The sequence below is a fragment of the Fistularia commersonii genome, chromosome 21, assembly GCF_037954325.1.
Source record: "Fistularia commersonii isolate RoL2024-O1a breed Wild chromosome 21, RoL_Fcom_v1.0, whole genome shotgun sequence".
Classification (NCBI taxonomy): domain Eukaryota; kingdom Metazoa; phylum Chordata; class Actinopteri; order Syngnathiformes; family Fistulariidae; genus Fistularia; species Fistularia commersonii.
The window spans coordinates 2,465,444-2,743,254 of record NC_141304.1 but is presented as its reverse complement, the minus strand read 5'-3'; the positions used below and the strand labels follow the sequence as shown (position 1 = coordinate 2,743,254).

The following is a 277,811-nucleotide window of genomic DNA, read 5'->3' as shown; positions in this document are numbered from 1 at the left end:
ATTACGTTGCATTGCTTGTCTGGATAGTGACATCATATTGTTGCACTGTGCTCGGCCCCATTCATTTTAGCCTATAGTGTAAAACCAGGTCATCTGTGTAACCCTTCCAATTTGAACCCGAGAGAGGCGTGATCGAGGTGGATAACACAGAAAAGAAAAGTGAAAAGGAGCTTCGAGATGAAGATGAACAAGGACGCAAAGACGCAGGAGTCGGCCAAAGTCTTATGTCTGCTTGTGAGAGAAAACTCTAGGCACGGAGATTGAAAACCGGCAGCACTTGTGAGCTCTTTCAGCAGTTCAGGTCAGCTAAATGCATCCAGTGCATCTGGAGAGATGCAACGAGAACGCAGCCCCGGGTCCTTGGGAAGTTATGTGTGTCCAAAATTAATTTCCAGCTCCTTTCTTCGTTTTGTGTCCCTTGCGTAGACTTACATCACTTCCTTGGTTTGCCATTATTACAGTATTCTGTATAGCGAACATTAACACTATGCAACCAATTACAATACAAACCCGGCATGCATTGCGCTTGCAAAACAATAACTGCGCTCTTAGGTTTGAATACATGTTATGAATTGTGATTTTTCAAGAAATAACAATTCCTCCTGCTTTTTTTAAACAACACTTATATTTAGTATGACCCCCCCCCCCCCCCCCCGCCCAATCGGGTTTCCTTTAAAAACAAGGCAGCAGACATGATGACACAGCTATTTATTTTTCAGTGATGCAGTCAGACACACATAAACACACACACACGCATTTGCCTTCCCTATTTAACAGACTACCATTTCCATGTCGGGAATATACCTTATGCAATGACAAATATGGAGGAAATAAACAATTTGACCAAAAAGAGCAGGGAGAATTATGTATCTTATTTGTTCCCGTCCTGCTGCTCCCTTCAGGGAATCGAAACGGCAAATCATGTGCCTCCATCTAATCTTCTCCTCCACAAACTAACCTCCTATCCTCTTTCCCTGCATCCATATGTGGGACTTTATCTCCAGAACATTCTCATAAGATATCTAGAAAGATTGCTTTGAATTAAAGATGGAGAATAGTGGGCGCAGATGCTACTAGAGGTACTCTTTTAACACGACACCAAGGCAGACAGTGTGTATCATGACCCCCTAAAAGACACAACCCAGAGTTTCCCGTCAGTTTGACGGAATCCAAGATTAGCAGGTTTTAGCCAGGAAAAAATGTCTGAAGGCAGATCAGATGGCCGGTCCGTATCATCAGGATCCGAAGCAGCAAGGAAGAGGAGGGGTTGAACCACCAGAAGGCCTCATTTTGAATGTTCAGGACAGCTCCAAATACCTTGGGGGGGGGTCCCGCGGGTCACCTCCTCTGTAAAGGGAGTCGGTCGCAGCCGAATTCAGACACTGATTCAGGCGGGTGGTGAAAATGCGGCCATTTGGGAAGAACAAGGTCAGAGTCCTTCAACTTGTTTGCCCTTGCAGTCATCAGATAACACTGCAGGTATTATAACTAAAGGGGGAGATAGAGGTGACAGATACCAAGAGAATGCGTGGAGGATTCCATCCCAAGTTCAGTGCCCGTGCATTTAAAACCAAATTGATAGATAAGAATAAACCAGCAAATGCGGCGCTGTACTGCAGCCACAGCACAGGTTCCCGCTCCTCGGCAGTGACCCATCAAGTTTTCCTGCCAAGCGATGAATTAGTGATTGCAAAGGAGACGATAGCACTTGGGAGCTGCTGTGAAAAGCAAAAACGTCCTTTTCTCAGACTGCAAGAAGATGAAAATAGATGGGCAAAAAAGGGGGAAAACGTCAAAATCTGTTGCAATGTGCAATATATTTAGATGGCATCTAAATATATTGAAGGCTGCAGCTTTCAGGGGTCGCAGCAACCAATCATCTGCCTCCATTTAACCCTAAGCCAATCATCTTTCTCCATCTAATCCTCTCTTCTCACACCATCTAACTTCCTGTCCTTCAACCGTCCATCCGTAAACCTCCTCTCTCTTCCTCCAGACCTTCTCCAACCTCAACATCCTTCCACCCAGATCTTCTCCATCCCTCCTCTTGTCCAGATCCCAACCATATTATAATGACTTTATCTCCAGATCATCTAAAAAGTGTTATCCATCTCAATCCTGATCATCTCCATCCTCCTCACCCCCCAAAGAAGAACCTCCACATCTCCATCTCCGCTGCCTCCTGTCTTCTCCTCAGTGTCTCCAAACCAGACATTATGGCTGCTCCTCACCTCCATCTTCTCCCCCTTTTCTTTCACTTTCTTTTATCACTTGACACTTTCCTCCAGCTGCTCCAGCCTGCTTGCAGATGGTCCTCCACATCTTCTCCACTGTTGTCCACCTCCGATCTCCTGCTTGGCGTCCTGACGGCCGCCGGTATCTCGGCGTCGATTGGGTGACGGGGGCGCAGCTGCCCGGTGATTGGCTGTCTGAGATGTCAATCAAGGTGGAGGGGGTTCATTTGAGACACCAAAATATCAAAAAACATTTTTGTTTATTTTGAAGCAAATAATATTTATCAGCAAAAAATATAAAAAAAAAAATCACTTTTATTCAAATGTGTGTATTTTCTATTTTTTTTTTTATTAAATTACATTAATTCGTCGGAAACTCATTCACATCAATTGGAGCTGAAAGTGGATATACTCTACTGAATAGGAATAAAAATAAAAAAAAATAAAAAAAAAACGCACATACCGATGCTCGGGGGTGACGGGTGCACGTAGACGACGTGCACGGACTCACGCACGCACACGCATCCTCAGCGCGCCATACGAGCCGATTGCGAGTGGCGCAGTCGGAGCGAAGCGCGGCTGCAGACGGCCCCCCCCCCTGCCGCCGCCGCCGCCGCAGCCGCCGCCGCCGCCGCCGCCGCTGCTGCAAAGGGGGGCGGGGGACGTGGAAGAGGTGGAGGAGGAGGAGAAGAGGAGGTGGAGGAGGAGGAGGAGGCGACCATTCGCCGCCTGCAGTGCCGTCCCGGTCTTCTACATCCATCTTTTATTTTTTTTTTCCATTTATTTTTTTTTTTGCAAGGGGGGGGGGGTCGTCTCTGCAAGAAGACGGTATTTGACGGGAAGCGCGTCGCTCCGTGCGCAGGGCGGTGAGGTGAGGCGGCGTGCACGGTCCGAGGTGAGTCCCCCCCCCCCCCCCACAAACACACACACACACACCCCCACGCCGCGGGTTCTCCATCCGACGCCACCAGACGCATCATCCATCCCCTCATTTATTCATCCGTCAATCACATCTGCAACATTTCATTTCATTCAAATTTATTTACATATATATATATATATATATATATAAATGCAATGAAGCCACGTCTTTTGTGCATTTGTGCTCGTGATTTTTTTTCCTCCACCCCCCCACCATCCTCCTCTGTCACATTTGGAGGTGCTGCACCGGTGTGTATGTGTGTGTGTGTGTGTGTGTGTGTGTGTGTGTGGAGGAGGGGGGGGTTAAGAAAAGGGAAAAAAATATGCGGAGATTTAGGTGAATGGTTTGGGGCTGAGGCAGCAGATGTCTAGCGGATGGGGTGAAGGGGGTCTGCGGGGGTAGTTATGTCTCCAGACCCCCCCCTTCCGTCCTCATCTTTGTCAATGAAGCTGCAAGGAGTGACCGCGTGCACGGCGGCCGCGGCCTTCAGGAGGTCACCCCCTCCTCCTTCGCCTCCTCGCCATGTTTGTTTACATCCCCTGCTCAGAAATACACCGGGTAGGAAGGTGTAACATTTGGACATTTGTAAAAAAAAATATTTTAAAAAGCCTTGGTGGGGGGGGAGGGGGGCGAAGCGACGCCGCCGACATGAAAAACGGCGTCGGCTCACCGGCGTTGGAGCCAAAACAAAAAAAAAAAGAAAGTGGTGTCGCCATGGCGATGGGCTGCCTCATCATGTCAGGCCTGAGGTGATCTCAAGGTGTTTAACCTATCAATCGCAGGGACTTCGTATGGAGACGTCCAAGAATTCACCCTCACTGTGTGAATGAGAGGGTGAATGCTTTATATCCCTTTATATGATGCATGAATGAGTGAACAAATAGCTGTTAGTGTTTAGGATGTGCTTATGAGAAGCTGGATGGATGTCTGCCCTTGGGATGTGTGGATGAGGGAACAAATGGTTGTATGTCACTAAAGGACGTGTGAATGAGAGGGTGAATGGACGAGAATCTCCAGTGTTTGAATATTAGCGTGAACGTTTTATGTCCCTATATGATACGTGAATAAATCGTTGCGAATTGTAAATGTAATAATAATCGGTCATGACAGAGCGAACGGTTGGATATCAGATTGGACGCGTGAATGACAGGGTGAACGGTTGTGTCTATACAACATGAATGAGACGGTGGATGCTTTATATCCCTATGTGATGTGTGAATAAGGGAACAAATAGCTGTACGTCTATAGGGCGTGTCGATAACAGGGTAAATTTTTCATGTCCTTATATGATATGTGAATGAGAGGATGAATAGTTGCATATGTGTGAATGACGGGACGAACGTTTTATGTCTCTATATGACAGGTGAATAAGTGAACAAGTGGCTGTGCGTCTATAGCACTTGTGAATGCGAGTGAATGGTTGTATGTTTTTTTATATGACATGTGAATGACAGGATGAATGGTTTTGTGTCTATACGAGATGTGAATGACAGGGTGAATGTTTTATGTCCAAATATGATGCGTGAATGGGTGAACAAATGGCTGTACATCTATAGGGCGTGTCGATAACAGGGTAAATTTTTCATGTCCTTATATGATATGTGAATGAGAGGATGAATAGTTGCATATGTGTGAATGACGGGGCAAACGTTTTATGTCTCTATATGATATGTGAATGAGTGGACAAATGTTCACTCATGTTTCTATAGGACGCGTGAATGAGAGGGTGAACCTTTTATATCCCGATGTGATGTGTGAATAAGAGAAAAAAAGGCTGTATGTCTTTATATGACATGTGAATGACAGGATGAATGGTTTTGTGTCTATACGAGATGTGAATGAGAGGGTGAATGTTTTATGTCCCAATATGATGCGTGAATGGGTGAACAAATGGCTGTACGTCTATAGGGCGTGTCGGTAACAGGGTGAATTTTTCATGTCCTTATATGATATGTGAATGAGAGGATGAATAGTTGCTTATGTGTGAATGACAGGGTGAACAATTTATGTCTCTATATGATATGTGAATGAGTGAACGAATGTTCACTCATATTTCTATAGGACGCGTGAGTGAGAGGGTGAACGCTTTATATCCCGATGTGATGTGTGAATAAGTGAACAAACGGCTGCACGTCTTTATATGACGTGTGAATGACAGGGTGAATGTTTTATGTCCCAATATGATGCGTGAATGGGTGAACAAATAGCTGTACGTCTATAGGGCGTGTCGATAACAGGGTGAATTTTTCATGTCCTTATATGATATGTGAATGAGAGGATGAATGGTCGCATACGTGTGAATGACAGGGTGAACGGTTTCGCGTTTATCCGAGATGTGAATGAAAGGGTGAATGTTTTATGTCCCAATATGATGCGAGAATGGGTGAACGAATACTTATATGTCTAAATGAGAGCGAATTGTTTGTTAATGACAGTGAATCGTCGGATATCAGATCGGACATGTGAATGACAGGGTGAATGGTGGCGCGTCCGCGATGGACCGGTCCGTGGCGAACCCAACCTCTCGCCCAATCGTAGCTGCGGTATTGCTCCAGCAGCCCGGTAGCTGACGAATGAATGAATCTTCTGAAAATCAGTGAACATCCGCAGAGCTGCAAGAGCGATCGGTCGTCTGACATCCGCAGAAAAACCATGAATCGCCCAACTTCTGTTTTATTTCAAATTCTTTTTCCTTAACGCTCGGACGCCGCGGCGACGGCACCGAGTCCGTTTTCACCATCGCCACGATTGATGCCAGGTGTTGTTTTGGGTTTTCGTTCACAGCCGAGCCAATGGCCATGACGGCTCGCCACAGGAATGTGGATTTGCTCCGTCAGCTCCTCCTCCGGATGGTGGAGGAGGAGCTAAAGAACAGCTGAAGACGCATCAAATGATTGATCTGATGTCTGGCTCATAAACGCGAGCGCTCTCTCGCTCCCTCCGATGAATAACTGGCCGTTTCCCCCTTGTGTCCAGGTCGGGGGGGGGGATGCCTTTCCTCGTTTCTCCGATTGCTCCCGGAGATGCAGGTGCCAACAGATGATGCCGTGTCGCTGACCGGATAGAAGCAGTCGGGTATTTTCTCCCCACGAATTCTCGGCAAATTGAGGTCGTCAAAGATAGAAAAACATTTTTTTTCGCCGTTTTATCAAAGAAATAAAGCGGAACCGGCGAGGTGGGGAAACACGTATGGTGGAAAGCGGTGGAAGGCGTTTGGATGATGAAAATAGATAGAAAAAGAGAAGATCCAAGCCGTTATTGGCCGTCGTCGATAATCGGAAAAGGCGAAAACGCGATCGGATCAAATTCAGATGTCAATTAGCTAAAGGACGGCGTCAGGTCAGGATGAGCGCTCCAGAAAAATGTTGCAGAAAGTTGTTGAGATGGTTCACGGTGGAGAAATGTCTACATCTGTGAAATGTACGCAAGAAATGGACATTTAGTCCACATCTGGATGGAGTCCAGCCTCAGAAGGAATCTTTCAAGGTTCCCACCAGCTGGATCTCCTCATACTTCCCACAGGACTGTTTGCAGAATAATAGAGACCAAAAGTCTTTCAGAGTTTAGCTGCCCACACGCTTCCCGTCACGGCTCCTCTGAAAGAGGGGGGACGTTCAGGGTTCCTCAGTCCAAACACATGCAGGAGGTTCATTGGGGACCCTACATTGTCCAGATGTGTGAGTGACTGACTCCTTGTTTATCCATATATGATGTTTTAATGAGTGCGTAAATGACTATATCTATAATATGTGAATGAGGGGGTGAATGATTTTATGTCTCGATGACACGTGAATGAGAGGGTGAATGGTTGTATCCCTATATGATGTGTGAATGAGTGAACAAATTGTATGTTTACAAGACGTGTCAACCAGAATGAATGCTTGTATGTTTTTTTTTTTGACGCCATGCGAATGAGAGGATGAATGTTTGCATGTGAATGAGAGGGTGAACGGTTGTATCCAAACAAACATTTGTAATCAAATCCAGGGGCTTCTGGTTTCACCAGACGCTAACATTTCACACGCTTTTCATTCCCGCAGCCGTGTACCATGCTCTCGATTCCCGTTCATATCTACAGTCACGCCGAGCGCCCACGGGGGCGACGGCTTAGTCAGCAGTCGACTTAAAATTGCACAGAAGGCAACCAAATTCGTAAACCGAGGAGAGGAAGTGGCAATATGATACACCGTTTGTCGCAGAACCAGGTGGGAGGGCGGGAGGGAGGAGGCCAACAGCGAGGGCGAGGAGGCAAAAAGAGGATATTTTCATGAAGGGAGGGGGGCGCAGAGAAGGGGGAAGGCAAGGAGGCGTCAGAGAAAGACAGTTGGAGACTGATGAGAGGGATCTGAGGTTGGAATTGCTAAATTAACCCCATGAAGGAAGCTAGAGAAGCTAGTGAGCATTTGTGAGCATACCAAGAAAGAGCACTACAGTACCACGGTATTTACTTGTAAACACTGATACAGAGGCACAAAAGGAGTTTAAATTCCTTCATAGATGGAAGCATGAGCGGGTGTGGAAAGACGAACCGTGGTTGTACCTCACGGGGGGACAAACGGGGGTCTTCGAACAGTCAACCCAAAGGTGCGAGCGTAACCGGAGCTCTTCCTGTGGCAGGTTTTAGGATGCGCCCCTTGAGGAAGACGGTGTTGGTGGCCATCCTGGCATCGGTGGTGGTCGTGTTCGCCCTGATACACTCGTGGCCCACGCGGGCTTACACCACCGTAGATGTGTGGCAGCGACCGGAGGCTCTCGTCGAGAGGCGCCTGGAAGAGAGGCTGCCGGAACCGGACCAACGGTTGGGCAACATCCCCTTCCACGTGAGGGACACCGTGGCGAGGTGAGATCCGACCGGCTTGGTTCCTTTCACAGCCGAACCGCGGGTGTCCTAACGGGCACGTCCTTGTCCGATCACCTACCCAGCTTGTTGGCGCGGAATAGGTGTGTGTGCGAAGGCGAGGGCGGAGGGGTGAACTTGCCTTTTGCCCAGCTCTTATTCCCACGGGTGTCCGCTCACCCGCTGCACACGGCCTTCAACGGCTCCGAGCTGGAGGAGATGAAGCGGCGACGGGCCAAGGAGTACAAGAGCTTCCAGAAAAGGTACACACTGCTACACACAGAAGGGCGCGATGTGCAACTCAAGAACTTTGTGGACCACACACCAAAACCCCCACTTCTGTATTCTTCTGTGGTGCATTGTGGTGCAATGCTAGAAGTCAAGTCTGTCTGATCCAAGTCTCCAAGCTAGCCAGGCTCCCAAGTTGTTCAGATTTAAACGGCATGTGTTCCTAGCAAGATAGCGTGCAAGATAGCGTACCGAGGGTACCGCTCGTCACCGCTGGCTCGCCTCGTAATGTCCATCTTTTCCTAAGAGGTCCTTCTTTGGTCGCATATCTGTGACCAGTTCTTTGCCTCCTTTTGCTGTTGTGGGTTAAGAAAGACCACAAAATCAATACAGAAACATTTTGGCTAGCGTAGCTCAATTCAGATGCACTTTGCTTGCTCTGAGTAGTCCTCTCTTTGACCAAAAGACACCAACGTTAGCTTGCGCATGTTCCGAATCTGATTGGTTAGAGCAACAGCTTCATTGCCGTTTATTTTAAACCAAAGGCCTCAAGGCAGATGGCTGAAATCTGAGGGGATAAGAGCTCTAACATTAGCATACGTATGCTGGAGGCAGCGCAGCCAAAAGAAAGCTTGTATACTACTGGGGAAGATTTAATACACATTAATGGACAAAATAAACAAGCGTTAAGGCCAGCAGAGAAGGTCTTGCTGGCCCTGACGGTCCACCACTGCAGTCAACACGGCAAATGACATAGAAATCTGACATAGAAATCTGAGGGGATAAGAGCTCTAACATTAGCATACGTATGCTGGAGGCAGCGCAGCCAAAAGAAAGCTTGTATACTACTGGGGAAGATTTAATACACATTAATGGACAAAATAAACAAGCGTTAAGGCCAGCAGAGAAGGTCTTGCTGGCCCTGACGGTCCACCACTGCAGTCAACACGGCAAAGGACATAGTAGCCTTGTACTCCCTGGATTTACAGCAGCCCCCTAAGTTGTATGTCTTCATCTGCTGATTCAGGCTTTTCCCCTCAGGGCGCAGACGTCAGCGGATGTACTCATCATCGCGGAGGCCAACAGTCCCTTGCAGTATCCGACACAAGGGGTGGAGGTTCGACCGCTGAAAACCATCATCATCCCAGGTACAACTTTTGAGTGTTTTCCATTCGGTCGACGAGATGTCACGTCTGCGCCGTGATGCTTTGCGTGAAAACTCGCTCGCTCTCGGGGTTGCGGGGTGACTTTCAGAAAGTCACCATCCAGCTTAAATGGTAGCTATTTTTGCTAAAATGAAGAAATTAGCAATAGGTTGCTAACAGTCACAAATTGTTTTTACATGCAGGGTAAGAGGAGCCTTTTTTCTTCGTACATGAAACTGAGAACACTTGTCAAGCCCTCTGTTAACATACCGGACTTTTAGCCTCCTTGGTGACGTCTACTTGGGAGGAGGGTCTGTCGGATAGTCGGATTCAGGAGGAGCAGCTTGCTTTTTGTCCTGGCAGCGGAGCAGTGGACCGGCACATGGGGTAGCAGCATCAAATTTTGTATACAGTGATCCCTTGCTATAACGCGGTTTACTTTTCACGGTTTCGCTACTTCATGGATTTGCATGGTGCATTGTATTCTGCATTCTGATTGGCTAAAAAGTCACTCCGCTTTTTCTCTACCTGTGCGTCAATAACGTTGCAGTTTAATACGTACACGTACGTAAAACAGCTTGCCGAATTTACATGACGTACGTGCAAATTCTCTCGCAATTTCGAGTTTCTCTAAAACCCATAATGTTGACAAAACGGTCAGGACCGACACAAGCACCTGCGGCAGGAAGATGCTATCTATCGCAGATAAAGTTAAACTTCTGGACATGCTAAGGGAAGGTAAAAGCTATGCGGCTGTAGGTCGGCATCACGGAATTAATGAATCTTCCGTTCGTTCCATAAAGAAGGAAGAAAAAAACATAAGGACGACAGCAGCGATAAGTTTTGCAGCAGCAATAAGGTGGCGGCGGGCGGTGCTAATCTCCGCAATTTGAAGCCTTCTGTTCACATTGATGATTAAAATTATTATTTGACAGAACAGTACAGAAGTTATTTGTAGAAAAAAACCTTTCTAAAGTACAGTATTCTTATTTGTGAAACAAATGATTGAGCCTGTAAAATGGTTTGTTCTTTCTTTTCAATGTATAATAGAGTATTTAATTGTATCCTAGTTGTAAAAAAAAAATAAACGTTTCTACTTCACGGATTTTGCCTATCGCGGGTTCCTTTTGGAACTCTGCGAAAAACAAGGCTATACTGTTTATAAAATATAGGTAAAATAAATAACTGTACAGAGTTGTGCAAATTGAACCACTGGTAAGAGTCCGTAAAGTCAGATGCTATAAATGTTCTGCATTTGTATAATAAATATATCATGAGCGGCGTTCTGGGGGGGTTGGTATGGCGATGAGGGCTTTGCAGGTTTGCTGGGAAATCAGTGGCGGGCCGTGGATTTTACACCTCGGCCTTCAGTAGTGCTCCGAATCAATCCACCCCCCAATAATTAATTTATGGCTATAAAAAAAAACATCTTATTATGCAGAAATGCGGTATAAAGAGAGTCGCATGGCGGGAGCCACAAAAACGGACAGTAGCCACAATAAATGCCTTTATATCAAACAGCCTCGACACATAAAAAGCACCAATAATAACCTTGTAAACTTGCAGTATTATTTAGGAAAATAGCAGCATTTTACTCACCAAAAATTCTGATCATTTGTAGACAAAATCCATCCTCCTTTCTTTCCTCAAAAAGATTTTCAATTATTCAATTATTTACAATTATTTACAATTGGCAGTGTACCTGTCGTAGTTCGTGGCTTGAAAATGTCGGACAAATCCTAGCTTAGGAGTTGCCCGACCTTTCTTTACTATGTCCAGCTTTTCTTCAAAAAGAAAATCACTTTAATAATGTATTAATAACTAAATCCATTTCCTCTCCTGCTGTAGCCATTGTGGGTTGAAAAAAACAATATTAAACAAACATAACTATATTTCTGTTTGCAGCTGGCTAGTACTCTCTGACTACCCAATCAGAGGGTGTGAATACGCTGATGTTGCTGTGGCCTGCTAGAAGGCTTTGATGTCGCCAACTCAAAATGTGATTAGTTGACGCAATAGCATCATCAACACTTGTTTTTTTTGCCTAAAGGGCTCGCAGAACTGATTGTGCAGCCCCACCCCCAGGCAGATTCCTCCGACTTTGACCCTGCCTGGCAACAGGAGATGGCTGAAATGTGATTGGTTAAATAAGAATAAGAATAAGAATAAGAATAAGCATAAGAATAAGAATAAGAACAACTTTATTTATCCCGAAGGAAATTGTTGTGCCAGAGTTACAAGTAAAACATAATAATAATAAATAATAGTAGGAAATTGTATAAACAGTAAAAAAAAAGGGGGGGGGGGGTAAGAAATACAAATAAAACTATAAAGTGTCAAAGTCAAGGCTATAAAGTGTTTTAAGGTCTTTAAATGGTTTTATATGAAAATGCATGTCTGGAAGCGGCACAACCAGGAGAAAAGCTATGAAAGGAAGTGAACAGACCATTTGGAATTATTTAATAAGTATTTATGGATGAAATATAATTAACCTTTGTGATTCAGATATTTTTTAGGCCAGCAGAGAAGGCATTGCAGGCCCTGACAGCCCACCACTGCTGGGAATCGAGTAGTTTGACAACTCCAGGGGAAAAGGTTGCTCTTCTCCTCTGGGTTTTGCAGGCAGGGCAGGGAAGTCTGCGACCTAAGAAGAGGCACTCGAAGGCCAGGTTTAAGATGTGGGACTGGTCCTGGCTGTTTTTTTTGACGACGGGAAGCGGGAGAGACGTCTGAGGGGTCGGCTAGTCGTTTTGGAGCAGACCAAGGTTGTGCGCTCCAGCCGATTCCTGCTTTGTTGGGTGACGAAACAGAACCAGCAGTTGTAGGAGAAGGTCATTACGTTGTCATTGAAGGCGTACCGTATTTTTGCGGACTACAAGGCGCACCATATTATAAATAGCAATACCAATAAATGGGTCTATTTTCATACATAAGGCGCAATGTGTTATAAGGCAAAGTTTAGTTGAACTGTATTCAAGTAATTCACTCGTTCAATAACCCACTGTTTAAGTGTGTCCTCTAAATGTGGTCATCTCGCTTTGTTCCCTCAGAAACTCTGTTTGGTCCTCTTTACTTGGCGCCGTTCATCTGCTTGCTTCCTCCACTTGCGTATCATTGATTCATTAATGTTAAATTCTTTCGCAGCTGCTCTATTCCACTTATCTACAGCGCGACTGATAGCCTTGAGTTTGAATTCCGCTTCGTAAGCATGTCTTAACAGGTGCCATTTTTGGGTGTCCTCATACATACAATGTACAGTAATATTATGTTGAAACACAGTATGTAGCGGTATCAACATAAAAGTGGTGAAAGTAAGCATACTACATAAGGCGTCATCACATTTTGACCGATGTTTGAGCGCAGTGTGACACATAAAGTTGGTTGGAGGTCAGTAATTATTATTAATTATCATTGGAGGAGGGTGGGGTACTCAAGGTACCTCCTAGAGGCTGTTAGGTCCCTGTAGGACAGAGTTGGATGGGTTTCCGGTGAGGGTTGGACTCCGCCAGGACTTCATAACCATTTTACTCACAACCTTTATGAACAGAAGTTTCAGGTGCAGTTGGGCCGTTGAGGAGATCTGGTTCGATGGCCTCAGGATCGGGTCTCTGCTCTTTGCATGATGATGATGATGTGATTCCGTTGGCTTCATCCCAACCTGATCCCAAGCACCTACGGCACTTCCAAATCCACGGGCCCTCTCTGGGTTGGGGATTAGATTCCAGCCCATGTTTGGGAGCTACAGTATCCAGGGGTCTTGTTCAGAGAGTGAGGGTACCTCTTGTTCCCACCCTAAACTCTGGTTGGAGACCTAAGGATACATATGAGTTTCCTTTTCCGGGGTCTCCCTCAGAGATAGGGGGAAGAGCCTGGTCTTCCAAGTGGAGCTCCGTTGCTCCTCGGCAATCAAGAGGGGCCAGAAGCGGAGTTTTGGGCATTCGGTCAAGATGCTTCCAAGGCGTCTCCTTGGGGAGGTGTTCCAGGGATGTTCCCCCGGGAGGAGGTGGCCCCAGGGAACACCTAGGGCATGCATGATTTTAGCCTGTGGAGCCGCAAACTTAAACATTTATTTATGTTTCAGGCCTCGCCTTACACGACCTGCCGAGAGAACATTACTCGGTGAGTTCCCCTCGACTCTCTCCTGTTAAGTCGCAATCCCAGCCTCCTGCCGCTCCCTCATTCGGCGGTCTTCCTGCTCCCCGTCGCCGCAGATGAACATGAGCGCCACGCTAGGGACGCTGAACGTCGCCGCGGACGTGGAAGGTGTGAAAATCAAGGGCGACGGCGAGATGCACATGACGCTGTCGTGTAGCCTCCTGGCCAACCTCAACCGGCAGCTGCAGTTTGTCACCTACACCAACACGCAGTTCCACCCCAGCACGGCCGACACAGGTGAGGCTCCGGGGGCGGCGTCCCGTAACCTCGACCATCTGCAGTCGACCTTGTTGTTTGGACTCCACCCTGTGTCACCGGCACTTCTTTTGAATTCCCGTTTGTAGTTCTTCCCATGTCTGGTTCCTGTTCCACTTTCTTCTTCTCTAAACTCCTGCAGCATCTCTCTGCACCAGGAGTCCACCCCAAAGCAAATCTTTGACTTATAGAGGGGTTTTTTATCCCCTTCCAGTGCTTCCTGCTGTGGAGGAACCCTCCGGTACCATACGGTGTTCTTGGGTTTAGGAGTTGACTCAATATTGCAATCCTACTATTTTATGGATTCAATCCATTAAAACTAATTACGCTTTTGCCTTTCAGTGCAGATCGAGACGGATGGGCATCGAGCCGCCTTCAGCATCAAGATCCGTCACGGCGTGACGCCTAAACTCTACAACACAGGATCCAAAGGAGGTAGACCCGAACGCCGATTCAGAAACTTGCACTTGACTCGCCCGTGTCTGAAGTCAGGCCCCATCTTTTTTTTGCAGATTACAACGTCAGCGCCCTCGTCACTATAGCGACCAAGACCTTCCTGCGCTACGACAAGCTGCAGAACCTCATCGACAGCGTGAGGAGATACTACCCCACCATCACAATCGTGATCGCCGATGACAGCGAGAATCCCAAAACCATCTCCGGGCCTCACATCGAGCACTACATCATGCCTTTCGGGAAGGTAGGGAGCTGCAAGGCATTCGGCAGGCCTTTTTCCTCGCGTTGCTGTCGCCTTCCGGATCTCCGGTTCACCAGATCTCCGTGTGTCGCAGGGCTGGTTTGCGGGACGGAACCTGGCCGTCTCCCAGGTGACCACAAAGTACGTGCTCTGGGTGGATGACGACTTCATTTTCACCAGCGACACTAAGCTGGAGAAGCTTGTGGATGTTCTGGAGAGGACAACTCTGGACCTGGTGAGTGGCCTGTGGTGTGTCACATCCGTTACTTCTATTAGTGTGTGTACACTTGTGTGTGTGTGTGTGTGTTCAGGTGGGTGGTGCAGTGCGGGAAGCAACAGGATATAGCGCCACCTACAGACAGACCATATCCATTGAGCCCGGAGAAGAAGACGGTGACTGTTTGCACATGAGGAGGGGGTTCCATCACATCATCCAAGGGTTCCCCAACTGTGTTGTGACTGATGGGGTCATTAACTTCTTCCTGGCGAGGACGGACAAGGTCCAGCAGGTCGGGTTCGACCCGCGGCTGGCAAGGGTAGCTCACCTGGGTGAGTCCATCTTACTTTCCGACCGAAGTGGAATTGAATTCTTAAAGCAGGTTAGCGTTCGCTAACTAGATGCGAACATGCTGAAACCCACCAGGGGCCCCAATGGACGGGAGCGCCCATATCTCAAAGAAGTCTTCTGTGGAACCATCTCCCGATCTCCATCCAGGCGGTGGACAACGTCTCTGTGTCATAAAAAAACAACGGTATTTTTGAGAGATTTTATAGTTAGCGTTAGCCTAGCCACTAGTTATGCTGCTACTCTGCAGAGGAATGTCCCATGAGGCACCTCTTATTCTATCCTGCCAACCTTCCTACCTTTCTTTGCTTAGAAATGCTCTTAAGACCTTTCTTTTTGAGAAAGCTTATGGTTAGCGTTAGCCCCTAGTTATGCTGCTGTAGGGTTGCTCTTTTGAGGGATATCCCATAATGCACCTTTCTCGTTCCTTCCACTCTTGCTCTCATGTCCCTTCATTAGTGAAAGATAGTAACCTCAAATATTCTCTATAGTCTACTACTACTATCCACTACTGCCAGGTGTCTACTGTTGTTATTTCTTGATGCAAATGAAAGCTATTATTGGATCATTTCAGCTATTCGCATGTAGCTGTTAGCATTACTGGTATTAGTCGTAATAGATCATTAGCGTCTGTCCCTCAGAACAACGCCTCCGTGTCCATCTTGCTCTCTCTGTCTCTGTCCTTCTTTCTTGCGCTTTCTCTTGCTACTCTAACTGGTCGAGGCAGAAGTTTCCTCGCCGCTCTCTCCAAGTGCTAGTTTCCGTAGATCACCTTTAAGGGTGTGGTCCTGGCCTGCTTTAGAGCATCACTTTTTCCACCAGATCTCTTCTGTATCCCAAATCAAACCCCAGGATCTCTGTGAATACGGTACACTTGACTTGCGATTGTTTGTCTGCCCTTCAGAATTCTTCATCGACGGCCTGGGCTCGCTCCACGTTGGCTCTTGCGACGACGTCATTGTCAACCACGCGACCAAAATCAAGCTTCCCTGGGTCAGCCAGTCCGAGAGCGACAAGACCTACGCCAAGTTCCGCTACCCGCTGGCCTCCTCCGACGCCACGCACACAAAAAATGGCCTCCTCTTCTTCAAAAACAGATTCCAGTGTTTGACTCGCAATTAGATGTATTTGTTTAATCCTGAAGGTTCCTCTGCCCTACCCAGTCCCCCTTGACTTGCCAAAGAAGCTCCCTTTCTGCAACTCATCTCAACAAACCAGATAAGAGTCCACTAAGAGCAGGAAGTAACAAGTTAGCGCTCGGAGTCTCCCAGAAGACGCAATCCGAATCGTCTCTCGTCTGCCAAAACCTTCGGCAATTGCACCAGACAACGCAGTTTTGCTGAGACGACACTGGGGTAGGACGGTATGCTTTTTTCGTTTTTCTGCCCGTCCAATCCGAAGCCATCTGAGCGTCTGATAAGATACATCTGGACAGTCAGGGGGGCTCAGTGGTGATGCAGAAGCTCCCGTGTCTGTTTTTGCACTGTCTGCACGTGATCCCTCTTTGCCGGCGCAAGGGTACCAAATCTTGCCCCGAGTTACTAGAAAGCCGTTGGCATCCACAGACACACACACACACCAAGAACAGGCCTGTCCAATCATGTCCAAACTGAGCTAAACTTCAAATTTAACCACCCCCTTGTCCCGTTTTCGGCAGCCCCTGCGCTAAGGAAACGGGACACTTCTCAGAGACAATCCGGTCAGCCGGAGCCAAGGTGCCATTTTTTTTTATTTTTATTTTTTTTTTAAATCACACGAGGATCTTTTCACCGGTCGGTTGGTCGTGAGATAAGTGTCGGTGGTCGGTTTGTTTCTCGTGTCCTAGGCTTCGCCACCCCCTTCCTTGAAAATAGATTACTGTGCACCACCAGCAGGTGGAGAAGACCACCGCGGAGAACCGTTACCCAAAATCCGAAGAGGACTAACTTCGAAATCTGCAAAGGGAAGGACGATGAAGAAACACGACAGCATCGCCAGGCCTTTGCCCACTGAAAGGGGCCGAAGGGCCGAGCCAAAGTGCATGTTTTGAAGAGCATGTTCCGCACAAGCACATTGAGAACTGATGTGGGTCCAGAGCAAAGGCAGCTCGGCGGAGCCACCGGGACGAGGTTCCGGAGTCTTGTTTCTACCGACAGCATCTCTTTCGAGAGCTTTTATGTGTCAAACACAGATTGATCCATTTATGGTCTCACGCTGTTATTTTATACATTGGCCTCCAGGCGGTGCCCTTGTATCCCCTCCCATTGTTTTCTAACCTATTAGTTTTTAGTACTAATGTTCCGATCCAAAAGGTGCCGGGGAGTCACGTTTTCTTTTCTCATTAATTCATCTTTAGAGAGAGATATCCTCTGGATTCTGAGGACATCTCCTTCCTCTCGCGCATTGGGATGCCGGACACTGCAGCTCCCAGAAGTTTGCCAGGACCTGAACAAGCAAGAACTGAGCCATTTCTTCTCACCAGACACAACACGAACCTTCATGTCGCCGGATTAGCATTGATGGATTCATGAATTATTGTTTTTTAAGATATGAATTTATAGTGCGGACTTATTAAAACCAATATGTAAAATCATCTGGCTCCTTCGTCTGCACTGGGAAATATCGGTGTCGCCTCATCTAAGTCATACGTGTCCAGATGAGCATTGCATTCCCGGGTCTATCCCAGCCGTCATTGGACAAGAGTTGGGGATCAGCCTGGACCGGTCCATCACAGGGAAACATAAATTCCGGTCTCATGTGAACCTCCTGCATGTTTTTGGACTGTGAGAGGAACTCCACACAGACACTGGGAGAACATGGAGACTACACAGAAAGACTCCCTGGTAGGAATCCAAATCAGGGCTCTGACCTTCTTGCTGTGAAGGGCTAACTACAGTATCCCATTGTTCAAATCCCTGACCTCACTTTCAGCTGCTCCCTTTAGGGGTCTCCACAGCCAATCATCTGCCTCCATCCAACCCTCTCCTCTCACACAAACTAACTTCCTGTCCTGTTCCCCTCCATCCATGAACCTACTCTCTGGACTTCCTCTAGACCAGTGGTTCTTAACCTGCCTTCGATTGAACCCCAGGGGTTTGGCGGAGGTCAAGACTTGTATGACTCCTGATGACACGCCTTGGCCATCACTGGCTGCAGGTGATCACGCTACATAGTTTGGCCTATTTGTGCCGCAGGGATTTTGCCGCGCTCAGCAGTCATGATCATATCTTTGCTAGCAATCCTTTTCGAGGATGCTGGACATAAAAACAAAGAAAAGGGTCAAAAAGATGAACCCAAGTATTTTTCTGGACTGCTCTCTCAAAGGCGACAGAAGTCACACTGATTTGCAGTAAATATTCATTATTATGTTTTTGCTTTTGCTGGTTTTGTTCTTTGAACACAGTGATGTTGGTGCACGGTTCATCTGTGCACATTTTATTTTTTTTCCAAAAAAGAAGGGTTCGGTGAATGCACATATGGATCTGATAGGGCTTAGCATCTCCAACAAGGTTCAGAACCACTGCTCGAGACCTTCTACCTCCAACCTCCAACCAATTGGATCTCACTGCACTGTTTTCTTTTTTAGAACACCAAGTGACCTTCAGTGACGGCGGCCCGTCCTTGAGGGATCTCGTTCCCTGTGGTCTAATTTGATTTACACTTCACAAACACGTACAAGAAAGACGCTCTGAACTGCATTTTTTTTTTCCTGGATCCTTCGTTCGACCCAAGAATGCGTCGTGTTCGGAAAAAATAAGCAAAACGGAAAGGGTCAAAGGCGCCCACGAAACAAGCATCCGTCGGGTACACAGAGATACCGGGTCATCCCGAGAGACAGGAACTGTCCCATATGGGGGAAAAAATAAAAAATACAAAAATACCTATCCTAACTTTCTCATCTGTTCATGGAAAAAAAAAATACAAATAATGGAATCTATATAAATACAAACGTGAGGTTTCAAGCATTGCTTTGAAAACGTTTTCACAAATTTAATCTCAAATCTCAAATTTTCGTCTCTGTATATATATATATATATATATAACCTGCAACACACTGGTTAAAGGGAAATTCAGATGGAAATGAAGGAAAACGTGAAGTCAGGAGTCCAAGAAAAGGAGGAACTCCCCGTGCGGTGTTTGGAATTCGATGTGACGAGGTTCACGCCACCAGGTCCCAAAAGGTTGCCTCAAGACACGTACTCTCACAGCCGGTCCGGGTCCCTCGCCGGATGGTCGAAACCGGCGATCGCTTCCTGAGGAGACAAAAATGAAAGAAACAATAATGCAGTCATTGAAATGAGTTCATTCGTTGCTTTTTTGTCAAGGACAAACCAATGAAAAAAATCACCACCGTCATCATCCTACCAGACCAGATTCAAGAGGGGACGAACACTGTTTGTCTCGGTAGTTACAGCCAAACTCTTGAACCTCTACAAAATGGGCAAAGTCCCAAGGCGGTCCGTCGACTTTATGAGGAGGTCAAAAGTCCTGGAAGCGCTGGATGGCGCTCCAACAAGGATCAACTCCAAGTGGTGAGACCTTTACTGACTGGAACCAAACCAGCCTTATTCGGCCAATAATTATGCGAATCTTCGAACTAAATTGGGGAGTACGAGTCCCTCTGGTTTCCCCCCAAAGAGTGTTAGTGGACTAACCGGTAACTCAGATAAGATAAGATAAGATAAGAACAACTTTATTAATCCCGAAGGAAATTGTTGTGCCAGAGTTACAGAAAATATAACAGTAATAAATAATAAAAAGAAAAGGCAGAATTAGAAATAAGAATAAACTATAAACTATAAAGTGTCTCAGTGAAACTATAAAGTGTCTTAGTAAACAAGTGATAAAACTATAAGTGTCTTAGTAACAAGTGAGGTAAGGAGTGCACAATAGTATGATAAAAGGAAAAATTGTAGTGTAGCTGTTATGAAATGAAATATTGCACAGTTCTGAATATTGCACAGTGAAATGAAATATTGCAGTTTTTGTTTTTTTTTTAGGTTAAAGATAGATTCAATTGAATTGGTTCAAAGATTTGAGGTGGCAGACTCAACAGAAACACTGCTAAGTGGGACTCAGATGATAAGGCGGAATTGGTTGAAAGAAGTGAGTTGGTGGAGTCAACTGAAAAAACGCAGACTCAGTTGATTCGGTTGTTTTGGTTCACAGAGTCGAGTTGGCGGAATCAGATGATTCTTTTCAATCAGTTTGCAGACCTAAGTTGATGGACTCACTGGAGGCATAGCAGACTCTGTGATTTGGTTCACTGACTTCACTCCAGAGAGTGAATCTAAGTAACAAGTCAAATATTGCAATAAAAAAGTGGTTAAACACACTGGCAATCATTAAGTGGTTCATACATTTTATGCACATGTTGAAAATGTTGTCATTGTTATGATCATTATCATTAGTGTTATTGTTGTTGTTGTCAGATGCATATTTTATTGGGAACAATGCAACAACAAGCTGCGATACTATTATAATTGTTAGAAAACAGACAAATGTGCTTCCAGGCTATTTTAGTACAGCATCACTTAAGGTATCGCCTTTCCCCCAAAACTTGGGGGAAACAACACTGTCCCAAGTGACTCAAGTGAGCTGAATTGCTTTTGCGGGTGACTTGAGTTTACCTCCACTGCCCCCCATGAGGGGGCAGTCTTTCCCCAGTACTATTCAGCCTTGCTGCTGTCAATACACTGATGTCCAATCCCCTCCATCAACGGTAAAATCCTAGGATCCTTCCTCTGAAGCTCCTCCACCATAAAAGCTAGGCATATCATCAATGATGCCTTTGTGTCCCTCTGGAAAATATGGATTTGTAGAACCAAAATCCCACAAAGACAGAAGCTACAACTGTACAACACGACATACGCCCCAAAACTTCTGTGCAACTGCAGCAGTGGGGCAGCCCTGGAGTCCTCAATGGACGCCACAGGAAACACCTGTGGACAATTCCAAAGCACTAAAAAGCATGATATCAAACAATAGTCCATGGAAGACGTGCACTTCCACCCCTCTTTCTGCAAGGGACTCCAGATGGTCTGAGTTTGGACATGTGCGAAGGAGGCAAGATGGCACACCTGCACAAAAAATTCCAGGTATATACCGCTTATCTGCTGTCAAGGAAAAAGCTGGACCCTTTTCCAGCTGTGATTGGGCAAGAAATGGAGCTCAAAGTCTCCTGCATGTTCTTGGACTGTGGGAGGAACCTGGAGAACCTGGTGGAACCCCATGCAGACACGGGGAGAACATGGAGGCTCCACGTAGAGAGGGAAGGCCAAGGAGCTTCTTGCTGTGAGCCAGACTTGCTAAAGACTTCGCTGCCGTGGCGCTCAAATAACAACAAAATAGATAAGGACGCAACAACACCCCTGGACTTGTATGCAGCAAACACGTGGGTTCTAGAAAGCCTTCTTACCAATGGCCTTTGTAGGACACCGAAGGTATTGTACCTCCTGATCCGGTGAAGCGGTATGTGCCTCAGGGATCCAGAGCACTGGTGAGAGGGGTTCACTGTGGAACTTCTGCCTTCTCACATCAGATAGGCCTGCTCTGATGGTTCTTGTGAAGTTCCTTGAATGCTTCCCACCCCGCTGCATCCCTCACGACAGGATAGGAAGCAGGAATAAGCAAGAAGGTGCCAGTTTTCTTCATGTTCTTTTTTTTTTTCTCCCAAATCCACGCAGAAACAACAACAGGATATTCGACAAAAGGCGATTCCGGAAAGTCGTTTCCCCTCATCAGCGGCGATCGCGTCAACGCCGGCCGGCTGCTGGAGAGACAGCGCCTTCACCAATCTGACCACACCATGGGTGTTTGCCAGATGTGCACCGCGGCTGGTAAAGATATTTGACCCGGCGGGCCGGAGAAAACCTGCTTCATCCGCTATCGTCAGAAAGCGGCGGACGGTAAAGCCACGGTTGTCCTCTTTGCTTTCTGCTTTCAGCTTTCGGGTACAATGTTTCGTTCCTTTTTAAAGAAACATGCGGCCTTGTGCGGTGGGGGAAGGGATAAGGAAAAAAAACATTACATTTTCTGGAGGCTATCTGAATCCAATCCAAGGCTGAAGGTGAGGCCAAGAATTTAAGGAAGGAAATCACAGGGGGGGAAAAAAAAACTCAAGGGGGGCGGGGCCTAGTTAAACTCGCTGTTTTCCAGTGTTTACGCCGCAAACAAGTTATTTATATCCCGTGCACTCAGAGGCAGCGTCCTGTCCCGGGATTGGAAAACCTGAAGCTGTCCAGGTCTGAACCCGAGCGGCGCATCGTGATGCATCTTCATTCACATATTCGGCCGGAGGGAAGCGACATTGCTGGTTCGATTCCCGGCTCTTACTACCTGCAAGCCGAAGCGTTCAGAGGATACCAAAGCAACCCCCTGGTTGCTCCTGATGGTCCAGTTAGCGCCCTGCACGACAGCTCCGCTGCTGGTGTTTGACTGTGTTTACATGAATCCAAGCTAGGTGTGAAAGCGCAATGTAAGTAAAGACAATTTGAAATTCACTCATACGCCAAGGCCACGCTAGTGCTAACCGGACCATCAGGAGTAACTGGAGGAGCTGGGAATGGAACCCCCAACCTTCCAATAGGTGGGATAATCTGCCCTACTAAATGAGCCACCAAGCATACATGTCGGAGCTTGAATTGTCCAACTTGCGCTCTTGCCCGGAGGGAATGCGTTCCTGAAAGCGACCCCTGAGGCCGCCCACAGCCAGTATTTCGCTGTCGTACCTCAGTGGAGAGGTGGCTTCTTCCCCCCGCCTCCGGGCACAGGTTCAGCTGCTGGGGCGTCGAAAGCTGGGGGTCGGTATCTTCGTGCTTCATAGCAAACGGGCTGGAAATCTTAGTGGGGGAGAAGACAATAGCAAAGAGGGCGGTTGTTGACGGCGAGGCGAAACCAGGGGCGATGCCTTGAGTCGACGGTGACATACCGCTTTCTCCACGGGGCTGTGGTGGGGGGGCGGATGCAGGGAGGGCAGGGAGGAGTTGTGAGACAGCAGGCCTGCGGGAGACCTCAAGTTCCTGCCCAGGCTACTGGATTTGCCCTCTCTGCGTTGGTACTCTATCGGGGACTGGAGGGCTAAAGGGAAAGGAAGCACAGGCCTGTGATACCTCTCACGTCTTGGGAGTTTATTGTCCCGGCGAAAAAAAAGGAAGCGCTCGGGTTACCGTTGAGGAAATTCCTCTGAGTCTCCAAGATCTGGACGACGTCGTTGAGCCACGCTTGCTGTATTTCCACAGACGAGGCCTGCATGACGAAGCGCGTCAGGCTGCTGTCGGTCCTGCGGGAGGTGAGGATCAGGCAGCAGGGCTCCTCCCCGGAGCTCTCCTCCACACCCAGGCAGCTCACCTGTGGCGCCGTTTCAGAGAAAAAAGCTGCCGCCAAAGTGAAGGTCAAGAGAGAACGTAGAGAATCAACCGGACGTTCTCACCTTTATGCTGTTTTTAAAAGTGTAGCCCGGCAAACAGAAGCCCTTTTTCTTATCGATGGGCTCGCTGAAGATGACCAGCTGCTCGAACAGGAAGACCCGCCTCTCCCTGGCTCGGGACAGGATGCCGCTTTCCTGCTCGCTGACGGTGAAGGTATCCTGCTGGAGCAGCTTCCCCTGAGCCGTGACTTTCCCCTGAAACGGACAAACACGCCTTGGTGATCTAAAAGCTCCCCGCTTGTGGTTTTAGATTAAAAATTTTTTTTTTTGAATCAAATTGAATGAGAGAAGTCGGAGGGAGCCGCATTGGGCTTTGGTAAACCTAAAAAAAACGACAGGGCGTTGAGAAATTAACTTTGATATTGCATGAGGAAATCTGAGTGGCAGAGAAGTGTGTTAGACTGGCGCAGGACATGTATGCTAGCCGTGAGACAGTGGTGAGGTGTGCTGTAGGGGTAACAGAGAAGTTCAAGATGGAGGTGGGACTACATCAGGGGTCAGCTCTGAGCCCCTTCTTGTTTGCAGTGGTGAAGGACAGGCTGACAGATGAGGTTAGACACTAATCTCCATGGAGCATGATGTTTGTAGATGACATTGTGACCTGTAGGGAGGACAGGGAGCAGGTGGAAGAGCATCTGAAGAGGTGGAGGTATGCTCTGGAACAGAAAGGAATGAGCTTCAGCAAGAACGAATACATGTGTGTGATTGAGAGGAACTCAAGTAGAACCACGAGGCTACACGGAGTGGAGATGAAGAAGGTGGAGGATTTTAAGTACTTTAGGTCAACAGTTCAGAGCAATAGAAAGGGTGGAGAGGAGGTGGAGAAACATGTGCAAGCAGGTGGAGGTAAGTGTCAAGTGATAAAAGAGTGTGAAAGGAAAGCTGGAGGTAGCGCCGATGAGGATGTTGATGGTCCTCTTTGGGAGTGACAAGAAAGGAGAAAGGCCATCAGGTGGACGGCACATGGCAGATGTTTTGGAGAGAAGGTCAGAAAAGCCAGACTGAGATGGTTGGGTCATGTACAGAGGAGGGATAGTGAATATATCGGTAGACGGATCCTGCCAGGCAGAAGGTCTAGAGAAAGACCAAAGAGAAGGTTTATGGATGTAGTGAGAAGACATGAAGTTAGTTGGTGTGAGAGAAGAGGATATAGGGAATAGGGTTAGATGGAGGACGTTGGTGGCCCCTGAAGGGAGGAGCCCGAAGGAAAAGAAGAAGACTTGAATGCAACTCACCTCGAAACCCTGGAGCCTGCCAACATTCATCATGTCATTGCAGCGCTTCGGCACAAAACACATCACCTCCACCGCCCTCTGATGGACGGAAGAGCGCCGGGAAGTGAGACAACCTACAGTTACAGACGCGAGAAGAAGCAGATCTGTAGGGAACTCGTACCTGCAGCTCCTCCACGTCCCTCCCCGCTTTGCTGTAGTATTTCAAAAAGTCCTGAGAAGAAAGAACAAGCGAGAGCTTTACACGGCGGACGTTTCGCAGATACACATGGAGGTGGAGGACGGCCGACCTTCAGCAGGAGCTGGTACTTCATGATCCTCTGAACGGGCTTGATGAGCAGGTCGTTGAGCTGCAGTCTGTGGCCCAGCTGCTGCCTCAGGTCCTGGCCGGCGACAGAAGACAGCGTTCTATCATTTCCCGCCCAGATTCTAATGCAACCTTGACGCCGTGAAGAAACTTCTCACCTCGAAGTAGGTGTCGATGTACTCGGAGACGACGTGCTCGGATCTGGGCTTGTTCTGACAGTATACTACGTACATGTGAAGCCGTCGCTCCTGGACGCAAAGGAGGGATTCGAAAGGTTAACGTTCCTTTTTGGTGTCTGTGAGGCGTTAATCCTTCTTATTCTGCATGTCAGAATCAAAATACTTTATTTATCCCCCAAAGGTGAAAGAGCATTTTTTTTGAAAGCAGCTCCTGCTATGGAGTCAAATGGGGGAAGCACTAAAATTAAGCTCTATATAAAAATAAAGAAAAAAATTGAGAATAATAAAAATAAAATGAAAACAGCAAAAATCGAAATAAATAAATAAAGTTAAAAATATGTAAAAATATATGTAATGTATATACATGTGTTTTAACAAGTAAATGTATATGATTACATGAAGTAATTTTGTGTATAAATTGGGGTTGTTGTACAGTAAAATATATATTGCACAGAATACATACTCTGCACGTATATATATGAACATTATCCTTCTTATACATATACATATAATTATTATTCTTGTTATTATTATCTATCTCAATCTGTAAACATCTTTATTATCCATCTTATTCTGTACATATGTATATTACATTTATATGTACATATATATGTATATTATCTATCTGACTCTTAATATTTTTCTTTCTCTATATACATATACATTAACCTTCTTATTCTGTATATATATATATATATATTATTCTTTATATTTATTGTTATAATGTTTCTTTATATTATATAATTATTTTTTATATTACATTTATATTATATTTCTATGATACATCTCATTCTGTATACAAATATAAAATTATCTATTCGTATTATCTATCCGATTAAATAGTAGATATCCATCTCAATCTGCATACAACTCTATTATCTCATATCTATTTATTATCTCGTTATTTATATTAATTTTTTTCCTGCTCATTCTGTAAATGTATTATTATAAGAATAAGAATAAGAACAACTTTATCAATCCCGAAGGAAATTGTTGTGCCAGAGTTTCAAGTAAAACATAACAATAATAAATAATAATAGGGAAATTGTATAAACAGTAAAAAAAAAGGGGGGGGGGGAATAAGAAATACAAATAAAGTGTCGAAGTCAAGGCTATAAAGTGTTTTAAGGTTTAAAGTGCAAAGATTATCCATTTCAATTCATTTCACCATCTATCTCATTATATACATATATATTTTTTATTTACATTTATTATCCATGTCATTGAGTGTGTGCATATATATGTATATATATATACACACAAACATTTATATACATATATTTACATACACATGTAAATATATATATATGTACACACACATTTATATGTACACACACACACTCCACATATACATATGTACACAAAGCCTTCTGCAAAGAGCCACACCGCGGATGTTGAAGGATGGCCTGGACATCCTGCGAGCGGCGAGTCAGCGCTCTGCAGAGGCACGACTCGAGGAAGAGCAACAGGATAAATCACGTAAAAACAATGAACCCCAGTCGCCGGATAAAACTGTCAAACGTCGGGAGCCATAAAACCAAAGCCGGGGGGGGGGGGGGGGGGGGGGGGGGGGGGACACGTGGAAAAAGTAGCCGATTCAACTGCAAATCATCGAAAAGCAAAAATGTTTTCTCAGGGAACGTCACTGTCATTCGATATTTTTAAAAGCTCCTCCAGACGCCGTCGCTTTTCCTGCCGCAGCTGCACCTGCAGGCAGTAGATACGGTGTGGGGTGGGAACATGTGGGCGGCAAAGGGCCAAGGATTTATGGGTAAAAATAGCTCTGCAGTTTTGGCTGCGAAATTTGACCGATTTCCAAACAAAGAGTTTGGAGAAGAAGATTTAAACATTTTAACGCTCTTTGTTTCGACAAGATCCAACAGCTCACGTGTTTGATGAAAAGCTGAGCCAGGGTGTCCGGATCGCCCACGCAATTCTCCAACTCGCCAAGGAAGTACCTGTGTGACACGAAATGCCAAAAAGTCACGTTTCACACGCATACGTATAGCATGTAGCATTAGCCGCTAACACACGCACACTTACCCCTTGTGCCAGTCATAGATCTGGTGGATGTTTCCAAATACAATCCTGTCTTTCCCCCTCATGTCGTCCGGAATCCCTTGACTGGCCATGGCTGTCATGTAGCCCTGCACACACACACACACACACACACACACACGTGCATGTCACAGCGTGCGTGCACGTTGCAGGGGATGTGTTGCAGAGCGGCCCACGGACCTGCACAATGAGTCCGAGGTCTTCCACGTACAACCTCTCCGTCTCTATCAGTTCTGTCAGGACGTACCTGAGAGACGGACGGGAAGAGAGAAAAAGAGGAGTTGGTCGGGAACGACACAGCATCGCTCAGGTGTGTCAAACCATGACTCGGCAGATTTTCCGTCCGAGATTTTCGTTCGTCCGTAGTTTTTTTTTTTTGTTTGTTTTCCATATTCAGGTGTTTGTGCTGGATCTGCTCTCCAGCTAGTTTTGCTTTCTGGAGAAAACAAGGGGGACCTCCAGGAAGAAGGGGTCCAGGAAGAAGCCTTGATCAGGGACGTGGGATCTCAGCGAAGGAAAGCGCAGAGAAGACACTCGTGGAATGCCAATCAGACACCTACAGGCTCTTCTCCAAGGCATTTCTTCTCTCCTCCTCCTCCTCCTCGTCGTCGTCATCCACGGCGACGGACCCCCGGCCTCCTGGATCATCCCCCGCGGCTCCTCCGTCCTCACCACAGGGAGGGGGGACGCTGGACTCCTCGCCCTGGAATATGGGAGCGGATTTTAGTGAGTTACGTTGTCGGGGTCGCAACCATTCACCCTCTCATTCTCATACGTCATATGGAAATCAATGTGAACCCCATTGATCCGTTCTCCACCCCCAAATACGTGTCACTGTACATACTGTACAATTTTCAGACTTGTTTTATGGGTTTATTTGTGGTAAAAAAACAAAAAGGAATTAAAGATTACCTAAATTATTACTGTCTTTCTGGTGTTTTCTCTTCTTGTTAGCACTTGTACTTGGCGTTTTCTTCATTAAATCGGCAAAAGTAAAGCATTCTCACATGAGACCATCGCTAACGTTAATGCTAAGGCTACCTCCAGCTAGCTGTCCTTCTTGTTAGCACTTGTACTTGCCGTTTCCTTCACCAAATCTGATAAAGTAAAGCATTCTCATATGAGAGCCTCGCTAACGTTAATGCTAAGGCTACCTCCAGCTAGCTGTCCTTCTTGTTAGCATTTGTACTTGCCGTTTCCTTCACCAAATCTGATAAAGTAAAGCATTCTCATATGAGACCCTCGCTAATGCTAATGCTGAGGCTCCCCTCCAGCTAGCTTTCTTTTATTAATCCAAACAATAACTTTTCTACTTCTTCTAAAGGTTGGGACCTTTGCTTGGTTGATGCAGTCGCCCCATTTAGCCGCAACAGTCGCGTTTAGTGCATCTTTGTTCTTCAGGATTGTATAGACGGTTGACTTAGTTGTGTCAAAGTGCTATGTTGCTCTCGTGTTTAGCTATTTTTTCTTTCTTCAGATCAACTGTAATTCTAAACTTCCCTTTAACACCTCTATCACTCGCGCTTTTCTGGGAGCCATAATGAGGGCTAACTTATTGAAAAAAAAAAAGCATTATAACAGGAGAACCTAAAAATGAACAATATAAACAACACAAAAATAGCATCATGACTGCTGCTACGCTACAACACCCAAACAGAAAAAACCCTGGAGTTTGTTTGTTTATGTGTTTGTGCTGAAACCACCGTTCAGATGTTCATCTGGGCCACCAGCTAGCATCGGTGGAAATGTTATGTGACGACTTGTGTCCTGGGGAAGCCATTAGCCGGGTAATTTCGCTAACCCCCCCCTCCTTGCACTCCAAATCCAAAGAAGGCCAGGAAGAGCACTTTCTTTTCCTTTTTTTATTGAGGATTTTTTGCGGAGGTGAGTAATTTGAAATATAGATCCGTCAGTCCAGACGCATGAGACGAGCTACGTCTCTGTGATTTGAGGTCGCAGCGATCTGTTATATAACTGACCCCCCCCCCATGCGGAAAAGCAGCAGCACCTAATGTGAATTTGACTGTAATCCGTGGACTCGGGCTACATTTTGTTCTTCCTCCCAGCCCGATAATCCCTCTCAGTTTGCAGGTCGAATGAGCACTTGCTATCTTTTTTATTTTTTAATTATTTTTATTTTATGCTTACAAAACCGTCTTGTCCACAACCGATCTAACCTGAACCCCCGCTCTGCGATTCTAATGCTCTCACTGTTTTTGTTATGTTTGACCCCCATAACCTGGAAGAAGAGATGGGGATCTTCACGGTTGAATATTAGATTAATTTATAAAAAATAGCTGAAGATGCTCATCCCAGAAGCAAGTACGTACGAACTTGAACGATAATTTTTAACATATTGCTTTGCACACGTGACTGCTCGCTGTTAGCATTGTATGTCACCCTTATTGTTGTGAGAACTTGTAACCATAATCTTACAGATTGCTTTTCACACGCTACAGTTCGCCGTTAGCATGTATATGGGTGTGTGTGTGTGTGTGTGTGTGTGTGTGTGTGTATGTATATGTGTGTCCTCCTTATTGGTGTGAGAATTTGTAACGATAATCTTATAGACTGTTTTCCATGTGCTCCTTTTAGCCATTAGCATGTTTGGGTGTGAATGTGTATGTCCTTCTAATTGGTTTGAGAACTTGTAACCATAATCTAACAGATTGCTTTGCACACACTCCTGTTAGCCATTAGCATCTATGTGTGTGTATGGTGTGAGAATTTGAAACCATGATGTCATAGATTGCTTTACATGTGCTACCGTTAGCTGTTAGCATGTATGTGTGTGTGTGTGTGTCTTCCTTATTGGTGTGAGAACTTGTAACAATCATTTAACTGATTGCTTTGCAGGCACTACTGTTAGCTGCTAGCATGTGTGTGTGTGTCCTTTTATTGGTGAGAGAACTTGTAACCATAATCTAACAAATTGATTTGCATGTGCTACTATTAGCTATTAGCATCAGTGTGTGTCCTCCTTTTTGACAGCAAAACTTGGAACCATAATTTAACAGATTGCTTTGCACACCCAGCAATCGGATTACCTTTCCGAGCGGCAATCTAGACACGGTTACTTATGCACTCAGGTTGTTTACTCGTCAGGGAGGTCCATGCCGGAGTCTAGGAGGCCCGGGTCTGAACCTGGACCTTTTCAGACGCCGCAATGAGGTGACTACTTCCAGATGTGGTCTAGAACAGTGCTTCCCAACCTTTTTTTGAGCCACGGCACATATTTTACATTAGAAAAATCACACGGCCCACCACCAAATAAATACGTCAAAAACATTTTTTTTAACGAATCAGAATGAAACCGTAGTCTCAATTTACTTAGTGTGAAATCTAATATATCTAATATCTGTAGATTCGTCAAGTTGCAATGTAAATTTCCCACTGATGTGCAACTTTTCCAGAACACTTTTTTCAATGTCCGAAGACATGTCATCAATATGTCTGGAAATTGTATTATTTAAGAGAACTCGGGCTATTTCTTTATCAACGCCAGAGCCGAGCATTTCTTCTACAATCATTTTGCGGGCAGGAAATATTAATGTTTTGCTACTGTGTGTGGCTGTTTGGATTTAAAGATGAGTTCAGCAATTTTATAGCGAGCTTTCACCGCTTTCTCACTCGTCTTGGTAGTTTTCAACAATGCTGCCTGTTTGTTTACGCAGATACGAGTACTTTTTATTTTAAAAATGTATCCGGCAAAGCGTCACTAATCACTCTGATACACAGATGCACAGGTTAATTCACTACCCGTCGCCATCGAACGGGCACGCTGCCCACATAGACATAGGAAGACACATTATTTGCGTTGGATAAATTATTTTCGGACCAATCAGGTGAAAGTGGGCATTTTTCCACGGCACACCTGATGATCTCTCATGGCACACTAATGTGCCGTGGCACAGTGGTTGGGAAACACTGGTCTAGTATTATGTCATATGTAGACACGACGCTCAAAATGAGCAGATGCAAAAGGAGGTGAGCGTTATGATGTTTAACCAGCTGAGAAGAATCGCACTGAGGTGTTCTTATTATTCCTTATTCGTGCAGGCGGGACCCGGTCCCGAGAAAACACAATCATTGGTGTTAATTGTGCAATATTTCATTTCATAACAGCACACAACAATTTTTCCTTTATCATACTATTGTGCACTCCTTACCTCACTTGTTACTAAGACACTTATAGTTTTATCACTTGTTTACTAAGACACTTTATAGTTTCACTGAGACACTTTATAGTTTATTTTATTTCTAATTCTGCCTTTTCTTTTTATTATTACTATTATATTTTCTGTAACTCTGGCACAACTATTTCCTTCGGGATTAATAAAGTTGTTCTTATCTTCTTATCGTATCTTATCTTATCTTATTGCATCACCTGCCCGCTATGTGTGAAAATCTTCTTCCGAGGGATGTCACCACAGCCAATCACATCCCTCTATCTAAACCCCACAGCCAATTATCTGCCTCCATCTAACGTGCTTGCAAATATTCCACAAGTGAGACATGAGTGAGATGAAGCCATTACCAGGTTCTCAGTGTCTCCACCTTGGAGGAGTTGGGACAGGAAGCCCTGACTGGAGGGCCGCGTCAGAGCGGCCGGACTCACCCGGCCTTCTTTCCACTCCTGCGAGCGAGAAAGAGACGTTCTGTAGGATCGTCTTTTTCGGAGAGAAAAAAAAAAAAATTCTGACCTCGTCTGCGTCCCCAGAGGGAAGGATGGTGTAGCGGTCGCGCTGGTCCGGGGGCCACGGCTGGGCTTCCCCCTGTGAGAGGATGGATAACGGCGGCGGCGGCGGCGGCGGCCTCCGCTCCGCTTTACCGCCACGCGCATCGGCGCTCAGCTTGCGGACGGGGTTGGTGAGCCACTTCTTCAGGGCGCTGACCGGGTGCCTCGGCCCCCCGGGCAGGGAGCGCGAGCAGGGGCTGGAGCTGCCCGAAGCCTGCAGCGGCACGGGGCCCGACGACGGGGAGGCGGCGCCGTCACCACCACCACCACCACCACCCGCCACGGTGTAAGACTCTGCTACACAAAGACAAAACAAAAGATCCGGCAGCAGTTAATTGCGGGGTACATCCTCTCAGGTCAGATGCTGCAGACAAATATGGCTCAATTTCCTGCGTTAAGCCTCAACTGTAACTTTATAGGCTGCTGTGAATGCGCAACATCAGTCTGAAGTTATTAATACAAAAACAGACTTCATGCCACAAGGCTAGCTAGCGAGCGGCTAGCGTATTTCCCGCGCGGAACAAGAAGAAGAAGCGTGTGCGGGATCTCCTCGGAATGACTTGACAAATCCACCTTCAGAACAAAAACACAAATCAAGGGCGTGATGGGGATTCGAAGGTTAATCCCGGCGGGTCGGGACTACTTCCCGGTAGGGGCCGGTTATAAACGCAGCATCTGGGTTCTGGTGAGGGATCCTGCGCCGCAAAGCGTATGGGTGGAGGTTTAAGAGGCTTAAGGGTGTGAGCGGCGCGGAGGACGAGAACGCTCCAAACGCCGGTGTTGTGAAATCGGGGCAGATTAGAGCGAGCTGGGCCGACGGCGGCGTTGGATTCTGTGACTGACAGCGGCAGGAGCAGCGAAGGAGATGCAGCGAGTCCCTCACATGCAACAAAGATCCTATTATCATCCCGTTAGCTGATTGAAATATATACATATTTATATTAACTTTTTTATTTAGATTAATTTCTCACGTATGCACGGTATTCACCCCGTCATTCACAAATCATACAAACATTCAACCGTTCACTTTGTTATTCACAAGCAATTCACTGTCATTTACTTGCCATATGGAGACATTCCAGAATTCACCCTCTCATTCAAAGGGTCTTACAGAGAGAAACAACCATTCACCCTCTCATTGAGATGTTATATAGACACTAAACTGTTCCCTTTTATTCATACATCATATAAACAACTACTAACCGTCTTATTGACACCTTCAATAGAGACAAACAATTCACCCTCTCATTCAGATGTTATATCGGGATATACAATTATTCATCCATCATGTTAAGACAAATAACATTCATTCAAATGTCATTTAAAAACGCTGAAGAATTCAACCTTTCATTAAAAAGGGTCGCATAGTGAGAAACAACCATTCACCCTCTCATTCACATATCATACAGAGACACACAAACATTTAACCCCTCATTTACACGCCTCCAGAGATCGTTCACATGTAATACAGAAAAACCATTAATTCACATGTCATATAGAAATAAATAACTATTCACCCTCTCATTCAGACTTTCTTTAGAGACATGCAACATTCGCACTTTCATTCAAAGGGGTCAAATAGAGAGAAACAACTATTCACCCTCGCATTCACACATCATATAGGGATATAAAAGTATTAAACCTCTTATTCAAAGGGGTCATGTAGAGACATCGAACCATTCACCCTCTCATTTACACATCAGATATTAAACCATTCACCCTCTCATTCACATGTCATAGAGACAAGAATTCACCCTTTCATTCAAAGTTGTCATATAGAAACAACCATTCACATGTATTAAATACATTAAACCATTCACCCTCTCATTCAGATGTCATATAGGGATATAAAACTATTCACCCTCTCGTTCAAACCTCATATAGACAGACAACCATTCACTCTTTCATTTGCTTATCATATAGGGATATACAACAATTCAACCTCTCATTCCCGCTTTTTTTTTTTTTTTACTGTTTATACAATTTCCTACTATTATTTATTATTGTTATGTTTTGCTTGAAACTCTGGCACAACAATTTCCTTCGGGATGAATAAAGTTGTTCTTATTCTTATTCACAGGTTCTATAGACATACAACCAGTCACCCATTATATCGTTCTTCATGGAGGCTTATTGTTGTTAGCCGGTCTACCCGCTTATTTCTAGGTGTTAGCTCGACAATCCCCGTTATCCCAGTTTGACCAAAGAATTTAAAAAAAGAATATATGTAAAGAATGAAAAGTGTTGGCATTAGCAAACATTATAATCGCACCGGCGCAAACGCACGCAAAGCCATCTGGCCTGTGGTGGTGCTTTCAGGGTCAACTCATGCAGGACTTTCCTACCATCTGCTAAGCCGCTATCGCTCGGCAAAAAAAGAAAAAAAAAAAAAGGCATCCGTGCTTCTTCTCAGTTTTGAAGAAGGTGGACGCAAGAAGGTCCCTGGTTGGATTATGTCAAAATGTATATAATAAGTGAATGAGAGGGTGAATAATTGTATGTCTTTAAATGACATTGAATGAGAGGGTGAATGGTCTCTCTGTGTCCCTGTGATTGGTCGGGCCGGGATGAACCCCGCCTCTTGTCCAATCACAGCCGGGCTTGGTTCCATCAGCCGGACGACCCTGAGTGCGGGGCAAGTGGCACAGAAAATGACAAAATCTTTTGCCCTCTGCTTGCTTTTGAACAGATATACAGCGGGGTGAAGAAAAATTCATCTCACACTCTCCACCCCCACCAGTTCCCTCTGGAGCAAAGGCAGCAAATGTGACAATCGCATCTCATTTTCACCTCTGGCGAGCTTCTGACCGTCGTGCACGAGCGGGTAGCTGGCGAGCACACTTGGATCCCATGCACAGGTGCCTTTTCTAAATCCAAAAATCTACTTTTCAACCCATCACTTGAACGTGGACTTCCTGTCCTCCGAGCAGCTGTGAACTCCTGGTGTTTCCTCCACTCAGTAAAGGAATATCCAGATGCATGAAAATCACCATGACGACAGCAGCTTCGGTAAAGGCGGAGCTTCAATTGGGCGGGTCGCTTGTCAATCACAGGTCCCCCTAGAGACCTCCGCCCCCGCTGACATTTTTGGAGTCTCCAGCAAGAAGTGCTTGCAGAGCGTGCGAAGTAGAGTAGTAACCTCCTCCAGGGGGAAACCTTTTAGTCGTGCATTCCCGGCCTTTTCTGCGGCCCCAGGAATGCACGACTTACTCTGGTCCAAAATGTACCGTAATTTCTGGACTATTGAGCGCACCTCAATATAAGCCGCACCGGCTAGCCGATCGCTATCTTGGGCTTCCTCCTGCGCACTAAAACCGAAAAAAGTCATCTTCTTCGGTGTCGGAGTTGAACAGACTCGGTCATTTCATCGGTCAAATGTGACGAGGATAAATGTTTTAGCGGCGTGAAGCTCATTAGCTCCCCCCCAAAAAATCCATATCTTAGCCGCACCGATGTTTAAGTGAAAAAAGTCGCGGCTTATCGTCCAGAAATTACGGTAAATGTCCCTCGGCAAACCCTGGAAACCCCTTTGAGGCGTAGCGGGCCAGAAGAGCTCCGTTCTTCTGCCTTTTTTGTCCCAAGAAAACATCAGACCAGTGTCCATCATAGCTTCTAAAAATGGCGTTCTGTAAGAAATAGCTGGGCGTGGCTTATGAGCTCCACCAATCACCAAGCAACTATGAGCTCCTATGGGACCGCGAGGAGACCCCGATGGATCTAGGAGGTCCGTGATCCCTGATTCCTCTGCTGTTCGGGCCCCAAAGATAGCAGACATGGGAAAAAATTGGTCCTCTGCTTTGCTAAATTGCATTTTCCCCCCCTCTGCTTTAATTTCTCATGTTCGGCCAACAAGTTGACGCCTCCGGCTAAAGCTAACGGCAGGAAATGAAGCGCCACTGGTCGCCACCGTTCTTCCCCCAGTACCGGGCGTAAGAATCAGATCAAAGCCTGCGTCAACCCCAGGCATCTTCCAGTAATTTCCTGTCTTTTTTGCGTTCATATAGGGTCGGGCGCGGCGGCTCGGACACGTTAGCTAAACCCCGACAGCTGACATCCCCCCCGCCGTCCCACGTCGCTACATCCTGTGTGACCCACTTACAGTTCCTACGTTGCGGCTCGCCGACCGTCCTCCTTCTGACACGTTTCCTCTTTCCCATGGCCAAACAACCCCCCCCCCCCCTCGCCTGCCCCCAGGGGGGTTGAAAATTTGTTTTTTAAGTGAAAAACCTGCACGCCGAGTTGTATAAAAGCCTTGAAATGCATAAACAAGACGGAAAAAAAAAAGTTGTTTACTCCGTCGAACGCCACGCTTAGCTGCGTTTCTTCACTCGCGGCTCAGTAACAAGAACAAGCGAAATCCAGAGCAGGTCTCCAGTCGACACCCCCAAAAGCTGCACTCAACTTATTCACTTTCTCAAAGTGCACATCCGTTGAATACAACTGTTTGCACTCTTTTCAACTTGCACGTCCTTATTGTAATAATGAACTTATTATTTCCTGGGTTTTTTTTGGTTTTTTTGGAAACACATCACATATGACAATAAACACCAGATTCTTCATTTCTGTGAAGGTGTCATTGCTCGCGGATTTGATGGGATGCAGGTCAGGGCAGAGCTAGAAAAACCCCAAACGACGGGATGGTAAAAGCTTGCGGTGACCTCGGGTCCTATAAGAGCATCTGTTGGCGCCGTCGCCCGCAGAGCAGCCGGGGATTTAAGGGTCGGGGCAGCGACAGGACGCACGTAAACAAATAATTTTGACATCGCCCTCCGTCGGTAGGCCTCGGACACGAGCCGACGCTCTTCAGCCAGGGGTCGTGAAGGTGCGAGGGCCGTACCCCTCGGTTGCCCCACAGGGCTGCGGAAACCGGAACCAAGCGGCGGCGGCGCGTTCTGCTCCGCAATACCGAGCGGCCAGAGCTCGACATAAATGGAGCTTCGCTCGGATCTTCTCCGAAGGACGACAACAATTTAATCCCTTCGCCATTTTTTTTCCAATATCGCCAACATCCTTCACAAAGCTCTTCAAACAAAAGGCTCGAGGATTAAAACCATCAATAAAAATAATCTTGCAGCACAGAGCGTTGCAAGCTCCTGCAGGAGCCTACAAGTGTTCCTGCAGGAGAAGGTCCTCCAGGAGGAGATGCAGGTCCACGTACCTCTGACTCTGGCCAGGCAGCAGCCGCATGTTCCCAGCACTTTCCTCAGCAGGTGCCCGCACCCGCAGCCGCGCCGCCGGCGGCCGCCCCTCATGGCGACCGGCGGGGGCCGGGGACGCCGCGGGCGGGTATCATCACGCAGGGACGGGCACGGACACGGACACGCGCGGCGCGGGACGGGACGAGACGCGGATGCAGGTCATCTCCCGGATGCTGCGTGAGGGGAGGGAGTGGGGGGGGGATTGTGCAGGCGGGAACCCCGACGGTGGAGGCAGAGGCGGGAGGGAGGTCCGGGATATATGCAAAACACACAAACACACACACACACACACACACACACACACACACACGCACGCACGCATGCCTCTCTGTTTAATCAAATCCTTCATGTCTCTGATTGGTTTATTTCTCAACATCGTGGTTCTGCACACCCGATGAGCCACCTAGTGGCCACATGCGGTACTACAACACAAGCACCTAGCAGATTATCCATTAATTCATTCATTCATTCATTCATATTTGTAAGGTTTATCTTGCACTCAGGCTCTATGTCTCCATATGATGAGTGCATGAGGGTGAACGGTTACATGTCTCTGTATGATGTGTGAATGAGACAATGGTTGTCGTGTCAATGAAAGGGTAAACAGTTGCATGTCTCTACATGAATGAATGAATGTTGATTTCACCCTCACACTACGCCTCTATGTGCATGTTTGTAGATATTCTTGCGTGGAGATGTGGATCATGTACGACCTGCCAAAGACCGTCCCCCTCGTGCATGTGTGCATCTATTTCCACGCGTGGCAAAACGTCCCGCACGCGGTGGTAAGAGCCGGCGGGGAGTTAATCTCACAGCCGAGATTAAGTATTCATGACTGGATGATCTTCTGAGCACAGCTGTCCCGGTCGCAGCGATTCCGGGGCCATTTGGGCCGTAAACCCGTACGAAACCCAAACACAGAGCATCGGTTTAGAGGAAGGAGAAGAGAAAAAAAAAGAACGTGCCACTGCGCTCGACACGGGAGAGATTACATCGATGCGAATGCCAAAATACTCTTGCTCTCTTCGCCATGAAGATAAGCCTTTATCTAAATGGCGATTTGGCGAGATCGCACATTCTCCCCCATGTAGGATTACCGCATGGGAGGACGACGTTTAATCATCGCGACAAGTGCTTTTGGAGTCTCGAATGCGCCCGGGCGTGCTTTCAGAGGCGGGAAAAGTGCAATACCTGTGGTCTCCGCGAGGACTCCAAACCGGAGTGGTGTGACGATACAGTTTGGATTTGTTTTTTTTTTCGAACACAGACAATAACGTGAAATTCAACGTAGATGCAAAGGGGATTCGTAAAATAAATCCAGAACAAAGTGCAGCCAGAAAAACATCACGCGTCGGCGATGTGAGGATGATAACAATGACCCTTCCGGAGAGGTCTGGAAGGGGGTGGGTTACAGAACATCTGGAAATAAAAACACTTCACCTTGTCGACTCGTTCCCGTCTCAGATCGGAGTCCGACACTGGTTCCCGCGGGGATTCGGCCCAGGAGGGAAAGAGGACAATCCTTGCGGTGGATCTTTTTTCTTTTGTTGGAGGCCAACAGGGACGAAGTCGGTCCCCTCCTCATGCAGGTCCGGCCACGTCCCACTCGTAATGTGGGGCTGTTTTCGTCACAACATCAGTTTTTTTTTTTTTTTAAATGGTACACATAGCACAAACAGAGCCAAAACCTCTTCTCGAGTCTCCAAAATTTTCAGATTTTCTGCTTTGACCTCATTTTGCAATACAAAATGCCACTTTTTAAATTAAAAAAAGAAATAGATAAAAATTTTAAAAAGTGGCATTTTGAGTTCAAAAATGAGTGCAAAGCAGAAAGCCTTTAAATTTGCTACTTTGCGCTCATTTTGCATTTTAAAATGGCATTTTTTTTTTTTTGCAATTCAAAATGGCACCTATTTATTTATATTTTTTTAATCTTTTCTATTATTTTGCAATTCAAAAGAGCACTTTTTAAAATAGATCTGATCATAAAGTCACCCTTTACAAAACTCCACCACATGAGCTGATTGGCCGAAAGATGTGCCACCTGGCCAAGCACCTCACTGGTTAATTTTACTTAACACAAATCACAAAACCACACACCCAAACTGCCCCAATATACCTCATATCTCCAAAAAAATCTAACAAAAACTACAAAATTCATGTTACCAGATTTTTGCCTAACCAACTACACAGGCACACTACATTGCCAGAATACAAAAATAATACGAAGCAAGCGTTCCTCGGATTGTTCACGTGCACAGAATATATTTGCAGAAATACACACACATGCTGTCAAAAAAAAAAAAATCTTCACAAAACAAGTCATATCATCACCTTCTTATTGCAAAATAATTGCCTTTTTGGACAACACATGATTTTTCTTCTTCAGTAAAAATAACAAAAAAAGGTGCTCACCTGTGGTCTGTCAGTGCTTACTTCCTGGTTGACATCATGAACCATTGAGTTGATTGGCCAGGTGGCACATATATCAGCCAATCAGCTCATGCGATGTCATTTTGAACGTCAAACATGTCTATGTCAGATTGTGGAGAGCCGTGTTCGGTGCATTTAAAAAGGGGCTGTTTTGAAATCCAAAATGAGCATAAAACAGAAAATGTGTTAAAAGTTTATGAGGAGAGATTTTGCTCAGTATCAAGTGGAAAAAGATGAAATTGTTAACACTTCAGTCAGGAAGGAAAAAATATATTTTGTCTAAATAATGTCTTGGGCAATTATCTTACAATATAAGTTGACTATTTCACACGGGCTTGTTTGGTGAAAAATAAATGTTTCAACAGCATGTGTGTGTATCTGTGTAGGTGAACCATCTTCAAGTTGGACTGATATGAATGAAGTGTGTGCCATTTGGTGCGGAAGAAGTTGCGTTTGTGGTTGCAGTGCTTCATTTTACAGGATATAAACACTATTTAGCAGTTTTTGTGAATAGTATTAAGTAGTCCCAGAAAAAAAAATGGGTTTTAACAACTGGAAAAAAATACTAAAATTGTGTTTTTGCACTCTCACAGTCCGTGAACTGCGAGAGAGGGCGCAACCCGGTGGTCCATCTGAGAAATGCCGTCACGCCTCCGGCCGGAATCGGTCCCGTCTGCTCGGGACACGTCGGCCCGCCGCGATGGGATTTGAGCCTCCGCTACTCTGTCCTAACAATCAATTAGATCCTCTCCTGTAAGCAGATTACCGCCAACATTTTATATTCTTACAGCTGGATTACTGATTTATTTACAGACAAAACACAATTCACCTAATGTGTTTTTCCGGGACTTTGGCGTAAAAGTAAACATGTTCATATTTGAAATAAGGATAATGCAGTTGCTTTCTTCTACCTTTCACTGGATTTATATACATCACAGAAAAGGCCTGTAATTAAGACACGCCGTTTCTGATGGCTCGTCGACAAAGTTTTCACGCGGTTAAAATGTTACTAATAATAAAACTGGGGTGAGATTTAAAAAAGAAGTGACCAGGTAGCTGAAAGATGAAAATGGTCAAAGCAGTAAGTAATCCTCTTCACAAAGCTGCCGTAAGTGGGATGAGCTGAGTACAAGATTGAACAGCCAGCGTCTCAGCGGAGACTCCGCCTCTTGGTTTTATGCCACCTACATCTAACATGTGGGGTGCGGAAACGGGCAAAGGAGCGATATTTCCCCGCCAGCTCCATCCAGCTCGTCGGAGGAAGTCAGAAGTCGTCAAACGATCGTAAATCGCCGATAGGGCTGACGGTTCCTGCTGCTTGTTGGCATTTCTTTAGGGTAAGTTTTATTCCAACATCTGCATCTCTTGCTGTTTTCCACTCAGATGATAAACATTTTAAAGTTATTTTAGCGCCAGTATTAGCGATGCAGACAATTCTTTTTTTTTTTTCCAGACAATAAAAGTTACAGCTAAGTTTTGTTTCATGGGCAGGGTACTAAACCGAAGAAATTTGCGCCTGACCTCTGCTGCGGGGAGAAGCCGCTGCTTTTGTAACTTCCGCGTTGGTTTCGCAAAGCTGTAATTAGAGGCAAAACATGAGTTGGCAGCGTCCACGTGTGACTGTGGCTATTCTGACGCGCCTTGTTCCTCATATAGCATCCCGGCATGATCAGCGGGGCTTTTAGTGGCTGATCCAGTTACTCAACAGAAAAGGCCCACTGAGCTTGTACGTCCACGCCCACTCCGCCACACACGCCGGCTAATCCCTTACGGGTTGCTTCACGTAGTCCTCTGCTAATCTGGCAGAAACCAAACTTTTGATCCATCAGCTGCCAATCATCGACCCGGTAGCCTCGCGGACCCGAGAGAATGATCGCTCTGCGTCATGGTCGGCGGTGACGAGCTCTCCGAGGAAGACGTCCATCCCCGGACGGCACCTGATTGTAGCTCCGTCGCTATCGACAACCTCCGGAGTTTCCATTTATCTTCTCATTAGATGTAGGGCAAAGGATACAACGCCAGTCACCCGTTCCCGACGATGGCTACCGCGGCGGAGGACCCTCACCTGGGTTCGGACCCCGACGACGAGGACCCGTCCGTGTCCGTGGGCGAGTCGGATTCGGACAGCGTCCTGTCCGACGACTCCGTGCTTCCAGACTACACACCCGAGGGGACCAAAGGGGAGTCGGCGTCGACGCTCTATCAAGCCTGCGCCCGGAACGAGCCGGCGTCCTTAAAGAGGATCTTGGAGAGAGGAGTCACAAGTGAGGAGGTCATGGAGTTGGACATCAATGGCATGGTGAGAGGGACACTTACGCTGAGATGTTTCTGCTGAGATGTTTCTGCACAGAAATCCATAGCCGAGTTTCCCCGCGAACTCTTTCAGAACGGCTTGATGGTGGCGTGCCTCAAGGGCTTTGTCGACATCGTCCACGGGCTCCACAACTGTCCCTTCATCGATATTAATCACCAGGACAACGAAGGCAACACGGCTCTGATGATCGCGTCCCAAGCAGGTAGGCCGCGCCTCGTGTCTCGCGGCGAATGTCTCCGTGAAAACGTACGGCTCACGGTATCCATGTTTTCTTTTCTCCAGGTCACATCAACACAGTCATGTATCTCCTCAATTACTACTCTGGAATAGACACCGAAGTGAGGGACTGCCGCGGTTTCACCGCGCTCATCAAGGCCGCGATGACCGGTCGCACCGACGTTGTGGCTGCGCTTGTTATGGCCGGTACGTTTTATTCATACATCAACTGCGACTGAATTGCTTCGGGGTAACAAATGTTCGTCGGATTGGAGGTGATGCGTGTAGGTTACTGTCCAAAAAAACGGCGTATTTGTGCGGTAAAGATGAAAACGGAGGCGGTAAATCGGCACTATGACATTATTGATGTTTTATTTTTGACACCCCCGACGTTATCTCATTAACCCGGTAGAGTTACAGGCCCCGCTGGTGAAAATAGCTGACCCTGCGGTTTATCTGCCCATATTTGAGGCTGGCTAAATCCGTCTGCGAGTGAACGTGGCGCTGACGCCAGACCGGTTTTAAAGGATCACTCTGAAGACATTACCGCATCCAAACACTACCCTGAGTAATCTCTGACTTACTAGTTTCAAAGGCGGGTTGTGGATTAGCCACACGAGGACACGAGGAGCTATCTATACCCTCCACGCATCTCCAAAACGCCATTTCTTTGATATATATAGAAAACAGGATGTATTTGTTTATTTACTTGTTTACTAAATAGAATAAGTCAATAAATAATGAATACATAAAGCAAAGGAAGATATTCCCAGGCCTCTTTGGCAAATATTACATTATCACACTTTTTTTTTTTAGTAACTCTGAACGGCAATACGTCTCTTTAACGTGTGAACGAGTGAGTGAATGGTCACGTTTCCGTACGACACGTGAATGATTGAGCGAACGGTTGCCTGTCTCGATAAGAGTTGTGAATGAGCAAGTGAACATTTATTATATTTACATGACGTGTGAATGAGAAGGCGGGTGGATGCGGCCCCGTGATCGACCGATCTCGGGTGAACAAGCCTCTCGCGCAGCTTGGATAGACCCGGGCAGGAAAAGCGATATCGATGATGAATGAATGAAGGATAAAAGCAAATGAGAAGACAAACTGTAACAGCTTCGGGTAATTCTTGGGACTAAACACCGCTCTCATTCAAAGGGGCGGACATCCACGCAGCAGACACCAGGAAAGGAAAAGCCGCCAAGGACTGGGCCCTGAAGACCGGCCGCATCGAGACTTTCCAACGCCTCCGTCGCCTCAACTCGCGTCCGAAAGCCGAGCAGTTCTGCGAAAGCTACGTGGCGGAGTGGCCTGAGCTGGAGGAGCGAGTGGCCAAGGCCACGGCTGAAAAGACCCCCAGGGAAAAAATCGCCCAGAGGATCAAAACGACGTTCGGATTCCGATTTCCCCGTGACCCCGAGGACAACGGCGTCATGGATCATATGGTGCGCATGACGACGAGCATCCACAGCCCCCTGATTTCCACCGGGTGTCGCCCGCTCTGCCCGACCAGCCCCCCCGAGGTGGGGAAGAGGCGCCTGGCGGTGCCGGAGCTGGCGAGGAAACATCCGGAGAAGGAATTAGAGGAGGGTTCGGTGTGCCACAGCAACGGCTCCGTCTCGCACATCACCCCCTCGATCCAGTCGGCCGAGTCCATCCAGGCGGCCTGCTGCGCCGAGGGCGAAAGGAGGGCCAGCATCCTCTCCCTGGCTTCCACCAAAGTGACGTCCACGTTCATCTCTCGCAGCATGGCGAGGAGGAACAGCGTCTTCCCCTCCGGCTGCATCCCCAAGATCAACATCAACAGGCCCGTAGAACCCACGCCGAAGAAGGAGAAGAAGAAGAAGACGCACAAGGGCTACCTGGAGCCGCCCAAGTGGAAGTACAAGGAGATCAAGGAGGAGAAGAAGAGAGAGAAGAAGAAAATGGAGGAGAAGGCGGAGAGGGAGAAACGGGAGAAAAAGAAAGACAAGAAAACTAAAAAATGAAGAGTTTTGAGGAAAAGAACTGACGAATTAAGTGTTCCTCCTCTGGGCTGGAGACTTTTTCCTAGGAAAATCCTCCAAATACTGAACTGACGGACGAGAAGCAGAGGATTTTTCTCCACGAGCCCTGATGACAGAGGAGAAAAAAAACAATTGCTCCAGGGTATATTTTCAGCAGTTCTGCCAAAAGGCTTATTTTCTTTGAACCTTAGAGAAGACACAGACTAAACAAAGCCCATTTTTGTTTTAGTTTCGTTTAAACCCACATGGGGGATGGGCTCCGCTTCCCGACGGTGCTGCAGGATTTTATGAACGCTACCTCTTAATTCACAAGAGAGCGCGGCGATGCAGGTGCATGATAATTATGCATTTCCACATACGTGTATTTTGAGTGTGTGTGTGTGTATGGAGGTTGTTGTCTAGAGATTTTCAGGGTTTCGCTGTTTCACAGCAGTTACACTACCCCCCGTCAGCAGAGAAGTTAAAACCGAGGGGTCTTTTTGTTTTTGGGTCGAACACATACATCCCAAAAATTGACGCTCAAAGCCTTTCTAAAAAAAAAAAAACAACCACATAAATGTTTTGTGAACAAGAAATGATGGAAATGTTTTTGAGATCTGTAGACACTCCTGCAACGCTACACTTAGCTGAAATATGTATATTGGGTCTTCGTCTGTATGATGTGGTGTTATTTGGAAAAAAAAAGGTAAGGAGATGACACTGATTTATTCAAGACTGCTGTAAGAATTTTAAGTTATATACATCCAATCTAATTTTTTCCTGTGCAGTAATCCTGTTCATTGATTTTAAGCTGGACCGCCATTTTGTGATATTGCCAATCACTCATTATGCTTTCACTAGCTCAGACAGTTAGTTAGAATAAATACATGCAGTAAAGGTAGCATGCTCGTTTACTATTTAAAGCTATAAATTAGTATCTTTCTATGAAAGATGATGAAATGACCGTGTGTGACGTGGAATTCATCTTTACATCATTTGGATCCCAACTGTCATTTGAAGTGGCCGCAGCTCCAATACGTTTGGCGGCCGGCTGGTGAACACTGTGACGCAATTTTTGCATTTTGATGCAAATGTTCGAACTTTTGTTCTTCCATATCTGCATGGAACCACATGACTCAGTGACAATCATGTGCAGGCACGAGTGAAATCTTTAAACAGTGATCGAAGTTAGGGGAAATATAAGGCGGTGAGATGATCGCAACTCACTCCGTGGCTGGACGTGGAGCATCCATGCTGCAGAGGGATCTCCATCCGGTGCAAAGGGAGGTTGAGGAGCTCCATCAGCTGGGGCTGCTGTTTGCTGTCTTGGGCCAGCGGCGGGCAAACCATACTTCCCCTTATATATCTATTTTTTTAATGTAGAAAGTTCACCGATAAATAAATGAATAGAACACATTTTGACAGCATCCATCTCCCCACGTGGGCATATTTGCAAAGTGTGCTAGTTAAATAAACATGATCTGAACATGGTCTCTGCGTGGGTGTGGGTTGTGCAACATCCAATAGTGATGCGACTTGTTTTTATTTATGGATTTCTTTTGAAATATATGATGTTATACATTCAATTAATCAGTAATTAATTAATTCAAACAAGGAAATGGGGGAAAGTGTGCTTAGAGTAGCCTCTGCTAGTGCAGCCACAGAGAGCTACCCCCTAGCTTGTGTAAGGGACACACGTAATCTCACTGTTCAAATTACATAGAAAGCGAAACTCACGGCTTTTCTTACGACCATTCGCTAACCCGTGGCCGATTTCATCAAGGTTGTCCGTTTCTTCCGAAGGTGAGTCAGTTTGGTTTTGGTGCGGGTTTTTGCACACCGGCTTCCCCGCGGTTGACGCTCGGCGCGAACGAACGCGGGAGCCGTTAGCGACCGTCGGCTCACTGATAAGAGTTAGCTAACACGACAGCTCGATTATATTTACTAAAATTGTTTTACCGTCTTCTACATTAGAATTACTTTTAATCTATCAAATCGGTAATTGCCATAACACTGATGATCATGACCGTCATTTAAACAAACTTAAAAAAACGGGAAGATTATTTTCTGTATTTCCACGAGAGGCTTCGTCCGACAATTGAGACAACTAGCATAATGCACTAGCGGCTAGTCCATTATGCTAGTGACTAGCTCATGACAACTAGCTGTATTATTAGCAATTATATTGACAATAAATTTGTTTAATGTTTCATCGCTACACATATGGGGTAAACATTCACAAGTAATTCAAGTGTTTGCAGTGCATAATACTATAGATAATATTTATTTAAAATTCATGTTCTTTAAATTATTTTGAAAAAAAAATAACAATAGAAATGGGGCTCACTAACAAGGCAGGGACTCAATAGCACTGTTAATACTTTTCACTGAACCCTTTAAGAACAACTTGGAAAGTTTTAATGTATTTTCATCACAGCTGTTAAAAAACAGTTTACAAAAAAATGTGAAAAATGTGAACCCTACAATCATACTAAAGAAGTTAGTAAATAAAGTTTAGCAAGTAGTAGCCATGTCAATGACTGAACGTAGTTTTGTCCTGTAGTTTTGCAAGAGGTCACTCAGGTAGGTGTCCTGATGCTCAGGAGAAGGTTGCTCTGTAATAGAGGGGCTCTTACTGCAAATGCCTTCCATACCCGATGCCATGAACATTACCCCCGGGCCCGCAACAGCTGTGCTGGAGACCTAAGGGACCTCGAAGAGTGCAAGAAGAAGCTAAAGGGGCCTTTCTGTGACCTCAATCGGGGCCATTTTACTATCAGCTCAGAGGCCTTCGGCAAGAGGGCCTCTTCTTTACTTGCACCAACGCCCTGGAAGATCTAAAATCAGATCTGTGGATTCAAATAACCACACCTGAAGACACACCTGTCTTGCTGCAGCATACAAGTTTTGGGGGTTGACAGTGGAGGTGCAGTGGCTACCACCTCACAGCAAGAGGGTCCCTGGTTGGATTCCCAAAGGAGGGTCTTTCTGTGTGGAGTCTTCGTGGTGCCCCTGTGTCTACGCGGGGTTCCTCTGGGTTCCTGCCACAGCCCAAAAACATGCAGGAGGTTCAGCTGAAGCCTCTGCCAGGTTGTGTCCCTCAGTACAGCATAGGCAGAATAAAAGTGTGAAGTTGATTTTATCTGTGTCCAGCTCTTTTACCTTTGGACGATGGTCAGGATCAAGTTACCTCTAGTGCGTCCGCAGTCTGAAATGGAGCTGAATGTAAATGTACATTTCACTCCAAGTGTTCTCCTTGTCCATAATCACTGTAGTCAAGCAGGAAAAGTTATCTGAAATCAAGAACAGCCCCTAGTTGTATCTATTTGCAATTCTTGCAGACCAAAAAGAAATACAGTTAATCAGAATATGTGATGTCCTGTGCTTCTTTACAGCTCTATGGTGTAACTGCACCACCGCCCCCCTGTGCAGAGACTGGCTTATCCAGACTAGAAAACAGGTGCATAAATATATTATACAGTATTAGGGTTAGGGCTTTTTTTATCCTTGCTGTTGTCATTATGTTATCTATTTTTATCCTTGTTGTTGTCATTTTCATTATCTATCTTATCCTTATTGTTGTTGTTGTCATTCTGTTATCTATTTTTATCCTTGTTGTCATTTTGATTATCTAATTTTATCCTTATTTTTGTTGTTGTCCTCCTGTAATCTATTTTTATCTTTGTTGTCATTCTGTTGTCTGTTTTTATCCAGAATTTTATCAGAATCAGAAAAAAAACTTTATTTGTCCCTGAGAGAGCCATTTTGGTTATCTATTCTGGTCATCTATTTTTATCCTCGTTGTTGTCACTTGTCTTGTCTATTTATATGTCTCTCCTATTTATATTTATATTCATATTTATCAATATTGTTATTTTTGCGCTGCTGTGACAAACCAATTTCCTCCAAAGGGGATCAATAAAGTCTTATCATTTGCACATCACAAAAATACACATCTATGAGTAAGCTATGTAGGAAAAATATCTTGACGAGGAGGTGTGACTAAAAAACTGACAGTCCAGCAGTATGACCCCAGATCAGCCACACTAAAATGTTTTAACAGTCATCCATTGTCAGCAAAATGACAAAATGAACATCAGTCTAAGACACAAGGGAGTTCTGAGGTAGATGATCCCTCCTGTGACCATCTGCACCAGCCGAAAGACAAGTCCCTGCAGGAAATAATTAATGACCCGTCCACGTCTGGCTCAGGTTCAGGTCAGCAAGGAGCACTAACCTACATGCAGCTAAACACTGGTTTCTCCTGGGGTCAAATTTATATTGGAGGACTCCTGGTGACTTATCTACATTCTCTTCTTTTCTGACCAGGTCTGCCTCCTGGTTCAATAAGATAAGATCGACTTTACTGATCCCACAGTGGTGCAATTCAATTGTCTCAGCAGCATTGCAGGGTAGAAAAGTGTGCAAACAGTGATAACGGAGAGAATATGCAAATAAACGATATAGAATATATAAAATGGAATACAAAATATAAAAAGTAATGTACAAAACGTCTTGTGCAGGAAATGGTTACAGAAATAACAAGTGTGAGGTAGTCAGAGTCAGCTTTATTGTCCAAGTTCTCCGCATGTACTGGACATACAGAGGAATTTAGAAGACGTTTCTCACATGAAATTAACAAAATAATAGAGTGTAAATTAACAGTAACGTTACGTTAAACAGAAAACGTTTAACTATGAGGTATGAAGAATAAAGTGCAAGCAGATTCAAACTGATATTTAACGGCATGAGAGAGTGGCAGCAGAGGGTTTTTTTGTACTGTTTAGTGCAAATGTCAGTCGGTCATACCATAATGGTATACGACAACAAACATGCTCACCTGCAACATCCTAATATTATCAGGTGAAAAAAACTAATTTTAGACCTTATCAATTATTTTTGCATCACATGAATGATAATGAATATATCCCTTTTAGGAGCTATCAAGGTTTTGTCTCCTCCGTAGTTGTTGATTAAGTGAAGAGTAACTGCACCTGTGCAACTGCAGATCTAGGTTTAGCTGTTTGTCACGACTCCTCTACATGCTCCAGAGATATTTCCCCTAATGAGCAGTCTGGAACTGAGAGGTTTGTTAATTTTTGCAGAACTTCTAACATTCGCCTTCTTTTCCAAAGAGAAAAGTCATCCAAGTGCGCTGATATTTTTGCTTTGCTGGTCTACTGGGAGATTGCACACTGCTATAACAGCGGAGGTCCTAATCTTTGGTGTCCACCCTGCTTACCCAACTTTCTTATTTTGTTTAATGGCAGATCCAGCTGTCCTGTATCAGCAGGAATCCGTGAGGAGCACCAGCTGCCCCGCTATGACCTGGCGCCTTCTTATTCTTCCAAGTAGGAATCACGAATCAGACGGTGTGCGACCGTAACAGCTACAAACTCATTAAAAAGCAGAATGTATTTGCCATTATCTATACTTTTTTGTGAGGTGGGTTCCGCTTCTTTCCAGGGATTGTAATATTTTCCTTTTAAATATATTAAAAAATAAACATGTACACCCAAAGTCTAATGTTTTTTGATCCAATATTTCAGGGTTCATATTCAGAAGTAGGAACAGCAAATGTTGTGACGGGGAGTCCATTTTTCCAGTGATGGTTATTGTTTTGTTTTTTTTGTTTTTAATTGTAAAAGAAAATAAAAATCTGGTCAAGTCAATTACTCTGACTTGTCATTTAGATGTACAGTATTAAACTATATCAAAATAATTTTCAGGGGAAATCTGGAGCTGAGTCAGAGTAACTTGGCTTTGTTACTACTTTAGTCTATGTGCTGTCATTACATATATGGAAAGGAAAAACACTGATTCATATATTTAAGATATGAAGCAGTAAATCAGATCATTTGTATGATTTTTTTTTCCCTTCATGGGTTTAAATTCAGTTTTCATTTAAGTATTGCCGGGGACTGAGATCGGCAGAACATCTTTCAATTTTCCAACCTCTGGGTTTCAATATAAAACACAAAAGACGCAAATACGCACTCAACGATTTATTGCTCATCCGTAATCATAGCAATGCAGATTAGTAAAAAAAAGAAAAATAATGTGCATGTTTACATTTAATATACACAATCCATTAATAGACCCCCCCGCGCTATCAAGTGTGATATGTTTCCTAAATGCCTGGGGATAATGGAAGGAAGACACCGGTATTCAGTGTTTTAAAAAAAGAACCTGCTTAGAGGTCTTCGTTGAAGTGTAACACGTGAAAATTAAAAGCAATCGGTATCCAGAGAAAAAGGTTCATTTCATTTGTCAGTCGCTGGACAACGTTTCTCGCAAATTTCGGTGACTCGGAGAAACATCAAGCAAATCCCTTTAACACAGCTGATCCCAATCCCCCATAAAACCCAGAGATCGCTCTCTCGGGTAAAAGGTGCCACTCCTTTGCTCAAAAATATACAACAGAAAAAGAAACTTAAATATATCTTAAGTTGTGCTTTTCAACAGAATAAAGCGTGGTCTATTTCTCAAATGTCCGGATCTCGGAAGCATCATAAATCAGTATCGGTTGTCTTGCGGGCCTTGAGTCCTCTCCGGGTTTCCTTCTTTGCTGTCGGACAGCTGCTAAACAAATGACAAACCACATGCCTGGATTTCAGGCATTTAAAACATGGAGGATAATTCCTCTTAACAAGAAGAGAAGGCCTTGAAGTTCTTGTAACGGGCCAGGCCTAATAAATATTTAACCTTGACCCGGTCATTTTTACAATTCAAACCGAGTGTATACTTACTAACAATCTCCTAATCTGCCCATTTGTTGGTGGTGATTAAGCTACATTGTTCAGTCTCTGCCTAAAAACACAGCTCGTTTCAGTACTGTATTTATATACATTCAGTATGTACTACATACACATTAAATACTTCATCCACCAAACGCACATTGACTTTTGTAATGTGGCTTGTTTGGGATTTATTAAAAAGAAATCTAGCGGGGTTGGCTGGGGACCAGATCATTTTAGTTGGGTAATGTACTCCTTGATGTTTGTAGAAAAGGGGTTATGGTGATGCCTTAACATCTCGCTAAGTTCAGGGTCCACCTAATCCTGTGCCCTGACGGTAACGGGGGAGAATCTCGCAAATTCGGGAACCATTCGGTTGATTTACAAAGCAATTACTTAGTGTTAACTTCATAAAAACCTTCCACAGTTAAATCCGTAACTGAAGTCCTCCGCTTCGATGGCCGCAGAGGTGGGAAATGATGCTGGTCATCCTGAGTTGCTGCAGCTCCTCTTTGGAGGTTTCTTGTGCTTTTTGCGTCATCCTTGACAAGCTCAAATTCACAGGACTCTGTGTATTCCTTTTACAACGGCGACTTTCTATTGCTGAGGTGTGCGTGTACTTCATGGACGTGAATGCAGGCAAACTGTTAAATGATGGATGGTTGGACGTCAGTCTACTGGCCTGATTTCCCTCTTTCGTGCTTTTTTTTTTCTCTTCTTTTTCCCTCTTTCAGCCTCCACTCCTACTTTTCTTTGTTTTGGTTGTGTTAAGCAGTACCTGTAAACATAAAAAAGATACGGTCACTGAAAATTGAACGAGACTAAATGGAGACTCTGTCCTAAATATTGAACAAATGAAGAGAAAATATTAAAATGCATATTGTCCGTGGCTTTAGTATTTATAATTCGATTGTTAGGTGGAGGAGGAAAAATCATATTAACCAGGTAAAAATAAACATTTTAATTAGACGGCTATTTGGCTAATACACATTTTACATTGTCAAATGAAATAGTTTTTTTTCATTCAGGCTGACAGCATGCAATAAAACCATGTCGGCACAAAGAAGGGGAGGGAATTTTCGGTTCCCTGCAGCCGAGGAATTTAAGTTTTGCTTTTTATTTTCCTAAATGAGAAGAACACTCAAATAGATGTTGAGTATTTTCTTCGGTAGAGTATCTTGAGTTCAAAATATTTTTGTTGTAGGTAGGAATCTTTTTTTTTCTTCTTCGTAGCAGTTCATTGAGTTCATAATTGCAACCAACACGTTGCTTCAAAAGTTAATTCAAAGTTTAAATATAGAAGGTATAATTTATGGTATAAATAAAGTAATGGAATACCCATAGGAAGATGTTTAAAAAAAGAAAAGAATAAAAATCGTTCCATATTCATTTGTACTCGCTTGGAATAATAGTTTCACCTAATTTCCACGAATTACGCAGCACTTCGGGCAATATTTTACGCTTCTTGTTGACAACAACTCCACTTGCCTTCGTCCCCATCTGTCAGCACGAGCGCCTGCAGGATGTCAGACAGGGACACGATTCCTTTCACCACTTCCTGCTCGTCCACCACAACCAACCTGTGCACCTGAGAAACGCACACACAGTCAGTTAGTTTGAAAGCATTGCACGGTATCAGTAGAAGTTTATTCATAAATAATCTGAATATTTATAATCTTCTGCTCATAGCATTTACTTATTCTCGCTTATAGTAGCCATCAGTGCATCTCTGCTGCCTCTGCGAGTAGCCATATCGTGTGAAACGGCACGAATGTGGTAGTTGAATCCATTGATCATGGAAAATAAATCACTTCTACTAAATGGGAGAGCAGTGTGTGCTGTGCAAGAAATTATTACACGTCTAAAATAAGACCTCCGAGAGCATGACGTTCTCGTGTTTGCGGAGGAAAACAACGTGGGAGTATATTTGCCCACAGAGCGAGGAGCTGAAAATGCAATCGCCGAGGCTCGTGTCAACGCGCCGATGTGAATGAGTGCGTTTAAAGCTGTCCCCAACTAAAGATGGGATTCACCGATCTCCTCAAACTCACCTCCGCCTCCACCAATCTGCTGATAATGGCCTCCAGTGTCTCGTGCCTGTTGCAGGTCAGCACTCCTTCGAAGTACTGCGAGCGGTGCTGTAGGGCTTTGGTCACCGTCACATCCAGGTTGTTGTACGTCTTCTCAGCTGCCAGGTTCTAAACACGAGGCCTCGCATTACGTCGGGCTCCTCCACGCGTGCACGGGCAACACATGGCTCCGCGAAACAATTCTGTCCGAGGGATTAAGACTACATATCTGGACAACACAACTTTCTGACCAGCCCGACGTGCATCTGCGCTACCACCACCTCACCCATTCGCACGTGTCGTGCCCTACATCCGTTGTCTATTTTTGTTGTCTATTCTCACCCCTGCTGTTCTCTATTCTTATCCTTGTTGTTGTTCACTCTGCTGTCTATTTATTTGGGACGTCTTTTGCTATCTTTTAACTGTCTCTCTTATCTATATTCATACTCATATTTATTGATGGTCATTGTTGCGCTGCTATTACAAAAGAACTTCCCCGATGGGGATCAATAAAGTATAGCTTATCTTATCAATTAGTCACATCAATCAGCCGACGGTGTTGCTCGGATCATTAATTAATGCTTGTGTCCACCTTACTTTTTAATTGCGTCATAAGATAACATATAAGATAGTAATACTTTATTGATCTGTTTGTCTGTCACAGCAGCGCAACAGTAACAATAAATATAAATAAGAGACAATCAAAAGGACAAAGACAACAAGTATAAGTATCAATGCAATATTTTAGATTTCTACGGATGTACGTTGCAGATGTACAACTCTACAACCAATCTGGTTCTCTTTGTCATTATTCTTTTTTTTAAAACCTAGTTTAAGATACAACTTATACCGGCTAGTTCCAGAATAGTTACCACAAAAGCTTTGATAAAGTGAAGTTTCAAGCACAGTGATTTAAATACACTGTAAGATGAGCAGCTCCACAAACCACCATGTATCACAACGTCCTTCCTAGAATCCACTGCCAAGGAAAACACTTAGTCATTTGACACTCTGGTTCTCACCACCAGAGAGAAACACTGGTGAAATTATGCTGTTTAGTCCAACACAAATTTTTCGTTTTTCGACAGCCAGCAAGTTTGTTTGGAGCAGGAAAAGCACGAGCAGATGTTTGCAGGAGTAACAATTAGTGCCACTGTCACAGTAGTGTATTACTTTAAGGCTTTGAGAGCAATGTTAAACCAGATTTTAAAATCTGCTTTCATGTGAAAAGGTTGCCTTGATACTAAAAGTTAAATAGTTTTGTTTTTTTTTTTTTGCTTTTAGGAATAAGAGTGAGCGGTCATATGTAGCAAAGGTGGTCATCGACAAAAATCTAAAAAACAGCGGCCGCAAAAACAAGAAAACCAAGTAGACGTGGCGGTTTGGGAACTTACGATGACGTCAAATTTCGAGTAGATGTCCACAACTCGACCTGCGGGAGAGAAGCACCGTCAGCGAAAAAAAGTGGCGCACACATTGAAATGAGGTATTTATGATGTTGCTTAAACCAGCCCGCCTACCTTTGTCATCCACAACAGGTAGAGCTGACACCCGCTGCTCGACAAATATACCCAGCGCCGTGTACAGAGGGGTGTCTGTGCGAACCACGGCGATGTTTTGGAATGTCCCGATATTCAGTTCTTCGAGGGTCTGACTCAGGAATGAGGGTTTCGGCATCTCTGATATCTGAAAACGTGAAACAGTTCGCGCGCAGGTCGTGTTAGGGAGACATTTTTTTTTTCCTCGCAAGTGTTTTATGGCAGTGTGGAGACAGATACCCACAAACAGCTTCAGGAACTTGAGAATTCTTTTATGCGTGAGGATGTAGAGGGTGTTTCCTGTCAGGGGGTCGACCACAGGAAGCCTGTGGATCTTGTTCTTCAGCAGAGATGACACCGCGTCATACAAGCTGAAACACAGACAAAATACACCATGGGAAAAGTGTTACGGCTCAAAATAAAAACATGTAATACGAGAGGATGGTCACAAGCCTCTCTCAAACAGATTCCACAGTAATGAAAGCGCCATTATGACATTTTGCGTGTTGAAGCAGAATCAAACCAAAGGTCAACGCTGGCGTTCAGTACGTGCACTATTACCCAGATATTGATTTCACTGTGTGATTATTGGTTGACAATCAGTATCAGTGTTTCAGTGGCAAATAATGATATTTTAGAGAGGAGAGGGGCCAGATGGTGTATTATTCATGATGATAAACTCCAAAAAAATAACTTCATTGACAATCTGGGTCCTCAAATTAAACCTGGAAAATCCCAAAGGTTTGCTTTATGTGCTGCATCAACATCAAATTATAGTAGAAATCAATTTAATGACAATAAGTTTTATAAAAAAAATGGATTCACTGATCTGATTTTTTTTTGATGGTTGATCACCAGAGGGACACAACAGCATCATTTCAAAACTTCAAATGAATGGGTGAAGTTTGTTTATTTTTATGATATGTTATTTTGGATCAATTGGTTGATCTTTTCCGAATGGTTTTTGACTTCCCCCATAAATGTGTTAATCGGGGTGCAGATCCGTCCCGCCCCCATCAAGGACAGTGTTCTCCAACTTGCAAACTGACCTTGCATTGGGTGATATGCTGACCAGCGGTTTGAAAGAGTCTTGGAGGTACAGCTCTGTTTAGAAAAAACAAAAAAATGTTATTTCACTCTCACAGTGATTTGAGTAAACTCAAAATACAGCGGAACCTTGACTTACGAGTGCATCGATTTAGGAGTTTTCCCAGATACAAGCCAATTTTTTGCAGGGGATTTGGTGCCGCAGACGGCGGGTACGTTAACGGACGAGGCGCCGGGAGAGTTGTTCAAAGCTGGTCGGGGACGGTTTAATCATTTTACAAAGACGACTTCCGCTAAATGAAGTTTAGCCATTAAGTGTAGCAAAGTTTGAAAGTAACATTTTGCTTTACAAGGTAGCATTAAGGATAGATCACCAAATGAAAAATGCCCCCAGTCTTCTCCACCACCATCTTTGTTCGATGTTTTCCAAAGGTAAATACTACATTATCTTTGATTATGTATAAGTTTTATTTATAAATGTGTATTTTTCTTTTTTTAAAAACATGTACCAAAACCCTGGGGGGGGGGGGGGGGGGGTGGAACAGATTCATATCATTTCAATCCATTTCAACGGCGACATTTAATTTGATATACCAGCGAATAGACGCGAGCTCGGTCACGGAACAAACAAACTCGTAAGTCAAGGTGTTACTATGCACGCACACAAAAAAAGTCTTGGACACATAATCACCTCTCCATGTTTCTATTTTGTGCTCTTCCAGCTCATATATCTGAACCTGAAACGGCATAAAGAAAAGTGTCAATTCTAGCAGGCACCGACTTTACGTAAGGCATCTACCATCTTACCAGCGGAGATTTGTAGTAGCGGTGAAGTATGTTAATGAAGTCTGTGATGGTGAGCATTCCTGTGGGAAGACGTCAGGGACTCAGACGCTATTTTTTTTTTTTTTTCGCTGTTTTACACGAAAATTACAAACAAAGCCATTTGGGAAAACGCTCACCGACGAAGCACTGCTTCTTGCTGTCCCACAGCGGCGCCGCTCTCACCCCGTTGGACACCAGAGCGAAAAACGCCTTCTTGACCTGCGGCATTCACCACACGGCCATCTCAGCTGGGAGAACCTCACAGGAGGCAACGCTCAGGTGTTTGAGGACAATAGCATACCTGGAGGGATGTGTCGAACACCACCAGTTTGGAGCTGGTCGGGACGAGGTCATAACACCGATGGGACTTCATGAACCTGGTGTACACGTTATGTTCTGGGTCTGGGGGAAGCAAAGTGAAGCCTCTGATTTACCACTAGTACATTTACATGTTTTGGGCTTGTAATTAATTTGAAGGACAAACAAACCTTACCCTCCACAGCAGGCTCCCTTTTACCCTCCAGATCATCGAGAGCTGCCGGAATCTGAAAGGTTTCTCACCCAGATAGAAAACAAGCATATTTCCAATTAGATATATTCATAAATTCATTCTATAAACGCTAATCTGGCACTCCCCAGAGCCCATCCTAGCTGTCATTGGGCAAGAGGCAGGGTTCACCTTTTATCGGTCCATCACAAGGTCACATAAAGAGCTATACAACCATTCACACCTCATATAGAGACATAAAACCTGTTTGCTCTCACTCACATTTCTTATAGGCATTCAAGCAGTCACCCTCTCATTCATGTGTCATTCGGAATAAATCCCATTCACTCTCATTCATATGCCATATAGATGTACCATTACATTACATTACAGTCATTTGGCGCTTTTATCCAAAGCGACTTACAAGAAGTGCAATTCAGTCACCGAAGATCTGAAGTACCAGTAGTCGGAAGTCAGAAGTAACCACTTAACCAAAAAGCCATCTCAGAACCATATACATACATACATTCAGTTCATCATTCATCGTTTTTTTTTTTTTTTGGGGGGGGGGGGGGGGTTGAGGCTAATTGCGATTAGTAGGATAGTGCTTGGTGAAGCGGTATGTTTTCAGCTCACAGCGAAAGATGGGCAGGGACCCCGCTGTTCTGACCTTTTTCGGGAGTTCGTGCCACCATTGAGGAGCCAAGACCGAGATGAGCCGAGACCGGTTCGAACGGCAGCCAGGGGGTCTAAGTGATGGGTTGGCTTGACCAAATCCTGGGGTTAAGACGGGGCTGTCCCGTTCACTGCCCGGTAGGCGAGCACCAGGGACTTGAACTTGATGTGGGCGGCTACTGGGAGCCAGTGGAGGGACATAAGAAGGGGAGTTGTGAGAGAGATTTTGGGATGGTTGAACACCAGGCGGGCTGCCGCTTTCTGAATAAGTTCCAGAGGCCTGATGGTCACCGCTGGGGCACTGGGAAGGAGAGTTGCAGTAGTCCGAACGAGAGATGACAAGAGCCTGGATGAGTATCTGTGCAGTATCCTCCGTAAGAATCTGCGTATCTTCCTGAAGTTGTAGAGGAGGAATCTGCAGGAACGTGTGACGTTCGCTGAGAATGACAGTTGGTTGTCTCGGACCACACCCGGGTTTCTCGCAGTTGGGGTTGGCCTTACCACGGTGTTGTCGAACCTTGTGCAACCTTTCCCCGGGAGAGAGAGTAGCTCAGTCTTGTCTAGGTCCACCATGCCACCATTCACCCGTTCACTGACATGTTGGGGACATTCACTGTCCTTCACAGGTCATATAGATACAACCATTCACCCTGTCATTCATGTGTCATCAAGAGATAAAAGCATTTACTCTGATTCACACATCACACAGATATACCACCATTCACCCTCATTCACACATAGCTGTGATAAACAACCATTCACCCATTACACAGAGACTTGTTGAAATCTTCTTCTCGTGGCAACTGGACTTGGATTTCTTCACTCTTTCAAATGAAGAAATTCAAATCCAGTTGCCAACGCAAGATGTTGTTGAAAAGAATTCACCATGACCTGGATTACTGAGAATCTCCACAGACATATTACATAAAGATATAAAACCATTCACATCATACTGAGACATATAATCATTCACTCTCAGTCACAAGTCATATAAAGACATACAGCCGGTCACCGTCTCATCCATGCGTCTGGAGAACTGGGGTTCTCCAATGGACCTCCTGCATGTATAAAGACCAGTGTTTCCTAACCTTTCTTGAGCCACAGCACATATTTTACATTAGAAAAATCACACGGCAACTCCACCAAATAAATATGTCAGAAACATTTTTTAACGAATTAGAATTAAACCGTAGTCTCACTTAGTGTGAAATCTAATATATCTAATATCTGTAGATTCGTCAAGTTGCAACGCAAATTTCCCACTGATGTGCAACTTTTCCAGAACACTTTTTTGCAATGTCCGAAGACATGTCATCAATATGTTTGGAAATGGTATTATTTGAGAGAACTTGGGCTATTTCTTTATCAACGCCAGAGCCGAGCATTTCTTCTACAATGATTTTGCCGGCAGGTAGTATTAATGTTTTGTTACAGTGTGTGGCTGTTTGGATTTAGAGATGAGTTCAGCAACTTTGTAGCAAGCTTTCATTGCTTTCTCACTCGTCTTGGTAGTTTTCAACAATGCTGCCTGTTTGTTTACGCAGATACAAGTACTTTTAATTTTAAAAATGTATAATGCAAAGCAGGCTAATCCCTCTGATACACAGATGCACAGGTTAATTCACTACCTGTCGCCATCAAATGGGCACGCTGCCCACATAAACGTAGGAAGACACATTATTTGCGTTGAATAAATTATTTTCGGACTGATCAGGTGAAAGTGGGCATTTTTCCACGGCACACCTGATGATCTCTCGTAGCACACTACTGTGCCGCGGCACAGTGGTTGGGAAACACTGATTAAGACGGTGGGAGGAACCTGAAGAACCCTGAGAAACTTATCCGTAGGTTCCAGTCACCCAGGTCATGGTGAATTCTTGTCTTGGCAACTGGACTTGAGTTTCTTCACATGAAGATGTTTCACCTCTCTTCCTAGAGGCTTCTTTAGTTCCCAACCTTGAGGAACCCCAAGCAGACATGCGGAGAACATGAAGACTCCACATAGAAAGGCCTTGCTGTGCCATGGTGCCTCAATCCTAGAAATCTTTTTCATATATGTATATACAGGACTGTCTCAGAAAATTAGAATATTGTGATTAAGTTCTTTATCTTCTGTAATGCAATTAAAAAACAAAAAATCCTTTTTCATGATATTCTACTATTTTGAGATAGGATTTTTGAGTTTTTTTAAGATGTAAACCATAATCAGAAATATTAAAATAATAAACAGCTTGCAATATTTCAGTTGATTTGTAATTAATCCAGAATGTATGACATTTTTCTTTTTGTAATTGCATTACAGAAGATAAAGAACTTTATCACAATACTCTAATTTTCTGAGACAGCCCTGTATACATATATGATAAAAAATGTCATTTTCACTGGACTGTGAAGGGACCGACGAGTTTCTCGAGTAGTTCATGAAAGTTGACCCTGATAAGATAGTCCAATGTCACCAACGGTCACTAGTTGCAACTGTTTAGCACTCTTTTATTCAAGGTTCCTTTATTTAAGGCTTAAACTGCTGAAAAGTTTAAAAAATAATCCGATTTGATCGTCAACACAACACGAAGGTGGTCCAGGTCCCTTAACGTTACACGGGGAGAAGAACACAAAGCAGGTCCGTGAACTGTTGCACACCGGGCTTTTCTTCGCTAAGCGTTCGCTTTGTTTCCAGTGACACCACCGGGGGTTACGTTGACGGTTAAACCGGTGGTCTCTACCGGGGGAGCCGGGGAGAACCCCCCTACCCCAACCCCGAAACTTGAAGCCAAAAACCGGGCAGAAGCGCCGGTAGAGCCCGTTAGCATTAGCATCCGTCTGCTGACATTAACCGGAGAGTGACGAGGTGACTTCGGCTTAACCTTCCGCCTCAGTTAGCCCGGGGTGTCCTGTCTTTTCATTGTTCACACATTTTAAATAAACAATAAGGCCGGTTTGATAACCAAAATAATCACATACATTAATAAATGAATAACCCATTCACTACTTGTCCACGTTGGCTTTCAAAAACAAACAAAAAAGCTACTTTGCGCAGCTGCTATTGCTAGCTGTTGCCTGCCAAGAGTCCCGTTTGCCGCCCGCTGGTTAGCAAACACTCGGCGTGGGAATGAACCAGAAGAGCAGAAGTTGGGATGGAAAAACTCACACAGTCCATTTTCTGGCCGCGGCGTCGCCTTCCGGTGTCCGGGAGGCTCGTCTGAGGCTGGCGGGGTCCCGGCGGAAAGGCACGGCTTCCGCCTCGGTGCAGTCCCGGGAGGGGGCGGTTCGGTTACCGTAAGGCAGGTAGTACGGCCGCACCACCATCGAGTGTCGGCCGTTGACCCCCGGGGGTCTCTGATACTGTGCGTCATAAAATAAAATAAAATAAAATAAAATAAAATAAAATAAAATAAAATAAAATAAGATAAAATAAAATAAAATAAAATAAAATAAAATAAAATAAAATAAAATAAATTAAGCTAAACTAAATAAAACTAAAGTAAATTGAATCGAAATTTCAATTAAAACTTTTCTCTTTCAGGACTATTTACTGCACTGATGCTTGAGCTGCCCCAGATCAGGTTAGGCACCAAGTCAGGCTATGCAGTGTGTGTGTGTGTTTGTGTGTGTGTACGTATGTGTACGTTTTTGTCTTAAAAAAAAAAAAAACTAACCCCAGCTTACTGTTCTGTATATTTTCTGTGCATCTTGTATTTGCAAGTGTTATTTGCAGTGCTTATGTCCTCTATTGTAAGTCGCTTTGGATAAAAGCGTCTGCCAAATGTAATGTAATGTAATGTAATGTAATTAACACAGCAGAAATTGGACAGTGTGTTGGTGGTAGTTGATAATACACAAGTGTTAAGATGTACAAATATCAGAAAAAAGAAATTGAAATAAATATAAAGATTATAAAAAATATGTCAACCGTATGAAAATGTGCACAAGCAGCAACTAACTTCATACAACAACAATGCTTACAGCAGCAATGCCTATGGGTATATGGGTGAGTGAATGAAAAGAAGTCTATTGAGAGCGCCCTGGAAATGAGTGTAAATGGTTGTATGTCTCTGAAAATTGTGTGAACAAAAGGATGAATGCGTGTGTGTCTATATATGCCATATGAATTACATATGCATTGTCTGAATGTACAGTCTATTACACAGTTGAACAGTTTTTTTTATAAATGCCAGATTCTTTCTATTTGGCTCTACGCATCTCGTGCAAGAGGACTAACAAGATCCTTTCTTTAATGCTAATGCTACCCCATGCGCTATCTAATTGTCCCTCGGGCACAAATACAGTAGTTCTCATTCTGAGTCTGATTCTGAATATTCTTACAAGGTATATGACAACTTTATTCATAACCTGTTGATCGTGGGTACAGGAATGAAAGCACATGAGAGATGTTCTGGAGATTAATTCAGACTGAGATGATTTGGACATGGACAGAGGAGGGATGGTGAAGATCTGGGTTAAAGGGCGCGGGGAGTCTAGAAGAAGACCAGAAAGGAGGGAAAGGGGACATGAAGTTAGTTGGCATGAGAGGAGAGGATGCAGAGAATAGGGTTAGATGGAGGCAGGAAAAGGAGACTGTCGATCGGGGGTGTAAACGTTTTTTTATTTATAGGAGGAAATTTAAGGATGGTTGTTAAAAAAAAATATCACTAACTGTCAGTGCATACACCCACATCCAAGTAGTCTGTAAGTTGAATTATGTTTGCGTTTCTCCAACAGAACGAACTGTTCTGCGTCTGTATTGCCGCTGTGACTCACGCAGGTCAGTAATGTCGATGAGTACCCGGTAATTAACGGTATCCCAGAATTTTTTGAATTTCAAGTTTATGAATACACAAAGGAGCCAGAACAGACTGTTGGAAACATGATTTTCACGGTGTGATGGCGAGAGGGAGGCATCCCAAAGAATCCACATTCACATTAAAATAAATTAAATTTGTCAATTTTTTTTTCACTGCTCTGGAATTCCTTTGATAATACATACTGCAGTCACCCATTACATTACACCATCTCCCTAATATTGTGTGGGACCCATACTTTACTATGTAAATAGACCTGCTGCATCAAGGCAGTGTCTCCAATAGACTTCTGGAAGTATGCCGTTGCATCTTGCACAGACGTTAGCAGAAGGTCCGTTAAGTCCCTTAACTCAGGAGCTGGGGCCTCCATGGATCGTCCATTGGATCCCTATTACTCCACAATTTTTTTGCAGGATGGCAGGACAGACTACTTTCCTGAACAAGACCACTGCCATTAAGAAATACTGTTTCAATTAAACATTTTGGGTGAGTGAGTTGAACGTGAGGTCCCAATTTTCTGCAGTAGATGATTCCCAACAACTGTCTCCACCATGCTTCCCTCTTTCCCATAGCATCGTGGATTCATGTCTTTCTGAGGTTAGCTACACCATCAAATATGTACCTTTTGCTTTTAAAACAACCAGACCTAGACTTGGAACATCCACTAAGAGCTGCAGTTGTGGAGATGTTCTGATCCAGTGGTCTAGACATTACCTCACTCTCAGCAACATTTCAACTTTGCCTGAAAAAAATAAATAATTTACTGTCTTGTATTCAGTCGTATCATCTAGCAGACAAATTGCCATAAAAACATGACACATTGTATGAGTAACAGATTTATTTATATACAAAACTGTTTACAGCAAGATTTCTGAATAAACACTGACCAACATGGGAGTAAGTGCTGTTCAAGTGCACACCGCCTACACCCGTGAGATCGAGTAAACAGACGGAAAAAGAAACCCTTTAAGAGCACCTTTGGTCATGAAGGGAAGCAGATGAGGAATTTTGGAGATCAGTAAGGCACGAGACACAGCATCACCAGCCTGTGTTCCATCACTATGGATCTAAATCAGCAAAGCACTTGATCAAAAAAAATACAAATGATCAATTTTCAGAAGAAAAATCCAGTCTTGTCATGTCTTTTTAAGGGCTACAAGTTAAAAAAAGAAAAAAAAATCATAAAGGATCTCAGCTCCTCATGAGTCTTGACAGTGATCATAAATTCCACAATAAGATTTGAATGGGGTGCTAAAGGGCTCAAATCTGCATGAACCCCTGAATCACTACCAAAAGTTCAAAAAAAAAAATTGCTACACTGAGTCCTTGGCATTTGGCCATTTTCATTGTCTTGCACAATGTTCAAATGTATTTTAAAAAAAAAATCAAGATTCAAAAAATGTTCATAATGATAATCCACTTATGAGAAGAACTGATGTGGAGGGCAATCCTGTATTACTCAAAGGATAAGCAATAGTACCAAAACTAATATATTAATAAGTATGTAAAATAGCCGTAACTTGCAAATACCTAGGATATTTTACTAATCTAGTCTAAATTTATCAGAGGGTTCCATAGATAATGGCTTTGTCGTAGGAGAGAGAAATGAAAGTGTCGGAATGACGGAAGTGAATGACTCCACTTTGAAGAACAGCTGAAACTGAGTGTATGGATAGTTCAAAATTTCATTTTTGTGAAAGGCAAACAAAGAGGAGTTGATAAAAAAAAAAAATTACAGTGAAAAGAACACCGGTGAGAGTACACCAGTTATTAAAAAGGTTATGAACCAGCCCCATAGTACATCACCTCAGCTATTCAAAATTATGGGATACCCACTGATGTCTTTCAAGAGCTACAACTACTACTATATATGAATGGGACTTTTGATTTAATGGAAATCATGCCTTATCATTGACTCCATCTCAATATTTTAAGTATGCCATCAATGAAAGTGCTTCTTTAACTTTTTTTTTTGCTCTTTGAAATTCCTTCTCCTGGTTACAGTGAGTGAAACAGCTTGTGAACTGTTTGAACAGTTGCCATGCAAAGTAAATCTATTTGTTTCTTTTTTAGTTTTTTCGTTTTATACAAAAGAAGCAGCGAGTTTCAACTGCAGTGTCTTGGTGTTTGGTGAGGTCGCGATTGGCGGGCTGGTGACGTTGTGCCTCCTGTCTTCAGCAAAGGAGTTTACTGATGTCCCGGAAACACTTTTACATCACAGCACACTTCTTCTCCTCCGCGGGCGCATTCCCATCAGCCCTCTCCATCTCCAAAATGATTCGCTTGAAAACTTCCACGGCAGTCTGTGTTTTGCAAGAAAATGTTCAGTGGGAGTGTCAGACAGTGATCATAATATGCACTGCTCTTCTGCTAAGTTCCACAGATATATAGTTACCTCATTCTCCTTGGCTGAGGACTCCATGAAAGCAGCACCCCAGGAATCAGCAAGTTTCTTTCCCTCCTCTGGCTTAATAACCCTGAGAAAGATACATTTAAATATATTCACAATCATATAAGCTGAGAAGTTCTCAAATCAACAAATTGAAAAGCACAAATCTCCTGCGTTGTGTGTCTTGTGCCACCAGGGGGCGCTGTTACTCAGTATATTCAAACCTATGGATCTTGATGGGTGTACATTTCTCAAGCATTTAATTCTAAATAGCTTTAAATGAAAATGGAAATGAGGGTAAAAATCTGCATATTCACCCTATTAATAGTAAAAATAAATATTTCACTGAGCGCACACCCATTTTTTTCAATACGCACCACTAAAAGTGGGGGGGAGTGCATTGGGCGCTATGGTATTTTTAAGTTACCATGGCGATTGAAGGCCTCATTTGTGGCAGCTGGAGACATTAGGATGCACACATACGAAGGCCTACAGCCCTAATATTCACTATGCTGCACAGTGTTGCCACGGGCAAAACCATCGTGACATGAGATTTAAAGCAGTTTTTGAATAATACAAAAGTCTAATTGGGCAGGAATTATAAAAATAATATGAATATATGGTGTATTTTGTCTCTTTCGTTAGTTTTTACCTCTTCAGCTAAGACATTATTAGTGATCCTTTTATACTACTTTATACATTTGAAAGAGGTTTTTATCATTTAGAAAAGGGAATTGCACTTTACATCATGTAAATATATCTTCAACCGGGATTTATTACCTTTCCATGTGGAGATCTTTTTTGTTTCCAACAAGAACAGTCGGAACTCTGGAAAAGGGAATATCGTGTTTGGAACACAAAAAGTAATTTGCACAGACAAAATTTTGAAAGCGTTAAGACTTAAAAATACTTACTGAATCTTCCCAACCATATCTAGCAGCTTGTCGTGTAGAGCCTGAACAACTTCGAAACTGAGAAAAGACATGTTTTAAGTACTTTTCAGGCAAAGACGACAAGCTTATCTGTAAAGAAATCCCCAATATTCCTTTGCCAGTTTTAATTTTAAAATCAAGCCTATGTTTTATTATTGAGTGTAAAGAAAATGTCAGCGGCCGTAAATGAGGAAAATCCAGTTACCTCAATGTAAAACCCAAATGCTGCAGCTGCTGTGCTGATAATTGGTTGACATAATTTTGTTTCTGCTGCACAAAAATCTGTTCCTGGTTTTTAAATATTTATCAACATAGGGCATGATTCGCTTTTAAAATTCAAACATGGGGCCTTTATCCTTATTGTTTCTTTATCTACAACAAAACAAAGACCCATAAGCTGTTTCCACTACGTTTGCCTTTAATTATGAGAAGCAAAAAAAAAACTTATATTTGCTACTGGAAAAATAATTTTTAAAAGATATAGTTAGAAAAATGACCAACCTTTAAACCTGGTTTGAAATGAAGGTTTTTACGAGTTTTAAACAGACTATACTTCCATTTCAACTGTAAAGGCAACACACACACACACACGCACGCGCGCACGCTTATCTAAACTTATCCATACAGCAATTTAAACTCCATCATCATCTAAACTAGTCTTGAAAATGGCATAAAACTTTTTTGATTACATTATGATGAAGATAACTTATGAGTCAACTGTGACAGCTACTAGGACAAGATAATACTAAATAGTGGGTAGTAATGTGAATCTGGAGGGAGGGGGAAGTTTATACCTTTATAATTAGGTTTCGACAAAATGCTGACATTCTGCGCAGTGTTTGTCTGGAACACATCGAGTTCTAACGATATTGATTATGTATCTCACGTTATTCCAAAATCTATGGAAGCAAAATAATCCAGTCACCTTTTCGTGGAAGTCACTGAATACACAAGGACGTAGCCATGGATATCCACTGAGTGGGATTGTGGAAATATGGAGTACTCATCCTGCAAGTGGAGGAGGTGTGTCAGAAACTCACTGGGTACAAAGGTTACCAAATACGACACATCATTAAATCACAGTCAGAAATATGAGACGAGAGATTCTTGAAAATGAGATGTTTGTCTGGACAAATTGCCAGAACTGCATCTGACCAGCAGTGTCACGCAATAGTTGTCCAGAGATGTCTGTTGGAAACTAGATATATATATAAACCAATGTGCATAGGCAAGACATTCAAAACCCAATGGCGTCTTTTAGTGGGTGTTCATCGCATTTTGCTGTATCGGTGAGTGGTACAAACGGTGTAGGAATGAGAAAAATAGATTGGTTTATTGTTTTTCTGTGAGCTGGAGTTTGTAGAACTTAAGTCAATGGTATTTTACACAGCCATCTTACACATGTTGGAAAATTGAGTATAAAATACCAATGCGAAAATGTCTAGTTTGCTCTGATAAATATGGCTTCGGTTTTGTACTAAAAATGGAGCTGGGACGTTAAGAAAAAATAGATGAGTCTAAAATACAAACAGGAGTTGAAGTATTGCGTCACCTCCCTGTACCCTCTCAGGCACAACAAACACATGTCCTGCTAGTACAACCTGGTGAACGAACACATGGCGAGAGGAAAATACACAACTGCCAGGGGCCACTTTAAATACACGGCTAAAATAGTTTGTAAAAATAACAGGAGGCCATAGTGTCAATCACCTTCCTGTTACCGAGTAAACTCATTCAGTATGTGGTGACTTGACAGACATTAAAGTGTCTTTTTTTTCCCATTTCCTCCAAATGAGATGGATACAAGAATTATTTACTGAACAATTGACCTCAGTACTAAATGTGTAAGTGTGAGTAGTTTATAGTTGACACAAAAAAAACATTCCTGACCTCCTTCATGACATTAAACCTCAATAAATTCGGGTAAGTTTAAGGGCTGCGTGAAAAAGCTTACCTGTCCAGCTGTGTCAACCAGCTGAAGATTGAAGTCTTGCCCATTAACGCTGACCATTTTGTTGAAGGCTAGAATTGAGGACGGGAGGGAGGGTGGAGAAATGTTGAAAATTGCCTTTAGAATGACAGTGGCCAAAATGTTCGCATAATTTAACATAAACCCTATCGTAAATTATCACTTACTGTTTTCAATGGTGGGGTCATAGGAGTCAACAAACTGTCCTTCCACAAACTGAATAGTAAGAGATGACTTTCCTGTTCCGACAGAAATGCAAATATTGTGACTCCCACTTTCATACCTCGATACAAACATGTTTAATGATATGGGCTCAACCACTACATCGTATGTCAGTATTCATGACAGTTGAAGTTCTCTAATAACACCTAGTTTAAAAATCTACACGGGACAAAAGTATTTCGAACGCTGTGAGGTATCGTTTACAAGTGAGACAATTCTCTGTGACCTAGTTCATCCTAAAGCTTCTCAAGTTCCCATGAATATTATCATTTTGATGTGTTCTCCTCCAACAAACAAAGGACTCCAGAAGCCTCAACAAAAACAAACTTGAAATTATTTGGACTCAATTATAACTTCAGATTGCTGAGATTTTGATGTACCAGAATAAGCAGCCCACAATCTGATCAACTTGTGTTACTCAGGCGAACATAAACATGGTGTGTGCTGCTATTTTATCCCTATTGAGCCAAAGTACAAGCACTTATTTCGTTCTGATGCACATTATTTAAATGTGTTAAATCTGAATGACAGTACAGGTCGATGTACACGAGAAATATAGACATAAACATGGTGTGCGACATATATGATCACAATATCAGTTCCATGTGTTTGCTGCCGGATGCAAACAATGTCGTCATTGGTTACAAATTCTATAAATAAGCATGTTTGCATTGACAATGTGTGAACAACTATGTAATAAATCGCTCGCTGACTTAAATGTACCGACAGTGTCTGAGTTTGATTTACACTCATTTTTAAGTTAAAACGGTAAAGGCTATTCCCAAGAGATTGATTAGCATTACAATCTCGACTGTTGTCATCCTGGTTAGCAAGGAACTGAGTATCACCGGCAGGGCAAACTTTGGATTTTTCTTTCCTCGATCGGGTTTGTAGCCAACTATCAAGTAGCTACGGCTTCCCACTTAGGTCATCCTGATTTTATATTTGTGTATTTTTAGACACAAAGACACGGGGAGGGGGGAAGGTACGCTAGCGTTACTGTTTGTTAGTGTAATACAATGAAAACAAAGCCGCGGCGCTAGCATGCTAACCAGCTAGCCGCACTGCCATTAGCCGCGCGTGAGCTCCGGGGTTTCACTTACCTACAGACCTGTAACCTAACACGGCTATTTTCCGGTGCTTTGGTTGAGGCATTGTGGTGGGATAAAAAAAAAAAATGTTTTTTTTTGTTTTTCCCGTGGGTTAACACGACGTAGTAAGCTGTCTGTGATTTTTTTTATGTCTAAACAAACTTTTTTTTTTTATTGCCACATTCGTCCCACGTCACGTGACAACAACAAACTTTTCGGAGCCGCCGCTCGGGGTCTCCGCTGGGCCTCAGGCTTGTCCCCGGGACTCCTGACGCCGAAGCCGGTACAACTTGTACTTCTCTCGGCGAACGGCTGCTCTCCCCCCTCCCTCCCGCCTGTTCTTTTACGACCTGGCACACGGATCGGCGTCGAGCGACGACAGGGGGTGGAAAAAAAGGGGGTCTCCTCCGGTCGATCTCCGCTGCGGGGTTTAGCGCCTAGCACGACGCGGCCGCGACTCGCGTTCGCACAGCGAAGTGACGGAAAGTGTTATTGTGTGTGCACACTGTCGTGAAAAAAAACACGCCGTACGGCAGAACCGACGCGGCGATCTCTTTCTCTCTCTCTCTCTCTCCCTCTCGTCGTCCTTTTTCGACTTTTCCAGACTCCTGGTCGGCACACAATCGCCTGCTGGGAAAACAATACGAGCGACCTTGTGAATGTAAACAACATGAGAACATACTCTTGATTCAGGAAAGCCCGTCAGACTCCAGGTTCAGCTGAAGTGCAGGATATGTGCTGGGTTATTTAACCACACAACTCACCATCTAATAAGATTAGATAAGATAAGAGCAGATCTTAGCCCCCATCTTGTGTGTCATCTCTCGTTGTGGAAACATCCCTTTTTTATTTTATATATCCTCAAGTACAACTACATTTTTTTTCTCTTCTTATATCTTATTTTTGTTGTAAATTTGGCAAATAAAGTGAATCTGATTTTGCCATGGATTTATGCTGAGTGTGTATAAATATGTTATTTGACGCCACAACTCAGGAACTAATAAGATAAGATAAGAGCAGATCTTAGCCCCCATCTTGTGTGTCATACCCTTATTGTGTATACATCCCTTTTAATTGTACATATTCTCAGGCACAACTACGTTTTTTTCTTATATTTTATTTTTGTTGTAAATTTAGTGAATAAAGTGAATCTGATTTTGCTAAGGAACTATGCTGGATGCATAGAAATATGTTATATAATGACACAAATCACCATCTAATAAGATAAGATCAGATCTTTGCCCCCACCAGTCCTATTGACACTTTCTCATCGTGCGTCATCCCTCATTGTGTATCCCTTTTGATTGTTCATATTCTCAAGCACAACTATGTTTTTATCTTTCTCAGCTTACTTTTTCTATTTCAAATGTCCTGTTATAGTGCGGTGGAAAATACATGTGTATGCTGTAAATTTGGCAAATAAAGTGATTCTTGTTCTGCGAAGATAAAATAAGAAAATATCTTAGCCTCTATTCCCCACCATAGACCGTTTTCTCATTGTGTATACATACCTTTTCATCATAAATAAGATAATTTTTCTCTTTCAAATGTAAAGTGTGTTAGAACGCTGTTGTGCCAAGACAAATTCCTATGTACATTGGAAATTTGGCTGAAAAAAGGGATTGTGATAAGATAAAATAAGAGGTTACCTCCCATCCCCCATTATTCCCATTGACACGTGTTTTTTTTCTCATAGTGTAGACATTCCCTTCAATTGTATATATTCTCAGGAATAACATTTGTTTTAGATTACAGTCAACTTTATTGTTATTACACATATACATATACAGGGCAACCAAATGCAGTTTAACCAGAAGTGCATAAAAGTAGCAGGTGCAGATATAATAAATAAATCAACAGTACTTACATGGTACACAATGTCAATAATTTACAGATAGGGCACTATGAACATATTAGACAGTTGGATATGTACATTAATTATATTGGACATTTTAATAGACATATTTGACACATTAAACCTAAAACTGAGTTTTTTTTTCTTTTTTTATAACTTGTTTGACAAATTCATGTGTACATTTGGTGAATTAAGGATAAGGTAAGATAGACTTTATTAATCCCGCGACTGGGAAATTCAATTTTCACAGCAGCAATACAGGGTACATAAGTGTGCAAATAGTGATAATAGAGGGAATGTGCAAATAAAGGATATGGATCCAAATTAACACAGACAATATACAACATATACAGTACAACACAAAATTTAAAAATATAAAAAGAAATGAATGTCTGGTGCATGGAATGGTTGTAGAATTAGCAGGTGCACAGTAAGAGATGTGGGTAGTATGTTATAATAAATGATAATAAGTTAGGGGTTCTGGAAAATGTATAAATATAATGTAACTTATTATATTGCACGGATGAGCGCAAAAAGAGTTTTGTGATAAAAAATCTTATTTAGCTGATATTCAGATATACTTTTTAACCACTGCATGATTCTTAGTTAAATGACTGATGGCCAATGGTTTGAAATCTTGACTTTTAACTGTGTTGTCAATACAAAAAAATAGCGTAACTTCATTAGATAGATAGATAGATAGATAGATAGATAGATAGATAGATAGATAGATAGATAGATAGATAGATAGATAATCTCAGGTGGAAATTTATTGGTAACATGAGCGATGACATGACCTAAAATAAACAGTAGTGTCAGCATCAGAATGTATTAATATATATATATATACATTTGAGTTGCTATGCAAAATGAGTGTTCTTAATTCTGCCTGACGGTTTATTTATAAATTATCAGTGGATATGAGATTGTCATTGTTATTATCGTTCCTCACCATTTTGGTTGAAATCAGAATTCTGATATTATTCTAAGAGCTGCGAGGGGAAATCTGTGTTTTCTCTCCTTTTTTTATTCCACTGTCATTAAATCACAGCAACGGGGTAGGTAGCGTTTTATTCTTTCATGAAATAATCCAGACTTTTAATATAATGCATTTTTCCACAAATTGTTTTGTTTTTTTTTTTTTTTTTTTTGCAAACATTTGCAGAAACCCCGGCAATGACGCGGACGCGCGTCTGAGCAAAGAGTGCTCGTCGAATGCATAAAGAGGAGCCCGAATTGCACATCTACCCGGAAATTATCGAAGGCGAGACGTCGGTTGAATGCTGCCGGAGATGCCGCCGTCATAAACGGGCAGATGCAAACACAGAGTAACCTCACACAAACGGCCCTGACGGGGGGACAGGTAATTGTAAACACACCGGGGGTCACTGGACGTCGTAAAGCGCATGTTAACCGTGGTTAAAAGAGTAAGCTCCGATGCTTCGCTGAGAGTAAGCTATCTCGTTAATATGCAAGCGCCGGGCTAGCCATAGCATTTGGGGAGGCGGTGGGTGCCATAGCAACCGTTTAAGAAACATTGGCTGTGGCCGCTAGCTAAGATACTTCTTGCTAACGCTGGTTTGTTACGCTAGCGTGAAACATAACGCCGCAGTAGTCCACCAATATCCGACATAGCGCTAGTCAGTCAGTCTGTAATACAAGTTAATATTATCTACATTGTGTCAGCGCCCATACCGCTACGCTTTTAATCTGAGCAAAGGTGTTTGGCAAGGTTACGCTGTCGAGAATGACACTGTTATAGTGTTGACTTTAGCTAACTTGGCTAACGGGAATTTCCATTACACACAGTAAGCTAACGTTATGTTAGCCGCCAAGGCCGACTCGTGATTTCGCTGTTATGTCTCACGGACGGTCGTGTTTTCTCGCAATAAAATGATGCAAACTGTTGCATTTATCTCTTATTAGCTTGGATATCAGGCTAATATTTGCCTATACTTCTAGGTTAGCTCGATCTGAAGTCATTATGTATACATAATGTCACGAATAAAACCATTAATGAATTGACTTGAAAGAACTGGCCGCTAATGTTAAAGTTGGGGCTGACGTAGCTGCGAGAGCTATTTAATGGATCGATGAAAACACCAACAAAGAAACACCCACAAGACATTAGAATATAACAATATAATTGTACATTGTATAAAGGCGTTGTTAATTCTAGGTATATATTCAAAAGTGGGATTTACGCCGACATATCAGCTGTGGATAGCTAAAATTCGTACTAATTTTCGCACTCGTGTCGTTCAGTAGTTTGTATTTGCAGCTTTGTAAATTAGCTTCCTCATTTAACTTGTGCAATTTTATTTGACAAAGTGACGCTCGGCATGTACGACTTACATCGACGCACACCTGAAGAAACATGATCTCCATCTGTCAATTCTTAAACTCTGACTTCACTATAATTCCAGCATTCAGTCTGAACTAGTATGGATGTTGATGACTGCAATGGCCGATCTTACATATCAGGTGGGGTTCCAATTTATCTGATTACTACACTTAAGAGACAACTTTTTTTGTTCAAAAAATTATTTTAATTGTTTTTTCCCTACTGTTGAAGTTAGTGGAGATTCCTCAATGGAAAGGGAGTTTACCGGGGCCCTTGGAGGTCCGAGAGTGAGCACACCCAACAGCAAAGAGACGTCTCCCAGTCGCTCCCTCAGTGGTCAGTGTGAATCACCATAATTTGAGTTGCTTCGAAAAAGGCACATTGTGGAATTAACTTTTACAAAGGAAGCTGTTTCGGTAAAATGTGAATTATTAAGACGCCCTGCTGTATTCACAACAATTAAAGCTCGAATTCAGCCTCCTTCTTGTTTGTCCTTTAATCTATTTTATTTCACTATTTTTTTTTTTCCCCTGTGCCTCTGTAGCAAACTCTATTAAAGTTGAGTTGTACAGCGATGAAGACCCAGGACGCAGTACTGAGGAAGAAAGAGGGGAGCGCGTAGACGAGGGCGGTCTAGAGCAGGGAGCTGAGGCTGGGGGAGGCTACAGGGAGCTCACCTCTGCTGAAAACATGCCAACTGGAGCAACAAGGCTGCCGAATGGGAAGCTCAAATGTGACATCTGTGGCATGATCTGCATTGGACCTAATGTTCTCATGGTGCACAAACGTAGCCACACCGGTAACCCATTCATCTTCTATGTTGGAAAAGAATGCACAATCAGTTTTCATTTTTTTAAAAGAAAAGAAGTTCGATGTGAACATCATATTTTTTTTTTTTTTTTTGCACATCACTTGAGTGGAAAATGTATCGAAACACCTTAAACTGCGTAAGAAATACATTGGAGTACTTGTGAATATTTGATATATTTGAAATTGTTTTTTAATCTGTAATGTCTGAAGAAAAACATCTGACAAATGATCGTTAAAATTTGACAAGGGATGTATAGATAAGACTGTTTGTTTATTTAGATGCTATAGAAGTTAGTTTCACAGATTTCATCTTTTCCCAGGTGAACGACCATTCCAGTGCAACCAGTGTGGTGCGTCCTTCACTCAAAAGGGTAACCTGCTCCGCCACATCAAGCTCCACTCAGGGGAGAAGCCATTTAAATGTCCTTTCTGCAGCTATGCCTGTCGCAGACGAGATGCACTCACCGGCCACCTTCGTACTCATGCAGGTAGCCCAAAAGCCAGACCAATAAAGGAGGTTTTTTTGTGTCCCAGTATGTAACAACAGTAGTAATACTCTGTTCCCAATTTGGCCCCAGTATCCTCTCCAACTGTAGGGAAGCCATATAAGTGCAGTTACTGTGGCCGTAGTTACAAGCAACAGAGCACCTTGGAGGAGCACCGTGAGCGCTGCCACAGCTACTTACAAAGCCTGGACTCGAGCAAGCAAACCGGCGCTCAGAATCCAGGTCAGTTTATGATATAAATTGATAAAAACATGTCATCATGTCATAAACATCATTTGTAATATTATTAGCTAGAAATGAAACCTATTTTAATAACGATGCATTGAATAAATCAGTTTGCATTTTGCTGAAACTGAAAGCTGTTGTCCTTCAAGTTGAAACTACAGCTTTTCACGAACTATACAAAAACAAAACTATACTATAACTATATTCTACCATGTGAGAGGCACTGAAGCAAAATTGCAACTACAAGAAATATACAGCTTTCTCCACTGCAAGCTGCCTGTCAGTTATTAAAGGGTTGTTTTTTTCCAAGTGTATTATGCAAATCAAAGGACTCCATCAAACTCTGTATGTGTTTTATGGGAATCCATAATTTTTTCACAAAGGTTCATCTAATATTTCCTCAAAAATGAATAAAAAAATGCAGAATTGCATAGTGGGTATTTGATTTATAGGTCTCATATAAAGAAGGTTGTTTCAGTTATTTGCTCATCAGAGATTATAATGGTCTATCCTTAAAGGATACTACAACTCATATCTTTTGCAGGAGAAGAGATGAAAGAATTAGAGTTTATACCAGACTCTCTACTGCAACCGTCTTCAGACAAGATGGCATTTATTGATCGCCTTGCCAACAGCATCACCAAACGCAAGAGATCGACACCACAAAAGTTTGTAGGTGAGCATTTGGTCTCAGTGTGGACAGCTGTGAGGAAAATGACCGATACTCCATTATCGGCCGATACTCCATTATACCCACATAGTGCATTTCAAGCACACCAACGATGAGCTTGTCATCCCTCATGAACGTTTAATAATCAGTTCCCAAGGTATCCACAGGTTTCCCACGCACTATGGAAAACCTGGAAAGGGTTGACTTCCATGATTTTCCAATCATGGAAAATGCAAGGAGGGGGACGTCAAATGTCCTGGAAAAGGATTTCTCCTCTCTTGGTTTCTCTCGCCCTTGTGAGTGAATGTGAATGGGTTAATAGTTTTGCGCTCGCGGGTCTGTTGTCATGCTGTCTTCAATGGACAACAATGAGACATGGCACTTCCCCCGGGTTTGACCGGGGCAGCGCCCCACATGGCGCCACCAGCCAAATCCAATTTGGGTTTGCCCCTATAGCACTGTTTCTATTTGACTTTGTCGCTGAATTTAGCAACTTTTCAGACCCCTGTAAGGGCTTCTCCTCTCCAGAGACCAAAGTAACATCTTTCAGATGAAGAGTGTCGCTAGTATTGGTCCACGAGCGTGACGTTCCTCCTATCCCGCGGCCTCAGGCTCCTCTCGCTGTCAGCAGCAGACAGCTGCAGGGGATGTGCCCTTTAGCAGTGTGTTGGCTGTAAGATGAAACATTCTCTGATTTCAGCAGAGCGGCAGCTTCAACATAACTATGATTAACACGTAGTCTCAAATGGACTATGTTTCTCTCAGTATTCCCCACTTGCTCCATTTTCTGATTACAGAAAGTAATTGAATGATAACAACTTAATTAGGTATTCAGCTGGATTGAAAAACTGTATATGCCACAGGAAGAAGAGGAGAAATTAGAGAGATTAGCCCCTTTTTCTGAACTCTCATGAAAGCCTCTTTCCAGTGAAAGCGGTTTTCTACACCCGAGAGACGCACACACACCACGGGCAATAGGAGCACCCTTGAAATGAGAAAATTAGGCAGTGAAGACGTAACACTTACACGCTGTCTTGACCGGCTGGCGGTTATTATTGTTCACGTTAGCATAAAGTAATAGGATCTAACATGGCTGAGTTATTTGTCTTTATTTGGCGCCTTTTTTAATGAGTCAAAAGCATTTCAGGGGGCATGACAGGTTGATTTAAGGCAACCGAAACCACTAAATAAAGTAAAAAATTACTGTCCAATGCCCACTGAGCATTAAAACATGAGAAAATAAAATAATGCACAATAAAGAATGACAGTTGAAAACACAATACATTGGTGATGAAAAGATAAATAAAATTGACAGAATACATTTTATTAAAGCAATAAAACCCACTGACAAAAGTATGCATTTCAATATAAGCAAAATATTGATAAAATAGGGCCTGAAAACCAAACAAAAATTGAGAAGTACAATAAATATAAACCATGAATTTATAGCAAGTCGCTACATAAAAGCTAGACTAATAAAATTTTAATGCGATCATTTTATATTGATCTTTTTGCGCTGCAGTACAAATTTCATGTTGCTGTTTACTTCCACTCAGGCCACTTTATGTTTCCCTCAACTGTTTCTGCTGTGATTTTGATTTGAGAAATGCATGCGCCACATGCACAAGGCAAACCGAAGTGTGTGGTGAACTGAGAAAAGACAAAAGAAATTGCTTTTGGGTGATCAATTGAAAATATAATATTTTTACGGAGAGTACAGGATAGAGAGTAAGAGATAAGGATAAAAACTTATCTTGTCACTCATTTGGCAATGCTAACCCACACTGTATCTGGACGGGTGCTGTAAGAATCTAAGAAACTTTTCTGGAAATCAAAGTGATTGGATAATGTTTCAAAATTACAAAGCTAGGAGACGGTATTTCTTGTAATTGCAGGACCGAAGCACATACGTCTCACCCTCGGGGACGCCCGTTACGAGCTCAGTGCCGGTCTGGATAAAGACGGGGAGATGCACCCGGGAGACCTGGAAGTTCCGCACTTTGCCGGTGTCGGGGGCGAATATGCAGGCGTAGCCGGTAACGGAGGCGGAGGAGTATCAGACACGCTAAGGCCTCTACACCTCGCCACCACTCACCCTTCCTGCTTATCAGAACTCAGACCTATCCATGGCACCGCTCACACTCCTGTGGCCGTAGGCCCGAGGCTGGATTGCACAGGGACCGGAGCCAGGCTTGGCGCTGCGGGCGTCGGGGGAAGGGAGGCCGCAGAAGGTCACGAAGATCTTCCCATGGGCCGAAGTCACGCCCCCTCGCCGAGCAACGGTTGCCAGGACTCCACGGATACCGAGAGCATGCCGGATGAGCCGTGTAACAGTACCGCTCCGACTCCGACCCTGCACAGTAACAATGGCCATCACGTCCCCCACTCCAACACACACAACCCGGCGCCTCCTTTAGTTGCACACCACAGAAGTCGGGACAGACGCAGCCCCAGCCACGCCAAAGACAGGGAGGCGGAGAGAGAGGACGGAGGTCACTCGGCACCCCCGCCTCCTGCGCTCGCCCCGACGCCCAGCTCACCCACAGCGCCTTCCTCCACCTCCAGGGAGGCTTACCGGGTCGTAGACGGCGAGGGGCGAGCTGTCCGGTGTTTCCGGTGCGAGCACTGCCGCGTGCTTTTCCTGGACCACGTCATGTTTACCATCCACATGGGTTGCCACGGTTTCCGCCAGCCTTTTGAGTGTAACATCTGTGGCCACCGGAGCCAGGATCGCTATGAATTTTCTTCACACATTGTCCGCGGAGAGCACATCCTTGAATAGGGACAGGTGCTGCTTCGCCTCCGCCGTTTGGACAGAGACTAGGACCTGGCTGGGTTTGGTCTGCACAGAAGTGGCAGTGATGGCACGGTACCAGCTGGTAGTTGGTATGTCCCGGCATGTATGGAAAGCTCCTTTACATGTTTCTGAAATTACACTAATTATCCTTCTGTTATTTTTACTGCACTTTGAACAAGTAATCATCTTCAAACGCACTTTTTTCATTAAATGTACTCTTAACGTAGATGGCAAGCTAATGCACTTTTTAATCCACAGATGTGCCTTGCTTCAAAATTCAGGATCCCAACCTGATGCACATATTGTGGTAGACAATTACGACGTACGTCCATGATCTGAAAATTGACCCCTTGCACTTTAATAGAACTTTAATGTGAAGATAATGGCTTGCCCACAATCAAACCGCTTGACATTTTGATGCCTTGTTCTTTTAATTTCCCAGCAAACCCGATGTTTTCAAGTTTATTTACAAGTTGGCGTTAATCATGTTCCACACTTATTTTTCAGTGCTAAGTGAAGTGCAGACCAAACTCACGAACCAGCCGAAGATAAATAGATCATGTTTGAGGGGTTTGTCTGTGAATTAGAAATGCACTTTTGTTAATAACTGGGGGGTTGACAGAACTCGAGTGTGTGTGTGTGTGTGTGTGTGTGTGTGTGCGTGTGTGTGTGTGTGTGCGAGGGCCTGTCTTGTTTTTTCGGCGGTAAATGGAATGAATGAAAATGTGAAACACGAAGGTCCTAGATGTGGTTGAATGAATGTGCAGGGCTGAGTATATGTGTTTTCCTTTTCTATGACTGCTTTGTTGCACTGATACCTGCCAGAAAACTATAATTATATTAAACTATTTTCTAGAATATATTAATGACCTGCACATTTCTCTCAAAGTATGAGCTAAACCTATGATGTTTTTTTTTTTTTTTTTTTTGTTTTATTTCCTCACTAGTAAAGGAGTATCACTGCCACAGATGAGTGAAGAGCTCAGATTCCTCTTCATAATCACGCCAACACTGCAAACAAATATTTGTCTATGGAAATGTACACTGAACATAAATACAAACACAACTCAGATTGTATATATGAAACCACTCAAGGAAATGTTTTCACCCTCAACAAACTTGACGGTGATATTTTCACCGAGGTCATTTGGACGCCCCGAAAACGGACAAGCCTCGGGTTGAACTCTGAGAGCTTGAGATTTTTCGTGGCACGTCCGAGTTGAACGCTTACAGAACCCATCATTTCTAAGCAGCTTCATCACATTTTGCAAGCTGTGCAAGAGAGGTTTGCAGACTAAAGGCTCATCTAGCGATATAAAGATTTAATTGTTGCATTTATGGTGGTAGTCAGTGTATATTTAACAATCCTTAAGTCGATAATATCTTGTCAGTTTGTGCCTTTATCGTGCAAAATTGTTGACCAGACCTACCCACATCAAAAACCGACCATCGCAAAACCTCTAATTCTAGGATTTTACCCTGTTGGAATGACTTAAAGAATCTTTAATTTTCTCAAGGTGACACTGGCATCTTCCAGAAAACCGAGAGAAAAAAAAAAAAACAGATTTGTTTGCATGAAACCGGTTTTGATTATCTGGCATCGAGTGGTGATTTAAGGCAGTTTTCAGGGGTTCAGCACACACACACACACACACACGCAAGTTTCCGTTTCCTGTAGCAACACCTCAGCTCCGAAAGCTCCTCTGACCATGAGATGGAGCGCGGACGTTATTTTATCTCTTCAGAATGGAATTTGTTTGTTTTTGTTTATTTTTTGTTGTTTTTTTTTTCCTCAGCAATCTGTCTGGCGGAATAGTTAGGCAGATTTTGGAGTGTGTGTCATGAAAAGTGTTAACTTGGAAGAAAAAAAACAAAACAAAACACAGGTCTGTTAAACCAGTAGAAAAATCCAGGCCATTGCGGTCGTTGCTGGCTAGATTTTGATGTTGCGCACATTCAGCGTTTGACCCATCCTGCTTTACTACGCTTGATTGCCCTGCTAAGATTCCCTGCGATGGACTGAAAGCAGCCAAATATTTATTACATGATATGTATAACACACATTGTGGATGTCCCAAACCTAACCGTTTTTCCTGTTTGTACGGTTCAGTTACTAACCCATAGTTAAGTCTAGCTGACTGAACTGGGCGGGTATATCAATTTCCTGGTTATTCTCATAAAGAGACCACTTTTAGATGAGTTAGCATCTCCACATACCTAATAGAGTTGACCTCAAAACAACACTTAGGGCAGATGGAGAATCCTATCTGGTTGATGCTCCCAAATTATTTTTATGAAGTGGAACCCGAACGAGGACTGTAGATTTTAGATGATCAAGAGAGGCTGGAGTAGCTCAAATTTTATGGTTCTTTCATGACTGAGCCAAAGAGTCACTAGTTCCTACTTTTAAGCACTTTTCACTTTTAGTTACAAAATGTAAAGACTCAGTTTTAAGTACATGGGTATATTTGTGGGGTCTAGGAGCAAGCTACAGATTCCTCATTCAAGTACTGTCCTATCAGGTTTAATTTACCAAACAAGTTTTCTTGAAAAAAAAAAATCCAGTTATGCAGGAAGCATATATATATATAATTTGATGTTTTATTTTTTTCTAATTTACATAAATGTTGAGTTTTGTATTGGGCGTTGGTAAGTGTGCATTTACGCTTCATTTGTTGGATTTTGAGAATGCTGTCCCTGGTCCACAGCGGTACCCTGCAAAAAGGTGGCCCAGTGAAGTAACTCATCACAAAAGATCCATGAAATAGTGGTTTCTCACAAAGTTTCTGTTTCACTTATGCCAATCAGCTTGCCTTAATACCGGTAACAATGACTGTTGAGAGAATGTGAAGTAAATGCACAACAGAGACTTCAAATTTCTATCCCTGTAAAAAATTGACACTAAACCAAGAGGCCCGGGTTTACATTGATCAGCTGGTGCAATTTCTGTACTTTGCTCTTGTGCCTTTAAACAAAAGTTCTTTTCTGCATTTTCTTCCCTCCACAAGTCTCCAGCGCATAAGAGTGTACAGCCGGGTGTAGTATTTCCAGCTGGTCATTGTAGCGGGAGTTTGGCATGTCTTTCTAAATTATATACGACATCATCAGTAGAGGCATTCTGCAAAATATCCAAGGAACTGAGCCTAGTAACTTTTCTGAGTGCTAGCAGCCAAAGAAAACTTGTTGGCCTGATTCACTTCTTAAGTCACCTATGTTACAAGAAATATTTTGACTGCAGCCCCAGCCCAAGAAATAAGCCTTCTTATTCGTGTTATCTCAATTGAGGAGTTCTTTTCCATATTGACAAACCGAGCGGGTGTAAATGTGCAAAACTGGACCAGAATGTGCTTTGGAACCTGATGCATGTGTTACCAAAAGGGTTGACTCTTCAACCGCTATCTCTGCCACTTTTCCGTCTTATATCATATTGAATTCTTCACTTGAAAAGATTGTTTTTGGAAAGATTTTCCTTTAGTCTCTTGCACTATTGGTCCCCCTTCTGTTTTACTCTTCTTATACCTCCTTCCTCCTGTAAAGATGTTGCTTTAAGTTACTGCAGAGCCTTTTTAAATGTATCATGTAATTATGCATTTGCGTAAGTTGATCTTAAAACTACTGTAAATTTTGTACTGTAAGACTGTTTATTCCAAATAAAATAGACCTCTCTTTGTTGCAGTTACACGACACGCAGACATTTTTTTCTGTTTTTTACAGATTTATTCAGGTGTACAGCATGTTCAAAATCTGCTTTACATGGGCTTTGGAGGAGCTCTGGGCGCACCAGCCTGTAAAATGAAAAACAGGATTTAGGATGGGATCTTTTTACACAACCAAAGACCAAAAGTAAAGTTAATTGTGGCGAACTGCTCTCGATTTTGCACAGGTTTGATCATACGAACAGGCTGGTGATGACTTACGGTGGGCCTGAACCTGGGTGGAGGGGTGCGATCTTTCCTGGCCTCGCAGGAACGGTTCCTCACCACCTTACTGTGGATGGCACAGCTGACACAGTAGTGCAGCTTCACATACAGTTTGGGCAGAACATATGCTGTGGGATGAGAGGGGACAAAGCATGTCACACAAGCTGACAGAGAACTGATTTCCTGAGGCATGGAATACAGAATTTGGACTTACAGTCAAACACGCTGGCGTCTGAGATGTCTCTCACAGCTGCAGCCTCCACGATGTTCCTTATGACAAACTTTTTGATGGCTTTGTCTTTGGGGACACAACGGGCACAGTTGGTGCAGCGGATGGGCTGCACATGCCCACGGCCCTTCTTTGCGCGACCGTTGTTCCTCCTTTTCTTGGTCTGTGGCACAAAATCCCAATTTTAACATATGCACTTGGACAAGAAGGAAGCCGCCATCACTCAGAGTGAAATTGCATGATAAATCCGATTGTTACAATGCTGTAGCTTTCATTCAACTGTGGTTTACTTTCAATATCTTATACCTACAAATGGAAGGACTATATTAGTCTTCTTGGAATGCTTTAAGAATACATTTACCCAACTCATTATAAGGGGTAATCATAATAAATGAGTAAAAAATTCCTACATTTAAGTTGCACCTCTAAGTTCCAATATTTAATACATCTACAAGTGTTACGTTTACTAACCATTTATTTCACGCAAAAATAATGAATTCAATATGATCGGTCGATGGTGTCATGCATCAGTCGTATCGGTGAACTACTCGTCTCCCTGTTTGCCAGCTTACAGAGAACAAATTCGGCCACTTACTGTGAAAGACAAACTACGATGTAGGTAATTAACCTGATCTTTACTTCTTGATAAACCAAAAACGTATTCAAACTATACACCGATTATTACCCCAAGCACACGCGGAGCGCGGTTATCATGCTAACAGCTAGCATGTAGGCCCAGCCTCGTTTTATATACATTTTTTTCCACCCTCAGCGAGACATAGGAACTGTTCTCGACGCGGTAGCTTAGCTGTGTACTTAAATGACTGGGAATTGACAAGTTATTTGCGATTATTCGTATTTTAAACAAGCTTTATTCTGATTTTGACAGAAGGCCGTTGTTGTGCCGAACTCACCATGATGCACGGGAAGCTGGAAAGAGGACCGGAAGAGGTTGCACCCCGGGAAGTGCCGTGTCGACCGCCACGCCCTCAACTTAATTTACAATTATCTTTTTTTTTTATTATGGTATACATAATCAACATCATATTGATTTTTTTTCGTTTTTAATTATTCGAAAATCGTTTATGTGAAAAATTGAATAATTACAAAAACTTTAGTGGTTCGCTGTCGCGGAGGGATATTAGTGTGCGTGGTGCAGCCGCAGAACTCCAAACAAGACATGGTGTTCTTCCACGAATCCGAGGGAACAAAGTAGTGCCATCGAGGAAAAACCTGTATTAAAAAAATTTTAAATTAAGAAATACGAATTGGAGAAAATCGGTTCTCCCATTTAAGGGTCAGGGTTCTGTGTTAACAGTTTAGCAATACGGAGACCGACCAGACAAGATGTTACCTCAAGTGGGTGAAAACAATGCACTTTCAATGATACATGCCTATATTTCCACTTTTTTTTTTTTGCATTAAGGACCATGCAAAGGAAAATCCAATACTCTAGCATTGGATCTGGCTGCAGGTTTTGTGCAGAATATAGTGTTCCTGCATAATGGCTCTCCTGGAGCTTCCCAACCTTTCTTGACAGTCTTATTTCCCCTCAGGCCTCACGAAACATCATGTGATAATATGTCAGTTAACTGCAATTTCCATAAAATTCAATTAACACCTCTGTTTCCACACGGGCGTATGATTTTCATATCTCTTGCTCTTGATATTTACGACAGCATTGCCTCTGGTCTTTTCTCAGAAACGCATGTTTTGGAGGCGACAGTCATTTCAGATCAGGTAACCTTTCAACCAGGGTTTTTGTGAATGGATGAATATTTGGATTAATTGGATTTTTTTAGGGGGAGGAGGGCAATGCCCGTTTACCAAACTGGAATTTCCCATAAGAACAGTCAAAAGTCAAACTGGTAGCGACGCCGTCATTTGATATTTTCAGTATCACTCCTACTTGTGCTGTCAAGAGTCCAAAGTCCGGCGCGCGGGCCAAATGTGGCCCGTGTTCAAATTTACATCGGCCCACAGCCTCTGTCATAAAATCAATAATAAAATCTAATTCGGTCCAGCAGCCCGTTTTTCTATTTCGCATTTTTGATCTGAGTCCAAAATTAAGATAATGAAAAACACTGCATTTCTCCTTTTTGATAAGGAATAATACAAAGATTCATACGGCCCTCAATGTTACATACTTCTGAATAGTGTCGCTGTTTTGAATTTAGACGTTCATTGTGTGCACTTTAATGATGAATAATATGTCATAAACCTAGATATTCAATCTTTCTGATTTTTTTTTTTTTCCCGACAGAATTTTTCCTCATTTTATGTGGTATTCAAATATGAAAAATAGAGCAATTTTGGTAAAAACTTTGAATTTGTGTTCTGCATTAATGCATGAAAAATATGCCATTTGCATATAAAAAAATGAAACAGTTCATTTGCATTCAATGTTGATGGTTCAAAGAAAGTCGGGCTAAATGGTCACACATTTTTATCTCACGGTGCAAAGAAAAACACTGTCGACACAGCTGCGATGCCCCTGTTAGCACAGAGAAACACAACCGTCAGACGTGCAAACATCTGTGTTATGCAAGCCGGTCCTTCCCAATACCGAAGTTAAAAAATAACTTCCAGGTTTGGCTGTATCCTGATAAATGCATGGACGTGACACTTGTTTTTTTTCCAACATTTTTAATTATTTAAATAGTTTTTTTTTTGTTCTCATTTCTTCTTGCTCTTCTTGTCCTTTGGCTTCTTTTTGCTGGATTTCTGGGCGCTGGCCTTATTGTAGAGGTAAAGTCCCACCAGGCCGAGCAGCGTGGGCACCAGGGCTAGACAGATGAGCGGGAACACGTCGTTGACCATCTTCTGCCAGGGCGTCTGCTGCGTCAGCGAAACCACCTCCACCTCGAACTCCAGAGCAGCATCACCTGGGACGGAGGGTCGCGCGGACCCGGTTTAAATCATTCAGGCTTGCAGCATTCTGTCACACTTCAGGCACATCATGACTTTTTATTGTATGAGTCTGCTATATATTCACCTGCGGTTAAAACAGTTTGTGCAAACGTTCAAATCTGTATTAGTAGATAGACGGGAAATAGTAACATTCACATTCAGACGTCATAAGAGGTAGTGCTTGGTTTCAGCATAGGAATGAAGATACAATAAAGGGGGTGTAAAATAAATTGCGTTTTTAAAAGTCTTTCGTCTGTTCCCTTCAAGGGTCGCCACAACCTTTTCCATCTAACCCTATTCTTTGTATCTTCTTTTCTCACACCAACTATATTCATATCTTCTCTCACTACGTCCATAAATCTTCTTTTTGGTCTTCCTCTAGACCTCCTGCCTGGTAGTTCCAATTCCAGCATCTGTCTACCAACATATTCACTATTCCTCCTCTGTAATGACCCAACTATCTCAATCTGGCTTCTCTGACCTTCTCTCCTAAACATCTAACATGTGCTGTTCCTCTGATGGACTCATTCCTGATCCTATCTATCATCATCACTCCCAAAGGGAACCTCAGCATCTTCATTTCTGCGACCTCTAGCTCTGCTTTATGTCTTTTCTTCAATGACGCTGTCTCCAAACCATACTACATCACTGGTCTTACCAGTGTCTTGTCCACCTTTCTGGCTGACAGTCTTCTATCTCATAGTACCCCTGACACTTTTCTCCATCCATTACAACTCCACTCCTGCTTAGACACGTTTCTTAACCTTTTTTCACACTCTCTGTGGCTCAGGAGTGTTGACCCCAAGTAGTTGAAATCCTCCAACTTCTTGATATCAACTCCCTGTAGCCCCACCGTTCCACCCGGGTTCCTCTCATTCGCTCACATAAATTTTCTAATGCTGTAGCTAACCTTCATTCCTCTCCTTTCCAGAGCATACCGCCATCTCTCTAGATTTTCCTCAACCTGCTCCCTGCCCTCACTAAAGATCACATGTCATGTGCAAACAAGGAGATTCCTGTCTAACCTTGTCTGTCAGCCTGTCCATCACCACTGCAAACAAGAAGGAGCTCAGAGCTGATCCCTGATGGAATCCCACCTCCACCTTAGAATTCTCTATTACACCTACAGCACACCTCAGCACTGTCTCACAGCTGGCATACATGTCCTGCACCGGTCTAATGTACTATTCTGGAACTTCAAGCTTCCTCATACAGTACCATACAAGAAGAGGCTCAGAGCTGATCCCCTATGAAGCCTCACCTCCACCTTGAACTTCTCTGTTCCCCCTACAGCACACCTCACCACTGTCTCACAGCTGGCATACATGTCCTGCACCGGTCTATTGTACTACTCTGAAACTACAGACTTCCTCATACAGTACCATACAAAAAGGACCTCAGAGCTGATCCCCGATGATACCTCACCTCCACCTTTAACTTCTCTGTTACCCCTGTAGCACACCTCATCCCTGTCTCACAGCTAGAATACATGTCCTGCACCAGTCTAACATACTTCTACGCTACTCCAGACTTCCTCATACAATACCAGAGTTTCTGTCTCCGCACCCTGTCACATGCTTTTTCTAGGTCTACAAAAGCGCAGTGCAGCTCCCTCTGACATTCTCTATACTTCTGTATTAGCATTCTCAAAGCAAATATCGCATCTGTAGTACACTGCATTTTTTTAAGTAATCAAAAAAGCAAGTTCCATCCAAATTTCAAGTTTATTATTATTTTCACCTGTATTTTAATGTGATATTGTTTTTTTAGCCTATTTGTTAGATGATATAACATGCTTTTAAGTAAACAAGTTAAATCTTTTTGTAAATATTTTTTCACTGGATGAGTCACAACACTGGGATTTTTTTATGTAGATATTACAAATATGCAGCAAACCCTATGTGTGTGTGTGTGTTTGTGTGTGTGTGTGTGCGTCAACTGCGTCGGCGTACACGTGCGCTCTACCTGGAATCGTGGGAGGGTAACCTTTTTTACCGTACGCCAGATGAGACGGAATAGTGGCTCTGATTTTTTGCCTGAAATGGAATCGAGAGCAAAAGCACGTCAGGCTAACAGATTTCCAAGGTTTCCGTCATGGAAGGTGCAGTCGTGCACGGATGCACGCGGCTTCCCGGCGTCAGGCCGTTGCTAAAAAACCTTCCCACTTACCCTTCACACACCCCGAGCAAGCTTTGTTCCAGACCTGATAAGAATATCAAACCGAGAGAGCAGATTAGCACAGCGGGTACTTTTCCCAGCTGACGAAAACACACGCCCTAATATTTACCGGCGATGACTGTCCGCTTCCCCAGCTCAACCACCAGCGGGTCCCGCGACAGCGACGTGTCGATCACCTTCCCATCCATCAGTTTGCCCTGGGGAGAAAGAAATACAGAGATGGGAAGTTGTCAGAACGCAGATGTCTCTATCTGCAGACGGCGTCCCTTGTAAATCCACCCGCTCCACAAATAGAGAATCCCGAGTGAAAAAATAGGAATCCTCATTTTTGCGGCTGCAGCGCTGGACGGCAGGATTTGTTTCCGATGTGCACAGCGAGAAGGTCCCCGGTTGGATTCCCACAGTGGGGCCTTTCCATGTTCTCCACCTGGGTCACGTATGATGCACGTATGATGGTTACATGTGACTGAGAGTGAATGGTTGTGTCTCTTTATTATGTATAAATGAGAGGGTGAATAATTATACGTCCCTATATTACATGTGAATGAGTTATATGTCTATGTCTATGATATCTGTGAATGGCTATATGTTTTCTATATAAGATGTAAATGAATAAATGAATGATTACACATCTTTACGTGACATGTGAATTAAAAAGTGAACAGTTGCGTTTCCATTTGATGTATCAATGAGTGTGAAAGCTTATATGTATCTATATGATGTGTTAATGAGAGAATAAATGGCTGTATTTTCTTTATGAGACGTAAATGAATGAGAGAATGATTATATGTCTCTATATTAGGTGTAAATGGTTATATGTCTTTATTGTATGTCGATATGATGTGTGCACGAAAGAGTGAATGATATTTCCATTCGATGTACAAATGAGTAAAAGATTGTACGTCTATATGTGCCTTTTCTATGCGTTTTCATATGAATGAATGATTATGTCTCTATATGACGTGTGAATGACAGAGTGAATGTTGTAGATAATAAATGAATGAATGAATGCAATGTGAGATTATATTACAGTTGGAAAACACGTACTGTTTCAGCCTTTGTAAGACCCTGGGTTATTACATATTAATAACTGTTTAGAAAAGTCCTGGGCATTTTACTGCCGCATCCGGCCCGTTTTGCTTTTTTACCCAGTCCGCCAAACTATTTTCTTTGAAGATTCTAATAAGTATTTTCAATCCATTTTGATTTTAGAAACTCCTTATTTTTTTTTCCTTTTGTTTAGTTTTTGTTTAATGGATGATTATATAAAAAACAATGTCGGTACAGTTATATGGTAATTAATGAATTGAAAGTTGATAAAAAATGCCCCAAAAAATTGGCCTGCGGGTAAAAATTAAAAAAGAAATGTGGCCTGCCGTTCAAAATAACTGCTCATAACTGTTTAGAGTAACAACTTGGGAGTTTATTGCTTGTAATTTGTCAAAACGTTGTGTAAAAAGTGTAAAAAAAAAAAAAAAAAAAAAATCTGCACACCAAATCACGGAAAAATGGTTGCCATGACAACGAGTCATGAGTAAAGACAAAAACAATAGTGGGGTCGGGGTAAAAAAAAAAAAAAATCGTGGAACTCGGTACAGTTATACGGTGATGAATGATTTTAAAGTTGATATAAAATGCTAAAAAAAAATTGTCCCTGGCATAAAAATTAAATAAGTAACAACTTGAGGGTTTACAGCTTGTAATTTTTCAAAACGTCGTGTAAAAAAATGTTAAAAAAAAAAAAAAAAAAATCTCCACACAAAACCACGGTAAAATGGTTGCCAGGACAACGAGCCACGAGTAAAGACAAAAACAATCGTGGGGTTGGGTTAAAAAAAAAATTTTAAAAAAAATCGTGGAACTCGAACCGGGTCCACCCCACGCTTCCGCTTCGTCCACGCGTGGACCCAAGCCCGACTGCTGACGTGTATCCCCCCCCACCCCCAGATAGAGCCGATTGTGTGTGTGTGTGTGTGTGTGTGTGAGCACACAGCTGTTTGCGTGTCACCCCACCCGATTTTAAGAATAAAATTCACGGCGGAGTCCACGCACACACACACATGCTGCATACACTCCACACACACACACACACACACACACACACGGTGCCACATAGACAACATGGTCGGTCATCACCTCGGGGCCGGTCTCACCCGAACCTTTGAGTGTGTATGTATGTGTGTGTGTGTGTGTGTGTGTGCGTGCGTGGGGGTGTCGTGCGTGGACTCACCGTGTAGTGGATCTGCAGCGTGTCCCCCAGGGTGGAAAGTACGGTGCAACTTTCGGGTTTCACCTTTTTTTGGGGGGCGGGGGGTCACAGAGGAACAACCGGTTAAAACACACCCCGGTTCTCCCTTTTTTCCCCGGTTCTCCCGGTTCCCCCCGGTTCCTTTTCTCACTCACCAGCACCTCCACCTGCAGCTCCTCCGTGTCGCCACGCACGGCCCCGCAGCAGAGGGCGACCAGCAGGAGCGCGCAAACGCCGGTCTTCATTGTGAACTTGTGGAAAAATAGCTGCAACTTCCGTCCTGGATTCTCCTCCTTCTTCTTCTTTTTCTTTTCGTGCACGGAGGTCCAATATGGCTGCGCGCCGGCCAGCGCTGATGTGTTACAACGCAAGAGAGATAAGGTCTATCCGCCGCTGGACGTTGTCCCGACACCTGGGTGTCCCCGCACCGCACCGCACCGCCCGCAGAGCCCGCCTCACACGCATTCCGCCGGCGTCGCATCAGGCGATGGGGGGAGAAAGCGGAAGTGACGTCTTGCTGCCGCTAGGGGTCGCTGTTGTGTAGATTTTAAATAAACACGGGTTTGGGGACAGAGGCGTGCAAGAGGGCTGCAGGGGCCAAGCATGTTCGTATGCACCCCCAAAAAAGAGTAAAAATAGAATAAGAATAAGAATAAGAATAACTTTATTTATCCCGAATAAGAATAAGAACCGATGTTACCCTTCTGGGTAACATCTGATGGCCCCCAGATGACCAAAGTAATAATATCACAACGATAGCACTTTCAGCTTGCAAAAGACATATTTTATTGTATAGTTATTTTATTGCCTATCTGCATATTTTATACATATATTGTCTTGTTTGTACTGTTTTATATTTGTATTGTCCAGGACTACAGATGGAAATTAGCCATGAGCTACAATCTGGTACAAACATCTCTGCCTCTGTGCTTAATGTAATTGTACACTGTCCTAATAAACTTCTAAACAAACAAACAACTTTATTTATCCTGAAGGAAATTGTTGTGCCAGGGTTTCGAGTAAAACATAACAAAAATATATATATATTTTCGATCTTTTTTCAACCAGGAAAAAAAGTCCCATTGAGATTAAAAACCTCTTTTACAAGGGAGTCCTGGCCAAGAGGCAGCAATAAATTACAGACAGAACAATATTACAAACAGTTAAAAGTAGCAGTTACATTTTGACAAGTTGACCTCTAGTGTTCTCAGTTTGGTTTTAAAAGCATTTAGTGAGATAAAATGAGGGAGTTTCCAGTCTTTTTCAAGTCTGTTCCATGCAGTGGGGGCAGCATAGGCAAAAGCCCTTTTCCATAGTTCTGTGCGTGCAAAAGGGACATAAAGCAACAGTCGATCATGTGATCGCAGCAGGTGAGAATCAACAGTCCGTCTTGTGACTGAGTCACAGATGTACGAGAGCAGCAGCACAAGCATTGGCCTTATAAATAAAAGTGTACCAATGCCCCAACCTCCTGTTGGACAAAGAAGGCCATCCAACATGGGAATATGGTTCACAATGATGTGTTAACGATCTATATAGATAATAGTAGGAAATTGTATAAGCAGTATAAAAAGGGGGGAGAATAAGAAATACAAATAAAACTATAAAGCGTCAAAGTAACAAGTCAACAAATAAAACTATAATAAGGGTAATAGGGGTATAATATGGGTGTCAAACTTATTGTCACCCTGCACCACATAAGCATAATGGTTGCCCTCAAAGGGCCACATATAACGGTAACAGTATAAATGTAACTTAACGTAATTCTCAATTATTTTCTGTTACGCCCCCGCAAGCAAGAAGAAAACAATTCCCCCCCACTCTCCGCCGTGACTATAAATAAGAATAAGAACAACTTTGTTTATCCCGAAGGAAATTATTGAATAATATAATTTGGCTATGAAATTGTTGTAAGTACACCTCTGCATGAAATTATATCCTTATTTACATTTACATACAGAGGTATAGTTCAACTTACAAAAAAGAATAACTTTATTAACATTGTTTTTAGTCTGTGACAGAAAAGATTTTAAGTGTTAAGTTTCCTCATCTCCCACAGTAAAGCCAAGCGCTACATACGCTTTGTCATATTTCCTCATCTTAGCTTTCGGCTGACTTCCAGATTTTCATCCCTGTTAAAAAATTTTTCATGTCGTCTCTTGAGGGTTTGTTTACTGCACTTTATATCGCCTGCTCGGTGCAAAAAAAAAAACCCTACACCATAGAGCTAATACTCCCTCCCTTTTCTCTTTCTGGACATTTGGTTATCATTTGTACACTGCTCAAAAAAAAGTAAAGAGAACACAAAAATAATACATCCTGGATCTTAATGAATGAAATATTCTTATTAAATATGTTGTTCTTTACGGAGTTGAATGTGCTGGCAACAAAATCGTACAAAAATGATCAATGGAAATCAAATTTATTAACCCATGGAGTCACACTCAAAATTAGAAAAGTGGAAAAACACACTACAGGCTGATCCAACTTTAATATAATGTCTTTAAAACAAGTCAAAAAGAATCAGCGTTGCTTCCCAAATGGACAGCTTGATTTCACAGAAATGGTAAGCATCTGAAGAAAAGCGGATTTCTGCTCGTAACATCATACTATAATACATTTTCTTTGCTTGATGTAAAATACATTATCTTTTATTTTGGAGCACTCTTGGTGTGCAGATTTTTTTTCAAACCCTCGTTTAATCGATACTTTTAATCCAGCCCACATCCCGACTTGGCCAACGGATGCGTGTGTTTTTCTTTTTTCTCAGACACAAACACACAAACAAACTTTCCAGGTTGTAGCATAGCAGCGGTCGCGTGTGCTACTCCGCGTTGTTTCCATCGCTTATCGTTGTGTACCCCTATTATCTTTTTTTGTCCTTTTTCAGTTAGTTAACCCTCCTAGTGATAGCGGTGTGTAGAAGAAGTTAAGAATTACGGTTGATCTTAAGCTAGAGGTTAGCATAGTGTTTGTGTTATAGATCTGGCCAAGCACTACGACATGGCTAAGTCAACCATCTGAATGATCCTGAAGAGCAAAGATAAGCTAAAGACGGTCTTAGGGGTGGCTACGTTAACAAAGCTAAGTTAGTTTGGATTACTGAAAGACAGCTTGCTTGAGATAGCTTTAGCATTAACATTAGCATTAGCATTAGCAAGGGTCTCATATGCAAGAACGCTTCAATTTGCATACTTATTGAAGGAAATGATAGCTGAAAGCAGTGGATATAGCTGAAATGATGACAGTGTTAACCAAAAAAAGTTATTGTTTGGATTACAAAAAGACAGCTAGCTGGAGATAGCATTGGCATTAGCAAGGGTGTCATGTGCTAGAAGGCTTTACTTTTGCTGATTTAGTGAAGGACACGCTGGCAACAACAGAAAGAATCCCTTTAATTCTTTTCTATATTTTTGTATTTTTACCACAAATAAACTCATAAAAGTTAAGTATGTTTTTGGGGTCTGGAGAACAGATCAATTGATTTCAACAGGAAAAATTCATTTGGTTCCAATTCCGATTTCTCCTACTGTACTGAGAAATATTCTGATAGTTTGAAGATATGAACACAGATGAAATATGAAATAAACGCTTTATACGATTTCAATAAAAGTTATTTTTTTCTGACTGATGCCTACACCTGAACGACTTCACTTTGTACATCGGCTGGTAGAAAATGTTTGGCATTGCTCACTGAAGCCAGGTTGCTCAGGGGTTCCTGTGACGTAAAAAAAACACAGATATGTTTCAATTCCGTTCTGTTTTGAAAATGACCCTTCATAGCTTGCAACTGAAAATGCGATCGTATGCACCAATCTGTTGAACACACAGCGTCGGAAACTTCTCACATAAATATCTCATTAAATATCACCAAAAAAACCTTTGAAAAGAAACATAGTTGCACCTGTTCAAGAATACTTGAGAAGGAAAAGGAACAAATGGAGAGGCACAAAAAGCTGAAGAAAAGACGAGTTATGACTCAAGGAACTCGATCCTGCCATGTGGCGAGGGGGTAGGGAGTAGCATATTTTCTCGAGACAGAACGGGAACACCATGCTAAAGTAACAAAGGGCTAACAACTGCCTCTGCAGTGCGCCGAGCCTCCAAAAACTCATTTATCACTGCTGAAATTTCAAACTGTCTATCTCATTTCCTCCCTAATTGAATGCCCCCTATCCGAGCGTGGCATACTCCGCGTTGTTTACATCGTTCATCCTCGTGATCTTTTGTGCTTTTCCGGCAAGCTAGCTCCCATTATGGCTACCAAAATGCTAGCGATAGTGCTATGAAGAAGAAATTAAGAATTGCATTTGATCCTAAGAAGGGAATAATATCTAAAGGTGAACGTGGTGTTTGTGATCTTCTGAAGCACCACGACGCGCCTAAGTCTACAATCTGCACAAACCTGAAAAGCAAAGATGTGCTAAAGATGGCTGATGTGGCTAAAAGGGTGGCTACGGTAACCAAGACAGCTATCCGGGGATAGCATTAGCATTAGCATTAGCATTAGCATTAGCGAGGGTCTCATATGTGAGACGGGTTCATTTTTGCTGATTTAGTGAGGGAAACACTGAGTAGAAGTAGGCAGTTATACTTAAAGTTATCTTTAATTCCTGTCTGTATTTTTGCCACATATAAACACAAAAAGTTTCGAAAGGGTACATTATATTTCGGGGGGAAACCGAAAAATTGATTCTGTTGACGAACATTTCGGTATTGCAAACAATGACAAAGAGAACAAATGAAATTTATAAGCCACGATTCTGCTGTATTTGTTCCTTTGCAACCCCTGATCTTACTGCTAGCTTGTTTTCCTCCGCAATAACGTTTATTTAATGATTTTTTTCGCAGAGATGATCAGCTAGCACTCGTAGGAAGAAGCTCCCTGGTTCGATTCCTGCAGCGGAATTCTCTCTTCCATGTCTGCCTGGGTTCCTTCCACGCAGACGAGACCCTAAATTGACATATGAATGAGAGGGTGAATGGTCATATATCTCTATATGACGCATGATTTGTGATATGTTGTTTTATGACATGTCAATGAGAGGGCGTTCTCTATTCCTAGCACTCAGTTTTGCGTCTGAATCATCTGAAATGCTTCAATGCTGTAAATATTAGCTAGATGCATCTTTTTTTCCACAAGACCCTAGCATTATGCACCCAGACGTAGATATCTTAATCCTTTTTGCTCTGCTTTGTAGAAATAATGAGGAGTTTAAGACCAAGACAAGCAGTTAGTACATGAATTGAATCTCTTAATCTTTGCCTTGAATTGAACCATATGTGGTAACACTAATGGAAAACAGAATGAGCCATGATGCAAGGCTGTGCAAGTCTTGTTTCTGGGAGTGAAATATACGCCATCCCACACCCACTTTTTGAGAATCACGGGAGGAATCATGTTGTTTCCCTCTAATGCGCTTGCCTTTCTTCACAGATGCAGCAGGTCTGATCACTTAATTCAGGTCAACACGGCGCCTATGTTTGCACAGGTAACACATTTTTACAGGGTTAGGAGTTCACTGTAACTTCCGACCTGCCTGATACTTTAGTATACAGTAATGACAACTATCTTTGCTGTGTCAAATAATTAAAGCGCCAGTGACATGCAATCGAAAAAAATGTGAAGTGAAGAAAAGAATTAAATGGTTATATTTATCAATAATTTACACTATAAATGTATTTTTCATTTAATGTTGCCAGCTTCAGATTTTATTCAAAATCACTGGATTTTACATTTACTGTTCGAATACTGAGAAGAGACATGCGGTGAGGCAGCGCACTGTTGAGCCTCAACGTTGACTGCAAAACGCCGGCTGACTGCTGGCATGTTAGACCGTATTGCCTTCTCTCTGTATGTTGCTGTTAAAATCTTTAAACACTTTTGCTATATAAACTGCATTTCCAGTGTACAGTGTTTTTTTGTCAACAGCTGCATGTGTGCTACTAGTTTCTTGTGCTGGATGATCATAACACTGCTGCAAAGAGCCACTAAGTGAGGCACGCATTTCTCCTGCCTCACGGTAGGGGTCACTTGTGATTCCCCGTGATTCTTCTTGTGACCCCTTATTAGCTTAGCATATTAGCTTATTCAGTGAATAAGCTAATGTGTAGGGTTCATATGTTTGCGAATCTGATTGTGACAAAGTCGGCGCCTCACCAGCCATGAACCTCACCACACGTCACTGGAATGTGCATACAATATGACACAAATTTTGATCATGTGATCTCTCCTACTGTGTATTTAGGATAAATAGATGTATGTAAAACAGTCAAAACACTGGGGTAAAATGGCAAAACGTGACATAAACTCGATTGTCATTTGGTACAACATGTTTACACAGAATTAAATTTTGTCCCAAGTGGCTCAGCATGGAATTAAACATGCAGTATATCAAAATTATATAGCAGCAAGACTGCATGAGTGACAGTGACCCTTTGAGTGCAAAAAAAGTCCTTGTATAAACACAAAGTAATTGAAAAGGTATGCAAGACTGCAGAAACATGATGTCCACTACAAGAACATGTTATCTAGTATTAACAGCATATTTTATTTGCAGTTCACCAGTCTGGAACTTGCAGTCTGGAAATGCGTTTCCCTGTACAATGAAATTCTTATTTTGTTGTGCACAGTGAAGATGGATAGTAGAAAAAAAACAATAAATAACAAGCATTTATTTGCAACAAGATGTACAGTGCAAAGGAATGTAAACAGCATGAACAGGATGTGCGAATTGAAAGAAAGAGTGCAAATTGAAACGTAACAAATTGAGAAAGTCCAGATAGACATTTTATAAGCTGTGCACAGCTTTGAGTGTGCAAACTCACTGCAGGTTATATGGAGACAATTTAGTAAACAGTGAAGTTAAATGAGCAGTGGCTGCTGAATGTGAAGTGCGTGATTCAAACCACGGTTAAATGCTATCAGTTGCATTTATTTCGCAGGTTCTCCCTGTGATATTTTCTGTTTATCTTTGAGGCAAGATAAAAACAAGTTCCACTGTCCTAAAATTGATTATGATTATTATCATCATTATCATTAGTATTATCACTCTGCTGTTCACGTCCTTAGCCCAGCCGTCTGGCGCTCTCGCGAGATCTCGCTCGCTTCTCAGACGGCTGGCTCGCATCCGGGGAAATCTCGTGAGACGTACACCGTGCTAGGTAGGCGAGGATCCCGCACCGCGGTCGAAACGATAACGAACAGGTAAAACAAAAGCAGTTTGTTTTAAATAATACCGTGTCGGATTTGACCGTGTGCGGCGGGGATGTGGGCTCAGTGTCACTCGGGTCGAAGCGGCGGTGGGTGGCTGCCTGCCGGGAGGACGCCCGCCGGTGATGGATGGACGTACTCGCTAGCTTCCGTTGCGTCTCCTCGACTGCGCGATCAAGGCTGGACTCTAAACGAGTTATAATAATAATGATACATTTTATTTTGGGGTTCGATTATTAAGTTGTTTTTTAACCCCTTGGTGCTGCTGAACGCCGATTGAAACCGAGAAAATTACGGCTAATGACCGACAGGAGCCGTAACGTTCGCCGTCGTAGCCTCCGTAGCTAGCGGGTGCTAGCCGGCTAGCTCCGGCGACCAGCTGAAAAACCCCGTATCGCCAGGCCGACTTATCACCGTTCCAGCTGCCGGCGCGAAAACACCGCTTAAAGGCAGATATTCAACCGGGTAGATCCACCGGGAACCAATCGGTGACTGTAAACATGAGCGCGGCGGGAGGCCGGTCGCCAGCGTCGGGCTGGGACCGTCCGGGACTCCTCTTCAGGACCATGGACAGGACTGCCGACTCACGTCCGCCGGTCATCTCATGTTACTGTAACTGTAATCCTGCAACACGCATGATGCACGAAATTAGTAATCTGAAAAAAAAACGGTAACATTTGTCTTTGAAAAGGAAAAATATAGATGTGTCTGATTCAGATTTGAAGCCATCGCCATGGCATTTCACGTATCCAGTTGTTGCAGTAGCGGGGCCTAAGTGTGCATGGAAGTACACGATGGTAAATCTGTTAAAATCAGCCCCCGAAAAGCAAAAACAAACCCCTATTCGTTCACCATTCGTCATAATTTTACCATGCATAACCTACGCCGGGCCCTTACAGAACTAGAAATTACGTAGCAGGTCCCTTTTCACCCTGCAAAACAGATCCCAAAGGTTTCTTCAGCTTTTCCTCCGCGGAATTAATGTCTTCGTCTAACAGAAGGCGTCATTGAATTGTCCGTGACATACATGCGGCGGCATATGCGACCTGACATGTAGAATTCTCATCTGTGTTCACACCTGGCGTGGTGTTCAGCAATCACAGCTAAAAGCCCTGAGACACCAGATGCCCTCTTATGCTGCTTTCTGCACGAAGTGGATTTGCGGCGGCACTTGGAAATGTAGGGCAGTTTGCTTATGATACGGGCCCTTGGCATGGTCGCGGGCGAGTGTTTTACGGAGAGAAAGAGGGGGGAAAAAAAACAACAGAAGGGAGACGTCGTGAACAGACTGTGCTACAGCCTGGAGTCATGGCACAGACGTGCATGTCTTGAACCCTGAGTGCAATGAAGACGGCGGGCGTTGCACAACACGCACCTGTCTCAGGTCAGGAATGTGGAGCGGAAATTTTCACACTTAAGGAAAGGAAAAATTGTGGGATATATTCCCCTTGATGTTACCAATGCAAAGGTCCGGCAGGCCGCGTCAGTCATTAATATTATGATTTGACTTCAATTATTCAGATTAGCATGTTTGGTTGCCCGGCCTCCTATTGCGCATACTGATTATTCCGTCTCTTCCAGCCCCGTTGCCGAGAGGCACCGTTGGATCTGCAAACCAAAACAGGAGAGCCCTTATCGGAATCATGGGGAACATTTTTGGTAATTTGCTGAAGAGCCTGATAGGGAAGAAGGAGATGAGGATCTTGATGGTGGGGCTCGACGCCGCAGGAAAAACGACTATTCTCTACAAGCTCAAGCTCGGGGAAATCGTCACCACAATCCCCACTATCGGTATGTCCACGCCGTGAGGCGAATGCCTTCACGGGCCCATAGAGCATCGTGTGTGTCCACCACATAACGAACCCTCTCTGGCTTCTAGGGTTCAACGTGGAGACGGTGGAGTACAAGAACATCAGCTTCACTGTCTGGGACGTGGGTGGGCAGGACAAGATCCGTCCCCTCTGGAGACACTACTTTCAGAACACGCAGGGTAAGCTGCTTAGAGGATAACGCCGGCTAGCTTGGCCACCCGTCCGATCTGCAGGGCTCTGGTTTCATCTGTCATAGTTGTCAACTATCCCTGTATTTGTTTTGGTTTGTCCGTCATATACTCTATCACCTGTATCGGTCGCGGGTCTGGGAAACTTGGTCCAGGGGAGTCGTCGGTCTGCGGCCAGAGCTAACACCCCTCGGAAATCAGCGACCGAAACCAATTCTGGCGATAGCAAGCAAACAGTTGACCATGTTCTTCACGTTCTTCTCACAGGTTTAATCTTTGTGGTGGACAGCAACGACAGGGAGCGCGTCAACGAGGCACGAGAGGAGCTGATGAGGATGCTGGCTGAGGATGAACTGAGAGACGCCGTGCTACTCGTGTTTGCCAATAAACAGGTGAGATCCCACAACGGTGAAATATCACTCCGTATTGTGTTGACCTTCGTGAAATCCTCCGTATTTCCGTTACATTTAAGAAGCAACCGGCTTCAAATCCATAGGCTTCTTTACTTTGGAAGTGGTGGCGGGCATTAATAACATCACCGGCGTGTGATTTGCATTAAAGCTGACCTCCACAATGTTTTTCTCATGAAGTGCTTTTTCTTTTTCTACATTTTGACCTCTGACGACGCTGCCCTTCCGTGCCGCGGACGATGAGGTAACAGCTTTAGATGTCCAGAAAAGACAGGAAGTGACACATGCAGGAGGACGTTACAAAAAAATAGAGGAAAAAAAAAAGAAAGTCGCGTTCGGCTTACGCAGCTCCTAAACGCATCACCTCATTCCAGTCAGACCGAGGCAACACACCTCATGACGCTAAAATTAGCTACGTAACGGAGCATTCGATGACACATCCCCCACTCCATCCTACATCTGACCTCAGTGAGGAAAGAGAAGACCGTTTAATGTCTATAAAGATACAATCTCAAAGCAACAAACCTGCTGTACATTTCCAAGCAGGATGAACGATGCCTCCTCGATATAATCACAGATTTAACCCCCAGAACACCGATACAAACAAACACCTGGACATTGAATGTGGATCTGCGTTGCCTAACTTCTCTTCTAAAAGAGTGTTTTCCTAGTTTGCGTGGCTGCTCGCGCCCAGAACCTTGGTCCGGATTCCAAAATCGCGAATGCCGTTGCTGTTGATAGTAGAGGAAAACCGCTTCTCAAGCAGAGTCATCGTAGTTTGAAGTTGCTCCTCTCTTGTCCGGTGACCTTCATCGAGTCTCAACGGGAATCATTTTCCCAACCGGAGGATATAGAAGTCAGATTTTCTGCGTCACTTGTGATTTTTACTGTGGCAGACAGGTGGTTCTCCTAGGATGGCTCAGACAAGGCAACCCAAATCCTCAGATATTGATCAGAATATAACGAAGATTTGAGTTAAAATATCCAAGCGGCGCCTATGATGGTGTTTACCGACATCCCCGGTTGCCGAGCATTAGTCCACGCTGTGCAAACAAACTTCAGCTTTCCCGGCCTCTTTGTGGGTGCCTTTGCCGTATCTTCTACCGCGGCTACAAACTACACGCTGCCGTTTCATTCGTTCACCTTTGCTTTGTCGAGTCCGGGTTTCAAGGCGGTTGCGAGACTCCCAACTGACGCCGGGCTCGTTTCCTTTGACAGGACTTACCCAACGCCATGAACGCCGCCGAGATCACGGACAAGCTGGGCTTGCACTCCCTGCGCCACCGCAACTGGTACATCCAGGCCACCTGCGCCACCAGCGGCGACGGCCTCTACGAGGGCCTGGATTGGCTGGCCAATCAGCTCAAGAACAAGAAATAAGGAGGGATCCCGGGGGGAAAGACCAGCAGCCGCGACCGTCCAACTTTTTTATTACTTTCTTGGGACCGAGGGCACGGGGGGCGGAATCGGAGGGTTGACGCAAAATTCAGGGTTGGAGGGAGATTTCAGGCTTTCGGTTATCGATCTTTCCAGGTTCCTCATAGTTTTCAGCACTTATTGAAAACAGGTTTCTCGAGACCACATTTAAACCACAACACCGATGCACACGTAAGCAATCACAGCAGACACTCGCCCACTTTCCTCCCCCCCCCCCCCCACCGTGATCACCTCTTGTCTTTAGGTGCGTTGTACTGTATGTTAGTCTCTAGGTGCTGTGTAGGGTCACGTGACTCGGCAAACAGGCAGGCGTTGGCTCTTCGTTGTTGTGTGTGTGTGTCCCGTCGCCCGTCGTGCACGGAAAGAACTGTTTGGTGTCCCGTTTTTTTTTCGTCCGTCCCCCCTCACCCGCCGTGAGATCACAGAAACGTCGGAGAACAATCACGGCCGGCAGATTTGTGTCGCTCCACGTCATTTCAGCACCACAACCCCCCCGCGCCGCGAGCAACACCGAGGCACTTTGACGCTCAGACGGAGCCGGGGCGTATATATATATATTTATGCTGCGCGCGTTTGGTAAATTTGTACCGCGCGGGTCAGGCGACCCAAAACCGGGTCGCCCCCTCTCCCCCCTCCGAGACCCTGCGGCCTGTCGGCGTCCAGAAGGCGCCGCTTTTTTTAAAATGTTACGAAACCCCTACCCGATTGCGCGCAGCCGGACGTGAAAATCACGTCGTGAACAAAACCCCTGGGGGAAAGAATTACAAATAACGTATCCGCCTTCCCGTGTGTCCAAAGAGTCCTCAAGCTGCGTCAGGTTGCTCCCCCCTCGTGTGTCTTTTTTTTTGCTTTGTTTCACGTTGCTGTTTCTGCTCCCGAGCTGAGCTGTCGGCGGCTCCGCACCCCACGGCTTCTTTTTAATGAATGTGAATATTGTCGATGGATCTATAAATGGCTGTAACGATATTTATTTGACCTCGGGAGTCGGCGAGTTCAGCGGAGCGGAGAGCGGGGGGGGGGGGGTCGGCCGACCGGCGTCCGCTGAGAAATCACATCTGAACTGCAGATGAGCAACCAGCAGAACTTCCCGGGCCTCCGCGAAAGGAAAACCATTTCTTTGTGCCATAAATGGGTACCACACTCACCTAGTACAAGATCCTACATATCTGGCGTATCGGTGACTTCATATCGTTAGTTAATGAGTTTGATCATTTGGGTTTTGTGGCCTTATCTTTCGTGATGTACAAACTGACACAGATTATACTCTGAGCTCTTCTGAGTTGTGGTTTTGAGTGGCATATTTATCTAAGATGAAGAATTTACAGATTTATTTCTCCATTCCCAGCACGGTGATCAGGGCAATGTTTTTTTTTTTTGTTTGTTTTTTTTTTTACCTCCATTTGTATCTTTTTGCTTTATCTATATATGATTTGTATTTGCTGGCTGAATTCTCTTTCTTTTTGGTTGTTTTTTTTTTTTTTTTAATGTAGACCATGTCAGTAAAACAGTAATAATCAGTGCAAAAGAAAAAAAAAAAAAACAAGTTATGATTCATTCTGTACCGTTCTAGTTACACACGTAGATTAAAAATCAGTGAAGACGTGTTTCAATGCTGAATGCATGGAGACATCTGTATGTGATGTGAGACAACGAAATCCTGCTGTACTGCAAATAAACCCATTTTCTGTAAGACGAGTCCCGTCGTCTCTGAAGGAAGCTACCTGTATTCACAGAAGATATACTGTCGCTATCCCAGCAATTCAAGTTTTGGTGAACTTTTCCCTTCAGGCGAATCAACATCCTCCATTTAACCCTGTTCCCTGCATCCTTCTCTCTCACACCAGCTAAATCTTCTCTTCGTTCTTCTTCTAGACCTCCTGCCTTGCAGCTCCAATTCCAGCATTCGTCTACCAATAAATTCACAATCCCTTCTCTGCCCGTGACCCGACCATCTCTGTCTGGCCTCTCTGACCTTCTCTCCAAAACATCTAACATTTGGTACGCTCCTGGTTATGTGTCCTGAAATTTACATCTTTCCCACGCCAGGCATACAAGTCTTGTGCCACTCTCAAGGCAAACTTCCTATGTGTACCATTGATTGGCAAAATGGACAGTTTATCATCCTGTCCTGTGTTTCATGATTCTTTACAGAATCTGATTTTTTTTTTTTTTGTGTGTGTCCTTTTTTCTAAGATGGTTATCTGCTTTTTCTATTAATTTACCCCATCATTTGGCACATCTTCTAATGAGAAAAAAAAAAAAAGACCCGAACAACTATGAGGTTCCTCTTTGGGAGTGAGGAGGATGGAGAGGATCAGGAATGAGTCCATCAGAGAGACAACACTTGTTGAATGTTCTGCAGAACACTGAGATGGTTTGGACATGGACAGTAGAGGAACCGAGAAGATCAGCGTAGAAGGATGCTGATGTTGGAGCTGCAGATGATTGGCTGTGGCAAGCAACAAAAACAAGATTTTCAGTTCAGTTTATTTACGTGCACAAAAATTGAGCTGCAACAGGTGGAAAAATTGTAACCATTCTGTCTTGTCACAAACACACACACATTTTACCTTTTACCTCCGCCCTGCACCTTGTAATAACATACTTTTACCACTAGAGGGCAGTATATAGGTGGCATTAATGAGACGCGCTAGAATTTTGCTTATTTTAATGGTTAACTTTATCACATTAAAAAAAAAACTTTTTTTTAACAAAAACAATATCGCTCTCACAGGTAGAAGCCTTCGGATTTACAAACCGCATATAGGTGAAATTAGTTTCTACATGTTTTGAGGCCTTGTGACGTGGAATGAGTTGAAACTAAACTCTGATTTTCTTTTGTAGGGGAGGAGGAAAAAAAGGGGGCAGAAAGAAGATAATTCAATTTAGCCCCGCAACGTAAAAGAGGAGCAATGTCGCAGGGCCCTTGGGTGTGTTGCGGACGTAAAAAGTAGAAGAAGACAAAATCTGGATGTTCAGGCAGAACGAGTTTCCGCCGAGCCGTCCAGACCGGCTCGTTCTCTTTCAGGCGGCTGGCGATTTTTAAAAAAAACTGACAAAATGCCAAAAGACGAGATTTGTGGCCGGGCCGCGCACGAGCCCGGGGTAAGGAGGAAAAACCGCGACACGTTTCTGTCAAGGCCCACATCCCTGTAGAGGAACGTGGAAACACCCCCATGACAAACAGTCAGAGGTGAAAAGTACTGATAAGTCCACTTTCAATAGTTCCCTTTATGTGTCTCATGTTGAGTTTATGAGGACGAAAATCCGGGTTTTTTTTTTTTTTTTTTTTTTTTTTTTGAAGAAAAGTCAACAAAAAAAGAGTTCGACCCGAGTGCTCGTCGCGTAGCTCGACTGTTGCGTTTCTGCATCGGGTTTTCGGACCCGGTGGAACCAACGATTGGTTCGTCCGCGGAAAACCCGATTTGAGCGGATTACGGCACGTAGGTGAAATCTTGTGGCAGTAAAATAATCTGTTTTTTTTACAATCTGAAAGGAGTGGAGGGCTCAAAGTCCACAAAGACATCAGTGAGCCTCCTGGAGTTCAAGGAAGTTACAGGCCACTTTGACACAGGGATATAAAAGTAATGTTTCCCTCCCGAGGCATTTGGACATTAAACTCGACCAACACAAAAGTGATAATGAAACTTATAAAGAGGTGTTTTCATTCACAAACGACCTCCCCGTGACCCCCGGGGGAAATCACTGTCACCTTGAATATCCAGCGAAGTGATTTCCATGTCGTCCGTGCAGGTGTGAACGTTGGCAGGGGCGGGTGTTTGTCAGGATCTGTGTGTTTGTGTGTGTGTGTTTGTCTGAAAGGCGACGTCGTTCGATGACGAGGTTATTAATCATCGCTTTCCACGTCGCCAAAGAACAATTTCAATCTGTGTTACAAAGTTACTGTTTACTTAAGCGCACTTAAGTATTTCTACTGTAAGTTATTGCACCATGATGTACTTTTAGGAGTACTACTTGTATTTTACAACAATTTTACAAAAGCGTCTTTAAAAACAAACACATTCAAATTTTTATGGCTCTTCCTGAACAAGGGGCAGATCTATGATTTGTGCAAGTTGGTTATTGGAGCTTAAATGGCCACAACCAGGCCATCAAGAATGGAAAATAAAGGTCATTTCAAGGTATTTCCACCCGATGCTCCGTAAAGAGCAGCTAATAATTAATATCAATAGCAGGATATAAATCTGTAAAGTGTAGGTCAGGGGGCTGGAGGGACTGAAAGAAATCCCCTAGGGCTTCCAGCTTGTAGGGAACTCCAAAACCCAAGGCCTATTTTATTTTATTTTATTTTATTTTATTTTATTTTATTTTATTTTATTTTATTTTATTTTATTTTATCTTTTTTTTTTTTTTACAAAGAACTTTAAAAAGCAGGAGTGATGCCAAAGTGCTGTAAATAAAACATAATTTAAAAAAATAATAATCAGAAAATAAAAACACAAAATCTAATTATCAGTAAAAGTGTGTGAGGGCACAGACAACAGTCACATTTGTGATTGTTTTTAAAACAATCACAAACAAATGATGTATTGAATAAACCCTTTGCTCTCATTCACACATCTGTGCATTTTAGGGTCTCCAATGAAGGTCTTGCATGATTTTGGACTGGTGGAGGAACCTTGAAAATCCAGAGGAACCTCATGCAGACACGGGGAGAACATGGAGACTATACGCAGAATTGAACTAGCGACTCTCTAACCGTCAGGTAGAAACAATGCACCACAGTATCAACGCTACAAGTTTTCAATAATTTAATTCATGTTTCTCTCATTTTTCTCCCTGGTTGTTGACTTGAAACACCATATTGCTTCACGTTTGCTTTCTGGTGACATAACTTGACCTCCTACTAGTTTATGGTTATTTATTTACGATGTTGATTTTCACCACGGCTTCTAAATTTTTTTCTAACAAAAGTTAAAAACAAAAAAAAATGGAGCGGAGCAGTAAATCAGTAAAGAGGTTCTCAAAGATAACTGCACTGTTTACATTTTGTTGCAATAATATGCTAATTATTTGTTTTGTTTTAGTTTTTACTTTGCTTCTTATCTGTGGACTGCAAAATAAGAATTTTAATGTGCAGGGAAACACCTTTCCAGACTACATATGACAGTAAACATGTTGAATCTTCAAATCAAACACAGATACAATAGAAGCAGACTGTTACCTTTTATGGCCTAAAGATAACACACTTCACCTATCAGACACAACTTAAAGTATTTATCATTTCTTTATGAAAACAAATAATTTAACATTTAAATGTTTACATCTTGCTGCAGCCATTTGCATATCGTCACCCTCTTTAATAAAGTAATTTTTTTACATTTTTTTTTTTTCCTAAATCATCTCCCCATGATGCTGAACACCTCTGGCAAAATTGCCTACATCCTCAGTTAAACAGATTGCGCCATTCTACCCCTTTAGTAGAAATTGCCAAGAGTGTGTAAAATGGTTCAGTTTTTTGTGTTTCGTGAAAAATCTGAAAAAATGACTTAGGCGATTATTTAAAGAGGGTGATGATATTATATGTTTTGTTTCAGCTTATACTTTGCTATTAATCTGGCTTTACTATGGACAGAAAAATAAGGATTTTAATGTGTAGGGAAATTTCTTTCTTCATAATTTAACATTTTAAATGCTTTTATCGTTTTAAAAAAAATTCTGTCATCGACTGTGTGTTTGATTTCCAGGGGACACATTTAGGCGTCTCGGGCAACAAAAGAGATGAACTATGTGTCAATGTTATTTTAGAACTTGCCAAGTTCTTCATTTCGCAGAATGCAAAAGTGTTCCCCCAATTTTACGTTCTTTATAAACGATTTTGAATTATATAAAAAAAAAAAATTCTTAAAACTTATGGAAAAATCGAAAAACCAAAAAATATACAGCTTGATGTCAGATTTCTTTTGAACCAACAAGTTAACCCTTGTGTTGTCTTGCGAGTCAAAAGTGACCCACTGCCATATTTAGCTGTATAAAAAACACCTTAACCTATTTTTTCCCAACTTGAAATTTTATGACTTTTCCTAAAGAGACCCCATAATTAGAAAAAAAATGATACTTCTTTTTTGCTTATGTTTCCATATGGGCTGTACACCACTTGGGTACAAAGATTGTCTTATTATTTATTAATTATAAATAATTAATAAATAAATTGATAAATTAAAAAATAAAATAAATTAAAAAAAAACCTGCAAGGGGAGTAAACGCAATGTTAAGATCGCACGAGGGTTAATACATGTTATACTCCTCTTGCAGGTTTTTTTTTTTTTAATTTATGGATTTATTTATTAATTATTTTCGTTTACTTTCTTTTTCGTATAGCATTTTCACAAACCTTTTAAAAAAAAAAAAATAGGCGTCTCGGGGACGTTTCCGGGTTTTTCAACGCGCTCCCGGAAGTTAAATCACTGCTGTAGCAGAAAAGAAAAAAAAAAAGACGCTCCAGCTTCTGATTGGCTGCCGCGGCGCACCAATCAGATCGCTTCATCGGCCCGTCGGGTCGCGCTTCGCTCCGATCCGCGGCTCAGACGAGCGCGAGCCGGTGAAGCGCGCGGAGCCGCAGTTTCCCGGATGGACCGCGCGGGATTTTGTGCGCGTCGCCGCGGGAGCGCGCAGATCTAAAACGAGAAGATGGAAAACATGGAGATGGAGAAGAAACGCGGTTGGGACCCGCTGCAGGTGCTGCTGCTCCTGCTGCTCCTGCGAGCCTGCGACGCGCAGACACAGCCAGGTGGGCGCGCACACGCACGCGCAAACACACACCTGAACCTCACACAGACACACACACACATACACACACACCTCCACTTCTTGTACACCAACTCTGGTTGCTTTGTTGACCTTTCACCCCACTTCCTTTTGGGAGGTGGATTTTAAAATGATTAATTAAAGATATATGTGTGAAGGAATTATAAATATATGTATTTAATTAGAATGTGATTTTTGATTTAATTTTATTTTTCTTACTCGTGCTAAGCTAACGCAGCAAAATGGCTTTAATTTAAAAAGTTTAATTTGTTTTTATTTTTTTGCGTTGATAGCGAGGGTAAAAATCCCAGAGAGGTCCAGCGGGTTTCTGCAAATTTTTATTTATCTATTTTTTTTCAACTTTTAAAAACCTCGTCAGGTGCAACAGTGTGAGCAAACAGAGAGAGAGAGAGAGCGCCGCTGTGATTCTAGTCCCAGCCTGGAAAAAAAAAACCAGTGTGTTTGCTGATGGGAGGAGACCGTGACGTGAATCACACCCTACTAGATTAAGTAGGGTGGATTTAATCCTTAAAAGTCTGACGACGATGTTGTTTTTTTTTAAATTGTTTGTTGTTGTGTAACCAGGCGCTTAATACCTGCACTGTCATAACTGAAGTGTGTGTGCGTGTGTGTTTCTACATACAAACATCACTGTAAGCAAATAAATGTCGTGATTTTTTTTTTTTTTTTTTAATAATAACACTTTAAGCTCCACGCATCCGGCCTTGTGACCCGACCCACGACTTGTACCCCAATTCCGTACCGCCCCCCCCGAACCCGACTTCTCCGTGCCACCATCTTGTTTCTCGCCCCGCTAGCGCGCTCACACACTCGGTATGTGGTAATCCATCTACGTCCCGTGCCAAGTTTCTGTTTACCTCCGTCATTGTCTCACTCGCTCTACCAGCCTCCTCCTCCTCCTCCCTCAGCTCCCTCTGTTCTCTCCCAGTACCTGAAATCTCGATAACGGTCAAACAGAAATCACAGATAAAACCGATCCCGATTTTGGGGGCGTTTTATTTCACGATGGACGGGCCTCAGCGGCGAAACAAACACAGTCAAATGTCGCCGCCTGTTTTGCTTCTTTCAAAAATGCGGCCATTGTTTACCCGTGTTGACTCTGACCCCCCCCCCCCCGCCGCCGCCGCCGAACCCCCCCACCCACCATCCATCTGAGGCGAAAAAACCCACTCGGCCTGTTTTTCAGCGGAGAGGCTCCGCCCCCTTTGCCGACATGCCATTTCAGCTGGACGTGCACACGCCGTACCGACCCCCTAAGTTTGTGTGTGTGTGTGTGTGTGAGGGGTTTCCGAGTTTCTCGGCATGCAGGTGTAGAGTCAACAGTCGGCCGCTGATAAGCGTCCAACGAGGAAGGGCGGATGAATCCACCCCTTCTGTGGGTTTGTTAATTTCGGAGAAGCAAACGAAAACCTTGACGTACCAGTTTAATTGATTCGGTGATTCGTGACTTGGTTTGCTCGTAAATCAAATGAAATTTCCCAGTTGAAATGAATCAGAAAAATTAAGATAAAAATAAGAAAGAACATACCATAATTTAGAGCGCACCTTAATATAAGCCGCACCGGCTAGCCTATTGCTAGCCTATCGCTAGCCGGCGCCAGCGCGTTAAAACCATTTAAGTCGTCTTCTTCGGTGTTGGAATAGAACTTCCTCAGAATTTCACGGTAATTTGTGACAAGGCTGAATGTTTTGGCAGCGTGAAGTTCGCCCCAAAAAAATCTGTATTGTTGTTTAAGCCGTAGTGTTCAAAGCGTGGGAAAAAAGTAGCGGCTAATAGTTCGGGAATTACGGTAGATGGAAAATAATAATACATAATAAAAGACAATGGAAGGAAATAAAGTGGTTTTATGTTATGTTTTTACCTTGAAGTTGGGGCAAAGATGGCGGCGCAGGAGTTTTTCATTTGGTGCTCTATTGCTTAATTTCCTGGCTACATGCTAAATGCTACATTTCGTCGCTAAATGTAACTTTATGGACGGAGTGAAGCTGCACCTCTTTTTGAAATAATTGAACCCCTGCAGCAAAAAATTCCCATAAATGTCTCCCAATTTCTCACAGATTCAGGGACACATCACGGCGTCAAACGTTCAACCTGCTAACTTAGATCTCCGAAAAAAGAAGTGGAAAAATCCACTGAGCCTAACCCGGAAAAGTTGATGCACCTGAAAGACAACTGTATTTGTGAAGTAGCTTTTTAAAGTGCGACGCGGGGCTTTGGAGCCGGAGTTCCCTGCAGGCTCGGCTGTCGGCCCAGGTGGAGCGTCTGGAGCCAGGAGAGGTCAAAGGTCACGACCTCACATTCTTCTATTAAGCCGGCCTTTTGTCGTATCCTGCATGTTTCATATTTTTTTCCGCCTAAAACCCGTTTTTGTCTAACAAATTTAAATTTTCCTACCGTGTCGAGCGTCGCATGAATGCAACACCGACCTCTCCCTGACCCCTGGAGGCCTTAGCGCTTTTCAATCTGTTTAAAATAAAAATAAAAACTATTTGGGAAATAGTTTCAGCCAATCAGTGCTTTGCATTCATTAAAAATAGGTCATTTATTATGATCGCGGGTCAGAAAGTCAACATGATGTTCTTAAGAACACAATAACACACTCTTATCAGGACTTTATCGACATGCTCCTTGCTCTCTCTCTCCGTCTCACACACACACACACACACACACACACATCGCTTTAAGGTTAATAATCCTCAGCCTTTTCAATGCCCTTGTTGATCCTGTTGTTCAACTCCTCCATTGGGCTGGAATGTGTTTTTGCGAGTGTGTCATGCACATTTTCTCATGCGCAGAGCACGACATGCAAACATGCACACACCAAGACAGAAACACACACACACACACACACACACACACACAGACATGTACATATATATACAGTGACGTGTAGTGACGTGCACTGACTTCGTCACAATAAGATTTTCAGGAGCGAGCAAGCGCCCCCTACCATGAGGCACAAGAACTGCGTGCCTCGCTTATATTTTATACAGCACAAGAAACTAGCCACATTTATACAGTTGCTGACAAAAAGAAACACTGCGGATTGAAAATGTAGTTCAAATAGCGAAAGTGTTTGAACATTTTAATAGCGAAGTACAGAAAGACAGTTTTAGTGCGGAGCATGCCAGCAGTCAGCCATCATTGCGCAATCTACATAGAGGCGCAACAGTTCCCGGCCTCACCGCACGCCTCTTCTCAGTATTTGAACAGTAAATGTGAAAATCCAGAGATTTTGAATAAAAAAAAACATGAAAAACAGGTGAAGTAACTGAAAAAAACATTTAAATCACTGATAAATATAACTATTTGATTATTGTATCAATTTGACTTTTTTTTTCTTTCCAAGATTGCCAAGTGAGGCACAGCCTCTCCTGCCTCCCCTGACTGCACGTCCCTGTATATATGTATAAAACAGGTTTTATTTGTGCAGATTTAGAAATGGCGATTGCTGCTGCAACCATGGGATTTCCGGCAAATCAACATGCAGGGAAATTCAAAATATAAGTTATTACGGCAGTATTTGAGTTTTAAGGGTCGGATATTTATGAATGGCGTCTTAGCAAACCACCGATGGATTATTATAACATGAATGAGAGAGTGAAGGGTTGGGAGGGTGAGTGAATTAATTTTTGTATGTCTCTGTATGTGAATGAGCGAGTGAATGTATGTCTTTATATCAGAAATATATCTGAGAAATTTTATTTGTCCCCGAGGGGCAACTGGAGGGATAGCATAGCAGCCTATAACATCTAAAAATAGATTAAAATAAAAATAGATTTATCAACTACAGGTAAAATAAAATAAAATTAATAGAGTAAAAATGCATATATGAAGTAAGGTAAAATAAAAAAATAAATAAAAAAAATGAAATAAAGGTAAAATAAAAATTAGAAAAATAAATAAATATGATATAAAGGTAAAATAAAATAAATATATGAAATAAATGAAAAATAAAATGAAAAAAAATTTAAAAAAATAAATAAACAAATGAAATAAAGGTAAAATAAAATCTAAATCAAAATATGAAATAAAGGTAAAATCTTCTCCTTTCGGCTATTCCCTTCAGGGGTCGCCATGGCGAATCAACCTTCTCCATCTAATCCTATTCTCTGTATCCTCCTCTCTCACACCTACTACCTTTATATCCTCTCTCACTACGTCCATAAATCTGCTATGAAATAAAGGTAAAATAAAATAGAAATAAATGTATGAAATATAGGTAAAATAAGAATAAGAATAAAGCGTAAATAAAATGAAAAATAGAGTGAAGCGACTTGAACGTCTGTAAACAAATTGCACATCCGTGTAAATGGCTGTACGTCTATGCAAAGGGCAGGAATGAAACTGTACATTAATAATATTCATGAATTCCATGTTGCTTTTCTTGCGAACTTTAAGTTTGTTCCCTTTATTTTGACCTCAAGCTAAAAGTCGGTATTTCCTTTCTACTGAGTATTTTTTGAAGCAGCTATAAGACGGACGGATCAGCCGCTTTCTCGCCGCCGCTCCCGTCCCCTCCTGGAATTTGAATGGCAAAGCTGCGTCTCGTAGCCGCCCGCCGCCCTCCCACCGCCCGGAAAAACAAAGCACGATGTGTGCACGCTCTGTGTGCAGGCCTTGTGGAAGCCCGCCCACCCAAATGTTCCATTTTCTTGACACCGTTTCCTCCTCTTCCAGTTTGCGCGGGAACCCAGAACGCGCTGAGCACGACGGGAAACTCCCAGATGCAGTACAACCTGATGAAGGACAGGTACACCGGCTGCGAGGTCGTCATGGGCAACCTTGAGATCACCATGATGGAGCACACCCGGGACTTCTCCTTCTTGCGGGTGCGTGGTGGTCGACGCTTTTCCCTTGTGGACGTTCCTACCCGAACACACTCGTTCTCTTCTCCTCAGTCCATCAGAGAGGTGACGGGCTACATCCTGGTCGCCATCAACCAGTTCAGCCACCTGCCGCTGGACAATCTCCGCATCATAAGGGGCACCGTGTTGTACGAGGACCAGTACGCCCTGGCCATCATGGTCAACTACCAGAAGGACGGGCAGCACGGGCTGCAGGACCTGGGCCTCACACACCTCACAGGTACACAGGGGTGTGTGTGTGTGTGTGTGTGAGGTGTGTGTGTGAGCTGCCGGGGCGATAAGGGACTCGTCTCGTGCGACACGCGGTGACTGATGGAACTCCCACGCCTCCACACAGCAGCCGCTCCCTTGGCAACAAGGACGGCGGTGTCTTTACGTGTGTGTGTGTGTGTGTGTGTGTGTGTGTGTGTTGTGACGTCCCTGGAATGTCTTGTGTGTTCAGCCGCCCCAACTGCCAGTGAAACACGAGCCCTGGCACAATGTAGTATTTGTACACAACGTAGTAAAAGGAGTACATGCCACAGTTTGACAAGATGAGTTACCGACCTGTTCGGACCTGCTCTGTCAATATATATATGATTGTGTGTGTGTGTGTGTGTGTGTGTGTTGCATGCAGAGATACTAGAGGGAGGGGTCACAATCATCCAGAATAAATATCTCAGCTACGCCCCTCGGATCAACTGGAAGGACATCGTCAAGGACGGATCGGTCGACATCACGATCAACAACAACGGACCGCTGAGTGAGTTAGGAGTTAGCGCACACACACACACACACACACACACACACACACACGCACACACAGTGTTCACTCACACACCCTTCTAATTGCTTCTAATTCCTCAATGTGTGCAAAACAACCCGCCATCTTTAGCAACATGGCGTCCCTTCCAAGCAACGGCTAAGAAAATATAAAAATCTGATTGAAATAAAGCATTTTTATAGTTTTGCCGTGAAAGCTCACCCCCGACCTTGCGCCCCCAGGGCCCTGCCACCAATCCTGCGGGGACGCGCCATGCTGGGGACCCGGGAACGACACGTGTCAGCACCGTGAGCGACGCCGCCGTTAGCGACGCCGCCGTTAGCGACGCCGCCGTTAGCGACGCCGCCGTTAGCATATTGGTCCCCGCGGCGTGCCTTAAAAACCAACAACGCCGCCCACGCTGTCTCCGCAGTGACCAAGACGGTGTGCGCCCCGCAGTGCAACGGACGCTGCTTCGGCAGAAACCCCAGCCAGTGCTGCCACGTGGAGTGCGCCGGCGGCTGCACGGGACCCCTCAACACCGACTGCTTCGTGAGTCCGCTCGGCCGACGCTCGTTCCGGGATGGACTGGAGATCCGACAGAGGTCGTGAACTTTCTGTTTGGAGGCTCCGTGTCCTCCTCGTGTCTGCGTGTGGATTCCTCAGGGTTCACCAGGTTCCTCCCGCAGGAACCCACTGGAGAACCTACTTTGCACAGATGGGTGAATGAAAGGGTGAATGTTGACTGTCTATATGATGAGTGAATGAGAGGGTTGATATTATACGTCTCCATGAGCATGAATAGAGAGTGAATGTTGTATGTCTAAATAAGCATGAATGAGTGAATGCTTGTCAATATGTATGATGCATGAATGAGTAAATGTTGTATGTCTCAATATGACGTGCGCATGAATGAGTGAATGTTATATGTCTATATGATGTGTGCATGAATGATTGAATGCTGTATGTAAGTATATGATGTGCACATGAATGAGTGAATGTTATATGTCCATATGATGTGCATGAATGAGTGAATGTTGTATGTCTCAATATGACGTGCACATGAATGAGTGAATGTTGTATGTTTTTATATGACATGCACATGAATGAGTGAATGTTATATGTCTATATAACGTGCACATGAATGAGTGAATGTTATATGTTTATATGACGTGCATGAATGAGTGGATGCTGTATGTCTTTATATGACGTGCATGAATGAGTAAATGTTGTATGTCTCAATATGACGTGCGCATGAATGAGTGAATGTTATATGTCTATATGATGTGTGCATGAATGATTGAATGCTTTATGTAAGTATATGATGTGCACATGAATGAGTGAATGTTATATGTCCATATGACGTGCATGAATGAGTGAATGTTGTATGTCTCAATATGACGTGCACATGAATGAGTGAATGTTGTATGTTTTTATATGGCATGCACATGAATGAATGAATGTTATATGTCTATATGACGTGCATGAGTGAGTGAATGTTGTATGTCTCCATATGATGTGCATGAATGAGTGAATGTTGTATGTCTCAATATGACGTGCACATGAATGAGTGAATGTTGTATGTTTTTATATGACGTGCACATGAATGAGTGAATGTTATATGTCTATATAACGTGCACATGAATGAGTGAATGTTATATGTTTATATGACGTGCATGAATGAGTGAATGTTATATGTCTATATGACGTGCACATGACTGAGTGAATGTTATATGTCTATACAACGTGCATGAATGTGTAGATGTTGTATGTTTTTATATGACGTGTGCATGAATGAGTGAATGCTGTATGTCTATATGACGTGTGCATGAGCATGAATACAGAGTGAATGTTGCATGTCTAAATAATGATGAATGAGTGAGTGACTGTTATGTGTTCGAAATGACGTGCGCATGAATGAGTGAATGTTATATGTCTCAATATGACGAGCATGAATGAGTGAATGTTATATGTCTATAAGCATGAATGGGTGCGTAAATACTTGTCTGTCCATATGATGCGTAAAAGAGTGAAATGAGTCTCATATATCTATATATATCAGGTGAATGAATGAGTGAATGTTACACCTCCCTATGACGTGCACATGAATGATTGAATGTTGTATGTCCCTATATGACATGTGAATGAGTGAGTGAAAGTTGAGTCCAGTATAGAAAATGAATGACTGAATGAACTCAGAGAATAGCGATGGATCTTCAGGTCCATCCAGCTTCTGCATCTTCAGAAGCACCTTTGCTCGGAGGCTTGAACAGGGCGCCGAGCGTTGACAAAAGCGCCCCGAGCCCCGGATCGCTGACCCCCCCCCCCCCCCCCCCCCGCAGGCCTGCCGGAGCTTCAACAACTCGGGTTCCTGCGAGACGCAGTGCCCGAACCCCATGATATACGACAAGCACACCTTCCAGATGGAGCCCAACCCGGACGCCAAGTACCAGTACGGCTCCTTCTGCGTGGCCCAGTGTCCCGGTGAGTCCCCGTCGCCGGTTCCCCTCGTCTTTTTCCCCTCCACGTCACCTTTTCGCTCATTCCCCTTTTTTTTATTTCGGAACAGCAAACTTTGTGATCGACGACAGCTCCTGCGTGAGCAACTGTCCGTCCGGGAAAAAGGAGGTGGAGAAAAAGGGCGTGAAGCTGTGCGAGCCTTGCGGAGGCCTCTGTCCGAAAGGTACCCAAAGAATAAGGACAAAATTTCAGATTTCAAGGCCGATCCCTGCGGCTCTTTGCGCACCGAGCTTGCGGTTCCTCCTCAGTTTGCCACGGGACGGGGACGCCGGGGCGGCAGACCGTCGACGCGCTCAACATCGACAGCTTCATCAACTGCACCACCATCCAGGGCAGCCTGCACTTCCTGGTAACCGGGATCCAGGGGTAACTAGCTTTTTAACGCCGCTAGAAATGGTTAAGCTTGGCCCACTTTGGATTAAAAATGGCGCTTTTCTTCCCTTCGGTCGGTGTTGACAGGGACAAATTCAACAACGTGCCGCCTCTGGACCCGGAGAAACTGAAAATCTTCAACACCGTGCGTGAGATTACCGGTGCGTGAGTTTGTTTTTTAACCCTCATATTATGTTAAGGGTCAATTTGACCCATTGGGTCAATGGGTGAAATGGGTTGAGACACGTGTTTTCATCCCCGGGCCGCTGAATAACAACATCCCGACCCTCAGACTTCCTCAGTATCCAGTCTTGGCCCGAAAACATGTCCGACCTTTCCGTCTTCTCAAACCTCCAAACCATCCAGGGGAGAAATCTCTACCCGTGAGTCCGAGATCCCGTTTTCACATCCGTACGTTTGCAAAGTCGACCCGCGAAGTCGTCTAATTGTGTTTTTTGTGTCTCGCCGCCTCCCCGTTACACAATTCAGAGGAGGAGGTTCAAGGTAAAGTAAATCCTCCACGTAAAACGCGCTACTTTTCCACGCTTTTGCCGCAAATTCGACAACAACAGCCGCCGGTCGTGTTTCCCCCCCGCAGGGCCTACTCGTTGCTGGTGATGAAGATCCCCTCCCTGACGTCGCTGGGGTTGCGCTCGCTGGGGAGGCTAAACGACGGTAGCATCTGCATAGCGGGGAACAAGAAGCTCTGCTACAGCAACACCGTCAACTGGATGCGCATCCTGAGCGCCGGACGCAGCCCTACCGGTCGCCCCAAACGCGTGGAGGTCAGGAACAACCGTCCGGCGGAGCAGTGCGGTGAGTCCCCAAGGCGTCGTCGTCCGAACGCGAGCGCGCGTTTTGATTGGTTCGCCGGTGTTTCACCTCAGGAACAGGTCCAGCATATCTGACCGAATTGATAAGAGCTGCGTTCCTCTAATTCAAACCGATTAGCAGTACCTTTTGCTCGCTCTAAGCGATCTCAGGCAAAACTGTTCTCAATTCTACCACCTCAGTGGTGGAACAAACTCTCAAAAGCAACAAGACTAGCATCATCTCTCTCAACCTTCAAGAAACAGGTAAAAATGTTTCTCTTTCAGGACTTTTTACTGCGCTGATGCCCCAGATCAGGTTGGCAGCAAGTTAGGCTATGCAGTGTGTGTGTGTGTGTGTACGTTTGTGTGTCTCTGTCCCCAAAAAAAAAAAAAAACTCACTAACCCAAGCTTACTGTTCTGTATATTTGTGTATTTGCAAGTGTATTTGCAGTCCCTATGTCCTCTATTGTAAGTCGCTTTGGATAAAAGCGTCTGCCAAATGTAATGTAATGTAATGTGTTTGCAGCGGAGGAGGGCCACGCCTGCGACCCCCTGTGCTCCTCCGACGGCTGCTGGGGCCCGGGGCCGAATCAGTGTCTGTCCTGCAAGAAATACAGCCGGGGAGGGACTTGCGTGCAGGACTGCATGTTCCTGAGCGGGTCAGTCCACATCGGACCGCCGGAAAACGTCGAGCCGCGTCATTTCCCTTCTCACGAATTTCCGTTTTTCAACGCAGGGAGAGGCGAGAGTTCGCGACGGCGACCGGAGAGTGCGTCCCATGCCACCCCGAGTGCAAAGTCCAGGAGGGGCAGCCGACGTGCACGGGACCGGTACGATTTCTCCCGGTGGCAAGCTCAGATTGCCGGAGTGGCGGGGGCGGGGGAAACATCAGCCGTTCGTGGTGGGGAGCCTGCATGGCGCTCGTTCACCTGATCGCCGCTGAAAGGGCGCCGTAGAAGCGTAGAGGCACCCCGGCTCTAGAGCAAACGTGTCAAACTCAAGGCCTGCGGGCCGAATGCGGCCCGCCAACTCGTTTTATATGGCCTGCGAAAACGTCTTAAAAGTTCTGATTGTCTTAAAATCAATTGCAGTCTATCCACATCAATTTTCAACAGCTGAGAACTGGAACTGAGAAAAACAAATGATCCCGAAATATGATAAGATTGTTGATTCCCATCTGGGAAATTCTTTTGTCCCAGCGGCTCAACACGTCAATAAATACGAATATAAATATAAATAAAAGAGACAATTAAAAGATAGCGAAAGACATCCACAAAAAATTTACAGCAAAATGAACAAAAACAAGGATAAGAATTGACACAGGATGAGAAAAAAAAAAAAAAAAAAAACACACAGCATTTAAATTGTCACCCTTAAATGTGGCCCTTTGAGGGCAGCCATTATGCTGATATAATTATATATATTGGTCCACGAAGCCATAACAAAAGACTATTTGAGCCTGTCAGGAATCATAGCGCATTTAACACTAACACTACAATTTTCTGCTGGTGTTTTGGCGCAAAAATCACAGCAGTCATTCCGAAAAATGGCGAAAAGAAAGTCCGAAAACAGGAATAATTTGAATTTAGGCCCACTGTGTATTTGAGTTTGACAATATTGCTCTAGAGCATCTCCAGAGGGACTTGGAGGGTCATTTCATTCTAAAACCAGTAGATTATGTAAAGCTACATTTCCGTCACGTTGATTTCAATCCCCTTCCCCCGAAAAAAATGTTCAAAAGTGCAAAATATTAACCGCAAATTGGAATAAATGACGAGGGAACACATGGAAAAGATGTTACATGGATACAGAACACGGAGGGGGACGTTTATAAAACTGACAAATAAAGGAAGAAACAGGAAGCGCCAAGAGAAAAACATTTCTTATCTTCTATAATCATTTCTTTTCTGTGTAGATTTTATCACCTTTGTTTGTTTTGTTTTTTCTTTTTTTCCTCATTCCTGCTTTTCAATTGAGGTCAGGAAAATAAGACATAAAACTGGAGGTGACACGAGCAGCCTCGGTGCCCCCGTGGAACTGGTTCTGCACGTTTTTTACGCAACCTCCGCTCACCGAAACCGCTCGCTGCCTCCTTAACCTCAGACTCCCACGACCCGCGTTCGAGATCCGAGGCGCCGCGTCGACCGCCGACCTCAGGGAACGTGGAGACGCCTTAACGCCGTCAAACCGCACTCACGATATCTAGCTGTAGACACCGATTGTAGGATTTTTTTTTATTTTTTTTTTATTCACTTCAGGGGAACTCTTCAGGCAGCTTGTTTTTTTTTTATTGACTTGTGAATGTATCTTAAACTGTTTTATATCATGCACCAATAAATGGTCCAACTGCCTCTGCTCTGGGAGTGGTTGTTTTTCCTTTTTTTTAAATTGGTCGGAATGACAGGGAGGCACAGTTGTGTCTTTTTAAATATCCAGTATTTCAATCGGGGGTGACTTAGTTCGTAATGTTCTCGCCCCGGTTAAAAAAAAAGAGAAGAAAAAGAAGTGAGTAAACAAGTTAAAACAGGTATTTCCACCTGAGGAGTTCTGCTGTAGACGACTGTGGCACACTGCTGCCACCTAGTGGTACAGCGTGCCCCTGCTTGACTTGTGTTTTTGTGTGTGTGTGTGTGTGTGTGTGTGTGTGTACAGGGTGCAGATGCGTGTGTGTCCTGTGCCAGGCTGAAGGACGGCCCGCACTGTGTGTCCCAATGCCCTAGCGGGGTGATGGGAGGGGGGGGCGTCGTCTTCAAATACCCCAACAAGCAGGGCCGCTGCGAGCCCTGCCACCTTAACTGCACTAAGGGGTAAGTCGGGTGTTTTGCACTTTTACACACACACACACACACCCGTACATGCATGTATTTATATCAGACATGATGTTCCTCTGTGCAGGTGCTACGGCCCAGGAATAGCGGACTGTGTGATGGCAACCAGCGCTTCTTCTGTGTAGGTGCACATACGTCAAGTCCTAAGGCTAAGAGGAGTGAAGGAGGAAAATTGTAGATATTTTCTTTTCCTCTTGGTTGCCCTTCAGGGGGCGCCACAGCCAATCACTTGCCTCCATCTACCTCACAGCCAATCACCTGCCTCCATCTAATGTATGATGGAGGCAGGTGATTGGTTTAGATTCTAACCCACAGCCAATCACCTACCTCCATCTAAATCACAGCGAATCACTTGCCTCCATATGCCTCACAGCCAATCACCTGCTGTCATCTACTTAACACCCAATCACCTTCCTTCATCCAATGGTAAGATGGAGGCAGGTGATTGGCCTAGATTCTAACCCACAGCCAATCACCTGCCTCCATCTAACTCACAACCAATCACCTGCCTCCATCTAAATCACAACCAATCACCTGCTCCATCTAAATCACAGCCAATCACTTTCCTCCATCTACCTCACAGTCAACCAGCTGCCTCTATCTAATGGTAAGATGGAGGCAGGTGATTGGCTTAGATTCAAACCCACAGCCAATCACCTGCCTCCATCTAACTCACAACCAATCACCTGCCTCCATCTAAATCACAGCCAATCACTTTCCTCCATCTATCTCACAGTCAACCAGCTGCCTCTATCTAATGGTAAGATGGAGGCAGGTGATTGGCTTAGATTCAAACCCACAGCCAATCACCTGCCTCCATCTAACTCACAGCCAATCACGTACCTCCATCCAAATCACAGCCAATCACTTGTCGTCATCAACCTCACAGTCAATCACCTGCCTTCATCTACTGGTAAGATGGAGGCAGGTGATTGGCTTAGATTCTAACTCATAGCCAATCACCTGCCTCCATCCAAATCACCTGCCAATCACTTTCCTCCGTCTACCTCACAGCCAATCACCTGCCTCCATCTAACCCTCTCCTCCCAATCCATCTATCTCCCCCTCCATCCATAAACCTCCTCTCTGCTCTTCCTCCAAACCTCCTCCAACCTCAGCATCCTTCCAACCAGATCTTCTCCATCCCTCATCTTGTCCAGATCCAAACCATCTCAGTGAGACTTTATCTCCAGAACATCTAACATGTGTTGTCCCTCTGATCCTCTCCATCCTCCTCACTCCCAAAAATAAACCTCTTTTCCTCAGTGTCTCCAAACCAGACACCATGCCTGCTCAAATCTCCTTCTTCTAAACCCTTAAAAATATATGTATATATATATATATATATATATGTGTAATAGCAGTCTAACCCAGTGTTTCCCAACCTTTTGTGAGCCACGGCACATATTTCACATTAGAAAAATCTCCCGGCAACACCATCAAATAAATATGTCAAAAACATTTTTTTAACGAATTAGAATGAAACCGTAGTCTCAATTTACTTGGTGTGAAATCTAATATATCTAATATCTGTAGATTCGTCAAGTTGCAATGCAAATTTCCCACTGATGTGCAACTTTTCCAGAACACTTTTTTTTGCAATGTCTGAAGAAATGTCATCAATATGTCTGGAAAATGGTATTATTTAAGAGAACTCGGGCTATTTCTTTATCAACGCCAGAGCCGAGCATTTCTTCTAAAATGATTTTGCCGGCAGGTAATATTAATATTTTGCTATTTGGATTAAAAGATGAGTTCAGCAACTTTATAGCGAGCTTTCACCGCTTTCCCACTCGTCTTGGTAGTTTTCAACAACGCTGCCTGTTTGTTTACACGGATACAAGTGCTTTTTATTTTAAAAATGTATCCCGCAAAGCGTCAATAATCGATCTGATACACAGATGCACTGATCTAAAGTGTCTCCTCTTCTTTTTGTGTTTCAGGAAATCCACCACGGGCATCGTCGTGGGAGTTATCATCCTCCTCTTCGTCTCCTTCTCCGTCTTCGTGTTGACCGTTCTCTACCGCCGGGGTCTCGCCATCCGCCGCAAGAGGGCGATGAGGAGATACATGGCGAACGGCGAGGTCGGTCAAATTCGCTGTTTTTTCTTTTGCTTTTCGTGACCCTTCGGCTAAAATCCGTGTGCGGCCTCTTCCTCTCCACCCCAGAGCTTCGAGCCTCTGGACCCCGGCGAGAAGGGACCAAAAGTTCACGCTCGCATCCTGAAGCAGAGCGATCTGCGCAAGATCAAGCTTCTCGGCAACGGAGTGTTCGGCACGGTCCACAAGGTGAGCCTCGCTCGGTATCTCCTTTTTTTAAGACGTTCTCGTGGCGGGACGCAGCTTCAGTTCTCCTTCAAACCCCCCGCAGGGCATCTGGATTCCCGAGGGAGACACGGTGAAGCTTCCCGTCGCCATCAAGACCATCCATGACCGCACCGAACGGCACTCCTTCTTCCAGCTGACTGACGTGAGGATACGCGACTGTTTTCAACCGCTCAACCCGACCACAAACCGATCGTCTTATCTTCTCATTTGGCCGAGCAGCACATGATGCTGATGGGAAGCTTGGACCACGTCAACGTGGTGAGGATTCTGGGCATCTGCCCCGGCGCCAGCCTGCAGGTGGTCACCCAGCTCAGCAGAAACGGCTCCCTGCTGGAGCACGTCAAGAAGTACAAGGACAAACTGAGACCGCAGATACTACTCAACTGGTGTGTGCAGATCGCAAAGGTAACAGCCTAGCCGCGTGTGTGTGTGTTAAGATGGTAGCGGCAATCGTTCCCCTAACGGCAGCTGACCCCTGATCTCCTACCAGGGGATGTATTACCTGGAGGAGAACAGGATGGTCCACAGGAACCTGGCGGCCAGAAATGTGCTTCTGAAGAACAACTTCACGGCCCAGATCTCCGACTACGGCGTCGCAGACCTGCTTTACCCCGACGACAAGAAGTACTTCTACAACGAGTTGAAGGTATTCCCGCCGCTCTGTCGTCCAGTTTGGCACCGCAATTTTCTTTTTTTGCTTCGTTCGACGCTATTTCCTGCGTCACACCAGCTCTTTTTTTTACTGGTCGTTGGTGAAATCTGTTTGCAGTCGGCCCCGCCCCCTTCACGCACACACACACAGTGCCGGCTACGCTAATAAGCGCTAACAAACATGCCAGCTAGTTGTCCGGTCTGACATCACAGAAACAAGGGTGCAGCTACAGGTTTCCATGGTTACACTAACACTGAATTAGAATCCACTTTTTGGGTTTCTCTGCAAATCCTTGGTTCTAAGGCTCCCGCCTCCCACTCCAAGGCTCCGCCTCCCACTCGGAGGCCAATGGCGCGAAACCTCAGACCGTCTGAGCGCCGTCCTTCTGACTTGTAACTTGATCCAAAGACAAAAACCTACTTGAGGACGTAGTCGATGTTGATGTTGTATCACCTGTATCTCAGACGCCGATCAAGTGGATGGCCCTGGAGAGCATCTTGTTCCGCAGATACACCCATCAGAGCGACGTTTGGAGTTACGGTGAGTTTTCCCGTATTTTATTTTCATTTAGTTCTGTTGTACTGTTAGTTCGCGGGCCTGGTACATCGGCTAGCAAGTCCACCTCACAGCAAGTAGGTTCTTTCGGCTTCCTCTGACAGTCCACACACATTCGAGGGGTTCATTGGAGACCCTGAATTGACCAAGTCAACAGTTGACTGTCTCTATGTATGTCCCTGTGGTCAAACAGTCCAGGGCTAACCGTCTCGCCCGATCCCACCTGGGGTAGGCTCCATCCCCCTTGGCACCCTGAGTGCAGGATAAATGGATGATTAAATGAATGAACAGTTGATGAAAGAGGTCCCCTTGAAGCCGTTTTAATGCCCGATCTATCCCGTCGACGTAGGTGTGACCATATGGGAGATGATGTCTTATGGGACGGAGCCATACACCAACATGCGTCCACAGGAAGTCCCCGATTTACTGGAAAAGGGGGAGCGTCTGTCTCAGCCTCAAATTTGCACTATTGACGTTTACATGGTGATGGTCAAGTGTGAGTGCACCACTTAAAATGCACTTTTTTAACTTTGTAACTTCAAATCGGCCAAAGACTCAACTCTTGTCCTCGACTTCCAGGTTGGATGATTGATGAGAATGTCCGTCCGACATTCAAGGAGCTTGCAAGTGAATTTACCAGAATGGCAAGAGACCCACCTCGCTACCTGGTGATAAAGGTGAGTCTCGGGTCGCCAGATGAGGAGGGCTTGGGAGCCTACGGACGGTCTTACATCGGCGTTTGCCTCTCGATCCACCAGGCGGACAGCAGTCATCAGGACACTACCGTCGACGACTTGGCCGGGCGGAGTGCAGACCTGGAGGAACTGGTAGATGTGGATCTTGATCTGGACCAGTGGGATGAAGAGGTGGAGGAGGGCTCGATGGCGCCATCCCATTACCTGTCTCCATCCAGGAGCCTCAGCCATCTCTCCCGGACGGATCCTCAACGGGTAGGAGACACCAATGTTCTGTCAGATTCCCTGGACAGCTCTCATTCTCCCGCAACTACATCTCTCCTCTGTCTTCACTTTCGAAGGTGGTTTTGAGTTCACCTGGCGGGGCCGGATACCTCCCTATGACACCAGGAGTTGACCACCCGGCACAGGTAGCTGTTAGCTGTTAGCGGTATTAGCGCAACAGCCGTTGCTAGGTTTTCTCACAGTTGTTGCTCACCTTGTCCCAGGCCACGTGGCGGTCACGCTCTCGCCTCGACTCGGGACGGACTTTGTCCGAGAGCTCGGAGGGTTGCGGCACAGCGGTGGAGCTGGAGATGGACGAGGACCTGTCCCTGGCGGGTAGCCTGAAACGGACATGTCACCGCGAGGACAGTGCCTACGTGTCGCAGAGAGACAGCATGTCCGGGGGGCCGCCGCAAACCCCGTCCCCGGAGACCGAGGAGGAGGACCAGAATGGATATGTGCTCCCGGGGGACAGCCCTGAGAGAGGTGATGATTTTATACGTATTATTCCTTTTTAGCAAGAGCACAATGTCCAGATCCATGGCCTTGCAAATCCAAGGCCAAGGCCAGAAAATAATCATTAGCTACAACTCACACTATGGGAAAGAAAATGTTTTTTTTTTTCCAATATCTGAAATCTTTATTGAAAAAAGGTTCTCTTGAAATATTCATATTTAGGTTTGGTTAGATTAGGTCGCACTGTATTGTCTTGTGAAGTATATTTCTTCATTCATTCACTATTTATACCACTCATCCTGCACTCATGGTGTTGGAGCCTATTTCAGCTATGATTGTGATTGACCCCGGGGCCACTTATAGAGCCATTGGACCATTTTAATTAAGTAAATCTAAAAGTTATCATCTAAAATGCGAGTATTTAAGGAAAGTAAATGTAAAGTAAATGTATGAAATAAATCAGTCTGTCCCATATGTCAGGTTTTAACATCATGTTTTCATCAGGCAATGCAAACAAAGACCAACTGAACAAACTTCCTCCTCGTTCTGATTTCCAGAAACTCTTCTTCTTTCTTCCCGAGCCACTCGTGGCAGGAGGTCTCATCTGTCTGGCCTCATGGACGACGTGGATGACGACGAGTATGAGTACATGAACAAGCAGACGCACGTCTCGCGGAGAAACAGCGGCCGCCCCAGGAGTAAAGGCCGTCCGCTGAGGGCCAACAAGACACGAACACCCTCCGTGTCATCACAAGCGACGGCGAGCTCCAGGACCAACGACACCTCTGACTCAGAGCAGCAGGCATCCCAGGATGTTCAGTATGAGTACATGGACATCAGGTGTGTTGATAGAGAAGAAGGCTCTCCGGATTATGACCTTCCCCTTCCTCCGGCAATGGCCAGGAGGGATGAAGCCGAGGAGTACGTGTATCAAGAAGACGATAACTACCACTACACCAACAGGCAGCCGAAGCTGCGACAAGCTCTTAAAGAGAGGAAGGAATTGCAGGAAAGGGATAGCGGCGAAGCATACGAGTATGAAGACATGGACTGCTTTGCAGCATCGCCGCCTGGAGATGAAGTGGTTTATCAGAACATGCAATTGGAGGAAGAAGCTGCAGTGGAGGACCCGGGCGCCCCTCCGCCCGGGCTTGACACCTACTTGAAAGTTCAAGCAGGAGTCGGGGTCACGGAGCCCGGGGCAGGAGACAGATCCTACGACAACCCGAGCTACTGGCACAGCAGGATGTTTCTGAAGCCCACCCCAGTGCCCACATGAAGAACACTCATGGACTAACTTCTCACGTGTAATCATGAAGGATCCAGAGACAAAGAAATGCAATGTAAAGCTACAAATGCGACAGATGACAGGTTGATCAGCCATGGCATTTATCTGTGGCAGATGTACTCTAGCTCTTGCACTGAGGTATTCCAAGCCACCCATAAAATCACTCTTGTTAAAAAGATAGATTACAAGCTATTTTTTGTTTACATTTTAAAATGAACGGGCATGCGAGTGACAAGTTCGTGTCAAGTTGTACCTATACATCTGGAGATGCCTTTTGTTGATACATTTTCTACTGAAATAAAATGATTTTAAGATGTTAAAAGAGAAACTTCTTATTTATAATTGCCATCTAAATTGGAACTTCTTATTGGCTCTTAAATCTCCTGCACACAAATATTAGCACTTGATCATTTGTCCATTATGAGGCCTCCTATGTAGAAGTTGAAACATTCTCTCTGTCATCAACACTTGGCCGCAATTTACATTTTAGCTGACAAGGAACCCTTTTTTTGCTTCCTAAAACCATACCGCTCATGATGTAGCAGAACAAATAAGCAATCTTTTTTCATACCTGATCCACGCAGGAAGGGCAGGTGACATGATAAGAAGTAGGTTAAAAGAACAAACGAAAAACATGAAAGTAGGTCCCATGTGACAATAAACCTACAGATAATGAGATGACCGACAGAAAAAGACAAGGTTCAGAATAGAAATGCTGTATAGCCATCATAACGGCCATCTAGTGGACACAAACACACACACACACACACACTTTGCCTATGGAATCAAACGTCAAAAAAAGTCAAATTCATATACGCGCATATATGGAATAGAATGTGCCTTTAATCGTAAATTTAAATTAGCACAGCATAAAGTAGAAGAGGTGGTTAGATTATAATTGTTATAAGCTAAAAACAGTAGGATAAGCAGTATCAGGAAATGTAGAAAATGAAAAAAATTAAACATGTAGGTGCATGAATCGATATAAATATATATAGATAGATGCATATATGCAGATATGAACCTGAAGTTACCACCCTTTTTCATGCACTGATATGACACACTGCATGTTTATGACTGACAATAATAATGATAATAATTATATATTATTTAAGCCACCTTACTCAACAACCAAGGACAACGTACAGACATATACACAAAATTCAGATTTAAAAGCAGCAATTGAAAATAATAGGTCGCTTTAACAGATGAGTTTTGACATTGAAAGTGTTGCGTTATCATCAATGACATTATCATTATTATCGTCGTAACTGTTGTTATAGTATTATTGTTGTTGTTGTTGTGTTTGTGTAATTTAATTGTGAGGGGGGGAAAAGAAAATGGTATAGTGACAGCCTGCAAAGGATGGTAAACTCTTAGAGAACAGCGGGTCTTCTGTTTTGAAAAACAGATTAAAAGAAAAATTATCTGAGGTTCTTGAGAAGGTCCATGACTCTGACACTGGGGTCGGGCAGGTCCGCCTCCAGCGTGACGTTAGGCCGCGCCCACTTTAGGCGTCATCGTAAAGTAGGCGTGGCCTGCCGGGCCGCAGTGAGTGTGGTGTAGCGGCAGCGGACGCTACCCCCGAGCCGAGCCGAGCTGAGCCCCTTCCGTACTGCGTGAAGCGACTTCTTCTCCGAGATGTCCGACGACGAGCAAGAGCAGACGATCGCCGAAGACCTGGTGGTCACAAAGTACAAGATGGGCGGCGACATCGCCAACCGTGAGTACATGTCGGCGGCCCCGCGCTCGGCCTGCCCCGCGGCATGCTAACGCCAGCCCCCGCTCACGGCAGCGGCCATGTGGTTTACATGCCAGGCACACATGCTAGCCGTACACGCCAGCTAGCTAGCTAGCTAGCTAGCAAGCATAAAGCTAGCAGGTGCGGGTGCTCTATCTGCTGCTAATGTTAGCTCTTGTACGTTAGGCAGCCGGTCGGTGACTCAACCGTAGGATTTAACGGTGGTCAACGTTAGCTCAACTTACCCCTTCACTTTTTGTTTTTTATTAAATTTAGACACAAACGTTTCGGCTAAGCTAAGAACTGGAGAACCCCCCCCCCCCTCACACACACACACACACACACACACACAAAGTCACTTTCACGTCAGTTAACCAACGGTTCATCTTTTAGACTACCTCCTTTTTGTGTTCTTCAAAGTCGATTTTCATTTACACACTTTAACGATTACAGACTAATCTAGGTCACTTGTCATTCAACAAGAAGGCTGTGATGCGTGTTTGTTGGAAATGACCTCTTTAACCCGTGATCCTCAACTGATTTGGAAAACAATGTTACACGCATGCAATAATGCCTGGAGTTAGGAACCTTTTGCAACTTTTGACTTGCAAAAGAAGTCAAAAGGTGAGAGTTGCTGGCAAATGTGAAAAGTTTCAAACTAAAATACCTGACGCTCCTTCTGCTTGTGGGAAATTAGTTGCTTGTTCAATGAAAGCTCCCCCATCTCAAGTCAGAATTCATGTAAATGCCAGTTGTGCTTTTTGACATTCTCGCTAAACCCATGGCAAGCCCTTAAATTCAGTGTTCTTCCATTTGTGTGCTGTACAATTGTAGAACTTAATCCTATTAGATGAATGCTCGTTTACAGTGTACTTCTTCGTTGGCACCGTTTGCAGCTACAGTCATGGTTTCAAATCAAAAGTATGACCCGGGTATCAAATCACAGCATCAAATGTTGGAGGTCGTCTCTGTATTTTCTTCTGCTTCTTATGTCCCAATCTTTTTTTTTTGTTTTTTAGAGGCACTGCGGCTGGTGGTGGATGCGGCTAAGCCCGGCGTGTCGGTGCTCAGCCTCTGTGAGAAAGGGGACGCCTACATCGTGACAGAAACGGCCAAGGTTTTTAAGAAGGAAAAGGAAATCAAGAAAGGTGAGGCAAAGAGGGGACGTTAGCGGCGCCGCTAATGGGTGTACGCCGTTTAGCTTCATAACTATAGGGGTTTTAAATTCCTCCAAAATGCTGTTGTTGATCCTCCCTCCATTTTTTTTTTTTTTTTTGTGTTTGTTATGTCACTTTATTCAATTTATTTTTTGCCAAGGACCTTTGCAAATGAAGACCCGGTGGTTCTCTTCTCCCTCTCCTAGGCATTGCCTTTCCAACCAGCGTCTCAGTCAATAACTGTGTTTGCCACTTCTCTCCCCTGAAGAGTGACCCTGACTACACACTTAAAGATGGAGATCTGGTCAAAATGTAGGCACCGCGCTCGGCAACAGTGTGTCCACCTCCCCCCTCCCGCTGTCACCTCCACCCACCCACTGTTTGTCTTCGGTGTGCCATCGTCCCGTGTTTCTCTGTGACTCTGGCTTGTATATGCAGACTCTCTCCTTGCTGTTTCGTATCCGCATCGTCAGCAAGGCGCCTCCCTCCCGTCCGTGGCAAACGCCAAGTAGGGTCAGATGCCTTCAGAGCACGTGTGTTTGGGAATTATCGGGGTGATGTTTAGGCTTCAGTCGTTGGCCGAATCCTACATGTCACACCTCCCTGCGCTGTGCTCGTTGAAGAAGCGACCCGTTGTCGTTTTGCCTCCCGTGTCTTTGTCGTCCGTGTTACCTTTGTCTTTCTTTGCTTGTGTCTTGTCTCTTTCGCCGTTCGAAATAGTTGGTCTGAGCTCACAGCAGTGGTTAAATGTGTATTTTGAGGCTTTGAACGTTTGTAGTCACACTCTTTCGCTGGCAGCCTAACCAGCCGGATCAGTCGAATACCATTTTGCAGCATCACCACCGAATGCACTCTGTCCTTCACTCACCGTAGCCCCACGTGACGTACAACAAAAGACAATTTCACCTTGGTATCTTTTGATTAGTAGCACAGACAGATACAATTGTTTTTAGGCTGATCTATTGTTATTGTGTTCAATATCAAGTATATGGAGTCACCTCGGCTGTGTGGCCTCGTTGTGCGACTGAATTTGACTCGCGGGGAGCATTTGCTGTATAATTTCAGACTCTCCTCTTCCCTTTTTTTTTCTTTTTTTTTTTTTTTTTAATCCCGCAGAGATCTGGGCGTTCATGTCGACGGCTTCATCGCCAATGTCGCTCACAGCTTCGTGGTGGGAGCCTCAAAGGTAGAGGAAATTTGGGGGGGGGGTTCTTTTTGCGCACCTCCTCTTGCGAACACACAGGAAAGGAGAGTTAAAATGCGCCCTCTCCCTGCAGGAGAACCCTGTCACGGGACGGAAAGCCGACGTCATCAAAGCGGCCCATTTGTGTGCGGAAGCCGCCCTGCGCCTTGTCAAGCCTGGTAACCAGGTACGCGTTATATCTCCCTAAAAAAAGCATCGCATCAGCGGGGAGTCGCGAATGTGGTTGGATTTTTTTTTTTTTTTTTTTTTTTTTTTTTTAATTGATTTATTTTTTCCGTTTCAGAACACGCAGGTGACAGAGGCCTGGAACAAAATCTCCCAATCCTTCAAATGCACACCGATTGAGGGTGAGTGTCCATTTTTCTTTTTTCGCTCTCGCCCGAGCCCGCTAATAAGCTTGTCATCTGGAAGGTTTTCCCTCCTCCCAGTTAAAACCATTCCCTGCATGTATCGGCCGGATGTGTCCGGGCATCAGCGAGACCGTAAACAAAGAGAGAAGGTCCCCAGTTTATTTATTCAGTTATGCAAGCCGCTACAGGTTGCATGACTCGATGCTTCCAGAGACAACATGGTCAGAGGACAAACGGGTTTGCAGGAGTCACCTCGGATTTAGGCGAAGCTACAGTGGAACCTTGACTTCCGAGTGGATCGACTCGTGAGTTGTCCACGATTCGAGCCGAGGTCTGCGTGGGGAGTGAGCTGGATGAGCGCCTGACACCGACGTGACCTAGCCCAGAGAAAATCTGTGAAAATCTCTGAAAAATTTAAGTTGCTGGTGAGATATGGAGAGCGTCAGGAGACACTCGCTGGGATTTGGGGAACGTCAACGGATGAGGCCTCGGGAGAGGCGTTCAACGCCGGTCACTGACCTTTTGATTATTTTAAAAAAGGAGAAGTGGCATTCACTCGGTGTAGCTAATTGTGTGTTACATTTAGCAACGCATATTAGCATTAAGTGTGGCACCAAATGGAAAAACCCCTCCTCCGAACTTAACCATGATTTGTAATTTATCAAGTCACTTTTTCTGATTCAAAATCGTGTTAAAAAAACCATTTCCTGGATCACCGATTGGATTATAACAGCGGTCGACAAGTGAAACCGAGTGAAACTACCCTCAGCATGGCGTGTTCTTGGGATATTGACTGTGTGATCACCACTTCAGACTTCTTCTTTTTTTTTTTTTTTTTTTTGCTTCTGTCATCGGAAGGCATGCTGTCTCATCAGCTAAAGCAGCATGTCATCGATGGGGAGAAGACCATCATCCAGAACCCGACAGATCAGCAAAGGTACCCCAAACCCCCGGCGTTTACGTGCACAAAAAAGCCCGGAGCGGTTCGTGCTGGTGTTGTCTTTATTTGCTGACCGGCCGCTGCCGCCCCTCTCCACCAGGAAGGACCACGAGAAGGCGGAATTCGAGGTACATGAAGTTTACGCCGTGGATGTGCTGGTCAGCACCGGCGAAGGGAAGGTCAGTGCCGTTTTTTTCTTAATTTTTTTATTCTTTTCCCCTCGCCGGGAGAATGCGAGTCCATGGTGTCCACTCCTTCCAGGCTAAAGACGGCGGTTTGAGGACCACAATTTACAAGCGGGACCCGAGTAAGCAGTACGGCTTGAAAGTGAAGACGTCCCGCACTTTCCTCTGGGAGGTTGAGCGCCGCTTCGACACCATGCCCTTCACCCTCAGGTAGGGCCGCCGCCGCCGCCGGCAGGGGGGGAAAAACAACCGCGGCTCGTAAGCAGGATTCAGCACTCTGCTTTTCACCAGGGCGTTTGAGGACGAGGCCAAAGCCCGCCTGGGTGTGGTGGAGTGTGCCAAACACGAGCTGCTGCAGCCCTTCAGCGTTCTCCACGAGAAAGAGGGTCCGTATTTGTCTGCGTTGCGTTCTCCCCCGACCCGGCCTTCGCCGTGACCCCTCTCCTTGTTCCCCCAGGGGAGTTTGTGGCCCAGTTCAAGTTCACGGTGCTGCTGATGGCCACCGGCCCCCACAGAATCACCGGCGGGCCCTTCGAACCAGAGCTCTACAAATCCGAGCACGAAGTTCAGGACCCCGAGCTAAAGGTGAGCTCCCGGGAAAGCAATGATAGCTGCTGCCTAATTGTAATTACAAAGACGAGTATTTTGAAAATGAAAAATCATCTGGAAGCTTTTTAAACAAGCGAGAATCTGTCTGAAAAATACTGTTGTTTTTTTGTTTTTGTGTGTGTGTGTGTGTCAATCGTTGGCAAGGATGTATGCCTTCTCATCAATTTTTAGTTGATTTTACGTTTACCGGCAGTATTTTCCCATGATTTTGGAAAACCTGCGACGAACGTGTTCATCCGCTCCTCAGCAGCTGGACGACATTCGCCCACCCGTCCTCTTAAACCTGCAGTCTTAAACTACTTGCGTCTCCTCTCCACTCTAGACTTTACTACAGAGCTCTGCGAGCCGCAAAACACAGAAGAAGAAGAAAAAGAAGGTACGTTGTTCCCGGCAGAAATAAATGCTTTGAAAGCGCCCATTTGCGCTTGGCACTTCGGCAGTGAACGCGCCATTTTTATTTATTTATTATGTATTATTTATTATTACTATTGTTTATTTTATTTTTATTTCTTTAATCGCCGCGACGACATCGACCACTAACACTTGGGCGTCGTCGTCTTTAATCAGGCAGGTGATTGGCTGGGATGACCGCACAGCCAATCACCTGCCTCCATCTAACCCACAGCCAATCACCTGCTTCCTTCTAACTTACAGCCAATAACCTGCCTCCATCTAGCCCCTCACTGGTCTTCCTCTAGACCAGTGCTTCTCAATTATTTTCTGTTACACCCCCACCCTCCGCCGCGACTATAAACAATATAATTTGTCTATAAAATTGTTAGAAATATACCTTTGCATATAATTATATCCTTATTAACATTAAAGAAAACAAAAAAGAAAGAAATATAGTTTAACGTATTTGTTTTTAGTCCGTAACAGACACCGTAAACACACCGGTCTTTCCTCGTCTCCCACTGTAGTCACAGTGAAGCCAAGCGCTACATACGCTTCGTCATATTTCCTCATCCTAAATTTTTTTTTTTGTCTCGTAATCTTCGTCTCTCTCCGCCTTTCTTTTCGTCCCTGTTTAAAAAAAAATTTAATGTTGTCTCCTGAGGGTTTGTTTACCGTACTTAATATTGCCTGCTCGGTGCAAAAAACTACAATGAGACAATGCGAGCGCCACTGCCAACTACTGTAGTGGATGTGCAATTACACTTTATTCTCGTACGGCCAAAAAAAAACAAAAAAAAAAAGCATGTTCCCCAGGGTCACACACGCCCCCCTATTTGAGAAGGACTGCTCTAGACCACCGTTCTTGGTACCGGGCCGAACAGAAAGAATAAGTAACTTACATTATTCCCATTATGATTATTAACCGATTCTAAACAATGCTTTATTTTGAAAAATTACCGTCTATGACTCACTCTTGACGCATACATTCAGGCTAATATTAAACCCAAAAGCTAGCACAAGGAGTGAAAAAACCAAGATGTCTTTGGAAAGTTTCAGTGAGGAGACCGAAGAACAGCCCAGGACCGCTAAGATAAAGAAAGCTACATTTAACACACAATCCCAGGAAACCTACTTAAAATATCGATTTATCGCGACAGGTGATTGCCACGCACCAAGCATGCTTTGCGTAATATGCGAAAATATGAGATAAGCGGGAATATTTATATATTAATACATATTTATCCGCCGCACCTTAAAGGCCAGTCCTTTAAAATAGTCTATTAAACCAGTACATGGTGCAAAAAAGGTTGAGAACTGCTGCTCTAGTCCTCCAACTACCCAGATCATCTCCATCCTCCTCAAGGAACCTCCACAACTCCGTTCCGACCTTCTCACAGACCTTTCTTCATCTCTTCTCTGTTTGCTAAAGTCCTCCACCCTCCCTCCTTGGTCGATCTTCTTCACACACACACTTATTCTGGAAACTGAACGATGCTTCTCATTGACTCGCGTTCCTTTGTTTTCGTCCGCGGTGTGTGTCCCGCAGGCCTCAAAGACGGCGGAAAACGCGACGGTGCAGCCCGCCGAGGAAACCGAGGCGGCAGAATGAAGACGGCCTTTTTTTTCACGGATGCGGGAACAACAACAACAAAAAAAAAAAGACAAAAACGAAAGGCATAAGGAACTTCCCTGTGATTCTCCACCAGTCACGCGATGGAGTTGCTTTTACAAATTGACATTAGTTTAAAAGAAACGACAGATTATTGAACTCGCGTCGACGTTTAACCCTTTACTGCAATAGCGGAAAGAAACCGGAACAGTCGCTGCGGTTTGGAAATTATTTTTAAACGAAAAAAAAAAACATTTTTTTAAAGAGTTATTTACAAACGTTTCTGAATTTGAAGGGAAACGAATCAGTTTGCACGTGGAAACAGCGCACGTTTCTTTTTTTTTGGCCAACGAGCTCCCCAATTTAAAACCCCCCGCCGTCGTTCAAACCGGCCATAAGTTTAGAGAACAGTCATTTTGTTAAATTCGATGGTCCCCCCCCCCCCCCCCCACGTGTGAATTGCGAGGATTAAAGCGTTGTTTCACGCCATCGGTCGGATATTTTGCCTTGAAAACCTTTCGAAACAGATATTTTCTTAGCAGTAAAGGGTTAAATGTCGACGACGTCTCCGTGAGATCTCGCGCTCTTTGTACGACCCCCGTGACCGGGATCACCTCAAGATTTTTTTTCAGTGTAAGAGCTTCACCCAAAAGCTCACGAATGTCAATTCCGTTCCATCCTCGCTCCCAGATCGCCCTTAAGACCGAAACTATGTTTTAAATTACAACATTTTTTTAATTGGTGAGGAGACGGGGCGGAGAAAAAGGTGTTTGGTTGACTTTAGGGAAGACACTGCTATATTTACTGCCATTAAAGTATGAAAACTGACTTTAAAAAAAGACTCTGGAGGACACGCTTTCGGGTCTGAAGAAATGAAAGACCCCGTGTGTTTTGTCACATTTAGGGGAAAACAAATGTTGAGACCTCCAGCGAAGTGAAATCATGTAATGTAGCTCAGTGAATGGGCAAAAGAAATTTACAACTAATAAACATTTTCGTATGTTTCTGTTTTCATTAAAGGTCCGTGTCAAAGACTTTGCCTTTTTATATCCAAGCACTGTATTTTTTTTCTGACACTGGTAATTCAGATTCATTCACAATACCACAATAGTGATAATTATGATATATATTGTTTTCAGTCATTGAGATGAGCTGTTGCCAGGCAACATTGGATCTAGTATGTGCTAAAGAATTACAGTAATGATTCTACCAGGCTTCAGAAAGCAGATGACGCGTTAAATGCCTTCTTCAGAGCTGAACCGCAGCTTTATTGACGATAAAAAAATTCCAATATTTTTTATGTCATTTCCAGTAAGTGAAACTATTTTATATATGCTTATTTAACACTGGAATATTTCAAGCGTTTATTGGTTGAAATGTTGATGATCCTGGCTCACGGATCATGAAAACGACAAATTTAGTATCTCAGAAAATTTTAATTGTGAATTGTTAAGGTGAAAATAAATTTTGCATGGCAGTTGGAAATAAAGGTCGCGGAGTCCATGTGGCTTCAAGTCCAGTGGGAAGTTTCCACAATAAATGACGCTTTTGGCAGCCATGTCCAGCTGCCTTTAGTCCACAATGTTTTCTGAAGACCACAGTCTATGCTTCTTTCAGGAAATTTTTGGGCATATCATGCTTTCTTCTGCTGACCAGCTTTTTGGAGATGTTAATTTAATTTTCCAGCAGGACTTGGCGCCTGCTCACACTGCCAAAAGTACCAAAAGACGGGTATTGCCTCCATGCTCATTGATGCCATAATTCATGCAAAAGGAGTATTGAGTGCATAGAAATTAACATGCTTTTCAGACATTTCTGTTTAAAAAAAGTCCCTTTTTCAATTCATTTAATTCTAATTTTCTGAATCAGTGACTATTGTTTTTGTAAGCAATAATATTTCAAGAAATATTGGCTTGAAATATTTCACTGCGTAATCAGAAAATTAAACATCTTAAAACAGTTCAATATTTTTTGTCAAATCATTTCAGAAAGTGAGCCCATATATCGTACAATTTAAATTATTTGATATGTACCTGTATATAAACTGAGTTTCTGCATTTTGGATTGTCTGACTCATGTCTTATAGAAGAGCGCCAATAAATATTTGAGGTAAGCACAATTTCTTAAAGCATTTATTAACAGAACTGTATTATGCAAAAATATTTTAAAGAGACTATCGTATTGAAACAGCATAAATTCAAATAAATGTATGAATAGCTTGTATTATAACTTTATTTTGACCCAAGCAAAAATACAGTTGGCCGGTGAACAGCTGATATCCCAGATGCATTTCAGGCAACTCACTCCATGAGTGGAGTTTGCTTCCATGATCTTGTCTGGAGGTTCTCAGTCATCAAGGTCTTGGTGAAAACTGACAAAACATGACAAGAATTTATATGATCTTTATATTTGTCCATTGTAATTGTGAGGGTAAAGTTGAAAAGCTTACAAAACAAAGTACACTCAAATTTTGACTTTTCTTTCTCAATTTACCTACAGCGTAAGAATAAATTAGGGGAAAACATAAAATAAGTGGAAAAAAATGTTATTTAACTCAAACCTGAATGGTCAATAAGTATTGGAGGCGAAACGTGTGCATACGGAACTACATTTCCCATGAGGAGGCCAAAAAGCAGAACGTCAAGCTGCGTCGCGTAAATATGACGTCACCACAGTTATAAATAGCGCTCTCTTTCGTCGTCACATCCTCTTTCCGTTGCTCTTGTCGCTTCGAGGTGAGCTAACCCTTTCCCTTCGTCTCAATCCGTGCCAATCCTTGTGTTATCTAAAATCATCCGGCGTCTCTAACGTTTCTTTGTGTTTCTTTTGAACAGGATCTCTCCACACGATGAGAGCCAAGGTCAGTGTCTGGCTATTCTTACGTTATTTGGCGCCTTCTCTTCTCTTGTATACTACTGCTAGCATGGCTCTATGGAAATACCCTACTTTACTGCTAAACAGTGACATAAACTTCAATTTCTCTGACCGGATATCACATTGAGATGTATTACACTGTGGGTATCCCAAGTTAATTTAGGAAATATTGCCAGATATGTGCAGGACTACAATGCACGCTAACGCCTTGGCCCACCTCGCTGCATGTGTATAATGGAGATGGTGGTTCTTAAAAAACGAGTATTCTTAGCCCAATAAACTTGTCCAATAAGTCATAGTTTCAGCAATCTGTAGTCCACATTTCAGTTGGCTTTCTCACCTGTTGCCGCCCATGGCTTCATAATTTTAATCACTATTCTTTCAATTTCACCTGCTCATCAATATTCTTGTTTTGCAGTGGAGGAAGAAGCGCATGCGCAGGTGAGCATTTTCTGTTTTTATCAATCTACTCATTGTCACCCAAACAAACACTTTGAAGCTGAGAATATCTGTATAGTTTTAAATTATTTGTAATATCTTAGGATGTCACTTTTTAGGAATGCTCAGTTGCAGACAGGTGTAGAATTTGGTTACCTTTGCAATAGAAATTTGACTTTACAGGCAGGACATTACTAAAATTAGACAACTGCTAAACCCATCATAGTCAGTAAAGGGGTTCAGTGTGTGTGTCTTCTAGTCTCAGTGACAGTCAACATCCATGAAAACCCTGCAATCTCAAGGTCAACCCATGTTTGTCTTGGGTTGGCAAGTGATGTTTGATTCACATTAGCTGAACCTGAAGACATGTGGCTGCAGCACCAGTGACAAGGACAGTGTTTTTACGAGGTTAATGTGTAGTTTCGCTGTTTATGATGTGAAGTTCTGCCTACTTACTCTGATCAAAATCAGACAAAATAGGTTTGTCTTGGCACCCCTCTCCAGGCCAGTTATTTAATTTTGCAGAATTAATCCAAGGTTGGGCGTTCAGTTACAAGAATCTAAATTAACAGTATTGACTTTGTCTAACTGAAACTCTGTTAAGCCCACTGGACACCAAATTCTTTCTGCTCACTTTTTTTTTGCTCTCGCAGGCTGAAGCGTAAAAGGAGAAAGATGAGGCAGAGGTCAAAGTAAGCCCTCATCCCGGCCCGCAGTGGTCCTGTCAGCCTCTTCCTTGACGGACTGAAGTGTGACTGGAGTGGAACCCCCTCAGCGTGTCCCTCCCAGATGACACCGCTTGCTGTGGAGCCACCTGTGAACGGGGTCCGAGGCACTGACAACGGACAGATCACAACATCAGAACTGCGGCTGCTACGTTCATGGACCACGATGCATATTTACCAATATCTGTCATTTGGTGTACTGAACAATAAATGAACTGTTCTTAAAAGGCTTCTGCTTAGTTTTAGTTTCTTCCTGGTGTGATGCATGGATAATTGAGATACATTTGACTTTGGAACCTCTTCCAGCCCCCCTATTGAAAACATCTTGCCATGCGTGGGTCTGTTTTTTTGAATTACCTTAGGTATCCCTTAGGTATTAGGTATTCCCTTAGAAGTTGCTAACATAAAGATGGGAAACAGACCTGAAATCAGGCAAGCATAAGGGCAAGCTTACATTGATCAACCTTCAAAGAAGTTCTTAACTCAAGTGTAAAACTTCCTTTGTATTCTAGTTTTCCAGTGGTGATGTTTGGCTTGAAGGCAATGACATTTGGGAAAAGATAGGCTGAGAAAGATGTGAAGGTTCCTTTTTGAGAGTGAGGAGTTTGGAGAAGATCAAGAAGTAGTCTGCATCAGAGATACTACATGTGTTAGAAGCTCCAGAGATAAGGTTTGGATATGGACAGAGGATGGTGAAGATCTGGCTAAGGTTGGAGGAGGTCTGGAGGAAATTGAGAGGAGCTTTGTGGATGAAGGAGAAGAAGACAGGAAGTGGCAGAAGTTTGTGTGAAAGCAGGCGATATGGAGAAGGGGGTTAGAAGTTGCTGCTGCTGAAGGGAGCAGCTGAAAATAAGACACTTTGTCATGTGCCGTCTGCAAATGAAATATTTACAGGCCCTATTCATTTTGTTAGCTTTTTCGCCGATACCCCTTCTTTGTTTATCTTCTTCATCTTCTCCTTTCAACTTTTCCCTTCAGGGGTCACCACAGCGAATCATCTTTCTCCATCTAACCCTATTCTCTGTATCCTCCTCTCTCACACCAACTACCTTCATATCTTCTCTCACTACGTCCATAAATCTTCTCTTTGGTCTTCCTCGAAACCTCCTGTCCTGCATCTCCAATTCCAGCATCCGTCTACCAATATACTCACTCTCTTGGGACCATCTCAGGGAGACACCGGCCCGTGCCGCTCTGAGGCTGCATTCCTTCTTATATATTTTGTACATTATGCAGCTTCAGGGTAGCACTGGTCAGTGTCTTCTCAAGCCAGTCTTGGGTGGACACGGCAGTGTCTCCCATAGCCGGTCCCAAGCCCGGATAAATGCAGAGGGTTGCGTTAGGAAGGGCATCCGGCATACACCTTTTGCCAAAACCAAACATGCGAATCAACCATAATAACCAGATCATACCGGATCGGGCGAGGCCCGGGTTAACAACGACCGTCATTGGTACTGATGACCTACAGGGAACCAGTGGAAACTGGGCTACTGTAGGTTGAATATTTGCAGGTGTATTTGCAGTCCCTATGTCCTCTATTGTAAGTCGCTTTGGATAAAAGCGTCTGCCAAAATGCAATGCAATGTAATGTAATGTAATGAATAAGGAGAGGAGGAAGGCGTGTTCGGAAGAAGATAGAGAAGAAAAACGGCAAGTGTCTGGGACTGAGAGTAGGGACTTTGAATATTGGGACTATGACAGGAAAAGGTAGAGAGTTGGTCGACATGATGCAGAGAAGGCAAGTGGATATACTGTGTGTCCAGGAGACCTGGTGGAAAGGAAGTAAGGCTAGAAGCTAAGGAGGCTTTAAGTTGTACTATTATGGTACTGAAAAGAAGAGAAATGGAGTAGGAGTTATCTTGAAGGAGGAGCTTATTAGGAAAGTCCTGAGGGTGAAAAGAATGTCAGATAGACTTATGAGTCTGAAACTGGAAATTGAAGGTGTGATGCTCAGTGTTGTCAGTGGCTATGTCCCGCAGGTGGGATGTGAATTTGAAGAGAAGGAAAAGTTCTGGAATGAGTTAGATGAAGTGATGCAGAATATCCCCAGAAATGAGAGAGTGATAATTGGTGCAGACTTCAATGGACATGTTGGTGAAGGCAATAGCGGGGATGAAGAAGTGATGGGCAGATTTGGTATCCAGGATAGGAACGCAGAGGGACAGATGGTGGTATATTTTTCAAAAAGGATGGAAATGGCTGTAGTGAATACCTTTTTCCAGAAAAAACAGGAACATAGGGTAACTTATAAGAGCGGAGGTAGGAGCACGCAGGTAGACTACATCTTGTATGGACGAGGTAACTTGAAAGAGATCAGTGACTGCAAAGTAGTTGTAGGTGAGAGTGTAGCCAGACAGCATAGGATGGTGGTTTGTAGGATGACTCTGGTGACAAGGAAGATCAAGAGGACAAAGGCAGAGCAGAGGAAAAAGTGGTGGAAACTAAAAAGGGAGAAATGTTGTATGCCTTTCAGGGAGGAGTTGAGAAAGGCTCTCGGTGGTCAGGGTGAGCCTCCAGATGATTCGACAATAACAGCTAGTGTTATCAATGAGACGGGTAGGAGAGTACTTGGTGTGTCATCTGGAAGGAAAGTAGATAAGGCGACTTGGTGATGGAATGAGGAAGTGCAGGATTATATACAGAGAAAGCGGTTAGCAAAGAAGAAGTTGGACACTGAGAGGACTGAAGAGAACAGACAGGAGTACAGGGAGATACAACGTAAGGTAAAGATAGAGGAAGCAAAGGCAAAACAAAGGGCGTACGATGACTTGTATGCTCGGTTGGACAGTGAGGAGGGAGAGAATGATCAATACAGATGGAGAAACAGAGATAATGATGGAACAACATCATTGGTACAACAGGTCCAGGTGATTAAGGACAGAGAGGGAAATGTATTGACAGATGCTAGAAGAGTGAAGTGAAGATGGAAAGAGTACTTTGAAGAGCCGATGAATGTGGAAAATGAAAGAGAGGCAAGGGTAGAAGAGGGGACTATTGTAGACCACAAAGTAGCAAAGGCATTGGAGAGGATAAAGAGTGGAAAAGTAGTTGGTCCTGATGATATACCTGAGGAGGTGTGGAAGAGGCAGCAGGAGAGTTTCTGACTCAATTATTCAACAGAATCTTAGAGGGTGAGAAGATGCCTGAAGAATGGAGACAAATCGTGATGGTGCCTATTTTTAAGAATAAGGGGGATGTGCAAAATTGCGGCAACTATAGAGGGATAAAGTTGATGAGCCATACAATGAAGTTATGGGAAAGAGTGGTGGAAACTGGACTGAGAGCAGAAGTCAGCATTTGTGAACAGCAGTATGGCTTCATGCCTCGGAAGAGTACTACAGATGCAGTATTCACTTTGAGAATGCTAATAGAGAAGGCCAGAGGGAGCTGCATTGTGTTTTTGTAGACCTTGAAAAAGCATATGATGGGGTGCCAGGAGAGGAGCTCTGGTACTGTATGAAGAAATCTGGAGTGGCAGAGAAGTATGTTAGACTGGTGCAGGACATGTATGCTAGCTGTGAGACAGTGGTACAGTGTGCTGTAAGGGTAACAGAGAAGTTCAAGGTGTAGGTGGGACTCGATCATTCTTGTTTGCAGTGGTGATGGACAGGGTAACAGATGAGGTTAGACAGGAATCCCCATGGACCATGATGTTTGCGGATGACATTGTGATCTGTAGTGAGAGCAGACAACAGGTAGAGGAAAATCTAGAGAGGTGGAGGTATGCTCTGGAAAGGAGAGGAATGAAAGTTAGTCGCAGCAAGACAGAATATATGTGTGTGAATGAGGGGAACTCAGGTGGAACGGTGAGGCTACAGGGAGAGGAGATCAAGAAGCTGGAGGATTTCAGGTACTTAGGGTCAACAGTCCAGAGCAACGGAGAGTGTGGAAAAGAGGTGAAGAGACGGGTCCAAGCAGGTTGGAATGGGTGGAGAAAAGTATCAGAGGTACTATGTGATAGAAGATGATCAGCCAGAATGAAAGGAAAGGTGCACAAGACAGTGGTGAGACCAGCGATGCTGTATGGACTAGAAACTGTTACAATGACGGCAGGCAGAACTAGAGGTTGCAGAAATGAAGATGTTGAGGTTCCCTTTGGGAGTGACCAGGATGGAGAGGATCAGGAATGAGTCTATCATAGGAACAGCACATGTTAGATGTTTTGGAGAGAGGATCAGAGAAGCCAGACTGAGATACTTCGGCCATGTACAGAGGAGGGAGAGTAAATATATTGGTAGACAGATGCTGGAATTAGAGATGCCAGGCAAGAGGTCTCGAGGAAGACCAAAGAGAAGATTTATGGACGTAGTGAGAGAGGATATGAAGGTAGTTGGTGTGAGAGAGGAGGATACAGAGAAAAGGGTTAGATGGAGAAAGTTGACTCGCTGTGGTGATCCCTGAAGGGAAAAGCTGAAAGGAGAAGAAGAAGAAGATATAGTAATCTGTTCATAATTCAACTAATGTTTTCCCCTTGTTTTCTCAGTCCTCCATCATGATGATACTGTCTAGGATATTAATTTCCGCATGTCGCCGCTAGGGGGCGATGTCGAGTCAACCAGGCCGACGCGTCACTGCGCAGCCGTGAGTCCGGCGAAGAAGAACACCGCATTGTAAACACACGGATATGGCTGACGACAGGGGTGGAGGCGAAAATAACATAGACGACAACATGGGGAACCAGTTGCAGCTTTTACCGGGTAACGCTTTCAGCTATTGTCGCTGTTGTCGGGCCCTTTTACGTGGGACACCGGGAGCTAGCCTCTTATCTCCGTCCGGCTAGCGGCTAGCTTAGATTCCCCCTCGGGAGGGCGGTAATGTTAGCCGGCGCGGCTTTTTCTGACTCTTCACTTTCACAATGACGGGAGGCGGTTAAGCCTTTCCAAGGGCCTCGGTTCGGCCTCTAGGAGTTAAACGGCGTTTTCTGCTTGCTGTGTCACGACAGACAACGACGAGGAGGAAGAGGAGGATGACATGGAGACCGAGGACCGGGACAGCGATGAGGCGGGGAAGCCCAGCGTCATAACCTTTGACCCCAGTCTGCCTACGTCTCATGCTGTAAGTGACACACTGCAGCTACTCCCATCTGTGTGTGTGTGTGTGTGTGTGTGTGTGTGTGTGTTTGTGTTTGTCTCCGTCTCCATCTCCGTGCGAGTGTGTGTGGTTGCCCACTTGCAGCATTCCTATGCCGACTCACCTCTTTTTGCAGTACCTCGGGGCGGACATGGAGGAGTTCCACGGCCGCACCGTGCACGACGACGACAGCTGCCAGACCATCCCGGTGCTGCCGCACACCGCCGTGATGCTCCTCCCGGGTCAAACGCTCCCCCTGCAGCTCTTCAGGCCGCAGGAGGTCAGCATGATGCGGAGCGTCATCCAAAGGGACCGCACCTTTGCGGTGTTGGCGAGCAGGTACACATCCGTCACGACCGATAATAAACATCAAAATCAAAAAAAGAAAGTCGTCACACTGACATCATCTGCCGGGATGTGGAGTAACACTTCCTGACATTTTGCATAACAGCTTGTTGTAAAACGTCAGGTTGCACTGTCGAGAACGAATAACACGAATCGACCCTTAAAAATCCGCAGTTTCATTTTGACCCAGTCGGAATATGATGCCGATTTTCTTCGCAGTGACGCGGGCGAGCCCCAGGTGGAGTACGGGACGACTGCGGAGATCTACGCATACCGGGAGGAGCAGGAGTACGGCATTGAAACGGTCAAAGTGAAAGCTGTGGGGAGGCAGAGATTCAAAGTCCATGAAATAAGAACTCAAGCTGATGGGTAAGTCGGAACCGGACTCCGAATCAGGAGTCGGGAAACCGGTTCATGTTGGTCGGGAACTGCTCTCTCTGCACCAAAGTTGCCATCGGTCAACATTTTTTTATATCCTTATCTATATTTGGCTTTCCGTCAGGTGACAAACATTGAAGGGCTTCTCACAACTCGCCACCAGAGGGCGGTATTTCCTCACTTTAAAAAAATTAAATGGCAGGTATCTCAAATAGTACTTACCTTGAGAATAATAATACTTAAATCTTTTCCATCTAGAAACTGAAATTAATTCCAAATGTTTAAAATTGCAAGGCCAACACACAGGAATTTTTTTTTTTTTTTTTTTTTTTATCGTCCAGGGACAATTTCATTCATTTAAATCAAACTATGGATATTGGGGTCACATTTCCAGAAAGAGTACAATAATTAAATTGTTGAATAATCTCCTGGTAAGATGTGGATATCTTTAATGAAGAAAAATGTAAGTGACCAGGAGAAATGCTATATTTATGATGCAATTACCGTGTTATTTCATTGTTGTTCGCTCTGTTTGACCGGTACAGAAAAAGACAATTTGTGTCGCGCTTGAAAATGAAACGTCCACCCCTCCCTGGACTTCCTGCTGCTTCAACTCATAGTCAAGACTGAGGCCCCCTGATGAAGAAAAAATTCCCACTTAAACGCTACCGTCTGCAAAACCGAGTTTACACACGTCCTCACGCTAGCACTGGCCGTGCTTACATAACGCAAAGAAATTGACCGTCCGCTGAACCTCAGGACGGTCTGGCATGTGCTAAAGCCGCTCCCGAGAGGAGGACCAGAGCGGGATTGGAACGTCGCGTCAGGTCTGCATCGTCTCCGAAGGGGGCATTTTCTGAACCGCCGCCCTCACGCGACGTCTGAAAATCCCCCGAGCGTCTTCGGCGAGGAGGCGGCGACGACGACGACGACGCGCAGACGTTTATTTAACAACCACGCCCTTGACGACGACTCACTCTTCTCATCTCCTTTTCTTTCACCGACGACGTCATCGTCCAGCATCAGACAGGCCAAGGTCCAGATCCTGCCGGAGCGGATCCTCCCGGACCCGCTCTCTGCCGTGCAGCTGGCGTCCCTCTCCAGGCTCCACGTGCACCCCTCCACCAAACCCCCCTCCCAGAGCTACAAGCAGGCCCAATGCTGGTGGAGGAATTACCGACAGGTCAGAAAACACCGTTGGCGGAAACGGGACCCAAACCGGACTGGGATGGAACGGAAACATTTCCAGTTCTGTAATGTTAGGCCTTCCTCGCCGTGACGAAGACCAGAGTAACAAAAAAAAACAAAACAAACGCAGATCTGAGAGACGGTACACTTTCAGCAGCCAGATTATTTCCTAATAAGATGGGAGGCGATGTGAATTTAGGTCTCGAGCAGAGGTTTTTTTTTTCTTTCTATAAAAAGTAAATTATTTATATATTTATTGTTAACTTTTCATGAAGAGCAATTTTTTAAACCTTTAATAAAGGTCAGTTATTTTATTTTTTTACTTTTCCTGAAAAGTTCAAATCATTTTATGGTTTGCTTTTTATAAAAAGTAAATTATTTTATGTATTACTTTTTATAATTTTTTTACGTTTTATAAAAAGTAAAACTTTTTTTTTTTTATAAATCTGTTTTTTTAACTTTTCATAATCAAATTTTTTTTAAACTTTTAATAAAAAGGTCAATTATTATATTTTTTAATTATTTCTGAAAAATAGATCATTTTATGTTTCACTTTTTATAAAAAGTAAATCATTTTATTTATTACCTTTTATATTTTTTTCCTTTTTATAAAAGTAAATTTTTTTTTTTCTTTTTTAAAAAGTAAGTTATTTATATATTTTTTTTAAACTTTTCATAAAGAGATTTTTTTTAAAACCTTTAGGTGACAAGGTAAATTACTTTATTTTTTATTTTTTATGAAAAGTAAATCATTTTATGTTGAACATTTTATAAAAAGTAAATTATTTAATTTATTATCTTAATTAAAAAAAGTTAACTACATATACACATATATAAAGTAATGAATTAAATAATTTACGTTTTATAAAAAGTCTTCTTAATCTTTCGGCTTTTCCCTTCAGGGGTCGCTACAGCGAATCAACGTTCTCCACGCAACCCTAAACTTTCTCCATCTAACCCTAATACTTTGTATAAAAAGTAAAAAATAAAATAATTTATTTTTGATTTTTGGCTTGTCGCTGTCTTTTCCTTCTCTGCCTTGCTGCTGCTAAACAATTTCCCAATCATGAGATCATTATCTCATGTCATCATATCATATTATGAACACCTTAATGCATGATTGACAGCTGGGATTGACTGCAGCCCCCGGGAGACGCAGAATAAACGCCAAATGAAGGGAAAACGACATTATTAGCGTTGATAACAACTGTTTGCGTCGATATCAACCGTGTGTTGACGTTCTCCACAGAGGAAGTTCCACTGTTCCAGCCTGACGCCGTGGCCGCCCTGGGTCTACGCTCTCTACGACTCGGTGAGAACCCCCCCCCCCCCCCGCGATTTTCGTATTTTCGCCCGGCAGACGTGACACGTGGATGCGCTAAACCATTTTCCTCCCACCTGGCAGGAGTCGCTCATGAACAGAGTAAAGAAGCAGCTCCACGAGTGGGACGAGAACCTGAAGGACGACTCCCTTCCCACCAACGCCGTAGGTCAGCGTCTGACCCGCTTTCCGCCAGAGACGGATCCCAGACGTCCACGCCCGCGTTCCAGTGTTTGTGTTCCCCCTCGCTTTTTCCTTCCTGCCGCTAATCCCCGTCTCTGCACTTTCTGCCTGCTTTGTGTCAAGACTTCTCCTACCGGGTGGCGGCCTGCCTGCCCATAGACGACGCCGTTCGGCTGCAGCTCCTCAAGATCGGCAGTGCCATCCAGAGACTTCGCTGTGAGCTGGACATTATGGACCGGGTGAGAAAGAGAGCGAGAGATCTGGCGAACGACGTCGTCTCGGGGGGCCAGAGGGTGCTCATCATCACCTCGCCGCCAACATGGGCGCCCGTGTGTAAACAAAAAGTGCTCTGGCGTCCGTCTTCCTGTCCTTTTATTTGTGTCTGTCCAGTGCGTTGCGACATTCCTCGGGTTTTTTTTTTTTTTTTTTTTGTTTTTTTTGGCCTCTGGTCTTTGAGCTGTGCTGGTGTCGCCCCTCATTGGTCTGCAAGGATGGGAATTCGGCATGCTTTTACTTTTGAACTCCTTTCACGCTGGATCGCATACTATTGGGGGCAGGACCTTGCCCGAGAGCACTTCGGCAGGCAGCCAGGAGCCTGAATTGGTATTCATTGAGCCTTGACTGCAGCTCTCTCCCCCCTAATTATTATAATAAGAATAAGAATAAGAATAAGAACAACTTTATTAATCCCGAAGGAAATTGCAGTGCCAGAGTTACAGAAAATATAACAGTAATAAATAATAAAAGAAAGGCAGAATTAGAAATAAAAATAAACTGTAATCTATAAAGTGTCTCAGTGAAACTATAAAGTGTCTTAGTAAGCAGTGATAAAACTATAAGTGTCTTAGTAACAAGTGAGGTAAGGAGTGCACAATAGTATGATAGAAGGGAACATTGTAGTGTAGCTGTTATGAGATGAGATGAAATATTGCACAGTGTAGCTGTTATGAGATGAAATATTGCAGTTTCTGAATATTGCACAGAAATGAGATATTGCACATTTTTGTTTGTTTTTAGGTTAAAGATAGGTTGTTATGGTTATTATTATTATTATTATTATTGGTGTTGTTATTATTACTGTTGTTAATGTTGCTATTATTGACTGCAGCTCTCTCCCGCTTACTATTATTATTATTATTATTATTATTATTATTATTGATGTTGTTATTATTACTGTTGTTATTGTTGCTATTATTTTTTTTATTACTTTATTAATTATTTTATTTATAATTACAAAATAATAATAATAATTATATACAAGTATTATACTAATCATTATTATTATAATTGTTATTGTTGTTATGATAATTGTCATAATAATAATAATAATTGTTTTTATTGTTGTCGTTGTTTTACTGTTGTTGTTGTTGTAATTTTAAATCGTGTGTCCTCAGTGCACGTCGCTGTGCTGCAAGCAGTGCCAGGACACTGAAATCACCACTAAAAACGAGATCTTCAGGTGAGTGTGTGTGGTTGTGTGTGTGTTTCTCCACGTACATTCTAATACACACTCTTCCCAGCATTCAGCAATGTGGAGTGTAAACCAATGAAGGACACAGGATGTGTTTGGTTATTTAATCTGTGCTCTCCTACTCTGATGGAGAGTGCTCTATAATCACAAGACCATATATTCCGCACGATAAGGCGCACTGGATTATAAGGCGCACCTTCAATGAATGGCCTATTTGAAAATAAAAAAATCATATATAAGGCGCACTGCATTACAAGGCGCACTTAATAGAAGCTATAGTAGTGGCTGGGGTTGCGTTATGCATCCACTAAATCGAGCTACGCTAAAGGGAATGTCAACAAAACAGTCAGATAAATCAGTCAAACTTTATTAATAGAATACAAACCAACATTCTGGCAACTCTGTTCACTCCCAAACAAGTTAGCGCGTTCACAATACGGTACCGTACGTACCGGTAGCTCTTTGTAGGAATCAATGTATTTCCAAATCAATATGTCACAGTTCAAAGCACTTCATAAAACGATAGCACCATGATGTTCATGTCGCTAGCTAGCGCTATTGTCTTCATTGGAATAGTGACTGTAGAGACTTTCTACTTGTCCCTCTCTGTTCAACAACCCACTGTTCAAGTTTGACCTCTAACTGTAGCCTATCGCTTTGTTCCCTCGGAAACTCTGCTCAGTCTTCTTTATTTGGCGCAGATCATCTTGTCGCTTCCTCCACTTCCGCACCATTGATTAGTTAATGTTGAATTCTGTCGCTGCTGCTCTATTTACATGTTTTCGTGACCAGCCACCTTGAGTTTAAACTCTGCATCGTAAGCGTGTCACTTCGAAAGGTATCATTTTTGGGTCTTTATACACACACAAGTGGTGTGGGACTGGAATTCCCCTTTACTGTTTTTACGGATGCTACATCGACAAGGCGCGCGCGCGCGCACACACACACACACACACACAAATGGAAATGAAAATACACGCTTTGCGCAGTCATATATTCCAGCAAGCACCGCGCGCTACGTCTTCTACGGGAGGAAATAGTCGGCGGCTGCTCCAATTTTGATCCACATATAAGGCGCACTGCATTATAAGGCGCACTGTCGGTTTTTGAGAAGATTAAAGACTTAGTTGCGCTTTACAGTGCAGAAAATACAATAATCATAATTTTATTATCAATATTATTAGAACAGATTTCCTTTCACAAAGAAAATCAGTGTGTATGTGTGTGTGTGTGTGAGAATTTGTGTTTTTCTTGCAGCTTGTCCCTCTACGGCCCCATGGCGGCGTACGTCAACCCTCACGGCTACGTCCACGAAACGCTCACCGTCTACAAAGCCAACAACCTCAACCTGATCGGCAGACCGGCCACGCTGCACAGCTGGTTTCCGGGGTAACGACACAGATCCCTTTTTTTGGTTCGGTATTGACGTCACCGTTCTCACGCCGAGATGCTCCAGGAGGTTCTGCGGGGAATTTATGGCGGGGGGTCGGCGACCTCCATATGGAATTCAGCTCGCTTTGCGGGTTCTTTAGCAATAGTAAGGAACGGAAAGCCATTCACCGATGAATGCATGACGCTTAACCCCACCACGTACACAAAAATTACCGACGGAAATCAAATTTTATTAACCCATGGAGGTCTGGATTTGGGGTCATACTCTAAATTAAAGCGGAAAAACACTCCAGGCTGATCCGACATTGACGTAATGTCCTAAAAACAAGACAAAATGAATCCGCGTTGCTTCCTAATTAGACAGTATGATTTCACAGAAGTGTGATTGACTTGGAGTTACATTGTGTTGTTTAAGTGTTAATTTTTTTGAGTTATATATTTCAAAATACGTGGCTTTCATGGATCTCTTAACAAAACAGGTTCCCAACTCCTGTTAGAGTGTTATTTCACTGAGCACTGCAAAATATATAAGTGCAAAATGAAAAGTCAGTTAAAATATACATTTTTACCTGTTTTCTCTTAAGTTTTGCCGGATGTAAGGATGTAAACGTTCAAAAAATGGCTCCGCTGGCGGGCGTCACAGCTCAGCGTCATTTGTGGGCTGTATTTTAATGTTACAAAATCACCATAATCCAATTTAGAACTTAATAAAATAAAAAAAATGGCTAAAATAAAATTTAAAGATTTATTCTATTTTAATTCTTTTTTGTTTATAAAAGTATTATAAAATTTCTTATTTATTTAAAATAAATAAAAAATAAAATTTAAGATGGCACAGCCGCTCACTGCTACTGTAACACATGGATTTCCCCTTTGGGGGATCAATAAAGTATTCATTCATTTATTCATTCAAAATCAAACCGAAGGAGTGGACGCCGCTCGGGCTTGAATACAGAATTCCTGCCAAACAGGAAACCGAAACGCGTTTTCGCGGTTGATTCAGCTGTTTTCGGGAGGGTTCGAAAACGCTCACCCGGCCCTCTCTGCTCCCAGGTACGCCTGGACCATCGCCCAGTGCAGGACCTGCGGGTCCCACATGGGCTGGAAGTTCACGGCCACCGAGAAGGACTTGTCCCCGCCTCGCTTCTGGGGTCTGACCCGCTCGGCGATGCTGCCCCGCATCCCCCCTGGCGAGGAAGGCGAGGGGAGGGAAGGCTCCCGTCTCTTCTGCCTGTGACGCCAGACCGCCTCCCCTGACCCCAGCTCCAAACCCAGCCTCCATCCCGAGTCACTGCCAGGCTGACTTTTACAACCGATCAATTAGCTGTCACACCTGCCCATCACCCCTGGCAGCAAATCCATCATATTAGCCCCAAAGGTCACCGGAGCCTTTTTTTTTTTTTTTTTTTTCCTTAAAGTGGCGCTCTCAACAGCGGGGCAAAGTGCTTTTAAGGAAGAATTAGCGGCTTCTCCCGACCGCGGAGGCCGCGCTTTAACGCATCACGCTTTGGATCCCGCGGTGGACTCAAGACGGCTTTGGATGATGTGACGTCGAGCTGCTGTAGGGACACGGGAGGAACCGGCGTCGGTGAAAGTGCACTCAGGTGTGTGTGTGCACGCGCGCGCGTGTGCTCGTGTGTGTGTGTGTTTTGAACTAGACAGAAAGCGGGATGTATTTTTGTATGCAAGGAGAGGGAAAAGAATATAAGACATACTCATTCATGTGTGAAGGTAATGTGCTTTCTTTATGTGAGTTTTTATGTAATAAACAAAAAAACACGCCGCGGCAAACACACTGTCAAGGTTCTTTGTGTGTGTGTGTGTGTGTGTGTGTGTGTGGGCGCTGGAGAGGTGATGAACAAAGATTAACCTGATCTGTAGTGAGAGCAGGGAGCAGGTGGAGGGACATCTAGAGAGGTTGATGTAGGACCTGGAGAAGAGAGAAGGCGAAGGTCAGAATACATGTTTGTGAATGAGAGGAACCCGAGTGGAGATGAAGAAGGTGGAGTGCAAGCAGGTTGGAACGGCTGGAGAAAAGTAAATAAAAGAAAAATGGATGTTCGGAGTCTGGTTTGGAGACATGAGGCGGCGGTGAAGATGTGGAGGTTCCTCTTTGGGAGTGAGAAGATCTGGGTGGAAGGATGCTGAGGTTGGAGGAAGTGGACAGGAAGTTAGATGGTTAGAAGGAGGCAGGTGATTGGCTGTGGGGACGTCTGAAGGTAGCAACCGAAAGGAAAAGAAGAAGCTCTCACAGAAGCTCCTGGAAACTCAATCTCTCCAGGTTCTCCCCATGTTCTCCCGCTTTGGGTTCTCCATCCTCCACAATCCAAAAACAGTTGAAGTTAGGACGTCCGTCTGAGGCCCCCGGTGACCCGTCCAGGTGAGACCCTTCCCCTTGCCAGGTGTCGAAGGAGCCCCGAATGTGCGACCGGGCCGGTTTCCCACGGAGCTTCCAGGCCCGGGAACCACTCTGAGAATTCACATCGGGCATTAGCGCGCTAATTCCTGCTCTCCAGTGGATACATGTGCACAGAGAATCATGCAGGGCGGGGGTTTAATGAGTCCCCATGGAGGTGCAGGAGTGGGAGCCTCACCGACGGCGTGGACGTGAGTTTCCCTCGGCGGAGGACATTTACCACCGGGGGTTTTTAATGCTCGGCACGTGACCCTCAACGTCTCCCGCACGTTTTCGCGGATTGTCTCTGTTGTCGTCGCGCCCCCTTTTCCCTGGGGGAATTTTTTTTTACGGCTTCCGTCGCGTGTCAGTTCACGCGGTCGGGATGTTTCTGCGCAACGTCGGGGTCGTGAGGCTGAACTCGGCCTGTGGATCAACACTCCCGGGTGAAGAAGCAGGAGTTTCATTGCAAAGACATGGCTGACTACTCCTGACAGCTAAACAGGCTAAACGGCTAAGCTGAGGATGTTTCTTTTACACTGACGCTGTCATTTTTAGTAATCACTGAACATTTACATTGACTGACTGATTAGCTTGATGCTAACTTAAAATGGCAAATCCCATAGACGAGCTAAAGCTTGGGCGCAGAACTCTTTAGATAGTCCTTTGGCTGATGATGCATTTTAAGTCATCATCATGTTTGATTCCTCACACTTTGTTGGTCCTCCTTTAGTTTCATGAGACGGATTAATGCTATGCTAACCATGCTTTTGCATTGGACACGGCGCCAGAATCCTCTCACCAGCAAGCAGAATATTCTTCATCCACTGCAACGTGAATTCTACCTTTTTTGTTTTCTTCTTTTTTTTTTTTTTTCACCTGCCACAGCCAACGCGAGCTGGGATGTGTGTTTGAGTGATGCAAGCGCACATTAGTGTCGTTATTGTCAATTACAGCCAACGTGCACGCTGTGGAGAATGACCGGAGCTTGTTTGATGCAATTACACGAAATGACATAACAGTCCAGACTCAACTAATGATGTCTAAAAAAACCCTTGTACTATTGTACTTTTTAATGCAGTTTTGTTCTTTGGCTCATCTATAATAATGGTGATGTAACCAGTAAGGGATGAAACCTGACAGGATGAACTTTTGAACCAATGGGAGTGGGCAATATTAGCATTTAATTAGGTGTTTGTTTTAAATTGCATACATGTTTGCCACTTAAAGTCTCTTTACTTATGTTTTGGATTGAAAAGAGCATTCATTCATCATCTATGTCACATGTGTCAAACTCAAGGCTCGCGGGCCAAATGTGGCCCGCCGCATCATTTTATGTAGCCTGCGAGAACACCTTAAAAGGTATGATTGTCCTAAAATAAATAATTCATGTTTTATATGCAGACATGTAGAGAAAAACGGAAGCATGCTGAATCAAAAATATAAGCTAAACGAAGGGTTGAAAAAAATATGCACACTAAGACGTCTCCAAAAGTAAAAATAATTTATTTTAGCATGACGTTTCGAGCCCCGATCCGCTCTTCTTCGGATGCTTACCAAATATCTTTAACGTACATTTTGTCGTGGTGCTGTTTTTAAAGGAAATGATCATGTGATTCCCTCTTTTTCTCCACAAAAAGCGCCTCTTATTAGATATATATTTTCATTTTAACATTATCTTCAACTTGTTTCGAGAAAGGGCCCCAAAAACAGATACTCTTAACATCATGCTAAAATAAATTATCTTTACTTTTGGAGCCCTTTCGGTGTGCAGACTTTTTCAAACCTTTATATGAAGACATGCAACCATTCACCCTCTCATTCATGTTTTACAGATATACAGGACTGTCTCAGAAAATTAGAATATTGTGATAAAGTTCTGTATCTTCTGTAATGCAATTACAAAAAAAGGGTCAAGATTCATTACAAATTAACTGAAATACTGCAAGCCTTTTACTATTTTAATATTGCTGATTATGACTTATATCTTAAGGAAACTCAAAAATCCTGTCTCAGATAATTTTATGATGTCCTCTCTCATCGTCCATTTGATTGCTCACTGTATATTTTGTAAAAATTAAATTTTATTTGTCATATTTGTGTTGCTGTTGTGTCCAACAGTGTATGTCTTTGTCTATTTTATTGCCATTTTGACATCATGGCCGGGGGACTACAGATGAAAAATAGCCTCTTTGGCTAATTCTGGCTTTTTTTTACTCATGTTTTATTCATGTGTTTTATGAAATTGCATTGTCCCCTTTTGAAATATACTAATTTAATTTAATTAATTTTAGGGGGTTAGCATGTTAGCATTAGCGTCACTTAACTCCGCCACACTGCTATTATTGTTACAAAGCGTTTATGGGCAGAGCAGGTGCGCAAGTACTGTCGATGCCGTGATTGGCTGGGTAGCATAATTGCATCGTATCGCATGATTGGCCGGACACCTGTCACTCACTGAGTTACACAGCAAAATGTTATATATCTAATTCATTTGCAGTGCGCTAGCCGCGCTGGATAGGTTTTCTTGTGCGCTGAGGGTGTCCGAGCAATCCGGAGAACCTTGAGGAACCCCACGCAGACCCAAGGAGAACATGGAGCCCACCTCCCCCGAAAAGCGCTTGACGCTGGCTAGCATTAGCATGCTAGGCGCTAGCTAGTAACTAAGCCACCAGGCTACATTTGCATTATATAATACTATTTACACACATCATTTGTCACACAATAATTTACATTTATATTAAGAGCTTCCAGCCCGTGAAGGTCAAGCGTTCTCGGGTGGAGGAAGCGGGTGACCTTTCCACAGGCTTACCGGCTCAGTTTGTAGCCGCCGCGCTAATGGCGCGTCCGTGGCACGCAACACGTCTTCCTTAAGCGTGCAGCGCGTCGTGAACCCGACGGGTGGGAGGGACGCCGAAGAACTTTCGCCTTGACTTGCACAAAAGAGAACACAAAGCTCTTCTGACAATTTTATTCCGTAACACCTTTGCTTTTATACATTTTCAAATTCACTTTGTGTTTTTAAGCAACGATCACAGTGAACATTCACGGAAGTGAACACGCGTAGCTACAATCTTCCAATACAGTAATGATGCCTTCAAACTTCATGTTTTGTTTAGCCGAGACGCCTCGTGCTCTGCAGGAATCAGATCTTGGCACTGGTGAGGCACCGACTCATTTGGAGCAATATTTACGATTTTAAGAACTGGAGAGTCACATCTCACTTTTTTTACTGAAAACAATTTGTGGTCCTTTCTTAATTTCTGTAGGATATCTACAGGCATATAATTCTCCACAAAAAGCTCTGTTACTTTGTTTTAAACTCCTCCTTGTTTTCTTTTATCTATTTTATCCTCAAATGCTTTTAATGGGATAGCAGTCACTGGCACCTGCCAACTCACATACACCCCCTTCAGGTGAGGCACAGTATTGTCTGCCTCACCTCATGAATTTTTCTCTTTTTTTTCCAATCAGACAGAATAATTGCATCACACACTTACGCTTAAGACATGACACAGCTTGTAGAAGGTGGTTGCGTGTACAATAATATAATACATTTTTCTGCAAACATTCTATTCGTGACATACCGTGCAGCTCAGTTTGTGAGACGCCTCAGCGGCCACACCTTGGCTTACATTTAATCAGAAAATTAGCAATTTCCGCGATTTGTTCTTGAGAACATGATTGGAATCATGCAGAAAACACATTTATGAATCAGATCTGTGGAAAAATGTTAATATTTATTTTATGTTTTATGTTTTTTTTTTTTTCATTCTGACAGGTGAGGCAGATCCTCACCTGCCTCCCCTGCCCGCACGTCACTGGTCGCGGAGTGTCTGGACCCCGTGACCTCCAGCTTGATGAAATCCGTGGAAAAAACAAACTGACAACACAGGAAACAGTTCTTCACCGAACTCGTCCCTGGATGATTTCGTTGAACCAGGGTCACAGGTTCTGAACAGGATGATGTTCTTGAAGAACCACAAGAGAAACTCCAATATCTCCAAAGTTGAACATGGGATTTTTTTTTCTTATCTATGTTTTGGGTAAGCTATTTGTATAATATAATTACTCTCTCTGTCATATTTGGATGAAAACCCAGGGATGCAGAGTGGAGTGACCTGCCCGTCGGGCCAGCCAGGGGTCGGGTCACCGTCCGTCTCCGGTAAGACGTGCTCTTCAGGTTGCGGCGTCAAGCCCGGACGAGTTCTGTCGACCTGCCTTTTGCTCTCATCGGTCTCAGATAAGGTAAACCGCGGATGCTCCGTGCCGTCATTTGGGCCGCCACCCCTGCAGGCAGGCGGCCTCCCCCGTCTCACTTGGACTCGGAGTGATTTTTGAAGCTCATGTAGAAGGCGCTGACCAGCGTCGCCTCGTCGTGCATGGAGCCCTTCCCGGAGAACCGCTGCCGGCACAGCAGCGCCACCAGCCGGCGGGGGAAATGGTCGCTAAACAGGAGGTAGATGCAAGGGTTGGCGCAGCTGTTCAGGCTGGCCAGCAGCATCAGGATGGTGAAGGTAGCGGCTGGAGGGGGCAAACACACACACACACACGCACACACACACACGAATGAAGGTTTGCATTATGCATGACAGTCAAGTCATTTCGTCAAGTCATTTTCTTCAGCTTTTTTTTGGGCCTACCCAGGCCAGCGAGTGGCTTTTGAGCGGATGCAACTTGATGATATTTAATGAAATAGATTGCTTCGCGATCACATTTTCAATTGGGAGCTGTAAAAAAGTCATTTTCGAATGACTGAAATTGATTACAACATATCCTTCTAAGAGCGATCGAGCGACCTGGTTTGATAAGCATTGCCGATGAATTTCTTCCAGCGGATGTATAAAGTGAACTACTCCAGGTGTTTTGTTCATTTGGGGAATTCAAAAAATTTGATTCAAATTAAAATGCATCGGCAGAAATGCTTTTTCATTTTCGGAATGCGGCTGCAAATTTTTTAACATGTAAAAAAATGAGTAACAAGTAATCCAAATTGCATTTTCATTTTTCCAGACCGCTTATTCTGTCACTGAATCCAAATTAAAAAGACATATAAGATTGAATTGAAAAATCATGTATTATTGTTCAATCCCAATTTTGAAATATTCCAAAATGCAGGTTTAGAAATTATTTTCTACGTAAATAAAACATATAATAATTAAAATGTAAAAAATGCGTTTTTATTTTCAAATTTTGGCTGCATATTTTCACTTGTAAATATAATATATAATCAATTAAAAATGTAAAAAAAGTGTTTTCATTTTCAGATTGTGGTTGCATATCTTCAATTGTAAATAAAATATGTAATCAATAAATTGGAAAAAAAACATTTTCAGATCGTGGCTGCATATTTTCACTCGTAAATAAAATACATAATCAATTAAAAATGTAAAAAAAAGCGTTTTCATTTTCAGATTGTGGCTGCATATTTTCACTCGTAAATAAAATATACAATCTATTAAAAAAATGTTAAAAAATGCGTCTTTAGTTTCAAATTGTGGCTGCGTATTTTCACTTGAAAACAAAATATACAATTAATTAGTTTGAAAGAAAAATCATTTTCAGATTCTGGCTGCATATTTTCACTCCTAAGTTAAATACATGATCAATTAAAAATGCAAAAAAATGTGTTTTCATTACCATATTGTGGCTGCGTATTTTTACTCATAAATTAAATAAACAATCAATTGAAATTAACAAAAAAAAATTGATTTTCAGATTGTGGCTGCATATTTTCACTCATAAATAAAATTTATAATCAATTAAAATTAAAAAAAAAAATCATTTTCAGATTGTGGCTGCAAATTTTCACTCGTAAATAAAATATATCATCAATAAAAAAATTCAAAAATGCGTTTTTATTTTCAAATTCGGGCTGCGTATTTTCACTCGAAAACAAGATATAAACAATTAAAATTTTAAAAAATAATCATTATGTTCAGATTCTAGATGCATATTGTCACTCCTAAGTGAAATACATAATCATTTAAAAAAGATTATAAAAAATACGTTTTTATTTTCAAATTGTGGCTGTGTATTTTCACTGGTACATAAAATAAACAATCAATTCAAATAAAATAAAAAAATAATAATTTTCAGATTGCGGCTGCATATTTGCAGTAAATGAAATACATAATCTTTTTTTTTTTTTAAATAAAAAATGCGTTTCCATTTGCAGAATGTGGCTGCAATTTTTCACTCGTAAATGAAATATATAATCAATCAAAAATGTCAAAAATGCGTTTTTATATGCAAATTGGGGCTGCGTATTTTCACTCGAAAACAAAATATACAATTAATTAAAATAAAAAAAAATTTAAAAAGTCATTTTCAAATTCTAGCTGCATATTTTCACTCCTAAGTGAAATACATAATCAATTAAAAAAAATCTAAAAAATGCGTTTTTATTTTCAAATTGTGGCTGTGTATTTTCACTCGTAAATGAAATATATAATCAATTAAAAATGTAAAAAATGCGTTTGTATTTTCAAGTCGGGACTGCGCATTTTCACTCGAAAACAAAATATACAATTAATTAAAATAAAAAAAAATCATTTTCAGATTCTAGCTTCATATTTTCACTCCTAAGTGAAATACATAATGAAATAAAAAAAATCTAAAAAATGCGTTTTTATATTCAAATTGGGGCTGCGTATTTTCATTCGAAAACAAAATATACAATTAATTGAAATTAAAAAAAAAATCATTTTCAGATTCTAGCTGCCTATTTTCACTCCTAAGTGAAATACATAATCAATTAAAAAAAAAAAACTAAAAAAATGCGTTTTTATTTTCAAATTGTGGCAGTGTATTTTCACTGGTAAATAAAATAAACAATCAATTCAAATAAAATAAAAAAATAATAATTTTCAGATTGCGGCTGCATATTTGCAGTAAATGAAATACATAATTTATTTTTTTTTTAAATAAAAAATGCGTTTCCATTTGCAGAATGTGGCTGCAAATTTTTTTTTTTCACCTCGTTAAATAAAACGAGAAATGCATTTGAATAATGACCATTATACGTGGGGCCAACGTACTCTCTCTGGGCGCCTGGATGTCCCACGCAGACCACAGCTGCACGGTGAAGAACGGCGTCCAGCACACGATGTACGCGATCACGATGACCACCGTCATCTTCAGCGTCTTCACCCGGGCTTTGGACACGCCGGACACCCCGCTGGCCCTGCAGGGGAAGTTCCTCGGACGCAGGCTGCTCTGGATGGCGCGACAGATGCGCACTTGGCACACGAGCACCGTGACCGCGGGCAACACGAAGATCACCAGGGTGGTCCACGTCACGTAGGTCTTCAACCCCCACGGCTGCACGAAGCGCGCCCAGCAGTCGAACACGCCGGGAGCCACCTCGACCTGGGAGAAGATGAAGATCTGCGGAAGGCTGCCCAGCAGGGACACCCCCCACGCAAGCCACACGTACACGTTGATGCGTGTGCGCGTCCTCCGGAACTTCACCATGGGGTTGCACACGGCTTGGTACCTGTCCACGGTCATCACCACGATCATGTAGGTGGAGGAGAACATCCCGAGCACCTGCAGGTACTTCACCAGGCGACACAGCAGGTCAGGACCCACGAAGCGATCCGTGATGTCCCACATGAGCTGCGGGCACACTTGGAAGAAGGCGACCACCAGGTCCGCCACGCACAGGTGGAACACGAACACCCGCATCCTGCTCATCTGCTTGCGTTGGCGCCACAGGACGAGCAGAAGGGAGCTGTTGAGGATGGCGGCGCTCACGAAGATGAAGCCCAGGAGGGTGATCTCCACCCTGGCCAGGTTCTCGTCCCGCGCCACGTCCGTGGGGTCGCTGTCGTTGAGCATTGCACTCCTGCAAAAAGGATCTCTGCCTCCCTTTCTGGACCTCCGATGCGCATCTGAGAGCTTCTGCAAGCATGCAGAGCTGGACTTGGGGAGGAGTCTTCCCCACCTCCTCCTCCTCCTCCCCACCGTGATGTTTTTTATGGCCAATTTCCATTTGGGTGGAGCTTTTCATTCATGCTCTTCCGCCCAGGTGACACAAAAACAAACATATTTTAATAAATATATTGCATGTTTACTGTGTTGATGATGGAAACGACTGGTCCTGGACAACTTAATGTGATGATGGAGAGCAGAGATGACATAACTGGCCTTCCGTGGAGCCTAAGTGACACTGATATATCAAACTTCCTCTAGAAAAACACAATTAGCAGATATTACACATATTTTCCAGGATGCGGGTTGTTTCCTTAAATAGCAAACTATATAATCCCTCCGTCGAAACACACATAACAGAGTGCAACAAGTGCACTTTCTTTTATCAAAAAAGTACACAAATAGCACACGTCTTGATGCGATTATCTCTATCCATAATTTGATATGTTTTGAAATGAGAAACAATGGTTTGCAGAGCAACAAAATGACGTCATAGAAATATGCAGGGTTAGAATTGTGTCTGAAATGTTGAAATAAGAATAACTTGTACAATCCCACAGGTGGACTAGTCAAGTCGTTTACATTTTAAAATTAATTTTATTGTTTTGTTTTTTTTCATTTGGGTGAACTTCTCACGAATAAGTTTAAAAAGGAGCATAAAACATTAGGGTTTGAAAACAGGAGCAGGTTTGCTCTCCCTTGGCTCAGATCCTGCAAGACTCTGAAATTGCACCAAAAGACGTGTATGTCCCTACTTTGGTGTTTGAATGATAGTACTGTAAAATGTTTTATTATATCTAAAGTTAATTACAGTTATAGATTTATCAGATCTTCTCGGGTCCACTGACTCCTTTACAACGCCCTTTCCGTAACGAAGGCGGAGTCAAGCTTCTCTCGACCAATCATATTACAGAAAATAATGACGTCTCTGTTACCTAACCCGGAAGTGAGAATGTAAACAAAAAAAAGTTGCGAAGACGCTTTAAGGAATTCCATTTTTCTTGCCTTTTTAGACATTATCCGTGCCTCAAACAATATCCCGAATCGATCGATTCGGGAAAGAAAATATTTTCGTTTATTTTAATGGCGTTTTGACGATAGTCAACCTGCCAGATAGCGTTTGTCGGAGTCCGAGCGTTGGAGAACAAGTTTATCGACGAGCTAGCATCCGTGCTAACGAGCTAACAGCACCAATGCCACAAGGCGCCGATCGCTCTCAGCCGCTGGTTTATTCCCTAAACAGCCGGATACCCGTGAACGTCGTGTTCTGCAACCGATGTCCATACGTCGTGCTGCCGCTGTGGATCAATTTCCGCGGCGAACCGCGGGCGTACGGCGATCTGCAGCCGGGCACCGGGCAGAACATGACAACCTACGTCGGTACAGAAGCCCTGCTACTTTTACGCCCTGAGTGGTTTCTCTTGGTGTTGTTGTCACTCGTGTTTTGGACTAACGTGGGTTGTGTGGATGTTTGTTTCAGGTCACCCCTGGATGTTCAGAGATGTGGAGAACGGCGAGCTGCTGAAGGCGAACGGCAAGGATTTGTATATTCCTAAACCAGCAGAGGGAGGAAATGTCACGCTTGTAAACATCACTCTACCAGGTAGGATTTTTAAGATAAAACTACAATGGTAACATGAAATGTTTTTTTTTGCTCACACTCTCCTCCCCAATGGAAAATATATATAATAAAAAAGTACATCAGCAAACACCGTTCCAAGGCCTATTTTAGGTTTTAACTTAAAATAGGCAATTTAGCTGAAACAAATATCCCTATATCCCTAAAGTCCTGACCCCTGTACAGTCACCTATGAGCCGTGTAAGTTGGTGTCCGTAAGGAATATAGCAATATTCAGAACGTGCACCTTTTATTATGTACAGTATGTAATAATATTTGTCCTGTGTTCACACATGGAGCAGGAAGCGAGGCTCATCCTTCACCTGTCAATCACAGGGCCACATAGAGAGACATACAACGTTCCGCCTTCTCATTCGCACGTCTGGAAAATTTAGGGTCTCCAGTGAGGAGGACCACGGAGGAACCCCGTGCAGATCCGTGGAGAGCACAGGGACTCCACATAGAAAGGTCTCCTCCTTAGAATCCAGTCAGGAGGAGAAGCTAACCACTGGTCTTGCATCAAGTTTCTGCACTTTGAACTCATTCATATTCATATGACCCTTCACGCCATCCGTATCGTGTATATAACTACCCACCGCGCAAATAACCTGTCTGCCTATTTTTTATTTTTAGTTTTATAAAAACCTGTACATGCTCCAAGCTGGGAGCTCTCATCGCTAAATTTCACTGCGCCTGCACAATGACAATAAAAAAATCTTTATTCTTGATTTAAGGCCACCGTGTCGCCCTATACAGTTGCCCCTCGCCGTATCGCAGTTGACCTTTCACACTCTCACTACATCGCAGATTTGTTCCTTTTTTTATGTAATTTTATATCCCAGATTTTTCACTATACCACAGGTTTTTAGCAGTAAAAATGTATTTTTAAATGTCAAATTTTAACGGTAAAATACACATTTTCTAGGGTGGCGACCAACCAGAGCATGGTGTTCTGTATCCTGGTCTCTGATTGGCTCAGTGACTGTAGCATCATTCCCTGCATCTCCTGTGCAACGCATGCATTCAGCATCTTGCCTTGTCCGTTTCGACTTGAGATCGTCACTCGTGGTGTTACTCTGCGCACTTGTGTTTGTGCAAATTTTCAATTAAAAAAAAATTTTTTTTTTAACTTTAAATTCATTTCAGCCCCTTCTGTAAACTCTCGAATGTTCTGCATCTTCTAAGGTATCTTGCACCGAACCTAAGCGGTAGAGGAAGATGCTAACCGTTGTCTAAAGCGTTCATCTTCTTGGCATGTTAAGGCAACGTAGAAACTTAGAAAAAAATGGTGGCTGATTGAAAAGATAAACAACGGACTGATATATATATATATATATATATATGTGTGTGTATGAATAAAATGAATAAATCGAGTCATTTAATTATATAAAGATCTCTAAATGCTCCTGAAGGCATCACATTAAGGTTGACATGTATCTCCCCCCATTTTCCAGGTAATTCCTACTTGTTTTGGGTTTTTATTTGCTTGTGACTGCTCTAATAACTCTGATTTTGTATGATTTTTTCTCAATGATTCTATTCCCTGATAATTGAAAAAAAAAAAATCTGTAAACTAATTGCCAAAATACAATAACCCACAAAATTATGATTTTTTTTTAAACTACAAATGTACATTTAGAGGATATCTGATAAATTTCGGGTTTTTTTTTTAAGCCCTGCTTTCCACATCCTTCCTGTATCAGACCAAAGTTGTGGCATTTAAACTATTCAAAATATGACTGATGCTTATCAGTCCCCCTTCTGTATCTGGTTGGAGATTGTGATCAGTGAATTTGATATCTTTCCATACAGTCAGGCTCAAATATTCAACCACAGGTTGGAGAATAAATGTAGATTTTAAACTTTGAACCGCTGTGGAGTTTCAGCCGATCGCGCCTTTGAATGTTTTATTACCCGGCCGTTTAACAAACACCTTGTGTTCACCCCACAGTGTACACCCTCAAGGATCGTGCTCTGCAGGTGATCCGGCGTCTGGTGGCCCCTGAGGACTACGGGAGGCTGGAGATTGCACGGAGTCTCATCGAGGACCTGGAGGACCGGCCCAGCGTGTTTAAAGACCTGCGGCGTATGAACCAGCGCATCGCTCAGCATCTACAGGAGAGATTGCAAGAGCCGAACGAATAAGTCATGACTTGTTAGATGGACAATCCTTGTTTTTTCTCGAAACATTGTCAGATAAAAACAAAGAACTATACTAAGTCTTGGACAAACAAATGGGTATATTCAATACTTTTTCACAGAAATGTCATTTTTGAAACTTGATCCTCTGACTCTTTGTCATACCGACCCTTTGACTTCAGCGATCCTCTTCCTTCCCCTTGTTTTAACGTCTGCAGCGTCTTCTTTCGCTGGGGAATCTGGACAAACAGCAAAAGTCTGCAGTTTTGCTTTCAGAGTGTGCACGATTCCCAGAGGAAGCGGATTCCGGTTGCGCTCGTAGCAATAAAATGCTGTAAACCCACCGAACAGTTAGTGTTTCCCTCGAGACTTAAAGAAGGTAGGGGATATTGGTTTTATATCAAGCGGGCACGACTCCAATTATACATCAATGGATGCCTATTTGTTGACAATTTCTTAACCTAAAGGTTAAAATGACAGTCCGTACACCCCCGCAGAGCAAAATGACAGTCGTGACTGATGCCGCTGGTGCACCGCCACAAGGGATTTAGAAGAAAAATAATCCAGATGTGACTGAAAGTGCTGGAAAGAAATTTCTTACAAATGTTCCTGCAGCTCAAGCTCATCATCAGCGACTAAGGAGCAATAAGACAGTTGATGGAAAAGCACTTCGCAGCCGTTCGGGGGCTTGTTCCCTGGAAGATTACGCCAAAAACTTTTGGAATTTTCCAAATCAACAATTTTTGCACATTCTGTAGAGGAAGGCGTGCAGTGCTGAGCTCAGCAGCTCCTGCCGTGTGCAATCGAAAGACAAAGTGGAGGATAACAGAATCATTCAACCTAGTGAAGATAAACTCCTGAACGCCTCGGCTGGTAACAAAACAGTAATAATCTGCAGATCTGGAGTGAACTTTTGTAACTGTTGAAACTTTGTTAAGAGTTCGTGAAGAGAAAACGTCAGCTGGAAGACGGTCAGGTCCTGAATCGGCTGTACGTCAATATGCTCTGCTCATGTTTACCAAAGTGCGAAATATTCTGGGAGTCCATCAAAATGATTAGTCTGGACAAAAGTGCGGTTGCCAACATCCCTCAATCATGGATGGCAGGGACCGAATGAGGCTTTCTCTGCGACGGGTTTAACCTGAAACGGTTGCCTTTCAATCACAGACAAACATATCCATTCCACCTCTTCAGTAAAACCGCGGATGATTTTTTTTTTCATCTGGAGAAAGACTGAGAAGCTGGAGAGAAGGTGCAATCCAATCGAAACTATAGCCACCAAATAATGTTGGTATTTTACAAAGTTGTGACAATGTTTTTCTTCTAATACATTCAATATAATTTACGGTGTCATCAATCGTGGTCTTTTCCTCCGGGCTGCTCCCTTCAGCCCGTCAACCTTCTCTGTCTCACCTTGTTCTTCAAATCCTCTTCTCTCACACCACCAAACTTCATGTCCTCTTTTCACTCCAACCGTGCATCTTCTCTTCAGATCTCCTGTCTGGCAGCATCCTTCTGCCGATATATTCACCATAACTGAACCATCCCAGTCTAACTTCTCTAACCTTATCTCCAAATTCGCGGTATAATCAGTATTTATTCAAGGATTCAAGACTCATTTTTCATGACACGGAATGCAACAAAAATTAGAGATAGCAGCTCTCAGGTTCAGTGGAAACAAAAACAGACAAAAACAACCTTTAAAAGCAAGACACAGCACAACAATAGCAAAAAATATAAATAACATCTAGAAGAATAAATTGATAAATATGCAGAAAGAAAAAAGTGGGATTTTTTTGCACTTTATGATAAACAATTGTGCTCATAATAAGAAAAGCGATAAAGTAAAATGTATCCATTATATAAAGGGCAAACTACATAACGGTGCAACACAAGTTGCTAAGCGACTGAGTAACACAACCCATCCGTGTGTGAGACAAACAGCAGCACTTGCCGACATGCAGCCAGGAAACGTGCGAAAAACCCGGAACCCTGGCGATTCCAGACGGGAGCGGTAAGTCCTCGATGACCGCCCTGAGCTTTCCTCCTCTTGTCTTGCACATCCGTGCGGAATTTGCTTTGGCGTTGTGATCCGGCGGCGTGAACCCACACCGTGTAATATTCATGATCCCTCTGTGTTCTATCACCAGCCTGACATTTTGGCCCAGCGGCCACCCGACCGTGTTTCCTCATATCCAGACGGACCACTGGTGTAAGATGAAGACAGCGGTAGGACGACACACACGCTTGAGTATTTTCTGGCCTTCTGTAAAATAAAACATTTTTTTAAAAAAGTCACAACATCCAGGTCCCGGGATATCTCACATCAGTTCCGCTTGCCTTGTTGGAAGACACAGGTTGGACATCGGACATTTAACGCATCATTCATGCACATATCCTGTGTTTTTTTAAATTAAATTGTCGCTGTTGCACATTTTTGTGTATCAAGGTAGTTTAAACCACACAACCAGGAGCCTCCCACATCCTCCACGTGGGAACGTTGACCCAGTGCTCTCGGCGGCGCGAGCAAGCGGTAGGTGCCGCAAAAAAAGAGAACTGGCTGAATATATCATAGGTTTCACTGCAGCGCCCCTTTTGTTTGTTTTTATTTAGCACTGCGACACGGCACGGCGGGAAAAAAGCACACGCCTCAGAACATGCCTTGGTACAGGAACATGTTCAATGACCGGGCCAGGATGGGATTCTGCTATTGGCTGGTTGAGAAGAAAATCCCGGCTTGTAAGTACCGATCCGAAGTCAGACTGGATCGCGGTGTCCCTCACATGTATCAGCGTGGCGTTACATTCACACTCATGTGTTGCTGGAAGGGGCCAGATCCATACCTGACATACTTTTCCTGTCTGGGCCTGTAGCTGTGACTTCCCGCTTAAGATTTAATGATTTATAACGGAGCGCGATCAAGGTAAGTCACATATGAATGCCTTCTGCGTGACATGTTCTTAGCAGCAGACCCGGACCGGTGTTTCTACCTAAATCACATCTAACCATTTTCGTGCCTATACCTCATGTTTGTATTTTAGAATGATTAATATATACCAACAGATTGATGCATCTTTATCTCTCCACCGCAGGTAAAGGATACAGCCTTGGTGCTTACAAGACGTGTCTGGGATTACCAAAAGTCTAACAAAAAGTGATTATTTTTCCCCGCTAGAGCTGTTGACATTGATTTCCCACGAAAGGTAGAGTGTCACGTAAAGCCTCCGTCATTTACACGCCAACGGCTTTGCCTCTTGTTAATTTGATGGAAATGGTGAAAAATCATTCCAGATTTGTGAATGCAGCTGCAACAGTACAATGTGAAAAACGAGCAGTATAGCACGAACAAAGAATTAACAGGTGGAATTCACATGTGGAGTTATACCCACAATATTTGGTAAATTGGTGTAAATATATGTAATTAGAAGATGGAGGCATAGTAAATATTATCCTTGACTGCAAAACGTAAGCTTCACATGTATTTCACTTTACTTCAGTGACCTGCTTCATTTTTAAAAACTGTTTGTCTTTCATTCAATAAAAACACTTGAACACAACACTTTCTTTACATTGATTTTCCACCTCTTTAACCTGTTTTTCTGGAGAACATTAATTATTTTTCCAACAAGAAAACAGAACAGATGTCGGACTTCGGTTTCCCATATTAAATAAAACATAATTATTAAACAGCAAACGAATATAATTTAAGTTGCTTATGACGTAGTAGAAGTTGTTTGGCACCAACGTGATGTCGCCTGTAATTAGTCTCGCGAGAACTTGGCCATTAAACGTGACTTAACGCTCATAACCAGCTCATATTTTAAACACCATTATTTGTTCATCTATCTATCCATCCGTCCATCTATCTATTTTAAGAAAAACTTAAAATGTAATTTCATGTGTTTTTCCCAAAAACGTTCCGAAGCTGGCCGATGTCTGCCGGCTAGCTTCGGAAACGCGATATACGAGCTCATTATATGAGCCAACGCAAATAAAGTTTAAAAATGACGTTCTTGTTTTTTTTTTATTATCCCAACCTTCGTGAACACGGGAAGGTAAAAACATTTTTATACTATTTTAACAACGTATATTTCTGAGTTGTACGCATGTCCTGTTTAAGTACATAAAAGTTGCCGATTAGCATTTCTCTAAATCACAAGCTAAGTTGCACTTAAAATCCTCGGATGACGGTAGCTAATGCTAACCGCGCTAGCTAACCGTTTGCATTAATTGGCTACAGTATGAGTGCTAGCTTAAAATCTCTGCACTTATTGTGTATTTACTTTCTTTTTCCCCCTCCTTCTTACAGTTACCGTTGGCACATGTAGCCAACACCGCGTTGCGACGCAATGTGTGATTTTCGAGGCGTTATCATGTATTTAATTACTTTTACTTACACTGCATTAGAAGCCGTGACGTGCGGTGAGGTTCATGGCTGCTGAGGCACTGACGTCATTATAGTCAGTTTTACAAACATAACCCTACATAGTAGCTTATTCATCATTTTACTGGCAGCAGTTAACGTGTTTTGTTTAGAGTATCATATCAGCATTCTTTACATATGCAAACTGTCGCATAGAAAAAAAGCACATTTAAAAAAAACCTTATTATCTCTTACCTTTACTTATAAATGAAGTCCATGTGTAGCGCCTTCTGAAGAAAAGCATCAATAACTTGCTTGTAGAAATCTTCCTTATCTTTCTTCAGTTTTAAAAGTCTCTCTGTCTCAATGGAAATCACTGCCAGTGAAGACAGTCCTCCTTGATCGGTCCTGTATGTTTTGAGTCTTTACCGTATGTGAGCTATACAGCCCGATGAGATCCACCTCTGGTTTCACAAAATCAAAGAATTCTGCATAATTTGACAGGCTCTGCAGTTTCGCATCATTAAATGTTGTGACATTTCACTGACCAGTCAAAACCAACCTTTTCGTGTGTACCACTCTGTTTGACAAGACCGGGTCTTCTGTCCCGTTGTCTGAAGCGAACCTGTTAGCTCAGGCGTTGGTCTTCCCTTAATTATTATCTCCTGCTTCGACGGGGAGTCCAGTTTAGATAATTCTTTCAGTTTAGCTATGTAATCCTCCATTTTGGAAATAAGGCCAAGCAAGAGGAAAAAATAACTGGATGGCTGCACTTGACTTGCTGTTTACGGTAGCTTGCTATTGCTAATTATATTATTCTGTAGCCGAATAGTAAGAAGGATCCCTGGGATCACCAGTGCCCTCTACCTTGAGGCACCATTACTGCGTGCCTCACTTAACACTAACGTTGGGTGATTTTCACACACACATTTCTTGTCATGTGATTTTCATCGCGTTGCCATTGTGTTTTATGGGTCCTTTGGTAGCGTCAGGCTGCTCACTGATGTTACAATTGCATGTTTGTTTCCCTCCTCCCATTGGCCCATCTATAAATTGATGAAAACTGTATTTTATCCAGGATATTGCATTGGATAAAATATACCCAACGTTAGTGATTGTGATACTGATTTTAATGTTAGCATTCTAGGGCTAATGTCTCTTCGCAGTCGTTTTATGATTACAAGAAACACGTTACGGTTGTCGACGAAAAACATTATACACGTCAGCTAAACTATGGAAATTTAGATCATATTTTAAAAGTATTTGAAAATTTTAATAGTGACATACACAGCAATTTGGTCTCAGTGCATAGCATGCCAGCACAGTTAGCAGGATCATTGTGCAATCCATAGTGAACTCAGCTGTCTGCTGTGTCACCGCACGTCTCTTCTTCATATTTGAACAGTAATTGTGAATTTTTTTTTCAGCCATTTTGAAAAAAAAAATGCTGAAGTTAAGTGTAAAATAACTTTATAGTACCAATCACTGAATAAGTATAACCATTTGATATATTTTTTCATTTTACCTTTTTTTTTCTTTCCATGATGACAGCACGTCACTGCTTAGTAGGTACAATTCAACAGCACAGCTCTTCCCCTTTAAGGCTTCCGTTCATCCTCAGTTAGATATTGATAGAAGACCTAACTGAAAACATTTAATTTAAAGTTAAATTGTCACTTAACTCCAAACCTATGAATTTGATTAGTTACCTTTACAAACTGGCATTATAACTAGACTAAATGACAGGAAATTGAGTTAGAACTACATTTGTAATGGTGTTTATCGCGTCCACCGACTTGTTGGAATAAGCCTTGTTTAGTTTACTTTAAATAAAAGTACGTAAACACAGACAGAAGCAGATGGGTGATAGAGTTCAAGTCGTCTTAAACTTATGTAACATAACCCAGACATCCCCGGGTAGGGGCAAACACTGACTCGGCTAGGATATTTTGCTCCTCGGAGATTCTGTGGTTGTGATTCATCTGGTTTTGACATTCTCCAGAGAAAAGCTGAGGTGCTCTGTGATCGCGCACCCTCTTCCGGCAGTGTATCGCCAGGGGGGGGGGCAATTCAGAAAAAGAACGTTAACAATTGCAATTTTTTCCAAGCTGCAGTGGCTCTCATGTCCTTGGTTTGGAAAATAAATGTTTGAAACATCCTATGTGGTTAGTAAATGTTCCCCCGCTCACCTTTTTGAAAATCATGCAGACATCCAAAGCAGCATTACACATGGCTACCATTGACCTGCTTCCCTAATGAGGCGTCAAAAAGAAATATTCCAACTGATTAAGGACGACAGTCTTAAAAGATTTGAACAGGTGACTGAATAATTAGATCTCCCGAAGACAAACTTTTTAGATATCCACAGTTAAGATTTTTCCTGACAACACTCAAGGAATGGGAAAACTTAGAAGATCTACTCCCATAGAAAGGATTAAACTACCAAAAGAACGACTAATTATTAAACAACTAAATAACTCATTCTGTCTGACTACCATCGGACGCTCATCCTTTTTTTCTGCACTTTACATGCAGGGCAGTCAGTGCTGCGCTCATCTGCAAATGGAAAAACTGTCCATTTAACCTGCACTCATCCTTGTACGTGCACTTAGTGAGTTGCACACCAAGCTGCACTCAAATGTCTTATCTGCATTTATAGTATGTATTTATAATACATTTACAATAATGTTTACACTATCATTATTTCTTATCAAAACATATCTAAATGCACCGCGGAAAGCAAAGTAGGAATTTCATTGTACAGGCAAACACGTTTCCACACCGTACATTTACACTGACCATAAACACTTTGAATCTTGAATAAGACAGAGATGGGAGGCGGAAATGAACATTGACATCCCAATTGACGCCTGGAAGGAGATATGCATTGAGGTACACCGGACCACAATTTCAAACTCCTGGAGGGAATCCAAGTGGAAAGTAATTACCAGGTTTTTCAGAACACCAGAAATAACGGTTAAGATGAGGCCGACACACTGTGGTTCTTGCTGGAGGAATTGCGGTAAAGATACTGTCATATAATCTGGTTTTGTCCTAAACGAAGTCTATTTTGGAAGGAGGTTTTTCATGTCCTCAAAGTGGTTTTCAATCATTCCACAAAGCCCAACAACTGCATTATTAGGAACAACCATTATGGGTATAGACAGAAAGGAGGAAAAATACCTCCTAAAATGATTGCTCACAGCGACATTAAAAGACATAGCTATCTGGTGGTTCAAACCAGATCCAAAAAGTATGGGACACATACCAGATGGAGCAAATTAACATATTTATTATGAGTTCAGAAGCCTATTTTTACCAAACAATAGGCACCTGTCATATCTTTACTTATATAATGAGGTTGTAGTCGAGGAGTTTTGGACTTGCACCAGACATATTCTTTTAGAATTCCCATGTGTAGTGGATTCCCCCCCCCCCCCGAATATTTCTGCCACCATTTCCTACTTATTTATCAATTACCATCTCATCTCCTTATGTATATATATTTTGGATCTTACTTCAATAAGAATCGATGCGCTTTGACAGTTATCTCACACACATGTAAAGAATATGTACAGTTGAAAAAAGAAAAATGTATCTGTCATACTGATGCTATGAAAAACTAGGTGAAAACTGAGTAAATATTCCACTGATATGAGTTTGCTGTCTTCAGCATTCTTTAGAATTATTAAAACACTGAGGGATGGTGTGAGAGAGTTGGACCGAGCAATCGTGTTGCCGGAGCTACAGGCTTTAGCCTCCTTCCACAACCTGTGAATTAAATATTATCCATTGTTTATCAGGTTACCTTATTATCTAATTGTTAATTGTATAAATTCTTGACCTTTATTTTCATTCTCAATATTGCAATAAGAGACATTTCTCGGCTCTTATCCGTCTCGATCCTGTTGCCAGCCCGATAATGGAGGTTGCAAAGCTGTTATTTCTCGCCCTGCAGGTGCTGCTCTCGCATCTTTTAGTCACTTCTTAATGGACATCAAAACAGCCGGAAGAGCACTTAGAGATGTAAGAGGTTTGCTGGATGTATCCGCGACACATGGGGTTTATTTTAGCGAGTTGCTTCAAAAACAAATATACTTGGTTCCATCCATCTGTGAATGTAGGTCTGAACGCGCTGTAACCATGGGGCGCCCGTGTTCATTGACAGATGGAAGGAAAGACGCAGACACGGCCATCAGAGCATTAAGAAAAAGCATTCAGCAATGTCCTTTGTTTGACCCATTTCCTGAGACTTGGAAAAGCGTGCTGTGACCTCATTCGGTGTGACAGAGGGGGGTGTATGTTTCAGTCCGCGAGTGGTATCTTAACAACAACCGGCTCTTTAGACAGCATGCAAATTCAATTCCCTGCACGAATAATTAGAGTGGAATCCTTGTCATTTTCATGCTCCTCATTAACGTAATGAGCAAAGGATGAGCGATGCTTTATTGATGTTGCTTTCTGAGAACAGATAGGGATTGTTACAGTGCACCAATCACGTTTGCAAAACATTCATTCATGACTAGCTAATTGAAATGGGAACATGCTGAAATTCTTGCACGTGATCTTCAGAGTTGAGATGGTTTTCCTTTGGAAAAAAAAATTGAGATAAAGGATTTAGCTACGTATTAGAAGGAACCTGAGTTTTCATCAGTGGTAGAATAGTGCAAACCTGCTGCCTCTGGGTTTCCCAGCAGATGTTGAATGACTTCCTGCAGCGCCAGGCGATACCCCTCGAGGTCCTCTTCTCTCATGGTGAAGCCGATTTCAAACGGAGGACTCACCTAGAGCATGAGAAATGCGCTCAATAATTTTGGATGGTTTATTTCAGTGGCGTGTGAGTGCCTCTTACTGTAAAGAGGTCTTCCTCGGTGACCCGACGAGGCTCGTCCATGACCTGGCGTCCCACTCTGGAGAACTTCTGCTTGTTCTGTGAAGACAAATATGACTGTCTCTTTACAAAAGTGCAAGGTTAGTCCATTCAATACACAAACGGGCAAGTTATTGTACTGCAATTTGTGCATTGCTTTAATTCACTCTTAGGTGCAAATGGACAAAACTCAGAGACGCAGACGACCACTTTTAATTCGCAGCTACGCTATATTAAAGATTCATCTTGTGCTGACAGTCCAAAGTGCATCTTGATTTTGGCAAAGATGAAAAATTACCTGAGGTTTCTGTGACGGGCTGAGGAAGCTGGAGCCAGCGCTGGCGGTCTTGCACCACAAGGCCAGACAACACAAGCAAAAGACCAGCAGGTAGGTTCTCTTCAAACCCATGGCAGCGTCGCAGTCCGTGCCGACTTTACACACAAAACGACACAGCGGAGACCCAAAAAAAATCGAGGGAAAATGTCGGGGCGTTTCTGGCGTCAAACCTTTTATATCATTTTTTTCTTCCTCCTCCATTTATTTTGACGATGCAATGATCATAATGAAGGTCGGTAATTGCATTTACATGACTTGGTTGTGGAGGTTCGTTCAAATAGTTGAACTGATAAAGAAGTAGACGTTTCTCGGTTGTATTTATCCTGCTTATTAGCCAAAACAAACAAAAGATACAGACTAATGTGACGGTGCATATATTCTGCTTTTTGTCAATATTAAACCATTATAGGATGTGATACTGAACAATAAGGGGTTTTCATACAAAGATAAGATGAAATCAACTGATCACCGATGAACTCGTGACAGAAACATTTGACATTCAAACGTTGGACTGAACCCGCTACACGTTCATCAAATCAAGTTGCAAAGTTTTTGTAGAGTTAATATTTAAATTTCTCCATACAAAAATGTGTGAAGAAAGCAGTTTAACTGAAACTCCACAGGATGAGTTTACCTTTTAATAATTTTAAATCAAATACTCAACATTTATGGATGTATATAGTGGTCAGTGTACAGCATCCGGGATGCCGCAATGCGCACAGAACTCCTCACCAGAACAGCACGCCACAAATTTGAACAATCCTAAAGCCATTTCCTTTTAGAAAAATCTTCGAAGGATAGGTTAAAAAAATTTGCTTTGTTGAAAAATGCAATTATTTTGATCTTTCTGCCACTTTTCAGATCGTGCACGGAGAGCACATGCAGTCCACACTGAGAGGATTGCTTTGTAGGACTGGGAGGCTAACATCGACGTCTTACCCTTTACCCAAAGTCCAGCATAATCCGCTTTCTGGGCTGCAGAAATTGAGCAAGACTCAGTTTATGTATTTTATTTAATAAACCGGCTGACCTGACCCAATTCCTGACAAGAGATTCAATCTGCAGTATCTCAACATCGCCACAAGTCTGCAGTAAAGTAAGCTAATATCAAAAACAAACAAACGAAGAAGAAGTCAGGCACCTTAGCTCCGGGAGAAAACACCGGGGGAAATAATCATGGATAAAAGGAAGAAACCGTTTGACGTGACTGCTTCCTCTGTGAGTTACATATACATATATATTTACTGCTTTATGATTATTTACCAAAATCCTTCGAGGACTGACGTGCTGTATAACACAAGCTAACCCTATTAGCTAACGTTAGCCAATCGGGCTAAACAGCTAGCTTATATTTTATGCTAACTTTACAGTCGTTTCGCGAGCGAATTTTACCGTTTTATTTCTCAAAAGGTACATTTATTTTTTTCTTGCAGTTGGTGGACCTCAAAGCGGAGCTTTATAGGAAGCAGGAGCTGTTCAAACAAGAGAAACTCGGGCAAGAAAACGCCGGAGTTGCTTTTAAATTAAAACCCAAAGCTAAGGTGCGTCATTTTTTTGTTTACCTGTATCTGTATATACACTGTTCAAAAAAATAAAGGGAACACTTAAAAAACACATCCTAGATCTAAATGAATGAAATATTCTCATGAAATACTTTGCTCTTTACACAGTTGAATGTGCTGACAACAAAATCACACAAAAATGATCAATGGAAATCAATTGTATCAACCCATGGAGGTCTGGATTAGGACTCACACTCAGAATTAAAGTGTAAAAGCAAACTCCAGGCTGATCCAACTTTGATGTCATGTCCTTAAAACAAGTCAAAATGAATCTGTGTTGCTTCCTGAGTGGACACTATGATTTCACAGAAGTGTGATTGACTTGGAGTTACATTGTGTTGTTCAAGTGTTCCCTTTATTTTTTTGAGCAGTATATTTACTGTATCACTTCTATTGGGGCTAGAGGTTGTTAACCATGGTTTGTTCACGACTCTGAGCAGAAACCAAACGTTTGGAGCAAACAAAACACGGGCGTTTCGGCCAGAGCCGAGAAAGATGCCGAACAGCTGGCTGAGGAACAGAGCAAACTCGATACTGCAAGGTGAGACTTGGAGAACATACCCTACAAAAAGCAAATGTGTTCCCAACACTTTGACTTAGTTGTTTTCCCCTGCTGCATCAGACAGAAGCTGGAGGAAAAAGCCAAACTGTACGAGCAGATGTCCAAAGGACAGTTTCCAGGTTGGTAAAAATCCCAACCGTGCACGCTTCACATCTTTCCTGGTGTCAAGTCACGCTGTTTTTCTTTTTCTGCATCAAGACGAGGAGACAGAGGGACTATACCTGGTCGATTTTACTCAGAAGATTATCGACAAAAGGGCGGAAACGTACGTGCAGAAGGAATCCGAGAGAGACGATGAGGAAAGAGGCAGCGCTCCTCCTATCCCTCCTCCCCAGAACCCGGAGGAAGAATGGTAATCATCCGTTCTCTTCTACATCCAAACATTCACTCCTTGCGGTTCAAGTTTTCTTAAAACGTCCATGGTTCTACTGCAATGACAGCAGATGTTAACCCTCCTTCTATTCTTGCTTTGTGCTCCGTCCAGGGTGGACTATGTGGACTCCTTGGGACGATCTCGAAGATGTATGAAGAAAGACCTGCCAGATTTTGTGAAAATGGACGTGGACCTCAAGGGGAAAGGGTGAATGCCCCAAGAATATTTTTAACATTTTTTTTTTTTTCCAAAGATGGGGACGACCAGGGTCTAAATCCCACCGCACGTGTTTTGTTCTTTATAGAAAAGCCTCCGTTGACAAGACCCTGCTGTCAGAAGACATGCGTCGAGAGCTGCAGAGGCAGGAGTGGGAGAGGGAGGAAGAGGAAGCTATGAGGAAACCTGTCGGACCCATCCACTACGAGGATATCAAGGCTCAGGGTCAGACTTTGTTTACCGTGCACGTTACCTCTCCAGTCATCTGTTTTTCTTCATAAAATCGTCTTTTGCCTGTTTTTCTCAGAGGCCAGAGAGCTCGGTGTGGGCTACTTTGCCTTCTCTCAAGATGAAGAGCAACGAAGAAAGCAGAGGGAGACTCTAGACATGCTCAGAGACCAGGTGAGCACACACACACACACACACACACACACACACTGAGTCAAATGCCAAGATTCCTGTGAATCGTGTAAGGGACAGTAATACAGCGGTCAGCAATCCTGACGCGCTTCAAGAAGGTTCCTGGTTCTCAGGGCCTCTGCGTGGTGTTCGCACGTTCTCCCTTCACCTGCCTGAGTTTTCTCCAGGTTCTCCGTCCTCCCTACTTCTAAAATCAGTCAGTAGATAAAGTGAACACTCTAAATCAGGGGTGTCAAACTCAAATAAACAGTGGGCCAAAATTCAAAACAGGGACAAAGCTGCTGGCCAACCTGATATTTATTGGAAAACATCTTCCTCCAGATATATCAATAAACCTTTTCATATGGACCCAAACACGTTTTGTTTAAAAAAAAAAAAAAAAACATATATATAAATTAATATTGCACACATACAAAATCGTAATTCAAATTGAAAAACACATCAGCGTATGCCTCAAAGTTGCAGGCCAACCTCATATTTATTGAAAAACATCTACCTCCAGATATATCAATAAACCTTTTCATATGGACCCAAACACATTTTGTTTTAAAATGTGTGTGTGTGTGTGTGTGTGTGTAAATAACTTGATATCGCACACATACAAAATCATCAAATCGAAAAACATATCAGCATACGCCTCTTTTTATTTGCAACATTCTGAATTAAATCTCAACAGTAACCTTTGTCAAGAGGCTAATAATGCATGTAAAAATAAAATAACAATAAAGGGATCAATTAATTAACAAGAATATCCTATTTAAGCCAATGTCTTGGAGTAGCAAGAAAAAATACATGAGGAAAACATTAATTAGAGCTCAGTTTGATCTACTCTGACCTTCAGCCTTTCTTTACGCCATTTTTCGAAGGGGTTGCAGGGCGCCAGTATTATCATAAGGTCGCCGTGACTACCGTAGACAGAGGAGAGGGTGTTTATGGCTCCAGTTGTAATTTTTCTGCCAAAACACCAGCAGAGCATTCTTGGGTTTGTAGTATTAGCATAATATGCGCTGTTGGCCAGTGTTTCCCAACCACTGTGAGAGATCATCAGGTGTGCCGTGGAAAAATGCCCACTTTCACCTGATTGCTCCGAAAATAATTTATTCAACGTAAATAATGTGTTTTCCTATGTCTATGTGGGCAGCGTGCCCATTCGTTGGTAACGGTGAATTAACCTGTGCATCTGTATATCAGAGTGATTAGTGACGCTTTGCGTGATACATTTTTAAAATAAAAAGTACTTGTATCTGCGTAAACAAACAGGCAGCGTTGTTGAAAACTACCAAGATGAGTGAGAAAGCGGTGAAAGCTGCTACAAAGTTGCTGTAGCACACTGTAGCAAAACATTAATACTTCCTGCCGGCAAAATCATTGTAGAAAAAAATGCTCGACTCTGGCGTTGATAAAGAAATAGCTTGAGTTCTCTCAAATAATACCATTTTCCAGACATATTGAGGACATGTCTTCAGACTTTGCAAAAAAGTGTTCTGGAAAAGTTGCACATCTGTGGGAAATTTGCATTGCAACTTGACGAATCTACAGATATTAGATACATTAGATTTCACACTAAGTAAATTGAGACTACGGTTTCATTCGAATTCGTTAAAAAAATGTTTTTGACATATTTATTTGGTGGTGATTTTTCTAATGTAAAATATGTGCCGTGGCTCAAAAAAGGTTGTGAAACACTGCTGTAGGCTATAATACCAGCGAGCCAGCTCTAATAAGGTATGGCTTTACGGGCCAAAGTTTGACAAAGCATCTGGTATGATTTACGGTAGTTTCTCTTCCAAGTGTTTCTAACGTTGCTACGTGCTTATTGAACAAATCGGCTTTGCAGAAATTCATTCTTCTCACGCGCTGATCAGATTCATCCTCGCTTTTGTTCTTCCCTCCCCGTCCTGTTCGCCCCAGACGACGGACCAGCGGAGCAAGAGGGAGCGACTGAAGGAGAAGAGGCAAGCCATCCTGCAGGCCCGGCTGGCCAAAGTCAGGCAGAGGAAGAAGAAGGCGAAGGGCGACGCCGACGAGGACGAGCAGAACGAGGAAGATAACGAAGGTCCGAATACAGGCCAATTTACATCCGGCTATGTTAAAGAGAACCGCGATTGAGAAATGATGTGATTCGCTGCGCGCAGGAGACGGCGAGGAAAGCGAGTTAATCGGACCGCCGCCTCCACCCGAGGAATCCCCGGAGGTCAGCATACGGAGGAGGGTGGAGGTCGTGATTCAGGAAAGGAAGGACACCAGACCGGGAGTTCCTCACGTCAGAGAATGGGACAGAGGGAAAGGTAAGGACACCTGTGTGACTTTCTCTTTGGTCTTTGGTTCTCCCGTAACACAAAAAAAAACCACATGGAAACATCGACACGGAAAATAAAACTAGTCGCTGGAGAAGCGGGTCTGCAGAGATACCATTCGCCCCCCATCAGAATCACATTGCTTCATTGATCAAGTGGGGAAGAATCAGAATAGAACTTTCTGTAAAAATAAAATAAAAAGAACGGTAAAGATCGAAAGTAGTAAGAATAAAGTTAAAGGTATGTAAAAATATATGTACCCTTTGTGTGTATATATATATGTGTATTTACATGTACATGTATATCATTACACGTAATGCCGTATTTTCACGACCATTTGGCGCACCGTACTAAAAGGCGCCTTATGTGTGTTTAACACACACGTAAGGCGCACCTGATTATAGGGCGCGCATTTTATATACAATCCACGCCCACACTTCCCCCTTTAACATTCTCATGGTGTCCTCTATTATGTCCGTCACACACACAAGCATTCAAGTGTGCCTGTTTCAAAATAGAGCAGGAGCTAAACTGAGATTGGTATTCACATTTTTTTACCGGTAATCGTCATCAATCGAACCCATGGAAGTCCTCATCCTCTGTTTCTGATTTGAACAGCTGCGCTAAATCTCCATCAAACATGTCAGGTTCACTTTCTTCACCGTCAGAGTCGCTTTCGGTGCCGCGCAGCTCCTCGGAAATGATGCCGGCTTTTGCCCAAACAGCGCCGGCATTTATGTGCGCCTTATAGTTGTGAAAATACGGTAATTTTATGTAAAAGTGGGGGTTGTACAGTATATCAAGATAATTCCGCAAATCTTTGACTTTTATTCCAGAGTCTATGTTTAATGACTGGAAATCCCAGCGTCGCGATGAACGAGACTCGGAGTTTGCACCGCCGTCCGCCTATTTTTCCGACGAGAAGAGGCAAAGACTGGACCGGGCGAAAGCGCCAGAGAAGAAACCGCCCAAAATGTCCTTCAGCCGGACAGACGTCCCCGCCGGGATCCCCGAGGCCCAGGGAGAACCCCACCCTCCGACAGCAAAAAGCCCCTCGCCTCCTCCCCCGCCGCAGATTCCTCCCGTCCCCCCTCAACCGACGCCCGTCGATCAACCCCCACCTTTTGCCCCCGTTCCCCCCGTCAACCAGTATCCCCCTCCTCACTTCTACGCCCCGTTCTACCCCCCGCCTCCGTTCATGTACCCCTCTCACCTGCCCCCTCACTTTCCCCCGCCCTTCACACATCAGCCTCCCCCGCAGCGTCAACCCCAGCTGAACCCCCAACCCCCGGTGCCCGGCGTGGGCCAGACCCCCCGTCCGGGCGCCTCCGGGAGTCTGGACGACATGCTGGCGTTCTACAAAAACTCAGCCTGATCCCCAAAGCTTCGCGTAAACCCGACGGATCCTGTTGTGCCGATAGACAGAAATATCTTCATTAAATATGACCAATTCCATTCATCGTTACTGTGACTTGTTTGGTCGTCTTTGACTGTTAAGCTGACATTTTTTTCCCATTACTTCCAAAAATTCTGGCTTATAAGCCGCTACTTTTTTCACACACATTGAGAACTGCGGCGAATTTTTGAATTTTTATCGGATGTTTACTGTAGCTTCCTTCCTCCAACACAGTCACAGTGGAAAAATGAAAAGTGTTTCAGCAAACCCACTCACATTTACAATAATTCATCAGATCAGAGATGCATTTGATGCAGCTAATATCTCATGTTTCAACAGGGAACACATGGTGCATATTGACATGTGTGGCTTATTTATGTTCAATTTATTTTTTCTTTTAAAAATTAGTAGGTAGGAGGTGCGGTCTATATATAGGTGCGCTCAATAGTCCGGACTTTATTTTTTGTTATTTCTCTCAGGCACATGGATTGTTGTAGATGGAACAACAATATGGACTATCAAAAGCAAATATTTCAAATCATTTCAGCACTCACATTTTACGTATACTGTGTCTATACATCTATAATATATAAATATATATATTAATGTCATGACATGATAAAGAACGGAGTAAAGAATTGAGTTGCAGTGTCTAACGACAACCACTAGATGGCGCCATTCCCGTGTTATTACAGTACACCTGGTGTCAGAATCTGCCATTTGCTAATTTTAAACCTATTTCCAGGCATATTCATCATCCCTCCCAAAACAACAAGTTTTACAAAAATAGTTGATGGTTGCGTCAAAGGTCAGGCCCTCGCCTTGTGAACATCTGTTGTCCAGTTATTGAGATTTTGGAAAAAGTGCAATTTCAGCTAAACCTAGTATAAAACAAACGGTGCAGTGCATCTTCTAACATCAACACCAAGTGCGCAGGGAAAAATCGTGGCAAAATATAACAATTGATCTCTCATGTTGACGTTCTTGCCCCTGGGTTTTCTCCGGTTCTCCATTTAAATTATCCTCGGGTGTGAAGGAGAGAGTGCCTATATGTGGACCCTGTGATTGACGGGTTACTGGTCCTGTACGCTTTCACGACAAGACCCTGCGTCGTTGCGCACGTGATGCAAATGTGAACACGGTTGAACACGACCGAAAACCGGGTGGAGTGAAAAACGCTTTTTCTATCCGAGAGAAGTCTGCGGTGAAATGATTCAGCGGGAAAAACGGCCTCCGGCGAAGGCCAATTTATCGGGAAACTGAACGGATAAACTGAAATATGAACCTGGAATTGCGTGTCCGCAGCAGCAATGCTGATCGAGCAGCCTCGACACACACACAAATTGAAACATCAATGATACAGATCACACTCATCTGTCCTGAGAACAAAGTGTGAGCTGCCGTGCATCACCAAATCCACACACACACACACATCCCTTGCATAGGACTCATCACTTTGGAGATTCTAATCTTCCTGTTTAACAGCAGGAAGGTGTGTCACATTGACAGACCCCCCCCCCTCCTCCCCCGCCTCCCGGGGCTGCAAGTGGGAGCGGCCGCACTGAGGAATTACCCTCGGCACAGCCGTTGCGGCGCCTTAATCCGACCGTGGCTGCAGGAAAAATGGCGAGCCGCTTTTTCCTCGAGCAGAGTAAATGAACTCCAGCGCGTGGAAACGCTCGAGTCTCAGCTTCACGTTTCAGGGTGATGCTGTTGTTGCTGCAAAGTTTCGGCCTCTGATGGGAATGGGGGTGCGATTTCCTTGGAGATGCTGCTCTGTTTCTCCGGCACCTTCAGATTTACCCCCTCAGTGGGTGAAGAAATGAGCAGAATAGAGTCTTGGTGAGTTTGAAACAGATTTTATGATAGAATAAAGGATAGCCCTCGAACCTTTTCAGGAACTAGCCCCTTTCTTGGTACATTCGGGCTGCAGGGACCATGGGCCTTTCGCACCTAGAACCATTTTTGGTTCCTACTCCAAGGCTGGTTCCATAGGAGGTCATAGGTGCGCCGTAATTGGTGGAACTCATAAGCCACGCCCATTTCCAAATACTTCTTGCAGACCACGAGCTGCCATTTTTAAGTCAAAACTTTTCTTGCAATGAAAAAAAACAGAACCAGTGAAAAATGGAGCGACAAAGATGTCCGAGCTCCTCTGGCCTGCTACACCTCAGATCGGTTTCCAGGGCTTGTAGAGGAACATCTACATTTTGGCCAAATTAAGTCTAGCGTTATCTAACGGCTAAAGGCGTTCTTCACACGGCAAAGCAGTGCTAGGAGAAGATAAAAACACCCCAACCCATCAAACAGCCCATTATTGTTCTATGAATGCTGTGCCAGCTTCCTGTTGTCCTTCTCTTCATCTTCACTGGTTTATTTATGTTTAGAACTAAAGGGTTCCCCCCAAAGGAATAATTGAAGGAAACAATATCCTACCCCAGTACTCAACTGGTACTCAACTGGCACTCCTCCTGTACTCCCCTGGTTTTCCACAGGTAAGCCCTTTGTATTCCCTTTGTATTGCCCCCATACTCCCCTGGTACTTCCCTTGTATGCCTCTTGTACTCCCCTAGTACTTTCTTGGTACAACCGTGGTATTCCCTTTGTACTCCCCTGATAGTCCCCCTGTACTTTCTTGGTACACCCCTTGTACTCCCCTTGTGCTCCCCTAGTACTCCCCCGGTACTCTAGTACTTTCCTGGCACAGCCCTTGTGCTCCCCTTTTGCTCCCCTTGTACTCCCCTGGTACGCTAGTACTTTCCCGGTACAGCCCTTGTGCTCCCCTTGTACTCTTGTACTTTCCTAGTACACCCTTTGTGGTCCCCTTGTATTCCCCTGATACTCCCCTAGTACTTTTCTTGTACAACCCTGGTACTCCCCATGTACTCCCCTGGTAGTCCCCGTGTACTTTCTTGGTACACCCCTTGTACACCCATTGTACTCCCCTTGTGGTCTCCTTGTATTCACCGGGTACTCTAGCACTTTCCTTTCCTGGTACTACCCTTGTGGTCCCCTTGTACTCCCCTGGTGCTCTGGTACTTGCCTTTCCTGGTACTCGCTTTGTGGTCCCCTTGTCCTCCTCTGGTACTTTCCTGGAACACACCTAGTACTCTGGGTCATAGGTTGAACCTTTGCAGGGAAGTGAGCAGATCTTGATGTTTCACATATGCTGCTGTACAGTGACAGTAACGGGGGGGGTGAGAACATTTGGCCCTTTTGGAAACTTCTTCTGGTGACTGTTGAGCGAGGCTCCGGGCGGACGGCTAAACGACCGGTATAATTGGAGATGCACATTACTTTGGAACCTGCCGGGATGGGAGGGAATGCAAACCCTGTCAGTGCAGCTGTAAAACAGCAGGAGGCCATTTTTTTGTCCGGAGCGAGACCCCTGGAAAACACTTCACTTCTGACTCGTAAGCAAGTTCACCCGACTAAATTAACATCGGCCGAGATGGACGGCGCGTCGGTTTCATTCAAGGCGACGCAGGGCCGTCTCCGGGACGCCGGGGGTTCTCCGATCTGCTTGCCTCAGCTGCTCCGCGGGAGTTCGGCCTGTTTTCCGCATCGGCCTAGATCTCGCCGCCGAGCAGGTGCGAGGATCTCTCATCGGTCAGCAGTTTATTTCCTCGTACCCAAAAAGAGTCGCGGGGAGGGAACAGCGACGACGACGGCAACCCAACTTACTGCTCCATCAGGCCCTTTTAACTCTCCGCCAGTGATTAGTGTCTCCTGCTGGCGTTCGCCGCTACCTCCACCCCCCTTCTGGACCCCCCGACCCCATCAGCATCGCCCAGCAGTCGGCTGTTAACTGCTAATGGCTCTTGGTGTGTGTAATGAGAGCTAATGCCGCTTCTTGTCACCGGGCCATAATGCTGCTCCCGCTGTGTCTTGTCAAACAGCCACATGCTCTGCAGCCCGGTGCCGGCGGACTGAAGGCTGCTAACCCCCCTTCCCCGGCAGATGGATGGGTGACCCCCACCGCCGCCGTCGCCGCCGCCGCCGCCACCGCCTGCTCGGATCCTCGGATGAACATGTGGCCGCGGTTTAACTCTTCACGTCGGGGGTTGATGAACTTGTAAATTCTTCAAAACGACAAATGACCAAAACACCAGTTGGCGGATCGAGGGGGAAATGCGCCGCCGGCCGGGATGACGTTTCCGTACTTTTCGCCAGCACAACCCAGGGTTCTTCTCAATAACTCGACGCCCGTTGAGGTGATTTCTTTTTTTTCCCGTAAAATCCAGATGCTTGCAAATTCAGACGCCTCATCCAGGTGCTACATGTCACCAAGAATTAGGGATACAAAACCAGGTTTGTTTATTTACATGTCACGGATTTTATAACACCGAGTGAGGAAAAGTTTGACTCGCCGCTCGACGATGCCCATTTTACAACCTTCCATCTGCATCATTTAGCGGTCATTTGTGTCTCTCAATTCCACTTGTTGAAAATCACGTTGACGTGAATACAATGGCGTCAATGCTGTCATTTTGTGGGTAACAACATAAATGTAGTTTACGGTCAATGCACGTGCTGGACTTCTTTATTTTAATACAATCAGACTGGGTTTGAGTTTGACACATGTGCCCTAAACGATAAAGATATTAGCCTGACACCGAACGCATGGAGGTAATGGCCTCATAAATTCCCCGAGTGCAGGAAAGGGAGTGAATGAGGAATGAAGGTGGGACGTGGACTCATTGGCAGTCGGCTCTCGACCCCGCCGGCCTCAAATCGCCCGCCCACTCGCTACCGGGGCGGGAAAACATGACCGCCGCAACTTCGGGGCGTCGCCGAGCACCAGGACCGCTCGCGGCGAGTCGTCTCTCCGAGCTGAAATGCAGGCGCCGCTGCAGCAAAGACGCCGACGCTACCCTTTATTTTTGCTGAGCGCATATCAAACCATCAATCTTCACACACACACGGACGGAGGGTCATCCCGGGTTAATCCCGTGGATTTACAGAGCCGCGTGTCGATCGCTCTCATATAGCCGCTCATTATTTAATGTGTCCCATGTCAGGCATCCGGTGATTTAATCGTTCGTTCCCGACCAGCGGCCATCACCCCAGGTCACGTGATCGTCGCGATTAATATGCTAAAAGCCGGAGCCAATGAGTCGATCAATAGGGGCATGGATGTGCGTGACCTCCCTCGCCGTGCACGCCGCGCCCGGACCTGACCACAACAAACCCCTGCCATCCATCATGTTTTTACAACTTTCCTTTGTCAAGAGAATCCCCCATTGTGTGCTCGTCAGAAAGTTCTCACGTCGGACCAAACACCCCCCCCCCCCCTCCCATGGCCCACACACACACACACACACACACACACACACACACCCCAGATGTGTTTTCCTTCTCTTCACGACGTGAAGCAAAACTACATTCTATATTTAAACGTCTTGATGAGAGTCTGTTCCTGCATCTCATTGGTCCATAGCGTGAATGAGAACAGGATGGGGATGAGATGTATGTGTGTGTGAGTGTGTGTGTGTGTGTGTGTGTGTGTGTGTGTGTGTGTGGATTAAATTCATTGCATGCATAGTTGAGTGACATACAGTAGCGATTCATGGGAATTGACTTCCATGGCGTCCAATCACAACCCAGCTGTATATATATATCTATATATATACATATATATATATATTTTTTTTAAATTTATTTTTCACCCTTTCCATTCTCATCCTCTTTATTTTTATCTTTGTTGTTTTCATTCTGTTCCATAACTATTATTAGCTTTATTTCTATTTAATCTTTATTTAAATAGAAATAAATGAATAAAGCTAATTTTTTCCCTTTTTGTCTTTCGATTCTCATCTTCTTTATTATGTCCTTGTTGTTTTCATACTGTCATCTATTTATTCCTTTTTTATTTTTATTTCTATTACCCTTGTCATTCCATTCTCATCCTGTTTATTTTTATCCTTGTTGTTGCCATTCTGTTAAATTTTTTTTCATGTTTTATTTTTAGTTTATTCCGTCATTCGGTTATCTGTTCCTATCCTTGTTTTTGTCTTCATCCTTTTAATTGTCTCTTCTATTTATATTCACATGTATTGATATGGTTATTGTCGCACTGCTGTGACAAACAAATTTGCCCTATGGGGATCAATAAAGTAGTAGGAGGCACTTATCACCAGTAGCGCTAAAAGCTACACGCTAATAGCTGACATGAAACGATAATAGCTTTAATATTAAAATCAAAACAATAACAATGGTGGACGCCTGGCAAGACGCCTCACATCAAGCCACGCCCCCTGGGAAGCTGACCAATGAGAGAACCCGGGGACTGGAGATTTAAGGTTTCTATCATCCACTGCCAAGCGGAGTTAGCCTACGGCAGCATCACGGGGGGCTAGGCTAATGCTAACTCCACGCTTTCTCATAAAGAAGAGTTCTGAGCCATTCACCGTCACCTGTGAAGATTGTTTGTCGTTTGAAAGCGGGACACGGAGGCCCCATGTGAGGGGGACTCCTGTCATCCTCCACCCCTTCCCCCGGTTCCTCGCTGGAAAAACGTGAAAACAGTAGCAGGAAGGCGCACGTCAAGATGGAGTTCCTTTTTCGAACCCCCTAGCCTCATTGTTTGTCCTCGGAGGAGCACAGAAGACGGGACAAAGACGGCCGCAGCTATTTTGGAGACGTGGGTGGATAAAAGATCATTTTTGTAACATCTCGCACAAGTAAAATATCCATTTCAGGAATGTCAAGGTCAAAAGAAAAAAACGTCAGAGGGTGACAAGTCCAATCAGCAGTAGGATTAGCGAGTTAGCGCTCCTGCTGCACTTTCTGCCCTGCCTGGGTTCCTTTCCACATCTGAGTAAGGGGGTCAATGATTGGTTGTCTCCATGGCGGCCACTGTGATTGACAGGCGGCTGTCCAGGTTAAAACCTGCTATGTATTAGCACAATATCCTCCATGTAGCATTAGCCAGCGCTTCTTTCATCGCATCTGCAGTGTTTCGAGAGTCAAGTGACAAAGAACGAAACCAGCAGAATGAAATGAAGGAGCTCAGAGCCCCTCCTTGGACCACCGGGGGGGACGAGCACCTCCAACAGGAGGTGCCAAAATAGTTGACTCCTTCAGAAGTCATCAAAGAGAATCTAGCGTGTGTTATTGTGTGTGTGTGTGTGTGTGTGTGTGCTGGGGTGGAGGACTCCTCATCTAGCTTTGATATCGGACATGTTTGAAGATCTGCATGGAAGACCCACCACCTCCCCATTTGACTCAATATGTAAACACGATTGCAACGACAAAACGGGGGTCAAAGGTTATGGGAAAATGCACGCCATTTTTTTTTTTTTTGAGCATCATGTCTATGATTTATAGAATGACGGGAAGTGTTTGTTTGTGGTCATTCGGCATGTCGACCGTCACCGTTCCCCAAACAAAGATGGCCGTGACGCCCCGGCAAGATCGGGATTGACATCTTGTCACAGGGGTTTACTGGAAAGGTATATTTTTAGATGTGAGGTCGAGCCCCGTCTGGTCTTACCCTCATTACTCACATCATTATTGCCACCGAAAGTATGTTTGTCATATGCATACAAATCGGTGTGTGTGTGTTCGTGTGTGTGAGAGCACAATTGAGGAGTAAAAATAACTTCCCTTAGTTCACTGCCAGCGGGTCCCAGCTGTATTACAGAGGGCTTCGACATGAGCATGATGTCCGTACGCTGCTAAGGATGTGAAGCTGGGCTGTGCAGGAAACGGGGCGCGCAGCTTCCTGTTATGAAGAAAGCGGGCCGTCACAGAGGCGGAGGTGTGTGTGCGGCCCAACGCCCCGCTCCATCGGAGGGGTCATCGATGGGAGTGCGGCGGCGCTCCTCACATCAACACCAATAAAAGACGTCGATGTTTATTCGGGAGGGGGGGACTGGGTGACCTCTGACCTCTGTGTGACACCACATCTACTCCCACTGTGTCTTGGATTCCTGTGTGGCGTCTTCATGTTCTCGCCATGTCTGCGTTGGGTTCCTCCGGGTTCTCCGTGTTCCTCCAATACATCAGGGGTGTCAAACTCATTTTGGTCCGCGGGCCACATGTCAAGGGGGCCGGACCAGTAAAATCATAACCTAGGAGTCCAAATTTTTCCTTTGTTTTGGTGTAAAGGAGGTAAACAGGTAAACTATAAAGATCTTTATATGTAATGAACTGTTCCTTCAAAAAAATAAATGATGAATTAATATCAAAAAAGAATTTATGAAATTACACCCTCAAAATATTGTTGAGTTAAAAGAGAAAATCTTGTCACAGTGGGAATAATTTATAAACAAATTGATTGGTAGCATGTATAAAAGGAGGTATAATGTTTACAAGGTGGCAATTCTGTTTATTAAATCAATCTTTTTAATTTTGTGTTGTTTTTTTTTTTACTATCGTTTTTGTGGTTTTTATAGAAATAAGAAAAGAAAAGATCGTTTTAATTATGTCACTAGACGTTTTCATCAAAAAATCATTTTGTTTTCAAATTTTGAAGCAAAAACTATATTGCAAAGTTACTTTTTCATTTTTTCCTTAATTTTTTTGTTTTTTTAATCCACTGTATAAAACCCCCAGATGCATGTGAGAAAATACACGCGGGCCGCACTAACACAAAGATTTGATTTCAGGCAGGGGGCCACAAAATATTGTTCCTTGGGGCCGCAATTGTCCCGTGGGCCACGAGTCTCAGACCCCTGCACTACATTGTCCAGATGTGTGAATGAGAGGGTGAATGGTTGTACGTCTATATGACGTGAATGAGAGTGATTGGTATTATGTTACAATATGATGTGCAAATGCGAGCGCAAATATTGTACGTCTCTATATTATGTGTGAATGAGAGAGTGAATGGTTGTACATTGGCCACCAGAACTGAAGAAGCCTCTTGGACGAGGTGAAACGTTACCAGTTGCCCCGACAAGTAGATTTTGACAAGAATTCATCATGACCTGGATGACTAAGACCTTCCACAGACAATAGTTGTGCATCTTTATGTAACATGTGAATGAGAGGGTGAATGTTTGCGTGACCCTGTGATTGACAGGTCCAAGATAAACCCCGCCTCCTGGCCAATGACAGCTGGGATAAGCCCCGCCCCTCCACCCAACAGTCCCTCAATAAAGAATAAGAATAAGAATAAGAATAAGAATTAGAACAAGAATAAGAATAAGAATAAAAGTAAGAGTAAGAGTAAGAGTAAGAGTAAGAATAAGAACAACTTTGTTTATCCCGAAGAAGGAAATTGTTGTGCCAGAGTTACAAGAAAAACATAACAATAATAAATGATTGTAGAAAATTGAATACACAGTAAAAAAAAAGAAGGGGAGAATAAGAAATACAAATAAAGTATAAAGGATAAGCAGTGTAGCAGAAATATTATATTATATTATATTATATTATATTATATTATTAGAGATGAGATGAGAACAACTTTATTAATCCCGAAGGAAATTGTTGTGCCAGAGTTTCAAGTAAAAAACATAACAGTAATAGATAATAGTAGAAAGGAGGAAGAATAAGAAATATAATGAAATATGAATTGTCTTAACTGTTAGCAGTAACTACAAAGATTGAAGATTCCTTGCGGCGGAGGGAAGAGGAATTAAAAAGTCTGATAGCCTCAGGTAGGAAAGACCTCATGTTATTTGATATCATATCATATAACAATATTCTTATTTTATTTTATAGAAATTGTACATATTACTTAGAAGTCATATGATGTATATTCAAATCGAATTCATAATATTCCGTTTTTATATTTTAAATATTAATCTCCGGGTACCTGTCCAGGTGACGTGTGGCCGGTCGTCACCTCCGGTCTTCCGGGGAATCAGCTGAGCAGCGTCTGACGGCGGGAGGGGGGCGGGCGGACTCAGTCCCGCTCAGCCCCCGGCCCCGGTCACAGCTCCGCGGACCGCAGCCGGAGCTCCAGAGTTGGCTTTAAATTCGGTTTAATTTTACTTTTATTTAAAGTTCTCCGCGACTAGGTTGCGTTCAAGGAACCGATGTCGGGGAGAGTCGCCTCAGGATAATGAACACAGGTGAGATTATGGTTTTTTTTTTTTTTGTTTAAATGAGTAGACTCGTGGATTCTTTACGTTTATCGCACTTCTTTGTTTTTTTATTTTTATTTTTTCTTATTTCTTTTGAAATGTCCGTGCCGGGGAGGCAGGGGAGAGACGAGTTTGAGGTTTGCGGTTCGAATTTCCTTTAAAAAAAAAAAAGCCGGTTAATGAAACACCGGGGCCGAGAAGCGAACGCCTCGGAATGTCTCCCCTAAAAAACTAAATTTTTCGACTTAAAAACGACTTCTCGACGTCTTTTACACCCGTTTAACACTCCTTTTGAGTCTGCTTTTATCCGTTTTTTGTACTTTTTTCTTCATTTTTATAGCCGCGTTTCCACTAGTTTTGTGGCTAAATATGTACACTATGCTAATTAGCATTAATTGCTTATTAGCCTATGATGCTAGGAAACAGGAGTTAAAATAAATAATATAATGTAATATGACAAGATTATATCTTTTTATGGCACATTCCTTTTCAGGGAAATGTTATTTTATAGCTGTCTTAGCATGCAAGTGAGTTATAGTAGTAATATTGAAGAAAGTAAAAGTAGTCAAATATGTCAGCTAGGTTATTAGATAACCAATTTGCACATGTGTAAGGCTGGTCTTTGTCTACAGATGGACTTGAGATGAGATGATGGCGAGCCGAGAGGGGTTTCTCCTGCTTGAATTACAGGAAGTTAATCAGGGAAATCCCTTGATTTTTTTGTTTTTTTTTGTTCTTAAGCTTAAAAAAAAAGAAAAGTAAACGCATTCAGCACCCAAAACACGCAAGGAATTCACTCAAAACGGCTAGTATGACATGGGCAGGACGATTCAGCTGGTTTGCAGCGCAGTGTTTCGTGAGAGAGATTAGATTAATTTTTTCTTTATTTCAAATACAGTGGTTTTGGGTTAGAGGACTGTCACTATAATGTAAATATTTCACACAGTGCGAAACGCTCGGTAGTTGTAGGTCACAGGAACAAGGCACAAATGACCTGCGGGCTATTTTAAAACACATAATCTTACAGTTTCCTTTTCCTGTTGTTCTTTCAGCCTGCACCAAGCCTTCTCCTGCTCCCAAGCCAAGATTTGTTTGTCACGCCAGCCTGGACCTGCCCGCCCCTCTCATGTCATCAGCCAGGGGTCCCAAACCCTCCATCGCCCCCAAACCTAAAGTCGCGTTGCAGTTCAATGGGGGGGACTCCTTCTCCTCGGGCACCCCGGGAGGATCTGCGAACGGCGGCGTGCTAACGTCGGACAGCGAGCCGGACGAAGAGGCAGACGGCGTCTCAAACAAAGGGGCCGTCGACAGATTTCCAGCAGAGAAACAATCCTCCGTCGTTAGGTCACCGCTGAAGGAGAATGTGTCAGAAGGGCTGGCTGGGGAAGAGGAGGAAAAGGAAGAAGAGATGACTCAGACGATGGACGAAGACTGGAGACTGACGGACAGCGTTCTCACAGAGGAGCCGGACTCCCTGGAAACCCTGTGGGTGAGCGAGGCCGGGTTCCCCGGCGACACAGAGGACGCGGTGGAGATGATTGACGCCGACGACATGGACGACGACAACGCCGGCGAGGCGCTCGCCGACACAGATGGGCTCTCGATGGGGGACATTTCTGTAAATAGTGCCGAAGAGGGGGCGGCTCCAAAAGAGCTGGAAAGCGGCAGCACGGAGGGGAGACGAGGAGAGCTTGGAGTCGAGGACGTGAACGGTAACGATCCAGTCGCGCTGGACGCTGACACCCAACAGGTTTTTCTCAGGGAAGGAGACAAGGAGGAGGCGAGGAAGTCTGCTCCCGGGTGGAGAAAGACCATCAGAGTGAAGTTGAGCGGCAGTCACGAAGAAAAAGAAATGGTAGGAAAGCCGCAGACGGGCTCCGCTGTCGACGGACAGAGCATCGAGTTTCACCGCTTTCCCCTGAAGCAGCTCCTCAACACAGCTGAAGATCACGTTGCCTTAGCAGATCGAACTCGGGAGCCTTATTACGTCGCCTCTGAGGACGTAGTCCACAGAGAGATGATCTCAAAGAACTGCAGAGCTCAGGGGTTCCTGCAGAGCCCCTTCACGTCACCTAGACTTCTGCCCGGTGGGTTTTTGGCCGGGAAGTATTCCACCCGGGGGACGGACCCGCCGGGCGGTGCGGCTGCCAGAAATGAACGGGCGGGATGTGTGTCTCCGGAGGATTACGTGGAGATTAGCAACAGCGATGAGTACGGCAGTGACGACAGCGACAAACATAAGGTCGGAGCCGGCCAAGAAATGCCCCCGGCGAAAAGTGAAGAGCGCCAGGTCTTTCTGGCTCATCTCTACTCCAGGTTCAGGCCGCCGTGCCACTCAGACGCCGACACCTCGCTTGCCTCCTCGCTCTCGGAGAGCCAGCCGCTCTCCCCGGACGACTCCGACTTCCTCGACGACGCGGAGGGCCACATCGTGCCGCTCTCCGACGACACCACCGACACGGAGCAGGACATCAGCGACGAGCACGTCTACGAGGACCCGGGCCCGTGCTCGGAGGGCGAAAACCCTTTCCCCTTTCACAAAAGGACAAGAGGAATGTGCTCCCGCTCTCGGGGCGTTAGTAACGATTTGATGGGGCAGTTTTCTCAGCGGCCCGGCCTGAGCAGATTCTGCCAAAAAGCACCTGCGACAAGCAGCAGCCCCATGTTGAGCGCGATGCATCACAGGAGCTACAACAAACCCCAGTACTTGTCCCTGTACCCTCGCTCCCTCTCCATGGAGGACCAAGACATGCCTCTGTGCGGCCAAAGACATCTTGGCTCTCCAAAGCAGAGGGGCGCCACGTGTTCAGTGGGAAAGTTCTCCCGGTGCTCGCCTCTGTCGTCCAGCGACGTGTCCACACCCACGTCCCTGGTCGAGATCCCGCCTCCCTTCGAGCTGGCCTACATCACCAAGAGGCCCATCACCAAGAGTTTCCCCTCGCTCATCACAGAGGGGGACGGCGCCGAGAAGAACCGGAAGAAGAAATCTTCCCTCAAGCGCTTCCTGATGCTCAAGTTCAGGAGGAAAACCGAGAGCAAGGCGGCGGCAGACGACAACCTGTCCTTCAAATCCTCGCCGGAGTCCGGCCACCCCACCCCTGGCAGGCTGCTGGATCTAGACCGGAGCAGTGCGAGCGGCTCCCCGCGGCTCGCCGGGAGGCCCCACGTCTCCCCGGAGCTGCCGCCGGCCTTCTTCTTCTACCCGGAAAGCCAAAGGAGAGGCAGCTCGGTGGCCTTCCTCAACCGCAGCGTTGTCCGGGTGGAGTCCTTCGAGGACCGCTCGCGCGTGCCTTTCACACCGCTCCCCCTGACGAAGCCTCGCTCCATCTCCGTCCCCAACGCAGATACCTCAGACTACGAGAACGTCCCTCCCATCAACGCCGACTACGAGAACCTTCAGGTCCCCCGGCAGAGGCCCCTACGCCAGGGGCCGTTCCACGACTTCTTTGAGCGTCCCACCCGGGTGCTGTCGTCTGCCAACGAGACGGACGGCTACGTGGACATGAGCAGCCTCCCCGGGTTCGAGAGCAGGACTCAGTCTCCTGAGCAGGAAACAGAAAGGTAAGGCCGTTTTCCGGCATTTCTGTTCACAGCGCGGTTGAAACATGCCCGCCCCCGACGGTGGATAGAAATGGTGTGCGACGGGTCGAGAATTCAATCTGATATCCCGCAGCTGCTGGACAGTGAGCCTCGCCGGCCATTACCGCGCAACCACTGTGCAGGTTTTTACTGCGCCCTGAGGATCCAAGCGCTGTAACTATTTATGAAGTTGATGCCTCTGACATGTTACCCTTTCAAACCGACAATGGCGGTGTGGCCCCAGGGGGCCTCTGTAGTCAGCTGTAAAATTAACACTGGTGGCTGTTGAGGTCCCGCAGCCCTTCTGGTTTTTTTTTTTAAAGCTGTTATCTCTCCACGGTTGGATCGAACCGGCCCTTACACAGAATATGCGATAAAAAGTGGCCCACAAGTTCTTTAAACCTGTTAATCTCATGGTTGTCGTCACATCATTAGCAACAGTATTGGCTTAGCGTAGCATAGTAGTTCACAGTAGCGACAAAAAATACTTGCTAAAAGTAGCCATTGACTTCCATTTAACACGATGGGCTCAAACGCACACGCATCCAAAACCAGGGTTTTTAAGCTCATCAAATCGTCCCGATGAAGATCGAGTTAGAACGGATTTGTTTTGAATGCAGTTTTTTATGTAAAGTACACGCAACATACACACAAATCTGACAGCTCCTGCAGCAGACATAATCTTCAGCGCCTCCCTTAGAGGGCCATGACTCGACCGCCGCTGGGGGGGGGGGGGGGTCTTTTTGCGCGGCTCGGCTTCAAAGGGTACTGGACAAAGAACGTGGGTGCCGCCGGCGTTGTGGAACGGATTCTTTATAGGTTTCATTCATAAGTCATCGGCGTGCAAGAACAGGCCCCTGCAGCCGATGCTGCTGGTCCGTCCTCCGGTTCAACGGCTGCTCCGGTATTTGTTGCTTAGCCATGTTGTACCTACATTAACACCCCTCCTGCCCCCCACACCCTCACCCCAAACCCCACCCTCATTGCACTCCCGGTGGCCTTCTCCCGTATCATACAGGCTACTCAAGATGATTAATAGTCTGAGAACTCTGGAGCCATCGGTCTTCTGCATCCAGTCAGGAACAACAACAGGCAGCGATACAATCTCACTATGCGCTCAGGAGTCTGCAGCTGCATCCAACCCACACACACACACACACACACACACACACACACACACACACACACACACACACGCACACACCTTGTGGAGATGATTGCATGTGCAAGCAAGAACGTGCAATATGAAACACCACAGCGAGTGTAGATACATTGACGCCAACGCTGCGGTTTGGAATAAAAAGTCCAATAATGTCACGTGCACTGAGAGCACACGTAATTAGTTAGCATGACGACTAGTTTTGTAGTTTCAACTGTTTGGGGATGACACATGGACACACATGTTTGGGATGTGTTATTTCAGATTAATATCCATGGGCATCTACATTGTCGCAATCAATTCAAAAGCCAGGTAGCGATTAAGGTCGGTATTAGCTCGCCAAGGCGCTAGTACCCTGACATGCATTTGTTTTGCATCCGGCAGAAAATATAGATTTTAGAAATCTAGATTTTCACTCTTTGGGCAGAAAACTAGGCGCACGATGTAGAAACAGAGAGTAGAAAATCTCCTGCTGGGTGCAGAACGCTGCCGGGGGTAACTTAATTTTCTGCGTACAGTTAGAGTTCGAAGGAAATCCAGAGGCTGCGCTCGCGGCGGGGCGCTTCCTGGATGGACAACAATAACACTAAGATTGGATGTGCAGGAGCCCAAAGGGGCTAATATGCAGACAATTATCTGACTTGCCCTGCATGCTGGATTAAGCAGGACCCTGATCTGAAGGAACATGCACTTTCTTTATTTCCAACCTCCCTCTGGGATTTATCTCCATACATGCCACCCTGGGCCAGTTTACAAGATAGCAGGAGATAAAGCCTGATATAGAATATCTGCTTGCAGTTAACGCCCCCCCCCCCCCCCTTTCCCCAGTATCTCATCCAAACTTTGATTCAGCAGGCGTCAATGGGCCGTGCAGCTCTAATGTGCGCGATGCGGAGACCTGAACGCCTCACATATGTTGTTCACGCGCAGCTAATTTGCATCTCAGTGGGGTTTGATCCACTGGTGCTCGCAGCGGAAATTTGTCTGGAGCGTTGAAAAGGACTGCTGCATCACCACACTAACTCTTTTTTTTCTCTCTTTAATTTCTTTGTATTTGCATAGTATTCACTCCATGCGAATTGATTAATTTACGTCCCCACTTGCCGTAGAAAAGCATAAATATGCCTCCCTCGCGTACAGTTGTCACCGCAGGACTTTAAGGATTAGTGTTTTGGTCTCCGGAGAGCGCTTTCGTCTATTCACATTTACTTCTATTATTATTGTAATGTCCTTCTTTCCTGGCTGCCCAAAGAAGGGTGTGCACGGCCTGCAAACTGTTCAGAATGAGGCCGCCCGTGTTCAGTGTGACCGTTGACTCGCTACACTCGGGCAGGAGCAGACTTTAAGGTGTTGCCTATAAAGCAGTCAGAGGCATCGCACCATCTACTCTGTCTGGCTCGGTGAAGTTGCATGTGCCTGGAAGTGCACCGCGCGTCCAAGACTTTTGTGTTCCCCAGGTCTGGAGGGAGAGTTTGGTGACGCAGTGGTTAGCACTTCCGTGCTAGTGGTTAAAAACATGCAGGATGTTCAGTGGAGGCCTCCAGCCTCGGTGTGTCCCTCCCTACAGGGGAGGAGAAATAAATGAACGAATGTGTGACATTTATCCCATCTGTGTCTTATCTCTTCTCATTTTTCGCGCTTTGATGGAAAGTGCTCTTTAAATGTGTGTTATTATTATAATTATTTTTAACACAGACTTGTAATTATCAGCATATTTCAGTGTAGCGCATCACAAAACGGGGGGTGAAATGAGTCCCTCTGGTCTCAGTAAGTAAAACAGATTGTTGCAGTGTGTTATCACAGCACTGGAGCTGAAAAGTGACTTGTTGGTGATGAGATAATATCACATAAATCATATACAATAGTCCTTTGTTTATGTATATATAAAATAGTTTCAATATTTATCTATAATTTAGAGCTTTATCACCCACCCTACACTCTTATTAACCTGTTTAGCCTGTTCCTCTGTCGCTCAGGTTCAGTGCTGGATAGCTTAGAAGGTGCAGAATGTTTAGGCGTCATAGTAGGGATTGAAATAAATGAAAATCTTTCACGTATTATTCACACAAACACAACACCACGGAGCAACACTACGATCAGCGAACGCACGTTGATGTAAACTGGACATAATGCAAAAACCTGTTGTATAGCAACAAATCTGCAATATAAAAATGTAAAAAATCCACGATACAGTGACACCGCTACTGTATATATAAAGTAAAAATATACAATGTACAACAGAGTGTGTTTTCATTCTGTTGTCGCTCCCCAGTGAAGCTGTGATGCTTTTCAGTTTCACAACTTTATTTCACTTTTTTGTTGCCAGGCAACTACAACATCAACAACAAAAGAAGGCTCCAAAATATGTTCATCCCACAAACCTGGGTGAATGCATGGACCTTTGACCTTTGGCGCTCTATTGAGGTTTCAAATCCTTTCACACTTAAAACAATAATTTCATTGAAAACCAAAAGGCTGGGCTAACTTTGCTGTAACGCGGGAACATGAAAACACATGCCAGTTCATCTTGGAGGCTAGGCTAATCTGAGCGCTAGCACTGCAGCTTCCCTGATCAGCAGCCAAACCCAACTTTTTGCTCATCACAACAAAAGATATCTCTTATTTTTCAGCATTGGCTTTTTTCAAAATAAAATTTGACCAGGTTGCGAAAAGCAGTTGCGTTCCTTCCATTATCACTTGTTTTCTGACAGTATCGGACATTTTATTCCCAGTTTGTTGCAGTTGAAATTAAGCTAGGCGTCCAATGCTTCGCAGTGCTGTGTTTTTTACCCTCTTTGCACATTGAGTGACCGTCCTCCCCCCCGCAGTGCCTACACAGAAGCCTACAACGTGTGTTCGCTGGCCGTCGGCCCGACATCCGGCCCCGCCTGTGACGTCAGGGGAAAGGTGGTGGCCGACGAGGACCTGGGACGCACCTCTGAGGAGGAAGACGGTGTCGCCGACAGCAACTACGAGAGACAGGCACGTTCCCACAGCTGTCTTGAGCTTCATGTTGGTTATAACGTCTTAAACGGACATTTAAAATACACTTTGTCTTCAAATGCATTTTCTCAATGGATCGTTAAAGCTGATTAAAATGAAATAATGTGGTTGTTTTCAGCCTGACGGTCGATCCAGAGCCTTTTACGTGGCCAAAGAACTGGCGGATTCAGAAAAAATGTGAGTTCTTTTTAAACTCCTGTTATTGAAATAAAGAACGTAGACACGTGATCTTTGATTGTTTGTGTATTTCCTCACAGGCACGTGAAAGCCCTCAAGCTTCTGCAAGAAGTAAGTGATAATGTTGTTGTCAATGTAACAAATCCAAGCCCGCCTTCCTGCCTGCTAGCGCACGTCAAGAAATTGTCTTTTTATGCGACAGGACTTCCGGGAAGCGGTAGGGGCGGCAGTGGGCGAAGAGGGCGAGCCCGTCCTGGATGAAGAAAGGCTCTGGGAGATCCTGAATGAGCTGCCCGACGTTTACGCCCTGCACCGCAGGATCCTCAGCGAGCTGGAGAATCGAATCCGACAGTGGTGAGACGTGACGTCCTCGCGTCCGGAGCGTTTCCCTCCTTTAAAACTCGACCTCTTCGTCATCACCCCCTTCTCTTTTGGCCTTCAGGGACGAGAACCAGAGGATTGCGGACATCTTCCTGTCCAGGAGATCGGAGTTCCTGGTCTTTACCACTTACATCGGCCACTATGACCGAAGCATGAGCCTCCTGGAGGAGAGCTGCCACGCCTCGCCCGCTTTCGCCGCCATCGTTCGCCAGTTCGAGGTCAAAATACGTCGCTGGCAGGAACAGTGAATTCGAGAGCCGGTTCTTTCATTTTATTCATTTGAATAATAGAATATCCACTTTCAGTACCGTGATGTGGAGCGTGTCACGTGGTTTATAACAGTGTACCACACACACATACATAGCACAGGAAAGACAAATTTTAAGAAATTCAGGGTTTCCGCGGTAATCCACCTGCCGGGAGGGAGAGATTTCATTTCGCCTCGGTTACCGTGGTGACATCCCCTCCCCTCCCAACCCCCTTCGCACAATGAATCGGCGTCAGAAAAAAAAAAAAAAACCCTAAAGTTATGTCACCAACCCGCCTATCCTTGTTTGGATTAGACGTGTTTATATTTACAACCTCAGATTATATTTACATTTCAAAACAATAGAAATTAGCTCCGTTTCCTCCGCTTGCTTAGACTGCCTGCCGTCTGATGGTGGGGAGGGGGGGTGTAAAAGTACAATGTCTTCAAGAACTGCTTTTTTTTTTTTTTTTTTTTGAGGGAAATCACCCGATACCACGCTTACAGGCTCTTGAAATCGTCATAAACAGCCGCCAGTGTTGACAATTGTACATTTTGCTGGAGTGCAAAACGCAGTCCGTGAACGCATCGGGAGTTTTATCTCCTTTCCTTCTGCCTTCGTGGGTCATTTTCAAGGTTCACGTAGGCTTGAATACTGATACTAATTTTCAGTGCAGCCTACACATTCTGCCTCTTCACACCGGCTCTTACATTTCATTTTTCTTTTATTTGTGTTGGTCACAGCAGGAGAGCCCAGCCGGAGAAAACATCTCTCTGAAACACCAGCTGCTGCAGGTCATCGTCCGCGTGGCTCAGTACCGCATGCTTCTCACAGGTCGGCGTCCGCCGTCCGCCGAGGTTATTTCGTCCGCCTTCCCCGCGAGGAACTCATTTTCTTTCTCCTCCTCCAGACTACCTGAACAACCTGTCGCCTGACTCCAAAGAGTACGAAGACACCCAAGGTAAACATAGAAAATACATTGTATGCACTTCACCTGATCTTTAAGGTTGCGGTTAGCTGAGGCGACTGTGTAGCACAAAGCCAAGATCATGATGAAAAAAGTGAGAACGAGGGGTTTCAGCTGTGAAAGCATCCTTGTGCTGATGTATGTTAATGATGAAGTAGTGGAGAAACAGTTAGCTCTCATTTCTCAGAAAGTGGTTCCCTTGCAGAGATCTACTGGCGACGCTCTTGCCTGGGTTCCTGCTGTCCCTGTGATTGACAGGTCACATGTCCAGGTTAAGCCCCGCCTTCCGCACGGTAGCCACTTTAGCGCTGTAGGAACTTTTTGCAGTTCCTCGAACCTCGAAGGAGGGTGTTTCTTGACAGCAGAGGAACCGGGGACCAAGAACCATCTCAGTTCCTCCTCTGAGGCAACTTCTTACGGTTCTTCTTCTTACGGTTCCATAGGTGCTTGGTGATTGGTGGAACTCATAAGCCATACTTCTCGCACAGCGCCATTTTTAAAACTATCATGGTCACTGCTAAGCCTCAGAGGGGTTTCTCAGACTCGCAGAGGAACATCTACATTTTGGTCCAGAACTCGTGCGGAGTTAGCTAACGGCTAACGGGGTTCTTCACGCGGCGAAGCGGCGCAGGGAAAAGATAAACACACTTCAACCATCTGATTGCCCATGGTTGTCTTTCCATGAACGCCGCGGCACTCAGATACGTGCACGCCCACAGATCAGTGACATGTGTGTACCTTCTCTGCTCAAAAGAACTCACCAAATGACCACAATTCCATTAAAACACACACACACACACACTTAATCACCCGCGGTTGACCGAACACACTCTCCCTCAGCCACAGAGGAGCATTACAGGCACGGCGAGGAGGCCGCGTGAGAGCCAATTTACACTTCCCCGTGTGTGCGTGCGTGAGTGTGTGTGTGTGTGTGTGTGTGTGAGTGTGACAGCACACCCGGCGGGGCGGCCATTTTTATTCTTCTTCTGTGGTGCCGCTCCAACGTGCAATCCATCAGAGAGACAGTTACTGCGCAGCACGCCCAGGTTTCCTCCTGGTTTTCAGTTTAATGCTTTTTTTTTTCTTCTTGGATGCGTGGCACGAAAACCCTCATTAGGAGGCAAAAGTCATAATTTTGATATTAACAACTTTGACAATATATATATATATATATATGTCATGTTCTCGATGTAGTTATGAGTAGAAGTGAGACCTGGCGGAGGGTGAGTGGAGTTTTATTGACTTGTTTGGTGGTCACCACGACGACCAAGACAGACGCACAGCTTATTGAGATGTGTGTGTGTGTGTGTTGTCTGTGGATCGCTGACAGCGTGTTTTCCAAAGAGCAGGTCTAAACCAGCTTCTTGTTTCGTCTGTTGAGGGACAATTATTCTCCAGTGAGTCGACACGTGTGGACAGAAGCGAAGGGGAACGGTCCCTTTTTAATGGGCGGCGGCGTGCGCGGCGGCGTGCGCGGCAGCCATTAAATGTGATGTGTCCCAGTGCCTGCTGGACGTGAGTGGAGGAACGCCAGCAGGGCCGTTTCCTCATGTGTCAGGGTCCGGCTTCAGTCCCTAGAGGTCAGGAAATCACTGAACTCAGATTTTCTCTGCCTTTCTCTGTCTCCGTCCATCCCTCCGTCTCTCCTTCTGTCTATCTTTCTCTGTCTCGCCATTTCTCTCTCCCTCTTTCTCTGTCTTCAGCCGCAGTCATCATCGTGTCAGACATCGCAGACCAAGCCAACGACAGTTTGAAGAATGGGGTAAGTGTGGTCTGGTGAGAACACACACATGCAAGCTGCATGATGCGATTAATACAAATGTGTGGACACATGTTTATGATAATAGCCTAATAGGCTAATGTTCACACGAGTGACACACAGAAGCCAATAATCCCGACACGTAGCGTCCATTAGTCTTCTTCAACCCTCCTCCTTTCTGTCCGGTCCTGTCTCCACTCGGCTGGAAGCTGAGGAGCACATCCCTCTCTCCCGACACACATACACACTCATCGGTCTTCACCATGGAAACGCCGTGGTGCTGCTTTCCTGCTGTGGTCACTGATCTCCACTGGACTTCAGTGAAGACCTGTGACCCTGGAGGACACCTGAAGATGACAGACCTCCACGGTCCTGCGTCTGAGCAGCCCTGCACCGGCTCTCGGCTTCTAAAAAGCCTTGAAAAGAAAAAGCTCCGTCTCCACTTCCTGTCGTTTTGACGTCTGACCCCCATCTCCTCTCCCGTGTGTCCTCCTCGATGGATCCCGAAGAAGAACCTGTTGCGGCTGGTCAACATCGAGTACAGCGTTCGCGGCCAGCGGGACCTGCTGCGCCCCGGCAGGGTACGGCTCCGATAACGCCACCGGTACTCCGATAACGCCACCGGCCTCCCCGCTGACGCGTCTGAAGTCCGTTTGCTCTCCTCAGGTCTTCGTGAAGGAGGGCACCCTGATGAAGGTCAGCAGGAAGAGCCGGCAGCCCCGTCACCTGTTTTTGGTAAACGCCGCTTCCTGCCGTCGCGTCCTCCTTAACGTCCAGCGGGGTCGCCGTGTGCGAAATGCGGACCGGAGGCCTTCACGCTCCGCCGCCCCGAGTATTTCTGGATCCAGACCACGCTGTTAAGAGCAGGGGTTTCCTGGCAGGATGTTTCTGAATGCCGGCTTCCTGAGCCGGCGCTTATTACTCTCACACACAAGAAAAATGGCGGAGCGGCCCTGTATAAACCGGAGGGTCCGCTCGCACCTGTGAACCTAAACGGCCCAGTTTTCTCAGGACGTTATCACTGCCCCCGAGGCCACGGAGGCAGTTTTCCGCCGGCGGAGATGAGGCGAAAGCAAAGGGGAAGTGGCTCCTGCAGAAGTTTTGAAAAGAATAGCCATAAAATATATCTTTATAAACACAGACCGCGTGCCGAGACCAATATCACTTGTCTCCCGGTCTCATAAATAATAATGATAATTATGCAGATCCTCACCAAACTATCATTTCCTTCGTCCCCTTTCTGGCTCCGGGCTCCATCACTCCGCCGGGTTTATTTAAAATCCGGCCCCATTGTTTTCACGTTATCACCCTAAATGTCACCAAAAGCGGCCCTTCCCTTGGCAACCAGCGGCGGCCATGATACCTCCACTAAATAAAAAAAAACCCTTAAACACCCCGTTTTTATTGGGCTCCGCAGGAAAGTCCTGCACGTGACGTCGGGCTGGTTATCAGGCCAGGACAGCAGAGGAGACTGTAAATATTATATCCTGCCACGTCCAACCTGGACGGCGATCAAATGTCAGCGGCTATTCAACGCTGCCGGGGAACGGAACAATAAAACCCCGTCGCAGGAGATGGAAGCCACCGAAACGCACGAGGGGGGTCGAGCAGATCAGGAAATAATAAAGGTGGAGGTGAACAGGGCTCAGACATGTTGACAGATGAAATGGTGAATAACCTGGCAGGTTTATTTAGTCGGTGTTTGGGCCAAAACGAGAACTCATCTATCCCGAATCTTGGGTTATAGCGCCCCCCAGTGGACGGCCGCTGCACTCGCACCATATGAACCGAAAAAAAATCCCCCCATCCAGATTTCATCCTTCTCTCCCGGGCGTCTGATTTCGACCGGCTTGCTGGGTCTTGCTGTTTTTCAGATGAACGACGTGCTGCTGTACACGTACCCTCAACAGGATGGAAAGTACAGGCTGAAGAACACCCTGACCCTCAGCAGCTTGAAGGTCAGAGCCCCGCTCCACCTTCCTCAAACAATTTTGTACATGCAGTAATATCTTGATTTACGAGTTAACCAATCCCGTGACCGAGCTCATAACTCTTTTTCCCCTTTTTAACCTTGACTTACGAGTGCATCAACTTGGGAGTTTTCCAAGATTCGAGCCGTCGCTCAGTGCATCTTTTGCTTCGTGATACGAGATCTGAGTAACAATGAGCGGGATGAGCGTTTGGCAACGACGTGGCCGCCGCTGTCCGTGAAGTGGTGTTTAAAAACAGCGGTACGCGCCGCCCGCTGCTAGCTAGTACAGACAAAATGATGGAAAAACACAAGAAGGTGTGCATCGGCTATGAGAAGGCGGGAGACATTTACGGGGATTTTGGATCCAGAAGAGTCGTTCAAAGCCGGTCAAGGACGGTTCGCTGGTTTTAAAAAAAGAGAAGCGGCGTTGACGCCGTCCATAAATGAAGGTTAGACATGAAGTGACACAAAGCGTGCACACCACACTACATTAAGCAACACATTGCAGCATTAAGTGTGCAGCCAGTAAGTTATGCGACAGAGCACCAAATGAAAAACACCCCCAACCTCCTCCGCCGCCACCTTCAGCCAGTCCTCAAGGTCAAGTCACTTAAATAAACCACTTTTTCATTACATTCCCTTTTATTGTGCATTTTTTTACACCTTATTTGTTTGTAAAAAATGTACCTATTTAGAAACATGTAACAAAATCATGGGGCTGGAACAGATTAATAGCGTTTCAATTCATTTTAATGGGGGCATTTCATTTAATATATCAGCAAATTCAGTTGGTCACGTAATGGGTTAAACTCCTACGTCAAGGTGTTACATATCAATTAAAATTTCCCCATTGAAATGAACTGCAAAGCTATTAATCCATTCCAGCCCCCTGAAAGCTACAATTTTGTTATTTGTTTTTAAATAAGAAAAATGTACTTTACAAATAATGTATAAAAAAAATACATGGTTTGACGATTTTTTCATTTCCTGCTCTATCGCTGAACAACGCTGCTACATATTTATAGCTACAGTTATTGCTAAATGTAACTTGCACACTATGTTACACTTAATGGCTAAACTTCAATATGTACATTTGGTAGAGACATACAAGTATATATGTCAACTTATATTGTGCACGAAACATCGACCGTGTGACAGCTTGTATCTCGTTAGTTTATTCACTCATAAGTTGTCACTGTAAATGTAAAAATATATAAAGGATGTAATGCTAATACTACAAAGTATTAAATGTACTCTCTGCTCCCGCCTAGGTCAGTAAGCCTGTCGTGGAGAGCGTCCAGAACGTGCTGAGGATCGAGGGTCCGGACATCACCATCACCTTGTCTGCCAGGTAGAAGGCGCCTCGGCGTATTCCAAAACCCGCTCCGCTCGTGGAAACAACCGTGAAACGAAACCCGCGTCCTTTCTGCGTCGGCCTTGCAGCTCGTTCATCGAGAGGGAGGACTGGTTTTACACCCTGAGCCGGGCGGCGAGCGAACACACCCGAGGCCCCGCGGGACTCAGCGGCTGCCCGGGAGAGGTAAACCCGCCCGTCGCCAGTTGTTTTAGCTTCCCGGCGCGCCCTCACGCCGACCCCGCGTGTGTGTTCCAGGGCAGAGATCGCCTGCATCCGTCTCTGGGCGAGAAAGCCCCGACTCTGGTCCCGGTGTCGCAGGTGATGATGTGCATGAACTGCACCTCCGACTTCAGCCTCACGCTGCGCCGACACCACTGCCACGGCTGCGGGAGGGTGAGAGGCGCGCCGAACGAAGCGCCGCCAGCGATGTTCCGATGAACGTCTCCTAAGAATCACCTATTTGAATCCGCGCAGATCGTCTGCCGGAGCTGCTCCAAGCACAGATATCCGCTGAAGTACATGAAGGACCGCCTGGCCAAAGTGTGTGACCACTGCTACAACGAGCTGAAGAACAGAGGTGTGACTAGAACCGACGCGTCTCGAGTCATCTTAGCCCGGGAGAATCCTGGATGGGAGAAGCTAAGAGGGATTATAATTAAAACATCTTTCAAGAGGCAGCTTAGAGGTTGGACAGAGTCTGAGGGTCAATTGGCTTCTTTATCCTAATGCCTGGCTGGCTTCTCTACATGTCCTCCATCTTCCTCTTATAGTCCAAAAAAACAATTTGCAGTTCCGAGAAGCTTTTTAGGAACAGGGCCTTTTCTCGGTGCTTTGGGACACCAGGGGAACCGAGGATCGCGGACATAAGAATAAGAATAAGAACAACTTAATTTATCCCGAAGGAAATTGTCGTGCCAGAGTTTCAAGTAAAACATAACAATAATAGTAGGAAGGAGGGAGAATAAGAAATACAAATGAAAATATAAAGTGTCAAAGTCAAGGTTATAAAGTGTTTTAAGGTCTTAAAAAGTACAAAGATTTGAATATTCCCTTCAGCTGAAGGAAGAGGAAATAAAAAGTCTGAAGACATCAGCTCCAGGTTCCCAGGTCCCACTCTGAGGCAGGGTTTTCTCACAGTTCCATCAGAACTTACCAGTGGTTGGTAATTTGTGGAACACCGAAGCCACACCAATCACCAAATACTTCCTCAGGACTGCAGAGCAGTTTTCTTGGGAGGGGTTTCCAGGTTTCCTCGCAGAGGAACGTCCACATTTTCTCCTTAAGTGTAGAGTTAGCTAACGGCAAACGGGGTTCTTCACACGGTAAAGCAGTGTAGGGAGAGAAGATAAAAACACTCCAACCCATCTGATAGTCCGTGATTATTATTCTATGAATAATTCATGTGGCGTGACGAGAAAACAAAGTTGGAATGGCCTTTGAGAGCGATATGCCCGGAGATGACACCGTTCTCCGCATGTCACACACTTTTTGTCTTTTTGTCTCAGCAGGAGAAGACATGTGCGTGTCTTCGGCGAAGAGCAGCCCGCGGCCGGCCCGCTCCGGCCGCCCGCTCTCGGCCGTCTTCCAAAACATCCACCCCTCCAACTTTTTAAGGCACCGCAAGGGCACGGTCTCCTTCAACCAGGTACCGCGTCGTCGTTTTTTTTTCGTCCGTCTGTGGCCGGGATGCGGAACGACGTCACGGCCCGGCTTTGCCCCGCAGGTGACGGTGTCGGACGAGGGCTCCATCAGCGGCAGCCTGCATCGCAGCAAGAAGAGCAAGAGGAACTGGAAGAGACTGTGGTTCCTCCTCAAAGACAAGGTGCTTTACACCTACCGAGCCCAAGAGGTGAGGGGAAACAAGCGCTCCCCTTTAACCTGTGCGCTGTTCACTCATTCACACCTCAACGTGCGTTGCGGTTCGATACTTCACGTCCGCCCCCTCCCGCCTCCGCAGGAAAAGGTGGCCTCAGAGAGCTTACCCCTGCTGGGGTTCACCGTGAAGCTCTCCGACAAGCAGGAGGGAGACGACGAGGCTAAGGTTTTCCAGCTCTACCACAAAAACACCCTGTACTACTCGTTCAGAGCCGAGGACAACCACACCGCCCAGAGGTGAGAACGTCCGCCTACTCTGAAACAGCATCACGGTCCAGGTCCAGAAAGCCCAGACGAAACACTGCCAGTACAGACGGTCCCTGGTTTTTGACGATAAATGTACCGGGAGTCCAACTTGCATCATTCCGACGCACGTAAAATAATTAGCCGCGTGCGGACGTCGAATGAATAAGACAGTTTTGTTTACACCCGCCATATTGGAATAGTGCTACGTTCACATTCTTTCATTTGTGTTGCTTTTTTTGGGGAACGTTTTGCCCTTCGTTACGGCTCCCAGACGTTTATTTATTTCTTATTTTTACCGTTCAATGTTTGTATCACCAATGTTTTTAGGATTTTATCAAAACGTTAGCGATGGTGTGTGACACACGAACAGCATGCGCGTTCCGACGTCAAATGAATAAGACAGTTTTGTTTACACCCGCCATATCGGGAAAGTGCTACGTTCACATTCTTTCATTTGTGTTGCTTTTTTTGGGGAACCTTTTGCCCTTCGTTACGGCTCCCGGACGTTTATCTATTTATTTCTTTCTTATTTTTACTGTTCAATGTTTGCATCACAAATGTTTTTAGCATTTTATCAAAACACTAGCGTTGGTGTGTGACACACGAACAGCATGCGCGTCCCGACGTTGGGGCTACCGCAACTTCGGTTTGACTTTTGCTTTTATCCTAACGTGAACCCGCTCCTCGCGCAGGTGGGTGAACGCCATGGAGGAGGCCACGGTTTTATAGGACGCGGAGGGCGCTGCCTCTCTCCTGTTCTTTTTTTAAGAGGACTCAAACACGCGCCCTACAAGAGCGGCCATCGGATTACGTCCGTGAGATACTTTGACGGCCACTTCCGAGAGGGGACGCGATCGCCTACATTTCCCCGCCCCGCCCCCGCCCTGCTGCGGGCGAGACGCCGAGAGCCACCTGAGGCGTCGGCCTAGATACCTGCGCTTGACTCACGCCGCAGCTGACCGGCAGAGCGCTCGCACAGCTGAGAAGATCAAGACCGAACTGTTCAGGATGCAGAAAACTACTACTGCGGGTGTGAAGAAACGTCCAGGAGAAGAACGACTAATCTCACTCCGTTTGTTTAATCGCCCCGGCGAAGGAGGCCATGTTTGTTTTCGGTGCCAGATACCACATCCAGAAGCTGTGTGGTTTGACAGGAAGTACCTCCGGCGACGCTGAAAAACAACGGTTGGCCGGTCGTGACTGGTCGTGCCCGGCAGAGCCCGTCGCCACGGTAGTTATGGTCGGCCTGGTTAATGAGTGAGCCAGATTTCCAGAGGGTTGGAGAGGTTCGCCGCATTCCATTGTAACGGAGCCATTGATATCACCATGGCAACCTTCAGCTGTAGTCAAAGCCTCCCGTTTTACTTTTCTGAGCTCCCCCGACATTTGCGTCAGCCTGGCTTCGACCCGCACCCCTATCGCCCCTTAAAACCCCCCGATATCGAAGACTTGAAACCCCCCTCCCCCGCACCTTCTCATCCATTTCTCAGGAACCGAGGGATATGAACCCTCTGGATCCAACACCCGGTGCGGGGCCTCGCCGGTAACTTCCTTCTTCGCCTCCCTTCCCCGCAGTGATATATAAAAAAGACTGGATTTGTGAAAGTGAAATAAAACAAATAAGAATGTAGCTCCGTACATCGGCGTCAGCTCATCTATCGACCCGGAACGGAGATTCAGAGCGCGCAAAGATGTAAAGCTGCGCGCCGGTTCGTGCACTTTGTGCGGAAGGAATTGTTTGAGCTTCTTCTCTCCGAAGGGAGCCGAGAACCGCCTCCTCACCCGGACGGCGGGCAGAGGATGACATTGACGTTCCGACGCCGACGGGCGGGGGACCTGTTGCTCGCTCCGAATAACCTCTGAGCCGGCAGGGCTTTCAAAACCACGCCGTTGGAGAGGACGCCGGGGGACTTAGCGGTACACAGCGAACGGACGGGCCTGCTCCGCTTTCCTTCCCCCCACGAGGCTCGCTGACCCAGAATCTTCTTTCTGGGGCTCCTGAAAAGTTGCAGACAGCCTCGTCCTACATAGAGGGCAGATCATCCATCACCGCGCTGTCTGTGGCGAGTCCCACCTCCTGCCGCTTCACCCTTTCCTGCTCCCTTATTCAGGTTTTCTGGCACGTTTAAAGGAAGAGCACAATCCGAACCGTTGGGTTTACAGGAGCAAAGTATTTTTACTTGCATATGTTCTGCGCCCATATCTGAAATCATTAACAGCCAATGGCAAAATGATGATCTGGGAATGAGAGAGCAGCACTGTGAGACCTCCACGTCCCTCCGTTTTTTTCAGCCCGCAAGGGTAATGTTTGTGTTTGCGCCGCTAGTCTTGAGCCTTTTCATCTCGCAGGAGCGCTGCGTGGGCAGCGGATCCTCGCGGGAAAAGGGGAACAACTCATCACGTAACAACCCGGGAATCTGATTTATTGGATGTTTTTTCCGAGCACTCACCCCGAAAATCAGCCAAAGATGCTGAGAGAGAGCGAGAGAGAGAGAGAGAAAAGAAAGGAGACTGGAAGAACGCAGCAACTCATCCTCGTGTCCCACTTAGCAAACTCTGCAGCCCACGCCGCCAAGTCAATGTTACACCTAGTCCACCTCCCTGAGAGCTTTAAATATCCCACTCTCCCTCCGCAGGACAAACGGTGGACGGGGGAAAAAAAATCAACTCAACATTTAACGCACACCTCCTTTGGCCGGTTTGTCCTCTGCAGAGGGACGGCGAGAAGACCGAGCTAACTCCTGTCGTGATTGTTTTTCGATTTGTTTTCCCGTCACCCGCTGGCAGTTGACCAGCAGGGACGCCGGGAAGTTGGGCTGTCAAGACTTTTTTTTGGCCTGAACGATAATTACACCTTCAGATTCACCGTCCACTGAGCCTCTGTGCGGAAACGCATCTGGCCTCTTTAAGACGCAAGGGCTACAGTTAACCCTTCTGTAGCCTTTACATCCCACGGGTGAGTCGCGGCTTTCGGTGTTTTATTTGATTTAGATGAAAAACTGGCAGATGGGGTTCCTTCAGCTTTGAAGGCGCATCTGTGGGAGACCGAGGAGGCCCTTTGCGGCTCGTCTCCAGTATACATTCAGTACACTTCTTTATGTGAGTCACAAGCTGCCGGTTATGTAAGAGTAGACAGACAAAGATGCGCCGCCGCCGTAAATTGGCGCCTCACTTTTTTCGTTTAACAAGCTTCCTGTCGGCGTGACGCAGAATGGTTGGGTTTGCCGGCCGCTAAGAAAAAAAAAACTTTCTTTCCCCCCAAAAGCTGGCACATGCAGGAAGACCAGGATGCTTGTTGCAGATATAATCCAATCCATCCTGTTTTTCTTTCACGTTGCAACATTTCACCACATCCTCGCCAGCGTGTCTCAATAAGATCCTCAGGTTTGGTCGACCCCAGAAGGCCCAGAATGATGCACGACACTTTAGCTACTATTCCGTCTGCTGCAGCAGGATTCCAGGTTCGAGAGACCGAAATCCAGATTATTGGGAACAGTATTGGGGAGAACAAAAGATAGGAATGTCGCCTTAATGCAGGGATGTTTCGGCAACTCCAAAGCGCGACATTGTTTGAACAGTTTGAAAGTTTGAACGTTGGATTGGAGCTGAAAAGAAGAACTCCGGTGCAAAAAAAAAAATCTGGATCACCGTCAGACCAACAACCCCAAGGGGATACTCAGGGTTCTTGAAGATGAGGGGACAAAACCAGTGAGAACATTGAGCTATACCTTTCATTAGCCAGATATTAGACGGCCCCTGCACCCCTAGTTTAAGTCGGACTCTTGGAATTTTCTTCTTGCTGCCTTCTGGTGTCTCTCTGTTGGCTCCTTATCCCGTTCCGTAGAAGCTCTGTAGGGATATTCTTTAGCGGGCCGTGTTAGCATGTTAGCGACTGAGTCAAGTGTAGGAGTGATGCGCATGCAAATTTTCAAAATAAAATGCGTGAAAGACTACATCAATAAAATATAATTTTAAACAACTTCATTGTGTCTTTGGTTTTAGATGATGCATCACAAACAGGAAATGTTCTTTAGTGTTGACCACCAGTTCTAGGACGCCGAGGGTTCTAGAAGTCTGAGGTAGCAGTTGCACAGCAAAGGTGCCGAGAATGTTATGCAACGGTTGTGTTTGCGGCGTCAGCTCTACATCGAGATCTTCTTGAAGGCTGGCGACGCAAAAGGTTAGAGATGGTACCAGGATATTTGCCGATGTCTGAACTTTTAAAGGTGACCGCTCAGCGCCAAAGACTGAACCGTTGCGTCACGACGGGTTGAATACAGTCGCCTGACCTCCCTCTTCGGAGCACGTCCTGCGGAGAATCGAAACAGATCATAAGACAGTCGCAGATACCATGGGTTGGTGGGAAGTGCTACCAAAACACCTACCAGGCATCGCGTAAATACATCTCACATCAGCTGCGGGTGTTACGACACCGTCTCCCGCCCCGAGGAGCACGCCGACGATGAATTTGTCGAGAAAATAAAGTCCAATCTCGCCGTCCCAGCAGCAGATGGACTGCACTGAACGCTCCTGGATCCTGAGCTCCTCTAAGCCGCCTGAGCGTTGCCGAGACAGCTCGGTGGTACAAAATGCTAATTTGGGATAGAAAGTCTGTTTTTATTATTATTCATTTATTCATTATCTATACCGTTTATTCGGCAGGGGTTGGATTAGCCCAGCTGTCAGTGGACGAGACATAGAAATACATACAGACATATAAACCTCTGATTTAGGGTCTCCAATTAACCTGCGACACGATCTTCTGACCTCCTGGGAGGAAACAGGATAACCCGGAAGACATGGGGAGAACATCCATATTCCACTCAGAATTGAACTTCTTGCTGTGAGGTTGAAGTGGTTAACCACTGCACCACAGTGCTGCCCTTTCATTGCAATTATCATAGAGGTGAGGTGAGGCACGGCTCACCTCTGCCTCACCCCAGATTTGATCGGGCGACAAACAAATCCAGCAATTTTTTTTTTGTTTGAATGAAGAAAACTGGTTGGAATCCAACGGATAATACATTTATAACACAGATTGCTGCCGATTAATAATATTTATTTCATGTTAACTTTTATTTTTATATATTTTTCATGATGGCAGGTGAGGCAATACATCTAGTAGAAGTAGTGCAATAGAATTGGGGGTACAGGGAAGAAAAGGGGGGGGTGCGGTGTGTGTGTGTGTGTGTGTGTGTGTGTGTGTGTGTGTGTGTGTGTGTGTGTGTGTGCGCGCGCGCGAGACACACCGGGTTCAACGTCACAGCTCGCGCGCGGGGCTGAGAGAGCGAGAGGGAACGCGCGCGCCGCACTTCCTCAATCGCCTCACCGAGTCGGCGGTTGAAGGGGAGAGAAAAAGGGGGAGGAAGAGGACGGAAAGAAACGGACGAAACAAGTATTTCCGAAAAAGGAGGAAAGACACGGGAGACGGTGAGTTTCCACAGCCGTGGGAGTTGGTTGTACGACCGCCGAGGTGCGGGACAAGGTCCCACTCGTGTCCCCGGGTCCCTCCCGGGGGAGGGGGAGCCGCTCACGGATACCGTGTTAGCTAGCTTCCCGGGCCGCCGCACAACTCCCCCCGCGGTCGTGACGACACCGCGCCGACGCTTTTCTTGAACTTCTTTTTCTTTTTAAGAAGGTAAAAGTTCTCTCCTTCGGTTTTATTCACACATTCCAAGTGCTTTTGGGTGTTTAAGGTGGGATGGGGAGTGGAGTGGGAGCGGAGCGGGGGGAGGGGGGGGGGGTAAAAGTGCCCCGACGGGAGCTCTACTTGTCGATTAGCCTCGGTGAGGGGAACCGTTAAAAAACTAACAAAAACTGGCCAAAATTCCAAGTAAAACAAACTTTTAACCCCCAATAATCATTCTTGGGTATCACCTGAGGGGGAGGGGGTGGATGACATCTGCATTCTGCCAACTGACAGGCGACCACATCCTCCGGATGGTTGGCTGAAAGTGAGTGACGCTGGAATTTCCTCCCGCGTCTGGCGGCGTGAACGCCTCACTGTGTGTGTGTGTGTGTGTGTGTGTGTGTGTGTGTGTGTGTGTGTGTGTGTGTGTGTGTGAGAGTGAGGGGTACATGTTGCCCGCCTCAGCAGCAGCAGCAGCTTTTGCTCCCGGTGCTGATTGCATCTATACAGATTATCAATAAGTTATTTTATCTGACTGTCCCCCTTTTTTTTTTTTTTTTTTCCGAAGTTGATTGACAGGACAGCTCTGGGTTTTATGGACAGTGCTCTCATGAGGGATGTTCACCCTCTCAATTTATTTCCATCATCTGGATGTATCGATGCAGGAGCGAATGGTTGTGTGTCCGTGTGATGTGTGAACGAGAGTGTGTAAAGCCGAATGCCTCCGTATGACGCGTGAATGAGAGGGTGAATGATTTTACGTGTCTGTATGATGTATGTTTGTCCATCTGTGCCCCCGTGATCGCTCCAGCATCCCCGCAACCTTGACTGCGGTGCGGTGAAATGAATGAACGCAGGAAACTGGGTTGAGGTAATGTATGAGGTTGTGACCTGGTAAATTATCCTGGGATACTGCGATATGAGGCTGCGGAACCGTTCCAGCAGCTCTTATTTGCAGGTTTCATCTGAGGGAGACGCTTGAAACTCAGTTTGCGATTTTTACAGAAACTAGAGACAGGTTTCGTCCGGCGTAAACAAGCAGGTTTCAGAACGTCGCAGGTGGTTGCAAGTCTCAGCCTGCCTCGTCTTGAATCCTCCGTCTGTTCTTGACTCAGGGCGTTTCTGAGAATCTCCCAAACAACACAATATCAGCGTGAACGTCCTAAAATGTTGACCCAGAGTGGGATGGATCCACGCCCTGAGTCAGACCAGGCGAGGTGTTTACATTTTTCAGTATCCACCTGTCAGAGTTCAACAAGTGTCACAAGGCGTGGTTGTCTGCCACTGCAGCCCGTTTACTGTTCTTCTGAGCGCTTCAATGCACCTCGGTTCTTCGAGTCACCGTCGTCTTTGGGCTCAGGCCATTTCGTCTAAGCTCCTACCGCAGCAATGCCTTTTTCACCCCACCCCCTCAAAAAAAAAAAAAAAAAAAAAACCCCACTCGTTTCTCCTTTTTCAGGCCGTCTGTCTGTAAAAGCGAGGAACGGCCGGGCGTGAAATTTCCAATATATCAGCAGTTTCTGTGATTCTCATACCAGCCTGCCTGGCACCCATGGCCATGCCACGTTCAAGTCATTTTCTTCCTGTTGTGTCCGTGATCGGGTCGAGGGGATGAGGGGGGGGGAGGCAAGTAAACTCAGGGGAAAAAGAGGCACGGCATTTGGGGGAAGAGACCCGAAAGAAAAACATTACGTCGCCGTGACAATCATTTGTTTTTACGGTGAGTGACGCAATAGAATAAAATAAATAAGTTCTAAAAGCGAAAGCACCATGATCATAAAAGAAAACTATACACTTTTAGAAGCGAACAGGCAAGCGGGCAACGACTCTTCCTGCTAAATTGATCCAGATGCCGTAAAAACAAGACGACAAAACAAGCGTGGCCGAACGAGTTCTCCGATACTTCCGAGACCTTGAGCAGGGGAACGGAGAGGGAGCCGGGGTGAAAGAGTCAGAGGATGTTGTTTCCGGGGTGCGAGAGAAAGAGCAACAGGAAGACAAATGTGGCGTAACACTTCTCCATTCTAAATGACACGTTCAAAGTTTGCTTGCTAATTTCAAATAGCTTAAATTCCGCGTTCACCCAAGCATCAGTCTCGGGGCAGATGCATTATGATCATCATGCTTTCCATTTCGTTTAAAGATGCGGCTTCCTAATACGAAATATATATAAACAATTACCCAGGAGGCCGATTTTTTTGTTTTCTTTTCCCACTAAGATCAGATGGCAAGCCAAGCTTATTAAGTGTTACAATGCAGTCGTGCCAACAAGCATGAAGCGGCCGTTGAGGCAAATATCTGCTAAAAAAAAGACACGTGCGAATTCTCAAGATGCGATGGAGATCGGCCCTTTTTCGTGTTAAACAGTTTGCAAGGTAATTAATCCTCCTCACCCTGAATCCCATTTTGCGCTCGCTATTGATTAACTTAAAAAACCCTGACAACGCAGCCTACGGTCGGCCCCCACCCCCACCCTGTGGAATATTCTATTCCGTCTCTGCTTTTTCTGTGTCTTACATTTGTGCTTTCGGTGTAGGCGGTGCGGATTGTGAATACCAGGGGAGCTCTGCAGAGGCTGCATGCCTGTGTTTGGATTAGGGACGTGTCGAGGCCTGATCTGCTTTTGTAGCGGAGGCAGTTTTTACTGCCGCAACCTCTCAGAAAGGACGCAACGGCGGAAAAGGCGGCCGGGGGTAGAGCACCAGTCGCAACGGAGGCAATTTAGGGCGCATGTTGCGTTCCGGCGCGGCAATTATGTGACATACAAGACGACAAAACAGGATGGGTGTGACTGAGGGGCCTTGGCAGTGATCGATGTCGGGCTTTACGTTCGCGCAAGACGAATACAAAATGCATGGGTGGTTGCAGAAAATGTTGAAAAGTTGTGTTCCCGGGTTCGCACTGTACCGACTAATGCAAACACTAAATTGTTTATGCACGATTCTCATGCTCGTATGTAGGCCGTGGCTGTCACTCGTACCCTGATCAGCACAGATTCCACGTCTTTCGATTGAGATACCGGCTGCATTTTTGTCAGAGAAATTGTCACAAAATGTAACACAAAGGTTATAATAGTTAGTCGTTGGAAAATAGGAGCAGTTCTAATGAGATGTCATGGTCATTTCAGTGACCAGTTTACCCAAATATAAGTCAGACTAGAAAATTAGCCTTTAAATAAAAAAAAAAGGGGGGGGGGGCTAGAATTGTCTTCTAGTCACGGCTGGGGATTTTCACCATTCAACTTTGAAATGTAATTCCTTGCTGGCGCCCGTTTGCCCCTGACCTGGATATGCCAGCGGGCGGGACAAGGCCAGATATGCTGATTAAGGTACAGGGGGAAAATAGGTAAAGGGCTATTCAGGGGCAAACAAAGATTGGTTTCTTTTTTTTTTTTTTTGGCCCAATTCTTCTTTTAATGCCTTCTATGATCAGCACGAGACAATGGCTGCTTTTCAATTATCTACAGGAAACAATAAAATATCGCTTTCAACACAGAAAGGGGGAACAGGGAGGGAAAAACTGGAGGGAAGTTCGAACATATTTGGAAGCGACGTGAGCACCAAAAGTGGGGAACTCCGGGAGGCGCCGCCGCTGCAGATTCCGGGGCTTTGGCTACGTGTGAAGGGGCTTGGAAAGAAGAGTCTGGCAATGCGGGAAGCCACATGAGGCCGCCTCGGCGATGTTCCTAGTTTCCTTCACACGCGACCTCCCTGGCATATTTCCCTGTAATGCTGCTAGGTCCTGGGGTGGCGTAACGGCAAGTGCAGATTTCTTGGAAAACAAAGTTGCCCGTTGTTCACACATGACCTGTGATGGAACTGGGAAAGACTTCATGAAAAAACAAAAACCGGGTAAACCGACTCTGTTCAGATCATAATAACACTCATCTTCATGCCTTAATGTATCCAACACAAGAGCGGGCTAGTTTGCTAGCTAGCTTTGTGAGATATTGCGAAGACAGCTAAGCTAACCTGTTTGTCCGCCTTTTACTGCAGGTGACCGCTGTACTCGTCGCCATGCCTCCTTTCCTGAGGATAGCGTTCAACTCGTACGAGTTGGGCCCCCTGGCCCCCCTGGCCGACCAACCCTTTTGTGCCATCAAGATGAAAGAGGCCTTAACCACAGGTGAGGAAACCGATAGCCGATAATGTCTTCACACGAAAAATAACTCAATAAACATATCGCCTTCCTCCCCGTCTGTCTGCCCCCCCGACAAGAACGAGGTAAGACCCTGGTACAGCGGAAGCCCACCATGTACCCGGCCTGGAAGGCTTCCTTCGACGCGCATATCTACGAGGGACGCGTGCTAGAGGTCCTGCTAATGAAGACGGCCGAGGAGCAGCTCGCCGAGGTCACCGTCGGCGTGTCCGTCCTGGCCGAGCGCTGCAAGAAAGGCAACGGGCGCGCCGAGTTCTGGGTAGGACATCCCAGCGGCGTCCGTTTGTAACTCGAGGTGTTCCAGGGTCTGACCGCGACCCCGTGTTGTTTAGGTGGATCTCCATCCTTCGGGGAAGGTGATGATGGTGGTGCAGTACTTTCTGGAGGGATCGGATACAGGTGACGGGAAACTACCTTTTAATTTCGAATTATCACCTGTTTACTTAATGACTCCACGCGGTTTGGTATTTTTCTTTGTCCACGGAGAAAACCTTTTCCCAGATGATGATTACATCTACAGTTAGTGGTGGATGCAAAACGACCTTTGTCCCGCCACGGTGCTCTGACCGGTGCTTTTCTTTGTGTCTCAAAGAGAACAAGCAGGCGGCCACAGAGGAGGAGGGCCCTACCCTGCACCGTCGGCGGGGGGCCATCAAGCAGGCCAAGATCCACTTCATAAAGAACCACGAGTTCATCGCCACGTTCTTCAGGCAGCCCACTTTCTGCTCGGTGTGCAGAGAGTTTGTCTGGTCAGTCCGCTGTGCTAAGCCTTTGCCGCCACCAGGACGAGGATTCAAAGAATGATACGGACACATTCCTGTCTTTTTTCTTTTTCTCCCTCCTACAGGGGGCTCAACAAGCAAGGCTACAAGTGTAGACGTGAGTGAGCTCCCACTGATGAATGTGTTTTAGCTGAAAATGTTTGGCCATGAATGTACGCGGCTTCCTCCGTGTGACCTTCTTGAGATGACAGCAGGTAACAGCACGCGCTCTGTTGTCTTTCGCTTTTTCCATCAGAATGCAACGCCGCCATCCACAAGAAATGCATCGATAAAATCATCGGCAGATGCACCGGCACGGCTGCCAACAGTCGGGATACGGTGGTACGTATGGCGATTTTTCCTCCAGAGCGGCGTAATCCGAGCGCCCAGGTGTCGCTTGGTTTAATCTAATCCCAGTTTCTGCTTGTTGTTGTGCAAACAACCGAGCGACCTGAACAGTGAAAATCAATAGCGGTGACATCATCAAGCGGCGGGGGTTGCCGAGTCACTTAACCTCAATTGTAGGGGCCAATCAGGGTCCTTTTTAAGGTCCCCTTTACGACGATCGGCAGCAGAAGCGGATAAATATAGTCGGAGACGATTACCGATCGCTCAGAGACGACTACGTTGAACTATCCAGCTGGGGTTTGGTCTCAGAGCAGGAACCAACAGGCACTCGGGGATCCTCTTGTCAATGGCGGTCTTCTTTGCCCCCCTCCCTTCGCCCTTCATGCAGTTCCAGAAGGAGAGATTCAAAATCGACATGCCGCATCGTTTCAAGACAAACAACTACATGAGTCCCACTTTCTGCGATCATTGTGGAAGCCTGCTGTGGGGTCTGGTCAAACAAGGCCTGAAATGTGAAGGTACTGTCCTCACGTGACGATACGACCAATGACTGCGGTCCGATCCGACCCTGAACCGTCCTCCTTGTGTTTTTTAGATTGTTCCATGAACGTGCATCACAAGTGTCAGGACAAAGTCGCCAACCTGTGCGGCATCAACCAGAAACTACTCGCTGAGGCGCTGACACAAGTCAGCCAGGTGGGTTCTCGCAGGAGAAGTTCGTAAAACCAATCGTGAATCCGTGCAAGACGGCATCGTTCTTCAGTCACGTGAACATCGGCAGAATCTAGCGGAATCTTGTTTCTAGGAGGACAAGAGAGCGGTTGTCGTAAACAGTAACAAAACAATTCCCGATTTGCTTCTCTATCTTACTTTTAATAATTCAACCCCACAAGCAAGAGCTTTGCGGGACTCTTTAATTCTTCTAATCGTCCCACTGCTTTGCAGGATTCGCGGCTCGCAAAGTTTACTATTTCGCTCCAGTCCTCCACGGGTCTCGTTCGAAGCTCCAAAGGAACTCTTTCCTTTGCTCCGCCCTTGTTTCATATCAAATGAAATCTACCCCCTGGCTTGTGTGTCGCCTGAATGCTGAAGCTCCTTACCTGGAGGGTAACTTGAGCTGACCATCCCGGTGGTTCACCGGCGAAGGGGCCGGAGATCTTTCCCTGTTCTCACTTTGCAAGTGTCGGGGAATCGAACAAAATGCCATTAGAAAAGTTCCTCCACGGGAGATGTCTCACCTTTTAAACTCCTTTGTGTCGGTCAGAAATCCTCCACCCGTCGCTCGGACCCAAACCTGCCGAATCTCCCTGATATCGGAGTCTACGATGAGGTGAATAAACTTGCTGGACTGGAAATCAACGGTCAGTGAGAGTTCATGCACTCAGAGATACGCGAACAAAAAAAACGACTTCATATTGATAACGACCCAACTTCTATGTGCGGAAACGGTTCGGTCGTCAGATGGAACTCCGTACGGGCGGCTGTGGGACGGACCCAGCCCGCGGCCTCAGTCACGCATCAACCACCTGACCCGCATCAACGTGGACAACTTCATCCTCCACAAGGTTCTGGGAAAAGGCAGCTTCGGGAAGGTAGAGAGCAACTGGAGGGCCGCACCTCCCAACGTAAGGGAAGCACAATCCAAACAGCGCTCTTCTCCTCCACTCCCAGGTCCTCCTGGCGGAGCTGAAAGGTCGCGGGGAGTACTTCGCCGTGAAAGCTCTGAAGAAAGACGTGGTGCTGATGGATGACGATGTGGAATGCACCATGGTGGAGAAGAGGGTCTTAGCCTTGGCCTGGGAAAACCCCTTCCTCACTCACCTGTACTCCACTTTCCAGACCAAGGTACGGTCACGTTAGCCCTCGGTCGATGCGTCTCCACGTGGTCCGAGAACCGTTCCGTCTTCACTGAAAAGGGCTTTGGGTCCACAGGAGCACCTGTTCTTTGTGATGGAGTACCTGAACGGGGGAGACCTCATGTTTCACATCCAGGGGAAAGGACGATTTGAGCTCTACAGAGCCACGTAAGTCAGACGGACGGGATGCAACAAAGCCTCACACACACACACACACACACACACACCGAAATCTGAAACCAGAAATGAATCTGTTTCCACTGATGGTTTCACTCTCCGACTGTGTTCGCTGGGCCTCGCAGGTACGCGACATGTCTGCGGTGGTGATACAAGAGCGCTCATTTACTGTGACCTGGCTCTTGACCCGACGCTCAGAGTAGCACTGTCAGCTTCAGAACCGCAGCGTAGCGGCTTCGGATTCCGGAGTTGACGGCGGCTGCACCAATAGCAGCTTAAATTTGAAACATCCCACCCTCACCGACTGATTTTAATTCGGGAGCGGCTGTTTGTCCTCGGTCAGGAGGGAAAAAGCCTCGACATCACAAACCCTTTTGTCGCTACGAAAGAAAACAGATGTGTGCGTTTGTTTACACCGCACCATAAATGTACTTGTGTGTTCGCTGCACGAGCCGCGACAGTGGAATGGAAAGTATCTATTGGATTCAGTTATGCAATATTTTTCCCCGGGGCAGCAGCTAAACTGTGGAGTTTGAGTGACCTCCTCATCGATGCAGAGGCCCTGCTTGCCCCTGAGCTCCGGCTACCCTATTGACCCATTGTATTACAGAGTCTAGCATCCCTTCCTGCCTCTGACTTGCAGCAGACGTAAGCAGTATGGGAGACTTCTTTCAGCCTGATTTAAGTTTTATTGGCGCCCCCGTGTCTGGATTACGTGCACGTCCTCGTCCGGAAAAATCCGAGCCATCGCGCCGATCAAACTTGACGGCCGATTCTGGCGTTTTCTGTCGGTCTTTTACGGTGAACGAGCCACCGGGTGAGTCGCCTCACCCCGTGTGAAGGAAAGCAGGTGAGTGACGGGCTGATCTCTCAGCTGACAGCAAATCTAAGGTTTCACACCACGAAGGCGTTGTTCACCTGTCGTCCTGATGCAGATGTACTCCTCAATAATTCACGCCGACACTGAAATGCGTCTTCAGTGACACGCGCGGTTGGCTCTCAGCCACGCCGCAGACGCCTTGCCGACATCTCTCATGTGTCTGCCGCCGTCTGTCTCTGCAGGTTTTACTCCGCCGAGATCATTTGCGGCCTTCAGTTCCTGCACTCCAAAGGCATCATCTACAGGTCAGACAATGAAACAGCATCCCATTGGCATTTGCCATGCGTACACTTTGATGAGAATGGCCAGATAACAACATCACATTCCTCACATCACATTTGAGGATTTTGTTTTTACGGGACCATTTGTTTAAGAATCAGAATCAGCTTTAGTGGCCAGGTATGTTCGCACATACAAGGAATTTAGCTCTGGTTTTTCAGTTACGCCTTGCACTGACGCAATGGCCAACAAGGACAGAATGTGCGGTAAAATTAGAGAAGGCGCAAAGGGCAAACGTCAGTGTGCCACGTTAAATTACTTGTAGGTGCGACCTGTCACTTTTAAACAAGTATTCATTTTCACACGATGTACAATGAGGTTATGGGAAAGGGTAGTGGTGAGCATGATAATCTCATGCCTAGAAAGAGTGCTACAGATACAGTATTTGCTTCGAGAATGCCATTAGAGAAGTACAGAGAAAGTCAGAGGGAGCTGCATTGTGCCTCTCTAGAGCCAGAAAAGCATACGATGTGTGGAACTACAGTTGAAAGAGGAACTCCGGAGGTGCAGAGAAGTATGTTAGACTGGTGCAGGACATGTATGTCTTGAGACAGTGGTGAGATGTGCTGGAGGTGTGGCAGAGAAGTTCAAGATGGAGGTGGGAAGTCATCAGGGGTCACCTCTGAGCCTCCTGTTTGCAGTGGTGATGGACAGGCTGACAGATGAGGTGAGACAGGAATCTCCATGGACAATGGTGTCTGCAGGTGACATTGTTATCTGTAGTTTCACATTATTTCCAACAGCGGCGTTTGCTTCCTCGTGCGATATTTAGCTGTAAAAGTCCTCCCCGACCAGAGGGTCAGACCCTGATGTTTTACAGGCTCTTCTTTTGTCCGGCTGACAGACACACAGACTCAAAATGTCACGGCCGAGATCATTTAACACATCTGTTCATGAAGACAGAACCTCGTGTGAACTCAGGTGTTTCCATTTGCCTTAGTTATGCAAATATGAAGCCGTCTTTGACACGACGTTTCATTTCCTCATTTCTATGCCATGAAGCAAATTAATCAGTAGATTAACCGTCTGAATCGGAGTCTCTCTCACTGTCAACAGTTGAACGCCTTGGTTTCCCTGACTATCGATTTTACAAAGTCATATCGGACCCAGCCCAGATAATGCCCTTTCGTGTTATTGCTTTGAGTCATAGGCCGTCTTGAAATGTAAAGTCTTAAAGTTTTATATCACCTTAGTTCTACTCACACATTTTTTTTTGCACAAACAGAAAACAGGAATGCTGAAGTGATGCTAAACCACATGCTAGAGCGCTAGCTGAAGCTATGGAATTGTTTTGATTTTGTTGAAAGTAGTCTGGTCATAAGCTCACTCTGTTTTGGTGCTGTGTGTGTGTGGGTGGGCGCGTGCGTGTTCGTGTGTGTGTGTGTGTGTTACTGCTTGCCAGAGATCTGAAATTGGACAACGTCATGCTGGACCATGAGGGACACATTAAGATCGCCGACTTCGGCATGTGCAAGGAAAATGTGTTTGGAGAAAACCGGGCCACGACTTTCTGCGGCACTCCGGACTACATCGCCCCGGAGGTATGGCACCGCAGACGCCGTGTTTTTTCTCTTCGGCGTCGGTCAGCGCGGCCGAACATCCGGAACGAGACTCACGCATTCATGTGTGGACGTCGGACGCAGATCCTGCTGGGACAGCAGTACTCCTTCTCCGTGGACTGGTGGTCGTTCGGGGTGCTGCTGTTCGAAATGCTGGTGGGACAGTCGCCGTTCCACGGGGACGACGAGGACGAGCTGTTTGAGTCGATCCGCATGGACACCCCGCATTACCCCCACTGGATCAACAAGGAGACCAAGGACCTGCTGGAGAGGGTCTGTACCACATCTTACTCCTCTGAAAAACACAAAGGTTATACGTTCACCGCAGGGTTTGACAGCAGATGGAGTAGACGCTCACAGGTTGTGACTCTTCTTTTCCTCCAGAGGTCACCGCCACCATTCATCTGACTCATTTCACACGAACTTCCTGTCCGTAAACCTCCTTTCAACCTCCTCCAACCTCAGCATCCTCCTACCCAGATCTTCTATGTCATGAAATCTGTTGAGAGAACTGTATATGAAAAGAGAAATGTATTGTTCTGATCCTACTCTTTCCAGCTGAGTTTGCCAACGTCTGCATGACGTCTCAGGGATTTCTTCCTGACCCTTTAGCAGAATCGTTCCCGCTTTTATAAATAACCATTCTAGAGTCTATGCAAGCTTTGAGACAAACAACCATCACTCCTTCACCTATCATAGAGAGACTTACCACCATTCACAATTATATAGTAGCAGAGCTAGCAAGGCTAGCTAATAGAGCAATTGGGGGGTTAGTGTCTCATGTACAGATGTGCAACCATTCACGTTGCACTTTGAGAACTTTGGAAACAAATAAACTGTGTTCTAGTCTGGAAATTGTTGCATTTGCAAACATGCAAAAAAAAAAAAGGGGAGCCTCAGTATGTGCATCATTTCACCAGGAAGGTTCTGCGGCTCAATTGAAATAACGGTTTTGCAAGTTTTGTTCTCAAAATCCAATTTGCATCTTGATATCCAGTATTTGTCAATGTACATGTGGCTTAATTTCATTTTGACTGTCTTGTGTGAATCTATTTGACTTTAGCCAATTCCTGGACAAATTGTTGCCTTGATAACCAGCCTGCATAGGACAAGATGTTGCTTATGGGATGTTTATCGCAGGGGATTTTGTATTCCCACAGTTGTTCGAGAGAGACCCCACACGCAGGCTTGGAATCGTAGGTAACATCCGTTCGCACGCCTTCTTCAAGGCTTTCAACTGGCCGGCTCTGGAGAGGAAGGAGGTCGAACCACCCTTTAAGCCCAAAGTGGTATGTTCTTTTCGCACACACACACACACACACACACGACTAACTTTCGAAAATTTACGGCGCTAAACGTCTTATTTGGTCTCTGCCAGAAAGCGGCAAACGACTGCAGCAACTTTGACCGGGAGTTCCTCAACGAGAAGCCCCGTCTCTCCCACAGCGATAAGACCTTCATAGATTCCATGGACCAGTCGGCATTCGCCGGCTTCTCCTTCATCAACCCCAAGATGGAGCACCTCCTGGAAATGTGATACCCGGGGCGCTCCGTCTAACATACTTAGGTGTTAACAGTACAGCTATTTTATTCTGTGTTACGGCTGAAACTTGGCCCTGCCAGCAGTGTTTCCGTGGCGTCTCAAGCACAAGCCCGTCTCCCTGGATCCACGTAGAAACCATAAGAGTAGAAACACACCACGGTACTGTACATATTGACGTCGCCAACTCGTGTCTGCATGCCCCTGTGTCGTGATTAGGTTAAAAATCTTGCGTCCCACTTCTCGCGCTGACCAGCGGCCGCCATCTTGTGCACCCGTGGGGGTTCTGAGGATCGGTTGAATTCATTGGTGCACCAAAATATATAAGTGGGATTAACAGATGTACATAAATGTCTTGGCAGGCCAAACCCATCTTGAAATGTTTCTTATTAATGAATATTGTGTCACCATGGAACGTCGGCGTTCCTCCCGCTCGCTGCGCAGTCATGCCTTATTTTAAGAGAAGAAGCCACGTGTTTGTGCCGTTGACTCAGCGGTGCCGTGTTAGGATCGAGTATAAATAGAGGAACATCCTTCCTGCGTTGAAACCCTCTGCCTGCTGATGGAGGCGGAGGTCCGTGACGTGCTGTATATAGACAATTTATATGTATATTGCTGTAACATGTATATTGATTCACTATGAATGTTCTTTTTTTTTTTTACTGTCTCCATCTTTTACATGTGATTAAAAAAAAAAAGTTTATTTTGTGGTCCATGTGTTATTCACTGCGTGAATGGTGGAGCTGTCAAATAGAGATGCATGATCATGATTATCCAGGGGTTACAGGCTGATGATCATTTATCAAATAAATTTATGGTTTCTATTTTGTCATTTTATTTCCCTGAACTTTTTCTAATCTGTCCAATCTAAAACCCTCCCAGATTAGTACAAACTGATCAATGTGACAGTTCACCAACTTTAGAAAATTCTACTGCCAGCAGCAAAGAATACATGTGTGTGAATAAGAAGGAGTTGTGTGGAAGGGCGAGGTTACAGGAGGTGGAGATGAAGTTGGTGGAGGAGTTGAAGCACGGAGGGTGAACAGTCCGGAGGAAAATGTGCGCAAGCATGACGGAGCAGGTGGAGAAAAGTGTCGGGTGGGATGAAGATGCTAAGGTTCCTCTTTGGGATTTAGGAGGATGGAGAGGATCAGGAATGAGTCCAACATGATGGAGGTACTGGAGATAAAGTTAGATGGAGATGGTTTGGATATGGATAGAGGATGATGAAGATCTGGATAGAAGGATGCTAAGGTTTAGGTCGAAAGGAAGTTTCTGGATGGAGGGAAAGAGGACAGCAAGTATCCAGAGGAGGGGGTTGGATGGAAGCAGATGAATGGCTGTAGAAAACACTGAAGGGAGCAGCCCAAAGATAAACAAGAAGGGAAAAAAAATCTGTTTAGTGCATCTAATGAGAAAACAATAAACAAAATAAATATCAATTAAGCTGATCTACTTGCTGTTGAATCCGATCGTTTTAAAATAGCATATTTGTACCAGAACGTGCACTAAACCGATTATTTCAAGTTCAATGACAATGGCTTCCCCTAGTGGTCACCGCACGTAGCGCAAGTAACCGACGCTCTATGTAACGTCATCACGTAGCCTGCGTGCGCATCGTGTATACGGAAGTAAAGTTGAATCCGGACACTTCCTACCGGCGCCGGGTCTTTACGCCTCCGCACGGGTTTTTTACGCTTCGACGTCGCCACAACTGAAACTTGGGGATGTTATAATTTTATAACTTCTATTTACTTCGGGGGGCGGGGTGGTGAAGATGAGCTCCCAGGACGTGCTGCGGGACGCGTCCACTCTGGCGTCCTACAATGTCCTGCTACAGGTGTGCGGATACATCACCTCACCTCTTGGCCCTAAAAGGTCATTTGTTTACCCGTGTGTGTGTGTGTGTTTATTTCCTCCCACAGGTGACGTTCCGGGTGCTCACCTTCCTGCTGAACGCGTTCACCCTCCGGTTTGTGTCCAGAGAGCTGATCGGGGTCGTCAACGTCAGGTGACATACAGTGTATTCCAATCCAGATTTCCTCATACAATACTAGAGCTCCTCTCTTGCCCCCTGTCATATGTTTTTTCTAGGTCTACAAAAACACAATCAACTCTGTCTGGTCTTCTCTGTACTTCTCTATTAGCATTCTCAAAGCAAATACTGCATCTGTAGTACACTTCCTAGGCATGAAGCCATACTGCTGTTCACAAATGCTGACTTCTGCTCTCAGTCTAGTTTCCACTACTCTTTCCCATAACTTCATTGTATGGCTCATCAACTTTATCCCTCTATAGTTGCCACAATTCTGCACATCCCCCCTTATTATTTAAAATAGGCACAACCACACTTCGTCTCCATTATCCAGGCATCTTTTCACTCTCTAAGATCCTGTTAAATAATCCATCCAGAAACTCTACCACTGCCTCTCCTAGACACTTCCACACCTCCTCAGGTATATCATCAGGACCAACTGCTTTTCCACTCTTTATCCTCTTCAATGCCTTCCTCACTTCTAATTCGTGCTACTTTTTGGTCTACAATAGTCACATCTTCGACCCTTGCTTCTCTTTCATTTTCCACATTCATCAGCTCTTCAAAGTACTCTTTCCATCTTCCCATCACTCTTCTAGCATCTGTCAATACATTTCCCTCTCTATCCTTAATCACCCGGACCTGTTGTACATCCTTTCCGTCATTATCTCTCTGTTTCTCCAACCTGTATAGATCATTCTCACCCTCCTTACTATCCAGCCGAGCATACAAGTCATCATAAGCCCTTTGTTTTGCCTTCGCTACCTCTATCTTTACCTTACATTGTATTTCCCTGAACTCCTGTCTGTTCTCTTCAGTCCTCTCAGTGTCCAACTTCTTTGCTAACCTCTTTCTCTGTATATACTTCTGCACTTCCTCATTCCACCACCAAGTCTCCTTATCTACTTTCCTTCCAGATGACACACCAAGTACTCTCCTACCTGTCTCCCTGATAACACTAGCTGTAGTTGTCCAATCATCTGGAAGCTCATCCAGACCCTTTCTCAACTCCTCTCTGAAAGTGATACAACACTTCTCCCTTTTTTCAGCTTCCACCGCTTTGTCCTCTGCTCTGCCTTTGTCCTCTTGATCTTCCTTGTCACCAGAGTCATCCTACAAACCACCATCCTATGCTGTCTGGCTACACTCTCACCTACAACTACTTTGCAGTCTTTCAGGTTACCTCGTCTATACAAGATGTAGTCTACCTGCGTGCTCCTACCTCCGCTCTTATAAGTTACCCTATGTTCCTGTTTTTTCTGGAAAAAGGTGTTCACTACAGCCTTTCCATCCTTTTTTTTGCAAGATTATCTACTCTTGCATTGTGGATGCAAGAATAGATAACCAAAATGACAACAACAAGAATAAAAAAAGATAACACGTATCGGACATGACATGGTGCCTTTGGGTTTTGAAATCCATTTATAATGGTGCTGTATTCATACATTTCTTGTTGAAAGACCGTGAAGTTCAGTTTGCTCTTAGTCCATTTTTTTATGAATGTGAAATTTTTCCTAAAGTAAAAAAAAGTTGCACGAAAAAAAAAAACCTCAATCCTTTTCCTCCATGCGGTCTTCATAGTAAAGAAAAATAATCTTCTCCTGCAGCTGCAGTGAGAATCAAATTCTTCTTTTGCTAAAGGCTTGTACACGTAACCAAAATATTTGTGAATACTAGAAATAATAAAACAAATGTTAAATAGATTCTTTATTTATTCCACAGATATCACATTAGTCATCATTATCATTTTAAATCTTTCTGTTTGTTTTTAACTGGATAAGTCCGGGCACACCTGGACCTGCTGGTCTCACCTGTGTTGTTGGTTTTTTTTTTTTAATTTTTTTTTTTTTAATTTTATGCTTCTCCAGGCTCACGCTCCTGTACTCCACGCTGGTGTTCCTGTCCCGGGAGGCCTTCCGCAGGGCCTGCCTGAGCGAGGGGTCCGGCCGGGGCCGCAGCTGGAGGCAGATCATCAACTTGCTGTGGCTGACGTGAGTCCGCGCAAGAGACGCAAGACGATAAAAATAAATAATAGACAGAGTTAAGTATAAACGGGAATAAATTTAAATAGAGAGACGATTAAAAGATAGCAAAACACATCCACAAATAAAGACAGCAGATTGAACAACAAGGATAAGAATAGACATCAGATTGGAAAAAAAATAGACAACCAAAACAACAACAAGGATGAGAACAGAAACTGTTACAGTAGCAATGACAAAAATAAACAGGATAACACTATATATATATATACATATATATATATATATATATATATATATATATATATATATATATATATATATAAACAGTTCGGACTTTTTTATCAAGTTGCAACTAAACATTATGTAGACAATATATAAACAGTATAAACATGTGCAAAAGTGGCAACAGGCAGCAAACAACAACAATATTTGCAGCGGTATCAGTGCAGGAGTAACAGCTGTAGTATCTGAGCAGATGAGTGAATGAAAAACAAGTCAGCTGTATCGTTAATTTCTCCGCATGTACTGGACATACAGAGGAATCCAGAAGACGTTTCTCACAATTCCACTGCGACATAAAATTAACATAATAATGGAGTGGAAATTAGCAGTAAAGTGCACTGTTACATTAAACGGTGAATATTAAACTATGAGGTATGAAGTATACAGGTTGAGAGTTGCAGCAAAAGCCAGTAAGAAATATTATAACAGTAAAGTCTTTCCTTAAGATACAGATTTAATTCTTTTCAGAAGTGGGTTTGTATGTTGATTTTTTTTTTTTTTTTTTTTTTGGGTGTCTTAAATGAATTTTCCCCATTCAAAATAACAGAAATCCCCCACCAAAACTCACAAAATAAGGATATTAATATGGAAAAACCCTGAAAAAGAAGGATAATGATAATGTAAGGGGCATCAAAAAGAAAAATCACGGTTATTGTAAACTTTTAGCGTTGTAATATGACCAATGCAGATGGCGGTTACGAGGCTTTTTTTCCTTGATGTAGTGTTCTTTGGGGCATTTTCTTCCAGAAGAGGCCTGATTCGTCACAACCGAACGCTTGCCGCCCCACATACTCTTCGGATCCGATTAATTTGGCAAATTATGCAACATAATAGTAATGCCTTAGGAAGGCTGTGTAGCCCTTTTGCTTTAGGATGGTATATATTGTGAATGCATTGCGATTACAGTGAATTTCCACAAAGTACAAACGTGATCATTGTGATGGTATTTACAGATACCGTGAAGAAGTTCACTCAACCCTTTACGAATCTGTTATCAACCCACCATCGCCGCTTCCCACACTCTTATAAAGTTCACTTAACACTTTTCATAGAGCGTGGGGTGTTGCAAAAAACTTTCACAAACTAAATATTGTGCTATTCAGACAGTATTCACACTTACGTGAACGGCAGCAAAGTGGACCAGGACACTATATGCTACAAGGGGATCAGCTGATTCTTTCCATGAACCAATCAGCATGAGGAATGGAACAACAGGCTCAATCAGCCAATAGCATGCAGAGTACGGATCTACTCAGCCAATGAGATCACGCTTGGGTACAACGGTAGGAGCGAGAGTTTGCGATGCTAGGTATCTTTGTTTAGATATTGTGTTTTATTTATCTTATAAATTATTTTTAGTTTAATTTTTCTATGTTTTTTTTTTTCTTCTTCTTCTTAGGCTAGAATATCATTACGAAAAAAAATTCAAATACTGCAAAAAAAAAAACGCTTAAGAATGATGAATCAGAACAAAATTACAAAAAAAAAATCTGCAAAGTAGCGAGGGGCCACTGTATATTCACGTGCAATATCGCTCACACACACACCACATTCGCGCTTCGCTATTATTTCAGGCTTGTACAAATTTCGAATTTTGATGTTCTCACTCTTGTATTCATATTGTTACATTTTTTTGTATTTCAAGGATGAAATTTGCCCGAATCGCACTTCGTATTTTTGTAAAAATTTGTATAGAAAGTGATTTGTATCTCAAGGGGCCACTGTGTATGGTATAATAGCAGCATGATGGTTTCCTCTGTGACAGTGCAAAGTAACAGAAGTGCAAAAAAAGTGGTAATTTTGTGATATTCTGTGATATTTAATCACTGCAAAATCTTGCGGAATTGCAAAAAAATCTGCAATATAAAATTGTATTGCGGACATCACAGGATTTTACAGTATAAATTTTGTATTGCAATTATTTTCATGAACAAAATAAGTATAAAGTCGTAAAAATCGCTACACGTTTCAAAGAATAGAAAGTGTTTATAAGAGTGTGGGGAAGGTCAGAAAGCTTTAAAGAGATATTATTATCCTATTTCAGGCGTCGGCGACCCGCAGCTCCCTATGGCTTTTGAAAATAATCAACCAGTATTTCATTAAAATGTATTTTATTTTAGCTTGTTAATATTTAAAATGTGAAGATTATGGCCATCTTGTAACATTTAAAAAAACATGTTCAAATATTTTTGTGTGTTTTGTTGCATGCAGAAATGTCATTTCGTTTTCTCTGCAATTTCATTGATTTAAAAAAAAAAAAAGCAACATTTTGTTGACAAGAAAAAACAAAAACGTTATGTGCCAAGTTAATTCATTTTGAATTTCATAAGGGTTGTATGGCTCACGGTGTTTTCTTTTCTGTGGGGAAACGGCTCCAAATGGCTCCTTGAGTTGTAAAGGTTGTACCAGCTCCATAAAATAAAAAAAAAAAAAACATTTTTAACGTATATTAGTTTGGATATAACTGTTAAAAATTTTTTACTCGTAGGCCGCCATTGTTGTTTATCGCAGCGCCATCTGGGTCGTGACGTCACAAGGTTGACCTTGGCTCAGTCTCGTTCATTTTAACTTACGGCGTACTGGATATTGGATATTGCACCCAGAATCAGTACGATGTGGCGTTATTAGCGTATTTCCCGTACCGAGCCAAAGCTAACACTAGCGGAAAGTCGAAGTTAACACTAGTAGAAAGCCAAGCTAACACTAGCGGAAAGCCAAGCGAACACTAGCGGAAAGCCAAAGCTAACACTAGCAGAAAGCCAAGCTAACACTAGCAGAAAGCCAAGCTCACACTAGCGGAAAGCCTAAGCTAACATTAGCGGAAAGTCGAAGTTAACACTAGCGGAAAGCCAAGCTAACACTAGCGGAAAGCCAAGCTAACACTAGCGGAAAGCCAAAGCTAACATTAGCGGAAAGCCAAGCTAACACTAGCGGAAAGCCAAGCTAACACTAGCAGAAAGCCAAGCTAACACTAGCGGAAAGCAAAGCGAACACTAGCGGAAAGCCAAAGCTAACATTAGCGGAAAGTCGAAGTTAACGGTAGCGGAAAGCCAATCGAACACGAGGAACCTCCATACGTCAACAACCGAGCAAGCATTGGGCTAGCACAGTTGTCGGCAACCCGTAACCCCCAAAGAGCAATTTGGACCCGGTTTCCTCGGAAAAGAAAATACTGGGAGCCGCAATTACTTTTTGAGGTCTAAAATAATGGTATCACTGTATAAATTGCTTTTAATTACCATTACGCTTTGTATAAACAAGTGTGTAGCTTCTGAAATTCACAAAGTATCACAGAGAAAATTAAATTTAATTGTGTAATTAACTCATTTTGAGCTTTGGGCTTTTGAATTTTAAAAATAAAATCGGGAAAAAAATCACTGTGTCAATAAACAATAAAAAATAAATATTTGCAAAATATCTTCATAAATATTTATTTTACCTGGTTTATGGGACTTCGGTGTGACGTTATTTTGAGCGGCGAAAAATAATAAATATAATTTCATTTAATATTTCAAGATCATAATAATCTTCCAATTTAGAACTAAAAGTTTAAAAAAAGGAATCAACACAAACGAAATACACTTCAATTAAATATTTATCATTTATTTTCCCAAGCCACTCGCAGTGTAAAGATTAAAGAGCCGCGGTCTAGCAAAACAATGGCGCCCGTGTGTTATGAATCTTTAAAGAAATAACAATCCATGCCCAGGTTGCCCCTCGGTGTGCTTTGGGGAGCCCTGCTGGTGTGCGTGTGGCTGTGGCTCCTGGAGGCCCCGGACCCGGCGGCGGTGCCTTTCTACGGCCCGGCGGTGGTGCTGTTTGCGGCGGCGGCGGTGCAGGAGCTGCTGGCGGAGCCGCTTTGGGTCCTGGCCCAGGCGCACATGTTCGTCCGGCTGAAGGTTCTCGCCGAAAGCCTCGCGATGGTCGCCAAGTGCGTGGTGACGGTGCTGCTGGTGGCGCGCGCCAGCGAGTGGGGCCTCTACATCTTCGCCGCCGCCCACGTGAGAACCTCCCGCCGCTCCCGACGTCTCTCGCGAATGTTCTCCTGAGATCCCCCGCTCTCCACAGCTGGTGTACACCGGCGTCCTGGTGCTCTGCTACGCCGTTTACTTCCTGCGCTTCTTGGCGTCTAAAGACGCCGCCGAGACGGGGTTTCCACTGCGGACCGTCGGGGATCTTCTACCCCGGAGCGGCGCCGGCGGAGAGGTCATTTTATTTCCTCGGATCTTCTCCTCGTCTCCAGCTTCTCCGGCGCTCATCCTCCCACGTCTGTCCGCCCGCAGCCGCTGGTGGATCGGACGCTGGCCCGCCTCACCTGGAGCTTCTTCAAGCAGTCCTTCCTCAAGCAGATCCTGACGGAGGGCGAACGCTACGTCATGACCTTCCTGAACGTCCTCAGCTTCGGGGACCAAGGCGTCTACGACATCGTCAACAACCTGGGCTCCATGGTGGCGCGTTTCATCTTCCTCCCCATCGAGGAGAGCTTCTACGTCTTCTTCGCCAAGGTGCTGGAAAGAGGCCGCGATGTCAGGAGCCAGAAACAGGTGTGTGTGTGTGTGTGTGTGTGTGTGTGTGTGATCGGGCAGGTGGGGAGCGTCCCGCGCTGAGATGTTTGTCTCCAGGAGGACGTCGGCATGGCGGCGGAAGTGCTGGAGTGTTTGCTGAAGCTGGTGGTGGTGGTCGGGCTGGTCATCACCGTGTTTGGCTACGCTTACTCACACCTGGCGCTGGACATCTACGGAGGAGCTCTGCTGAGCAGCGGGGCAGGTTGGACACACACACACACACACACACACACAGGTGGACAAACGCCTCAGAAGCAACGTGTGACCTCCTCGGTTCTCCTGCTCCCCAGGTCCCGCCCTGCTGCGCTGCTACAGCTGCTACGTCCTCCTGCTGGCCGTCAACGGCGTGAGCGAGTGTTTCGCGTTCGCCGCCATGAGCCGGGAGGATGTCGACAGGTGCGACCGCCGCGGTTAAATGTCAGATCTTCACGCCGCGCTAACGTCCCGCCGTCCTCCCGCAGGTACAACCTGGTGATGCTGGTCTTCTCGCTGTCATTCCTCGTCCTGTCCTACCTGCTGACGCGCTGGGCCGGCGCCGCCGGCTTCATCCTGGCCAACTGCCTGAACATGGGGCTCCGCATCTCGCACAGCCTGCTCTACATCCACCGCTACTTCCGCCCCGGCCCATGGAGGCCGCTGCGGGGCCTGTTGCCCTCGGCGACATTGCTGCTCACGCTGGCGCTCAGCGCCGCGACGACAACGGCGAGCGAGGTAGGCGTGGAGACGCGCTAAAGAAGCGCGTGTGTGCTGGAGTTTCACAATCTGATTTTTATTTCCCCCCCCCCCCCCCCAGGTGGTTTTCTGCTGCGGCGGCGGCTGGCCGCGCCGCCTGGCTCACGTCGGCGTGGGCGCGGCGTGCCTGCTGGCCGTGCTGGCGGCCGTTCTTCTCACCGAGTCCAAGCTGGTGGGCTTTATGAGGACTCAGCTCCTGCCGCTGTACAGGAAGAAAACGGCGTGAAGACGCGGACGCCATCACATTTTCCCGCGCTTCGGTAAACCGGAAGAGGAGACGACATCATGGCGGCAAGTAGAAGGACTCATGGGACTCTCTGAGAACTGACCATAGAATTTCAATGGGATCAGATGTGAAGATCACACACACACACACACACACACACACACTCATATGGTGGAGGCGGGGCTTGTCGTGGTAGAAGCGCGAGCTAGCCTTTTTGGATGGCGTCCTCTTGACAAGCGGGTTGAAAGCTGCACATTCCATGCACGCCGTCCACAAGTGTGTGTGTGTGTGTGTGAGAGGAGCCAATGTTTTGTTATTTTTTGAAGTAAATCAATAAAGAAACAAAAAAGAAACGTGATCTCCAGTCTCAGAAAATCCCACTTTCAGTTCTTCTTGTTCTCTTGATGAGACCCCTGGATCACCAGGAGACCTGCTGCACTTCCATTTTGGTCCTCGGTCTGCTCTGGACGCCCCCGAGGGCCTGAGGAACGGTACAATTATGGAAAATGAGCTGCAGGAGGAGGAGGAGGAGGAGGAGGAAGCAACATTCCTTGTAAGTTAAACAACACTGACGTCCTCCCGACGGGAACACGTTCTCCTCCACGGGGAGCAAACCTCCGAGCGGGAGGAGCCTTGAAAAGCGGACAACAAATTAATTGTCCGCAGGAGGATCCTTGTGTTTGTGTATATATATATATATATATGGGCCGGAGAGACTGGGGCAGAGGATCATCCGCGTCCAGAACATCTTCCACCCGAGCCGACCAGCCACCATGCAGCAGGTAAGGATCGCCGTCTTCCGCGAACCCCCTTTCCGAGCCCCGACTCAGCCGCCGTCTCTCCGTCCCGTCCAGCCGGAGAAGGCGGGCGACCAGGAGGAGCGTCCGGAGGTCCGGGCCGAGGACCTGGTGGAGGCCAAGGGGAAGCTGGACTCCGGCGGGAAGCCGAAGGGGAAGACGTTCGAGGTGATGGAGGAGTGCGGTGAGCGAGCGGCGGTTTTCTTTTCTCAAGCTAAACCCCCCCCCGACTTCATTCCTCCTGCTCTTCTCCCACGGGCGCTTGAAGTTTCCACGCCTTATAAAGCAAGGAAACCGTCTCAACCTCCAGATTACGTAACGCCGCCCCTCTTCTTTCCTTCACGCAGAGAAAGTGGGCAAAGTCGCCCCGTCTGTGTTCAGCGGGTTGAAATCCGGGGCCGAGACCGTCTTCACCACGCGCTCCGCCAGGAAGTAGCCGCCACCGACGCCGCCGCCACCGCTCGCAGGTGCGATCCCTCCAAAAAGACCTTCTTCTGGTTCTTCAGCTTCTTACATACGTTCATCAATCTTTTGTACTATTCATGAGCCTAGCGGTGTGTGTGTGTGTGTGTGTTCGGGGGAAATAAAAGCTCAGAACAAAGAAAGTCAAAATTCTTTTTATTGCAAAAAACTTTACAAAAAAAAAAAAAAAGGTGACTGACATAAAGGGTGGTGGATGCAAGGAAAGGAAAAAAAACACTAGGATCTGTCTGATAACATGTTTCTCACGCTGTTGGGTCTCCCTGGAGACGCCCGCCCCCCTTCACTTCATGAACTTGTGGTGCTGGTCCTGGAGGATCTTCGCCGACGATTTGGCGTCGTAGAAGAGCTCGTTGATCTCCTCCACCTGCTCGCGCTCCACCGTCTCTTTCCCCTGCACCCGGCCCAGCAGGCTGGCGGGGGTCAGTAGCTGGACGGCGTACCTGCGAGGAGGGCAATTTAGCTTCAGGACCATCAGTTAGGAGGACGCGGACCTCCGTTGTCTCCCTACCTGAGGGTGGTCTTGGTGCCGATCTCCGCGAGGTGCGTGAGCGCCTCCTCGCTGATGCTGATCCCCTCCGTCTGCGCTCGGATCTTCACGATCTGCTTCATCTCCTGCGGCGTGTACAGCATGGTGCGGATTATCATGACCCTGTCCAGGAGGTCCAGCGGGATCCCGTGCGGCGAGCTGATATCCTCCGTTCCCCTGATGTGCGACAGAGGAGCGGTCAGTTTGTTCATCGTGACTGCCGACGCCGCTGTTGGTGGGCCGTCGGTGACGTTATGAGAGAGAGAGAGCAGTGGAGATGGTCTGAGGGCAGAGGTGAGCATCTGAATGCTTTCAGCATGCTTTCATGCCAAGATCGAGTACTACAACTGTGTTATTTGCTTTGAGGATGTCAATTTAGAAGTACAGAGAAGGTCAGAAAAGCATACGACAAGAGGAACTGCAGTTCAGACGCAGAGAAGTATGTTAGACAGGTGCAGGACATGTATGCCTTAACACGGTGGTGCGGTGAGGTGCAGGACATGTATGCCTTAACATGGTGGTGCGGTGAGGTGCAGGACATGTATGCCTTAACACAGTGTTGAGGTGTGCTGTAGGTGTGACAGAAGTCGAAGATGGAGGTGGGACTTCATCAGGGGTCACCTCTGAGCCCCTTCTAGCTTGCATTGGTGACTGACAGGCTGACAGATGAGATTAGACAGGACCCGCACTGGGCCATGATGTTTGCAGATGACATTGTGATTTGTCGTGAAGCAGGTGGAGGAACATCTAGAGGTATGGAAGTTAGATAGAGTAAAATAGAATACATGTAGATGAACCCAAGTGAAATGGTGACGCTACAGGGCATGGAGAAGATTTTAACAGTCCAGAATAATGGATAGGAGCGGAGAAATGTGCAAGCAGGTTGGAATGAATGGAGAAAAGAGTCAGCTGTGACAGAGTGTGATGGTAAGGGGTAGAAGACGGGGGTGAGACCAGTCATGGTGTCTGGATTGGAGACACTGAGGAGAAGACAGAAGGCGGAGGTGAAGTTGTGGAGGGTCCTCTTTGGGAGTGAGGAGAATGGAAAGGATCATAAAAGAGTCCATCGGAGGGACGAAACATTAGATGTCCTGGACAGAGGAAGGATGGAGAAGATCTGGGGTTGAAGGATGCTGAGGTTGGAGGAACGGGAGACTAGAGAGGAGGTTTATGGATGGAGGGAAAGAGTACAGGAAGGTTGAGACGGAGAACCCAAGCCGACGAACGGGTTAGGCTACCGCGTGGTTCGCTTTAAGTTCTCCCACCTGATCAAACAGTTCCCCCTGTTGGAGGCGAAGACGACGATGGGGGCGATGGAGCTCTCCAGCGCCCGATGGAGGTAGGTGAAGCACTCGATGTCCAGCATGTGCACCTCGTCCACGAAGAGCACGCCGGGCACCAGCTCGGCCACGCCCTGGTCGATGTACCGGTTCACCACCTTGTTGATCTCGGCTCGAAGTTTATCTGGAGAAACGAAGCGGAGGGGGACCGGTGAGCCGCGGCGGCGGCGGTTGCGGGGTCTCGCCATCGGGATGGTACGACCTCTACCTGTGATCTCCGTCTTCTTGGGCTTCATCAGCTGTCCCATCATAGAAAGGATGTCCTGGCCTCCCTGAGACAAACCACAAGCGACCGTCAAAGAGCACGTCCGACCCCTGAGCGGACGCTCCAGGAGGGGGGAGGTACCTGCGGCCGCGCGTTGGCCACGTCCAGGTCGTGCAGCGTGACGTCCTGGACGATCTCCTTCTTCTTGTGAACGTCGCCTTTCGGCAGCGGCACGTACTCCTCCGCCTCCAGGTCGAACTCGGTGGCGAAGGTGTCGCAGCGGCCTTGTCTCTAAGGGGACGAAGGGGTGCGCGGGGAGGTCAGAACCTTGTGCAGACCTGGATCTTCAAGTAGCGCACTCGCTGAGAAGATTAGCGCTAACGCTAACCATTTTCAGGACTGTTAACTTGCGTGCGCGATACCTTGACGGCTCCGCTGTTGGCCTCGATGTAGATGACGTCCCCGACCTCCACGCGCTCCTTCTGGAGACTCTCGTAGATGCTGGGGTCCAACTGGAGGACAGACAGAGGAGTCAAGAAGAACCCACACCGGACCTTTATGTCCACTGCGAGTTCTGGTCCCGGAAGTTAGCGGGTCTGACCTTCAGCTGTTTGGTTCCTTTTCCCGTCTTCAGGCCGATGATGACGTGGCTGATGGTTTTCCCGTAGCCTCCCATGGGGTTCTCCGTCTCACAGGGGGTCAGTTCTGTCACCTCCCCCTCGTAGACCTCCTTGGTTTCCTTGATGCGCAGTCCTGGGGCATCACACACACACACACACACACACACACAGATATATACAATAGCTTCCTTAGAATGGGTAGGTTTAGCATCAATTGCAGGAAAATTCTTAGATTCTGGAAAAATGAGAACAACTTTATTTATCCCGAAGGAAATTGTTGTGCCAGAGTTTCAAGCAAAAACATAACAGTAATAGATAATAGTAGGAAGGAGGGAGAATAAGAAATACAATGAAATATAAATTGTCTTAACTGTTTTAAGGTCTTAGAAAGAGAAAAAAAGAAACATGCGATCCAATATATCCGCCTTTGCCATGGCGAGCAAGTTGGTCGCGTGACCCCGCCGCCTCAATCCCTACCTCTCGCACTGGGGTTTGGACACAGCGAAGGACGCACACACACACACACACACACGCACACACACACACACACACGGGTGAGAACAGAATCTTTCATGCTAGCTCCAGATCGCTGCGTGTCATTCCAGCCGGGACGTGCACGTGTGTGCCCCCACCCCACTGCAGCCGGCGATCGCATCGCGGCGCTTCTTATTACCGTGGCGATGACAGCCTCACCCCCCCCACCCCCACCCAACCTGTAGATCGGGTTCAAAGGGACCACCCCTCCTGCTAACTAAGCCCCATTTCCTGTCGCTGTGACAGCTAGCGTCAGCACCCCCTCCCGCCTCAGCATTACTAGCATAGATCTGCCGCTAACATCCAGCCCAGCCTCTGAGTGTGATCGGCACCGGGAGGCGACCCGTCCAGAATCCTCTGGGGTCAGTTACACGGGGAGTAAACGAAGCGTGAAGCGACTCCGATGGCGGTCGCGGTGTTACCTGCAGCTAAGCGAGAGGGGGGAAAAAAAAAAACTCACCGATAGCCCTCCGGAAATTCTCCATCAGCACCTCCGTCTTTTTGATCTCCGAGGAGTAGACCTCGCTGCCGACCATGGGGCAGAAAGGCACCTTATTGCCGAGTTCCTGGGCCACGGCCAGGGCGAGGGCGGTCTGAGCAAAAAGGGGGGTTGGGGGGGTGTTAGGGAAGGTCAAGTGGAATTGTAAACACCAGCGGGAGGAGCCGTCTTGTTGTCACCTTTCCTGTGCCGGGGGGCCCCGCCAGCAGCACGGCCCTCCCCGCCATCTTCTTTGAGCGGATCAGTTCCACGATTATGCCGCAGGCCTGGGGGAGACAGAAACGAGATGTAAATATCTGTTGTCCAACGGGCCAAATAACCCTTGGACTAATATTCCAAGCACTACTGGAGTGTGGGCTGAATACTGTCTGTTCTATAAGGTGGATTATTGTAGAATTTTATAGGTGAATTTTATGGTTTTATTTGTATCTCTTATTCTCCCTCCCCTTTTTTATACTGTTTATACAATTTCCTACTATTATTTATTGTTGTTGTGTTTTACTTGAAACTCTGGCACAACAATTTCCTTCGGGGTAAATAAAGGTGTTCTTATTCTTATATTATTAGTATTGAATATTAAAAGAGTAGAGGAGAGGAATCGGCATGGAAGGTGTGATGTCACAGGTAAGGTGTGATGTCACAAAAGAAGAGCCGCTCCACATTTTGACAGTAGACTCTCTTGGCCGCCTCACTTTATTTGGTGGAAAAAGTCAATGTGATTTTGAGTTTAAAAGATTAAACACAGTCAGAGAGAAGTCCCTCGAAAGGTGGACATTTTGTTTGTATTCTCATCTCCCTCCCTCAGCATCCTTCTACCCAGATCGTCACCTTTCCATGTCCTAAACCTTCTAAATCAGTCCAGAACATCTAACATGTGCTATTGTTGTTTTTATTGTTGTTGTTGTTTGTTGACAACCTGTACTCAAACTTCTCCACCTTCATTTCCACTACCTGGGTCCTTCTCATTCACACACATGTATTCTGTCTTGCTGCAACTAAACCATCCACCTTCTACTAAGTCATCTGCAAACATAACTGCCCAGATATGTGTTTTATGCAGCTTATAACGTACACACATTGAAAATATTACAAATATTCCGTGCAAAAGCAACGCGGCTCCGCTGCTGTCAGTCAAACGGAAACACCTCGGTGCTAACGAAGCTAGCTTACCGGTTCGAATTAGCCGCGGCTAGCATGACTTTATGCTTGGGGAAATTCATAGCAGGCCCGTTAAGAGGTGAAAAGCTTTGGTAGAATTCACGCAAAGCCGTCGCGTTATTACCTCCCGGGCGGCTTCCTGGCCGACCAGACCGCACGCCGTCTGCTTGGCGTTGCCGGCCTCGTCCAAGCCGAGTCCTTTGACATGGCTGTGGGAGGCGATCCTCTGGGTCTTCGTGGTGCTTTTTACCTCCTCGATCTTCATGTTTGCGCACGAAACTGAAGCGTAAATTTCTTTCGAATATGAATTTTAGAGTGAAGATGAAGCCTCTGGGTCCGCGGGGACTTCCTACCGCCGCGATCGGCGCCGGAGCTCAAAACACAAGGACCTCTGTTTCCATGTGGGTTACCAGGGAACCCCGCCGGAAGTGACGCACATAAGCACCGCCTCTTCTAGCCGCTCAGTCCGACTATTGGATAGTTCTGTCTCGTGCTGTCCCCTCGATTGGCTAACACGACTGTCAATCATCCGAAAACGACGAGCCCGCGAGCTCGCTCGTTTCCGGTTGTGCTTCAGAATAACGGTCGTAGTGAAACTTGCAACATTCGTGAGCGTTAGTAAAAATTAGCCTCCGGTGAACGCGTGATTTAAAACAAGCAGTGCGGGTTGTTTCTAATCTCTCCCGCTTTTTACTTGACCGCAACCACTTAATTACATTTTTATTCCATTTGAATCGTTTATTTTTCTCTGTCAAGCGCTGGAAATTACATTTCGCCTGTTGCGTCTCGACGCGACGCACACGGAAGCGGATGGTTCCGGGCGGAAGTAAATACATAACAAGTCATTCACAAACACGCCGGACTTGTTTGTTTTGGAGAAAGTGGTTGTTGCTTTTAATAGTTTTTATTTTTCACAAAAGGATGCTGGTTTGATTTTTTTTTTAGGGGGTGGAGGGAAGGGGAGCAGTACGGTTCGGTTTGCGCTGACGCGGAGTCCAAGGTGCAGGAAAGGAAAACACAATGTCGGACGGGGAAATCAGCGGGACCAGAATCTTAAACTTCAATGTCGGGGTTCTGGGGCACGTCGACAGCGGCAAAACGTCGCTGGCCAGGGCGCTGAGCAGCACGGCCTCCACGGCCGCCTTTGACAAGAACCCGCAGTCCCGGGAGAGGGGCATCACGCTGGATCTGGGCTTCTCCTCCTTCGCGGTGGAGCTGCCCGACCACCTGCGGGAGGCCGGCGGCCCGCAGCGCTTCGACAGCCTGCAGGTCACCCTGGTGGACTGTCCGGGACACGCCTCGCTGATCCGCACCATCATCGGAGGTGAGGGTTTTTTTTTACAGTTTATTTCTTTGCAGTCGAGTTTTGCAACGCAGCACAAACTTTACCAAGTGACGACAGATGTTTCCATCACGTGATCTACTCGCAGAGGTGGAGGTCTCAACGTGCAAAGGCGCTTTTCTGACATTTGTACCTCTCAGTATGTTTGAATGAATTAACCCGGGCACGTCCTTCTCGTGCAAACGCGGGAGCAGCATCTATATCGATCGATCTATCGAGCGTTGGGGTCATTGGGCGATTGGGCATATAGGGACGTACAACCGTTCACCTTCTCAATCAGATGTCTGGACATTGTAGGGTCTCTGAAGAACCTGGCATGTTTCTAGATTGGGGAAATCATGGAGACTCCACACAGGAAGGCAGAAACAGCATTTCGTCATGGGATTTTTCCGAAACGGTTGAGTTGAGCTGAGTAAACAAATCAAACAAGCGCGAAGGAGATCTCTCCTGTGCCTGCGTTATTTTCGATCAACAAATGCTCGTCGCTCTCTCGCTCACACAAGGTACTGACCTTCGAGAAGGTCGCTCCCATCCCCGACTTCCCAAACGCAGATGGGAGCCGCGTGTCGCCAACGCCGGACCCCCGGTTTCGCTGTTTCACAGCGAGAAGAACTCGCCGCCGGCCCCTCATCCAGCAGATCCGCCGTTTTTCTCATATGCAGCGGGGAATTCTGGTAGCTGCGGCGCCGTGTAACGGACATACTCAATTAAAGTCGGAGGGGGGGTACGGACTTCCCCTCGTGTCCCGAGTGGGGAGAGTTCAGGAAGGAGCGCGAGCCAAGTGGAAGAAGAGTAAAGCGGCGAGCACAGGAAAGAGAGGCTGCCAATGCAGGGGGAGGAAATACGACCCCCGGTGAGCCGCGGCTCCGATTTCAGCCCTCCGGCCTTCGGCGGCGCTTCGACCCACCCCTCCCCTCATCCCCCCCTCGTTCTGTTGTTCTTGGGGGTCTCCGTCCCCCTCCCGTCCCCGCCGAGAAGGTCTGAACCCCCTCCGTCGCTTCCCCCTCCTCCAGGGGCGCAGATCATTGACCTCATGATGCTGGTGGTGGACGTGGTGAAGGGCGTGCAGACCCAGACGGCCGAGTGCCTGCTGATCGGCGAGCTGACCTGCCCCCGCATGGTGGTGGTGCTGAACAAGATCGACCTGCTGCCGGCCGACAAGAGACGCGGCGCCGTGGAGAAGATGACCAAGAGGCTGCACAAGACGCTGGAGAACACCAGGTAGGCGCGGGAATTACGCACTTCTATCATCGGCCGTTTCCAATTTTTAACCGGCCTTTTTTTTCGTCGGGCAGATTCAAGGACTGCCCGGTGATCGCCGTGGCGGCGAAGCCCGGCGGCCCCGAGGCGCCCGACACCGAGGAACCCCAGGGAGTGCAGGAGTTAATCGAGGTGAGGTCCAGAAGTGCAAGAACATGTGAGCACCCCTCCCACCCCTTGACCTCTCGCTCCCCGTCGCAGCTGCTGAAGAAGCAGACGTATCTCCCCAAGAGGGACCCCGGGGGAGACCTGCTCATGGCCGTGGACCACTGCTTCTCCATCCGCGGCCAGGGGACGGTCCTCACCGGCACCGTCCTCCAGGGGTCGCTGGCCATCAACGACACCCTGGAGATCCCGGCGCTGAAGGTGAGGCCGATCCTGAAGGGCGTGGCGGTGGGGTTCGGGAGCCGGGCGGGCGCCGGGAGAGGAGGGAGGGTCTCCGGGGACGACGGGCGACGCCGGAAGTCCGGTAACCCGGACCAGATGCGAACCGCCTGCTGCCGGCTGCAGTTCTCACTTTCACCACTGGGGGGCAGCAGATGTTTGCGAAGCGGCACGGATGCTGCCGAAGTCAACCACCAGAACCTATGAAGACCGAGGAGACCCTCAAGAACCCAGAGGAATCATCGGGAACCCAAAGGAGTCCGTTGAAACTAAAAAAACTCCAGAAGAACCCTGAAGAACACTAAGGAACCCTTAAGAACTCTGAGGAATCCTGAAGAACCCTTAGGGACCCTGAAGAACTTTGAAGAACATCAAGGAAGCCTTTGGAAGTCCAAAGAAACCTGATGAACCCTGAAGAACCCTCAAGGAGTTCTGAGGAATCCTGAAGAACTCCAAGGTATTCATAGGAACAGTAAGGAACCCCTAAGAACCGGTAGCAACCCTGAGGAGCCCCAAAGAACCCTAATGAATCCTTAGGAAGCCTCAAGCGCCCTGAGGAACTCTGAAGTTCCAGAACCCCCAGGAACCCTGAAGAACTCTGAGGAATCCTGAAGAACCTTTCGGGACCCCGAAGAACTTTGAAGAACATCAAGGAAGCCTTTGGAAGGCCAAAGAAACCTGGTGAACCCTCAAGTACCCCGGGGAATCCCGAAGAGCCCTGAGGAATCCTGAAGAACTCCGAGGAATTCATAGGAACACTAAGGAACCCCTAAGAACCGTTAGCAACCCTCAAGAACCCTTTGGAACCCTGAAGAACCCTGAGGAACCCCAAAGAATCCTAATGAATCCTTAGGAAGCCTCAAGCACCGTGAGGAACTCTGAAGTTCAGGAACCCGCCGGAACCCTGAAGAACTCTGAGGAACGCTGAAGAACCCTGGGGAACTCCGAGGAACCCCCAAGAACCGTTAGCAACCATCAAGAACCGTTAGCATCGCTCAAGAGCCCCCAATATCCCTGAGGAACCCTGAATAACCTCTGAACCACCAGAATGAGACCCACCAGCTGGCTTTTTCCTCCCTACATCTAGGTGTTCCACCTTCAGAGCTGGGGTATATTATGGGATGGCGGGTTGGACAGCTTTCTGCGTCGCTCATCCCGTATCTGCCGCTCTCCTCGGCCCGCAGGTGACCAAGAAGGTGAAGTCGGTGCAGATGTTCCGGAGGCCGGTGCCGGGCGCCATGCAGGGCGACCGCGTGGGCGTGTGCGTGACCCAGTTCGACCCCAGGCTGCTGGAGCGCGGCCTGGCGTGCACGCCGGGCTCGCTGCGCACCCTCCACGCCGCCGTGATCTCCGTCAGGAAGATCGGCTACTTCAAGGGCGCGCTCGCCACCCGCGCCAAGTTCCACGTCACGCTGGGACACGAGACCGTCATGGCGAGGGTCACCTTCTTCGGCCTGCCGCCGCCGCCGGGGGGCGCCGCCGAGCCGCCGCCGGACGCGGAGCCCCCTCCGCTGGACACGGCCTTCGACCTCGACCGGGAGTACTTCCACCAGGACGTCTACGTGGCCGGCGAGGGCGAGCGACGCCGCCGGCCCGACCCGGAGCAGTGGGCCCTGCTGGAGTTCGAGCGGCCGGTCACGTGCCCGGCGCTCTGCCTCGTGATCGGCTCCAAGCTGGACGCCGACGTCCACGCCAACGCCTGCCGGCTGGCCTTCCAGGGCCGCCTGCTTCACGGCTTCGAGGACAAAGCTTACGGGGAAACCTCGCTGCCGCGGCTGCGCATCTACAAGACCAAACAGCGGGAGGGGCAGGTGGAGAGGGTGAGTCGATTCCGCTTCTTTCTCCCCGTCTCCCCGCGCGCTGACCTCCCCTTCACCCCCCTCGGCGGCGCCCTCAGACAGAGCCTCCATTGTGAGGCTGTAAAACAACAACAAAAAAAAAAGACGTACGCTCGCAAACAAGCGCGCCGCCCTCGGCCACGGCGACTTGTTGTGGCGAGGCGGCGCACGTGGGTGGCCGGCCGACGCCAGCGAGGCCGTCTAGCTGTCGGGGACCGGCGCTGTTTGGACACACCTGAGCGCCCCAGGAATACCCACATGACTCTCCCTGTCGATGTTATCGCACGCCGTCATGGCCGCCATTGAATATTTTTATTAGTATTGTTTTTATTGCCACGCATGGCGGGAACCAGAGAAACTGGATGTTTGAAAACACTTTAGAAGGGGGGAGGGGGGGGGATCCGTGCACGGATGCGCTCATGCAACCGTTCTCGGTTGATTCCCGACGCGTGTTTTTACGATCAGCACTTCCTGTTTGGCTCTTGTGTAGCTCCGCCCCCTTTTTGAAAGGGATTCTTGCACCCGCGGCGAAGGCTAACACGCAGAGCTTTAAACAGGGTTAGCATGAGTAGCGTCGGTTCACCCCCCCCCCCCCCCCCCCGCGCACGCCGGGGTCACCGGGGTCAAGTGTGCAGGGCGGCTAACTGCTGCTCGCACCTCGGGGTCACAGCGGGGTCACGAGAACCGGAGCGCCCACTTTTTTTTTTTTTTTTTTGACAAAAAAAAAAAAACAACAACCGCCGCGACGACTCGCCCGGCCGCAATCCTCACGGTCGGCGGGACTTTTAAGGCAACTGTATGTTTTTTATCAGCGCATCAGTCACGCTCGCGGGGGCGGCGGGGTCAAATGTTCACCCATGAATGAGGGTTATGCAGAAGGAAGAGGAAGAGCTGGTGGCGGCGGAGGGGCCGGAGACAGAGCGGTGCCCTCCTGTTATCAGATTAGCGGCGGGTTGGATGGACTCGCCGATGAACACAAACAAATATAGCGTATAATGTGCAAGAGGAACGAAAGGGAGAGTGTCAGACAGCCTGGCGGCCGGACGCCAAGAATGCGAGCGGCGTGGGCCGACCGGGGCGCCGGACAGAGGAGGAGCTGTTCTCCCTCCAGTGAAGTCATGGAGATCCTTGCGAGGGAGAAAAAAAAACACCGAGCAGGGAGGGGGAAGTCGGTAAATCTAAAAAAAAAAAAAAGCTTTTTTTTTTTTTTTAATTTCTGGTCAGGTGACCGACGACTACACCGTGATTGGCCGCAACCTCTTCAAGAAGGAGACCAACCTGCAGGCCTTCGTGGGGTTGAAGGTCACGCTGTCCACCGGCGAAGACGGCGTCATCGAGGGCGGGTTCGGGCAGAGCGGGAAGTTCAAGATTCGCCTCCGAGGTAAGCCGCCCGCCCCGTCCGTTCCCCCCTTCGTCCCCGCGCCGCTTCCAGGATGTGGCGAGAGTGGAAGCCCGACATCCCCGGCCCGCATTCCCCGCATTCCTCCGGGGACGGCCCCGGGTTCCGGGGGAAGTCTGCCCCGTATTTATTTTACCTTCTGCACCCCCCCCCCCCCCCCCCCCCCCTTCCCCAAGCTGCACCAGCAGGGGGAGAGAAAACAAAAACATCTAGAAAGAGAGCCTCGCCTTCACCGACATCCTCGGCGCCGGACGCGCAGGGGTCGGCCGTTCCCCAGCGCCGGCCCGCTAATTCAGTATTTGTAATGCGATTACTTCGGGGAGGGGGAGTTTTTCTGTTCCGTCTCTCGCGACTCCGGACGAGTACGTCAGGTTAATCCGGGTCGGCGCGCAAATACCCGTGATACAAACGTTTAAACATCCAAAACACAGAGTCGTGTCTTAAATATGCACGCTGCGACTCCCAAACGCGCGCCGTGTCTTTCTGAATGAAGGCGCGATGGGAGATAGGACGGAATATCTGCCGCCCTCGCAAAGCATAACACGCGCACTGGCGGAACAAAACAAGGAGGCCGCCGGCGCCAGGCTGCGTGAGGCCAGACAGGCGGCGCGGAAAACCTCCGGGAGGTAAACGAGGAAGACGAGCGCGGAGCTCCGTCTTCTTCGTACGAACGAATGTCGGCGTTGGAAGGGCGTTTTCCCGCTTTCACCCGTGGGCCCTCTTGGGCTTCTCTCTTCCAGAGGGTCTCCTCCCCGCCACCAAGCAGCTGTTGTCGTCGTCGTCTTCTTCTAAGAAAAAGGGCCGCGGCAACAAAGACGAAGCCGCCGTTGCCGAGGAGGAACCCCGAGCCGACTCGCAGCCCGTCGGCATCCACTTGCATTTTAAGCGCTATGTTTTCGACCCCCAGAAAAAGATGGTCCAGATGTGACCCTCCCGCCGGGTCGGGAGCGTCGACAGAACCCCTAAAACTTCACCGGTGGACTTCTCCCGCACACTCAGGGGGTCAAAGGGATTAGCATCTTGCTAAAACGCCCAGAGGCTCCGCCCCCCTCCCGGTGTAAAAGTTTTTCTATTTCTCGGCGCCTCCTCATTGCGGTGTTTTTCCTGCAGAGACCCTGGGTCACCAAATAAAAACAAAAATCGGATCCGTGTGCTTTGCTCTGTCCGAACTCGAGCGTGAGGGATCACGATTTTCTTTTTTTTTTTTTTTTTTTTTTCCCTCCAGAATCCAGGAATTTTTCTGCAATCCATGCCGCGACGGATGCTAACATCACCGCTAAACCCAATGAAGCTATTGCACATATATGTGTGTGTGTGTGTGTGTAATCTGGATTTATTTGAACAGCAGTTTTTCCTTTCATAATACCAACAGCGCCCCCCTCAGGCAGATGTCGGTACTGCAACCCCCGGTGGAAACACGCTAAACACAAGGAAACGTAGCTAACCGCTTATTTATTGATAAGTAAAGACGGACAGGTGGTTGTGGGGGGGGGGGAGACAGGGGTTCCCGGGTTTCCTCGTACAAACCGCAGGAAAATACTCCGAGGGGCCGGAGCAGGATGTACGCCGACGCTGATGTCAGCAAAGCGGTCTCGGCGAACAGCCGGCCTATCTCGGCGGGAATCTGAGGCGGGAGGCCGGGTTCGGGGGGGGGGGGAGTGAGGGCGGGGGGGGGGGACACTGGGAGGTTTGTTCCTCTGAGTGACAGTCCTTTTAGTCTTATCTCCTCTCATTCCTCTTATAGAAAACCAGACGTGTGTGTGTGTGTCTGTGTGTGTGTGTGTGTGTGGCTTTATCCTCCTGTGTGTCTCCAGTGTGTTCCCACTCCTCCGGCTTTGATTCGACGTTTCGTCCCTTTTGACAAACAGGAAATGATGTCATGATCGACGCTCTGGGCTTTTTGCTGTGAATGAACTTTTTTTTTTTTTTTTTTTTTTTTTTTTTTGGTAAAAGCTCTTATTTTGATATCCGAAACGTGTCATGAACAGGAAGCCGGGCGAGGAGACGGAGGAGGGTCATTTTTACATCCTCTTTTTCTTCCTTTCTTTCACGCGCTAGCTTATCCAGCTGAGTGTGTGTCTGTGTGTTAGCGGTGCTAACACTTATTAATGGCCCCTGTCCTTCAACTGGCTCCTGTGTGTGTATGTGTGTGTGTGTGGGAGACACGCTAACACTTGGGGGAGGAGGTTTGATCTGGTTCTAATGCAAGACTGTTCTCACTTCAGTTAATCACACACACACACACACACACAGGAGCCAGTTGAAGGACAGGTGCCATGAATAAGTGTTAGCGCCGCTAGCGCTGGGATGCTACTGATTACGTCACTGCTTTCTGTGCTCTGTGTTTCTATTTAATGTATATAAAATAACACGCCAGCGTTGATGAGCGGAGATGACGGGATGCATTTCTTCCCAAGATGAAACAAACCTGTGGTCTGTGTGTGTGTGTGTGTGAATAGATGATTGACAAGCCAAAGCAGGAGGGCAAGAAGGGACTTTAAGCAGTGAAGGTATTAGCATCTGCTAGCTTGATGCAACATTAATTAACGGGTTATCCGGTGGTTACTCATTAAGAAAAATCTATATCTATATATTTATTCATGGCGCCAGAGGGTCTCCATCTCCGTGCAGGTGAGGTGGCGCCGCAAAGAGCCGCCGCGGCCCGATGACAGGGAAGCCTCCGTTGCGCCGCAGCTGAGTTTGCATATCTACTGTCGGTGGATGACAAACATAAAGCCGTGCAAATCTGCGCCGCCAATTCAATCAAGCTCTTTGTTGATATCCTGAGACATGGCTCCGCCCCCTTTATCCAGGTGACAGGATGAAGCTCCTGCTCCTTCTCCTTCTGCCCCAAAATTTGGGATATTTGACAAGTGTTATATCTCTTGACCTGCATCTAACCATGATATTCCCCCCCTGAGGTGCACCAACAAACCCCCACCCCTCAAAAAAAAAACAAAAAAAAAAACGCAGTCACATCAGCAAGTGAAAGAAGTCCAAGGATGTGAGATCTGTCCAAAAAAACCAAAAAGGGTAATGATTTTTGAAGGAAATGCCCGGAGCGTTCCCGTTGCAGCATTGTGTTACTGATTGGGGGTCTGCTTGATTGCTGCTGGTGGAAGGAGGGTGTGTGTGTGAGTGTGTATATATATATGTGTGTGTGTGTGTGGGCCGCTTCCACTCTGCATCACCTTCTAAAAGACGTCACACACCCACGACCCGTCGCAGCTGAAGGTCCACGCTTGGATTCCCACATGGGAGGGGGTCCTTTCTGTATTTCGTCTCCATGTTCTCCCCATGTCTGCATGGGGTTCCAGGAGGTTCGTCTCAAACTTTGAATTGTCCAGATGTGTTAATGCTTGCGTGGACCTGAGATGGATTCGGGGTGAACCGGAAAAAGAAGCAAAACAAATGGAAAACGTTACATTTTCCCCAGAAGCGGATTCAAACCCATGGCATCTCCTCGGGCACGTGGATCGTACCATGTGGGCAGGGGGGGGCGGGGGTGTTCACGGTTCGATCCAATGCTAATACGTCGGAAATCGTTCTTTGCAGACGTCTGAACTTTCCTAAAAAGCCTCTCGCCGATTTCCCCCCCCACACACACACACACATCTCAAATTTGATTCTCCCCTCTATTTTGCCGTCATGGCGCCGCCGCTTGAAGTCGTCCTTGATCACTCAGGCCTTATCGGAGGGAGAAGCGTCTTCTCGAAGTTCACATTTCAAATGTGTTTAATTGTTTTACACAGCTTTCATTTATTTCTCTAATAATCCCCTTCCTCCCGGTGGCCGGCGGAGCTGTTTACGTCTTTGATTCGCCGTCCTGTAGCTTCTTCTTCCAGCGTTAATTAACCTTCAAATGGAGAAATTACAGCACACACACACACACACACACACACACACACACACACACCGGCAATGACGGAGTTTCTTTGTCCGCGTTTCATCTGAAATCCTCACTGCTCTTAGCCGAGTTTAGTCTCGGATACTTTGAACTTCCTGCCGGCGCGACTAAACAAAACAAAACAAACAACAAAAAAAAAACAAAACAAAAAAAAAACAACATGGCCGTTTCAAAGACGGCGGGAATCTGTGTGTTTTCCTCCGTCCCCCTCCTCGCCACTGTCGTCTGGACGCGGGCTCTCGTTAGCGACGGTTTAATTAAACGGGCCTTTTTCATGTGAGAGCCCCGATAGTGATTTCCCTCCCCGGCAACAATCGCTAACCTCGCACAATAACTCTTAATTAGAACCCCCTTTTTTTTTTTTTTTTTTTTTTTTTTTTGATTGACGCCAAATACGGGGACACGCGCCCCGGGACACGGCGGCCTAACAATGGCGGCGTCTCGCCGTCTCGAAGCGGCACGTGGGTGTGACGCAGAACAGGAAGTAAACAGAAAAGGCAAATTCTGATTGGCTCCCGGGATCGGCAGCTGTGAATTTACCAGATTCCCCCCCCGCAAAGATTCCCATCAGGAGCTGCTTCATCACTGCATAGTAATCATCAGGTGTGTGTACACAGCATTAATTCACAAGGGGGGGGTTGCGATGTGTGTGTGTGTGTGTTTGAATCTTCCATACGTTGCGTTCTGGTTCCACAGCTGAGCATCTGCGTCTCCGTGGCGACGCCTCCGGGGTTCTGGGTGTTTGACCGTTTTGTTAATATGTTACTGTGCACGGAAACAGGAAGTCCACGCTTTTTAACGCCGTTTTTTTTCTCTTATTAAGAAAGTCTTGTTCCATGATTCATTGGGAAAAAACTAATTTGGCGTGGAAAGTGGACAACTATGATGTCATCCAGTGCTATACAAGGAAGACGGCTTTGTTTGTGCAACATTCGCTTTCTTGCGCAGTGTTTTTTTTTGGGGAACTTTTAGCCCTTCTTCTTTTTTTTGGGGGGGGGGGGGGACTTTTTGCCCTTCTTTTTTGCTCCTCGGTGTAAAGTCTTTTTTTTTTTTTTATTATTTTTTATTTTTGGTGTGCGGTGGGTTTTTTTTTTTTTTTAGGAACGTTTTGCCCGTCTTTAAGGCTCCCAGGAAGACGGCTTTGTTTGTGCAACATTCGCTTTCTTGCGCAGTGTCTTTTTTTTGGGAACTTTTATCCCTTCTTTATATGTCTCAGACGTATTTTTTATTTTTATTTTACAGTGTTTTTTTGGAACTTTTTGCCTTTCTGGATGGCTCCCAGGTGTAATTTCTTTTTTATTTTTTATTGTACAGTATTTTTTGAGGGAAATCATTGCCCTTCTTTATGGCTCCTGCACAAAAGTCTTTTTTTTTAATTCATGTTTTCATTTTTATTGTACAATAATTTTTGGGGGGGGGGTGTGACTTTTTGCCCTTTTTTTGCTCTTAGACGTTAAGTCTATTTTTTAATTCAATTTATTACTTTTACGATGCTGTGTTTTGTTGGGAACGGTTTGCCCTTCTTTAAGGCTCCCAGGCATAAGTCTCTTTTCAAGTCATTTTTCATTTTTTTGTTTTATTGATTTTTGGGGGGAACCTTTTGGCTCTTCTTTATGGCTCCCGCACAGGAGTCTTTTTTTAAATCCATTTTTCATTTTTACAGTATATTTGGGGGACACACTTTTTGCCCTGCTTTTTTGCTCCTAGTTGTAAAGTCTTTTTTTTAATTATTTTTTTTATTTTTGGTATGCTGTGTTTTTTTTTTTTTTTTAGGAACGTTTTGCCCTTCTTTAAGGCTCCCATGAATAAGTCTCTATTTAATTCATTTTTCATTTTTTTTGTTTAATCTTTTTTGGGGGAAGTTTTTTGCTCTTCTTTATGTCTCCTAGGTGTAAGTCCTTTTTAAATTAATTTTTGATTTTTATTGCACGATGGTTTTTTTTGGAGGGAACTTTTTGCCCTTCTTTATGGCTCCCAGGCATAAGTCTTTAATTTATTTTTCATTTTTACTGCACAAGGTTTTTGGGGGGAACTCGTAACGGCTCCCAGGCTTAATTCATCTTTTCATTTTTAATGTACAGTGTTTTTATATACTAGATTATTATTTTATCACCGTGTTAGCATAGATGAGCGATGCAGGGACTTCTGTAGATTACGTGAGTTCCGATTTACAGCGAAAATCGCATTACGTTACGCCGTAGGCATATATTCCGACGTAAACGGAGAACCTCCTGAACCGAAGTACAGGGTGAGCTAGCGATATGAAATCGGGTATTTTTAAAGCACAAGGCAAAACACGAGGCGCCGCTAGCCACGCGATTAACCCCTTCACCGCTGGTCGAGACCAGCTTTCCACGCCACGTTTTTACAACCTTCCTCCGCTCTTCCTCCTCTTGACGTGGACGCCAGGTGACGCGCCATGAAGCCTGCGGCGGCGATAAGGCGGCCATTAACCCCCCCCCACCCCCCGGGACCCGCGGCCCTCCGGCTCGGTCTGGACGGATGTGGTTTATTCTGCGCGGGTTGGCATTTTTTTTGTTTTGTTTTGTTTTTAAATTAGCAATAAATGTTAAATCTGCCTGACATCTTCAGTGTCCCATTACTGCAAAAAGCAGGCGGGGGCTGGACAGAAGAGATGAGATCAATGGAGGCAGAATGGAGGATTGATTCGGGCTCTTAGATCTTTGAGATTAGCGGCTCGATTAGAGACAAATATGGGGGCTTATTCATGCGACCTTAGCAGTGACAGCCCCGGCTAAGTGGTTGGTGCAGTAATTACATTCGAGCCCCGATATCCCTCTGACGCCGGAGATTTGGAGACGATTATCGCGCCAGATTTGCTCCGATGAGACGCAGAAACATTGTCCTCGTGGCCCAGTTTCTGACGGGGCTCTGACCCGCCGCGTTTTGTTGCAGGAAACGCGGCACGGAAGTTTTGTACACGCCGAGCGTCCGTTTGAGCAACGGTGCCTGACAATGGACGCCTCTCTGCGGCATGCAAAACAGGGGGGGGGTCATGCAAATTTGTAATCAAACGCGGCAGTTGGCGTGCAAATCATCCGACAGACCCCGTCGTACTGGATTTAGATAAAAAAAAAAAAAAACAACCGCGTGGCAGAAGTGGAAGCTAGCCGTTGCTAATGCTATAGCGCAGAAATGTTCTCACTTTTAGGGGTTGATCGCCATATTTAGAGTTTATTTGCTTTGAAAAAAAAAAAAATCACGTGACTTAATATGACCCCCCCCCCCCTTCCGATTCCTACGTAAATTAATGCCGCTCACGGGAGGTTCGTGATTGGCAGGTAAAGTTTTCCTCCGTTGCCCTCGCTGATAGCGCGGTAAACACTTTAAGCCAGAATTAGCGTGAGCGTCAGGAAGCCCCTTTGCCCCCCCTCCCAAAAAAAAAACCAAAAAAAAAAAACATACACAACGCATCTGGCGTTTTTTTTTTTAAATGAGATGCATAAATTTGGCGGCCTAATTACGTTCGCCGCTCGAGGCTATTATTTTCTTCCTGGAGAAGTGAAGAGGATGAGATGAAGAATAAGGGAAGATCCCTAGAAGACAAATGTGGATGTAAATTCTCTCCTTCACTTCTTCCTCCCGGTGCCTGACGGGCTCGGCGATGTTTTGCCCATCATTAGATTGGCACCGAGCGAGAAACAATCTCAATTAACCTCCTTTCAGCCCCTCAGCTGTGTTTTTCCCCTGCACACACACACACACACACTCGCACACACACACATACGGAACCGCTCAGAATACAATACAAATAAAACAGAGCTAACGGTGTAGCGTCAGTGCTAAACGGGAAGCTGCAGCAGAAAGCCGGCGCGCTCTCAGCCCCACACATGGTTTCTGGCCGGGTTTAATTCAATCAATTCACACCAACTCCCCTCTTCCTCCTCTTCCGACTCCCCTCTTTTCCTGCTGAAGTCGCCAGGTCATGTTCGGCGGACGGCGTGTTTGACTGAGGCCTCTCGTGTCTGGGAGCGAAGGGGCTGGACGGGCCCGTCGCTCCGGGACTGGGAAACAATTACAACTCCTTTTCCTCCTCTCCGCCCCCCCCTCGCTAACGCTCCGTCTCTTCCATCCCAGTCCCGCGGCGCTACACGGCCCCGTATTTATTTATGTACCAGAAGAAGGAAATGGACTCCCACCCAGAGAAGAGGGGTGAGACGGAGGTGAATTATGTGTGTGTGTGTGTGTGCGTGCGCGTCCCCCCGGTACCGAATCAATGGGGAAATTCGGAGAGGTCGCACCCCGACTTGTCTGCTCCCGCCCCCTCCAGATTAATTAACTCTTAAAATTAATTAATCTATACTCACGATTAATCTCACGACGCTCGCATCCCACTTTTGTAAGAAAATACTTTTAATTTCTCCCGCCGTTTACCGAAAAAAAAACGACAAGCCGGAACGCCGCCACCCCCTTCGGCGTTTTCCGAAGGATGAGAAGAAAAAGGGGCGGAAACAAAAACGTGAAACGGCGTTGCTGCGAGATGAGCAGTTGCGATTGTGTTTTGAGTTTTCCGGCTCCTTCCTGTGCTCGATCTCCGCTGACCTGCAGGAGACCGACCCCCCCTTCCTCACACACACACACACACACACACACCCCGAAAGTAGTGAAGTGAGACGGGGGGGGGGTTGCTGTTCGTCCCTGAGACGCCTTATCGCCGCCATCGCCGCGGCGCGCTGTTGAAATTGCGGCCTCTGATCTACGCTCCCAGTCCAGCTCTCATTTCCCTTTTCCTTTTTTTTTTCTTCTCCAAATGTCTTCCACCCCGCCTCGCTCCACCTCCACCTCCACCTCCGAGTCGTCAAATCTTTCACTCCCGCCGCTCCGGTGTTTTGTTGAATAAGCGCCGCGTGATGTCTGAGCCGCCACCGAGCCTGATTTATTGTAAACAATTGCAAATGGTGAATAAGCAAACAGCAGATTGGGCTTAATAACGCCCGTTTCCCCCTCAGCTGTCAGCCGGCCCCCCCCTCCTGGATTGCAGTGGATTCATATTTGAGTAGATTATCATCAAGCGATCTCCAAAGGAAACCGACTGGGTTTGCAATTGTTAGCCGTCGCTTAGAAACGAGAGACTCCTCTGAAAGGCGCGTTAATGGCATCCGGCCTCATATGCTAAACACACACACCCCCAGTGCGGCATCTATGATAGATATATATATGTATATATATACACAGTGTAGCATCTATGCTCTATACACACAAGATAGCATATATGCTAAATACATATGCACACACAGCGTAGCATCGATACTGATAACAACACACGCTTAAAGTGTAGTATATATGCTAACTACACAAGCAAACCCAACGTAGCATAGATACAGATAACACAGGCCTAAAGTGTAGCATATATGCTAAATACTTACGCACACACAGTGTAGCGTCAATACTGATAAGAGACACTTAAAGTGTAGCAAATATGCTAAGTACACAAACACACATACAGTGCAGCATAGATGCTAAATGCACATACACAGTGTAGCATATATGCTGATTACACACACACACACACACACACACTTGTATACTAAAGTGTGTTTACAGTGTGAGTGTGTACTAAATACACATGCAGACACAGTGTAGCATATATGCAAAATATAGATACACACACACATGCACACTTAGTGTGGCATTGGTACTAAATAGACACACAAAGTGTAGCATATATGCTGATTACACATACACAGTGTAGCTTTTACGCTAAATACACATACACAAACAATGTAGTATTTATGCTAAATATGCACACGCACAGTGTAGCATCCATGCTTAATAAAGATGCAGTTGCATGGCTTAAAATATATGATGAATACAAACACATACAGTATAGCGTCCATGTTAAGTATACACACACTCACACACACATAGTGTGGCATCTATGCTCAATACACACACTTAGAGTGTAGCACATATGCTAATTACACAGACATTTAAGTATCTATACTAAGTACACATGTAGACACTCAGTGTAGCACATATGCTAAATACACACACACACACAGTGTGGCATCTGTACTAAGTAAACACACAAAGTATAGCATCTATGCTAAATGAAGATGCAGTCACATGATGGGGCATATATGATAAATACAAACACATACAGTGGAGCATATATGCTGATTACACACACACACACACACACACACACACACACACACACACACACACACACACACACACACAGCGTAGCATCTAAGTGCACACAAAGACACTTGCACACACACTAACACACATACACAAAGTGCAGCATATATGCTTAATACAAAGACACGGTGTAGCATATGTGCTTAACACACACACACACACATTGTATCATCTATACTAAATAGACACACACAGTACACCATCTGTGTTAGGTACACACACATGCACAAAGAGTAGCATACATGCCAAATACACCTACACAGTGTAGCACATATGCTAAATACACACACATGCACACAGAAACACACACAAAGTGGAACATATATGCTGAATACACATTCACAGTGTAGTATGTTTGCTAAATACACACAGAAAGTGTAGCATATATGCTAAAAACATACACATGCACACAGAAACACACACACACAAAGTGTAGCATATATGCTAAAAACACAAACACATTGTAGTACCTATGCTAAATATGCACGGCCAGTGTAGCATCTATACCAAGCAAGAAAACACACCACGTAGCATCTATGCTAAGTACGTACACATATCAGTACTCAAACAGTGTAGCATCTATGCTAAGTACGCACACGTGTTTGTGCAGCCCCAAAGCTGTAGACATCACCTGGCTGGCCGACGCTACCTCTCTTATCTCCCCCAAACCCCTCCGATTGGCTCTTATCGGCCCCTTTGAGCCGTGATTGGCCCTTATCTGCCGGCCGGCGTTGATCTGGAAGGTCACGGCGCTTCGGTGCGATGGAGCATGAAAAAACCCGATAAGTCGTCGTCCTTCGCCAGGCTTGGCGCCGACGCTCTTAAAATCCCCACCATAACCCATCCTCTTTATTTCCATGCCCGCACTCATGTTATGTTACGTAACGTGAATTTCCGCCTCCCCGCAACTCCCATTATTAAACCATCTTTACCCGGAGCGGTAAATGTATTTCGGTTAACCTCCCGCTCCGCGCCGCCGTGTGACGCCGCAGCCGAAATCCCACGGACCTGTTGGCATTTTGCGTATCAGACGCGTCCAGATCGCCGCGTTATCGCCGTTAATGAGGGGGGTGGCTCCGCGGGAATTCTGTAACCATCTGCAACCTTCAAAGGTCCTCAGAAGAACATCTGAGGGTCTTTATCGCAGGAAAGTTTCTACTTCATTTGAATAACTCGCTAAATCGGCCATGGGGCGGGGGAGGACTCGAGAGTGAGGTCCTGAAGGAGGAGGAGAAGGAGGAGCAGCTTGCGATGCGGATTAGAGTATCGAGATCTGGATAATTTCCTCTCCGTCTTTGTTTTTTCTCTAAAGTCTTCATTGTGGCACGGCAGTCATCATGAGTGTATAGGTGTGTGTGTAGGCTCATATTAGCATGTGCGCTAGCCTAAAGGTAAAAGTGGGGTCAGGAGGTGTTGAAGGGGAACAGAAAATATCTGAGGTGTGTGTGTGTGTGTGTGTGTGTGTGTGAGTGTGTGTGCGTTTGTGTGTGTTCAGCGGGCCTGTATCTCATTACATGGCGGCGTGATAGCCATCGGAGTCAGAATAATATTTAGCACATGCCGCCTGCTAATGAAGCGGTAATATCCACGGGCTGGAAATGAGAACCAGAGACGCTTCTTTTATCATCCATCCCTCCTTATCTCTCCTGGCTCCGCCCCTCCATCACGCCGTTCCACCAAATGGCGGTCAAAACGACGGCCTCTGCAGTTTTATTGTTTGTTTAATCTCGCCCTTTTCTTGCCTCCTCTCTGTTTCCTTTCTTTGATTGCTTTCTTGTTTCCACCGTATTTCCAGACCGCCTGTCAAAGATCTGTTTCCAGATTTTTCCGGCTACGGTGGACGCTACGTCCGTCGCAAATCAACTGAGGCTGCAACAGGCATGCCGTCGTTTTGTTCGCACGCAAAGGGAGTGTTTTGTCTTATCCTTGCGAAAGTCACGAGGTCTTGTTCGATCCCCGCTGCAGCATCAAGCCGGGATGCTAATCACCGGCTACGTGATGCTATTCACCTGCTGAGGGATTCTAATCACCTGCTGCTTGATTTTAATCGCCTGCGACTAAATGCTAATCACCTGTTGTTTGATGCTATTCACCTGCTACGCAATGCTAGTCACCTTTTATGTGATGCTGGTCACTTGTTTGATGCTCATCACTGACTAGGTAATGCTAATCACCTGCTACATGATGTAGTCACCTGCTGCAAAATGCTAAACACCTGCTCTTTGATGCTAATCAACTGCTGCTTGAAGCTAATCATCTGCTACACAATGCTAGTCACCTGTTACACAATGCTAATCATCTGTTACGTGACACCAGTGACCTGCTATGCAATGCTTATCACTTGCGGCATGATGGTAACCACTAGCTGTTTAACGCTAATCAGCTACACGATGTCAATCACCTGTTTGATGATGCTTTATCACCTGCTATATGATGCTTATTTACTGCGATGCGAAGATAATCACATGCTATGTGATATAGTCACCTGCTGCTTGATGCTAATCAGTTGCTGCTTGAAGCCAATCCCCTGCTATACAATGTTAATCACCTGTTACGGAATGCTAATCATCGCTTGTGTGATACCAATCACCTGCTACACAATGCTAATCACCTGCCGCTTGATGCTAATCAGCTATGCAATGCTAATCACCTGTTGGATGCTGCTTATTACCTGCTACACGATGCTTATTACTTGCCATGCAAAGGTTAATCACCTGCTACGCAATGCTAATCACATGCTGCTTGATGCTAATTAGCTGCTCTGTGATCCTAATCACCTGCTGCATGATCTTCATCACCTGCTATGCCATGCTAATCACCTGTTGAATGATGGCAATCATCTGCAGTGCACTGCTAATCACATGCTACCTGATGCTAATCAGCTGCTATGTGATCCTAATCACTAGTTGCATGATACCTATCACCTGCTATGCAATGCTAATCACCTGTTGAATTACGGCAGTCACTTGCTTGGTGATGCCAACCACATGCTATGCAGTGCTAACCATGCTACATGGTGCTAATAACCTGCTATGGTATGCTATTCATCTGCTATGTAATGCCAATCGCCTTCTACGTGATGCTCGTTTTGGATCTCCCCTGTTGCTTGCTCAATCTTTCCAGCGCTCACTCTCTCTCTCTCTCTCTCTCTCTCTCTCTCTCACACACACACACACACACACACACACACACACACACACATGCTGGCACACAAAATAAACCCATCATTGTCAAATGTGCCTTAAAGATAATCAGGCCACACACGTGGCTCTTAAGGTGGGATGGACTTTCCCCTTGAAATATAAATCAGGTTTTACAGCCCCACAATAAAAAACGCTTGGTTTCAAAGCGCTGATAATCCCCGCTGGCTTTTATTTTCTCCGAGGCCGAGGACCAGGACTCGTCCTCGCTGCCATATATGGGATCATGTGATCGTGAGCGAGTGGCGGGCGCCACTTTATTTGCCCGATTGTGTGCAGAGTATTGACCTTTTTAAGTGTTAGAAATTAAGTTTTTTTTTTTTTATTACCGGGGGATTTGCATTATAAAATTAAACAGAATGTGCACGTGAGCATACACACTCACACACACACACAGACGCACACACCGGCACACTGGTTGCAGTTGCCAAAGGGTAAATGCAAATGAGCGGAGAGAAGAAAGCGGTGTGTTTGACTAACGCCATCGAGTCTGCGTCGCCATTCATGCCCCCCACTGAACCCCGGACCCCCCCCCCCCACACACACACACACAAACACACACACACATACCCCCACCCTGCCCCCACGTGCACACACACACAAAACACCTGCACGCATGAAAAAGCGATTGTTTCAACTTTCAACCCCCACTTCGCTATCCAACCCTCTTCCTTGTCAAGAAGATTTACATGCCCAGCTTTTCTGCAGAGATTGGGCTCTTCTGTTAACCGCCCAACTACCCGTGACCCCCCCAACCCACTCCCACTCCCACTCCCACTCCCACCCGACCCCCTGGACCCCACACCCGACCCACCGCCCGTTGCCGTGCAAACGCAGCTGACGGGGAGGGGGTTGAGACGCTGCTAGTGCCAGTCGCGTGCCGTCCTGCGAATCCCTCTCGGCCCAGGGGGCCTCAAGGAGAGATGTCGTCCTCCGGTGGGGGGGGGGGGGGGGCCCAGTGCACGTGGGCCTGGTGCACGTGCACGGCCCACGAGTCAGCATCAAGCAGTAAAACGGGCCCGGGAGCTGCAGGCGGCTCTGCAAATCGGCTAAATTGAACTGTTTCCCGGCCGTCATGTTGGAAGCGCGAGCCCTCATCAATCACCCGATCGGTTTGTCAATCGTCGCCGATCAATACGTCTTATCCCGTCGATCGCTTCGCCTGGCGGCTCCATCTTATCTCCCCTCTCAGTTCAGCATTTAGCAAATGGAGTTTAGATCCGTAGAATTCAATTTGGGGTCGGGGTTTTATTGCCGATTGCACAGATCTTTTCATCAATAGCAACGCTGCCGCCTCCCGCCATGTTTTCCCCCCCATTCCCCTTTTCCACAAAAAGAGGCTGCTGTTTGCCATCACGCTAATTGAAGGTCAGCGGCGGCCTTTTGTCCGCGCCGACGTTCGGACTTCCAGCGTTTTTCTTCCGAGCGCGTGCAGCGCAGCCGCTCTGTGAGCGCGCTCAGACATCATCAAGTCTCGCGGAGGTGACGCACGGATGAAGGGGCTTCGTTGCGTTCAGAATTTTTTTTTTTTTTTTTTTTTAAACCAGGCCTTTTAGGAAACAGCTCAGCAGCTGCCTCCCGCTGCAACACACACACACACACACACACACACACACACACACACACAGTCCAGGGGGCAGTAAAGTGGTTATCGCTCTCTCTCAGATCCTAATCTGACAGCAGCTCCTGCCTGTTGCCAGGTTACCCCTGGGGCGTCAATCTCCCATTTAAATCCCCCTCTGCCCCCCCAACTCCACCACCCACCCCTGCCATCCTGCAGCCTCTTTTGCCCCCCCCCCCTACACACACACACACACACACACACACACCCCGGGACTGGAGTGTGACGGTGGCGGCAGGTGATGCTTTGGCGATTCACCTGAATTTGCAACGCGCCGCTCCCTGCATGTGTGTGTGTGTGTGTGTGTGTGTGTGTGTGTGTGTGTGTGCGCTTTGGCATGGCTTCACACACGTCCAACAGTTTATGCGGGGGTGCAGACTGAGGGTCCTGGAGCTGTGGGAGGATGTGGGCTGAGGTCGCTCCACCCAGACAGATGAGGGGGAAATGATAGAGAGATGAAGCGATAAGGAGTCTGACACCTCCTCCTCCTTCTTCTTCTTCTCCTCCTTCTTCTTCTTCTTCAGCGTGGGTGGGTGACGTTCTACCTGACCAGCTCAGATGCGAAGATAGAACCCTCGTCTCCGAGGCCCGACGCGTGACGTTCGGGGACAAAGAAATGCGTCCGGGTTTCATTCCGGACGCCGTGGAGACCTGATCTTCACCATCATCGCCTCCCAAAGCGTAACATCTGACAGGTTCCCTCCGCTCCTCGTGCCTCGACGACAGCTAGCTTAGCTTAATTAGCATCAGGAGCCGCCAAACGCCGCTCACATCGATCCACGGCGCAGAGGACGGGGAAAAGGTGGAGCGAAAGATAAGGGCGACATTTGCATGTCCTTCAACCTTGACCCTTTGGAGGTGCAAGGACACCTGGTCCCAAGGACTGTGTGTGTGTGTGTGTGTGTGTGTGTGTGTGTGTGTGTGTGCAGCCTGGCTGATTGACACGGGCCCCGTTTTGAAGTGGGCTCGTGGAGAATGACCTCCATTCATGGAGCGCCACACGCCCACCCCGCCGCCGCCGCCACTCTGTTAACAGCTGAAACGCTACACTGCTGCCATGGAAGCGGGGCCGACTGACAGCGATGTGACAGGAAGTGTGTGTGTGTGTGTGTGTGGGGTTCCCAGTGCAGGTTCAGTGCACCCCCGTCTAAGACACCCTGGTGGTTACCATGGCAACGTCGATCACCTGCGGATACCTGTCATAGCGTTTTCCCGGAAATTGTACTCCCTCCTGACGTGACCAATCATTGACACCCGGAGAGATGTCACACTAAGTGTGTGTGTGTGTGTGTGTGGGTGTGTGTGTGTGTGTGTGTGTGGGGCCGGTGCAAGTTCTATCAGAGGGATCTCCTGCTGACAGGCCGAGCCCAGGCCGGTTCCTGGCCCTCTCACCACGCTTTGTCTGCCCGCTCGCAGGAATGCGCAGGAATGCAGCGTTCCCGCAGGTGGAGGGGTCGCCGCGGACGACAGACGTCCAGACCCGAGCCAACCCCCACACACACACACACACACACACACACACACACACACACACCGCCCGCCTCACCTGTCCCCGCACCCTCGGAGCAGCGGCGGGGAAACGCCGCCCTTGGACTCCATTAATCACCTTCCAAAGTATTCCGGTTCTCACCGCCGCCGTTCTGCGGCGTTTCCCAGCTTTGGGGAAGAATGTCAGGAAACCGTTTTCACGCTTTCTTTTTTTTCTCCCCCTCCCTCCCCCCGGGGGAGAGGGGAGACGGCGTCCAGGCCGACCGGGGAGAGAGAAGGTTGACCCAGCAGGAGAACAAGAGTCCAGGCGTTTCCTCTTGTTTTTTTTCCCCGGTGGCCATTTTCTTCCCCTGACTGATTGATTGGGTCGGGGGACGCCATTGTGGCCGGCGGCGTTCACGCCGTCATCCAGAAGGAGGCGCTCAGATGTTTGGGGGAACCCCCACCCCGACACACACACACCGAGACAGACACACACACACACACACACACACATACATCGGCAACCTGAGCAAGGAGCTGACACATGTATCTCCAGGTACATCTGCAGAAATAACCTGCTTCTAATGTTATGTTGGATAAACCCTGAAAAAAGATGAAAAAAGCCCCCCGCCCCATCCACACACACACACACACACACACACACACCACACACACATACACCCTTCTCTCAGATCGTTATCGACGGTTATTGCTTCCTGAGACCTGGAGCTGCCTTTGCCCCACAGCCCTCTTGGTCTTTGTGCCGCTGAACGGAAGGCAAAACCGAACCCCTCACCGGCGGCATTCAGCACACACACACACACACACACACACACACACACACACACACACACACACACACACACAGCGTGATGCTCAACACGCGCACAGTTGAATAGCCTCATTGATTTCTACACATTTCTCTTTGTTGTTGTTTCAGGCTTGTTTTCTTTTTAAAGTGTAGCGTTATGCTAGTTAGCATGCGGGGGTGGGTGCATGTTGTGGCGGCCCTGGCCCAACAACCAAAAAAAAGAAAATGCCATTATACATGTATTTAATTACACCTTGCTGCTGAAAAATGGCAGCTAGGATAAGCTATCATGCTAGCTTAGCAGCATGGATGACAACAAAGACACCGGCATTGGTTCGCACGTTTGCTAGCTGCAACGCGTCCCTTGTTTTTTAAAGATGTAAATACTGCCTCTTTGGGCTGCAGAGATTCAGCTAGCACGCTAATCCTCTTGTTAGCCCTTTGAGAGCTGCTGAAAAATGGCCGCCATCCTTCATCGCAGTGAACTCGTCTCTCCAAGTCTTAGCTGTTAGCGCCGTATCAGGTGTTTGCAAAAACATAGATGCTAATACGTCAATGTTGAAATCCAAAACCCGCTTGGGTTTGAACCAATAATCCGATGTGTTTCCCAAAAGCCTTTTTGGTCAGAGCGGATGCTAGCATGCTAGCTTAGCCATCCATTTGCACAAGTTTACTGGTTGTGATGTGTCCCTTCTGATTTTTGCGGATGTAAATACAGCTTCAATGGGCCATGCAGGTACAGCGAGCCCGCTAATTCTCTCATTAGCCATTAGCACAGCCCTTGAGAGCCTCTTCCGACACAGAACTGCTGAAAAATCAATTTCAAAAGTACGGCCGCGGCCCTTCGGCCCAGTCGGCGTACGATGCAGTGGCGCTCGGCCTCACGCTCCCATTACCGGGCCACCTCTGGGGGTAACCGGAGGCGTCAAGCCCCCCTGAACCTCCCACACCTGATTAGATTTGACACCACAAATTGAATCTCCCTCTGAAACAAACACCCTTTCATGCTTATGATTGCACACACAAACAGGCGCGGCGGGCGCCGCGGCGCTGCCCGGGCGGCTGTTTACACAGCGGCTCCTAGTCTCGGCGAGGGCCGCTAATAGGAGCAAATTACTGCCAACAACTTGGAAACATCAAGTGCCCTGACTGCCGGAGCCGTAATGGAGTTAACGTTGGAGCAATTCAATTACGGGCCTGCGAGAAGGCCTTTGGAGGATGGGATGGGGAGCGTGAGGTTAGGGGTGTGTAGGGGTCGGGAGGGGATCATGAATCACTCGCGGCGTCAAGCTAGTCGGTTTTCGGCGTCGGAGGCGGATTCACAACCTCGCCTCTTCTGAGCCCGTTCCGGATTGGCCGTCGGAGCCAGTTGGGGGCGGAGCCTCGGCCGGATGGAGCCGTAGCCGGGATACTTAAGATGACTGAAGGTTTTATTGAGCACTTCTAAGGTTAAGGACGCGCGTCGGCCCTCCGAGCAGCAGGAGTGTATCATGTCGACGACGGAGGGCTGTTTATTTTCGTTCCGCTTCACGAGAGACATTAGGCCGGCGGTGACCCGCGGGGTCGGCGAGAACACGGCTCCCAGCGCGCCGGGGTCAACTTTGTTTGACGTCTGGAAATGTCGGAGCCGTAACTCAAACCAGGCCTGCTAATCAGAGCTAATGCAACTTTGATGCAGCTGTATTTCTCCCTCTATCTCCACTTCATTTAACCTCCATTACCTCGGCCCCGCTTCCTCATTCCACATCCCTCGCCGCCCCCGCCGCCGCCGCCGCCGCCGCCGCCGCCGCCGCCGTCTCCCCCCGTGGTGCTCTGTTCGACTGGCTCCATTACGAAACCCCCCTCCCTCCCCGCTCCCCCTCAGGCATACCAAACCTCATTTGCACAGATATGTTTAGCCAGCACAGGAAGCAACCCGTGCCCTTAACAAAATTACGTCCCGGCCGGCGAATGGGCCGCGGGGCTGGTCTGCAGGGACCAATCACAGAGGGCCTCGACTCTATCGCTTCCTCTTTTGAAAAAGAGAGAGGAAAAAAAAAGCAAAACAAAACAAAAAAAAAGGCCGAAAATACAGACTTTTTTTGACCGTGTGTGTGTTCTCTCGCCGTCGGACCTGACCAGGAGCTCACCCCTCGCCATCTGACCCCCCCCATCACAGCTTTCATGTGCAGCTTTAGCCGATGCTAACGATAAGGCCTGTAATGACGGTGATGTAAATGCACTGAGTGCTGCGCTAACAGACTCAGGGTGCGCGGCGATGCTATCTCCGCGGCGCCTCTGTAATTTGGCTCTGAAGTTCACTCTATTAATGGGACTCTGCCCCCCCCACCCCCCCCACACACACTCACACACACACACCCATATCCTTTAGTTCTTCCTTCCTTGCATTCCTTTTTCAACCCCCCCTCCTGCAAACCTATGAGTTTTCCCCACTAAAGAGCGCTGCGTTTTAGCAACTTTGGCTAACGTGTTATCATCTTTGAATTAATAATCGTTTCTTTATTATTTATTATTATTATTATTACCACTTGTAGTATTAGTAGGAATTGATTTCCTGCAGATTCCACAAGATCAGGGAATTGTTATTTTTGAACACATCACGTATGCTTTCATTCATTGTTTTGTCTCCTGCAACCGGGATAAGGCTGCAAAAACTCTTGCATGTTTTTGGACCGTGTGGGAAAAAACGTGGCGGAACCCTGAACAGACGGATGCCACCCTGTGTGAAAATGTAAATGAATGAATGAATGAATGAATATCTCTGTCAGACAGAATATTGCATTTAGTGCCATTACGTCATGTTGTAATGCAGCAGGCCTGCAGGGCCGAAGCCCGACGTCTCCTTGACGACTGCTTAATATTCCGATGTTGTCTCTGGTCTTGGAAGGACCACGAGGTCCTGGACGACCCCCACCACCTCCACCCTCCATTAAATTTGTTTCAGTATGCATCAGGAGGGAGATATCTCTCTATCCCTCCTTCCCATCACCTCTCCCTCCATGCCCTCTGCTCAGGTAATTAACTTCTCCATCCCCTCCATCCCTCCATCCCTCCACGCCGCTCCTTATCTGGGCCTTCTTCTTTTTTTAAAAAAAAAAAAAAAAAAATCAAAAAAACAGCCCTTTCAGCCCCATCTAATTCCTCCGGCTGGAGGTGGAGGTGGAGATGGCGGCGGCGGGGGGTCAGGGGCCTTCCGGGCCGCCGCTTCCCCACGCTGTCACTTTCCACATCCACTCGCCACCTTCCACTCGACCCCCTCTCTCTCTTTTCCAGAGGCTGATTTCTCTTAAGCGGAGTTTGAATGGAGATCCAGGAGCGGGAGATTGGATTCATTAGACGAGTTATCCTGATCAGTGAAAGGGAGTCTTGATCCACGCTCACTTTATCCTGATTAGGAGTGACACACACATGTGGAGGAAGGGGTGTGTGTGTGTGTGTGTGTGTGAGGTGAGCAAAGACAAGCCAAATCCTTGACGTTGGAAGCCGTGGCGGATTAGGCCTGAGATTGTAATTGCTTTTTCTCGCTCTTCCTCGGTTCATTTGTAACTCCACCGCCGCGGAGGGAGGCGGCGTGAAAAGGGCCGCGGTGCCTCCAGACGCCGCACAATGGCGGCGGTTAATCTGAGACCGGGTGAAAGGCGGGGGGGGGGGGCTGCGACGGGTAACCACCCGGTGGAGGAGGAGTGATGACGGAGTGAGCTTTGTCAAAGAAATACACCCCCGTTTCACCCTTTACTTTCCCCGCCGCCGCCATCTTAGCCCCCCCCCCCTCCTCGCAGTGTGTGGCGCTGCCTTGCTGAGTCAGAGGTCAAAGTGTTAAGTGTTTTCGCACGGCGGCGGCGGCGGCGGGGGATCTGCTCCAGATCGCGTGTGGTTTCACCCCCCCAGACAGGGTGGAGCACGCTCCGTGGGATCGGGGGGGAGCTAGCGGGCTAGCGGGCTAACATGCTAACGGGCTAGCGGGCGGTCCAAGTGGAGCCATCACCCGGCTCTTGGGACGAAATAATCAGACGTGACGTATCTGGTTTCCCGACATGCCGAGAGGAGGGGAGGAGGTGAGGTGGGGCGATCCAATCGATCGCCGATCATAAATATTGATTATTAGGAAACAAGTGACTTCTTCACATTTATTAGAGTCCAATCCAACATTTCTTTTTTCTTTTTTCCTCCGCGCCAGGATCACGTTGCCAGGTCAGACCCCCCCTCCTCCCCCCACTCGCTTTGCATGCACACAAAGACCTGATTCACACACACACACACACACACACACACACACACGCACACGCTGTCTTTGAGTGTTTATTGTCGCCCCAGTCAACATCGGCCTCGGCGTTCCTCATCCTCCTCGCCGGGAGGTCAAAGTGATTGTTGTGAAGCGGTTATAGAGGTCAGGATGCACGTGTGTGTGTGTGTGTGTGTGTGTGTGTGTGTGGCGTCTCATCGTGCCTTCTCCTTTCTCAAGGACGTGTTTTGAGGCGATCAAACCATCTCTGTGAGAGCTTCTGTCAGCTGTTGGAAGACATCAGCTGTTCCGCCGTCGCTCTGGCGATTGCCGCCATGCACGGCGGCGTTTCGCCGACGCCGACGGCCATCTTTGGGCGGGGGGGTTTTTACCCCGATGCTCCTCAGGTGGGCGTTCTGAGTGACGGATTATTCCTCTCTAAATGGATCCAAAGTCCCCCTCGTAAGTGTCCGTCGCGCCGCCCGAGCAGATCGTAATCTGCGGCTGATTTTCACGCCGCTCTTCTGACGGGCGCCGAGACGGCGGGAGGACAGATGGTAGAAGGTTAAGTCACATGCGGACGCTCAGATCTTCGGCTTAAGGAGATCCAACGGAGCCGATCCCGTATCCAGCATCAATCACGTAGCTTTCCCAGAAATCTGATTTGGCGTTTTAAATGTGAATTATTCATTCATTCATCACTCACTGCTGCGGCTCAGTTAGCGGAATGACTGTCTGGCCAATCAGAAGGCTGGTGGTTCATTCCCTGGCTCCGCCCCCTCCTCCCCACTTCCTGTTTTGGTTAGCGCTTAGCATGGCTGTGAGTGAATGGGTGAATGCAAAAGCGTTTTTGAAACATCTGGGTGAGAAAAGCGCGAGATATGTTTCAGAGCGTCGCCCGCAGAGCCAATCCCGGCCTGGCGTTTGCCGAGGGGGGCGGGGTTTTCGGCCTGTCAATCACACGGACACTCGTAAAAACAAACAAATAGGCGCCGCACAACTGCAATGCTGACGTATTTTCTCCTTTTTTTTTTTTTTTGTCGGAACCGTTCTTCCCGATCAAGGTGTAGCGTGCACAAGCATGTGAGCACATGCACGAGCACGTGCACAAGCTGACCCCCCACCCCCCCACCCTAAGTCATTTGTGTCTTTTTTCCAAATCCTCCAAGCCACCAGATTTAAATTACGTTACCCAGAGACGTGCGGTGGCCACTCAGCAATACTCCCAAGGCATCAGTCACCCTGGGACGGATATTTGGGGGAGGGGGGGGGCAGGACTGGCTGGATGGGGGTGGATGGGGGGGCTTCTACACCCGCACAGGGCTACAGTTGCTATTTGAGTACCCCGACTGGCTGGAGGTGAACTCTGATGCAGGTCCTGGTTCTGGATGTCCCTGCACCCCCAACTCCCAGCCCCTCGAGGTGTGTGTGTGTGTGTGTGTGTGGGGGGGCTCCCCTGTGTCTAACCGGATTAGGATAGACAGACGGGGGATGGAGCCAGCGGGAAATTAATGGCATTAGTACCTGCAGACCAAGCAGCAGCGATCAACTGTCGGCCCCGGACCCATTCGTTGGCGATTCCAACCCGCGATAAAGACTCCGATGAAGAGCACTCCGACCCGACCCTCCTCTTCCTGCTCCTCCCGCGTAATAAACATTTGTTTCCGCCGGCGTTCAGACGTGCAGCGCGCACTTTACACGTATTAGCATCAGTTGTGTCTGATCGTTGTGAAGCCATTAGCCGAGGCAGATGGGATCTGAACCGGCTTTCCGTTGACCACCTTTGCGCCCCCCCCGAACCCCACTTTCCCGCCACCACCGCCGCCGCCACCAACCCCCCACCCCTCTTGTAGAAGACCCAGAATGCTGCAGACGAGGAGAAAAACTTGGAGATCCCGAACACTACAAGTGCATTAGCAGACAGTGCTAAGTAGCGGCGGGCGGCGCTAACGCCCCCCCCCCACCCCCCATCCGATCTTGGCTTACAACGTCAGTGGATTAAGCGGCGGAAAACATCGGATATGCAACCGACACCCGGCATCATTAATTACCAAGTGCCGCGGCAGCCGGACAGGAAGTGGCGATTAGGACTTAAGAGCTTAACGGTGAACTGCACCTGTGCTCGCCGTCCACGGGATTATTCCTGGAGGAGATGGTGGAGATGGTGGAGGTTCTCAAAATTCATTCATTCATTCAGTCATTCATTATCTATATCATTTCCCGGAGCCAACCCCAGCTGTGATTGGCCGAGAGGCCCCGGACCGACCAATCATAGGGAAGCAGAAAGACACGTGGAACCATTCACTCATTCATAGATACATCTAATCACCTTCTCATTCACACATCATCTAGACGTTCAATTGTTCACTCTTTTACACGTTATATAGGGATATAAAACAATTCACCCACTCATTCAGACGTTACAGGACTGTCTCAGAAAATGAGAATATTGTGATAAAGTTCTTTATCTTCTGTAATGCAATTACAAAAACAAAAATGTCATACATTCTGGATTCATTACAAATCAACTGAAATATTGCAAGCCTTTTATTATTTTAATAGAGCTGATTATGGCTTACATCTTAAGAAAACTCAAAAATCCTATCTCAAAATATCAGAATATCATAAAAAAGTAGTTTTTGTTTTTTTAATTGCATTACAGAAGATAAAGAACTTTTCACAATAACAGTCCTGCATGTGGATACGTGAATTTATTCACCCTTTCATTCAAAAGTGATATAGAGACCTCTCATCAACATGTCATATAGACATAAATCGATTCATTCTTTCACGTCATAGAACCAGTCCCCCTTTCACATAAAACATAAAACCATTTGTACATCATGGAGAGATAAACAACCATTCACCCTCTCATTCACACATCATATGGAGACACAAACATTCACCCATTCACACGTCATGTAGGGACGTCCAACCGTTCACCCTTTCATTCACAAATCAAATTGAGATACGTCACATTCAACCATTCATGGAGAGACAAACCAATCATCACAAGATTTCTTGAAATCGAGGATTGTTTTGAACGGACTCGTCCGGGCGCCGACGTCCAGATTTAGTTTTCATCCCATAGAAATGTGATTGATATTAGCACGCGGGAGATAATAATGCGTGGCCGGATTCCGGGCGGCGGCGGCGTTTGAAAGAAAACGTCCTGCCGTCGACAGAGGAGGAGGCGGCGGCGGCGGCGGCGCTGTGAATAGAGGGAGAGTAGAAGTGGCGCTGTTCATTTGTCAGGAGATGGATTGCAGCCATTGAGAGGAGAAGCTTTTAATTTGGCTCTGGTGTGGTAATTAGGTTTCAATTCGCCGCGCCGGCTAAGAGGAATGGCGAGGGTAATGAAGTTAGTCATCTCGCGGCGTGCGCCTGAGAGGCGGGCGGCGGCGGGCGGGGAAGAGCAGGGGGGGTTAAGTGTGCGCGGCCATCGCTACCCCCCCCCCCCCCCCGCGCTCTAATTCATTGTGTAATGCCGTTTATCGCGCTGCGCTTTCAAGAGGCCCCCGGTCGTCACTGTTAGCGGACGTGGAAACACGGCGAAACACGATCCACACCTCTTCCCGCCCCCGCCGCCGCCGCCGCCGGTCCCAAAACATCCCAACGACGTTGATGTCACTAATGGGCCCAGCTGAGGTGGGACTCTCAGGTTACGACCAGAAGAAGAAGAGGTGGGGGAACGATAGAACAACTGGACAACGGAGAGAGAGAAAGAGACCGGAGAGAAAAGAGGAGGGTTGAGGAAGGCTAATGGACGCTACGTGTCGGGATTATTGGCTTCTGTGTGTCAATCATGTGAACATTAGCCTATTAGGCTATTATCATAAACATGTGTCCATACATTTGTATTAATCGCATCATGCAGCTCGCATGTGTGTGTGTGTGTGTGTGTGTGTGTGTGTGTGTGAGGCAGTGGGCACAGTAGCCACATGACAACCCCTTCTTGACCCCTGAGGAAACATGTAGGCGCCGGGTTCAGTCTGACTTCTGTCACATGATCCCCCCCCCCCCCCCCCAGTCACAATGGAGAATTAATCTCACACACACACACATACACACACTTTGTGAGAAAGTAAGTTGTCTCAGCTGTAAACATGGCGAAGGACTCCATCCCGGGGTAAAGCGCGACCGTTCACCCTCTCCTTCACACATGTGGACAGTTTGGGGTCTTCAGTGGACCTCCTGCAGGTGTTTGGACTCTGCAAGGAACCCCGAGGAACCCCACATGGACACGGGGAGACTCCACGCTGAAGACCCGCCCCCCCTTTGGGAATCCAGCTAGCGACCTTCTTGCTGCAAGGTGGAAGCGCTAACCGCTAAAACACAATTAGCATGCTAGCTGCGCTGCGTTCGAGTTTTAAGCTGCAGGCGTCGCTGTGGCAGCAGGTCCAGCGGGGAACGGCGGGTTCCTGCCCGGAGGTTGAATCCGGTGCCCTCAAAGGCAGGTTATCTCGGCAGGTAGCGGGTTCTCCTCAGCTTTGCAACTCCCCAACGTCAGGGTCCGGGACTGTCATTGTTCTGCAGCGGCTCCTCCTCCTCCTCCATCTGCTCCTCCGCCCGTGGATGTAGGTCAGCGGAGTCGAGGCGGCCCTCCTCTGCGCTCCCACGGCCGGGGGCCCGGGGTCTCGGGCGTCCCGGCATCCTTGGTGTGTGTGGGCCGACTCCAGTCTGGCTTCCTGTCATAGAAATTTGGCGGAACCCTCGCACCCCCACCCTGCCCACAACACTCATGCACGTTGTAGGTGTGCGAGTTTACTCCGAACGGGTTGACTCAGCTCGCTCACACAATGAGGACCGAATGCCAACAGGCAGCGTCTTTGCATTTCTGGAGAGACGAGGGTTCGTTGAAAGGAACATGGAGGCACAACGAAGCAGACGGTATTAGTCTACATTAGCGCCTGGTAGTGCCTTCAGCACCACTCGGGTCCTCTGGAGGCATCAGTGAGTAACTTCAGATGGTGAAGTCCTTATTAGCTACTTCTGGAATGAGAAGTATGTTTTGGTTCCAGGAAGTAGCCTCCTCCAGGTGGACCGCAGTAAGAAACAGTGTGACATGTATCTTAAGCTCCACGCTCAAAAACAAACCACAGAAGAAGAAGAGGACATGGACAACATGGAGGTGGAGGCTATCACAGCATTCTTGGACTATCAGATGGTTGGAGTTTTCTCCGTGTGAGGAACCCCGTTAGCCGCTAGCTAACTCTGCTCTTCTTCTGGTCCAAAATGTAGATGTTCCTTCTGAGGCGTAGCAGGCTGGAAGGGCTCGGACCTCGTCATTGCTCATTTCTCACTGCTTCCGTCCAAATAAGTCCAAAGAAACCATCTGAGCAGTGACATAAGTTTTAAAAGTGACGGCCTGCAAGAGGTACCTTAACGGCTCAAGAGTTCCACCAATCCTCAAGCACCTATGAGTTCCGATGGAACTGCAAGAAGACGCTGCCTCAGAGGAGGAGCTGAGATGGTTCTAGGCACTGATGTCCATTGTTGCCTGGTTCCTCTGCTGTCCCAATGCAACAAGAGATGGAGCAGTTCCTAAGAAGGTTCAAGGAACAGGGCTGCTGTTGTTGTTGTTGTTGTTGTTGTTGTTGTTGTTGTTGTTGTTGTTGTTGTTGTTGTGCCTGGCTGGGGCTCCACTTGTAGAGCGGGCAACTCTTCTGATCGGAAGGTTGGTGGTTCGATTCCTTGAACTTTGGAAGTATCTCCGGGCAAGACACTGATCCCCCAAGTCGCCCCTTCTGTTGGCGGCTCCACCGGCAGCGATGTGCAAATGAAAGGGTGAATGTGGATTTGGAATCATCTACAACATGAGTTACCTGTCAATCAAAACCAACTGCTTGGGGTTCTTCAGGGTTCTTCGGGTTCTTCCCACCGTCCAAACACATGCGGGAGGTTAACTTGAGATACTAAATTGTCGAGACGTGTGACTGAGCGAGGTAATATTTGAACATTTGTATGACATTTGAATGACAGGGTGAAGACTTGTATGCCAAAAATAAGCAGCATCGATAATAAATGATGAGGGGCGAGCAGGCCTAGATTCCAGAGCACGGACAAGTAACCTTGGCGCGTCACTCTATCTTCGCTCCCCCCCAGGCACCAAAGCACCAAGGAAGTGTTTCCTTAAATGACAATAAAAAAGCACAATGGCATGACGGCGGCGAGCGCTTTGGTTGCGCTCGCTGGACAAAAGACGCCTTTCTTGGCAGAGACGCAGGGATTTCCTTACAGGTGGCGCGCTGATGCTGGCAAGGGATGGAGAAGCTCGGGGTTCACGCCGACCCACCAAGACCCCCCGCCCCTGCCAGTGGTACAGTCCGACGATCGTGGCGGCAAAGCGTAGAAGAAGTAGGGCGCTTTAAATTAGGTTAAACCGTTAAGCCCCGCCCCCTTGCAGGTGACCCAACACCTGGATAGCATCGGGGGCAGTTGAACGAGGACAATGGGCAGGGTGTCGCGGTTGCCGCTACAATGGCTGTGAAATGAAAGACGCAACGAGACCATGTGGAAAGAAAGTTGGGAGGGGGCTAGCGCTAGCAGACGTTGCTACAGGTGAGACGGATCCACGCTTCTCGCTCTCTTCTTCTTCTTCTTTTTTTTTCTTTTTTTTTCCGCCAGCTCTTTTTTCCTCGTCCCGCCGTCTCCGGTTTCTCTTGACCCAGTTTCCAGCCTCGGCCCCGCCCGGCTGTGAGAAAGAAAAGGGTTTGTTTCTCTTTCTTTTCTTTTTACACGGCGCTGAGACTATTTCCCCCTTTCCGTTTACTATCCCGCCCCTTTCGAGAGGCAGTCCGCCCCCTCGGATGGAGATCCGAAGATGGTTCTACAGAAGAGGAGCTCAGTGGCTGAACTCTCTGGGTTCTGTTTTGCTTTCAGAGACTCCAGAAACCACGAGTAGCCCTACATCCTGGTGGCGTGGACATCCCACCAGATGGTAGGGGTTCTAAGAGATACGGTGATGCCGGGCCACTCGAGGCTTTCTAGGCCAAGAAGTCGGACCGGATGGAGTCCACAGTCGATTGGGGGAACTTTGCGGTTCCCTTTGCATCCCTCCGTCCAGCTCCACACTCTCATTTAGGTGTGTCTGTCCGCCCAGGTTAAAGGACTGGGTGTTGTCCTTGATAGTACACTATCCTTTCAATCGCACATCAGTGACATTACCTACCGACTTCCACCTAGTCCATCGCTTTTCCTTCTTCCCTCGGTTCCGTCGGAGAGTTGACATTGTACAAAATCCCTCAAAGCGCCACCATCCTTGCTGGACGTCTTTCGTCGTTCCCGTTCATCCACACCGCCAACGAGTACCGTCTCTGCCAGGGATATCGCTCAGTCTACCAGGTTTCCTGTTTTTCTTTTTTTTTTTTTGGTGCTCAGCTATTGGTTCTTGATTGTGATAAGTCACCGTAAAGACCTGTGGTATCAAACATTTTTGCTATTGGGCGAAACACATGAGAATACTAAGGTTACCATCTTGAACTTTTTGATGGTGGGCATGTACTGTCACTCCTCTAAAACTCAAAATTTCCTTCCGACTCCCAGTTTTTAGTCTGTGACCATGACAACCCTTTGGTCTAAGCCAAGCATTTGGCGCCTTCAACTAATTTTATCATTATCATTATTATTATCATTATTATTAAAAATAGGAGCCACACGAACCTTCGTCCTCTCTGGGCCGTTGGCAGCACCTTCTTTGAATTTGTTCCTTCCGGCTCACGGCGTTGGCTACCGACGATCTGACTCCGTAGTGGGGCTAACTCATCGTTCTCTTAAGTGTTCGGCACACTATTGGAATCTAATCTGGCTTGTTTCCCGTCCCTCCGAGATCCCGATTGTAGTCGCTGTCAGTCCATCAAGGGCGGGGATCAGCCCAGATTGTCGTCCAATCGGGTCAAGCATCAAACCCTGAGCCTTCTGGGGTCTGCAAAGACAGACGCACAAAGCAAAACATGTATGCCATTGCTCCCCCTCTTGCTCCCCCCTTTCAAATATTGCGCTCTTTGAACTAAACTTGTCCACATGGAACATCTGTGTGTTTTTTTTTTTTGTCCTACGATCCCCGAGGACAGGAAGTAGCCTCTCAGCCTGTTGTTGATCTCCGCGCGGAGCTGATCATTGGCAGAAAAGTCAGTCGCCCCTGGACTTCCCTTGCTCCTTGCACTCCAAGTGCTTGTGCCCGGCGGGTGCGTCCCCCCTTCCTTGACCCCCCAATCCTGGAGAAAAGAATGCGGCAATCTCGCGCTAGTCGGCTCTGCGGCGTTGCTTCCCCCATCGGTATGTGTCCCCTCACCGCACTCCCCGTCAGCTTCCCCCTTAGCATTGGTTCGCTTAGCTAAACTTCAGACGTAGCCTGAGGTCACTGGGGAGCTTCTCCACTCCGGGTCCAACAGCAGTGTCAGTCACAAGTCTACTTCCATGGAACTGGCTCCGCCCACTCCAAGAAGTTCCAAGTTCCATCAACTCCTCCCCCGGTTCGATGACGACTCCGTAGTTCCCCCGACTGCGACTTTTGTTTGCACAGAGTCACCACTCCGTCCATGTTTTCCTTGTCGTCCCCTCGCTCACTCCTTCTGTGCTAGCTTCCCTTCATAGTTCCAACCCCCACCCCGCCCGCTCTGAGATGTTGTTCTATATGTTCTCCAGGTCACTGGAAGGTCGGCTGAGCGGCGAACGCTCTGCCCCCGGGGGCGAATTCCAAGAAATTATTATCTCTCGCTCCCTCGTACATCCCGGCGCCCGGCCGTCACAGGACACTGCGGTTTACTACAGGGTCTCGAACGCCTCGCCGAGCGGGGGCCGGCGCTGACAGACGGAAGGAAAATAAGAAAATGGGCACGAGGGAAATGAGCAAGGCAGGCGTCTGACCCAGCAGGATGATGGTGGTTTAGTTCTTGGTTATGAACGCTAACAAAGACGCTGGGGGGGGGGGGGGGGGTTGTTCATTTATTTTGGAGCGGCCAATCACAGCTGGGGGCGGGATTTAACCTGCACTGGTCAGCTGTCAATCACAGGGTACAACCTTAAAGTCCGCGCTGAAAACCGATTACCGTTTCTGGACCGAAGGGGAACCTGACCGGGGAACATGGAGAACCCAGGCTGGAGAACATGGAGACTCCACAAAGGGAGAACCCAATGGAACACTAGAGTTCAACCTGTAACCTTCTCACTGTTTGGTTCAAGTTCTCACATCTGCGGTAGGAAGTACAGCTCATAGAGACAACCGAGGCGGGAGAACCTGTGGACCAACCAATCAGGAGAACATGGGAACTCCACCCAATGGAACAACAGAATGCAACCTGGAACCTTCTCACCACTGCTTTTGGACTGTGGCAGGAAGACAGGAAACCTGAAGAGAACCCAGAGAGGAGAACCCAGAGAGTCCACAAAGAGAGAACCAAGTGGAGCACTGGATTACAACCTGGTATCTTCTCATCTCAAGGCTGGAGTTGGTGCTTGTTGTTTTTGGACAGTCGTAGGAAGGCAGGGATCATGAAGAGAACCCGTGGAGAACCTTGCCTGACATGCTGCCTTCAGCCTCGCCAGGTCCTCCTGTCGGTTCACCCTGTCGGCCTTCTTCAAAAGGGACTTGTACAACTTACCTCCACCTCCTCTCCGGTTTCCTGAGGGCTGAGCTGCAGGCGTCTTCCTTTTTGTCCGCGGTGTTACAGGATAGCGGGACCTGGACGCCCAATCCCAGGGGCCCAGACGTTCACCGAGGGCCTACAGCGGGGTTGATGTTCTCCCCCCCCCCACCATCTCCACCTCCACCCCTCCTGTCATTGGCACAAACCCGTGGAAGAAAAGAGGCGATTGTTCAGAGACAAGAGGGACGAATTTGTTCACCTCCAACGGCCCAAAGAAAGCCCGTCTCAAAGGGACGTGCTTGTGGATCAGGTGGTTGGAGAACGTCCCACTTCTCAGGTGGTTCCTCCACCTCCACCCCTGCGCGGCCTGGTTTCCTGCCGTCTAGAGGTTGGACCTCCTTACCCCGGGCGGCTGTCCAATATCGCCCTGGAGATTTTGCATCTGCTGGAATCATCTCGGACGTTCCCGCCTGGCTCCCATTGTTTAGTTTGAGAAAGGAGAAGACAAGAAGCAGGGGTGAAGATGTGGAGGTTCCTCTTGGAGGACGAAGAGAATCAGGAAGGGGTCCGTAAGAGGGACGACACTTGGTAGATGTTCTGGAGATAAAGTCACTCTGACATGAACAGAGGAGGGGTGGTGGAGATCCGGGTGCTGATGTTGAAGGACCAGAGAGGAGGTTTATGGATGGAGATGAGGTGGAGAGATGGTTAGATGGAGGCAGGTGATTGGCTGGAGGGTAGCAGAGGGGGCGGAGCCTAACCATGCCGATTTAGGTTCTACAGCAGGAGGAACCTGGAGGA

The 277,811-nt window shown here is 45.7% G+C and overlaps 22 protein-coding genes and 1 long non-coding RNA gene across 38 annotated transcripts; 15 read left to right on the top strand and 8 right to left on the bottom strand.

Moving 5' to 3' along the window:
- Positions 1-2,899: 2,899 nt before the first annotated feature.
- Positions 2,900-17,607, top strand: b4galnt1b (beta-1,4-N-acetyl-galactosaminyl transferase 1b). 3 transcript variants are annotated; one of them, XM_086168539.1, is made up of 11 exons: positions 2,900-3,129; positions 7,774-7,996; positions 8,080-8,256; positions 9,263-9,369; positions 13,448-13,485; positions 13,578-13,758; positions 14,119-14,211; positions 14,289-14,476; positions 14,568-14,708; positions 14,785-15,022; positions 15,943-17,607. In XM_086168539.1, exons 2-11 carry the CDS (start codon positions 7,782-7,784, stop codon positions 16,158-16,160), a joined length of 1,596 nt encoding a protein of 531 aa, XP_086024665.1. In that variant the 5' UTR covers positions 2,900-3,129; positions 7,774-7,781; the 3' UTR covers positions 16,161-17,607. The 3 variants fall into 3 exon arrangements, with proteins under 3 accessions (XP_086024665.1, XP_086024664.1, XP_086024666.1); XM_086168538.1 differs by lacking the exon at positions 2,900-3,129 and adding an exon at positions 6,704-6,833; XM_086168540.1 differs by lacking the exons at positions 2,900-3,129; positions 15,943-17,607 and adding exons at positions 6,704-6,833; positions 15,117-15,380.
- A 1,379-nt stretch (positions 17,608-18,986) lies between these two features.
- Positions 18,987-37,340, bottom strand: arhgef25b (Rho guanine nucleotide exchange factor (GEF) 25b). The gene is made up of 16 exons (XM_086168537.1): positions 37,118-37,340; positions 31,925-32,256; positions 31,759-31,857; positions 27,782-27,924; positions 27,402-27,468; positions 27,207-27,310; positions 27,052-27,121; positions 25,143-25,232; positions 24,968-25,060; positions 24,841-24,891; positions 24,681-24,758; positions 23,449-23,640; positions 23,186-23,366; positions 22,948-23,096; positions 22,748-22,858; positions 18,987-19,270 (listed from the first exon to the last, which is right to left on the bottom strand). The coding sequence occupies exons 1-16, from the start codon at positions 37,209-37,211 to the stop codon at positions 19,220-19,222; spliced, it is 1,905 nt and encodes a 634-aa protein (XP_086024663.1). The 5' UTR covers positions 37,212-37,340; the 3' UTR covers positions 18,987-19,219.
- Positions 37,341-40,817: 3,477 nt separating this feature from the next.
- Positions 40,818-45,600, top strand: ankrd33ab (ankyrin repeat domain 33Ab). 2 transcript variants are annotated; one of them, XM_086168454.1, is made up of 5 exons: positions 40,818-40,927; positions 41,587-41,889; positions 41,977-42,106; positions 42,187-42,327; positions 43,283-45,600. In XM_086168454.1, the coding sequence occupies exons 2-5, from the start codon at positions 41,629-41,631 to the stop codon at positions 44,110-44,112; spliced, it is 1,362 nt and encodes a 453-aa protein (XP_086024580.1). In that variant the 5' UTR covers positions 40,818-40,927; positions 41,587-41,628; the 3' UTR covers positions 44,113-45,600. The 2 variants fall into 2 exon arrangements, with proteins under 2 accessions (XP_086024580.1, XP_086024581.1); XM_086168455.1 differs by lacking the exon at positions 40,818-40,927 and having other exon boundaries at positions 41,348-41,889.
- A 4,501-nt stretch (positions 45,601-50,101) lies between these two features.
- On the bottom strand, positions 50,102-60,776 carry prkag1 (protein kinase, AMP-activated, gamma 1 non-catalytic subunit). 2 transcript variants are annotated; one of them, XM_086168386.1, is made up of 13 exons: positions 60,636-60,776; positions 56,819-56,870; positions 56,627-56,727; positions 56,463-56,544; positions 56,308-56,366; positions 56,192-56,237; positions 55,503-55,557; positions 54,698-54,824; positions 54,436-54,601; positions 54,310-54,347; positions 52,898-53,044; positions 52,335-52,434; positions 50,102-51,624 (listed from the first exon to the last, which is right to left on the bottom strand). In XM_086168386.1, exons 1-13 carry the CDS (start codon positions 60,642-60,644, stop codon positions 51,614-51,616), a joined length of 993 nt encoding a protein of 330 aa, XP_086024512.1. In that variant the 5' UTR covers positions 60,645-60,776; the 3' UTR covers positions 50,102-51,613. The 2 variants fall into 2 exon arrangements, with proteins under 2 accessions (XP_086024512.1, XP_086024511.1); XM_086168385.1 differs by having other exon boundaries at positions 54,436-54,824.
- Positions 60,777-63,109: 2,333 nt separating this feature from the next.
- On the bottom strand, positions 63,110-69,359 carry rhebl1 (Ras homolog, mTORC1 binding like 1). Its single transcript, XM_086167777.1, has 8 exons — positions 68,902-69,359; positions 67,744-67,815; positions 67,562-67,629; positions 66,533-66,615; positions 65,590-65,646; positions 65,456-65,503; positions 64,682-64,763; positions 63,110-64,589 (listed from the first exon to the last, which is right to left on the bottom strand). The coding sequence occupies exons 1-8, from the start codon at positions 68,951-68,953 to the stop codon at positions 64,497-64,499; spliced, it is 555 nt and encodes a 184-aa protein (XP_086023903.1). The 5' UTR covers positions 68,954-69,359; the 3' UTR covers positions 63,110-64,496.
- A 2,615-nt stretch (positions 69,360-71,974) lies between these two features.
- On the top strand, positions 71,975-78,958 carry LOC147222039 (zinc finger protein Eos-like). 2 transcript variants are annotated; one of them, XM_086168103.1, is made up of 8 exons: positions 71,975-72,107; positions 73,171-73,228; positions 73,320-73,424; positions 73,633-73,887; positions 74,219-74,386; positions 74,477-74,626; positions 75,174-75,305; positions 77,195-78,958. In XM_086168103.1, exons 2-8 carry the CDS (start codon positions 73,189-73,191, stop codon positions 78,079-78,081), a joined length of 1,737 nt encoding a protein of 578 aa, XP_086024229.1. In that variant the 5' UTR covers positions 71,975-72,107; positions 73,171-73,188; the 3' UTR covers positions 78,082-78,958. The 2 variants fall into 2 exon arrangements, with proteins under 2 accessions (XP_086024229.1, XP_086024230.1); XM_086168104.1 differs by having other exon boundaries at positions 72,011-72,107; positions 73,324-73,424.
- A 2,832-nt stretch (positions 78,959-81,790) lies between these two features.
- On the bottom strand, positions 81,791-83,195 carry LOC147222038 (small ribosomal subunit protein eS26). The gene is made up of 4 exons (XM_086168105.1): positions 83,160-83,195; positions 82,231-82,408; positions 82,014-82,144; positions 81,791-81,881 (listed from the first exon to the last, which is right to left on the bottom strand). Exons 1-4 carry the CDS (start codon positions 83,160-83,162, stop codon positions 81,846-81,848), a joined length of 348 nt encoding a protein of 115 aa, XP_086024231.1. The 5' UTR covers positions 83,163-83,195; the 3' UTR covers positions 81,791-81,845.
- Positions 83,196-84,889: 1,694 nt separating this feature from the next.
- On the bottom strand, positions 84,890-90,050 carry fkbp11 (FKBP prolyl isomerase 11). Its single transcript, XM_086168463.1, has 6 exons — positions 89,737-90,050; positions 89,564-89,626; positions 87,443-87,530; positions 87,325-87,358; positions 87,121-87,191; positions 84,890-85,130 (listed from the first exon to the last, which is right to left on the bottom strand). Exons 1-6 carry the CDS (start codon positions 89,824-89,826, stop codon positions 84,922-84,924), a joined length of 555 nt encoding a protein of 184 aa, XP_086024589.1. The 5' UTR covers positions 89,827-90,050; the 3' UTR covers positions 84,890-84,921.
- Positions 90,051-96,683: 6,633 nt separating this feature from the next.
- Positions 96,684-102,330, top strand: LOC147222036 (ADP-ribosylation factor 3). Of its 2 annotated transcripts, none has more exons than XM_086168392.1 (5): positions 96,684-96,788; positions 98,376-98,585; positions 98,674-98,784; positions 99,061-99,185; positions 100,422-102,330. In XM_086168392.1, exons 2-5 carry the CDS (start codon positions 98,438-98,440, stop codon positions 100,581-100,583), a joined length of 546 nt encoding a protein of 181 aa, XP_086024518.1. In that variant the 5' UTR covers positions 96,684-96,788; positions 98,376-98,437; the 3' UTR covers positions 100,584-102,330. The 2 variants fall into 2 exon arrangements, with proteins under 2 accessions (XP_086024518.1, XP_086024517.1); XM_086168391.1 differs by lacking the exon at positions 96,684-96,788 and adding an exon at positions 98,047-98,178.
- A 4,834-nt stretch (positions 102,331-107,164) lies between these two features.
- Positions 107,165-126,133, top strand: erbb3a (erb-b2 receptor tyrosine kinase 3a). Its single transcript, XM_086167997.1, has 29 exons — positions 107,165-107,391; positions 112,111-112,262; positions 112,332-112,518; positions 112,915-113,040; positions 113,283-113,348; positions 113,474-113,592; positions 115,383-115,524; positions 115,610-115,723; positions 115,809-115,926; positions 116,020-116,093; positions 116,225-116,315; positions 116,422-116,436; positions 116,531-116,748; positions 117,272-117,404; positions 117,482-117,575; positions 119,398-119,552; positions 119,641-119,694; positions 121,517-121,658; positions 121,743-121,862; positions 121,945-122,043; positions 122,121-122,306; positions 122,392-122,547; positions 123,018-123,093; positions 123,458-123,604; positions 123,688-123,785; positions 123,867-124,058; positions 124,145-124,213; positions 124,292-124,553; positions 125,081-126,133. Exons 1-29 carry the CDS (start codon positions 107,292-107,294, stop codon positions 125,800-125,802), a joined length of 4,227 nt encoding a protein of 1,408 aa, XP_086024123.1. The 5' UTR covers positions 107,165-107,291; the 3' UTR covers positions 125,803-126,133.
- Positions 126,134-127,354: 1,221 nt separating this feature from the next.
- pa2g4a (proliferation-associated 2G4, a) lies at positions 127,355-135,036 on the top strand. The gene is made up of 13 exons (XM_086167798.1): positions 127,355-127,534; positions 128,572-128,700; positions 128,916-129,021; positions 129,826-129,895; positions 129,987-130,079; positions 130,197-130,260; positions 131,122-131,200; positions 131,304-131,382; positions 131,465-131,598; positions 131,680-131,774; positions 131,846-131,973; positions 132,320-132,373; positions 133,940-135,036. Exons 1-13 carry the CDS (start codon positions 127,453-127,455, stop codon positions 134,000-134,002), a joined length of 1,176 nt encoding a protein of 391 aa, XP_086023924.1. The 5' UTR covers positions 127,355-127,452; the 3' UTR covers positions 134,003-135,036.
- Positions 135,037-136,684: 1,648 nt separating this feature from the next.
- Positions 136,685-138,268, top strand: LOC147222033 (uncharacterized). The gene is made up of 4 exons (XR_015107822.1): positions 136,685-136,737; positions 136,837-136,862; positions 137,295-137,317; positions 137,968-138,268. It is a non-coding gene; the product is annotated as an uncharacterized LOC147222033 (long non-coding RNA).
- Positions 138,269-142,628: 4,360 nt separating this feature from the next.
- Positions 142,629-151,178, top strand: crbn (cereblon). Its single transcript, XM_086167921.1, has 11 exons — positions 142,629-142,736; positions 142,982-143,094; positions 143,246-143,448; positions 143,674-143,823; positions 144,853-145,015; positions 146,270-146,332; positions 146,426-146,510; positions 146,648-146,763; positions 147,919-147,983; positions 149,253-149,384; positions 150,441-151,178. Exons 1-11 carry the CDS (start codon positions 142,664-142,666, stop codon positions 150,622-150,624), a joined length of 1,347 nt encoding a protein of 448 aa, XP_086024047.1. The 5' UTR covers positions 142,629-142,663; the 3' UTR covers positions 150,625-151,178.
- A 3,568-nt stretch (positions 151,179-154,746) lies between these two features.
- Positions 154,747-159,660, bottom strand: LOC147222031 (vasopressin V2 receptor-like). Its single transcript, XM_086168094.1, has 2 exons — positions 158,823-159,660; positions 154,747-156,306 (listed from the first exon to the last, which is right to left on the bottom strand). The coding sequence occupies exons 1-2, from the start codon at positions 159,622-159,624 to the stop codon at positions 156,098-156,100; spliced, it is 1,011 nt and encodes a 336-aa protein (XP_086024220.1). The 5' UTR covers positions 159,625-159,660; the 3' UTR covers positions 154,747-156,097.
- A 1,005-nt stretch (positions 159,661-160,665) lies between these two features.
- On the top strand, positions 160,666-166,970 carry vhl (von Hippel-Lindau tumor suppressor). 3 transcript variants are annotated; one of them, XM_086168282.1, is made up of 5 exons: positions 160,666-161,097; positions 161,198-161,320; positions 163,287-165,488; positions 165,625-166,007; positions 166,088-166,970. In XM_086168282.1, the coding sequence occupies exons 1-3, from the start codon at positions 160,911-160,913 to the stop codon at positions 163,478-163,480; spliced, it is 504 nt and encodes a 167-aa protein (XP_086024408.1). In that variant the 5' UTR covers positions 160,666-160,910; the 3' UTR covers positions 163,481-165,488; positions 165,625-166,007; positions 166,088-166,970. The 3 variants fall into 3 exon arrangements, with proteins under 3 accessions (XP_086024408.1, XP_086024407.1, XP_086024406.1); XM_086168281.1 differs by having other exon boundaries at positions 163,287-165,831; positions 165,924-166,007; XM_086168280.1 differs by having other exon boundaries at positions 163,287-166,007.
- A 5,495-nt stretch (positions 166,971-172,465) lies between these two features.
- On the bottom strand, positions 172,466-173,916 carry ghrl (ghrelin/obestatin prepropeptide). The gene is made up of 3 exons (XM_086168928.1): positions 173,006-173,916; positions 172,690-172,767; positions 172,466-172,621 (listed from the first exon to the last, which is right to left on the bottom strand). The coding sequence occupies exons 1-3, from the start codon at positions 173,243-173,245 to the stop codon at positions 172,466-172,468; spliced, it is 474 nt and encodes a 157-aa protein (XP_086025054.1). The 5' UTR covers positions 173,246-173,916.
- A 236-nt stretch (positions 173,917-174,152) lies between these two features.
- Positions 174,153-179,937, top strand: ccdc174 (coiled-coil domain containing 174). Of its 2 annotated transcripts, XM_086168372.1 has the most exons (11): positions 174,153-174,262; positions 174,478-174,585; positions 175,047-175,147; positions 175,229-175,287; positions 175,367-175,520; positions 175,653-175,748; positions 175,846-175,982; positions 176,065-176,159; positions 178,089-178,233; positions 178,313-178,465; positions 179,311-179,937. In XM_086168372.1, exons 1-11 carry the CDS (start codon positions 174,221-174,223, stop codon positions 179,847-179,849), a joined length of 1,629 nt encoding a protein of 542 aa, XP_086024498.1. In that variant the 5' UTR covers positions 174,153-174,220; the 3' UTR covers positions 179,850-179,937. The 2 variants fall into 2 exon arrangements, with proteins under 2 accessions (XP_086024498.1, XP_086024499.1); XM_086168373.1 differs by lacking the exon at positions 174,153-174,262 and having other exon boundaries at positions 175,207-175,287.
- Positions 179,938-189,748: 9,811 nt separating this feature from the next.
- Positions 189,749-210,610, top strand: fgd5b (FYVE, RhoGEF and PH domain containing 5b). 4 transcript variants are annotated; one of them, XM_086169045.1, is made up of 21 exons: positions 189,749-189,895; positions 190,960-193,468; positions 197,474-197,627; positions 197,767-197,825; positions 197,906-197,936; positions 198,028-198,179; positions 198,268-198,424; positions 199,201-199,288; positions 199,365-199,415; positions 201,125-201,183; positions 201,690-201,761; positions 201,847-201,915; positions 203,055-203,138; positions 204,424-204,503; positions 204,596-204,692; positions 204,765-204,902; positions 204,984-205,086; positions 206,015-206,154; positions 206,233-206,358; positions 206,467-206,621; positions 207,323-210,610. In XM_086169045.1, exons 1-21 carry the CDS (start codon positions 189,886-189,888, stop codon positions 207,357-207,359), a joined length of 4,371 nt encoding a protein of 1,456 aa, XP_086025171.1. In that variant the 5' UTR covers positions 189,749-189,885; the 3' UTR covers positions 207,360-210,610. The 4 variants fall into 4 exon arrangements, with proteins under 4 accessions (XP_086025171.1, XP_086025170.1, XP_086025172.1 ...); XM_086169044.1 differs by having other exon boundaries at positions 199,198-199,288; positions 206,018-206,154; XM_086169046.1 differs by having other exon boundaries at positions 199,198-199,288; positions 206,233-206,331.
- A 1,355-nt stretch (positions 210,611-211,965) lies between these two features.
- Positions 211,966-224,520, top strand: prkcda (protein kinase C, delta a). 2 transcript variants are annotated; one of them, XM_086167930.1, is made up of 18 exons: positions 211,966-212,060; positions 216,255-216,384; positions 216,477-216,676; positions 216,750-216,816; positions 217,010-217,166; positions 217,265-217,296; positions 217,435-217,520; positions 217,915-218,044; positions 218,122-218,222; positions 218,791-218,887; positions 218,988-219,118; positions 219,198-219,371; positions 219,459-219,550; positions 220,622-220,684; positions 222,121-222,259; positions 222,362-222,550; positions 223,438-223,566; positions 223,656-224,520. In XM_086167930.1, exons 2-18 carry the CDS (start codon positions 216,276-216,278, stop codon positions 223,812-223,814), a joined length of 2,055 nt encoding a protein of 684 aa, XP_086024056.1. In that variant the 5' UTR covers positions 211,966-212,060; positions 216,255-216,275; the 3' UTR covers positions 223,815-224,520. The 2 variants fall into 2 exon arrangements, with proteins under 2 accessions (XP_086024056.1, XP_086024055.1); XM_086167929.1 differs by lacking the exon at positions 211,966-212,060 and adding an exon at positions 212,188-212,268.
- Positions 224,521-225,457: 937 nt separating this feature from the next.
- On the top strand, positions 225,458-233,995 carry rft1 (RFT1 homolog). Of its 3 annotated transcripts, XM_086167931.1 has the most exons (10): positions 225,458-225,657; positions 225,743-225,828; positions 227,721-227,843; positions 231,829-232,120; positions 232,188-232,325; positions 232,403-232,663; positions 232,742-232,886; positions 232,975-233,080; positions 233,146-233,395; positions 233,478-233,789. In XM_086167931.1, exons 1-10 carry the CDS (start codon positions 225,595-225,597, stop codon positions 233,640-233,642), a joined length of 1,629 nt encoding a protein of 542 aa, XP_086024057.1. In that variant the 5' UTR covers positions 225,458-225,594; the 3' UTR covers positions 233,643-233,789. The 3 variants fall into 3 exon arrangements, with proteins under 3 accessions (XP_086024057.1, XP_086024059.1, XP_086024058.1); XM_086167933.1 differs by lacking the exon at positions 232,188-232,325 and having other exon boundaries at positions 232,363-232,663; positions 233,478-233,823; XM_086167932.1 differs by lacking the exon at positions 232,188-232,325 and having other exon boundaries at positions 232,363-232,663; positions 232,975-233,395; positions 233,478-233,995.
- Positions 233,996-234,278: 283 nt separating this feature from the next.
- Positions 234,279-235,031, top strand: mustn1a (musculoskeletal, embryonic nuclear protein 1a). The gene is made up of 3 exons (XM_086167936.1): positions 234,279-234,424; positions 234,497-234,623; positions 234,787-235,031. Exons 1-3 carry the CDS (start codon positions 234,416-234,418, stop codon positions 234,873-234,875), a joined length of 225 nt encoding a protein of 74 aa, XP_086024062.1. The 5' UTR covers positions 234,279-234,415; the 3' UTR covers positions 234,876-235,031.
- Positions 235,032-235,041: 10 nt separating this feature from the next.
- On the bottom strand, positions 235,042-240,201 carry ruvbl1 (RuvB-like AAA ATPase 1). Its single transcript, XM_086167934.1, has 10 exons — positions 239,929-240,201; positions 238,826-238,912; positions 238,608-238,740; positions 237,595-237,746; positions 237,416-237,505; positions 237,135-237,284; positions 236,997-237,060; positions 236,714-236,912; positions 235,431-235,625; positions 235,042-235,362 (listed from the first exon to the last, which is right to left on the bottom strand). The coding sequence occupies exons 1-10, from the start codon at positions 240,067-240,069 to the stop codon at positions 235,203-235,205; spliced, it is 1,371 nt and encodes a 456-aa protein (XP_086024060.1). The 5' UTR covers positions 240,070-240,201; the 3' UTR covers positions 235,042-235,202.
- A 492-nt stretch (positions 240,202-240,693) lies between these two features.
- eefsec (eukaryotic elongation factor, selenocysteine-tRNA-specific) lies at positions 240,694-247,172 on the top strand. The gene is made up of 7 exons (XM_086168185.1): positions 240,694-241,128; positions 242,160-242,367; positions 242,442-242,538; positions 242,608-242,772; positions 243,975-244,610; positions 245,853-246,009; positions 246,768-247,172. The coding sequence occupies exons 1-7, from the start codon at positions 240,825-240,827 to the stop codon at positions 246,953-246,955; spliced, it is 1,755 nt and encodes a 584-aa protein (XP_086024311.1). The 5' UTR covers positions 240,694-240,824; the 3' UTR covers positions 246,956-247,172.
- The last annotated feature ends 30,639 nt before the right edge of the window (positions 247,173-277,811 follow it).

Excerpts from the sequence above, each read along its gene's own strand:
- b4galnt1b (XM_086168538.1), top strand. The coding sequence starts at position 6,794 with ATGCAGGAGGTTCATTGGGGACCCTACATTGTCCAGATGT. Across the intron at positions 13,486-13,577 it reads TGCCGAGAGAACATTACTCG|ATGAACATGAGCGCCACGCT; the intron begins GTGAGTTCCCCT and ends CCGTCGCCGCAG. Across the intron at positions 15,023-15,942 it reads GGCAAGGGTAGCTCACCTGG|AATTCTTCATCGACGGCCTG; the intron begins GTGAGTCCATCT and ends TCTGCCCTTCAG.
- arhgef25b (XM_086168537.1), bottom strand. The coding sequence starts at position 37,211 with ATGAGGGGCGGCCGCCGGCGGCGCGGCTGCGGGTGCGGGCACCTGCTG. Across the intron at positions 27,925-31,758 it reads GTGGAGACACTGAGAACCTG|GGCGAGGAGTCCAGCGTCCC; the intron begins GTAATGGCTTCA and ends CCCATATTCCAG. Across the intron at positions 19,271-22,747 it reads GAAGCCACCTCTCCACTGAG|GAAGCGATCGCCGGTTTCGA; the intron begins GTACGACAGCGA and ends TTGTCTCCTCAG.
- ankrd33ab (XM_086168454.1), top strand. The coding sequence starts at position 41,629 with ATGGCTACCGCGGCGGAGGACCCTCACCTGGGTTCGGACCCCGACGAC. Across the intron at positions 42,107-42,186 it reads GATGATCGCGTCCCAAGCAG|GTCACATCAACACAGTCATG; the intron begins GTAGGCCGCGCC and ends TCTTTTCTCCAG. Across the intron at positions 42,328-43,282 it reads GGCTGCGCTTGTTATGGCCG|GGGCGGACATCCACGCAGCA; the intron begins GTACGTTTTATT and ends TCTCATTCAAAG.
- prkag1 (XM_086168385.1), bottom strand. Across the intron at positions 55,558-56,191 it reads CAAAATAGAAACATGGAGAG|AGCTGTACCTCCAAGACTCT; the intron begins GTGATTATGTGT and ends TTTTCTAAACAG. Across the intron at positions 54,348-54,435 it reads ACCTGTTGTGGATGACAAAG|GTCGAGTTGTGGACATCTAC; the intron begins GTAGGCGGGCTG and ends TCTCTCCCGCAG.
- rhebl1 (XM_086167777.1), bottom strand. The coding sequence starts at position 68,953 with ATGCCTCAACCAAAGCACCGGAAAATAGCCGTGTTAGGTTACAGGTCT. Across the intron at positions 67,630-67,743 it reads TGACCCCACCATTGAAAACA|CCTTCAACAAAATGGTCAGC; the intron begins GTAAGTGATAAT and ends CCTCAATTCTAG. Across the intron at positions 64,764-65,455 it reads AAAGATCTCCACATGGAAAG|GGTTATTAAGCCAGAGGAGG; the intron begins GTAATAAATCCC and ends TATCTTTCTCAG.
- LOC147222039 (XM_086168103.1), top strand. The coding sequence starts at position 73,189 with ATGGATGTTGATGACTGCAATGGCCGATCTTACATATCAG. Across the intron at positions 73,229-73,319 it reads TGGCCGATCTTACATATCAG|TTAGTGGAGATTCCTCAATG; the intron begins GTGGGGTTCCAA and ends CTACTGTTGAAG. Across the intron at positions 74,387-74,476 it reads CCACCTTCGTACTCATGCAG|TATCCTCTCCAACTGTAGGG; the intron begins GTAGCCCAAAAG and ends ATTTGGCCCCAG.
- LOC147222038 (XM_086168105.1), bottom strand. Across the intron at positions 82,145-82,230 it reads AGACGCCAGCGTGTTTGACT|CATATGTTCTGCCCAAACTG; the intron begins GTAAGTCCAAAT and ends CTCATCCCACAG. Across the intron at positions 81,882-82,013 it reads CACCCAGGTTCAGGCCCACC|GCTGGTGCGCCCAGAGCTCC; the intron begins GTAAGTCATCAC and ends TTCATTTTACAG.
- fkbp11 (XM_086168463.1), bottom strand. The coding sequence starts at position 89,826 with ATGAAGACCGGCGTTTGCGCGCTCCTGCTGGTCGCCCTCTGCTGCGGG. Across the intron at positions 89,627-89,736 it reads AGCTGCAGGTGGAGGTGCTG|GTGAAACCCGAAAGTTGCAC; the intron begins GTGAGTGAGAAA and ends CCCCAAAAAAAG. Across the intron at positions 87,359-87,442 it reads GAAGCGGACAGTCATCGCCG|GTCTGGAACAAAGCTTGCTC; the intron begins GTAAATATTAGG and ends TATTCTTATCAG.
- LOC147222036 (XM_086168391.1), top strand. The coding sequence starts at position 98,139 with ATGAAGACGGCGGGCGTTGCACAACACGCACCTGTCTCAG. Across the intron at positions 98,586-98,673 it reads CACCACAATCCCCACTATCG|GGTTCAACGTGGAGACGGTG; the intron begins GTATGTCCACGC and ends TCTGGCTTCTAG. Across the intron at positions 99,186-100,421 it reads TCGTGTTTGCCAATAAACAG|GACTTACCCAACGCCATGAA; the intron begins GTGAGATCCCAC and ends TTCCTTTGACAG.
- erbb3a (XM_086167997.1), top strand. The coding sequence starts at position 107,292 with ATGGAAAACATGGAGATGGAGAAGAAACGCGGTTGGGACCCGCTGCAG. Across the intron at positions 115,724-115,808 it reads CGGAGGCCTCTGTCCGAAAG|TTTGCCACGGGACGGGGACG; the intron begins GTACCCAAAGAA and ends GTTCCTCCTCAG. Across the intron at positions 123,094-123,457 it reads GAGCGACGTTTGGAGTTACG|GTGTGACCATATGGGAGATG; the intron begins GTGAGTTTTCCC and ends CCGTCGACGTAG.
- pa2g4a (XM_086167798.1), top strand. The coding sequence starts at position 127,453 with ATGTCCGACGACGAGCAAGAGCAGACGATCGCCGAAGACCTGGTGGTC. Across the intron at positions 127,535-128,571 it reads GGGCGGCGACATCGCCAACC|AGGCACTGCGGCTGGTGGTG; the intron begins GTGAGTACATGT and ends TTTGTTTTTTAG. Across the intron at positions 131,599-131,679 it reads ACCATGCCCTTCACCCTCAG|GGCGTTTGAGGACGAGGCCA; the intron begins GTAGGGCCGCCG and ends GCTTTTCACCAG.
- crbn (XM_086167921.1), top strand. The coding sequence starts at position 142,664 with ATGGCTGACGACAGGGGTGGAGGCGAAAATAACATAGACGACAACATG. Across the intron at positions 143,824-144,852 it reads ATAAGAACTCAAGCTGATGG|CATCAGACAGGCCAAGGTCC; the intron begins GTAAGTCGGAAC and ends GTCATCGTCCAG. Across the intron at positions 149,385-150,440 it reads CTGCACAGCTGGTTTCCGGG|GTACGCCTGGACCATCGCCC; the intron begins GTAACGACACAG and ends CTCTGCTCCCAG.
- LOC147222031 (XM_086168094.1), bottom strand. The coding sequence starts at position 159,624 with ATGCTCAACGACAGCGACCCCACGGACGTGGCGCGGGACGAGAACCTG. Across the intron at positions 156,307-158,822 it reads CATCCAGGCGCCCAGAGAGA|CCGCTACCTTCACCATCCTG; the intron begins GTACGTTGGCCC and ends TGCCCCCTCCAG.
- vhl (XM_086168282.1), top strand. The coding sequence starts at position 160,911 with ATGCCACAAGGCGCCGATCGCTCTCAGCCGCTGGTTTATTCCCTAAAC. Across the intron at positions 161,098-161,197 it reads GAACATGACAACCTACGTCG|GTCACCCCTGGATGTTCAGA; the intron begins GTACAGAAGCCC and ends TGTTTGTTTCAG. Across the intron at positions 161,321-163,286 it reads TGTAAACATCACTCTACCAG|TGTACACCCTCAAGGATCGT; the intron begins GTAGGATTTTTA and ends TTCACCCCACAG.
- ghrl (XM_086168928.1), bottom strand. The coding sequence starts at position 173,245 with ATGGAGGAGGAAGAAAAAAATGATATAAAAGGTTTGACGCCAGAAACG. Across the intron at positions 172,768-173,005 it reads GCCCGTCACAGAAACCTCAG|AACAAGCAGAAGTTCTCCAG; the intron begins GTAATTTTTCAT and ends TTGTCTTCACAG. Across the intron at positions 172,622-172,689 it reads CCGAGGAAGACCTCTTTACA|GTGAGTCCTCCGTTTGAAAT; the intron begins GTAAGAGGCACT and ends CTCATGCTCTAG.
- ccdc174 (XM_086168372.1), top strand. The coding sequence starts at position 174,221 with ATGGATAAAAGGAAGAAACCGTTTGACGTGACTGCTTCCTCT. Across the intron at positions 175,521-175,652 it reads CAGAACCCGGAGGAAGAATG|GGTGGACTATGTGGACTCCT; the intron begins GTAATCATCCGT and ends TGCTCCGTCCAG. Across the intron at positions 178,466-179,310 it reads AGAATGGGACAGAGGGAAAG|AGTCTATGTTTAATGACTGG; the intron begins GTAAGGACACCT and ends CTTTTATTCCAG.
- fgd5b (XM_086169043.1), top strand. Across the intron at positions 197,628-197,766 it reads ACAGCAACTACGAGAGACAG|CCTGACGGTCGATCCAGAGC; the intron begins GCACGTTCCCAC and ends GGTTGTTTTCAG. Across the intron at positions 197,937-198,027 it reads CCCTCAAGCTTCTGCAAGAA|GACTTCCGGGAAGCGGTAGG; the intron begins GTAAGTGATAAT and ends TTTATGCGACAG.
- prkcda (XM_086167930.1), top strand. The coding sequence starts at position 216,276 with ATGCCTCCTTTCCTGAGGATAGCGTTCAACTCGTACGAGTTGGGCCCC. Across the intron at positions 219,119-219,197 it reads GAAAAGGCAGCTTCGGGAAG|GTCCTCCTGGCGGAGCTGAA; the intron begins GTAGAGAGCAAC and ends CTCCACTCCCAG. Across the intron at positions 220,685-222,120 it reads TCCAAAGGCATCATCTACAG|AGATCTGAAATTGGACAACG; the intron begins GTCAGACAATGA and ends ACTGCTTGCCAG.
- rft1 (XM_086167931.1), top strand. The coding sequence starts at position 225,595 with ATGAGCTCCCAGGACGTGCTGCGGGACGCGTCCACTCTGGCGTCCTAC. Across the intron at positions 225,658-225,742 it reads CCTACAATGTCCTGCTACAG|GTGACGTTCCGGGTGCTCAC; the intron begins GTGTGCGGATAC and ends TTCCTCCCACAG. Across the intron at positions 233,081-233,145 it reads AGCCGGGAGGATGTCGACAG|GTACAACCTGGTGATGCTGG; the intron begins GTGCGACCGCCG and ends GTCCTCCCGCAG.
- mustn1a (XM_086167936.1), top strand. Across the intron at positions 234,624-234,786 it reads CGAGGTGATGGAGGAGTGCG|AGAAAGTGGGCAAAGTCGCC; the intron begins GTGAGCGAGCGG and ends TCCTTCACGCAG.
- ruvbl1 (XM_086167934.1), bottom strand. The coding sequence starts at position 240,069 with ATGAAGATCGAGGAGGTAAAAAGCACCACGAAGACCCAGAGGATCGCC. Across the intron at positions 237,747-238,607 it reads GAATTTCCGGAGGGCTATCG|GACTGCGCATCAAGGAAACC; the intron begins GTGAGTTTTTTT and ends GTGATGCCCCAG. Across the intron at positions 237,506-237,594 it reads AAGGAACCAAACAGCTGAAG|TTGGACCCCAGCATCTACGA; the intron begins GTCAGACCCGCT and ends TCTGTCCTCCAG.
- eefsec (XM_086168185.1), top strand. The coding sequence starts at position 240,825 with ATGTCGGACGGGGAAATCAGCGGGACCAGAATCTTAAACTTCAATGTC. Across the intron at positions 242,539-242,607 it reads GAGTGCAGGAGTTAATCGAG|CTGCTGAAGAAGCAGACGTA; the intron begins GTGAGGTCCAGA and ends TCCCCGTCGCAG. Across the intron at positions 244,611-245,852 it reads GGGAGGGGCAGGTGGAGAGG|GTGACCGACGACTACACCGT; the intron begins GTGAGTCGATTC and ends ATTTCTGGTCAG.